Raw genomic sequence first — 245,554 nt, forward strand, 5'->3', positions numbered from 1 at the left:
TGCCTTTGGTAGAATTTCATTCTGATATTCTCTCTGAAAATTTTGATACCTGCCTTTTTACCTGCCTGTGTGGACTATTTCGGGGGCCGATTTTGAGTTTGTGTTTCCACACCTTATATATTATTACTAAAAGATTTATTTCATTTCAATGAATTTGTCTTATTTAGAATAAAAGTTTTATTTAATTTTGTTTTAAAAAGAATTTTTTTCAAGTTATTATAGGTTCTACAATAAAAAAATAATAATACGCCTACATCGGTATAATTGTCTAATAGCCATCTGGTGCTAGAAGTTAAGACCAAGACTATAAGTCTGACAAAAACACCCTCAATCAGGTATGTGAAAAGAATGTGAAATAAAAAAGATTCTTTCAACTCCGTCGATCAACTAGACTACTTAAGAAGGCACAAAATATTTTATGAGTTTTTTTTTTGTTCCTCTTCCAAATCTTTGATCGTCATTTTCATCAACGATTATTGTGTAGGGTGTTGTGAATGAAAAGTTAGCGACTCTGACAGTTTGTCTGTCTAGTCACTGTCTGTCTGTTTAGTCCAGGGGTGGCCAACCTTTTGCTTTCGTAAGCAATTTTTTTTTTACTTCTGATTCAGATGCGCCACTTACAATTTTACAAATTTCGGACTTTGAGAGTATGGTAATCTGTACATTTTTGGTTTGTTATACACATTTGTGTAAAGTAAAAGTGGTGGGATTTAAAAAATACTATACCAATTTATGAAGTGTATCTGTCTTTGTTAACATTTTTAGTTTGCATTTATAATTGTATTAATAATTTCTATATAGACTAATTATAATATATGAACACTGCTAACAGTTTTAAATTTTAAAAAAATCCCATAGTTGCAATATATCTATAACAAGCTTTTACGAGTTTTTAAAATTTGCCCTGCTTTCACCAAATCTGTAGGCCTAATATTAAGAGTTAAAATCCATGTAAAAAACAAACAAGGTTACAAAGACAGTTTGTGTGGAAACACAAACTCAAAATCGGCCCCCGAAAAGTCCACCGAGAGTCTTCACCAGGATTCGAACACGGGACTTACGGTTCCAAGTGCTTTACCCCTCAGCCACAGCATCTATAGTTCTAGACTAGAACTCGTATGAATTTACACGTTTAATCTTCAAATTACTACATCTAGGACAATGTTATGATCATGAATAGTAGGCCTTTTGTTACCGGATAATGGTGTAGCCTACTATGCTGTTCGTATCCGATTAATTTCTTAATGTGATACTATTGTTTAAATAATATTAATAAAAAATAAATCTGCACCCCTAAGCTGTCAGAAGATAAGTTATTGCCTTAATAATAAAAATTCTGTTCAAATTATCAATACATTTGTAATATATTATATATTATAAATATATCTAGATCTGGGCTCTATTTACTCTTATTTAGACTGTCAAATGTAGGCCCCAATAATGAGGATATGTCAAAACTGCGCGCTTTAAAAGTAGTTCGTTATTATTTAATGTATAACTAAAACGAATTAAAATTCTTTTTTAAAAACAATATTTGAATCAATGAGTTAGTTAATAAATGAAAAATATATTTTATAATGATCCATTGACACTTTTACCATTGTGACCTTAGATGCAAATTTTTTGTACCAATGCGCGAATCTATGAATGAAGCTCGAGTTATTATGAAGACGCCCATGAACTTTTGTAAACAAAAAGTTACATCCCCTTGTAGTTTTTCATTTAAAAGTGGTGTAATTTTTAAAATTAGATGGTTCACTTTCGAAAAAGAAAAAATAACCGTTGCATCAGAACTTTGAATGATAATGATGTCCTATTTTCATTTTCTCTTCTAGTTTCTGAGATCTAAACGGGACGGACGGACAGACAGGCCACACAAAACTAATAGCGTCTTTTCCCCTTTCGGGGGCCGCTAAAAACGTCCACGCCACCTTGCTAAAGTAATATCGTTTTTTTTTAAACATTTAAAAGACGTCATAAAAATAATATTAAAAAAAAACAAAACAAAAAAAAAACAGTAGCACACTTAAGATAATACAAACAATAGAATGTAATCTCATTTTTATCACTGGTGTTTGTATATTTATAATTGATGTAAAAACCGAAACTGAAATTATACTAAGCGTACTTGAATCATTAACTACATCAGAAGACATTCAAAGAAAAACAAATTAAACCATATCGGATGCATAGACATTTATTTTTACAACGCTTATATCAACATACTCTGTCTGTCGGTCTGTCTGGTACAAAGTTTGTACACGTTTATTTCTCCCACATTCAATCTCGGATCAAGCGGAAAATGTGCAAACTTATTTCGTTTACCTGACAACACAAGAATCAATTTTAAAAAATATATATATAATTAACCCTTTAGTTAATTAACTCTTGATAATTTATCATTTTGTTAGGTATCTCGAAAGAAATTATACTTGACTGAAGTGGTGGTTCGAATCCTGGTAAAGACTGGGATTTTTAATTTCGGGTTCTTTGGCCGCCTCTAAGTCCACCCAGCTCTAATAAAAGTACCTGACATTAGTTGGGGAAAAGTAAAGGCAGTTGGTCGTTGTGCTGGCCACATGACACCCTCGTTAAACGTAGGCCACAGAAAAAAAAAGATGACCTTTACATCATCTGCTCTATAGACAAGGACTGAAAGTGGAATTTTTTTTTTAAAGTGGTGGTATAAACTGAACTAGTCCCATTTATTGGTTGACGCTTCAAAGTAACTTCATACTAACAATAGGTAACTATACAATTTGAGTGGACATCCCTCCTCCAGCCGCATATAGCTCTCGTGAGATAGTATGACGACTCGCTCTCTGCGCAATTTCAACGGTGGTACGTTAAGCGCTCCCCCAGACTCTCTTGCTGGCAAGGGCGGGGAGTCTACAATTTTCACACTAACCCCAAGAAGGACCTATTTTAGGGTACAATAAACGTCTTCCTAAAGAATGAAGGGTTAGAATGTAATAAAGATTAATTATGTACAGACACACATGTATAAGCATAGAAATATATATATTTATTTGGTCGGGTTGGGGGGGGGGAGAAAAAAATCTCCCCGGAAAAGAATTCCTGGTTACGCCCATGCTTGTCATGATATGAATTGATTCTTGTTACACTCAGTGATTCTTGTCATGATACTAATTGATTACTTAGACCTAAAGCAAACAAAAAATCTTCCTATAAATTCCACCCTACCCATCCCACGCATCGTTTGTTCATGCCCAACGGAAATTAAAATTAAAACACTTCTGATCTATTGGAGGACGTAATGAAATGACTTCCACAAAGTTATCTCCTATCTTCTAGTTATCTTGTACTCATATCAATGAACCAAAAGGTAAATGTCGCCTGTTATCTGATCCTTGTTTTTATAAAGGCCAACTATAATTTTTGAAGCTGTAAGATGAAATGTGTCAATTAAATGTCCCATATACTTTGGGCCATTTTATTACGTCTTTTGCTTGGTGATCGACTTTGTAATATTTTTAAAAAATTAATTGAAGGAATTACAATGAAAAATTAGATTTAATCGTGGATTTTGTTCAGTTCAATTTGTAATTTTTCTTGTTGAAACTTCATTTACGAAATGTAGTCTTAAAAGCTATTGATCTTTTCTCACGTCATTCTTTATTTTGAACTTCAAAGGGGAGGGGAAGAGGCATGAACATAAATTAGCCTATAAGTCTACCAGTAGGCCTACAAGTTTGAGAAACACTGCCCTAAGTTTTGAGAACCATTATCCGTGCAATCTTATCAATATATTTGATAAACAAGATCATTGAAATGTATGAAAAAGAAATGGTCAGACGATCATATTCTATTCTTAAACACTTAACAAAATATCGTGACCACAATACTTTTTACAATTTTGAATTTGATTTTTTAAATTCAATTAATAAAAAAAAGATAAAATGTTCTGTTTAACATCGAGATTATTGCTTTGGATTTTCTTCTTTAATTGCGTTGATGTTGAATGTAAGTAAAATACTATTGAGGAGAAACTGGTCAAATTCATATCATATTTTTGTATTACTGACTAAACCACATGAACGAAATTCCGATTTTATTTTTGTATTAGAGAAGATTAAAAGTGCTAGCGACATTTAGGAATAAACCAGATGTTTGATACATAAAACATTAACTATTATCGAAAATGTGGAACACTACATCAATTAATCAAAATCGAAATTGTAAGCTTTGTTATTGTAACATTTTATAGGTATATATTGGCCTATTTACATTAAGAGTGGGCGGGGGAAACACAAGGCGGGACGTATTGGTGTGACTATTTTAGAGCTGTAGTCGTTTTGCCGTGTGATATTACTGACGCAAAGTATATATGTTAATATTATTATATATTAAAAAGAATGATATATATCTATGGTTTGTATGTGTATTTCTGTTCTTATTTTTTTATATAGAAAGAACAATAATTGTTTTCGTTCATTATATTCCGGATTTAAGTTTGTTGTGTAATTATTGTCATGTGTGTGTGTGTGTTTTAATGTTGCCCAAAAACAAAATAAAACAATGATACAATCTTATGTTTACACGAAAATGTTTTATTTAATTGTTGGTATCTTCAACTAAATAGTAACAAATACTGATAAATGTCATCCTGTGCGATTCACACAACTAGCCTATAATTTATGGGTGTTGGGAAAGCATGACATGGTCTCAGGTAGGAATTTGGCCTTCGTAGTTTGTTTTCTGTTGTCACAGATAAATAAATAAAATACTGTAGACATTAATTAATAATAACAATAATAATAACAGAGACTTTGTGTTCATACACGTAGACATAGAAGACTTTACTATTTATTTCCGCCACATCCTTTACTTTCGCACAAAACATTCACAACAAACAATGGCGTAATATAATTAGCACATCCTTCCTTTTAAAGTTTTTAAGACTGATATCTACTAGGAACTTTAACAATTCAACCAATCTTTGCTGGCACAACTAGTTCTCTAGACGTTGGTCTATAACTGTCTGTTTTGTTTGTTCGAACAGTTTGCTTTTCATTGTCTTCATCGGTATCCTAGTACTCAGAGATGTCTTCTTCGAAACTCTTGTTAAAAAAACGTTGATTTCGTCTGTATGTTTTTCCATCGTTTGTCTTTATGATGTAAGATCTGGGTGATGAATGTTTTTTTTTAACAACAACTGCTTTCTGCCATGTTTGTCCTATACGAATCTCACTTTCTCCCCAGCAGAGTAATCTTTAGGTAGTCTTGCATGAGCACCGTATTTCCTTTGCTTCTCATCCTTCGTTCGTTGAGTAATGTCTCTGCATTTTTAGCTACCGATGGTTTCAATAGTTTGGGATCAGTTGTAATGATGTTCCCGAGACTTCTACTCATCAGCAGATTGAGGGTACCTGGGGCTTGATGTTGCTATCTTAAAACCCTCTATACTGATAGCTGTTGAATGGCATATTGTCACTCACTATTTCTTCTGGTATGCCATGTCTAGCTAAAATACCTTTCATTGCCCTGACAACACATTCTGCTGTTTTGTTCTCCAGTCGTTTTATTTCAGGGTATTTAGAGAAATAGTCCACAACTAGCAAATAGTCATTGTTCCGCCATTCAAACAAATCTGTCGCAACCTTTTTCCATGGTCTTTCTGGTACAGCATGAGGTAGCAATTTTTCCTTCATATTATTTCTTTTGAACATTGCACATGTTGAGCATTTCATTATTGTCGAAAAAATATCTTTGGACAATCCTGGCCAAAACACACCCTGTCTTGCCTTCGATCTTAACATCAGATTCAGTTTTGCGACGAATTTCTTTTATCTTCTGATCACTTCCGGGAAACATTTCTTTTGCGCTATGAGTTTTCATAAGCATATCATATCTGGGCTCGATTGTTCTTGACCACGCAATAGCTTATCATCTTCATGCAATTGAGAACCTCACTTATAAGTTGTTGTTAGTTGACGTCTCTGCGTCAACTCTCGTGGAACTTCATTCTGTTGCTTGACATCATGTACTTCGACGTTTTCTTTGGCTTCAATTAGTTTCAAAGCAATTGATGTCTTCATACCTAAAACTGGCTTTATTTCGTTCTTGATCACGTACAGATCATCTTTGCCTTTCACATCGTCGACTTTAAATGTACAGATGCAACTCCTTTCAGTTCTAATGAGGGTAGTATTTGAGTGCTTTAACTGACTATCAGTTTCTAAAGTGTTCCACGTTGACTCTGATACAACATTAGCTTGTGCTCCTGTGTCAAACTTCATTTGACTATTTTTCCCATAATATTGACATCAACCATTCAAACTCTGACATTGTTGTCAGTACCAATTGCCTCAAACCACAACTCATTTACTTGGCTCAATTGCTTGACTTTCATCTTCCATTGAATCAACAGCCTTGAAATGTTTCGAACGACATTTTACATTTTCGGCATGTCTGTCCGAATGCTGGGCAATTGTATTTTCCATGAAATCCACCACAAGATCTGCAATCTCTAATGATACTTGTTACATGATTCTTTGCCATTTTTTCCTGTGAGTTGTTGACTGGCTTTCTATCTTCTGTCTTCTTTAATTTATAAGCAGCATCTGCATGTAGTCCTTTCATGTCTATCATTTGGTTCTGGGTATGCTCGTCAGCACGAATTATGTTTGCTGCTTTCTTTAAAGTTAAATCTACATCTCTCAGAAGTCTCTCTCTCACTCGATCCAACTGTATGCCACATAACAATCGATCTCTGGTGAGTTCATCTCGAAGGTTGTCAAACTTGCATTCTTTTGCCAAATTCTTCAACTCAGTATAATACTGTTTAAACGTTTCGCCGTCCTTCTGATTTCTTTTGAAGAATTTAAATCTGCCATACTTACTATTGGACTTAGGCAAAAATGATTCTCAAACCTTTCAATTACTTTGTCTACAGTCTCATCTTCACATACTTGAAACGTATTGTAGATGTCTCGAGCGGGTTCACCGATCAGGTGTAACAATAAAGCTTTCTTCACTGGCTCGGGCTTCGTATTCTTTTCAGTGGCGACCATAAACAGTTCAAAACTTTGTCTCCATTTTTTCCATCTTTCAGATAGATTACCCTCTAGTGACAACGGTTTAGATTCTATAGATTCGTATAGATGCTAGATTCTATGTCTAGATCTAGATCTAAAACAAAATGAACTAATGACACCACTTGATACAAATAAAATGTAATTTTAGCAATTTAGAAACCACTACCTGTTACCAGCGCTTTAAACCAATCTGACACTAAATCTGACACCTAATTTAACATCAAATCTGACACCATGTTCTGTTGTCACAGATAAATAAATACAATACTCTAGACATTAATTAATAATAACAATAATAATAACAGAGACTTTGTGTTTATACAAGTAGACATAGAAGACTATCATACTATTTCCGCAACATCCTTTACTTTTGCACAAAACATTCACAACAAACAATGAGGTAATATAAGCATATTAGCACAGCAGTCTTTTTTGGTGAGCTAACAGAGGTGCCCCAAGGAAACGCTTTAAAGACCAGCTTAGGCGCCAACTTCCCTTAGCTGACATAGATGAGAGCAAATGGTTACATACAGCCTCAGAACGAGACAGCTGGAGGTCACTCACAAAGGCCGTGGGATGCACATTTGAGACCAAAAGGAAATCCACTGCCGAAGACAGACGCAGACGGCGAAACGAAAATCTTAATCGACTACCGGGGACAATGGTACAATTGTTTTGCTTGCCCTGGTTGTTGGAAAATATGTAGGTTACAGCTGGGGCTGCGTAGCCAAGGGAAATATTGCATTCCGCATTAATTTTCGGACTGGATGACAAGCTTTATTATTATTATATTAGTATATTAGGTCTTGGCGTTGAAAAGTAGATCTATATGTAGAAGTATATTCAATACTGTATAGATAGATTCGGAACATATGTTGTCTCATTCTGTTGTGTCCGGTCCTGAGTCGAAAGATTAGACGTTGATCTTGTAGGTATAGCTTATAATAGACATCATCTTTCTTGTGATTCGGATGACAGCTTGTCCATTTCTCTATTATTTTATTTACTATTAGTTTCTTCATTTCTCCTGGATAGATTGCAATGTTTAATTGTGGTAATAATTGGCTACAATCTAAACACACAAGTATCTAACAGAACATACAAATTATAAAATGAGATTTAAATTTCTATGTTTTTAAACCTAAAATATTTTGCTACAATCCAGTACAAAATAAATGAAGTCCTATAGAAATTTATTTTCTAAATATATATTCTTACTTTATGTTTAAATATAACATTAACTTAAACATTTATGTTTTCTGTGTTGTTGAAAAATAAAGAGAAGCGAAAAATGGCCAGAACCCACTTTATCCCCGGCGCTATATCAACTTGCTGACCAGCCATACTAATATGTTCGAAATTTAAGTTTCAAATAAATGATTCAATTTTTTTGTCTTTTGAACAGCTTCCAAATTTTAAAACTTTGTACCAAGAAGAAAGTGTGAGCTGATAGTAGAAGTTAAAAATAAAACAAAAAGTAAAATGAATGTTTTAGAGTTCAAGAAAATATAGTGTAAAATATGTGACTCAAAAGGTTTTAAAATGTAAAAAAATATACTTAAATACTTTGACAGGTGCAAACACTGACGAAATGTGTACAAGGAATATGACTGGTTTGCCTTCGTGTAATTTTGACAAAAATGGTTGTAACTATGAAAGTCACAGCAACACTTCACTCAAATGGCTAAGAGGAAATGGGAGCACAGATGGACCTTTCAAATCTGATTGGCAACCACCAAATAAACCGAATGGTATGTTATTTTACACAAAATATTACGTTTAATATATTGCAACATATTTTGCTATCATAAATTCATCCAATGCTGGAATCTCGGCACAAAAAGGGATGAATGCTAAAAGTCCTCTTTCAAATAACATTTTCATCAGCGCCCGTAGTAAAAAACAACTTTATGTTTGCGATGTCCATCTGTATGTTCGTCTAGATCTAAACATTTAGCAACGACAATTATAGAGGGCTATTAATTTAAAATTCGACTGTAGTTGGTGTACAGGGCCCCCGCAGGGGTTGTTGCCGCCTGCATGCAAAATTTTAAAATTCCGCCCCACCCCCTTTAAAAAAATTTTTTTTTTATTAAGACTGAGCTGGACACTGTACCAAAAGTGCCCTTTGATTTAAAGCCTTTTGTATGAACCATTCTTTTTTTTCTTTGCATATTCTCGCCGTTGTAGTCTCCATCATGTCCTCTTATAGGTTTTATTTCCTTTTTTAACTATGGATTTTTTTCTTTTACTAAAAGTCCCAAAGTCCTTCTTCATTTGTATCAGTTATTGGGTGAAACCAGAAGTAATGATAATAGTGATTAGTTCGGTATGAGACTTGTCTGGTGTAGAATCTAGGCCTAATTTTTTTTAAAGTTTTTGTTTGCTTACACAATTTCAAGAATTTTATTTTCTATTTCACTCAAATTTTGAAATTGTGTTGATTTTTTAAATGCAATTGATAAAAATATATTTGTGGATCCTCTAAAAGCGAGAAGGAAATTCTTTCTCCTAACGTCCACAATGCCTTTTTCTCGTTGTCAGAAGAGAGAATATCAAAAGACCAATTCTGGTGTGTTTTCTTTCAAAACGCAATAGTCATCCTAGTAAAAAAAGCCGAGAACATTATGTCTAATAATAAAGAGACAGCCCTGGTCAATAATATTATGCGAGAGGCATTCTAGGCACATATAGCGCACGGACGTCTGTATTGGGTATGATCTTTTTAAAGATCCTCTTCCTGTTAAGTAAGACGTCTCTGTTTTTGGACCTTTTTTTTCACACAAAAGTCGTTACTAAAATGAAGTGCAATAGTCGGAAAAAAATCGACCATTCAGAGACCAAAAAAATTTAGAAGAATCACACTAGCGTAGACATTTTGAAATGTTTTCTTCAAAAAGTTTTGACCCATATTGTTGCATACGCCTCTCTCAAAAACAAAACAAAAAAAAAAAAGGTCTACATTTGACAAGATCTAATTAGAAACAATGTCTCTTACTTAAGACATCTTAATTGTTATTATTAAAACATAGTCATTTTAATATCATATATTAATGAAAAACAAGATTTAGAAGGTCTTGTATATAATCCACTTTATTAGTAGACAAAAGCGTTGATCAAAGTAATGAGATAAGAAACAGTCGAAATGTACGTGCAACACTTGTAGCTGTCTGACAGAATGGTTTACGCTTCGGAATGTCGTCACGATATTGCCTTCCTGCTGGAGGTTTGTGCTAGGGCTAACATAATCTTCATTTCTGAAAGAACTTCATAAGCTTATTTCAAAATATAAAATACAATATAAAGCAACAAAAACATAAAAATACTTAAAAAAAAACAAACAAACTTATATTAAGTATAATTATATCAATTAATCATTATCAGTCATGTAGTTAATTTTTACTAGATCAAGACTAATAAGAATAAATCTTTTTAGTTTCTGTTTAGGGCAATTGTATGCTTTTAGCTTTCTCAATAAACTATGATCCAATCACTTGTCCAGTTGGAAAAAGGCAGGAAGGAAAGAGATGGGGGTATCGGGGTAAATGTTACCATGATCGCTTTTTAAATGAATTTTTTAAAAAAGTTGTAAAAGTTGTGGGAGAAATAACGTGTACAACATTTTATAGACAGAGTGAGTTGATAGAAGCTTTGTAAAAAGTATTAGAAATCTGTTACTGATCCGCCCTGACGTTGTAACCTTTTTGTCATTCTTTGACTTAAGTGTTTTATTTTATCGTTTTAAACAAACTTTTCAGGTTCTTACATGTATCTAAACTTCAGTGATCCACACGTTCCTATCAATGCGTCAGCACTGTTCAGTGCACAACTTCCACTTGAGCCAACACTCTCAATTTGCATAGAGTTTCACTATGCTACTACTGGTGATCATAATCAAGATATTAAAGTTTATACTCAAAACCAACCAACACATTCTTCCAGATCAACAGACATACTTATTGGTGAAATAAAAAATGCTAACACTGATGGCCAGTGGTGTACTGCTAACTTGTATACGTGTATTAAAGAAAAACAATATGTAAGTAAATTGAAGTTCACACTTTATTTTGAATGACTTATACATGTATGCATGAACTTTAATAATAATAATAATAATAATAATAATCTTTATTATCCGTAAGGAAATTTGTCTTACAATTTGTGCATTACACCAAACAAAAAACATTATAACTATAAGAAACCAAAGTGTACATTCACACCAGACTCACTCATAATTTACATGTGACAAAGTTTATACCAGATTGTTCTTATTTAATGATTTGATTGCCAGGGGAACTTTGATTGCTGTCAGACTAAAAGGGGCCTAAATAACAAATGAAATTATATGACATCTCGTAAAATATATTGGCTAACAGATAAAATAATATTTTAGCATTACTTGATATCTTATTTGGACATAAAAATAAATCAAATCACAAATTTAACATTCGCAATTCTTGTCCTTTCTTTTCATCGCGAAGAAGGACTCACTGTGCTTCAGTCCTTGACCGATCTAAGGACGTTGGAAATAACAATGAGCAGTAACCTACAAGTACAAACTCCCCATATCTCGCTTTTATTTTATTAACTCTCTCCGCCCGCCCGCTTATCTGTCTCGGTGGATTCTTTAATACTATTTTTTTCTCCCACTTCACATTCTCAGATCAAGTGGAAATTTTACACATTCTTGTCGGTCAATGCCAACACACGAATCAACCAAAAAAACCCTCTTTATCTTATATAATAAAGACGTTACTTTAAAAAAAAAAGAAGATGATTACGTCCTACGCGTCATGCATCTAGTCATGCATATTAACCAATGAACAACATTCTGCCACGTCACTGGTTTCTGGTTTTCCTGGCTGGCTCAGACACCAAATTTCATGCTCTAATAGCAGAAGAAGGAATATTTGTACAAATTTGTCCTAGCATATGGGAAGAGGAGTGTGCCTTTGTCTTTGTGTCTTTCTGAGTATTTATTAAATTTTGTTTTTGTGTTTGAAGATTATGGTTCAGTGTTTTATGTATAATTGCTACTTTACTTTTGAGTCTTCTCTCATGAAGGCTTTCTAAATTTAGTGATTTTACTAAAGGTGTTACTCTAGTCTAATGTGAATATTCGTTTGTTATAAATCTCAGTGCTCTATTTTGTGTCTGTTCCAGTTTCTTAAATTTTTCTTGAGTCCCAAACAGAGGATGCATATTCTATTATTGGCCTAACAAGGGTTAAATAACATTTTAGTTTTATGTTCTTATTTGATTTATAGAAATTTCTTTTTAAAAATCCTAATGCTTTGTTTAATGTTTGGATAGTTTTTCAATATTGGGATTCCATGACATTTTTTCATTTATTATAACACCTAGGTATTTTTGCATTTTTAGCGGCCCCCGAAAGGGGAAAAGACGCTATTAGTTTTGTGCGAAATGTCTGTTCGTCTGTCCGTCTGTCCGTCCGTCCCGTTTAGATCTCGTAAACTAGAAAAGATATTGAAAATCCGACATCACAATATTTTAGACCATTCAAAGTTCTGATGCAACGGCTACTTTTTTTTTCCTGAAAGCGAAAAATCTAATTTTTAAAATCAGTTATGCAAGCAGTTTTTTAAAGAGAAAAAGCTAATTAGTATGCATTTTAAGTTAGACCTAATTTAGAACGAATAGTAATCTTATAAACTCCATTTTCTTGAAGAATTTTATTTTATTTAAAAATTCTAATGAATGATTAAGCATTTTCAAACAATTACATTATATAAAGACCAGGAGAGGCTTGGTAAAGCATAGTTTCCGAACCGAGGGTCCCGGGTTCGAATCCTGGTGAAGACTGGGATTTTCAACTTCGGAATCCTTGGGCGCCTCTGAGTCTACCTAGCTTTAATTGGTACCTGACATTAGTTGGGAAAAGCTAAGACGTTTGGTCGTTGTGCTGGCTACATGATACCCTCGTTAACCGTAGGCCACAAAAACAGATGAACTTTACATCATCTGCCCTATAGACCACAAGGTCTGAAGGGGGAACTAATTAGGCCAGGCTCACATCTAACTTTGCATTCACTTGCACCTATCCTTTGATCTGCAGCACCATTGGGGCACTACACAAGATCTGTCAACCTTCTTTCTCCATTTTTATCTCTCATTTGTCTTTGATATAATTTCATTTGGATGTTCTTTCTGAAAATATTGAAGCCTGCCTGGGTGGACCACTTCGGGGGCCGATTTTAAGTTTGTGTTTCCACACAAACTGTCTTTGTAACCTTGTTAGTTTGTGCTGCTGGTTTACCATGAATAAGATAAGTGGAATTAATTTGTTTTAGTTTTCTTTGTTACTCTTAATAACTGAAATTTTTTTCTGGGTGGAAAGACATGCTCCAATTTGATTCCCATTTCTGTAATTCATCTTATTCTCTTTGTAAAATTTCTGTATCTTGTGTTGTTTTTATTGTTCTATATATTATGCAATCGTCTGCAAATAATCTGACTTTTGCTCCTGAACTAATGCAATTTGGTAAATCCTTTATGTAAATTAAGAATAGTAGTGGACCTATGACTGTTCCTTGTGGTACACCTGAGTTTACTGTTATTGGTGTTGATTTAGAGCCATTTATTATTACAGTTTGTTCTCTCCCTTTCAGAAAATTTTTAATCCACTGACAGTATGTACCATTAATGCCAAAATATTTTAATTTTTTACATGTGATGCTGGTTAGTGATACTGGTCTATAGTTTCCTGGGTAAGATTTTTCTCCTTTTTTAAATGGGGGGGGGGGGTGACATTAGCTTCTTTCCAGTCCCTTGGTACTCTGCCCTGGTTAAGAGATGCCTGAAATAGTATTATGAACATTGTGCTAGCTTATTGCTTAGTTCTTTGAGTAATCTAGTTGGAATACCATCAGGTCCAGATGCTTTATTCGGTTTAATGTTCGCTAATATTTTTTGGATCCCCCTTTCTTGTACTTCTATATATCCTATGTTGTCTTCTTGGTTCAAATTAAGTAATATGTCTTTGTCTCCTGGGGCTGAGAATGCTGATGCAAAGTATTTATATAGTATGTTAGCTTTAGTTTCATTTTCATTATGTGTTAAGTTATCTTCTCCTTTTAAAAGTGCTACTCCTGTTGTTTCCATTTTCTTAGACTTAATGTATGATCATAGTTTTTTGTTGTTATCTTTAGATATTACATTGTTTATGTATTCACTCTGCAGCTGTCGGCTTACTTTTTGTGTTATGTGCTTAATTTTAATATACTTACGAATTAGTTCATCATTTAGTAGTAATTAATTAACTTTGTTTTATATAGAAAAATTTAAGATAATAAACCATTCAAAATTGAGAGATATGTCAGTGACTGGACAGTGCTTTTGTAAAGTAGTTTTATATTTTGCTTGATTCTTTTCGAGAACATTTCCTTGAATATTCTTTAGCTACCTAGCAAATTTGTTTACACAACAACTGGTAAAGGTTTCGACTTGAAGCTTGCCTGGACACTAGAACGTGATTTTGTTAATATTTTTTTCTGACCTGCTTGTGCAGTCGAGAGTGACAATACTAAGATATCTTTACACATAACTAAATCTGTTTCCCCTTAAAGATATATTAAGGTATAAAAGTGACACAAGTCTAATAACAAAATCTACTGGCTTTAAAAATTCTTGTTAAGAATGCTAAGCATGTAAGAAAAAAAAAAACAGCGCATATGTTAAACGTGATTAATGACCAAAATATAAAAATAAGTTTTATATAAGTTTCACTTTTTAAAGCGCTATTTTATATTGGTATAATGTTTTACTTACAATACTGTCCTCAGATTGCTTTTGAAAGTTTCAAAACTTCCACCAACGGTTCTGTCGCCATTGACTACATCAATATAACAAGATCCTATAGGAAATGTGATGACAGTTTCTTATCGCATCAAACAGTGAACGTCTGTCCAACTATGACCACACAAGCGCCCTCTTCTACTACACTAAAATCTGTTACCTGTGAGACTATTGGGACACATGGTAATAATTGGCTACAATCTAAACACACCAGTATCTAATAGAACATATAAATTATAATATGATATTTAAGTTTCTGTTTTTTTAAACCTAAAATATTTTGCCACAATCCTGTACAATTATGTAAAAATAAAATAAGTCCTATAGAAATTTATTTTCAAAATCTATTTTTACTTAATGTTTAAATATAACATTAACTTAAACATTTATGTTTTCTGTGTCGTTGGAAAATAAAGAGAAGCGAAAAATGGCCAGAACTCACGACATGCCCGGCACTCTATTAACTTCACCAACCAACGATACAATTATGTGCGAAATTCAAGTTTCAAATAAATGATTCAACTTTTGAGTCAACTTTTGAACAGCTTCCAACTTCTAAAACTTTGTATCAAGAAGAAAGTGTGAGCTGATAGTAGAAGTTAAAAATAAAACAAAAAGTAAAATGAATGTTTTAGCGTTCAAGAAAATATTGTGTAAAATATGTGACTCAAAAGGTTTAAAACGTTATAAAATGTAAAAAAATATACTAAAATACTTTGACAGGTGCAAACACTGACGAAATGTGTACAAGCAATATGACTGGTTTGCCTTCGTGTAATTTTGACAGAAGTGGTTGTAACTATGAAAGTCACAGCAACACTTCACTCAAATGGTTGAGAGGAAACGAAAGCACAGATGGACCTTTCAAATCTGACTGGCAACCACCAAATAAACCGAATGGTATGTTATTGTACACAGACTACTACGTTGAGCCTAATGTTTTGTTTTGTAGTACTGGACGCGCGGTGCAAAAGGGCGGAGTGCTAGAAATCTTCCTTCGAATAACATTTTCTCATTTGATCAGCGCCCGTAAGAAGAGACCACTGTGTACGTTACCACTGTGTACGTTAACACTATGAACGTTACCACTGTGTACGTTACCACTGTGTACGTTACCACTGTGAACGTTACCACTGTGAACGTTACCACTGTGTACGTTACCACTGTGAACGTTACCACTGTGTACGTTACCACTGTGAACGTTACCACTGTGTACGTTACCACTGTGTACGTTACCACTGTGAACGTTACCACTGTGAACGTTACCACTGTGTACGTTACCACTGTGTACGTTACCACTGTGTACGTTACCACTGTGAACGTTACGTTACCAGTGTGTACGTTACCACTGTGTACGTTACCACTGTGTACGTAACCACTGTGAACGTTACGTTACCACTGTGTACGTTACCACTGTGAACGTTACGTTACCACTGTGTACGTTACCACTGTGTACGTTACCACTGTGTACGTTACCACTGTGAACGTTACCACTGTGTACGTTACCACTGTGTACGTTACCACTGTGAACGTTACCACTGTGTACGTTACCACTGTGTACGTTACGTTACCACTGTGTACGTTACCACTGTGTACGTTACGTTACCACTGTGTACGTTACGTTACCACTGTGTACGTTACCACTGTGTACGTTACGTTACCACTGTGAACGTTACCACTGTCTACGTTACCACTGTGTACGTTACGTTACCACTGTGTACCTTACGTTACCACTGTGAACGTTACCACTGTGTACGTTACCACTGTGAACGTTACGTTACCACTGTGTACGTTACCACTGTGAACGTTACCACTGTGTACGTTACCACTGTGAACGTTACCACTGTGTACGTTACCACTGTGTACGTTACCACTGTGAACGTTACCACTGTGTACGTTACCACTGTGAACGTTACCACTGTGTACGTTACCACTGTGAACGTTACCACTGTGTACGTTACCACTGTGAACGTTACCACTGTGTACTTTACCACTGTGAACGTTACCACTGTGTACGTTACCACTGTGTACGTTACGTTACCACTGTGTACGTTACCACTGTGTACGTTACCACTGTGAACGTTACCACTGTGTACGTTACCACTGTGAACGTTACCACTGTGTACGTTACCACTGTGTACCTTACGTTACCACTGTGAACGTTACCACTGTGTACGTTAACACTGTGAACGTTACCACTGTGTACGTTAACACTGTGAACGTTACCACTGTGTACGTTACGTTACCACTGTGTACGTTACCACTGTGAACGTTACCACTGTGAACGTTACCACTGTGTACGTTACCACTGTGAACGTTACCACTGTGTACGTTACCACTGTGAACGTTACCACTGTGTACGTTACCACTGTGTACGTTACCACTGTGAACGTTACCACTGTGAACGTTACCACTGTGTACGTTACCACTGTGTACGTTACCACTGTGAACGTTACGTTACCACTGTGTACGTTACCACTGTGTACGTTACCACTGTGTACGTTACCACTGTGTACGTTACCACTGTGAACGTTACGTTACCACTGTGTACGTTACCACTGTGAACGTTACGTTACCACTGTGTACGTTACCACTGTGTACGTTACCACTGTGTACGTTACCACTGTGAACGTTACCACTGTGTACGTTACCACTGTGAACGTTACCACTGTGTACGTTACCACTGTGTACGTTACCACTGTGTGCGTTACCACTGTGAACGTTACCACTGTGAACGTTACGTTACCACTGTGAACGTTACCACTGTGTACGTTACCACTGTGAACGTTACCACTGTGTACGTTACCACTGTGTACGTTACGTTACCACTGTGTACGTTACCACTGTGTACGTTACGTTACCACTGTGTACGTTACGTTACCACTGTGTACGTTACCACTGTGTACGTTACCACTGTGTACGTTACGTTACCACTGTGAACGTTACCACTGTGTACGTTACGTTACCACTGTGTACCTTACGTTACCACTGTGAACGTTACCACTGTGTACGTTACCACTGTGAACGTTACGTTACCACTGTGTACGTTACCACTGTGAACGTTACCACTGTGTACGTTACCACTGTGAACGTTACCACTGTGTACGTTACCACTGTGTACGTTACCACTGTGAACGTTACCACTGTGTACGTTACCACTGTGAACGTTACCACTGTGTACGTTACCACTGTGAACGTTACCACTGTGTACGTTACCACTGTGAACGTTACCACTGTGTACGTTACCACTGTGAACGTTACCACTGTGTACGTTACCACTGTGAACGTTACCACTGTGTACTTTACCACTGTGAACGTTACCACTGTGTACGTTACCACTGTGTACGTTACGTTACCACTGTGTACGTTACCACTGTGTACGTTACCACTGTGAACGTTACCACTGTGTACGTTACCACTGTGAACGTTACCACTGTGTACGTTACCACTGTGTACCTTACGTTACCACTGTGAACGTTACCACTGTGTACGTTAACACTGTGAACGTTACCACTGTGTACGTTACGTTACCACTGTGTACGTTACCACTGTGAACGTTACCACTGTGTACGTTACCACTGTGAACGTTACCACTGTGTACGTTACCACTGTGTACGTTACCACTGTGAACGTTACCACTGTGTACGTTACCACTGTGAACGTTACCACTGTGTACGTTACCACTGTGAACGTTACCACTGTGTACGTTACCACTGTGAATGTTACCACTGTGTACGTTACCACTGTGAACGTTACCACTGTGTACGTTACCACTGTGAACGTTACCACTGTGTACGTTACCACTGTGAACGTTTGTCTGTCTGTGGCGTCTAGATCTGAATACATCTGAACATTTAGAGAATGCTATTAATTTAAAATCCGACTGTAGTTGGTGTATCACCTTTAAGTTGGTCGAAATACTTTTAGTCTTCTGTTGACTTTTTTTTAGCGGTCCCCGGATATTGGAAAAACTAAAATGAGTTTTGTGTGTGGCCTGTGTGTCCGTCTATCACGTTTAAATCTCAAAGACTACAAAAGATATTTTAGAAATCTGATTTCTTAATGTTTTGTTGCTGGTGCAACTGTTACTTTTTATCTTTTAAAAACAAACAATTTTCTTTTTTGAAATTAAATATGCAAACAATGTTTTCTTCCCGCTGGAGGTTTGGGCTAAGGCTAAAATAACCTTCATTTCTGAAAGAACTTCCTTAGCTTATTAAAATATAAAATAACATTTTAAACAAAAAAAACATAGAAATAATAAAAAAAAAAACAAAGCTTATATATTAAGTGTAATTGTATCAAATAGTCTGGATCAGTCATATAATTAAATATTTTAATAGATCTAGACTAAAAAGAATAAATCTCTGTGATTAGAGCAATTGTACGCTTTTAGCTTTCACAATAAACAATGATCCTATCACTTGTCTGGACCAGTTTGAAAAAGGGGACGGGGGAGAGAGAGAGAAAGGGGGAATCTGGGTGAACGTTACCTTGGCCACTTTTTATATGCATTAAAAATGTTGTAAAACTTGTGGGAAAAATAGCGTGTACAAACTTTTTACCAGACAGACAGTCAGACAGAGTGAATTGATATAAGTTTTGTAAAAAAAAAATTATTAATACATCCCGTTTTGGTCATTCTATTGAATTAAGTGTTTTATTTCATTGTGTTAAACTTTTCAGGTTCTTATATGTATCTAAACTTCAGTGATCCTCACGTTCCTATCAATGCGTCAGCTCTGTTCAGTGCACAACTTCCTGCGGAACCAAGTCTCTCAATTTGCATTGAGTTTCACTACGCTACTACTGGTGCCTATGGTCAAACTATTAAAGTGTACGGGCAAACTGACAAGGGTTCCAGACCAACAAATGAACTTCTTGGCGAGATCAAGAATGCTAACACTAGTGGTCACTGGTGTACTGCCAACATTTATACTTGCATCGGAAATAAAAAATTTGTAAGTAGATTTTTTCTCTAAAAAATTAACGGCGTCCCCCCCCCCCAAAAAAAAATAAATAAATTAGTATACCCTTATGTAATTAATCAATCAAGCAAGCTAACAAGAATCTATAAATATAATTCTCTTCATGGCTAAACAGTTTGGACACCAAGAAGTAAGGGGAAGATCACTCTTTTATTTCTGCAAGTCGGACTAGAGTTACCCCACGCAACTTAAGTGGTGAAAAAAAAAGAGGGGGGAGAAAGAACAAGTAGTATTCACCCTTCATTAAATAGTTGGGCCGGACTTGACCATTGTGACAAAGAAGTCATGGAAAGATCACTCTTTTATTTCTGCAAGAGGGACTAGAGTTACACCCCCTAACAAGTAGCTTTAGCGGCGAAAAAAAAGAGGGGAGAAGAACAGGTAATCTACTCTGTATTCACCTGTCACTAAATAGCAGGGCCAGGTTAACCATTGTGGGGCCCTGTGCGAAACGGATTTCGCGGGGCCAAGTTTGGATAGGGATACTGATAATAAGTGAAATTTAAGAATTTGTATTAGAAAATAAATTCGTCTTTGCATTTTATTCATTCTTTACTACGTACAGACTTACTTTACGAGCCTTGCGTGTAGCGAAGCCATACAGTATATCATAACAATTCTGTTTCCTACATAGACCACGCTCAATAGCAAGAATTACCAACTGTTTCAATCTATCTATGAGAATTGTTGACTTCAAGTAATTCTTCTTTAGTGTGAGGCGCGAGAAAAGCTTCTATCACCAGATTTCACAATTACGGGTATTGCATAATGCCGTTTTTTTATCGCGCTTAAGATTGGCCTTTTCCATAATGAATGACACCCCAAAATGACATGTCTATCTATATATTGCAGGAGATTTGTATGAGTTTTCTAAACACTTTAATAATTTCCGGAGATTTCCAGGACTTTTTCGTATATTTTGCAATTTCAGGAGATTTCCAGGAGCTGATGGTAAATCAGGAGGCCGCGGGAAATCTGTTATAAGTTATAAAATGGTTTAATTTAATAATTTACACCTAGAATTAGCTCGGGTCCTATGAAAGTGCGGGGCTCACAGCGGTCGCATAGGTTGCAGTGGCCTAAGGCCGGCCCTGCAAAATATCGCGTATGCTACGCCGTGGGTCGACTAGTGTTATATAATCTTCTTACGGGAATTTTTTTTTTTACATCATTATCTGAGTCCGTGTATTTTTTTTAGCGGCCCCCGAAAGGGGAAAAGACGCTATTAGTTTTGTGCGAAATGTCTGTCCGTCTGTCCGTCTGTCCGTCCGTCCCGTTTAGATCTCGTAAACTAGAAGAGATATTGAAAATCCGACTTCACAATATTTTAGACCATTCAAAGTTCTGATGCAACGGCTACTTTTTTTTTTCCTGAAAGCGAAAATTCTAATTTTTAAAAATCAATTATGCAAGAAGTTTTTTATAAGAAAAAGCTAATTAGTATGCATTATATGTTACACCTAATTTAAGACGAATAGTAATTTTATAAACATCATTTTTGTGAACATTTTTCTATATAGCGGATTTTTTTTTTTTTTTTTTTTTTTTTTTTTTTTTTTGAGAATTCGAAAATGAGATTGAGCCTTTTCAAAGAAATTAACTTATTTAGTTCGAACCGAGGGTCCCGGGTTCGAATCCTGGTGAAGACTGTTATTTTCAACTTCTGAGTCTACCCAGCTCTAATGGGTACCTGACATTAGTTGGGGAAAAGCAAAGGCGGTTGGTCGTTGTGCTGGCTACATGACACCCTCGTTAACCGTAGGCCACAACGACAGATGAACTTTACATCATCTGCCCTATAGACCACAAACTAGTTAGGCCAGGTTCACATCTAACTTTACATTCACTTTCACGTATCCTTTGATCTGCGGGACGGTTGGGTTGGCACTACACAAGATCTGTTAACCTTCTTTCTCCATTCTTATCTCTCATTTGTCTTTGATATAATTTCATTCGGATGTTCTTTCTGAAAATATTGAAGCCTACCTGGGTGGACCACTGGTCGTGCGGTTTGCGCGCTGGACTGTCGTTTGGATTTATCGACGATCGAAGGTTCAAACCCTGCCTGCTCCCATCCCCCGTCGTCCTGCGGGAGGTTTGGACTAGGAAGTAAACTATCTTCAACTCTGAAGGATTATCCGAATTATGTAAAACATTTTACTTCGGGGGCCGATTTTGAGTTTGTGTTTCCACACAAATTGTCTTTTGTAACCTTGTTAAAATTAAGTTTCAATTATCTCCCCCTAACTGAATTGCAAAAATGTTTAGAGTAATTATTTATCAATCTAAATTAAACATCTATTTTTTTTACATTAAACATCTAATTTTCTACATTAAACATCTAATAGTCTACATAAATACATCTAATTTCTAACATCAGACATCTAATTGTCTGAAATAGCTATCCCAGTGTTCAACCCAACATTCCGGGTTCACATAGGTCAAACTACACGAGAAGGCACAAAACCGCATCGCAAAACCCTCAACCTCCTAGAGGACAAAATTGGTCATTTCGTGTTACGATGGACGAACAATAAATAGATCTAATTGTCCATACATTTAAAGATGTAATTGCTTATATTAAACAAATGACTATACACGTGATGGCTCATACTGCATACAACTCTAAATGAGTAGTTTAATGTCTTAGGAATCGTTTAAAAATTCTATTACCCTATTGGCACAGTACAACAAGAAAATTAATTCAAATATGATATTCTCTTTCGTGGTCGAAGTTGAGCACATTTCTCATTTCCCATGAACTTGAAGATGGCTATTAAGTCCAATCCTCTCTTGAAAAAGCCGGTCATACACATGGCATGGGTAAGTTTGGTCTACTGCAGATAAGCATGCTTCTCTCTCAGCCTTTTGTTAGCTCTGCGTTCTTTCATGCTGGCCGCTCTCCTTGCCTCGCATCTTGGGACTCCAACACTCAAAGCTTCACGTTATGAGGAGCGATCTAGAGCTAGTGTTTCCCCAACCATGAATGTCAATATCACACTCATTGAGAGAACTCTTAAGGGTGCTTTGTAACACTTGTGTTGACTCCCCTGGGAGCGCTTTCTTGCTTACAGCTCCACATAAAGAAGTCGTTTGGGAAGGCGATTTTCTAGCATACGGACTACATATTTTGACCATCGAAATTAGCGTTCCTAGCCAGAATTTTGCCAGCAATAGATAGGAGTAATATGCCACGATATTTATCGTCTATTTTCCTTCCTCTTGTAGAGAGGAATAACGAAGGCATCTTTGAATTCTTGGGGTAGTTTCTTTTGTTCCCACTTTATCTGGTAGGTCTCTGTTAATTTAGCTGTCCGCTCTGAACTGCCAAGTGAGTATATTTCAGCTGGAATGGAGTCTAATCCCGGTGCCTTATCAGTTGAGTGGTTAGATATTGCAGTTATTACTTCATTGAGCCGGGGAGGATCAGCAAGTGAAAAATTGATAGGGATTTGTTCCAGGCGTGCAATGGCTTCAGTGCTAATGCTTGATGTGTAGTTGAGAACGGAGCTGAAGTGTTCAATATAACTTTTGTTTTCGTTTTTCTTTTGATTATTTTGAGCATTTTATTTGTATACTGTTATTATTTATAATGACTGTCTTTGTAACACGTGTGCTTTGTGTTAAAAGAAATAACAAAATTGTTAATTGTTAAAAATTGTTCAGCTTAGCGAACAAGTATTTCCTCCTTATCTGTAAGAAATTTGTTTCCATCAGTACAGAATATGTGAGATGAGCCATTGGCGTGTTTTTTTTTTCGTCCGATTAAGCCTGGATTTCATCCAAATTTTTAGCTAAACCAGGACTCCTTCATGAGTCTGAGGTTTCAAAACACAAGCAACGCAGTGTACAAAGCCCATCGGTGCAATCCAGCCACACTTATCCAAAAGAGAGGTCCAGAGAAATTTCAGACTCAAATCTATATATATAAGTGATAGATTGAGATTTAGTCCTCGCCCCTGCAAATTGTATGTATGCAGGTCTTTAGTCAATAAAAAAAAGATTAAGATCAATTCGCCAATTTATGTGACAACCCATCACTTTTAGAAAATTATTGATAGATCTATATCTTCGCTAATATTGTGTGCTTTTATTTTCAGATTTTATTTGAGAGTTTCAAAACATCATCCGATAGTGCAGTAGGCATTGACTATATTAGTATAACAAGATCTAACAGAACATGTGATGAATCTACGTCCAGTAGTCGAGTGGTGACTTTAAGTCCACCAACATCTACACCAAACAAAGCTGTACCAGATAAAGTATCTACAACTGGTTTAACTTCAGCCACTACAGCTAAACCTTCAACGACAATAACAATACCTTCAACAACTAAACCTACGCCACCAACAACCACAACTACTAAACCTACGCCACCAACAACCACAACTACTAAACCTACGCCACCAACAACCACAACTACTAAACCTACGCCACCAACAACCACAACTACTAAACCTACGCCACCAACAACCACAACTACTAAACCTACGCCACCAACAACCACAACTACAAAAACTACGCCACCAACAACCACAACTACTAAACCTACGCCACCAACAACCACAACTACTAAACCTACGCCACCAACAACCACAACTACTAAACCTACGCCCTCAACAACCACAACTACTAAACCTACGCCACCAACAACTACAACTACAAAAACTACACCTTCAACAACCCCAACTACTAAACCTACGCCAACAACAACCACAACTACAAAAACTATTAAAACTACGCCATCAACAACCACAACTACTAAACCTACGCCATCAACAACCACAACTACTAAACCTACGCCACCAACAACCACAACTACTAAACCTACGCCCTCAACAACCACAACTACTAAACCTACGCCAACAACAACCACAACTACAAAAACTACACCTTCAACAACCACAACTACTAAACCTACGCCACCAACAACCACAACTACTAAACCTACGCCAACAACAACCACAACTACTAAACCTACGCCCTCAACAACCACAACTACTAAACCTACGCCACCAACAACCACAACTACAAAAACTACACTTTCAACAACCACAACTACTAAACCTACGCCAACAACAACCACAACTACAAAAACTACGCCAACAACAACCACAACTACTAAACCTACGCCACCAACAACCACAACTACTAAACCTACGCCACCAACAACCACAACTACAAAAACTACACCTTCAACAACCACAACTACTAAACAAACGCCATCAACAACCACAACTACTAAACCTACGCTACCAACAACCACAACTACTAAACCTACGCCACCAACAACCACAACTACTAAACCTACGCCACCAACAACCACAACCACTAAACCTACGCCACCAACAACCACAACTACTAAACCTACGCCACCAACAACCACAACTACTAAACCTACGTCCTCAACAACCACAACTACTAAACCTACGCCACCAACAACTACAACTACAAAAACTACACCTTCAACAACCACAACTACTAATCCTACGCCAACAACAACCACAACTACAAAAACTATTAAAACTACGCCATCAACAACCACAACTACTAAACCTACGCCATCAACAACCACAACTACTAAACCTACGCCACCAACAACCACAACTACTAAACCTACGCCACCAACAACCACAACTACTAAACCTACGCCACCAACAACCACAACTACAAAAACTACGCCAACAACAACCACAACTACTAAACCTACGCCTCCAACAACCACAACTACTAAAAATACGCAACAAACAACCACAATTATAAAAACTACGCCGTCAACAACCACAACTATTAAAACTACGCCATTAACAAAAACAACTATTAAAACTACGCCACCAACAACCACAACAACAAAAACTACGTCATCAGCTACTACAATTACAAAAACTATGCCACCATTAACCACAACTACAAAAACTACTCCTTCAACAACAACTACTTCTAAAAGTACGCCTTCAGCAACCACAACTACGCCTTCAACAACCACAGCTACACCTTCAAAAAACACAGCTACACCTTTAACAACCACAAGAGCAATTAAGTCTTCTTCAACTACAACAACTGAATCTCTACCATCCCAGTCCTCACCAGTGACAGGCAATCTTTCAGAAGCAACTACCGAATCCAAACCAACAAATGTACCGTCAACAACGAATGTATCTTCCAGTCAGTCCATTCTTGCCTCCATAACGACATCTCTCCCTGCGACTAGTGGAGTAAAAGCCACTACGTCTTTATCAAGAAATACATCACTTGAGCTTCCAACACCATCAATGGCTACAAACGTTACTACAGCGGCAGAGACTCGCCTTACCTCACCAACAATGTTAACAACTAATCTACCGTTACCGACAACTCGTCCTTCAACTTCTCACAGGCCCATGACTACCATTAGGCCAACTACTGGACTTAAAACAACAGACACCAACAAAGGCAAGACAGACAGTCAAGTCAGCAAAGGTCTTTCTACCACCAAGACTGTCGTTATTGCAGTCTTTAGCACTATCGCCGGCATCCTGGTCATTGTGGCTCTAGTTGTTTTCTTTTTACGACGTCAAAGATCAAAGGCTACTAAAAATAGAACCTACATTACAGACGACGAGGTTGTAGTTGATGGCACGGCTATCAAACATGCAAGTTACCCAATGTCAATGATGGAGAACACAAATTAGTCAAGTTTTCTCGATGAAAGCACCAACCCAATGCAAAACTAAAACAAGATCTTAAAGGGAGTTTGTGATACAAACTCGTGGGCGGCCCCTGCGTGTCAGTTGTTCTCAAACAAAACATGGTATATGGACATTACGACACTTGCTATAAAAGTTGCAGAGCAGCACGAACGATCTTGTTTAAAAATAGTTTTATATGTATGTGCATACAAAATAGATATTAGTTTCTAAGAACAGAAATGCACGTTAATGGAACCACTTCCGTAGATCTTGGTGATAGACCAATGAACAAAAATTTTTACTTTATCATTATTTCACAAATTTAAAAAAAATGTCATTACTTCAGACAATACTTTATAGTTATTTCCATTTTATTTGTATGCTATTGATCAGTCTACGGTAGTACAAGTAGGCTAGAGTCGATTTTAAAAGTGTGTAGGCGAATGAATACAAACTGTCGTATGTAATTAAAACAAAAGTGTTTGAGTTCAGAAACCAGAAGTAACCATAGCATCTTTACTATATTATTTACATTTCAAAAGTTTTAGGTTGTTAAACCTATAGGTAAATCCGACACTATACAGGTGATGATGAGATCAAATATTCCATAGAACTGTAATATTTTATATCTACTCGTGACAGACAGATTGATAGACAGGCAGCAACTAACTATTTAATGCTTTTCCCTTTACGTACATCTAACAATAATTAATTTTACTTTGAATAGGTCTATATATAAAATAGTTTGAATGAAACTGTTGTGTTTGTTTGTTTGTTTGTTTGTACATTGAACGTTACATTCCAGACCAAAATAGTCTTTGTATATAGTCTCAGTCTTACCACGTGGTTGTAGACATTGGATATTGATATCCTGCTGTTTAAGGTAAAATAAAAATACTATTGAAGAATTTGAATTCATTTTATCATACAACAAGATGAATATCTAACAATTATGGCTGCCTGGTCGTGTGGTATGCCCACCGGACTGTCCCTGAGTGTGAACTCTGTCCGATGTCCTGGTGGAGGTCTGTATAAAACACAAACATGGAGCAGAAGTGACACAGATAAGCCCTTCGATTGATAGCCATGTATTTTGTACAGGATTTGAAACACTTAAAACTGAAAACATTAAGGTCACATTGAGTAGAAGGCATGCAACTCTCTGTGGCTAAGTGGACATGATATTTCTTCAAATCAGATTAAACAACAGTGAGCAGTGGTTTTGTTCGACCAGTGGCGTAGCCAGGAAGGGGGAGAATTTGAACATCTCCCCGGACCTCCACTTGAGGGGGACCCCAAATGAGTTTTTTTTTTACTTTAAATATTAAATATTACGCAAAATGCAGGAGCCCTCATAGAGGTTAGGCCCCCAAATTATGGAAAATTCCTAGCTACGCCCCTGTGTTCGACTTGTCTGTTTGGGCCCCTGGGTCTATAAATCTCTTTATTCGAGTATGCCATTAATAAGAAGTCTCTATAATGAGCACATGTTATCTAAAGTAGCAACTGTCATGAGGAAAAAAAGGAAAAACTAAATAGAGAACCAATTGGGATAAAAAATATTTTAGCCGAATTTAAGTCCTAATTAACATGCACGGCTGGATTAATTTATAGATGCTCGAAGGTGATAATGATCTTCTGTTTTGAAAGATATGATAGGATATTAGGATAATGATATAAAATTACGTAGTTTTTTTGTAATGATTTTTCAGTCTGTACAATAATTTAATAAATAAGAACAAATGTTTAAGTTTTCAAATTTGAATATCTTTAAATTTTTTTTTCTCAAAACTAAACCTCATTATGTATGCAATAATTTTGAACCTAATAGATCACGGATCAATTGTTCAATCCTGGTTTAAACTCTGGTCAGGACGTTTTATTATTTTTTTGTTTATTAATTCACAATTTTCTCTCATTGTAAAATATGGTACAAAGTGCTGTCTGTATACATGTAGCATGTGTAGTGACCTAGTTTAGTTTAGAGATTATGTTAGTTTTGTAAATAAATATATTGTGCATTGTTTTTTGCGACGGTAAAAGTAGTGACGTAGTCAGACGAATGACGTTGCAGAATGCGGGTACAAGAAGGAGAACAAGATGGCTAGAGCTTAGAGAAAGAAGAATGTTGTTAGAGACTGCTAAGTAAACGACGGATAGTGAGAAAAGACGATCATCCCATCTGTAAATAAACATCAGTAGAATACTCCAGAAGTCTTAATTACGTATATCATCGTTAATTGTAATGTCCCTTGTCTAGTTTAGACTAAAGTGAAGTATTGTTAGATTTACACAACACACAAAAACCTAGCCAGGGCACATGTATGCATCAATATTTACTGAGCATCTAACATTAAAATAAATCCCCTAATAGTTTGTACAAATTCTTTGAATTTTGTTTGTTATATATATATATATATAATTTTTAATTAAAATATATCTAGATCTGGGCTCTATTTTAGTCTTATTTAGACTGTCAAGTGTAGGCCCCTACAATGAGGATATTTCAAAACTGCGCGCTATAAAAGTAGTTCGTTATTTTTTAAACTTATAACTAAAACGAAGTTCGTATCAAAATTCTTTTTTAAAAGCATTTGAATCAGTATTGTAATCAATGAGTTAGTTAATACAAAGAAAATAAATTGTATAATGAACCATTGACACTTTTACCATTGTGACCTTAGATGAAAATTTTTGTACCAATGCGCGAATCTATGAATGAAGCTTGAGTTATTAATGAAGAAGTCCATGACCTTTTAAAAAAAGTTACCTCCCATAAAGTTTTTCATTCAAAAGTGGTGTAATTTTTTGAAAAATCTGCTTGCATATTATGCATATATAATTTTTAAAATTATATGGTTCACTTTCGGAAAAGAAAAAAGTAGCCGTTGCATTAGATGTCCTATTTTCATTTTCTCTTCTAGTTTCTGAGATATAAATGGGACGGACGGACAGACAGGCCACACAAAACTAATAGCATCTTCTCCCCTAAAAATTGATGCATTTTGTTAAAATGTTCCATTTCTTTATCAATCATTCATTAATTATTCTGAGCAATGTAATCGCTTTTACAAAAAGTCACCAGCTTCATATAGATGGAACAGTCTTTCAATAAAAAAAACTTTTTTTTTTGTTATTTATTTATGTTGGTTGGTACTATTCCTCTTATAAGCTTGCAATATTATCATGAACACGGATCTCCTAAACGATTCTAACAATTTTCCTAGAAATTTTGGGAAAACAATTACTAGCTAATTGGGAAAACTCAAAATATAATCTCTTAAAATTAAATTTGGCTTACATCTTTTAATTTTAAACAATAATTAATTAAATAAATAAATAGATGTTGAGGACCATTTTGTGAAACGTTTTATGAAGAAATCATTATCTGGACTGCTAGAATGAATTCGTGACAATATACATATCTATATGATAGGAATATAATTTATCATTTAACAATATGAATACTAGATCTTGTCACAACATTGTGTGACATGAACTAGTCGGGAATCACGGAGTACACTTATTTATTGTGTTTCACGTGGAAAGTGAAATCTATTTGGGAATTGTGGGTAAAAAGCCTCGCTTTTGATAGTTGACCACATGGTTAGAAATGAGTTGTCACCGCATGGTCTTGGAAGTGAATGGACGCATAATTCATTTAGTGTAAAAAGTATTACTAGTTGTGTACTTGGATAATATGATTGATTTCTGTGAGACAAGACTTGTGTTTCTTGATGGCTAGACTTGCCAGTAAATTGTTATTTTATACGTAATAAATTGAATGTCTTCTACTCATTGCTTCAAGCTCTGAATCTCTATGTTTGTTGTGCTATTCTACATAGTGATAGTACTCAGTAGTAGACATACACAACAAGTCAAGTCAAGAGCAGACGTTTAATTGTCATTCAGCAGACACTTTAATAAACACCAGAGGTGTTCAATAAATATAAAAATACATTTCCATGACAGATCTATAGGCCTATCTCTAACTAAATCTAGTATTCTAGTCAAGACAAATATCTTTTACTGTTTCTCAAAGTCTGGATTTATATCACATAACTAGAATTTTCTATACATGGGAGTATTTTTATACATGGGAGTTACCAGGATTGATTTGAATTTCGGGGGGGGGGGATTGTGGCTAAGTAAACAGTTTTCATTTGTTGTTTTTTTTAAATGTCATTCATGAGTTATTAAGAACAAATTAATCGCTCCTACAAAAAAGTCATCAGCTTCATAAAAGATGAATTTTAACAAAAATTATGTGACTTGTTTTTAAACATTAGATTTAGGATTCTATACTTATTGTTATGTGTGGTTTTAAACATTGACCAACGTATGAAACAAAAATACAAGTTTTTTGTTCACAAATAATGGTTTATTCAATTTATGGTATCTCAAACTTTATATACAGAAAAAAAGGTGAACATTGTCCTGGGCGTTTTGCATATAAATTATAGAAGACACGGGAGGGGCGCATGTGTGATATCATCTGATCTCAGATACGAATATTCAATTCGGAATATGATATTTCAAAGTATGGCACGTATGTCCACTAAAAAGTCCTACTCTGTTCATAGCTTACATACAACATTTAGAGTGGCACGCATGTCCACTAGTACTCTTAGAAGAGTTCGAGTCTGAGCAGACATAAAGAGTTTTCCTTGCTACATTCTTTTGTAGTAAGTTCTAATGAATTTTATTTTTACCTCAAACATATCTATAACATTCTTTTCTCTACACAAAAAGATCCACATCACACACACACACATCACACACACACAGTGAAAGAGAAACGCTGCTTAGAAAAATTGCCCAGAGAAATAAACGTCGAGAGAGGAAAATGGTGCGGCAAAAATTTTAAAAATTTAAGATCTATATTTTTTGTAATTCAACATGTAATTGTAATTATTACATTTTAAAGGCACTCACTGACTTATGAGATATGAGTCATAGGCACCAAGAATAACCGACAGTGCAATACGTATTGTCTCCCGTTGTTTCCTCTTTATTGAAATAATTCTTTAAAAATCTGTCTCTTTAAAGTAATCCTGAACAGAACGAATCCTTTTTCACGTCTGCTAGCGGTTATAGTGGGAAATACTTTTTCACGTCTGCTAGCGGTTATAGGGGGAAATACTTTTCACGTCTGCTAGCGGTTATAGGGGGAAATACTTCTTCACGTCTTCTAGCGGTTATTTGGGGAAATACTTTTCACGTCTGCTAGCTGTTATAGTGTGAAATACTTGTTCACGTCTGCTAGCTGTTATAGGGGGAAATATTTTGCCTCGTGTTGCTCGTTGTCTACCAAAGCGTCATCAGTAATATACATTAGCTTGAAATGTGAAGGTGATCTATGGCGTCGCAAACAGAATACCAGCAAGCCCACACAAAGTAAGACACCACCGATGGTACTAAAGACTGGAATTAGAATAGAGGAAGTTTTCCCACTGCTGTTGTTGGTAGAGTGAATCTTGGCGGCGGAATCTGTCGGAATTACTTTCGATGTTCTCGAAGTAGCAGTTAGCAAGGTGTCATTGGTAACTGATTTTGAGTACATTGTGTAGTTTGGCGCTGTTGAGTCTGTTCCATGCCTAGAGAATGTTGACGTTTTAGTTGTAGCAATATATCTGTTTGTTTCTTGTTCAATTGTTGGTCTGGATGTTGCAGTTTGCTTGGTGATTCTCAAGTGCAATGTTGTAATGTCGTTTGCTGATACAGTGGACTCTGGCAAACTTTGAGATGTTATTTCTGTAACTGGTTTGGCCATTGTTGGTTTGAATGTTGTGCGATGATTGATTGCTGTCTTCGCTGTTTCCTTTATTGTTGGAAGTATGCTTGTTCTCGTTGCCGTTGTTTTTGATGCGAAAGGAATCGTTGTTTTTGTAGTGATTGTTGTTGTTTTGGGGGCTGTGAGTCCCCTTGTCGTTTTTTGCATTGGAGGTAAAATTGTTGTGTTTGTAGTCGTTAACTTAACTGATGTTTTTGTTGGTGGTGGTATCATTGTTGTTTTGGCTGTTGATTGGCTAATTAATTTTATTGTTGAGGGTATAATTGTTGTTTTTGTTGTTGAGGAGCTCACCGTTATTTTTGCTGTTGATTTCGTGGTTGAGGGCCTAAGTGTTGTTTTTGTTGTTTTTGCTGTTGAGGGCTTAATTGTTGTCTTTGTTGTTGAGGGCATAATGGTTGTTTTTGTTGTTGATTTGGTTGTTGATGGGCTATGTGTTGTTTTGGTTGTTGATTTGGTTGTTGATGGGCTATTTGTTGTTTTGGTTGTTGATTTTGTTGTTGAAGGCCTTATTGTTGATTTTGTTGTTGAGGTGCTAATTGTTGATTTTGTTGTTGAAGGCCTTATTGTTGATTTTGTTGTTGAGGTGCTAATTGTTGATTTTGTTGTTGAAGGCCTTATTGTTGATTTTGTTGTTGAGGTGCTAATTGTTGATTTTGTTGTTGAGGTGCTAATTGTTGCTTTTGTTGTTGAAGGCCTTATTGTTGATTTTGTTGTTGAGAGCTTAATTGTTGATTTTGTTGTTGAAGGCCTTATTGTTGATTTTGTTATTGAGGGGCTAATTGTTGATTTTGTTGTTGAAGGCCTTATAGTTGCTTTTGTTGTTGAGGGCTTAATTGTTGATTTTGTTGTTGAAGGCCTAATTGTTGATTTTGTTGTTGAGGTGCTAATTGTTGCTTTTGTTGTTGAAGGCCTTATTGTTGATTTTGTTGTTGAGAGCTTAATTGTTGATTTTGTTGTTGAAGGCCTTATTGTTGATTTTGTTATTGAGGGGCTAATTGTTGATTTTGTTGTTGAAGGCCTTATTGTTGATTTTGTTGTTGAGAGCTTAATTGTTGATTTTTTTGTTGAAGGCCTTATTGTTGATTTTGTTGTTGAGGGCTTAATTGTTGATTTTGTTGTTGAAGGCCTAATTGTTGATTTTGTTATTGAGGGGCTAATTGTTGATTTTGTTGTTGAGGGGCTAATTGTTGATTTTGTTGTTGAAGGCCTAATTGTTGATTTTGTTATTGAGGGGCTAATTGTTGATTTTGTTGTTAAAGGCCTTATAGTCGCTTTTGTTGTTGAGGGCTTAATTGTTGATTTTGTTGTTGAAGGCCTAATTGTTGATTTTGTTGTTGAAGGCCTAATTGTTGATTTTGTTATTGAGGGGCTAATTGTTGATTTTGTTGTTAAAGGCCTTATAGTTGCTTTTGTTGTTGAGGGCTTAATTGTTGATTTTGTTGTTGAAGGCCTAATTGTTGATTTTGTTGTTGAGGTGCTAATTGTTGATTTTGTTGTTGAGGGGCTAATTGTTGATTTTGTTGTTGAAGGCCTTATTGTTGATTTTGTTGTTGAGAGCTTAATTGTTGATTTTGTTGTTGAAGGCCTTATTGTTGATTTTGTTGTTGAGGTGCTAATTGTTGATTTTGTTGTTGAGGGGCTAATTGTTGATTTGTTTGTTGAAGGCCTTATTGTTGATTTTGTTGTTGAGGGCTTAATTGTTGATTTTGTTGTTGAAGGCCTAATTGTTGATTTGGTTATTGAGGGGCTAATTGTTGATTTTGTTGTTGAGGGGCTAATTGTTGATTTTGTTGTTGAAGGCCTAATTGTTGATTTTGTTGTTGAGGGGCTAATTGTTGATTTTGTTGTTGAAGGCCTTATTGTTGATTTTGTTGTTGAGAGCTTAATTGTTGATTTTGTTGTTGAAGGCCTTATTATTGATTTTGTTGTTGAGAGCTTAATTGTTGATTTTGTTGTTGAAGGCCTTATTGTTGATTTTGTTGTTGAGGTGCTAATTGTTGATTTTGTTGTTGAGGGGCTAATTGTTGATTTTGTTGTTGAAGGCCTTATTGTTGATTTTGTTGTTGAGGGCTTAATTGTTGATTTTGTTGTTGAAGGCCTAATTGTTGATTTTGTTATTGAGGGGCTAATTGTTGATTTTGTTGTTGAAGGCCTTATAGTTGCTTTTGTTGTTGAGGGCTTAATTGTTGATTTTGTTGTTGAAGGCCTAATTGTTGATTTTGTTGTTGAGGTGCTAATTGTTGATTTTGTTGTTGAGGGGCTAATTGTTGATTTTGTTGTTGAAGGCCTTATTGTTGCTTTTGTTGTTGAGGGCTTAATTGTTGATTTTGTTGTTGAGGTGCTAATTAATAATTTTGTTGTTGAGGGGCTAACTGTTGATTTTGTTGTTGAAGGCCTTATTGTTGCTTTTGTTGTTGAGAGCTTAATTGTTGATTTTGTTGTTGAGGGGCTAACTGTTGATTTTGTTGTTGAGAGCTTAATTGTTGCTTTTGTTGTTGATAGCTTAATTGTTGATTTTGTTGTTGAAGGCCTTATAGTTCCTTTTGTTGTTGAGAGGCTAATTGTTGATTTTGTTGTTGAAGGCCTTATTGTTAATTTGGTTGTTGAGGTGCTAATTGTTGATTTTGTTGTTGAGGGGCTAATTGTTGATTTTGTTGTTGAAGGCCTTATTGTTGCTTTTGTTGTTAAAGGCCTTATAGTTGCTTTTGTTGTTGAGGGCTTAATTGTTGATTTTGTTGTTGAAGGCCTTATTGTTGATTTTGTTGTTGAAGGCCTTATTGTTGATTTTGTTGCTGAGGTGTTAATTGTTGATTTTGTTGTTGAGTGGCTAAATATTCTAAGCTTTGAATGTTTCGTTGTTCTTAGTGTTGAATGTTTCGTTGTACTTGAGGATGTTGTTCTTCGGGTCGTTTGGTGATTTCCTTCTCGTTTTGCTCTTTTCTTCGCTGATTTTGGTGTTATTGGTCCAGCTGTATCCTTGCTAGCTTCTACTGCTGTTTTTGTCAATACTGTATCTGTGCTAGTTTCTATTGCTGATGTTGTTAATGCTGTATCCATGCTAGCTTCTATTGATGTTGTTGCTGTTGTTCTTGAAATGGTTGCTTTACTAGATGTTCCACTGGTCAATGTTTTATTACTAGTTGCTATTTTGACAGTTGTCCCCATTGTTTCAGATCTACCTCGTTGAGGTTGAACTGCTTTGACTATATGCCACAAGTTCTTTATTTTTATTGGTAGCTCTTGTGTGTGATACGTCTTGAGATCTGGCTGGGTAGACGAGTATGTGCCTTTGTGTCTCTCTTGATCGAAATTATTATCACACGTTGTATTGGATGACATGACTCGGATATAATCTAAAGCGACAGTACTGTTGACTGAATTCTTAGGACTTTCCAATGTTATCTGTGGAGAATATTGAACCACATAGATCAGTTTTGAGATGACTTACATCGTGTGATTGTCATTAAGGGATTCAATGATATAATTAATGCACTTAAATCTTCACTTAAGAGCATAAAAAAAGCTCTTTATTTTTTTTTTTTGCATAACGTGACCGTTTGTTGGGCCGACCATTTTCTCTATTAAAATATTTATGAAACGAACAAGAATTAAACTATTATTAAACTGAAAGAGATGAAAATAATCAACTTTCTCCATTTAATTCACAAAATGATAGACGTCTCTGGGATTTTGTGTCAAAGCTTTAGCTCTAATAAATATATTTATATGGCTCCTTTTGTCTCGAAAGGCAATGGATGCGCCCAGATGAGTCACTGGTTTTGGTTTAGTCCTGAGACGGGGCAGAACCTGGTGTGGCTAATCAAGCCGATTCTAGAGCGGCAGACTTTGCCACAATTCATGCATGTGTATGCATCTGATTCAGGGCTAGCGGACAGGGCAGATTTCTTTTTTTTCCCTCTTAAGGTCGCTTCGTTTCTTTTGCTCTCAGCGAGGATCGTCCCAGCACACACAGTCTGTCTCCATGCACTCTGGTCTTTGGCTATTTCTTTCCACATACTTTCATTGATGTCTGTGGATCTCATGTCTCGCTTGCAGACATCCCTATATGTTAGTCTTGGGCGACCCTTGGGTCTGACTCCCTCCACAAGCTCAGCATATAAGATATCTTTCGGGATTCTACCATCTGGCATGCGAGAGACATATCCAAGCCAGCGTAGCTCTAATTTGCAATGTGAGTAGCCTATCTGGACATTGGAAACACTATCAGTGTATATAACTTTAGCCTAAGAAGTTTAGGCTATATTTCTAGAGTTTCTAGAGTTCAAGAGTATTGTACTGTCTAAAAAATCATGACAAAAAAATATAATGATTAGAATTGTATGCCAATTTGATGATAAGTTATATTCTAATTTGTAACGTAATATAAATAATGTTGGCAATCTTACATTTAAAACATGAAAAACATAAAAATACTTTCAAAAAAACAGCTTATACAAAATGTAATTGTATCAATTAGCTTGGATCCGTCATGCAAATAAGTATGTAATAGATCTAGATCTAGGCCAACAACTATAAATCTATGTGATTAGAAATATTTTACCAATTATTTTTGTTTATCACTATTTCATGCTTTATCTTGTTTTTGTTTTTTTTACCCATCTCTGTTAAAAAAGTGTTTAAATGAATATTATAGACATAAATAAATATAGACTTGCCGATAAAAGAGTTTTATAAAACGAAAATTTGTAACTTGAAATTGTGTGTATTTTATTATACAGCAGTGTAGTTTTATTTATTCTCTAAGACTGAAGATCATGCAACTTTTCAGAATTCGGAAATCCGACAAAAATAGATATACATGTTTTCAAGTTACATGAAGTTATTTCCTTTTTCCAGTCTATATTTATTTATGTCTATGATGAATATATTTTTAAAAGTTGAAGTTGCAAACTCACAAACTTTTTATCTTTGATACAAGCAAACATCTTTGCAGTGTACCACTGATGGCCAGTAGTGACATTAATTATTTCTCCAATAAGCACATCTGTTTGCCTGGAACCGTAGCCTGGGTCAGTTTGACCGTAAACTCTGATATCCTGTCCATGAGTGCCAGTGGTAGCATAGTGGAACTCAATACAGACTGCTGTCACAGAAGTAGCCACTGAAACACTTACAAGTGCAACCGTGTTGAGGGAGATCTCGGGGTCAGTGACGTCCAGATACATGTACGAACCTAAATTTTAATTAATACACTATGATTAAGAAAATTTTTTAAATGACCTTTCTAATAAAATGTTTATCTGGTGTCCTATGCGTGCTTCTTATCTATTATAGTTTTAAAAAGTAAGAATCAAATAAACAAATAGTGGTGTAAGTCATGACAAATATTGGTGTAACCCATGATGAATATTTTTCAGATCGTAGCTCATGTTAAAACTCTCCATCACCAACCTGGGCCAAAATAATACATCAATGGTATTGGCAGAGGCGTATGGAGAGCAAAACGTGCTCCCGGGGCAAGGTTCTTTATTGGCGCCCCAACCCATTTTCCATGAACATCACATAGAAAAAATTTTGGCTAAAGGTGGTGCCCGGGGGCATCGTGCCCCCTGTCCCCCCCCCTCACTACGCCTCTGGATATTGGCTTTGTTGAACTATTTTTTTAGCATAAGCAAGGACCAATCCGTTTATTTCAGCTATCTATTTAAGAAATCCTTTGCTGCCAGCTGTTCTAGCCCAGTGACTAACGCCTGAACTGGTCTTTAAAGCGTTTCCCCGGGGGAAGGGGAGACATCTGTTCGCACACATTTTTTTCCGTGCTTCATGGCATCACCAAGACTTTGTACAAGCACAATCTACTTGTTTAATAAGCAATAGAAAAGTATTCAATAAGAAATGAAAATAAACTTTTAAAATAAATCGACTTTTGAGTAATGCATCTGGAGTATTCCCCTCCAAAAATTATTGTTTCTAAATGTCTCATAATTCACACTGGTAGCTAAGTTAACTACCTATTTGTTCTCAGGATTTAGTTTATTTTAAGTTGTAAGTAATACCATGTGTTTTATTGGTTGATGGTTGCCAGTCAAACTTTAAAGGTCCACCGGATGTTCTGTTTCCTCTCACCCATGACAGTGAAGTATTTCTGCTGTGACTTGTAAAATCACATTGAGATCTGTCAAAACTGCACGACAAAAAACTGGACACATTGGCTGTTTGTATACATAGAGCATCCATGGCAGAATCTAGATATAGGCCTATTCGAAAACAAAATTAATTTAATTTTAAGTATAAGCAAAGCATCTGATAATTAAAAACGTCTAACTATGAGCGCTTCAATGGCCTCCATATCTTTCTCTTGTTTTCTTTTTAAAGATATGTTAATGTATTTAGCCTAACATTAAGCCGTAAACACACCAGCCCAGTCCGCCACTTTTGAAATGTGATGCAATATTTAATTTATGCAGAGTTAGCCTTAAAGGGTGGCTAGTAGGGCAAGCCACCAGGCCCCGCTCCTTGGAGGGGTCTCCGCGATAAAGAGAATCTTTTGTCAGCGTCAGCCCATCACACTAATATTCGTGGCCCCCTGATATTCGCCCATGGCCCCGTGCTCTACTATGGCCGCTTCTGATTTAGGTAACATCAAAAAAGTATCCTGCTGGGTGTTACAATAAGCGTAAATCTAGACTTGTCAACCTCAACATGCGATTTTGAAACCTCGGTGACTGTGACGTACTGTGTGAGTTCACCACTTAATTTCTGCGTCATAATCATAATGCCGATCACATTTCAATCATTGAGATGTGTGGACGTGTTAACAGCAGATAATGTAGATAATGTTGAACAAGCAAAATATATGAAATCCCATTAAAAAAAAAAAACTTATCTAAGGGAAAGAACTCCGCACTTACAACTATATCTCTCAATAATGTAGAAGATATTTCCATTCTTCGATATCAAAAATAATAACCAATTAGCCTACCAATAATTAATTGACCAATTGTTTTTTTTTAATGATTCATGTTTGGTACGATAATTACGATAATTAATTGTTTAATGTTTCAACTTGATCGGAGTATGGATGTGGGAGAAATAACGCGTTCAAATATCTAAGGGACAAAACCTTAAATATTTAGCCGCATCTGTGAATACTGAAGGGATAATCTCCCTTATTGGTATCGAACAAAACAATTTATTACCTGTAATTAATTGTCTAGTTGGCAATTTATTTATTTATTTATTTTATTCATGTTTTGTCCATGACAATAAATAATTAAACAACTAGATCTGTGAATACGTGTGGGAGAAATACAAACTTTATAACAGACAGATACACAGAGTGAGTTGATCTTCTTTTGAAGTAACGTCTGTATTTTATAAGATAAGATAAGATAGAAGCTCTGTAAAAAAAAAAAAAAACAACTAATTACTTAAGACTGAAGGCGGACTAATGAGTCATGGAAACTTAGGCAATCTCCAACTAGTAGAGTTAAACTTATATCGTATCCTGTACTTGGCTATTTTTTAACATCGTTTCTCCTTTATCGCCTGTCCCAGTAGAGAGAAGATTGTGTGAGGGGGCGGACCGCGATATTAAGAACTACAACACTACTACAACACTTACTAGAGGTTATAATAGTTCCGTATCTAGTTCATACTTTTTAAACTCAAAATCCTTGTTCCTAGCATAAGTTTCAGCTAAACAGAGTGCGCTCTGTGCTTCAGTGCTAGGCTTACTATTTGTTAAGTGTTAGCATGGTCTTACAGAAGATGGGCTTAATCGAAAGAACTAGAGAAAAATTGTAACTGTAGATTCAAATTAAGACTTATTAACTAACTAAACAAGACTTTAATCGTTTGTCGTGGAGTCATTTATGATTTAGTTGTCACATTTTAAATACTATTGTAAGAAATGTTATGGGATTTTTTATGGTAAAGTTCTAAGTCTAGGGTCTGCACAACTATGTTTCCTCAAAAAACTAGGAAACTCGAATGAGTAATGATTCTTAACGCCAAGATCTCGAACAGGATAGCCCTAAAAAAATGACCAGAGCGCCCTCTGAATGCATTTTTCACAGCATTACATTAAAAAAAAATTGATAAGTTTTTAAAGGGTAGAACCTTGGAATTAAAACCTAAATTTTCAAACTTATATCAACAACGAGGATTCCAAATCTTGAAAGTGACTACGTTCCATAAATACAGTCGATTCTTACGTCCTATTTCGACCTATGATCAATTCCTCATAGTCTGAAATAGCAATCTTCTACTTTTGAGTGTCAAAGTACCATTCGCAAAACATCAAAGAAGAAAATGACCTTCGACCCACATGTCATATACTATTTTCCATTTGATGAATTACCAAGCTGAACAACATTGTAACTTTCATTTTCAATTTAAAAATGATTCTATCTAAATGAATACGTTTTATCCCATACCTTCACAATCAACCAGCAAGAACAACTCAATCCAAAGAAATAGTTTCAACACATGAGAAACGTAAGCTAGCATCTTTCTTTCTAACGTGATGCCAAGAAAAATGAAGTCTAAAGAGTCGTTCACAGAATGGGCTTTAGCTACTAAATATCAGCAACATTCATTAAATCACAAGTTAAAGTCCTTAAATGTGAACTTTCTTTGAAATGGTTGATAATAATATTATCCTTTGATTATCATCTTGTACATGATCAGTGGTGATAAGCTAATATGTCATAATATGATATCACTGGTTCTCAAATGCTGATATAATAAAAATGTAGGCTATCTCTTGCTACAGAATGACTATGCCCCCCCCCTATGACGTGAATTCGTTAGGCCGCCATTCTAATTGTGTCGTTCTCGTTTGCTTCAACAGAAATCATGTATTGGGGCCCTGAGACACTGATTTGTGTTGAACATTTTATATCACAGTCTTTGGTCTAAGAACAGAAAGAATAAATTCAGAATTAATAGCTACCTTTTTAAACTCGCGGGTTAATGTTAAGGTTATCAAGCACCTTCACGCTCAAAAAGGGGGGGGGGTGAATAGAAGGACAATATGGGCTGCAAAGTAAGCTTCAACAGGTGGGCTTACAATATATGTGATGAAGCATGCCAGTAAATCAAGGGATAGGACATGTATTTATGTAAGACTGTATTAATCAAGATCAAGAGGGAACGTATTTGGAACGCCCCCAGCTTACGCTATTTCTAGCCAAGGGTCTAATCAACAAGTTCCTCATTAAAATTAGACATGCTCCCTCCTCATTTATTTAGATCTCCCCTCCTCTCCTATACGCTGCTGGTGTTATTAGAAGAGTCCCTTTAAATTACTTAAATTTTTGTTTTAAAAAAGGTTTTGTTTTCAACGGTTTAGACGTGTGGCTGAGGGTCCAAAACCGCTTGCCTACCTATCAAGGTGGATTGAGCTCGAATTCGAGCTGAGTTTTCTTTGCTGAGCGCCCAATGCAGAGGCAGCTCGGAAATCGTTTGTCTGACACCCCACTGCAGACATGCTCACAAAAGAGATTGGACCATAGAGCAGCGAGCATGGTTTTGCAAGCGTTATTCTCCGCTGTTTTAGACACTCTCAAAGAAAGATGTACTAAAGCACTTTTAACAAGATAAACATTAAAATACTTTTTTTAAAAAGACAATTTAAGGACTTTAACTCTTAATAGCTAATAGGAGGCGGTTAAGTGCTTGGCTTCCGAACCGGGTGTCCCGGGTTCGAATCCAGTTGAAAACTGGGATTATTAATTTCGGGATGTTTGGGTGCATCTGAGTCCACCTAGCTCTAATGGGTACCTGATATTAGTTAGGGAAAAGTAAAGGCGGTTGGTCGTTGTGCTGGCCACATGACACCCTGGTAAACCTTAGGCCAGAGAAACAGATGACCTTTACAACATCTGCCCTAGCCTACGTCCAAACTTTACTTTAATAGCTAATGAATGCGAGATATGGAAGACGTCTGACGAAAATTGAGAAAAGACTAAATGTAGCTCAACAAAGATGGCTAAGACAGATTATAGGAGTTGCAGCAATCGAGATCCTGTGCCAAACTGGGACTCGACCTCTTAATGAGGTTGTGATCGAGCGTCGCATGAGGTTCGCGGGACAAGTCATCCGGAATTGCTCATTCATACCAATAGTTTCAAAGACACGGAGGCCAATACGAGCAAAGCGCAAACAGCTGGTTGTCTGTTCATAAGAATTCTCCTTTCGCATTATTTGTACATATTGTGAGAACCTCTGTAAAAAAAAAACGAGACATGGACTTTAATTATTTAAATCTACCTTCATTCTGAAAATAAAAATGAAACAACATTAAAGTATGTTAACTACTGATAAATGATAGCATCTACTGTCAATTATCAAGATTAGCATGTTGTGAAATCTAAAGCAGTGAAGACAAAAAAATAAAAAATAATAAAACAACAACAACAACAAGGCTACAAAGACAGTGTGGAAACACAAACTCAAAAATCGCCCCCCGAAGAGGTCCACCCTTGCAGGTAAAAAGGCAGGTTTCAGTATTTTTAGAAAGAATATCAAAATGAAATGTTATCAAAGACAGAGAAGAATGGAGAAAGAAGTTTGACAGATCCTGTGTGGTGCCCCAACGGTCCAGCAGACCAAGGGATAGTTGAAAGAGTAGGAGAATTTCAATGTGAACCTGTCCTAACTAATTTCATATAATTATTATCTAATTGATCTAATTGTTCTGTAAAGGGTCAATCTCTTTTTCAAAGCCTCAAGGAAAAAAAAAACGTTTTCGTAAAACAATAAATACATAAATGAATTCTTCCCTTCCTTTAGTTCAGCGTACACAGTGTAATGCTGTACTTCACGCGATAATATACAAAACTACTTATTATTTGTTGTTTTGAATGGTGTTCCACTTACATGCATACTAAATAGATTTTTCTCTTTAAAAATAAAAGTAAACATGTTTTTGTAAATGCAGTAGTCAGTATGACATAACTTTCTTAGTTTAGCAGTACAATTGTAAAAACATTTTCTTTTAACAAAAAATCTAAACCGTTCGCATAAATGTGTTACAAATATGGTAAATAGTCATCTCCATTACTAAATAGTCTCCCGTGTTTGTTACTATTAATAGTAATTATGAATAGTGAATAGTTGTAAAAATGGTGTATTTTTATGAAAAAAACTGCTTGCATAGTTGATTTTAAAAATTAAATTTTTCGCTTTCAGAAAAGAAAAAAAGTAGCCGTTGCATCAAAACTTTGATGTTCTAAAATATGATGTCGGATTTTCAATATCTTTTCTAGTTTACGAGATTTAAATGGGACGGACGGACACAAAACTAATAGCGTCTATTCCCCTTTTGGGGGCCGCTAAAAGTCCAAACCTCGAGACACTCCTGGTCAATAGATTAAAAAGTTGAAATAATAGGTACAACGATGAACCATATTTAGCAAAACAAAGGCATAACCAATAAAATACTCCGACATTAAAAAACACCACATTTACTGTCCTATATGTTTGGACAATCTCAAATGAGAACTCCTTTTTAAAAGGCTATTTAAGCACGAAAAGGATTGCCAGGAAAACCACAACACCATGCAGTGGACTCTCTAATTGCATGATCGATTAGATTAACACTGTGATAATCGTTAAAAGTCATTTTGTAATTTATAAGACGATATGCTTGTTTGAAGAACAGTTATGAAAAACATATTTATTCATTGCTTTAAATACAAACATCCTGTTGTTATCTTAATGAACCCATATGTGTGTGTGTGTGTGTGTGTGTGTGTCCGTCTTCCGTTCAGCAAGTTATTTTTTATTTCATTCTCATAAAAGTTAAGTACATTACGCACATAACGTGTCTTGTAAGAGTAATGTGTACTTCGTGTATTGTAAGAGTAATGTGTACTTCGTGTATTGTAAGAGTAATGTGTACTTCGTGTCTTGTAAGAGTCATGTGTACTTCGTGTATTGTAAGAGTCATGTGTACTTCGTGTCTTGTAAGAGTAATGTGTACTTCGTGTCTTGTAAGAGTAATGTGTACTTCTTGTCTTGTAAGAGTCATGTGTACTTCGTGTCTTGTAAGAGTCATGTGTACTTCGTGTATTGTAAGAGTAATGTGTACTTCTTGTCTTGTAAGAGTAATGTGTACTTCGTGTCTTGTAAGAGTAATGTGTACTTCGTGTATTGTAAGAGTCATGTGTACTTCGTGTCTTGTAAGAGTAATGTGTACTTCTTGTCTTGTAAGAGTCATGTGTACTTCGTGTCTTGTAAGAGTAATGTGTACTTCGTGTCTTGTAAGAGTCATGTGTACTTCGTGTATTGTAAGAGTCATGTGTACTTCGTGTCTTGTAAGAGTCATGTGTACTTCTTGTCTTGTAAGAGTCATGTGTACTTCGTGTATTGTAAGAGTAATGTGTACTTCGTGTATTGTAAGAGTCATGTGTACTTCGTGTATTGTAAGAGTCATGTGTACTTCGTGTATTGTAAGAGTAATGTGTACTCCGTGTCTTGTAAGAGTAATGTGTACTTCGTGTATTGTAAAAGTAATGTGTACTTCGTGTATTGTAAGAGTAATGTGTACTTCGTGTCTTGTAAGAGTAATGTGTACTTCGTGTCTTGTAAGAGTAATGTGCACTTCGTGTATTGTAAGAGTAATGTGTACTCCGTGCAGCGCTAGGTTTACCTATAGGCAACAAAAGCTATAGCTTAGGGCCCCCGCTTGCTTTGCCCCCCCCCCCACACACCCTCAAATGGTTACATGGATATTTTCCATCATTTTGAAGAAAGGGCAAAGGGGAAAATAGGATTAACAAGGGACTCCATAACTTTTGAATAGCTTAGGGCCTTATGAACTCTAAATCCGGTCCTGATTTCCTGTATTAATGGATTCAAAATGTTTCCAATTATTGATTGAGTGCTGTTGAATGTGTGGTACAAGGCAGACTTATTTAACGCTTATTTATTATTACCAATTGCTATAAACAAATTCTCGTTTGCAAGTCTTTCAAACTTTTTCCTGCTTCCGTTGAGAGATGATAGTGCCCCTTGCATGCTTGACCTGTCCGCTTGACCTAATTATGTTTATAATTAAACAATGTCAATCATTGATAGTACATCGCATCACTGCAGTATGACCTCGTCCTCAATACGTTCAGAGTAAATGACATCTTTACTGCTGAAGAGGGAGTCTAAATGTGAATGATATTTGTTATCAAACACATAAAGAAAAAACAACGAAAATCGGACGTGGAAGAGAAGTGAATCATTACTTTGTAACTAAGCTCCATAGTCTGGACGGCAAAACGTGAATAAGATACTAGACTATTACAGGGATCGTGGTCAATCGTGGTAGTAGAATGATAAATTATTTGGCTTCCAATCTGTGGAGTATTGCGTTCAAATCCCAGTGAAGAGCTCTGTGATTCGTAGGACATCCCTCTATTAGGTACTTAAGATGTGTTGAAGAAGTAAAGTCGGTTGGTCATTAGCTGTTGACCATGGAAACAATTAAGAGATGAACAGCCCACATTGATTGCAGATGTCCCCTTTCATAAGAGAATATTATTAAATCTTAATTTAATTCTAGTTAGTGACATGCTGTGGCCCTTTCGGCTCAGAAGTATTTGCCCAAATGCCCAGAGAGAAATTACTTTTTGTGAATACTGAATACGGGAGAGAATAAGTTGTTGATGCAATTAGTTGAATACATTTATGAATGAAGCAACTCAAATGTGTTTCAAATTACAAACTAGTTTATTCTCGTAGACAATTAACATTCAAAGAAGATACTAATACAGTCTATTGACATCAAACCAAACCTTGAATCTATGATGACAATTCATTATTAAATATTGAACATAACAAAATTTGACATCTTTTCTACTCAATATTTAAATGTAGAAATAACTGACATCTTAAATTCCATTAAAATGTTTATAAATTGAACAAAACTATTATTGTATTTGTTTTTAAACATAACTTAGAAATCTATGGAATAATTACTATTGAAACTGTTCTGTAAATATAGCACAAATGAAGACTAGAAAAGTCTATTTAAAAACCACCATTTCAACCCAGTAATAATTTAAAAAAAAGTTTGAAAATCTATCAATCATATCACTTTGATGATAAGATCAAATGCTTCTGAGGCCCATGGTCAGTGGGTGCCTAGTTTGACAAATGCAAAGTCTTTTCCAGTTCCTAATGAAAGCAAAATGTCCATATAAAGCTGAGTAATTTAAAAAGCTTATATCAACTCACTCTGTATGTCTGGTAAAAAGTTTGTACACTTTATTTCACACCCTGTCTTGAATAAATCTAACATTTTTGCACAATTATTTATTTCACCTAATAACACAAGAATCACTAAAAAAAATAACCAGTTAGTTAATTAACTATTGGTGATTAATTATTTTGTTTGGTATCTTAAACAATGAAAAGAAATCGAACTTGACAAGTCGTGGTATAAACTGAATCAGTTCCCTTTATAATTCCTCACTCTAAATTGAAACAAACAATCTTCTCTAGTCATATGTACCTCCCTATCAGAGTGGTTAACACTTCAATCCAAGGAGATGTGTGCCCTAAGTTCGAGTTCAGGTTGTTTTCTTTTTTGTAAATGCATTTAAAAATTAAAAACCAATTAGGGTACAAATCCACCCAGATATTGATTTCTTTCTCCCCCACCTCCCATTTTCCCAACTGGCCTAACATATGGGCATCCAATGTTTCCACCACCACTTCCATATGTGTGGCAGATTCAATACCTGATATACAATATCTGGCCATGACAAGAAGCTTATTAAATAGTTGTAGGAGAATGTATCAGTGAACAGGATACAGCAAGTTATAAAAGATCTACTTACCAACAGTTCACCTCTATTGTTACAAAACAAAAACCCAAGACAAACAAAAGTTATTCAAATGTAAAGAGCTTATTTACTTTTAGATTGAAATATTAACAATGAACTGGGAATGAACGTTTTTTAAAAACATTTCTAGTGAAACATTTTCTGTATTAAGTTTAAGAAATGCTAAGATATACTTTTTTTTAAAATAGTACTTGATAAAACAACATTAGAATATGATATTGAACAAATTTAATTAGATTCTCTTCAATAAGTTACTTAAAGAAGATTTCATTTTAATTGAATGCTAATGCAATGTTCTGAATGAGAATTTACTTTGACTTTTTAAAAATGTGTTTATATACAATGCTTCAAATAAAACTTTTTTTTTTAAGTTTAAGTTAGTGATCTGAGGGATGTTTACAAACATAAATGTTTACCATTAAGTTTATCTTGACAAAAATAAAAAGCTTTTTTTGGGGGGTCATGTCTTTAAAACAGACCATTCAAATGTCAATACCTATTTCCTCACACATACAGTATCTTAGAAAACTCCCAACATGACATTCATTCTATATCAAATAAAACCCAGCACAGAACAAATCATTGAAAAAAAAAACTAATTGAAAAATTTCATACACTGCGATATATTCAGTAAGACAGGAGTGCGGTTGAGGTGGGTGCCAAAGGAGAAACAGTTGCCACCGCCACCGAGTACAACAAGCTGTTGGTCATCTAGAAGAATCGAGGTGTGTCTGTGAAGCATCATGAGACTAGTTTTATCTGGACTCTGAAATAGTAGGAAATAGTGACATCAAACATTGAAAAAAACAATTCAATTTACTTTAAGATTTTAAAGACAAAACAATTGAAAATGTTAAAAAAACAAAACAAGGAACAATTTGGAAGAGTTCAAGGAGTGCACGACAGAACAGATGCTGCGTGGAATCATGTAGGCCATCACTTTCATCTTTCTAAAGCTTCCCAAGATGTATTCTAAAGAAATGAATTGTTGTGTTGTCTTGTGCTTTCTACACCACTACAAGAAAACAATCAAAGTTTTGTTAAAAATCTTTATAACTTTATCTAACACAATAAGATCACAGTTAACTGTAATTTAAAAGAAAAACATGATGTGAAATCATCTTTAAATAAATATTTTTTTAATTTGTATTTTACTGCAGATTAACCATAAGATAAAACTCTTCAACCATTTATCACTTTGAAGTGGTGAAATCCCTTTTAACAGCTTTATGTGAAGGAACATGCCAAATTTTTAAAATACTTAAAAAAAAATGTTTTCCAAGATTTAGATCTGATATAAAACCTAGAAAACATGACTTACAGGAAGAGCAAACTCCATAGATTGAGAGGTTTTTAAATTAACAAAAGCGACACCAGGTGGTGGGTGATATGTATTGACACCTCCAACCAAAATAAGAAAGTCACCCAACAAATGTGCAGTGTGAGAATATCTGAAACGATAAAAAAAAGTAAAACAACTATGAGAAAAAAAAATTATTAGAAATTATCTTAGTAGCATAGCAAATTGATATAGTAAGTTTATAATTAATTTTTCCAGTTTTTGTTTTTATAATTAAAACATAACTTCAAAAAAATTACAAATAAAACTATGAAATTAAGTGCCCCAATTGATAATAAGAAAATGTTATCATTTGTGATCACTAGTAACATAAGAAACTTTTCTTACTATATACTACTGTGACCATTAGTTCAGTATGCCAGTGTAATAAGTGTTTATAAGAGTGACTATTGACTTGTAATGTTCTGTTACATCTTGTGTCTCCATTGGCACTAGAAGCAGAGCCCAATATTCATGGGCAACAATAAATAAATAATGTGGCCTGTTAAGTCACAGCAGAGTCTCTCCCAATTAAAGGAGAAGCAATGAATGCCAGCCATTTATCTGGGAGCATCCTTTGTCTTTCTAGACAGAAGGAGACGTACAATGTATCCAAGGAAATCTTCTTAAATTTACTAAATTGAATTCAGTACAAATATTAACTGAGTTAAAAGTTAACTGTGACATTGTTTGTTTTTTTACAGTGGATGATGTAAGCATTAAATTGTTTTTCAATAAACTTTCTACAATGATTTGTTAGATTTCTTTTGCTGGCCATCTTTACATGTTTAGTAGGTCAAGGTTTCTAGGTCAAGGTTTCATTTTCAACTTTCTCTAGTAGTCTTGAGTATTTTGTGTTTGTTCTATATTGGAAGGTCAGAAAGGGGAAATTTACCTTTATATTTGAAACTCTACCTTTCAGAACTGATTGTGAAATCAAGCATGACAATTACATTCTAGACAGCTTTTAAGTTATGAATTTGGTTTGTCCTAACAGGAATTGAACTGCCCAACACACTAGACCCTTGAACTCAAAGGTTATCAGTTAAAGGCTACTCCCAAGACTCTAGAGAATCTTTCTCCTACTTACCCCCTTCCCTCACTGGTCCACAAAGGAGAATGGACCAAAGCGCACTGAGCATGCTATAAGCATAAAAGATGCCCTTAATAAAAGCAATTAATATATAGTAATAAAGGCTACACCCAAAACACTACACCCTGGAAGTCAAGGGTTATCAGTCAAGTGCTACTCCCATCAATGACTTTAACACTGTATATTAGTGACATGGTAATGCCATGCACACATACACAGATGCTATGAAACTGTAAGAAGAGACTAGCCTTGGGTAGAAAGTGCCACTGATGTTCATTCTATACCAGACTCTTGAGCCAATGTCAAGCCTAAACACATCCAGCACAGGCTCATGGTGAATGTCCAGTCCACCGGTCAGCAAAACATTGCCATTCCAGAAAGTCACACAGTGAGAGTGTCGTGGGCCTGGTACATCACCTGAACAAAGGACCTGTAAAACAATACATACGCATGTTAAATATAGAAAAATGGAATATTCAAGTGTTTTTTTTAGTATTAAAAAATGATGCAGGTGTGTGTTATTATGGTTTAGTTTTTCGATAGGTTTACGGTCAAGTTTTGGGTTTCTATTGGGACTATGTTCCTATTTAACATAAAAACTAGGTTCTGTATGTGTCATGCTAGACTGCACAAAGTGGCTACGTCATGCATATGAAACAGTCAGGTTAGAGGTTGAGCTGTGATGTGCACAGCCATGATCAAAATATGGATAAATTGTTTTAGCTGGGGGGGGGGGGCAGAGATACATGGAGAAGTCCTGGAAGAGATATTTTAGTAAATAATGCGTAGGTTACAGAGTGAAAGTTCTAACTAAAGGTGAAAAATGACGGATTTGTCTAAAAAAGTCTTTTTTTTGAAGAGGCTATAAAATTAAAACCAGGCAAGATATTGGGGGTCACCATTCGTCATTTTGAAATAGTAATTATTCAATGTTCAAAGTAACAGTATGATTTATTTATCAGTCAAGCGATTCTACTAGTCATATAAGTATAAGTGATTTATGCTTTTGATTAGTACAAGTGATTTTATGTTTTATGTGAATTATGTTTATGATTAGAGCAATTATTCTATTGAATGATTTTGAAGATATTAAACTCAAAATGAAATATGTTTTCAACACAGTGTTTCATCTGTGTGTTTAAAATAGAAGTAAAAAAAGGTTATCTGGATGAATTTTACTGTAATCACTTTTTAAAAGCATTCATAAAAAAAATTTAACAAGGGGAATGACCTAAATTTGAACTTGTGGCTAAGCATCCTGAAGACAACATACTAAACCACTCTGCTGTATGGGGCGTATGAAAATAGAATATTGTCTAGTTGTCTATTGTTTGTTTCAAACTTACTTTAAGTGGTGACCTATAAAGGGGACTAATTCTGCTTATACCACCACTTCAGTCAAGTACAATTTCTTTCCCTTGTTTGAGATACCAAACAAAATAATTAATTACCAATAGCTAATTAACTAATTGATTAATTGTTTAAAAATTGATTCTTGTGTTGTCTGGTAACAGAAATCATTGCAAAATTTCAGCTTGATCTGAGATTGGGTGTAGGAGAAATAATGTTTACAAACTTTTTACCAGACAGAGTGAGTTGATAAAGAGAGAAAATAATCAAGTTATTTGAGAAAAGCTGACAAAGTGAGAAAGTGTAAACACAAAGTGTAATGATGATAAATAAAAAAGAATGCTAGATTATAAATGGAGCTTTTTTACTATATATATATATATTTGTTGTTCTTTGACTTTTGTTTATGAAACAGGTAAAAATTAAAAGTTTGTAAATAACATCTACACTAATGTTTTGACGACACATTCATGGTCAGCACTCAAGAGTATTATGAAAACACTGTGTCACATCCTATTGCTGTAAAGCTCCTATTCGCATTTACTTGTGGGGAGGGTCTAGATCTAATTACTAATTAAGAAAATATCTGTTTATTACAACAAGTTCATTGTGAGAAAAAAACAGCCTAGTGCTAGAGCTTGGATATAAATACTTTTCTCTCAGCTTCTACATGTGTATGGCTTTCTCAAGTGAACTTTTTAACATGTCATTCACATTCCTACTAGCCCAACCTTTCTCAAACTGTAGCTGCAGACCACAACCTGGGATCTGTGTTTATCTCCCCAGTGCTACATAATGGCATAATGTTTAGATTTCTTATCATTGAAAACTGGGTTGATTAATTAATGTTTAATGGTGGTCTTTAGCTGGAACCAAATGTTAATAAGGGTGTACAGAGTCAACAAAGATTGAGAACTGCTGCACTAGCCCATGTTTGGCTACTTTATCAACATATCTCCTATGAAACAATATCAGGGATTCCCTCTAAGTGTGTCATCACATAGATGTTAACAGATGATGTGGTTTATGAAAGAAGTTTTCAGTTAAATGTGCAGCACACATTTTTAATAAAATATTTATAGCTACAAAAAAAAAAGAATGTATTCAAATAAAAGAAACAAAGAGCTTGTAGTTTGAGTGGCCAGAACATCAACAGTTTTACAGTAAAACATGTCACTTGAAAGTGTGAGTAGGGAGGGTGAGAACCAAATAGAGCAGGTTGGGCCCAACAATTTGTGGCTGTTTGTTGTGACCTCTGGGTGAAGTCAATATTGCTTGGTGATAGCAGTCAGCTGTTTTAAGTACATCAGACAGCCTGGTGTATTTTAAAGTGGTGTCCTAGATTGGAACTCATACAGCGTAGAGGCCTAAGTTTAAAACAAACTACATAGAGCAAACAAACATTTTGTGGATGTCTTGGTATAGCTGATTTGACTTGAGGGATATCTGACCATAGGATATTGTCACAATTGTAGTGGTGAACTACTAAACAGTACATCATGTATACATCAACTTTACCCTCTGACAGCTGTACTATATTCACAAAGGATGAGGTGAATAGAATAAGATCACAACATAGTGACCAGATGGCAATGACCCTCTTGCCGGCTCTCCTGTTGCTCAGCATCATTATGTTTGTAGGCTTCATAGGGAACATCCTAGTCTTCTATGTGTATTTCACAAAGTTCACTCCAAGCTCTGCTAGATCAGCCATCCTGGCAATGGCCTGCTATGATCTTGTTACATGCCTGTTCAGCATACCAGGAGAAATAGTGGACATGAGATTCTCTTACAGCTTCACCAGTGAGGTAATGTGCCGTGGCTTACGCATGGTCACTACCATCATCCTCGTCGCATCTGGGTTGTTGCTGGTGCTGGTTGCAGTGGACAGATTTCAAAGGATCTGCCGACCCCTTGATGACCACTACACATCTAAAGATATCTGGAAGAGGATTTTCTTACTGAGTTTACTGGCTGCCGTCATTGCGATTCCATCACCAATTATGTATGGACTGTCTTACACAGCTATAGATATTACTAATAGTGATAAGCCATACAAAAATCAGACTTTGTATGGACTTGAATGTTCCACAAGTGAAGCATTTAAGAACCACCCACTCCAGCGGGCTTACAGCATTCTTCTACTTGCTGTCTTTCTGGTAGCCTTCACAATAATGATAATCTTGTACATTTTGATAGGAAAGCAGGTGCTGAGACATCACTCTTTTGTCAAAGCAGTTCGACAAGGTAGTGGCCATGTTCTAGACAAGCCTCACAGCAGTCACCAAGACAATAATGAGCCTTCATTTGTTGAGGTTAAAGAATCCTCAGTACTGCATGAAATGGATCAGGACAAAGAAAGTCCTACTCATAAAGAGTAAGTTAATATGTTAGTTATTTTTTTAAGCTTCTAATTATATTTATTTTTATTTAAGCTTCTTATTATATTTATTTTTATTTAACCTATTCTTATATTTTTATTTAAGCTTCTTATTATATTTATTTTTATTTAAGCTTCTTCTTATATTTTTTAAAGCTTCTTATTATATTTATTTTTATTTTAACTTCTTATTATATTTTTTTTTTTTTAAGCTTCTTATTATATTTATTTTTATTTAAGCTTCTTCTTATATTTTTTTTTAAAGCGTCTTATTATATTTATTTTTATTTAAGCTTCTTCTTATATTTTTTTTAAAGCGTCTTATTATATTTATTTTTATTTAAGCTTCTTATTATATTTATTTTTATTTAAGCTTCTTCTTATATTTATTTTTATTTAAGCTTCTTCTTATATTTTTTTTTATTTAAGCTTCTTCTTATATTTTTTTTTAAAGCGTCTTATTATATTTATTTTTATTTAAGCTTCTTATTATATTTATTTTTATTTAAGCGTCTTATTATATTTATTTTTATTTAAGCTTCTTATTATATTTATTTTTATTTAAGCTTCTTATTATATTTATTTTTATTTAAGCTTCTTCTTATATTTATTTTTATTTAAGCTTCTTATTATATTTATTTTTATTTAAGCTTCTTATTATATTTATTTTTATTTAAGCTTCTTCTTATATTTTTTTTAAAGCTTATTATATTTATTTTTATTTAAGCTTCTTATTATATTTATTTTTATTTAAGCTTCTTATTATATTTATTTTTATTTAAGCGTCTTATTATATTTATTTTTATTTAAGCTTCTTATTATATCTATTTTTATTTAAACTTCTTATTATATTTATTTTTATTTAAGCTTCTTATTATATTTATTTTTAATTAAGCTTCTTATTATATTTTTCTTTATATAAGCTTTGTGCACATACAGAAATAAATTGTTTTCAAAAAGTCAAATTTCCAATTTATTATTAAAAAAGCTCATGACATTTTCAGGATAATTTATAAATACTTTTTAGTTATATTTAATTTATGGAGTAGAATTGCATTATTCTGTAGAAGTGACTTTGTAACAGCTAACAATGTAGACAAGCGCCAGGCATTCACCAACAAACTTTGTGACATTTAATTGGTGTCCGATGGCCTAACAAAATTTCAAACTACAGTCTAAGGGAAACAACTAGGCAAACACGGATAGAACAGGAAATAAAAAGATGCAAATGGGTCTGGCTTGGGCAAACAATGCAAAGAACAGAAAACAAGAATGCAAAACAGGCTCTAGACAGGAGCCCACAGGGGAAAACCATAGCAAGCATGGAGGAGATCAGTAGACCAAGAAGCAAAGATGGCAGGACCCAAATGAGGGGGGTACTGCCCAGAACAAAGTTTGAGGAATGAGCTAGTATTGCGGCCCTATGCTCCACTGGCAGTCAAAGGGCCAAGCAAAGTCAAGTGATAATATAGATTATTAGGAAGCAAGGACGGGTTGAGACTGACATAAAATAACATCAACATCAAAAGTTGTGGGATGTATGGCTGAGTGACATAAACTGCTTGGCTACCAGTCAAGGGGGCTCAAGTTTGGATCCCCACTTGAGATGAGTTTGGTTTGTTGATCACCTAAAGCAAGCAGGGAAACCACATCCTGAATAGCCCCTCCCCTCACAGCTCACAAAAGAGATTGGGCCAGAGTGCACTGAGAATAAAAGATGCACTTTCAAAGTGTACAGTTAATCCTTGAGAGTCTGACAGTAATGGGACCAAAGGTTTGCTGGACCTCAAAAAATGTATATGTCAAGAAAATTGTATTTATAATGTACAGTAATAAGATATTTAGACTATCAAGTTTCAATGGTATAAAATAAACAATAGAAAAAAATAGAAAAATGTATTGATATAAATAATGCCACACCCTGGTTTAAATGATAAATTAAAATAAAAAGGAATTGCTTCTAAAATATAAATTTTGTAATTCACTATTTGGGAAAACAGATCTATAATAGATGTATTCAATATTATTCTAAAATGCATTTGAATTTAAAAAAAAAAAGAAATTCCCTATAAAAGTTTGAGTTTTGATTGCAGCTAAAGTTTAATATTGAAGTAAAAAGGCAAAAAGCCTCCACCCCTGTTTACTTTACAGTTGTCAGTTATCTAAAAGACTCAACTGATGAGACGTACACATAAAAGAAGACAGAATTCTTGAAAATCAATAAAAACAATAATTTTCGTACAGGATACAAACTCAAAACCTTTGTCTCAGAAGTTCAACTCTGATAATCACAATGATGGACAATTTTTCTTTAGTTATACAATTGCTCCCTAATACTGATTATTTAAATTACATATGCTCACACATTGTTTAAACTGAAAACCTTTATAATATTTATTAATATTTTTAATTTGCATAAGTTACTAATACATTATACAAATGTTTACAATACAGCTGCAATATAAACAGAGTTTTAAGTTTCTTTATGTGTGTTTCATTTGTAGTTGCTAATGTAGGCATTGATATGGTGCTTCAGAGATGTCTCTTTGAATAGATCTTTTGGTTTATATCTCAGTTATATTGCAGAGTCAACTTTCTGGATTGGTGCAAACGTTTCTCACATGCAGCAGAATATTACCATTCAATGTTTGTTGACAAATAATTGCAAATTATGAATAAATGTATATCTTTAACCATAATAACTAATAAAGATATTTTATTATTTACAGGTCAATTCCTAAAAAGACAGATGAGAAAAAAAGTCCGTCAAGGAAACAATCTGTCATGCACCGCATTCGAAAAGTATCTCGAGCTGGAGACTCTAGAACTAGAAAAACAACGATGATGCTATTTTGTATCACTATAGTTTTCGTTATAAGTTTCCTTCCACACATCATTCTCAAGGCCACACAAGCTTTCAACAAACATTTTGACCAGAATCTCAACACCACTGGTATTGTCATGTACAACATCTTTGTAAGATCATATTTCTTTAACACAGCAGTCAACTTTTTTGTCTACGGCTTCTGCAGTCCCAAATTTAGGGCAGAGTGCAAAGCCTTAATCTTTAGCTTTGCCTTCTGGATCAAGAAGAGGCGAGCATCAATAAAAAGTGATGACATTCAATAGACTAGTTCGAGTAGTGAACATTTATTAACAGTTTCATGTTTATTAAAAAAAGAATGAAATGGCTGATGGATGTAGCTATAAATTCAGTCCTCATTCATTCAAGTGTTTGATAACACATTTAATAATTTCAGGTTTGATAATATAATGAAAATGTGTACACATGCATACATTGACCACGGGTATCAGAAGAATATGTTTGTTCATTGCATACATTTCTGTTTAAAGTGTAGATGGCGAACAAATAATAATAAAGACATGTAAATAGGACTATTACGTTATATAAAGCAAAGACAATCATTTTTAATAAAGCAAAGACAATCAACCTAAAATTGGTGGTAAAAGTTCTTAAACAATTTTTTTAAAAGCTGTACATTAGCTTTGTTCTAGGCAGTAGTATTAAGAAAAAAAATTCAGATGTAAAACTATATGAGTCTTATATTGTTGAACACATACAAAACAAATTCTTCTAACAAATAGCTTAGAACATTTAAAGCAAATAAAATCTACATTTAATGATAATTTGATACTCTGCAAGCCATAAAGGATTTCATTTTAGATTTTTTTCTTTTAATGTTTTTGTGAGCCATCATCACGAATATGAAATTAATTAAATGTATACCTTCAGTATTATCAAGCATTCCATGATTAAATGTAAACATTATATATAGTTCATCCATTGTGATTCGATGATGACCACTTTTGCAGCTTTGCACTGGGGTTTTGTGCCTCCTCATGTGGCTGGTGAGACCTATGTGAGCCCGGAATGTTCATCTGCACACTGGGCAGTTATTCCAGCTGGAGCTAGTGTCATTGGCCTTGCTTTTTTTCTCTGGTGCTTTTCTTCTGCCAGCACTGTTCTCTTTTTCTCAGCAATTTGTGTGCCAGTTTTCACAGCGCGACGCCATGATGCTCTATCATGTGAGTCTGTCTCCCAGTTGGATGGGTTAATGCTGAATACTTTCAGAGCTTTGATGGTGTCCCTAAAGCATTTTCTTTGTCCACCTTGTGAGAGCTTTCCTTCTTTTAATTGGCCTTACAGGAGCCATTTAGGGATGCAGGGATCTTCCATTCTGCAGACATGTCCTGCCCATCGCAGCTGGGACTGCATCAGGATTGCGTGGATGCTTTGAAGAGCCACTCTTTGAAAGACTTCAGTATCTTTTATTTTTTCTTGCCATTTGACATTCAGCATTTTTCTTAGACATGTAATGTGGAAGTGGTTCAGTTTTTTTTCATGTTTTCTGTATACTGTCCACGTTTCCGAGGCATAGAGCAACGTACTGAGGGTGACAGCTCAACAGACCTCTAGCTTTGTGTTTGTGGTGATACATCGTTTGTTCCAGACATTTTTAAACAGTCTGCCATAGAATGCACTGGCCATAGCGATACGCAGATCGATTTCATTATCAATCTTTCCATTTCTGGAGAGTGTGCTGCCAAGATAGGTGAATCTGTCCACTGCATTTATATCATGTCCATTTATCTTGATGCTTGGATCCAAGTAGGCTTTACCTGGAGCAGGCAGATATAAGACTTCAGTTTATTTTGTGTTTATGGCAAGGCCAAAGTCTGAACATGCTCTTGAGAAGTCACTGCCAATGCTCTGCAGATCATTTTCAGAGCAGGCATTTAGGGCACAGTCATCAGCAAATAGCAGATCCCTGATTACTGCTGTTTTTATAAACATTAGTAACTTGTATGTGAAGACTCAGATCAACACTCTACAGAAATGACATTAAAATGTACCTGATAAACCAACTGTTGTGACTAGTACTCACTTCACTGATGGACTGTTAAACCAATATGTTATAATACTGGATGATCAAAAATTTTTTAAAAATGTTTCTGCCCCATTAATGATATGTTACCTTTATAAACAGAAACTTTATTAAAAAACTGTTTATTACAAACTGTATTAATGAAAATGGAGTTGGAGTAGACACAACTAGCATGACCTAGGAAAGATGGGAAATGGAACCCACAATGCACAAGAAATATGAATCCAAAAAGCACTGGGCAACAATGTCTGGAAACAAGACATCAAAAAAATTTTTGTTACATCAGTATAAGATAAAAGATGGTAGAAATATTAGCAAACCAGTAGGGATAGTGGCTTATAATTTCCAGCAATTGTTTCCACTTGGACCACTTATAAAAGCCACTATACAATGGAGTTGTAGTCCCATTAAATTTTTAAAAATTTTGGTCATGACTCAAAAGAGGTTAGGAAGTCATGCATAGAACATTTGTATTTTGAAAGTGCACAGGTCTTTTTGTCTGACTTATATTTTAAGGTACAAGTTATAAAAAAAAGGAATGAGTTTGTGTTTGTTATTTATAGTGCTGTGACCATTGAGGTTCAATCTATATGTATTATCTAAACATAATTTTTTTTACCCAGGATGAGTTTGTTAGTCATAAGTTAGTTTGACATTTCCTGTCTAGCAAGTTTAATACACATGATTTCTATCCGTTTATTTGTGAAATGAGCTGAAGAGGGTCCACTTACACTTTGACCAATGAGTGGGCAGTATCTTGTCCGAGAGACTCAGTCAAACGAGACACGAATAATGCTTACACAAGGGGAAGTAAGTACACTGCCACTCACTTTAAAAAAAAAATTCTACATGTTAATTTGAAAAAAATAACCATTTATATTTGAATGCTTGAAGATCTTGTATAAAACTAGTACAAAAACTCAATGAGTTTTGAATTATTTGCTTACTGTAAATGTTAATGTTTTTGAAATGTTCTGATAATATTTCAAAGTGTATATTAATTTTATGAATAAAGCATAAATTATGTTATAAACCTGTAAACATTCTAAAATCATTTGCATTTTTTTAAATAATTAACACTAATTTAAAAGCAGAATTTATAGAGAAATCTCTTAGTAATCTTATATTTGAGACTTTAAAAATATTTAAAACCAAAAAAAAAACTGTTAATACACATTTATCTGTTATTGTTGTGACTTCAATCAATTCCCAACACTTGGTTGCAACTATCGAATACAGAATGGGATCTGTTGTAATCTATGCTAACAACAATTGAAAATTATTTAGATTTACTGTTGCAGGGATAGAGAATTAGTGGTTTTATTGACATATTGTAACCCTTTTATTTTTAAAAGTGAAAAACAATGTTTGTTACTTCCCCCCCCCCCCCCCCACTGTTTCAGTATTGATAAACAAGTCAGATGAAATATGTGTGTATTGTGCTTCAAGTGTTTTTTGTTATTAGTACTCACAGTACTGCAGCATAACTAATTTTTTTTCACAAAAATGTGTGATTTCATAGCTACGAAAAAGGATTTCAGTGAAAATATAAAAACTATATCAAAACCTTATAGGTTAACTAAATGTCTTTGTCAACACAAAAGAGTTGACGAGGGTTATTAGACATTGACAGTGAGACTGAAGACAAGACTGATGATAGATTCTTCAAAGCTTGAGTAATATTTCAATGTAGTACATGACAGCTTTTGAAATTTGTAAACCAATGTGTTGTTACCTACAAGGGCAGAACAGATAATGCTGAACAAATAAAACAGTGTTTGTGACTAACCTCTTCCCAAGTTTCTGTCTCAGGATCAAAGAGATGACAATCGCCAAGAACATCACAAGTTTTAGTTTTACCTCCGTGAATAAATAGCTTCTCTTTCCCTGAATAACAAAGTTAAAACATTCCTGTAATTTCAGCTGGAAACTACGTAGAAGAAGGAAAATGAATGTAAGATGCTTATTGTTCAGTTATGAAACTAGCACTAAATAATGGCACTTTACATTACTGCCAATCATTAAAATGTAGACTTTCTGTGATATAGTTAGCTTAACTGTACATGTATCTTAACAAATGTCAAACAAGGTTACAAATATAGATTGTGTGGAAAAACAACATTTCAATCAGCATTCCATTCAATGAGTTAGTTAATAAATGGAAAATATATTTTATAATTATCCATTCAAACTTTTTCCATTTTGACCTTAGATGCAAATTTTTTGTAACAATGCGCGAATCTATGAATGAAGCTTGAGTTATTAATGAAGAAGTCTGTGACCATTTAAAAAACTTACCTCCCCTGAAGTTTTTCATTTAAAAGTGGTGTATTTTTTATAAAAATCTGCTTGCATATGTAATTTTAAAAATTAGATGGTTCAATTTCAGAAAAGAAAAAAGTAGCCATTGCATCAGAACTTTTAATGACCTAAAATATCATGATGTCCAATTTTCATTTTCTCTTCTTGTTTCTGAGATCTAAACGGGACAGATGGACAGACAGGCCACACAATACTAATAGCATCTCTTCCCCTTTCTGAAAGGGGTACTTTACTTTTTTTTTTATAAAGACCAATAATGGATTTATCCAATGTCTTAGAATTTATTTTACCATAAAACTAGAATTTAAAAAATTATTTTCAAGTCTATAAATATTTTCAAAGATTCACACTGGGTTGTAATCTATATAATATGATATATAATATATAAAGCAGAATGTAAGGTGTATGTATGTATATTATTATTATAGCCTTTATATAGCGCTACTTTCATGCTTATAGCATGCTCAGAGCGCTTTGGTCCAATCTCATTTGTGGACCAGTGGGGGGGGAGGGGGTATCTAGGAGTTGGTTTTCCGTGCTGCCTTTAGGCGCTCAGAAAACCCAACTCTGCCCGAGTCGGGTGTCGAACCTCGAGCCCCCTTCTAGGTAGCCAAGACAAGCCAAGTTCAAGTGCACTTTGCCTCTCGACCACGCTTCCCAACAATTAAAAATCAAAACTGTTTGACCAATCTTGATTAAACTTGGCAAAAAAGTTTCTTAGATCATGGCGGAGACGGTAGTGTATGTTTAATGTCCCTCCCACAACCGGAGGCCCTAAAAATTGATAAAAATTTCCTAATTGTATCTCTATTAAAGAACCAACGTTTTAACAAATCGGGTAAACCCGTTTTCACAGTAATTTATATTGATATGAATATGTTGGCTGAATGGGTAAATCCATTTATATACTCTTCTTTTATTTTCAAGACAAAATTTTAAAAATGTGAAGGGAAAATTCTTCAAGTTTGACATAGATCTAAATTCAATCCAGTAGATCAGTAGTACACAAACTAAGCCCTGCAGGCCGCTGGTCATATATATATATCTGGCAAAAAGAGGACAACTAAAAAACAATGTGTTACATGTTTAGCCCTGCCCTGCATATGTTAATTAAAGCTATCTTAACTTTCACATGAAATAAAAAACAAAAAAAATGGTATTTTACAAGAAGAAATGTTGCTTTGGTAGAAAACAATTCTAGTAGACTGCTGTTATATTACAAACAGCAAAGCTTATAAGTACAGAAAAAAACAAAATTAAGATGTGGATTCAATATTAGGGAATATTTTAAAATAAAAATCTCTTAAGATGGAAAGTTAAGAAACTAATTTTACAAATGATAAAAAAAAAATAATTGTATATAGAATATTTTCTTACCATCAGTTATTACAGCTACTGCAGCATGCCTCCATCTCTCTCTCGGCTGTTTCCCATTATGTGCCACAACATTCACTTGTAATGTTCCCAATTCAAAGTCCCAGGAGAATGTACTGTTACAGCAATCACAGTTAGAATCACAATGTTTAATACTATCGATAGAATGGTTCCTCTGGCCATCATCACTGTGGTTACACTGTTCTAAGTCACCGCCTTGGAATGTTCCATTACCAGTGACCAAGTGGTCACTTTCTATTGGGGAGGATGTCCCTCTTGCCCTTCCTATGTCACCAGGGCATGATTGTTTATGTTTGTCTAAGGTGAGAATGAGCTTTAACATTTGATTGCACATGAAGTAAGGAGATTGTCGCCCCCCAAACAGATATGTTATACCATTGGATAATGGCACTGATGTATGGTGCATTCTGGAGTCTGAAAAAAAAACATGAGAGTAGGTTGTTTTTTTTTTGACAAACATATGCTTCAAAGTATGAACTGCATCCTAAAGTACTAAAACTAATTCTATTTTACAGTAAAATCCAGTAAATGGACCAGATTGTTATTAGGACCAAAAATAATTATGTTTCAATATGGTTCCATTAACTGGATTCAACTAACATTACAATGCACTGAGATTTTTCTTTTACTTTCAAGAAAAGGTAATTAAAACTGGAATTATGATCAAATAAAAAAAATGGTATATTAGAGATACTTATACAAAATGTAAATCTTGATTTTTCAATCATATTGGTGACGGCCATATACCACCATTGTCAACCAAAAACAATGAAACTGGTATTCTTTATCTGTCTTAATAACCTCAAGGCATTAAAGATGACTTACTATTTCCGTGTAGTGTTAAAAACAACGTATCTACAGTACAGAGCTCTAAATAAAAAAGCATAATGAAGTGAAAAAACAACATTCAAAACTCTTACACTGAATATGAGCAGAACAACACAAGACATGACAGGACTTGAAATTTCTCCCATCAGTCACAGTGATCTCTGCCAGCCTCTGGTGGCGGCCATCAATTTCACCAAAGCCACCTGTGGTTATAGTATAATGTTGATAGATCTGACTGGATGCATGACCAAATCTACGTAAAGATTGGTCTCCGTCTGGCACATATGTGAATGACAAGACACCAGTTATTGCAGGTTCTAGAGGAATTACTGAAATAAATTAATGTTAAAAACAAATATTAAAGCTCTTTAAATATGGTTAAAAAAAATATTTTTGGTTAACTGGGGTAATCTAACCCCAAAGAATTAATATTAAAATACAAGATGATAAATTTGATAAAATCTAAGTGCATTCATGCTCACCATTATAATTTCACATTATTAATTAATAGCATTTATCTTCCAAAAAAAAAATAATTTTGTAGAAAGATTTTTAAAAAACTTCTGAAACCTTAAAACAAAAAGGTATATTCAAGTTCTAAGTAGTCACTTTAATTTGAAATAATTGCCAAGAAATAGATTACTTCTAGTCAGTAAAGATAAAATTGTAAAGAACATCAGTACCACTTCAAATTATTAAGCTGGAAAAATGCTGCATATTTTATTTCAGATGAAAAGTCTTTAAAGGGAAACTCCGATAGTCTTGACAATTTTTGATATGTGTTTTTATTTACAGATAATGAATATATTCTTCTTTTTTTTTTATTTGCAATAATAACTTAGTAATTGATGTTTTTCTGATGTAATTTTCCTGCGCATCCAAAACAGTCAGACATTCACCGGGTTTCTATGTGACGTCACACTAGCCTACTAATTTAATATATAGATTTATTGTATAATGGGAGACCATACAGCAAAGTTAACATTCTCGTAAAAGAAATATATTTTCGTCTATGCAGTTAGATCTAGGATCAAGTAAGCAAAGAAAAAATGCGTATTAAAAGTAGATTTACATGCTTGACTAATCACGGCAGTCTGTATTTTCTCGCCAGACCACTCAACACACAACAAACACTATCGCTTGGTTGTCTTGTCATGACCGACTACACGTTGTCTCGACTAGCCTTACACTGACCAGTTTGTTCGAATCAGTCAGACACACGATCTATTTACTTCTTGGGAAAAGGAGAGGCTTAGATTAAAATGTTACTTTTTTTCTCGAGTTGGTTATCCTAATGCTTTTAGATCTACCTATACATGTATTTATAACTGTACTAGAGCTCTGGAATAGGCCGTCACTAAGCCCAAGAGCCTGTAAGAATGAAGCAATACGATTGGTTAAATCTAGTTTCCTTTTCTGTATTGTTGATGGAAGTGACGTATGCCTAACCTAAACACAAAATCTCAAAGCACCCCGTTTTTTTTGAGATGTCAAGAATTTACTGTCTAATTTATTAAATATAAATGTTTCTAAGCATTTAAATAAAAAATGGTAATATGTTTACTATTACAACTTTTTACGCAGAATTCAAATATGTCAATAACTCAAATTTGAAAAACCATCGGAGTTTCCCTAAGAAATCTTTTTTATCTTATGACAGTGCATGTTGCTCACAATCATTTTGCATGAGTAAACATAAAAAATATAGAGACAAAAATATGTTTTACTCTTTTTATCATTTTCTGAGTGTCCATAAGTTATTAAACTTCTTGGCAATTCAACAGTGGAAGCAGTCAGAATAAAATAATGAGAGTATTTCAAGTTCAGCTCTTCATACTCATCGAAAGTTTCTAAGCTCTCAATGCGTCTTTTTTCTTTGTCATCAACAAACAGAGAGTAGAATGTGTTCATGTCGTAGACCTCACAGCAGACCCAACCCTGAAAAACAAAAAAAAGTAAATGCTAAAAAAAAAGGTTGAAAGCATGGAGAGTAATACACAATTGTTAGAAAGTATCAAAATACTAGCTTCAACCTCAGGGTGGATTTTTTTTTCTCTCATAAGTTGGATAAAATATCTGAAAATGACAGCTTTTATTCTATACAGTTTTGTAACTTCTAAAATGGCATTTCTCAGAAAATACATACAGAAGAAATAAGTCCAGCACTGTTCAATGTATTTTCAATCAGCTCTAAGAGCTCAAGAAAAATAGAACATCATTACAAGAAACTTTCATTTAGAAGTTACTAGAATAAACTCAAGTCAACCATACCAATGTGCAGGCTAACAAGATTATCACAAACAGAAAATGTCAAGTAAATCTTACTGTGTTCAAGAAACGTTTCCTCTGTGATTCAATAGATGGGAATGCATTTATACATTTCAATGGTGATCCAATAGAATAGAAATGATTTTGCCTGAAAATTTAAACAAAAAATCCTATCAAATGACCAAACAAATTGGAAATAAATTTCTAATGTATGTTTATAATAAAAAAAACAATAATTCTTTTTGTTTTTTTCTCTAATCTTTGGGTATTATTAAAGTAAACTTAATAGCTTTCGTTCAAAAAAAGACATTTAAAATTTAACTACAGAAAACAATAAAATGAAACAAAATATCTTCATGCTTAGCTCAAAACAAATTGTGTAACATATAAAAATAAATATTTGAAAAAGTACATCTTACTTAGTACTGCTTAAAAAAAAAACAGAACAGTACACTAGATCTAAGTGACATACATTTACATGTCTTTATTTAGAATTACCATTTTGTGATTGCATTTTTAATACTGCTCTTACATCCATAATCCTACACACAAATCTACTATAATGTAATCCCAAAATTATACTATAAAATTTATTCAAATATTAATAAGACCCAAGCCAATCAACTTCATATTACTTACATAAAAAGTCCAAAGGAATCTTCTGGATTGATCTGAGAAATAAAAAGGTAAACATATATAAGATTTTGAAAGCATCAGCTCTTTTACTTAACAATTATAATAATATGAATCATAATAACAATTTCATTTTGTATAGCGCCATTAAGAAACACAATAAAGGTTCAAAGTACATTGAGAACATAAAGGACATAAAACGTAAAGAACTTCTTAAAAATGAAATGTTTTATGTCAAGATTATTTAACACAATTACCTGTTCATACATGCCAAAAATGGCTTCTTCAAAAGTCTCTGATGCCCATTTTACCAGCTCTGTTGAACTAAGATTTAATAAACATGGAATTAACATAAATCATTTTTGTTAATGTTATTTTATATTATTAAATTAGAAGAATATGAAATAAAATAAAAGTAAAAATAAAATGTATAAATTAAATTTGAAATCTCTTTACCACCGTCTTGTCATGTAAGTCATAACACACTCAGATAAAAGTAGTGTAGGAATGTCAAACTCCAGGCCACACATCTTGATGGCAGCTTCCAATGTGTTAAGCTGTGTTAAATCCACTCCCAGGAGATGGTAGTCAGCACTGCTGAGTTCTGGAACAATATGTAAACAAGGCAATGGTTTCCTGCAAGTCATAACAAATATTTTGTTCAATCATTATGTATTTGTGCAGATTAGGTAAAGCCAAGCAGCTTCAAATCTTGGATTTCGCTTGAAAGTGATTTAGTACAAGCAGCTAGATAACTAATGTAATGAACTTTAAAAGATTGTTTTCAGTATAAAAAATAAAAACTACATGAATTTAAAGAAAACTTTAAGTACAATAAACAGAGTTGAATTATATTTTGTCATTGCTATGCACAGTTTTTATTTTCAAAGGAATAATATATATTGTGTTAGATATATTTTGTCGATTCTTAAAAACCTGCAATCCAACTGCAACCATCCCAAACAAAAAAGGAAATCCAACATTACATGCACATGTCAATAGAACATGTGTTGAGCCCATTAAATAAAAGCCACTTTGACTGCTGCTAGAAAAATGATACAAATAAGAATGACAGTGTTACAATTATAAACCCATAATAGACAGTCATAACTGTGGACATAAAAGCCCCAATGATCAGAAACTAATACAAAAAAATAAAAAGCTCTTGTTTTGATCTTCTTCATCAAGAGATTGACTCTGTCAGGTATTGACATAAATTTATTTGAGGAAATGTTCTACTTTTTCTAATCACATTTTTAAAAAGCTTTTAAAATTAGAGTTTTTTGTTGGCCTCCTTCAGTCATAGACTTTAGAAGGTGTTAAAGAAAATACTCAGCGTTTCAACACAAACAGACAAACTTATTACCTATGTGTGGTGAAAGTGGCTGCTCCTTTATTTTCTCAACCAGTTTTAACAAATCTTCATTATTTTCTACTAGAAGCCTTTTCTTTTTTACAACTTCTGGGAAATCTATCTGTTAGTTTTTAATATATTTAGGAATAGTAAAGAATATATTCAATTGTATTGTAAAATATCAAATTTTATTTAGTCAAATGCAGAACAAATAATTAAATATGTGAAAGTCAGACAAATTAAAAAGAATTAACAAGGAAATTCAGTCAGAATCTTGACACAGTTATTGCAAAATTTTAAAAAATCCTAAATCATAAGTTAATCATAATCATGTAAGTTAAACAAAAAAGATTGATTAAACCTTTTGATTAATTAGAAGATAGTTGCACTAATAAGAATTACCTCACAAAAAACAGTATTTTGTAGAAGATCGCAAGACTTCAGTCTAAAATATGTTGAATCAAAGCCACAGCCAAGAGATATTACCTGAGAAGTATAAAAAATTATAACAGCATTTGATAACTTAATGTCAATTTTTATAGAATCTTCATACAATATTGTAATATTAAAATACATAGAATATATCAATTAGTTTGGATCAGTCATGGAATTGGTTTTGTAATAGATCTAGACTAGCAATAATAAATCTGTGCAATCAGAAATATTTTAACCAATTGTTTTTGTTTAGTGCAATTTCATGCATTTAGCTTTCTCAAAATGTTATGACCCTTTCACTTGTCTAGACCAGTTGAAAATAGTTAATTAAATAATTGGTTAATTTTTTAAATTCATTCTTGTGTTGTCAGGTAAAAGAAATAATTGTGCAAAATTTCAGCTTGATCCGAGATTAGGTGTGGTAGAAATAATGTGTGCAAACGTTTTTACCAGACAGACAGAGTAAGTTGTAAAAATATAAACAATTATGATATTAGTTAAGATATTCAAGAAATGTGGTTTTAAAAAAACATTGTAAAGAAAAAACTTACTTGTTTCTTTGAGTTTTTGTATAATTCTAAGAAGCTCTTTAAAATTCTATCAAATGCTACTGCTCTTATGTAATAACCCCTGGATGTTAAAAAAACAAAAAAAAAAAGAATATAGCAGACAATGTATTAGTTAAGTTTTTTTCATTTTTGTTGTAAATAATCCCTGATAAAGGTAAACCGAAATATCATTTTTGGTAAAGTATTTCATTGGTTAATATGCACGACGCGTAGGACGTAATCATTTTCTTTTTGAAGTAATGTCTGTATTATATAAGATAAGATAAGAAGATTAGAGGAATTCAATTTTACCTATGAATAAGTGGAGCTCTTCGACTCTGTTTGGAAACAAAATAATGAAGGTAAGGATCATTGAAGTAGCCACAAGTTGATGTGGAGCACTTGCTGACAATACTGCTATCATTTGTGCCTTGTACCTGAAAAGCATTAACACAGAATATAAACAAAAAACTTTTATTTTGCTATGATTTGTTGCTCATTGATGGCTGCATAACTATGAATTGTCTTTATGATGTAAATAACTTTAATTTCTATTTATCCATTTCAGATATTTTGGTAGTAAAAAGGCAGACAATACAAACCATAATAGTGTTCAAATGTTAAAATAGTGGCCCTAGTACCATATTACATCACTTTAGGCTAAATTTTTGTTCTGGATCACCAAATAGCCACAAGAATATTCTGATGGTTCAACTGGTTACTTATGAAGTAATATCAATGCTCATGAATATTATAACAAAAATAAGATTTTGAGATTAAAGAATTATTTAACTGCCAGATCATGAGGCAGGTGCATTTTGTCATGAGGGTCTTATGTTGAAATCCTCCCCTACGACAATTTCATTTATAAAGGAATGTTTGAAGCTTATAAAAATAAAACAAAAAATTTTTTGTACAATAAATTAAATGGAAAAAAAAAAAAAATGAAATGTATATTACATATACTTCAGATTTTACTCTATTCTACAATATATCTGAACAAGATCTAGTTCACAGTATACTTATGACAGTACTACCTGAAAGTAGTACACTTCTGAGCTTGGTAATGTTATGGACCTATAGATAGATATATTTGACCTATAGATAGATATATTTGAACAAGATTTAGTACTTCACAGTATGCTAATGACAGTCTGACCTGAAAGTAGTACACTTCTGAGCTTGGTAATGTTATGGACCTATATATAGATAGCTACATTCATGTAGTATTGTGTAATAGTGAACCTACAAATCTAGGAGATTGAATTTAATTAAATCTTAGGTCCTCATAAGGGCACATTTTCAGTACATAGAAAAATGTATCATGGGCTGCCTCTCTCTAAGTTGCTGGTGATCTAAAAGAATGCTTTGCAATACAGTAGGCACAGACTCAGTAGCAGGAGCTTTCAGAGAGAATGCCACAGTTGATAAACCAATGCCAAAGGGGATCCACTCCTGATTTTCCCTTAAGTTGTAAGGCAAAAATGTTTTAAAATCAGAATGACCATCTCTAAGATGGACTAGGCTGTTCAAAACTCCTGGTTCTAGAGGCACTAGGTATCTACCTTCACCTGGCTGTCAGTACAGGCAGTTACTCCTAGCTTAATATCCAGGCGAATGAGATGCTGGATTTATTGTTAAAGAGTAGTTGAGTGAGATGCACAAATTTGGGAAACAATTAAAATGACAATTCTTTGATTTTTGCTGTACTTTGACTTTACAAGTGATATATATATATAAAGATTCTAGATATAAATTAAAATATAAGACTCTATATAATATATTAAAAAAAAAAAGATTAACTTACAGCGGTTTCTCGTCTTGTTTTATTAGTCTTTCGTAATAAATTTATATTTTCATCCATTGTTTGAAATGATGGTTCAATTTAAGCCTAAAATAAATTTAGATTTAAAAGACTTAGAGTTCTAATCATAGTCATAAACATATATATATCTAGATTCTAATTTGACAATACATATTCAATATTGTACAATGTCACTGAGTGTGACTGATACTCAGCTAGAACTATTTCAACTAGAGCTAGATCTAATTTAAAATTATATAGGTTTAGAGTTTAGGGTCTATTACTATAAGTAGGCTATAGAAACATTGATCTAATCAAGATCTCAACTCATGATGATATTATTAATAGATCTAGATACTCATTTTTTACTATTATTATTATTGGCTTAACTCAATGAATAATGCAATAACGAAAAAAGTTTTATAAAATTAGATTTTTATGGCATGATTAATATAATAGAATCTATTATATTATAAATAAAATAGAATCTATTATCATTAATATTAATTATTATTTATATAAATATTTATAATGGTATAACATGGTCGACTCAATATAGACATACTCATAGGATCATCATCACCTAGATCTAGATTGTATTATATTTATATAATTAAATAAATTGTAACTCTGTTCCTGTGCTGATATACGTGGTGCCCACTAGCACACTGTTCCACAAGAGAGTTGGAAATACAAGACAGGAAATAGAGACATGATGGATTTCAACTAAGTTGAGAAGAACTAAGAGAAGTTGGAATCCTGTTGATTTGTGCGTGTTATTTATTTTATTTAGTAATTCACTATCACTGTTATTCTTCCTTTGTTGAGTGCCTGCATTAGAATTACAACAATATATGGCGGAAAACAGATTGAGCTTTCAACATTCTACTTTTAGGACCATTTTTTTGACTAATTTCAAATTAGCTATTATTGACATATTATATATCAATTTTATTGCCCAAGAATAGAGGAATTCAAAAAAAATAAAATCAGAAGCAACAGATATTATTTAACTTGAAAAAATGAGGTCAAACACACTTACCCCTAATAATGAAAAATTCATCACTCACAGAAGATATGTCTAAAAATCCATGAATTTCACAAATTCACAGTATTATTAACAGAAAAATGTGTCACAAAGTAAAATATTTTTATAGAACATTTGAAAAAAACAATAAAAACTAGTTTCTTAAAACATTTATGCCTATTAATTAGCCTCCCCAGACCCCAGCCCCTCCGTTAAAAAAAATGGTTGCAAATGATACTTTATAATCATCCTGAAAAACAAAACCAGTATCAGTTTTGACATATTATATATCAGTTTTAATGCCCAAGAACAGAGGAATCCAAATATGGTTCATTCATTATCATCAGACAAGTATTAGACCATAAAAAATTAGATCAAACACACTTACCCCTAATAATGAAAAATCCATCATTCACAGAGGGTATGTCCAATATTCCATGAATTTTACAAATTCACAATATTATTAGCAGAAAACTATGTCACAAAGTAAAGTATATTTATAGACCATTTGAAAAAACAAACAAACAATTTTTAAAAATATTTATAACTAATAAATTAGCCCCCCCCCCTCGCCCCACCCTACCATAAAAAGTCTTTTTTTTTTTTTTTCTTATATCTTCATGTTTTAACAAACTAATATCAATTTTAGATAAAGTTTATAGATGTATAATTTTAGACTAGAAAAGATCTTATATTAAATGAAATATTATCAAGATTTAGATCTCTTCTAGTTCTTGATCAATTTTTAGATCTAGGTCTAGACTACTATACTCTGACTCTAGTCTAGGCTTATAGATATTAGTTTAGTCCTAATAATAGGTTTTGCATAGTACATGATGTATTCTGTTTACTATCTCATATGATCTCAATTTTTGTATTTGTTGTAATTGTTGCTGAGAAAAGAAATAAAAACAACTTTTATTTGGTTTATAGATTCTATGTGTTTGTTGTTATTTTTAACTATGTCCATAAACCATAAGTAGATCTATATTTAGTCTCTATCCTACACAGCTAATAGTTTTTAAAAAATTATTTAATCTTTCTAGATCTAGTAATCTATTAGATTTATGCCTAGATTTAGATCTTTAAAAGGAAAAAAAAAAGTGTTTTTGCCGATATATCTACATTCTAGCTCTATCATCTAGATCTATTAATCTAGCTAGAACTACCAAGTATCCTACCTACTTGAATCTCTTCTCTATAGTATAATCGACTAGATCTAGATTTTTTCCACTTTAAGTAGTTTAAGATGTAGATCTAGAATTCTAGATTTAGAGATCTAATTAAGCCCTAAGTTTATAAGCTCCTATGAATTATATTTAGATATAAAATCTTAGATTTAATCTACATTTAGACTTAGACAAGATTCTAGATCTACACGTGTACATCGCAGTTACTAGATCTAGAAATGACTAGATTTAGAATAAATTAGATCTCATATTTTTTCAATGTTAAAATCTAGTTTTAAGTCTATGAATAATATTTAGATGTAGAGATATATTTAGACTTAGGCTAGGGTCTTGATCCAAGCGTGTGGCCCGTGTACATCGCTACTTGACTATCTACTTAAATCTACTAGAAATGACTTGATTTAGATCTAAATCATCTAAAAGAATTTTTCCACGTTAAAATCTACTGATATAGACTCTAGTCCTAATTATATAAGTTACTATGAATTATATTTAGACATAGAATCTATTATAAAATCTTAGATCTAATCTACATTTAGACTTAGACTTAGATCTAGCAAGTCTAGATTCTAGATCCACGCGTGTACATCGCCACTTGACTATCTACTAGAAATGACTAGATTTAGCTCTAAATCATCTCAGATTTCCTAAGTCTATAAGTTATTATGAATTATATTATTATATTTAGACACAGATATACAATTTTAGATCTACATTTAATCTAGAGACTAGACTAGATCTAGATCTAGTCTGATCCACGCGTGTGTGCATCGCTACATGACTATCTACTAGAAATGACTAGATTTAGCTCTAAATCATCTCAGATTTCCTAAATCTATAAGTTATTATGAATTATATTATTATATTTAGACACAGATATATACAATTTTAGATCTACATTTAATCTAGAGACTAGACTAGATCTAGTCTGATCAACGCGTGTGTGCATCGCTACTTGACTATCTACTAGAAATGACTAATAGATTTAGCTCTAAATCATCTCAGATTTCCTAAATCTATAAGTTATTATGAATTATATTATTATATTTAGACACAGATATATATAATTTTAGATCTACATTTAGTGAATTTAGTCTAGAGACTAGACTGGATCTAGATCTAGTCTGATCCACGCGTGTGTACATCGCTACTTCACTATCTACTACTTAGTCTTAGCTACGACTAGTACTACTACTAGAACTAGAAGTGACTATATTTAGATGTCTAGACCTTTTCACGTTAAGATGTAGATCTAAGTCTATAACAAATTACTATGAATTATATTTAAACAAAGATCCAGATCTAAAATCTTTATCTTAGTCTAGATCTAGTCTAGATCCGCGCACGCTGGCAGCGCAAAAAAAAGGACGCATTTCCCGAGTCATGATGTTATTTGAAATGAAAACAAACGACACTCGTAGTGAAATGTAAAATATTTACCTAAGCAGTTGATATTATTTAAAAAAATGGTCTGTTATAGTTTCAGTCTATGATAAGGCTTAATAGATGTTGTCGGTTCCACTTATTCCGCGAGAATGAATAAAAAATTAAGCACGATGAAAAAAATTGATGAGGTCAAACTGTCCCGACACACTTCCGATGGGCTTTTAAAAAACATGTTTTTTTTAAAAACTTTATTTTTTTTATACACCAAAAAAATAAAAAATAAAACACTATGATTGCTGAAATAAAAATAAACGTGTTTTGAAATTAAAATTGGTACCATTTAAATGATATTTTTATAAAATTGTATGCATAGTTTCACGACGCACAAATTATGAAATGGCATCGAGGCTATTTTTTTTTTATTTTTAAGATAAACTAACAACTTAATTTCTTTTCTTTTTTCTCTATCATTTAGAACAATCATTTCTAAACAGTAAGCATGCATTATTTCATAGTAATGATATAGGTTTATATGTTTCTTACCTTTTCAAAGGGGAGCACATAAATCCAAAAGTAAATCCTGTGTGTCTTTTTTTGCATACTTCATGACATTCACAAATGCACAAATTTCTTATAAAAACGAATTTCAAAAAAATATTGCTAATGAAGCTTCCACAAACATAGGTCTACCCATCAGTAAAAGGAAATATACCACAGGTGTTGTATATATGGAGAAAATGAATAATGAACTTCAAAAATGCATTTTCAATAGAAAATCTGTTTTCCGCCATATATAATTAAAAATAATATAATTATCGTATTTAATAAACTTTATTATCTTATCTTCTTATCTTATATAATACAGACGTTACTTCAAAAAAGAAGATGATTACGTCCTACGCGTCATGCATTTAGTCATGCATATTAACCAATGACTCAAACTCTGCCAAGTCACTGGTTTTCCTGGCTAGCTCAGGCAACCCATTTCATGCTCTAATAGCACCAGGGAAGAAGGAGTATTTGTACAAGTTTGTCCTAGCATATGGGATGAGGAATGTGCCTTTATCTTTGTGTCTTTTAGAGTATTTTATTAAATTTTGTTTTTGTATTTGAAGATTATGGTTCAGTGTTTTATGTATGATTGCTAATTTACTTTTGATCCTTCTGTCCTGAAGGCTTTCTAAATTTAGTGATTTTACTAAAGGTGTTACTCTAGTCAAGTGTGAATATTCGTTTGTTATGAATCTCACTGCTCTATTTTGTGTCTGTTCCAGTTTCTTAATGTTTTCTTGAGTTGAGGGGTCCCAAACGGAGGATGCATATTCTATTAGTGGCCTAACCAAGGTTAAATAACATTTTAGTTTTATGTTCTTATTTGATTTATAGAAATTTCTTTTAATAAATTATTATATTTTATTATAATTATTTTACTTATACTACTATATTAAGTATATATACTAGAGTCTACATAAATTATAATATAGTCTAGTCTAGACAATAGAGTATAATAGTATAAAATAATTAATAGAGGGTCTCTATTAACTCTCTATATATATATAGTATAATTTATAATATACTAGTCTAGATCTATATTATAAATCTATATTATATAGATTTATTATTCTATAGACTCTAATACTCTAACTAGTCTAAGACTAGTGATTTGATCAACTAGCTTACTTAAGTTACTAGATCTAGACTCTAGATTTGACTAGCAATCATCTAGATTTCTTATTTATTATTTCTAGAAATAATAGTTACTTAAATAATTATAATAAATTATTAATAGAGTCTAAAAGATTAGTCAATGTGTCTAGTCAGTCAGTCTAGATTATTATAATTATAAATTATTATATTAGTCTAGATTCTAGATCTATTGACTATTCGTCTATTGTCAGTAATGTAGATCTGCTAATCTGGTGTTTTGGCACTGTATTGTATTTTTGTTCCTGACTTAATCCAGTACTTATTTTTAAATTACATGTAGTTTTTCCGCTTCTGTTGCTACATAAAACAATAATGGCGGACGTTCGAGTTTCAAACGTAAATAAGTCTGTTAAGGAATATGACATTTTTCCATATTCTAAAGGTGATTTAAATACGTATCATAGATCAGAACAAGATCTACAAGATCGTATGTTAGCACTTTATGGAAAGTCAGACAGTGAAGTAGATCTGTTTCGGTAAGCTTTATACTTTTAACTTTTACTTTATTTTGTGTAACTGTAAAACTGTAAATACTTAGACTTAGAATAGATTATAATAGTATTAATACTATACTAATAGATCTCTGATATAATTAATATTTTAAAAATATATTTTATATAGGCCTAGACTAATATAGACTCTATATATTATATCTAATAATTATAATTAATATAAATAGTAATAAATAGGCTATTATAAGTACCTGATATTAATAGTAAATAGAAATACCTTAAAATTAAAATAGATCAAGATTCTAAATCTTGACAAACTTAAGTTCTAGTAATTTAGTACTACTACTAGATCTTAGCAATCTAGAGTTAAAGTAACTTAAAGTCAGTAAAAAGTAGTGTATTGTAGAAAAGTCTAAAAGTAGGACAACAGGTGATGGCCCGGGAGCAGGCAGGGTTTGAACCTGGTACCACCGATACATCTCAACAACAGCCCAGCATGCAAACCACACGACCAGCCAGATCAGTACACTGTAGTAGATGGCTGCCTGGTCATGTGGTTTGCGCACTGGACTGTCATTTGGATTATCAATGATTCTGGGTTCAAAACCTGCCTGCTCCCATCCCCCATCATCCTGTGGGAGGTTTGGACTAGGAAGTAAACTATCTTCAACTCTGAAGGAACATCTGAAACATGTAAAACATTTTACAAACAGTAGTTGAGCATAGAGTCTAGTCTACTTTTATCATTACTCAGAGTATCTGTCATAATCTCATTCTCAAATTCTAGTCTAAGTAGGGCCTACTCTAAGTCTCTGTAGGCCTCTAAAAGGTATAAGTAATTAATATATGAGTAATATCATTAAATATCATCTTATCTATCTTATATAATAGCCTACAGATGTACTTCAAAAAAGAAGATGATTACGTCCTACGTGTCATGCATTTAAAATTAGTCATGCATATTAACCAATGACCTAAATTCTGCCAAGTCACTGGTTTTCCTGGCTAGCTCAGGCAACCCATTCCATGCTCCAATAGTGCTAGGGAAGAAGGAGCATTTGTACAAATTTGTCTTAGCATATGGCATGAGGAATGTGCCTTTAAAATCTTTCTGTCTTTTGAGTATTTTATTAAGTTTTGTTTTTGTATTTTTTTAAGATTATGGTTAATATTTAGTTTTTAATGTATAATTGCTACTTTACTTTTAAGTCTTCTGTCCTGAAGGCTTTCTAAATTTAATGATTTTACTATCTGCTCTCTTATCTAGCTAGATCTGTATTTAAATATAGTTCATATAGTATTTACTATTAGAGACTACATGCAGTCTAGAGAGCTACTAGATATCTAGATGTCTAAACTGTGAAGTATGTAAGCCTATGTATGTACAAGAACAATTTAAAAATTTACAAACCTATATGATGTAACAGAAGTAATTATGAGGCGTTGACTCTTCATAGACATCTAGGCCCAATTATTAAATACAAAATAACTATAAGCCTATTTATAAGGCTCCTTCTGTCTTGGAAGACAATGGATGTGCCCAGGTGAGTCACTGATTTTGGTTTTGTCTTTAGGCGGGGCAGAATGTTGTATGACTGATCAAGCCAATTCTGGAACGGCAGAGTTTGTCAAATTTTGTGCATATATATGCATCTGTTTTAGGACTAGTTGATAGGGCAGCTTTCTTTTTCTTTCTCTTGACTAGGGCAACTTTTGTGTTTTAAGTGTTTTTTTTTTATTGTTTTTTTTTTGTATTTACATATGTTCATTATTCACCATTCATTGATATTTTATTACATTTTAAATTTAATTAAAATAAATGGATAAAAATCTTTTTGTTTTCTAGACCTGCTCTTTCTGACCAGGCAAAGATAGGATTTTTTAGCTTGGACAGGGCATGTCAGACAGAAGTTACTGAAATTCTAGACTTGAAAGATATGACTAAAGTTTTACAGACCTTACTACTGGTAGGCCTAATTATGTGTGTATATATATATATATTTATGAAAGTAAATGTATTCATTAATATTAAGATTTTCCACTCAAACTTAAAACATTGGTCTATATGTGTTTTAATCAAAGTTACTATGTTATATAAGAATATCTTATTTTATTAAACAATCTTATTTTGTTACATGTAAAGAGAAAGAAGAATCATTTTTGTAATTTTTCAGGACTCTGCCAGTCTCCGGAGGGACATAAACTTAACAAAGCATGTTATGGAAGCAGATCATGAATCAAAAATTCAGGAAAAATCTTTAGAACTGTAAATGTCTCTTTGTTTAACATGAATATTAATTAAGTTATAACAAATCTTGAATACACTGAGCAAAGTTAACTTGGCTGTAAATTGGATGCTAGATGGAAGTGGAGATACACCTGACACATTTTATGATTATTATTTTTTTATCATTGGCAAAAATTACTGTAAATGCTTTACTACTTTATATGTATAGATAGAAATAACTATTTTGTTACATACTCTGCATAACTGTCCAGATGAAAAGTTTTCTAATTGCTACTGAAATCTATATAAGCTTTGATTGGTTACTTGGTAAAAAAGAGACATGTTGAATGTAGTGCTGGCAAAGGTATTTGGGTTATATTCACTATAATACATATAGGCTTTTAGAGAAAGGAGTAGCAGTTAGCATTTTTTTTAAGCTCTAAAAAATCTTTTTTAACAATTTGACTATAGTGATTTTATAATTCATTTTATTTGTTTTGTATCAAATAGTTTTACACAAGTTATTCTAAGTATATATGTTATATTATATATTTATTAACATATTTTCATATTCTAGGTATTGTCGAATAAATGAAAGAGTTGTAGAACTTGAGAAAAATCATCAGGATGTAAGTAACTGATTTGTTCAAGATGAATGAAAGGAAAACTTAGATGTACACAAAGATATTAGCATAGAGTTACTAGTTTAATCATTAATTATTAAAAATAATATTTCCATTTTTCTGTTTGACAAGAGAGTAAACTCACTTCGGAAAGCTTTCAGACAACAGCTGGCTGACGCTATTGCAAGACTTTCAGTTCATTACAGTGTAAGTTTTAATTTAACTCATTATGCAGAGTGATCCATTATGGGAGTACCAACCCCAAGGTAGTTTTGTTTAACCTACTGATCAAGGTCACTGCGGAAATGTGATTTTTTATTCATGTAAACTTTCTTGACATACACCTAATCACATCTAATCATCTGCACAAAGTTAGTCACAGCATTTGCAGAAAATGTTCTCCTTGAAAAGTAATTTAAATTTTTGTGCTCTATTACTTCTGTAATAGTAATGCTATCGAAAAGAAAATGCCAAAGTTATCATTGTCATATCAATTATAGACTTCTAATTTAGCATGTTCCATTTCAAAAGAATTTTTAAAATATTTGATCTGATAATAAAGAAAATGTTAATGAATATTTCCTTATACGAAAAGCCATTACATTTTTTAGGCTTAAAAAGGTATTTATTTTTTAAATATATTTCAATCTCTCATTTATTTTTGTTCTTAACTATTCTCGTCATTCATTTGTTCTTTCAGAAAAATTTGCAATCCAAAATGGTCAGAGAAAGGACAAAACAAAAAAGTGATCTGGCAGATAAAGAAGAAAAATTTAGAGAAATGCAAGCCACAATCCTTCGCAATGAGGGTATCATTCAACTCTTAAAAGAGCAGCTACACCAACAGAATATGAAAGATGATGAAGAAGAAGAGAGGTTTATGAATAGAAGTCTCCACAATGATGATACAGTGAGCATTTTAAACTTTCTTTTTTATCTGCAGAATATTAATACCCAAAGAAGATAGCAATGTTAGAAATACTAAAGTTTTATATTATATATACTTATTCCTATACATTTTTGGCATCTTCAAATGAGTTTTGAGGTGAGCATTGACTGAATGATTAAACAAGATGTAACAATTTTTTTTTTGGCATTTATGCAAATTTATTTTTATTGGTCATTTATCTAAATAAAATGGATGGCTGCCTGGTCTTGTGGTATGAGCTCTGGACTATCATCTCAGTGTTCCCATGTATGAGCCCTGCCTGATTTCATGCTCCATCATACTGTTGGAGATTTGAACTAGGATATAAATTAATAATCTTCAATTCTGAAGGAACATTACAAACATGTAAAGCAAAACAAACTGTACTTACTGTTAAGCGCTTCATCGGTGTCAAGTACTTGAAATACAAACAAACTCAAATGGAGGTAACATCGAACTGAATACTTGAACAGGAACACCGGCAAAAGGCCAACAATCGATAAAGGTAATCGACGCTAGTGTTGAACATCAAACACGTTTAATACTCAAGAAGGGAACCATCGAATGTCATCTACTTCTAGCCATCTATAAAATCCTTATTTCTATGGCCATAAGAAAAGCGTCTTGTTTGTATCGACTCCTAGAGCGTTCTTACTTTTTAAAGTTATATCGCATCATCATTACTAAGTAAAAACTTTCCCCTATTCCCGAAACAAATAACTAATTTCTAATCATGCCATAACATTGCAAAAACAAACCATAAATCTCAGTGTAATGTATTTTATCCTTAAGTTGATTTACATGTTTATTAAATTAGAAATAAGTACTTAATAAATACCAAAGAATTTTAAATATATTAGAGCTCACTGAAGCTCTAGCTATTGAATAACAGAAAACAGTTGAAGATATAATAATAATAATAATAATAATAATAATAATCTTTATTATCCGTAAGGAAATTTGTCTTACAATTTGTGCATTACACCAAACAAAAAACATTATAACTATAAGAAACCAAAGTGTACATTCACACCAGACTCACTCATAATTTACATGTGACAAAGTTTATACCAGATTGTTCTTATTTAATGATTTGATTGCCAGGGGAACAAAAGAGTGTTTGTGTCTGTTTGTCTGCACTATCAGTGTCTTGTATCTCTTTTGTGATGGTAAAATCACAAAATCCTGACACAAAAGGTGATTCTTTATTTCGAGGATCTTGTTAGCTTTTTTATAGATGTTTGTCTCAAACAACTGCCCAAATGGGGTTTGTTTTTTGCCAATGATTTTGCCAACAGCATTTAGGATTCTATAAAGTTTATTTTTATTTTTAATGCTCAGATTGCCATACCAGGCAGTGATATTGAAACTTAAAATATTGCAGATGTGAGCGTGATAAAACATAGCCAAGGCCTTTTCGCTAACATTAAACGAGGACAGTTTTCTTAGTAATCATAATCTTTGCTGCCCTTTTTGCAGATATAATCAGTATTTGCAGTAAAATTTAGTTTATTGTCTAGGATAGTACCAAGGTATTTAAAGGTTTGCACAATTTCAATAGTCTTTCCAGCTACAGAAACAATATCATTTTCCTTCTTGTCCCTACGAAAATCGATTATCATTTCTTTGGTTTTTTTTTACATTTAATAATAAATAAAAAATTATCTTTACATTATTTTTCAATGTGTTCTATTTCTTTGAAATACTCATTTACTGCACATACTGGATTAAACTAGAGCTAATACTTGTCATCAAATATCTCAAAAAAAATTTTCAGCCTCAAGCTGAACTATTACAAGAACAGTTAAACAATCTCCAGGAAGAACTGGACAGCATAAATAAAAAATTAGAATCTTCTGAAAAAAAGAACAGTCGTCTAGAAGAAGCCTTGGATATTAAAGAAGAACAACTCACATCTCTCAGTAAGAGAAATATTAAATTTTAAACACATTCTTTTAAACAATGGTACAGATATCATTGTATATTCATGTATTAAGAGAATTGCTTATATATTCTTTTAGATAAAGAAATTGATGGCTTAAAAGATCAACTGGAGAGAAGTAACATTCTGATAGAACAGGTGAGTTAAGTATAACGTATACAACAAATGTATAAGTAGATTGATATTTATGTTTTCTGACCATTTTCTTTTATACATCAATGGCTGGATTTCAAAATTTCTATGTGAGGGCAAAAATCTGTCAATATATCTTAGCCTGTTGAATCTATATTTTAATATTTGACTAATCCTAACTTCACCTTCATCTATTCCTTAGTGAGTTGACCATGATCTGATCTGTTGTCTGTTTTTCTCCATTACACTCTGTCTTTTACCTTGAATAGAATCTCTTTCAATGACAGGCTCATCCATTCTTTTATGTTATCTTGTTATCTTCCCATTGTTTTCTCTGTCTACCTCTTCTTCTTTTTCCTAGTACTGTTACCTGGCCATAAGTTTTAATTGACAGTCATTAGCAGGTCATTATGGAGCCCAATTGCTGTTGTGATCCTATTTCTAATCTCTTCATTTGTGATGCTTAGGATCCTTCTAGAGCATGTCAATTCAATCGATAGGATCCTCCTCTCTAGTTCTTCAGTTAGCATCCAAATATTTAAAATATAAAAAAAATATTAAAAAAAAAACAACAAAGAATTTTTGAAGTATAATTGTATCAATTAGTTTAGATCATTCATGTTATTAAATTTGTAATAGATCTAGACTAACAATAAAACTGCAATTAGAAATATTATTACCAATTGTTTTTGTTTAGCGAAATTTCATGCTTTTAGCTTTTATCAATCCTCTATTATCCTATCACTTGTCTGGATCATTTTGGGAAAGGGTGTGGGGGAGAAAGAAGAGGGTGGTAGCTTTTTAAATGTATTTGGATGACTTGAATTCAAACTTGAGGGCTCAAGCCTCCTCAAGCCAATACATTAACCACTGTACAAGTGAAGTGCTTATGAAAATAAATATTCTAGAGTGAGATGATGTCAACTTTGTAAAGTTTGGGGCTTAGTGCAATCTCTAGATGGTTTATTTTGATATGTTTTTTTATTTTTGATATGTTTTTTTTTAGACATTATCTATTTATTTATTTGTATTTATTCATTTTGAAAATGTTTTCTCAGATGAAACATGAAATAAAGGAGATGATGAATGAAGCAATCAAAGAAAAAGAAGCATCAAAGAAAAATGTAAGTCACCAAAATTTAACTTTTGTGTTTGTGCTTTTTGTGTATAACAATGATTTTAGGTTTGATCTGAGCCAATGTAGCTGATATAATGTAGCTCATAACTTCAATGATGTCACCCGCATGCCAGATGGTAGAATCCCGAAAGATATCTTATATGCTGAGCTTGTGGAAGGAGTCAGACCCAAGGGCCGCCCAAGACTAACATATAGAGATGTCTGCAAGCGAGACATGAGAGCCTCAGGCATCAGTGAAAGTATGTGGGAAAACATAGCCAAAGACCGGAGTGCATGGAGACAGACTGTGCGTGCTGGGACAACCCTTGCTGAGAACAAAAGAATTGAAGCGGCTTTAATCAAGAGGGAAAAAAAGAAAGCTGCCCTGTCTGCTAGCCCTAAATCATACAAATGTATGAATTGTGGCAAAGTCTGCCGTTCTAGAATTGGCTTGATTAGCCACACCAGATTCTGCCCCGTCTCAAGATTAAGCCAAAACCAGTGACTCACTTGGGCGCATCCATTGCCTTTCGAGACAAAAGGAGCCATATATATATATATATATATTCAATGAGTACTGTAAGTCAAAGCTATGCAAATCTTTTTGCACATCAAATGTTAGAGTCATCAGTTTCCATGGCCAACAAACTTACTGCACTAGGATTATCAAATTTAAACACTGGCTAAACTTATTTTCTTTTCCTTTTGTTATGATTGTAGAAACAGACTATTAGACTAGTTTCTTCCAGGATTCAGTTTTAGCTAGATATAATGGTAAAAGTAAAGTTCTCCTTTCAGACCTTGTGGTCTATAGGTCAGATGATGTAAAGGTCATTTGTTTCTTTAGCCTACAGTTGACCAGGGTGTCATTTGGCCAGCATAACGACCAACCGCCTTTACTTTTCCGCAACTAATGTCAGGTACCCATTAGAGCTGGGTGGACTCAGAGGTGCCCAAAGATCCCAAAATTAAAAATCCCAGACTTCACCAGGATTCAAACCTTGGACAGCGGTTTGGAAGCCAAGCTCTTTACCACTCAGCCACCGCTCCTCCAAGATATAATGGTAATGAAATATTATTTAGATATAAGAGAGTAACAGAATAGTTATTCATCTCATCTCTGCCTGTGGTCCCTTCTGGGGCATAGGCCACCAACCAGCTTCCTCCTGGCATCTCGATTCTGGGCGTGTCCCACCAACTGTCCCCACATCTTGCCCATCACCTTAGTATCTTCTTTCAAATCACGGCGCCATGTATTCCTGGTCCGTCTCCTCTTCCTCTATCCTTTTGGGTTCCAGGTTAGGGCTTGCCTTGTTATCAGGCTCTTTAACACCATTGTTAAGCCAATATTACTCTATGGAGCAGAGACCATCAACACCATGAAAAAATACAGGTATTCATCAAGATTCTTATGATTCACTGGCCAGACAAGATCTCAAATGAGTAACTGTGGCAAAAACAAAGCAGCAGCCCATTGAAGTTGATATCCTTCAGAGACGCTAGAAATGGCTAGGACACACCCTTTGCAAGCCTGCATTCAACATAATAAGGCATTACAAGAATAGTTATTATACAGTATAAAAAAATATAAAAAATGACTATACATTGATTCCTAGGATCTTATTCCATTTACATATCACATTACATGCATCAGTGTTTATTTGTTGTTGTTTTTTCCCAGCTTAATCACCAGAAAGAAGAAATGAAAAGACTAATGGAAGAACAAATACGATTAGCAAAAGAGGAAGTAAGTTCCCTTTTCAGTTGGCTAATTGATATAGAAACATTCTTTTTAATAGGAACTATTTGTGTTTTGAGTAAAGCACTGTAACTTTCAATAACTCTTTTTGTTCAAAAGGCAATAGAAAAGATAAAGAAAGAAGCTCAGGTGACATCAAGTGAAGATCAGGCTAGAATAAAACACATGTTAAATCAGATCACTAATCTAGAAGCTCAGTTAACAAAGGTAAGTCTTGTTATTTGCAATATGGTTAATTGAAATTACTTGAACATTTGAATGACCCCAACAAACCTTTACAGCAATTAAAATGGATTAAATAAATCTTATCATGAAGTGTAATTCTTACTGTTTGCTTATTTTCTTTGATAATTGATAATGTATATTTGACAGGTTCAATAACACTTGTCCTATTGCTTACTGCTGCCTTCTGTAAATTATGATCCATTTTTATAATTGGAAAAAAAATGTCTGAATTTCTTAACCACATTTGATTCTGAGCTTCTAGGGATGTTGGGTGGTGATGGTGGTTTGACCTCAATATTATTAGTAGTGCACAGCATATCACCAAGGCAGCTATTTCTTGATATCTTATTTTCTTTTCCTTTTGTTATGATTGTAGAAACAGACTATTAGACTAGTTTCTTCCAGGATTCAGTTTTAGCTAGATATAATGGTAAAAGTAAAGTTCTCCTTTCAGACCTTGTGGTCTATAGGTCAGATGATGTAAAGGTCATCTGTTTCTTTTGCCTACAGTTGACAAGGGTGTCATGTGGCCAGCATAACGACCAACCGCCTTTACTTTTCCCCAACTAACGCCAGGTACCCTTTAGAGCTGGGTGGACTCAGCTCAGAGGTGCCCAAAGATCCCAAAATTAAAAAATCCCAGACTTCACCATGATTCAAACCTTGGACAGTGGTTATTCTCATTTGTTTCCCTAACATTAAAGTGTAGAATAAATTTTATTGAAGGTTACTTTACCAAATATTAACAAATTAAAATTATGTTTGCTAGGAGAAAGAAAAGAATGATATCCTCACCACAAAGTCACTGAACTCCAAAATATCCAAAGACACAGAAGAAAAGTTAAAAGCAGAAATTCAAAGGTACTATGGTCCGCTTTTTTCCATTATTATTTTCTTAAACTCTTAAAACATTAACTGTTTGATTAAATTTATCTCTAAAATCTTTTATTGCATAGACTCCAGTCAGAGTTGGAAAAAACTCATTTAATGTGGGAGAAAAAGTTTTCTATTTTACAACAAAGGTAAGTAACTCTATAGTTAAAAGGTAAGTGTCCAAGTCTATAGTTAAAAGGTAAGTGTCTAAGTCTATAGTTAAAAGGTAAGTGTCTAAGTCTATAGTTAAAAGGTTAAGTGTCTAACTCTGTAGTTAAAAGGTAAGTGTTTAACTCTGTAGTTAAAAGGTAAGTGTCTAACTCTGTAGTTAAAAAGTAAGTGTTTAACTCTATAGTTCAAAGGTAAGTATCTAACTCTATAGTTAAAAGGTAAGTGTCTAAGTATAGTTAAAAGGTAAGTGTCTAACTCTATAGTTAAAAGGTAAGTGTCTTACTCTGTAGTTAAAAGTTAAGCATTTAATTCTTTAGTGTAAGTGTCTAACTCTATAGGTAACATTAGTTTATTTTTATTAAATGCTATTATAAATTTAGAGTTGGTCAAAATGCATATGTTTTTGTCAATAACAATCATTGACTAAGAATAGAATGTGAGCAACAGTATATTCAATATTTGTTAAATTAAAAATTCAGTAATAAAATTATTCTCACTTCTTGTAGCATGTTAGCATTTCTTCATAAGCTCTTTACCTCTTTTAAATGTAGCATGCATGCCTTAAAAGATGAAAGCTACATAAGACAAACACTACAGAGACAGGCTGCTCAATTACATCAAGCTGCAGTCAGCTATTCTGTAAGAACTAATATTATCTTATTCAGAAAGATTATTTTCAAAGACAAATTTTAAAATAAAGAAGTAGTTACTAGAAATATTACTTAAAGATTCTAATTATGATAGTTGCCTACACTGTAAGTTTGAAGCAAAAGAAATAATATCCATGCAATTTTTACCAACTTTTAATTGTTTTGAATAGGTAGATGTGCCAGTTGTTAATATGCCCACAAAAGAATTTTCGCCAACTAATAGAAAACCCTTGGTAAGTCCGCTGGATAATATTACTTGACTGTTTATGAGCAACAGAATATTCAATATTTGTTTTAAATTAGAAATTCTGTCAATAAATTATTCTCACTTCTTGCCCTTGGTAAGTCCACTGGATAATATTACTTGACTGTTTATGATGCCCTTTAGAATTCGAACATAGCCAACCCCTGCCATTCTACAAGTAGCAAGACACAGAGAGACAATCTTTTTTACTTCAATAATGATTTGCAGGGAAGACAATATTGCTACTGATAGAGGAGGCATTGTTTTTACAATTAATTCCAGTGCAGAGGAAATAATGAAGCACTTCAATGGTTTTCTGTTATATAATCCTTGAATGGAGTATTAATTTCCAGTTAAACCTTTTTCCAATCATAGAGCAATCGTCATATCTCTGAAATATTTGTATAGATAATTCCTACCAATCTGCAGCATATTCATACCAATTCCAAACATATAGTCTTCCAAGCAATCTGTAGCATATAGAGTATTCCTACCAATCAGTGTATACAATACATAGCATATTAACCATCCCTAACACTACACACCATATCTAAAGTTTAGAAAGGCTAACTTAGTCAAGGGAGACAATTTTCAATAAAATATTAACCAGAAAGCCAACATGCATTTTTTGGCATATGTTAACTTGAAGATTGGTCCATAAATAAAAAGTAGAGTTGTTGTTTTTTTAAATTCATGCAATGTATACTATATACATTAAAAAAAATATTAAGTTGATTATATATGGCTGCTTCTTTGAGAAACACTGGATGCGCCCAGATGTTTTACTGAGTTGATTGCATTGACTGATAGAACCATAATAAAAGATAATATATATTTCATTTTACATATTTATATTTCATGATCAGTTTGCTCTCCATTCTTAGATATATATTTCAATATTAAAGGTATAACTGCCAAATACAAAATTAAACAAATGTTTATATTGATTTTTCAGCCAAACATAAATAAACACAATAAAAAAGGAGACTCTGACCAAGATAAGGATTGTATTTCTTATACAATATCAGCACCTAGTGGACGAGGAACAGCCATGTTCTCTGTTGATGGTCAGTTATTTCTTTTCTTCTAAACTCTTAAAATACCAAGGTTGTACCAATTTTTCACTTGCATTTTTTTTTTACTGCCCTGTTTTTATAGTTGCTATTAAAATCTGTCTACAGAGAACCAGATCATGTCTGATACTGATTTGGAGTTTATGCCCTTAGATGTGTTCAAATTACCTGAACCAATGTTAATGTAAGAAATTCTATTCAAATATGTAATTCAATCATTTTATTTTTTTAAATTAATATCCTAACAATAGTTAATCTGGTTGATCTTATTCATTTGTTTTACTTTACCTCTATTCAAGTCGCACATTTGGAATGGGCAAAACCTGGGTTGACATGGTTCTTGAAAATAGCTCAATGATTTTCCTAGAAATTTGACAGTCACTGTATATCATTGGCAAAAGAATTTATAGCTCGTTGGCCACACTGGGAAAACTCTAGCTTGGCCATTATAATTTTACAAAGTATTAAAAAAAAAATTAATTAATTTAACTTTGGTTAGAGGACTAGAAAATATTCATCTTCTTGAACAGACTCTACGTCTTCAGGTATTTCTGCATGTAGACCCTATTCAATCAAGATTATTAAGAGCAAAATAGTCGCTGTATAAGTAGTATGAAGGAGGTATTCTTTTTTTAATAAAGTATTTTGAATATTTTTCTTGTTTTACAAGCAAATCTAACTGTTCTTATGAATTATAAGCTACAATGGTTATTTTATTTTATTTTTTTATTGATAAGTTATTCAAACAGTATTTAAGTTGCAATGCTAGGATATCAGGAATGCAGAATAATCAAGTGCTGAATGGTTAGAATTAAGATACAACAGCGACTTTGCAATACTTATTTGAACTCTTATTTTGTTGATGATTTGAGATAAGTGAAAGCTGTTTATTATTATTTATCATTCCAGAAGACAAGAACTAAATGATAACAGTAGACCCTCCACATCATCTCATGTTTTAAGTATACCCAGTGTAGAAGCCAACTAACAAGTGCACAAAGCAAAAAATAATTCATGTCTTCTTTACAACGTAAAATTTGTTTCAATATAGTAAACTTGTTTGGTAGGTTGTTTCAAAAGGTAGATTTTTTTTTTAAGTAACAAGATTATTTGAATACTGGTAGTATATGTCATTTCTCATATGTTTTAAGATTGTTACTAGTTTGATAGGGAATACAAAGTTTTAAAAATGTATGTTTGACTAATAAACTTAAATCTTATATTAAAACTAGTTAAAGCTCCTTATGTTTTTTGTTTCAAAAGATTTTAAAAAATAAAATACTATTTATAAGATTTATGTAAACATTTATGTGTAATGTTAATGAAGGGGGTGTGGTGGCTGAGTGGTTAAGTGCTTGGCTTCTGAACCTGGGGTCCTGGGTTTGAATCTTGGTGAGGACTGGATTATGAATTTCTGGATTTTTAGGCAGGCCCTGAGTCCACTCAACTCTAAAGGGTACCTGACTTTAGTTGGGGAAAGTAAAGGTGGTTGGTCATTGTGCTAGCCACATGACACCCTGCCAGTTAACGGTTGGCCACAGAAACAAATGACCTTAACATCATCTGCCCTATAGATTGCAAGGTCTGATAGGGAAACTTTACTCATTCATTATATACATATATATATATATATATTGTTTTTTTTTAAATTTCTTTATCCCTATACATTACAAAAACACCACTAACATTGTATTTATTATGTATAAAATGTGTTGAAAATTAAAATATTTGATTTGATAACCTAAGTTTAATGCATTTTTTATATGAAGATGTTGTTTGTCTGAGGACACTATTTGGGTTTGTTTACAATGTTGTAATATCTTGAGCTTAAAATGATCAACTATCCAACAATTTGGAGCCTATTCTAATTAAAGTCTAATACAACTGGGATAATAAATGGCAGTCATTGGACAACATATGAAATACTTGTAGGGTAGCTGACAGCATTTAAAAAAGGAAATTGGCTCTATTAATTTTTTTTATGAGGTTTGTAGCCACAGACATAGGAATAATGCATGTTTGCATTTTATTATTAGAAGATTCTAAATGTATGAAGACATTAGTACCCCTCTTCCCAATCCTGTAGGCTGGCCACCAGTGTACAAACCAAACATTTTCTTTTCACATTCATTGAAAAAAATTGATTAGAATTATATATATAAAGGTACTATCACCTGTGAATTTATACTCTTAATTAGGCATAAGAATATTGCTTTAAATATCAGTATTGGGCTTCACTGTAGAAAATTTGAACTTTTTTTTCACAATGTTTGATTATTATAACTAGGCTAAGTTTTTGTTGATAGCTTTAAAATTTTGCTTAAGTTCAAATATAATTTTCTTGCCCCATTCCTGTATAGAAGTTGAAGTCAATAACAACTTTTTAAATTTTTTTTTTTCTATTTCTCCTAGTAAACTTGTTTGTACAAGCTATTTAACTAATGAACAATGTGGTATTTACTAGAGATAAAATACATTTAAATACAATTTTGAAATGCATGTTACTTTCTGTAAAAAAGAGTAAACTTGAGTCAATATAATCTAGCCTGGTAAATCTGATAAAGCTAAATAGTTTTAGATCAAACAAATAAAAACCACATTTTAGTTCACATTTGTTTTAATTCCCTTATTGATTTGTGCCAAAATTAATCATAAAAGGTATCTGTCATTCAAACATGTCAATACATCATAAAGGGAAACAACAAATGAATTACAAGTAAACAAAAACAAAACTATCAAGTTGGATTCAAATCCTTTTGAATCTGATAACACCACTGCAGTGCCACAGTTTACTTGGATCAAAGGTAAAAGAATATTTCTGAGTTGCGCTCAGAGATTAAAAAGTGAAAAGTGATGAACTAGGCAGTGTCATTAGCCACTGCAGAAATGTGATTCAGATCATTTAGTGTATTGATACATCATTGAACAGGAAAATCTTCAAAACACTGCTAAAACTACAGTGATAAATATAGCATTATCCAATTCATACAAATAATTCAACAAATAAAAACTAAATAACAAGAACATAGTACTAGAGAATTCAATGGGGGATGATAGTAAAATATGGATGTGAATAATCAAATCTGTTACTAAGCACACATTCAATGTGTAGTATGTAAGGTTCAATAATTATCAACAAGCAGGCAAACCATGACACTCATATTGCCGGCTCTTTAAAAAATATTATTGGTCAACGCATTCTAAACTTAAACTAATTAAGCATGCCATTCTAAATAAAACAAGTTCTCTCTGGGTTGTACAATGTATGATCCCAACATAAGGTGGTTCATAAATTTCTTATGAAGAAGAGAAAGCTCTATATATTTAAGTGCACAGAATTAAAAATTTTCTGAAGTTGAAACAAATTAAAAAAAAAAAAAAAAGACAGCTATCATATAGATCTAAAAACTTGACTTATCAAGACATAAGTAACAAAACCTTTTTTTTTTTGCCTTAACTCTACTTCTTATTTCAATGACCTCAAGGACATGATCAAGATAAATTCTTGTGTGTGTGTGTGTGAAATATCTCCTTAAAATAATTTAAAATGCATACAATTCAAAGAAAACAATCTGAACAAAATGAAAAAAAGTTTTGAAGGAAAGGTCCCTAACCTCAGGAAGTTTCTTATTTACTTCCAGTCCAATTTTTGAAGAGGCTTGAAACACAAAACAACAATATACAAAAAGTAAAGTCACTAACCATATAAAGATAAAGAAAGAATGACTTAGCCTTGTGCTAATATTTCAATATTTGTTTTGATATGTTTCAATGACATTACAATGTAAATTAGCAGGTCGTAGGCCAAATGTTTATACATTTCAAAGAGAACACACAAAACAAATGTTGGTAGTGAATGGGTAAACAAATCAGTAGAAAGAAAAAAAAAAGAAAGTGAAATCAATGAAAAACTAACATTTCAGATTACTGATGTTGGAAAGAGACAGTTCAACAAATTTCCACAAGATATGGGTCTGTAGAGTTCAAACTTGTGTCTGCTATTGGTTAACTTGCGACTATATCGGTACTCTAGCTCTTCCAATAAATGTTTTTGTTTTTCTAAATGAGATATTTGAGACAAAAAAATAAATATCTTTGTACATACATAAAAAAATATCATTAGAAAAAAAACAATGCACCAATATTGAAGTTGAACATAAAAATTATAAAAAAAAACAAAAAAAAAACTCTAAATTTAGTATGGCCAGGACAATGCAGAAAATATATACTGAACTGTATTAATTTGGCGAAAAAAATTTAAAATAGAGACAACAGTTGTTCTAAGGGATCTGGATAACAAATGGTTTGTAAAAATAGTTGCAACTTCACTTATCAACACAAACATTAAATAAATGGCATCCATTTTACAAATAAATATTTATAGTTCATTACATATTTATAGCTCAGTAGTTCCACTTACAATTATGTATAGCTCTTGAGCAGATCAAGTTCAGATGACATACAATAACATTAGTTAGCTGGAGGACTGAAAACTTTGATCAACAGCATTTAAGAAATTCATTCCCTAAAATAACTAGAATAAATTAGAAAAACGCTTCTCAAAAATATCAAAGAAATTCATCCCATAAAATATGAGTTAAATAACATTTGTTTTAGAAGAGGTTTTTTTCCTAAAGAATAGGAAGTAAATGTACTTTCTAAAACATAATTGAACATTTTTAGAAACACTAGAATCTTTTCTCAGGAAAACTACTGTTTGAAATCATTTAAATATTTGAAATGCAATAAAAAAAAAAGAATTTAACATTTTCTTTTAAATTAACCAACAATTCAAAGACCATTTAAAAAAATAAATAAAATGCAATTTAAAAATAGTTTATGTTGAAAATGTATGTTTCGAAAATGTATTTTAAAGAACAGGTAAACATTCAAAACATCTATAGTGAGAAACAAATCTCTGTATTATATTATATAACAAGATGAGAGTACAAACAAGTCATTTTAAAACTCTACTCTTGACTAGACTTGTAGAAATAAGAGATAACACTACAAGTTTTTAGTGTGTGCAATTGAACATCAAAATAATAACATTCTCTTGACATGGAATAAACAGTTGTCAAAAATATATTGGACAATAAAACACTATTGCCCATTGTCATCTGAGACTTTATCTAAAGTACTTATATAGAAATAGAAAACTCTATAAGTAAATTGAAATAATCAATGAGTAGCTGTGCTATTCAGTTTATATGTATAACCAGCATACTCTGTGAAAACAACCTAAAAAATGCATTTCAATCAATGGCTGTGAATTGCATGTGTTGCAGTAACTTTTTGAAAAAAACAATTTTAATTGATATCTTTATTAAAGATGAACTTTAATGGAAAAATGAAATAAAAATGTTAAAGAAATAATAAAACAAAAAAAATATGTTTCAACATAAAGTACCAAACAAAAAACACAAGAAACAGTAATGTAAATAAAAATTATAAAGCTAGTCTCCATTCTGTTATAGTTTTAATGTTAGTTCATCACATTAGCTCCAAGACAAAACACAAAAACATTGACACAAATGAAATGTAAGTCAAAATAAATGCTTTTACATCAATAAAAAGTAGATAATAATGAATATCAGATTTGTGAAGGAATGCTTAGTGCATATCTGTTTAGATAGTAAACAAGTTCATTCAAAGATAGGGGAAAAAACTGTCTTTTAATTAATAATAAAAAGTCTTTAATCATCTGAATCAAGAAGGAGGAAGTTTGCTTTGTCCTCAAAAAATGTGAAAAAAATGTCTAAATTCTGTTACTTACATTTTGCAATTAAAACTTAAACTGTCTTAAAAAAACAACTAAGTATCTTTTTTAGAGATCTTAAATTTTGTCTTATTGCTTAGAAATATTTTTTTTAAAATGACAAGTTTTTACATCAATATATTTAAAAATTAAAATTATTTTAAAACTAATTATATTGCATAGAAATATTATTAAAATTAAAAAAAAAACTAAAATTTTGTTTGATTCTAGAAAGAACTTTTAACACTTTCAAGCGTTGAGAAGATTGCTAGTACAGAGCGCAATAGTTCAAATAGAAAAGCTATCACCAGGAGAACACATTCTTTACTTTCTAGTAGTCTCATTTTTACAGTCACTGTCATTTTTACTGTTGGTTTCATTTCTTTTCCGTCTGCAGAAACGTTTGTGTTCTTTGTGCCAATGTTCTTGCTGACATTTGATGCTGCAGTAGGAAGTGTTCCAACAGCAGTGATACATAGCTTCTTCTTCACAGTACTGACACTAGTAAAGGAAACAGAAATGTTTGAAGAATAGATGCTTTAAGTATCAATAGATGGTACTTATTTATAAAGCCTCATAGGTGTAGAGACATTACTTTATATTTTAAAATTACTAACTGTAAAATTACAGAGCACTAAATAGAAAAACTTTAAGGATCAAGTGCAACATTCTCAAGTCAATGTTAGCCAGCAATCACAAAGAAGAGTGTCTCAATTAGTAGGCGTCAGGAAACACAGGAAGAGCTGTTTACAAAGAGATGACCACGCCAACTTAACTGGACAGTATCCCTTTCCTCCACTGCAAAGAGCAATCTACATTCTTACAAATAAGAACAGGAGATACACCTTTAGCTTTTCATCTTAACAGAATAAATCCGACATACCCATTCTCTGTAACAGAGTTTTTGCACCAAAGTCAATATGAAATTCCAGGAGTTTTCCAGGAGAAATTTTAAAATTCATGCCAAAATATTACATAACAATAGTCAAAGTTGATTAATTTAGGTTTAATAATTAAATAACCATACTTATGGCATACATTCCTGTCATCGCTGTCCAGAGTTTAGAAAATTCAGTGTAAATACTGGGCCTACCACTACAAAACTGTCAATGATACCCTCTCTTTCAATGCCCCAATTTAATTCACAGACACACTATTTTTCCTTGGCACAGACTGCAAAAGAGTTTACAGCTGAGCAGCAAATAGCTAGCTAGATGAAGAAGATAATTTAGTATATAGGTTAATAGTATTTTAAAAAATCCATACCCATTGTTTTTTCTTGGTTTGAGAAATAGTATCTTTATGTTTAGCAGCTAACTTTTTCATTTCTTCCATGTACTGCTCTTTTGCTTTATCCTCTCCTTGTTTTCTAGCTTTTTCCACTTCAAGTTTCATTGTAGCTATTGTCCTCTCCACAGCTTGCTGCTTATCTTTACCAAAATCTTCTTCCAACTAAAAGGAGAAGTTGAAATTAAAAAAATGGTGTTTCAATACAAATGTGTGCATGATTGTATTCTATAAAAGACAAAGAATGAGCCTACCTATTGAGATTGAGTGCTAGAGCTCTATAAAAGACAAAGAATGAGCCTACCTGTTGAGATTGCTGTTTGAGTGCTAGAGCTCTATAAAAGACAAAGAATGAGCCTACCTGTTGAGATTGCTGTTTGAGTGCTAGAGCTCTATAAAAGACAAAGAATGAGCCTACCTATTGAGATTGAGTGCTAGAGCTCTATAAAAGACAAAGAATGAGCCTACCTGTTGAGATTGCTGTTTGAGTGCTAGAGCTCTATAAAAGACAAAGAATGAGCCTACCTGTTGAGATTGCTGTTTGAGTGCTAGAGCTCTATAAAAGACAAAGAATGAGCCTACCTATTGAGATTGCTGTTTGAGTGCTAGAGCTCTATAAAAGACAAAGAATGAGCCTACCTGTTGAGATTGCTGTTTGAGTGCTAGAGCTCTATAAAAGACAAAGAATGAGCCTACCTGTTGAGATTGCTGTTTGAGTGCTAGAGCTCTATAAAAGACAAAGAATGAGCCTACCTGTTGAGATTGCTGTTTGAGTGCTAGAGCTCTATAAAAGACAAAAAATGAGCCTACCTATTGAGATTGCTGTTTGAGTGCTAGAGCTCTATAAAAGACAAAGAATGAGCCTACCTGTTGAGATTGCTGTTTGAGTGCTAGAGCTCTATAAAAGACAAAGAATGAGCCTACCTATTGAGATTGAGTGCTAGAGCTCTATAAAAGACAAAGAATGAGCCTACCTGTTGAGATTGCTGTTTGAGTGCTAGAGCTCTATAAAAGACAAAGAATGAGCCTACCTATTGAGATTGCTGTTTGAGTGCTAGAGCTCTATAAAAGACAAAGAATGAGCCTACCTGTTGAGATTGCTGTTTGAGTGCTATAGCTCTATAAAAGACAAAGAATGAGCCTACCTATTGAGATTGAGTGCTAGAGCTCTATAAAAGACAAAGAATGAGCCTACCTGTTGAGATTGCTGTTTGAGTGCTAGAGCTCTATAAAAGACAAAGAATGAGCCTACCTGTTGAGATTGCTGTTTGAGTGCTAGAGCTCTATAAAAGACAAAGAATGAGCCTACCTGTTGAGATTGAGTGCTAGAGCTCTATAAAAGACAAAGAATGAGCCTACCTGTTGAGATTGCTGTTTGAGTGCTAGAGCTCTATAAAAGACAAAGAATGAGCCTACCTGTTGAGATTGCTGTTTGAGTGCTAGAGCTCTATAAAAGACAAAGAATGAGCCTACCTGTTGAGATTGCTGTTTGAGTGCTAGAGCTCTATAAAAGACAAAGAATGAGCCTACCTGTTGAGATTGCTGTTTGAGTGCTAGAGCTTTATCTTCCTCAAACTTTTCTTCCAGCCTTTTTGTCAGACTAGCCATAGCAGAAGACATTCTTTCTTCCAAAATTGTGTCATCACTTTGATGTGGGGATGAAGACAAACGACTTAATCCAATCTTATCTTCAAGCAACTCTGTACTTATGCCATCTGTCTGTGTGTGGACACTTTCTGTTTCTGTTTTCTGTTGAAGACAGAGCAGAGAGAACTTAGGAAATGGATTGAATAAACTAGCAAGACAAGTTCAGGAAAAAAAACATCAAGTTCAGGAAAAAAACATCAACAAAAAACACCCTAATTAGTGTTGAACTCTTGAATCAAACAAATAGTATCTTAATGACTCAAACTAAGATGAAAAATTTATTGGACAGAAGAACATTGAACAAGTGAAAATGAAACTAAGTATTTTTTTGGTTAGCATGCAATACACAGGCTTAAATAACTACACACCTTTTACAAGAGGATTCTGACCACAATATAAAATTGTTATTCGTTTAAAACTATTTCGAATGAAGACTTACCAAAGCCGTGGTCTGACATGCAACAGATACAGTCACAGCAAGGTTAATGTTGCTTACTTTATCCACACTAGATGTAACTGTATAAGATTCATCATGGCTTGTACTCTAAGGAAATTAGAACAATTCATAGGATATAGTAAGCCACTCTGTATATGTACAAGCTTTTACTAACCTTAAACTAGTTCTTACAACAAAAGAAAACTTATCAACCAAACCTTTGATGATTTTCTCTTCTTTGTATTAGCACTTCTGTCTACACTAGTTGAAGTTACTTGTCTGTTGTCAAACTCATCTTCCTGTTTGAAGTCACTGTTGTCCTCATCCTCAGCACTGTATTTAAAACGTTTTGGTGTCTTTTTACTTTGACCTAAAGAATCCATAAAAAAAAACATCTACTACTAGTAGTTATCTAGTAAATCAATAGTGCTTTGTTATAATGTTATAAGACCAACACTAGGATCTCATAAAATCTCAACATAGACATTCTTGGATTACAGACAGTTTAATGTTAATATATAGTCACCCGATTCCAGCCATCAACATGACTGTTTGTTATTGCACATCTCTATGATATAAATGTGTTACGTGATAGAGAAGTAAAGTTCATGTCTTGGTAACTCAGCAAGCATTATTAGCAATAACAAATTATATTCACAAATCATTAAATAAATAAGTCTGTTAACACTGAATATAAACAGCCAAGTGATTGATAAAAAAAAAATGTGTCTTACTTTGTGATAAAGAGCTTTCCCTTCTTTTAGGAGTTTTCTTGAATGGTCGCTTTTTAATGTGCTCCTCTTCTGCAAGGGAGGAGTTCCCCTTTTCATCCATCTCCTCACTTTTGCTGTCTTTCATTTCTTCATCATCAACATCTTCAATATTGTCCTCATAATTAGAATCCTCTTCTTCAACCTCCTCTTCATTGTCAATCTCCTCTTCCTCTTCAGATTCAGGTCTCTCACCATTGGCTTCAGCACTCTGCTCTCTCTCTTCTAATATCTCTTGATAGCGTGCTAGTTCTTTCATAGCTTTAGAAAAGCCTGCATATGAAGAAAAAAAAAAGCCACTTTTTTAAAAAGAAAATAATTACATTAAATCCTTTAGCAACATTTTCAATTACTATCAACTTATAAAATTATTGCTAAAATTAAATATAGCCTTACCACTTGTTTTTTTAATAGCCATGGATTTGAGATCGGTTGTTATGGGTTTAATATATTCAGCTGGTATCACTGCCCTGAAAATACAGTTGTTTGAAGTTAACTTTGTTTACTTTATTCATTTTGATTTGTTCAACGTTATAACATTATAGTTAATATTATTGTTACATTATATCTGATTCTGTAGAACACTTATGGTTATCCAAAATTTTTTAAATGGATAATTGGGTGAAAGATTTTTAAAAGTTTCTAATCAAAATTTAATTAGCAGATTTAATAAAAAAAAAGTAAAACTGTTGATTCACTGATTATTTTCTTAGTTATTCTTTATAACAATGAAGAAACATAGAATACAGAAAATTATATAGCACTTAAAACTCAAATTAAATTGATTTTCTTTTGTTAAAAAAATGTTTAAATATATTTTGATTAAAAAAAAAGTGATAATATATATATATACATATATAAATAAACTAAAAGCAACTGCAAATCAGACATTTTAAATTTCAAAATGAAAATCTGTATGTCTGCATGTATATATTTACATTGGAAAGATCAACAAACCTTTGATGCCAGCCTCCAAAAAAACGTACATCAAATTTTCCACCTAAATCACGGACAACTTTTGCTGGCCAGTAGCTGTAGCCTTTTTGCTTAGCAAAAACTATGTCATGCGGTGGATTCTGAACCAAAATAATGAAAACATTGAAACAGATTAGATGATGTCATTTTCAAAGCTTTTTTAAAAAAAATCAAGCTATACATTAGTTAAGATATTTTTAAAAAGTTCTAATGGCTTACACACGGCTGTGAGAACCAATCTTCAGGTTTAGCATTAGACATGTAGTAGCAGTTAGGACACAGCTCAATTTCATCTATCTGAAGTAGAACATGCACATGTAAACAACACAGAATACAAAACATAAAAACATATGATAAAACTATTGAGTTTATATCACAACACCAAAAAATTCAGTATAACAAATGAGTATTAAATATTAATAAATTGTAATTTGAAATAAAAATAGTTTTGCTTCTTTAAATTTTGAATTCAGCAAATTAACAGTAAAAACAAATTAGTCACAATGGATATTTTTTCTCCCCAGAAAAAAAAAACTGATGACTAAAGCTATACTATATTTATTGGTTTCTACAGTACTTACCTCATACTTACAGTCTTTTACCATGATTGAAGCAAGGCCAGCCATTCCATTCATGTCATCTAATAAAACAGAGAAAAGACAGTTTCAACTATATAGATTTACCATTTCAAGATGATGTTGCATTTGCAAGGCTAATTAACTAGATTGTGTATAATATCAAACTGTGACAATAAAACATGCTCAAACAAATGTGAATCCTTCATTGACAGAAAAATGATAAAATATATTTCTAAATATATAATAGAACATTCTGAACTTTTCTATGAAAATGATGGCTTTCTCTTATCCAAGGTTTGTTGTGAGTTTAATAGTTATAAGCAAACAAGTTAACTGTCCTGTACCCCCCCCAATGACCCTATTGAACAGCAGCATGTTTAAGTTACCACAAGAAGCTCTTCATAACACAACTAAAACAAGGCAATATATTCATGTACTTAATTTTGAAATAAACACATATACAATAAATTGTAAAACATGTGCCAACGTTTTAGTGTACAGCACTCATAAGTGACTTCCGTTGTCATACAATAGTGTGTGAGCTATAGTCAGTCATAGAGAACTGGCCTTTTAGTACAACAGCCGGGATGCTTCAGATAAGGGCTGTGAGCAATTGAAAAAGCAGACCAAAAGGATGCATGGTGACAACTGAAATGTGAGGAACAGTATGATCTAGCCAAGTTCCTTGTAGGACACCGCCCAATAGGTGCTTACTTTGAGTGGTTCAGGGAGCATGGTGTCGCCACTCCATGGAGGACATTGAGACAATAGACCTCATTCTATGTAAATGTCATGTTATGCATGGAGAATGAGAGGACAACAAGATAAGAGTTGGTCCATGTTCAACAGCGGGGCTATCCTTGTACAGGGGCAAGGTGACCCTACTACTCACTGCCAGATTTCTTTCACATGTTCTAAGAGATTAACTCTCGGTAAGTTCATTACTAAATGGTTTCTGATATAGCAACTGTAAGAGAGAACAAATTTGTCAGCTGTTAACTTTTTTCTAGAAAATTAAAATTCTCACCTCCAAACACAAGTGTACAATTGTGAAGAATAACTTTGGCATCAGCTAAAAATTCTTCTAAACATTTATAACGTGAGGATTGCACTTTTTGCTCCATTCTATTTAAGTCCATTTTTCTATACACAAAGCGTTTGAAGTCATCAGCATTTAATTTGGTGGAAATTTTATGAAGTTCCTTGGTCTGTTTTAAGAAGTGTTAAGAAAACGGTTTTAAAAATGAAATCAAGTTCAATAAGAATAATAACATTAAAGTATGCCAATGGAATCATGGCGGACTAGTGTTAAGAGTATCTAGCTGCTGAAATGAGAGTAATTAATTTATGTTCTGGTCAAGACAACTCAAATTTTAATTGGTCACCAATGTTGTGGAGAGTAAAGGTAGTTGGTCATTATACAAAACACCTGGAGTATCCCAACAGTTTTTAAGGGAAATTAACTTAGTTGACTATAAAAATGGCCATGAAAACTAGTGAATTCTTTTTGATAAACAGCATTGTTTTGCACATAAACTTCATTTACTTTTTTTTAAGCAGACTTTTAAATTTTCTAGAAAAAAAATTGTGTTAATAAATTTAAAAAAATGTTGAAATTGATAGAGAAATCTATAACAAATTTTAATAAATAAAACAAATACATTTCTTTAAAATCACAACTGATTACATTTCAAGAAAATAAAAAAAAAATTACTACCTATTTCAAAAATTGATTATTGATCTTTTATTTAATTTATTTACAAACCTTTTCTCTAAGGCGTAGCACTGTATAACTTAATAAGGTGTTCAACATTTTTCTCTTCATTTTATTTTTTTTCCTGCCAGCCTATTAAATAATCATAATAAAATATTACATAAGGAAATATTTTAATAGCAGATACATGAAAACATTGATTGACTTAAATGTAAACATTACAACATAGTAGCAAAATAGATCTTAAAATTCAAACGATTAAAAAAAAAAGAAATCAGTCTAAAAAAATTGCATAATATAATTGTTTTATCAATACATACTGCTTTATCATTTTTTTTTAACACAAGCTTTTTGTTAATAATTTGTTACACAATTATTAATATAAAAGAATTAACTTAATTAACAAGTCACTAAAGTTGCTTTGCTATCTCAAAGAGGTCTTTATCCGCTGTATACAATGTTTAATTGAAAGTGATTTCAAATAAATTTACACATTTTTTAATTATCCACTATCGATTCATTGTTGGAACTATTCTCTTTTCATTTGGAAAAACAACCTAAATATATATAAAGCAACAAATGGTACCATGCAGTGTACCAGCACATGAGCACTCCAATTAACTTAGAAAATAATTTGCCAGCACTACCATTTGATTACACAAATAAGACCTAATCTTGAACAGAATTCAAAAAAATATATTGAAAACAACAACCACGAAGTAAATCTACGCCAATAAAAGCCTAGAAACTAGCTGAATCCAGGTATTTAGAATTCAGGACATGTTTAACATTGCTTTAACTTTTATTTTAGGAAAGAAAAGTGAGATATGCATTGAAGTTTATAATCTATATATGCATACCAAATGTCAGATTAGATCTATTACTGATCTAGGAATTATCCCTGGATAATGTGAACAATAAGAAAAATATCCTAGTAAAAACACAAATTGTAAAAAATCTAAAAGGAAAATTATTCTCTGAAATATTTGCAATTTAGATGAAATACACCAGGCACAATCAACTTTCAATACAGAAAATTACCATTCAAAAACTTTTTTTTTAAACTACTATATACATTAATACTGAAGGAAAACTTCAAACAGAGTCAGATATAGAATAATTTGATACCAAACTAAAAAAAAAAAGCTTTTTTTTTTTTAAGAAATAGCAAAAAAAAAAAAGTATGTTATAAAAGTCAAGTGATCATGTAAACAATACAGATACTAAGGAAATCAATAAAAATTAATGATTACTCCTTAAATCTACTAATGAGAAAGAAATGGAATAATATCATTTATAAAAAGTAAAAGATAAATTAGTAGCATCAAGACTAGATAGCTTTTGAGCTAGATAACAAATTATTTTTGAATGACCTTTACCAATATTTTACCAAATCGTTTTTTTTCCAAGCCTCGCTAAATAGACTAGAAAGAAGCTAATGTTACATTGCTATATAAAGAAGAGAAAAATTTGTTTCTTGAAATTATGAACCAGTTTTATAAATTTGTATCATGTTAAATACTAAAATAAATGTGTATTATTATTATTATTATTTTACTTGACACTCAACAAATAAGTTTGATTTTTCAAAGATCTATACCAAAAAAAAATATGTTGTGTGAAAAGCTTACAAAAATGTATTTTTTAACTTAAGTTAATAGAAAAAAATGATAATTTGAAATTATCCTATTAATTCAATGTTTTAAATGTAAGCCATCAAATGAGACATTAAAATTAGAGGGCAAGAATACAAAAGTTAAAAAATAAATAATTCACAAGAATAGTTAGATAAGAAAAATTTCCTAAAATTTTGTAAATATTATGTAAATAATGAGTAGAGCAAATATATATATATATGTGTGTGTGCCCTAGAAATGTGATAGAAAAAGCCATAGGCTTCAAGAATATTGTTTTGCAAAATATAAAGAAAAAAAAAGATTGTGCTGTACATAGCGATAAAGACACAAAAAAAAAAGTTAATATTAAAAGAAAACTTTTTATCCATTTAATTGCTTAAATAGGACCACTTATCATTCAATACTAATAACAGTGCTCACAAAAAAAAAAGTTTAGACATTTATTGCACTACCAATGACATGCAGTGCAATTCTTTCTTTCTAAAAGAAAATTTCAAGATGCAAAAAAAAAAAAAAAAAAAAACTGTAATGCATGTATGAATCCATTTGGTAAGTAAGGCTTTTTCATTAACCCATAAAACGTGTATGGCAGTTTAGCCTCTAAACATCAGAATTGTAATTCCATTTTGTATGCACTCATTCTAAAACAGCTCAGCACTTTAAGAGTTAACTACACCTATAAATGCCTATAACTGACCCATAAAGAGGTTAATTTCACTTTATAAGCCTATGAAGAAAACACTCCCACCAGAATCTAAAAATAGCTAACAAAATGTGAAACTTTTAAAATAGCCATTGCAAATGGCTACCTCCATTTGTTTCCAATGAAATGGTGAAGATTTACATGAAAAATTTCTTATAATTTGCAATAAACACTAAGGACGCACATAATAAGCTTAAGGATTTAGAATCTTAAGAAGTTTAAATTCAAAATAATGCTTTTTACTTCTATATATACAGAGATTGATAAGAAAACTCTTGAACTTTATTATAGATCTAGCGCTAGAAAGATAGTAAGAAAAAAGTGAAGGGTGTGGCTCTCAGGAACTCAAGACAGGTATTGGGACAAAGGGCTGGTAGAGTTGAAGGAATGTGTTCTAGACTAAATTTGTATCACAATTATTTCTCCTTAGCATAGTTCTGTTTTTTTTTTTAAATCAAAGATTTATTTCCAGTCTGTTTTGTTCTTATATAGATATGTAAAGCTTTTAAATTTAAAAAAAAGGATTCTAGTAATATAAAAATTGATGTCATTAACATACCATAATCTGGAAAACAATGTTATTAAAACAAACAATGTTATAAGAAACTATGTTAGAAAACTGATTTTTTTTTTCCATCACCAAAAAAAAATGTGTTTAAAAATGTGTATTTACATCACAAATTATTTTTTGTTGATACAACAGTTGAGTGTAACAATGTAGTGTTATACAATTGCAACAATGTCTTTGTAATAACACAAACATGCTGACATATTTACAGTTCTACATTTTACCAACGTTAACAGAAGAGAAGTACAAATATATAGTGGAAAAAAAGAAGCTAGATATGTTTCTAGACTAGTACACTAAAATTCATACCTCATTATCCTTTAAGACATGAAATAAATGAAATAGAGACAATTTGTGAGATTTTTGTATACAAATATCAAGAATGCTTATCTTGTGTTAATATGTATCTTTAACAGGTAACCAGCCCTCTTTAAATTAATGATAAACCTTTTTTTTTTATCGTAACCATTAGAAAGTTAAAGTCAATAATAATGAACAACTTTTGGCTATTGAAAAAACAAACAAAAAAAAAAAAAACAGGATATAATTCTCCATACATCTGAGAAAGAACTTATTTAAGCTTCGACACTTAATGATTAATAAAGCTGTTGTGGTTTTGTGTGTTAAAATGAGCTACATAGGAGGGTGAACAAAATTATAGGTCATAATTAAGATAAGAATGTTAAATTTGTTTTGTAACCCTGGATGGCCATTTAGAATAATTCCCGTGATTAACATTGTTTTCCATTGAGAACTATTAACTTACCCTGCAAATAGAGCAAGTAAATGTTTCCCCTGATGTGTCCTCCTTTGTACAACCTTGGTGATAAACTCTAAAACATTCACAACATTCAAATACTTCTCCAGGGCTATGACACTCGGAACAGTACCAGTCATGGCCATCATTTACCTGGAAAAAAAAAGCATGTGAGCTTAACCCAATATATATATAAAGTACAAAGTTCCCAGTGAGATTTTAAAAAATTTAAACAGCATTTCAATGATTTCCTATGCTGTTTTGTGTACATAAAAAATACTAGAAATTACTTTCTCAAGCTGGGTAGACTCTGAAACTACAATCCAGACCTACAAGTATATAATTCTAGCATTTCCCCCAAGAATACTTGAAACTGAGACTTTTTTTTTAAATCTGAAGAAAAACACTTTGCCATCAATTACTTACATATGTTAATTATAAACTTGTTCCATCTATCTAAAAAAAACTGAGAAGTTTTTACCCCAATTCAAATCTAGTCTTTTGATTGCAAACATTTTTGTTACATACCACATCTACTTCTCCAGTTTGTGGAACTCTGTAGCCTTCTTGTTCTAAACCAGTCCTTTGACCTTTGAACCCAATAGCAGTATATTCCACAATTAGCCCATCGCTTACAGCATTATTTAGGTGTTCTTTGATCTTCCGTGGTGTGATATCTATATTGCGTTGAAGATAGCGTGAAATTCTCTCAAAATTAGGTATCTGTTTCTGTTGACGTATAGCTATGATAGCAGCTATCAGCTCTTTAGCATACTTAGCAGGTGTATGTCTTCGTGAGACTGATGGAGCCATAACCTATTATCAACCAAATAAAATATACAAAAAATAGCTTTTTAAGTAACAATAAGAATTATTAAAGCCATCTTGTACAAAATTAACATTGTTGTAAAGTAGAGCAAAAGTTTTTATTAAATATTAAAATATTTAAAAAATAAATAAATGCTGAAAATTTGCCTTTGCCTAATTCTGTATAAAAAAAAATAGCTGAGGATTCCAGCTCCAATGGCTTTAATGTGGTGCCAGAGTAAATGTCTATTTGGTAGAAGTTAATAGCAGAAAGCTAAACTGGTCACCATCATGTTAACTCGGGAACCTTGAAGCCAACATATTCAATACAATGATCAATGTTTTCTGAGTCTTGGGATGGGAATTCCCGATGGCCCAGTTCAGACAAGCTGCTACACTGTTCCACTAGATGGCCATCATCAGTACCCAAGGGTTTTAATGGTGATTCTTCCACAGTGTATGGTGGTCACAGAATACGAATATGAAGAAATTCCCAGTGGTACGTAGCCACCAGCCATGTTAAATAACAGGCCGGGTGTTCCTACTTCGTATTATGCTATTACTTAATCCAACTTTGAGGAACCTTCAGACAGAAATAAGGGAATAGAGGAGCTCCAAGTTCACACCTGTTCGCTGAGAAAAATCCTTTACAGTAGTCAAAGGGATAAGTGGATGCACTCTGCCCCGATTCCTTAATGGGCCTTATTCAAAGGTATCAAAAAAATTAAAACATTGATGTTGAATCAGTTTTGAGAAGTTGATTAGATGAGAAGGATAATATGGCTTGTGTTCGAATTGTGAAGGGTTATATGGCTTGTGTTTGAATGTATCTTTTCAACAAGTATTGATTCAGTCCATCTCTATATCTATTGTAATATCACTAGAAACTTGAGCAAAGAGCAATATACAATCTTCCAACTAAGGACAGGACACACACCTCCGTTAAATTACCATCTCAATAAAATAAATCCCACACAACTCCCCCTATGTAGACACTGCGCCCACCCTTATGAAACCATAAACCATATCCTTTTTTAATGCCCCTTCCTAATCCACCTTAGGCAGACCCTACTACCACTCCAGCCCAAAAAAAAACAACACCCTGTACGGCAGTGCTGAACAACTGAAGAAAACAGCACACTATTTTTCCTTGGCACAGTCTGCAAAAGAGCTGACAGCTCAGCAGCAAAAAGCTGGCTAGAAGAAGAATGTAGGGTTACTAAACACAAGCAGACCCAGAGTCAGAGGAGGACAAAAGGGAGGACAAAGCCTTACAAAGGAGGACAAAAAAAAAAAAAAAAAAGTAAAGTTTAAAAACTAGATCTAGGATTACATTGTATTTAATGAAACATTTCAGCCAATCAAAGGCTGTAGAACTATATTTAGTATCGTATTTCTCAGACACAACATTTTTACCAGCAGCACATTATTAGAGAGCAAACATACTAGTGGAACTCCATGCAAGATTTGTTTTTTAGATAGTACATTATAATAAAAGTGTCTCTCACTGGAGGATGTATTTCCTACTTTGCTCAATGACGCTAATTAACAAAAAGGCCTTTTCAACTTTATTATTATGCCTCAGAATGCAAACTAAACAGTAGAAGATCTTGATGTACTTTTTGTTTCTTTTGAACATTCTTGAACAAACACCTGTTCAAGAAGGAGGTTATCAACAAATTGTCATCTTTCTGGTGTCTGTTAGTGAGTTTGTGCAATTAATCAAGAAAATATTAAAAAAATAAACCCAATTTATGGATAATATCCAATTGTTGTGAAAAGGCAGGACATTTTTACACTTTAGGCCAATGCCTACCGGACGGAGGACACAACCCCAAAAAGGAGGACATAGCTTCCTTTTGCCAGATGTCTGGTAACCATATTCATATATATATATATAGAGAGAGAGAGAGAGAGATAGGTACTGACCTAGATCCATTTTTTTTCTCCCAAAAAATGGCACATTTTACCCTTTTTTTTAGGGGTGGTCATTTCCATCAAAGTTTTAGCACATTGTATTTGATTTCAGGACTAATTGTGATTACTTTTTGTAAACATAAGATATCAGAGCTCATTTTTATTTGCTTTTGAAGCCAATCTGTTAAATTTTTCTTAATAAAAGTTTAAGTGAAAGATGACATTTTTACAACTTTTTTCCTATAAAAGTTACAACAATGCTGTTTGCTACAATAATTTATCATATTATAAAATGTGTATATTTCAAATTTCATTAAATTCACTTGGCGCACTTTAAAGATATTTGATATTAAAATTAAGAAGGGTAAAATTTTATTTTTTAAATAAAATAAAAGTGTTTATAGTTACAACAATCTCACTAATTCTATTGAATTTAGCATGTTAATATATATCTGTGTGCTAAATTTGAACTTTGTAGCTTGGCGCACTCTTTAGAAATCTATTTAATTTTAGTAACAACCAACACTGTGATTTACTGGAAATGGTCAATTTCTATCTATCACGTCCTATTTTTAGAAGCACACACATATGAATTTTTCATTTAGATTAACTTCTATAATGTTTAAATGCTAGATTATGGTGAGGGAATGTGTCTTTATTATAATGACTTTGTAATGTGCAAATTTTAAAGTAAAAATAAATATTTTTAAAATAATAATATTAAATATTAAATTTTTTTTCTTCATATTTTTAGCTCTGCGAACTTTTTTTTTTTCCTGTGTGTTTTTTTTTTTCTATTAGTATACATGTAAATTAATAGTTAATAAATGAGTACATTATATTTTTAAAATGATGAGCTATTACTGCACAAAAATTTAAGTAAAAATCTTTTAATAACTTCTAAATAAATCGCAAGGTTTCTTTTTTTATTTTATTGTCCGATGCAAGAAATTTTTCATTTACAATTTAATTTTTTAAGCATTTAAATTCAGGCATTTTAAAATCATTAATTGCCAGTGCTTTACAAAAAGGTTTAAACTGAAGTTTATTAAACTTGTAGTCATTAAATTTTAGCAAATATTTTTCTGCGCAGTGCTATTTTCTTTTATAATTTATAAAAATTATCTATCTGATGCATATAAATAGCTATTTAAATACAGTAGTATTATAATTAAACAAAATAAAACACACTACAGATCTCTGATTTGTTTTATTTGTGATTTTTGGGCTCATATGATGACAAAATCACATATATTTGTATTTTTGTTGAAGCCTTTTTTATATATTAATTCACTTTTTTTCAAAGATTTGATTGCTTGGTCTTATTTTTTAAATTGGTTTTAACAGAATATAGGTTAATGAAAAAGAGTGTGAAGTTTCAACCCCATATCTTTAAGACTTTTTATAATACAGTTAATTAAAGTTCAACTGACAGTTGTTTCGGTAAAAAGATTTTTTTTTGCTTTACAAAGGCTAAAGAAGGCTAATTTTTGGCCACCAAAAATTTAATAACTTCCCTCACAATTAACTCAGCAATATAAAATTGGTATCATTGGAAAGCATTTCTCAAGCTCTATCTAACCAAATAGGTTCCATTGCATTGTGATCATTTTGAAATTTTTATCGAAGTACCTAATATAGATCTAGTCTAAGATAGAATGATATTGATAGAATTAATCTAGATCTAGAATCTAGTCTAGATTCTAGATGATATAGAGTCTACTATGATATAGATCTAGATTATAGATCTACTGATCTAGATCTATAATTAGTATAATCTAGATTTATGTAATGAAAATGATAATCAATATAAAATAATAATGAATAATGATAGTGTAGTGGCAATAGTCACTACTTGTCACTAGTGCAATTATAATATTCTTAATTCTAGAATAATCAAGATAGATTACTACAGACTGTAACAGACTACAAACATAGATCTAATCTAGATCTAGTCAGTTCTAGTCTTAGTCTTGACTTGGGTCTAGAATGATAAGAATCTTAGATCTAGATTCTAGATCTAGAATATCATATGACGATATGATTATATGATATTCTAGATCTAGAGTCTAGATCTAAAAATTTAAAATCTACTCTCGACTCTTGTGTCGTGTGATTGTGTAGTGACTAGTGAGTCTTAGAGTTAGTAACTTAGAGTAGTCAGTAGACTCTTACTCTTGTCTTAGTAAGTCTTACTCTTAGTCACACTTAGGACTTAGTACTTAGACTGACTTAGACTAAGAGTTAGAGTGACGAGACTAAGAGTCTCAGACTCAGTCTAGTCACAGTCTAGTGACACACTCTTCAAGTACTACTCTAGAGTCAGTCTAGAGTGACTAGAGTCTCTAGTCTGGTTTTAACAGTTATAATGCAAGCAATGGTGGGTGATAGAGTTGGTTCCTACTTTAAATATTGTGCATTTGATTTGAAAGTTGTTTACAATTCAATGCACTAATTAAGCAGTCAGTTGAGTCAGTGGTTAGCTCTACCACTTATGTTTCTTCTGATGGCGATTTTCAACTTCGACCTATGAAAACAACCAAAATGGACGAATTGGGTAAACGTAGAGAGCATAAAAGATGACGTCATCGATATCTCTAAGGAAGGTCCACGAAGCGTGGTGACGTTTTGTGCAATTCCTGAGTGCACTTTCTTAGTCTTAGCCTAGACCTAGTTAATAATCTGTAATAAATAGGGATAAGGCGAATGGTCACTGTCATTGACGACTCATTGTGCAGCCTTGCCCCAAATCTTAAAGTCGAGCTGCTTATCGCCCTAATTTCAAATCTTATCAGTAGTTAAATAGAATTTATAATAGATCTATTATAGTGACGCTAGTGCCTATATTTTATCATATTTTATTTTTATGTATCTAGATTCTATTCTCTATTAATAATTAATAATATTATGCGTCTCTAGACTAGTCTATAATAAATTAATATACTGAAGTTGAAGCGCATTTCACATCTCGACAGTCACATAGACAAGATTGTGACACTGTCTATAGGGTATATGTTAATGTAGATCAAGATTATTCTAGATGTATTGAATTTGAATCAATGAATATGTCATAATCATATGTTCGATAGTCATAGACATAGATCTAGACTTCATAGATAGAGTCTGTTAGTGTTAGAGTAGTAGTAGATTATAGTAGATCTATTCTATAGTGTGTAGCTATGTACAATTAAGTTAAGACTTTGCCAACTGGCTTATTATAGGTTATAAAATCTATGTTTGTAAAATGTAGGCTACATGTTCAAGATGTTTCAGTTATAAGTTATAGACACTCTACTACACTTACACGTCTTTACAACAAGATCTAGAATCTAGAATGATCTAGAATCTAGATATAGAGTCTATAGTCAGTATAGTCTAGTAGTACTACTACTAGTCTAGGTCTAGAGATTAAAATCTAGTTTTAGCTTCTCAGTGACTTAGACTTGTTAGTGTCTTACTCTTAGTTAACTTTCTTATTAGATCTAGATCTATATCCAGCTAGAGTAGACTTATTTAAAATTCTAAATTTATGAGCTAAGCCTAACCTCAATTGGTAGGCCTATAATATAGTTGGTAGAGTCAAGATCTATAGAATATACTATATAGATCTACATTAACTACAATAATCTATATAAAAGTTCTACTTGTAGGCCTACTTACTTTGATTTCAAGAACTTGACTCCTTCACTACAACCATGCCCAGGATTGTTGAATGTGTTCCTAACTTTTCTGAAGGAAGAAATAAAGAGGTTTAAAAATTTTATTATTTGTAAATATAAATCTAAGTTCTTGCATATTACCTTGTTTTTTTAACAATAAAATAATTATTAATGCATAGCCATAGATTCTAGCTTATAATACCAAAAATCTAGTTAATAGATTTTATACTCAATTCTGTACAATATAGGTCTAGAATAAATAGATAGATCCTATATAATATATATCATCCTCTTGCAACGATCCAAAAAATAGAAAAGGAATATTGGTTTGAATGCTGTGACAAGTCCCAAAAAGCCCTCTAGTCTGGGAGTCCATGAGGTGCCTTGACTGTGCTTCTCCGTGGTGGAGGCTGTCCAGGCCTGAGCAAGCTACTATAGCTCATATTTCGCATGGCTATAGCCATACTTCAACTCACAGTGCCCCCGCCGCTGGAAAGAAGAGGAAACTGTATTTCTTTTTTTTTAGGCTGCCCCACACTTGCTGATCTCCATCTCGCCATGTCTGTGAAACAACAAAATTCTTGGCCTGTATGATAACATATATGCATAAAGCAAAACAGCAGGTTTTCTGTCCATGGCTTTTGCAAGTGATGATTTGAATCTCTCAAGCCCTAGCTCCCTCAAATGGAGTTGAAGATGATAATAATATCTAGCTTTCCATCAAAATGTGAATTTAAAAAAAATAATTTTTCTACTCTTAGCATATGTATAGATTCAATAGGACTGAGTAGACTGCTAATAAAAATTATGATCATAGTCATAGTTGTAGATAGTAGATCTATATAGAACCAATTTTAGTAGATCTCAAAATTTTAATTAGCATGAATATGAACCACTTTATCTTATCTTATGTTGTTTCAAAAAAGAAGATAATTATATCCTATGCCATGGTACATGTATCCATGTGTTAATCTAGTCTAGCATATTAAATTAGAGGCTTAAATTCTGCTTTAGAAGTCATTGGCTTTTCTAGCTGATACAGGCAACCTGTTCCATGCTCTAATGGCACTAGGAAAGAAGGAGCACTTCTACAAATTTGTCCTGTCAGAATAAGAAATGTGCCTTTGCCTTTGTGTCTTTCTGAGGTTTTTATTAGTTTTTTTTTTAAATTTATTTTTGTAAGTTATGATTCAATTTTTTTTACGTATTATTGCTTCTTTACTTTTTAGTCTTCTGTCCTGAAGTGTCTCTTAAGTTTAGTGATCTTATATGGTTGTTACTAAAGTTTAAAAGTGAATATTCATTTTTTATGAATCTATTAGCTTCATTTTGCATCTGTTCTACTTTCTACTTCTTCGTTCTCATTTTTATGTTGGAGCATTCAGATGACTAGACCAATACTTGATATGAACTGCCCAGTGGTTTCCAAATCAGGGAGCTCTCCATATAGTTTTCTTTCTATTGGGGTGTTTTGGGGCCAGTGTCTTGTATGGCCCTCTTGGTAAACAGAGCAGTTTTGGGGGACATGGTCGTCATTCTCTGGTGACACTCCATATCTGCAGATTTTACTGGTTCCAATTTTGAGCTTCCGGTACACATGTTGTCGCATTCTGTTGTGTTAGGTCCTGAGTCGAAAGATTAGACGTTGATCTTGTTGGGATAGCTTATAATAAGCATCATCTTGTGATTTGGATGAGAGCTTGTCCATTTCTTATTTTTTATTGACTATTAGTTTCTTCATTTCTTCTGGATAGAGTGCAGAGTTTAATTGTGAGTTTGTTCTCCCACTCTTGGGGAGTGTGTCAGCCTTCTCATTTCCTTCTAGTTGTATATGATCTGGTATCCATTGCATCTGTTCTAGTTTCTCAATGTTTCCTTGAGTTGTGGGGTCCCAAACAAAGGGTTCACATATATCCTAATATTGGTCTAACCAAGGTTAATAAGTATTTCAGTTTATTTTCTATTTGATTTCTATTTTAACATACTCTGTAAGGCCAAAATTTAATTACAACAAACATGCTATTTCTTTATCATCTTATCTCTCTATAAGTGATAATAGTGGTATGCATGGTAAACAACCTGCCCACAGTCCTGCCCACTTCTAAGTCTCTTTTGTACCAGGTCCATTAGCATCAATGGTACAACCCGACATGACCAATATATTATTTTCGGTCTCAGAACCTCACTCAACAGAATGAAATGATGAGTGTTCTGGAAGCTGAAAATTGGAACTATAGAAATTAGCTCTAGTAGAGTGTCACCAGAGATGCTGACCATGTTCTTCAAGTCTGCAATTATTCAACTAGGTCCCCAAAAAAAGAAGAAAAACTATATGGAGAGCTGGAAACTACTGTGCAGCTCATTTCAGATATTGGATTAGTCATCTGAACCTTCTAATGTAATAATGAGAATGTGGAAGAAGTCTGTACAGCTTAATGTTTTCTTGCTGCTAGTTCTTTAAAATTCCTTTTCACTCAGACATTGCTGTCCAAACACAGTAATCTCTATAGTCGTACCTGTCAATGTCATATTTTCTTTATTTCTTAAATCATGGTTCACTATTTAATTTTTTAAATCTCATTATGCATTATGTTATTGGATTTGTGGTTTGTATATCATTTTTTTTTAGACTATTGAAGCCATAGCTGCAGCAATAGCACAAACTCCAGGCTGCAGTCTTTTAGATGTAGACCCTGGACAGTCTACCAACAGAACAGTGTACACATTTGTTGGAAGTCCAGATGCTGTGGTGGAAGGGGCTATGAATGCAGCCAGAGTAGCTCATCAGCTCATTGATATGAGAACTCACCAAGGTAATCCTCTTCTTTTTTGAAGTAACTTCTGTATTTTATAAGATAAGAAGATAAGGTAATTCCTCTTTTTATATCTAATTTAAATCTTTAAATTTACATCAGTGGTATTCACTTATATTGGCTGAGTGGTAAAGTGCTTAGCCTGGTTGAGAGGGTCTTGGTTTTTTAATCCCTTTGAAGTTTAGGACTTTGAATTTTGGGATTTTTAGGGCACCTCAGAGTCAACCACTCAATAAGTACCTGACATTATTTGGGAATAGTAAATGCAGTTGTTCATTGTGCTGCTCATGTGACGCTTATTAACCCTTGACCCTAGACATGAGCTCTATATCATCTGCCCTAAGGTCTGAAAGACAACTTAACTTAACTTTACTTTACTTTACTTTACTTTACTTTACTTTACTTTACTTTACTTTACTTTACTTTACTTTACTTTACTTTACTTTACTTTACTTTACTTCTTTACTTTACTTCTTTACTTTACTTTATCAACTGGTTAGTCCATTTCTGATATCAAACATAGCCACAGTTGTCATATCATCTAGTATGAGAGATGTTTTATCAAGCACGAATAAAGAGATAACCAATGTTAGTAAAAGCTAATGCACTTTACTTGAGTTAAATAAAAACTTTAAAAATAATTTGATTAGATTTCAAATTTTCAAGGCAAAGAAGATTCTTGGAGCGTGACCTCCTGTTTAACTGACTGTAACCACCTGTTTAGGAAGTTAAACAACTGTGTCTTAAATGTTTTTATCTAAACTATCCTTTGAATTATTCACTTTAATTAATGCAATAGTTAGCATTCTATTTACATCCCCTTTTAATGCCAAATATCAATCTTTCTTTCATTTTTTTTCATCATGAATGATTTATAATCTCATTGTGGTGATAACATTTGGTTAAAAATTTTCTAGCTTATTTCCAAGAGATATTTTAAATAAAAAAGAACAGCAAAAATTTATCTTATTTGCTTTAATTTGTCTTATAGTTAATAATAATCAAGAGATATTTTGAATGCTTTTTCTCTATACAGGAGAGCATCCAAGGATGGGTGCCTTAGATGTCTGCCCATTTATTCCAGTTCAAGATGTTAACATGGAAGACTGTGTAAGGTGTGCTAAAATGTTTGGCGAAAGGCTCGCTATTGAGCTTGGGGTGCCAGGTACTACAGACAATTTATTTCTTTTGCTTTTTTTAAAGCAAACTCATTCAAAATTTGAGAAGTTTCAGGTTTTATATTTAAATATAAACCCCCTCTACAATTGATTATGGTGGCTGAGTGATAAAGCACTGGCCATCTGAAATAAGGGGTCTTGAGTTGAGATCTCAGTGAAGACTGGTATTTTGAAATTTTTAGGGCTCTTCTGAGTCTACCCAATTCCAATGTGTAGCTGACATACATTGGGAAAGTAGAGGTGGTTGGTTGTTTTGAAACTTGATTATGGCCATTATTTTCAATTTCTTTCTTGTTTCTTGGATTACAATAGTTCCATTGGTTTACTTTTACCAATTTTAATTTTATATTTATTTCAAGTAAATGTGGGGATTGTACTAATTTATAACTCTTTTGCACCAATTAAATGTGCAATATTTGAATTCATGTTTTAACTATGTTAACAAAAATCTTTCACTAAGATAAAATAAGAATGCAAGGAAGTAATGGACTCACATAATTTACCTATAATCCTTAATTTTAAATATTCCTTTAATTCTTTCATTGCTTATTATTTAGATCCTGAAAAAATGTAATTTTAATTATAATATGCAAGTGGGTAGAGTTACTATAACTAACATAGCTTTTTATTTTATGATATAATCTAGATTATTTTATTTTAAAGGATAATGAATTGGCTACAAAAGTGTAATAAATAAAATAAATTATTCAAGAATTTGTTTTTATTAAGTTGAAACTGAGTACAGAAAAAAAGGAAATCAATATACTGAGAGATTTTGACATTTTAATTATAAATTTAATATTGAAAAATCACAGTGAAAAAAAACAAAAAACAACAAGAGCAATAAAATGTTTAATATTAAAAAGATAGTGAAATAAATATTATCTGAAGTTACTCGCTGAGAGTAATGTTTCACTCGCTAGCACTAGTGAAGTTATTCCCATGGAGTACTTTCATACTTAAAGAGTTAAACGGGAATATTAAACTCAAGTAGAAACACTGGCTGAATCCCTTTTTGGAAAACTTTTTTTTTTTAAATATTTTGTATTGAATCATTCCTCTTTAGTTTTCTTGTATGGAGCTGCATCGGAGACAGAATACAGAAAAACATTACCACAAATTAGGGCTGGGGAATATGAAGCACTGCCTGACAAGGCAAGTAATTTAAAGCTTTTGTTGCATTCTTTTATTTTTTGTCTGGTATGAAAGTAATAATAATGGACATAAAATACCCAGAATTAAATTTAAACTACATTTAAATATCTACACATTTGGAGAGTTCACACTTGTTTGTTTTTGTGAATTTGACCAAAATCTTTTTGTTTGAAAAACAACAAATTTTCCTTCTTTCAATTAAGATTAAATAAATGAAATAGCATTTTTTTAAAGTAAATTTAAAAATCTTTTTTGATTATTTAACAAGTTCCTTTAGATGATTGCAGCTCTTTTTTTTCATTATTGATTTGATATAACCTTAATCATGGCTGACTACATTTTTGTTCTCTCTCTTTGTTTGTTTGTTTACTTAGTTGAAAGATCCTCAGTGGAAACCTGACTTTGGTTTGCCCGACTTTGTGCCTACATGGGGAGCAACGGTAGTTGGAGCCAGGAAGTTCCTAATTGCCTACAATATTAATTTACTGGCCACAAAAGAACAAGCACATAGAATAGCACTCAACATCAGGGAAAATGGAAGGGGGGACAGTGAGGTAAACAACCCAGACTCATTCATCCTTGACTGCCACTAACTATTCCTCACCTAATTTTTTTTTATACCTTTAACCAACTTTTTTTGTCTGTGTAAAATTATTTGGGGAGATTGGCACATTTTTAAATCTATGGTATTATCTCTGCATAATTATTTCAGAAAAAAAATATTTTTTTTCACTACATGTTTGATATTGGTAAAAATGTTTTGTTTGTAAAAGCCAGTCAGTAAACAAATTGATACTACTATCTCTAGTTCCTCTGGTTTTTTTAAGATGAGCATTTTCAAACCTGAAATTAACATTACTAAAAATTAAAATACCAATAAAATTTTATGTGAGTTGTTATATGATTTAAAATTATTTTTTTTCGTTTTGTAATTTTAGCCTGGAAGATTAAAATGTGTACAGGCAATAGGTTGGTACTTAGAGGAGGCAAACATGGCCCAAGTGTCTGTGAATATAACAGACTTTGAGGTTACTAGTATACATGAAGTCTTTGAGGAATGTGTTAAAGATGCTCAGGTACAAACTCAAATTGATTCTTTTCATTGTATTTGTTTTATGTTAGATTCATATAAACAAAGACCCTTAGAGTTTCAAGAACAAAAATAATATTGTTTAGAAAAGGAAGAAAACTATCTATAGTTCAATTAATATAGAAATATTTGTATTTATACTTTTTCAAAATAGTGTCACATTTTTAGCATACAATTTCAAAGAAGGACAATCATTTTTCTTAAAATACTTTTTTGCTATCCTTTTTATAATTATTTCAAGAACATAGTTTTGAAATATTAAGAAATTGTGGAAAGAAATATTTACTTTTTTTTTTTTTCAAACATTCAGAAACCATTCAATAAATAAAATCCAAATTAGTTTTTATGAACATTGTTTTGGTGTTTGGATAAATTAAACTATTGCTGCCTACATTTTTTTCTTGCTTTTTTTTTAATAACAGGAACTAAATATAGCTGTGGTTGGATCTCAAATTGTCGGTCTCATTCCCCTGAAGGCCATGATGAATGCTGCAGAGTATTATATGAAAAAAGAGAATCTCTTTATTTTGGAAGAAGATCAAAAATTGAGATTGGTAAGAAAAAAAAAATTCTATACCATAATTAGTGTCATTGGAAATATGTAATAAACAAAAAATGCTAACTATTATGTATTCTAATAGGTTGTCAACAGATTAGGTCTAAACTCACTGGGTGGTTTTAACCCTAAAGAAAGGATTATTGAGTAAGTAAATATTTATATCCCCTTTATTTTTAAAAGCCAAACTTAATTTATCAAAACTAAAGACAGTAGGGGAATGTATGTTGAGGCTAAATATTTCACTTTTTATGTATTGTTAGCTTTAATATGCTGGCATAAAATAAAATCTTTTTCTAGTTTTGCATTGATATGTACAGATTCAGGAAAAATTAGTCAAGTTTTGTTTTGGCATGTACAGACACATGCCACTGTTAAGTCTAGTTTTGTATTGACTTGTACAGACACCTGAAAGTTTAGTCTAGTTTTGTATTAACACATACATATGCCACTGTTTAGTCTAGTTTTGTATTGGCATGCACAGATAAATAAAAAATTAGTCTAGTTTTGTATTAAGATGAAAGTTTAGTCTAGTTTTGTATTGATATGCACAGATATATGATACACACTGAAAGAGAAGGGCCTCTAGTCAGCATGGACCTTAAAGACTTCATACTAACTGTAGGCTCAAGGTCTCCATCTCCTGGGGGTGGATCAGTAGCTGCCTTAGCTGCATCTCTTGTAAGTTCTTGCATTTAATTATTATTTTTTTTATACTTTGAAACATTTTCTTCTTTTTTATAATGTTTTTTTCCAGAGTCTGCATATGTGTCTGTAAATGTTGTTCTCTGATTGTTTTAGTGATAAAGTGCATTGATTGTCATAGTTAGAAATTAATTTTTTGTTTGTTCCAAACCAAAAGGGAGCTGCTCTAGGTTCAATGGTTGGATTTTTAACTTACGGCAATAAGAAATTTGCTGCTTTAGATGAAAGGATGAGAAAGTTGATTCCACCATTATATAAAGGCATGAAAGATCTGATTCCTTTCATTGATGCTGATGCAGCAGCATTCAGTGAATATATGGTTAGTATTTATTGTAAGCCCAGGGCTTTCTTCACCAATAAGATGTACCCATTCAAAATGTACTTAGTTTGCCTTTTTAGGTCTATTTTATGTTTGTTGTTTTGAAGGTACAGTGAACCTATATTATTTTTTGTAATAAACTTTTATTATTTGCTTAGGGTAATTGATAAACAAAAATAATTGTAATTAATCGATTTGTTTCCCAAAGTAATGCATCTGACATTTTAGGCTTTTTAAGTCAATAAAAAAATCTGGCTGTTTATAGTCCATTATTCCATTTACACTTTAATTAAAATTACAAAAGCAATCGGTTATCCAATTCATATGAAAAACAAAAATCTTAGAATAAATATGCTATAGTCATGTAGCTCCTGTTTTTGTAATGGTAATATGTGTTTGTGCAGCTTGCTATGAAACTGCCAAAGAAAACAGAGGCAGAAAAGAAAGAGTAAGTATTTACTACCATTTTTTTTTTCAATGCTGGTATTTCCTTCCAGAAAGACAAGTTTATATATATATATATATATATTTAAAATTGTATTGTAATAACATTTATTTTATTAAAGGCCTTTATTTTTAAATAATTGTGTATATTTTATTCACTAGATCTTATTAATATCATTATAATAATTAATATCTTCATTGCTATGATGGAACCTAATAATAAACGTCTTTAAAAAAATTTTTAAGTTCCTTTGATCTGATGATTAACAAAACTAAGAACCAACTCTTTATTGGCTTCTCTGAAGAATTCATATCATTATAAGTGCAAATATATCCCTTCAGATGGTCAGTTTAGGCAGTAGGCTATATTCTTCATATGTAATATATTCATAAGGTTGAAATGCTAGTCGGATTATTTTCATGTTCTTGAATTTTAAAGTCCGTTGACATAAGATTGGAGTAAGTAAAGAGAGCTGGCTTTACAGAATCTTTCTTCCCCAACTAACTAAATGAGTTGGGAAGTTAGTTTTTTTTATATCTATTGTAAATTTGAAGCCTAAATTCTTTTGTTTACTTAATATCAAAGCATAAAAATAGCTTAGGAAAAGTATGATTAGTATTTGCACACATTTGTTTATTTTGGCTTGCTTTTTTTTAAAGCAAAAACTAGGCTCTATAAATAAAAAAAAACAGGTAATTAAGAAATATATATTTTCAAACATTGCAGAAGAGAAGAAGCCATGAAGCAAGGTTTGATGACTGCCATTCAGGTTCCAATGTGTGTGGCCCAACTGGCCAATGAAATGTGGCCATATTTACTTGAGCTTGCAGAGATAGGAAATCTGAATTGTAAATCTGATCTGCAAGTACGTATTTAAGCAACTCCAAAATGTGTCACTCCATAACTGATGATATGTAACATTGAATTTAAATTGGTCTAATGTATAAGATCTTCTTTAAATTGCATTTTTAAAACTGCTAGCAGAGCTGATTTTATAGAGAAATTGTCACCAACTATGCCCTCAATGGATTGAATTATGCTTGGTTTTCCTAGACATGTGCAAGAATCTTGGAGACTGGAGTATGGGGAGCCTATTACAATGTCATGACTAATATAGGTCAGATTGATGACCCAGAGTATGTTGCTAAGGTGAGTAGTTTATTGTTTGAAATATAGACATGAGAATAAGAGTTCATGACATACAAAGTAAAAAAGAAATGAACTCAAATCAACTTTGTTTCACTTTTTGTTCATGAATTTCATGTTTGTAAAATGTTTTGTAAAATTTTTATATGTTTCGGATGTTCCTTCAGAGTTGAAGATAGTTTACTTCCTAGTCCATACCTCCCGCAGGACGACGGGGATGGGAGCGGGATGGGTTTGAACTCTCGACCATCGATAAATCCGAACGACAGTCCAGCAATAAAACCGCACGACCAGGCAGCCATCCCATTCATTTAGCATACAAGTTAAATTAAATAATTCACACTTTAGTTTAGAATCTTCTTAACATTAATTTTCTTTTCTGTCATACTATAATTTTTCTTTAAGAATTACAAAGTTAATTAATTTGTTTCTGTTGATAATTATAGTTTTATCCTCTTTCTTGGAACTGAATTATTAATCAAATATAAAAGCAGTGCTTAGAAGATGAGCAATGGTTTCCTATTATAATTATTTTGGTACATGAGCATACATAAAACCAAAATATCAAACAAAAAGTCAAACACAGGATCATTAATAGTTTAAACTGATAGACCCGTTAGCTATGACACTTAATCTATATATATAATTCTCTTCTTCGCTCAAGAGTTTGGACGAGAAGAAGAAGTAAAGGAAAGATCACTCTTTTATTTCTGCGGATAGAGTTATCCCAGGAACTTTATGAGCCTTGCGTGTAGCGAAGTCATACAGTGTATCATGAAAATTTTATTTCCTACATAGATCACACTCAATAGCAAATACATACAAATGTTTCAATCTATCTATGAGAATTGTTGAACTAAAGTAATTCTTCATTAGTTTGAGGCGCGAGAAGCTTCTTTCACCAGATTACACAATTATGGCTAATGCATAATGCCGTTTTTATTTATCGCCCGTAGGATTGGCGTTTTCCATATTGAATGACACTCTAAAATGACAATTTTTGTCTATATATTCATGAGATTTGTATGAGTTTTCAAAAGATTTTCAATAATTTCTGGATATTTCCATGACTTTTTCATATATTTTGCAATTTTAGGAGATTGCCAGGAGCTCCTGGTAAATCAGGCAGCCGCGAGAAATCTGTTATAAGTTATAAAATGGTTTAATTTAATAATTTACACATAGAATTAGCACAGGTCCTATGAAAGTGTGGGGCCCAATGCGGTCGCATAAGTGCAAAGCCCACTGCTGTCACCTTAGGCCGGCCCTGCAAAATAGTGGCGTATGCTACGCTGCCGGTCGACTAGTAGTAAATATAAAGAAGAATAGCTTTGCCTGGGGACGTAAGGAAGCACAGAGCTATCTAGTTACAGAGTATTGAACATGAATAATGTTTGGGACAATATCAACATCTTCCTCAACAACTGCAATCTTCATCTTAACAGATAAACCCCTTCACACCTACTAAGCTGAAAATGTGTTTCACACTTGTGAATGATACCATCTCAAACAGACCCTACCATCTCAAACAGACCCTACCGTCTCAAACAGACCCTATCATCTCTCAACAACCAAGTTTAGCTTGCATTCTGTTTGTTAGTGAAGTTGAGGAGAGTGTCATGCTAAATTTTTCCATAGCCCAGACTCCAAGTCTACAGCTCAGTCTAGAAGAAGTTCTGGATTTAATGCAATTGGACTACAATGTTTTGTTGCTTCAAAAGAAAAGGTTCTTATATTTTTGCTGATTGATATTTATCCACTTAACAATTTACCTATTCTTTAAAAATACCTTAGGTGCGAGGTGACATAGACCTGGCGGTGACAAAAGCACAGAAGGAAAAAGATGAAGTTTTGAAAATCTTGGAGCAGAGGAAAGAATAATGGCTGTGATAGACTGACATGTCATTAAGCTCACTTGTACATTCAGTATTTGATTTGATGGTGTCAGAAGCAAGGTGATTAATTTTATAAATGTGTTGTATTTTCATTTACTGATATCACTGTGTTAACTGTACTTGATTAGATATTCAGCATGTTTTATACTTTAGATTATCATTCCGGTATATTTTGTTATTGGAACAGTGATTTGTGCTAAGTTCCAAACATCCTATCTTTTTGGCTTTCAGTATTATTTGTTTCTTTAAGTTGACTTAAATCATTATACAGACTATTGTTTTGTTACCACTGCCTTGTTATACAATTTATATGCAATCCATTCATTCTATTTAAATTATTACTGATGCTCTCTTTATTTCTATTAGTCTGTAATTATAAATTTTGGCTTTAAGAAAACTGTGGTTCATTTTTTAAATGTATGCATTTTAATAAGCATTTTTTGTAAAGTGATTTATTTTACACTCCAGGATTAGAAACTTAAACTTTTTTTTCCTGAATCTTTTACTTATTAGAATTGAGTGTTTTAAAAATTGTCTGAAAATGAAACAATGTTTTGAACTTTGTGTTTTAATGATTTAAATAATAATAAAACGTCACATGATCTCTGCATATTACTGGTATTTTTTTTTGGGAAAGTCATTACATTGTTATTAATAGTTAAATAAACATTATTGAATGTTTATTTTATTTGATATTATGAGATTTACAAAATAATATTTTGCACAAATCCAGTTCATTATTATATGATTACACCATCAGTATTTAGACAAAGGACAATACTGCTGTTACTCACTGTTATTTCTTGTTTCTGACCTGTATTGAATGTTTTATTTAAGTGTTGTAACCATGTAATAAGCAACATTTGTATCTTGTAGCCATATGTATTCTAACATCTATTTTGTAATCAAAATATTTTTGGCACTAATTGCCTGTGAAATGTGGTCTGATATACGGAGTCCTTATTTTAAACAAAATTGTTTAGTTGTGTTAATAGTAGATTTTTGTTATTACCTCTGTTTTGTTTTTGATACATATTTAAATTCTTAATAAGTGAAAACTTTTAAAACTCCACTCAATGATATACATCTAAAAAGTGTAGTCTAATGTATAACCACTTCACCAACATTAGATCCAATGAAAAAAATATTCTGAAAAAAAAAAAAAAAGTCATTTGTGTCTATTTGAAACTTTTTTTGCTTTGTTTCTCTATTTCCATTTTATTAAAACTGTTACATTTATTGAGTCAGTGTATCAGGTTAGTGATAAAGGTTTTGAATCAGTCTTGTTGATGTTTGACTGTTATTTTCACTCTGTTACAATTATGAAGTGAAAACTGCTGACTAATAGTGAGATCCTTGTCATTTTTCTATGGAATGCCATTTTGTTATTGTGAATCATATTTTAAAACAATTATTATTAATTGTTCACTACTCACATGGTGTTCAAACATCTTTAGTTAATTGCCTTTCAACATATCCCCTCTCATAATTCACTCAAACTTGTTCTAAACATTTTCAGACTTAATGGTCCATGGGGTAAGTGAGCAGTAATACTCATGCCTAAGGACAACACTTATTGAAGTGTCATTCTATAATCTTATAAATTACAGACCCTCCTTTAACAGATGATAATTATGTCCTATGTATATCCATTTTTCAATCTAGTCTTGCATGTTAGAGGCTTTAACTCATTGGTTTTCTTGGCTGATTCATGCAACCCGATCAATGCTCTAATGGCACTATGAAGAAGGAGCATTTGTAGGAATACGTCCTAGCTTATGGGTTGTTTTACAACATGCTTTACATGTTTTGGATCTTTTAGAGTTGAAGATAATCTACATCCTAGTCCTAACCATACTGCACAACCAGGCAGCCATCCTGCCTTGTACTGAAATTCAAAGAATACATTACATATATTTATTTGATGCAATATCCTTTGTCAAATAATTATCTTGAAGCATAATAATAAATTGTTGTTTTTTTTTCGGTGTCTTAAAGCAATTAATCTAAAACGTCTTTTTGAGGATTAGGAATAAGCCAATCAAAGAATAAAAATATAATATGAAAAATATGTTTCAATTCACAAACAATTTATGAAAACAGTATGCCTATTGATCCCATGGAGAAAACTTCTAGTTTTGCAAATAGCAATTCATAATATTTAGTGATGGGTATTTGTTGTAATGGATGTCTTCTATAGTTATTTTTTTTAAAGCTATAAACAGATCCAACTTTATTTTAAATAGATGTATAGATTTATTTTCTGTTATTCTTGTACTAAAATAAAAGGTAAATTATCAGAATGTTATACAAACCTACTTCAAGACACATGAATGTTGATGTGTTACCAATAACAACTGTGAAGGTAAACACAACAAAAGTAACAGTAATTATACAAGGTGATCATTATGACCCTCTCCCTTTTTTTGCACCCAACACACCAAAATAGTGACTGTTTTTGTAATAGAAGTGTTTCTGCTGGGTTTTTTTAACTATGGCATCACTGTTTTTGTTTACATTTTTTTAAATAAAATGAAATTGCAGAATCAATAGTCATGTTTTTTTTATTTATTTATTAAATATGTTTAAGTTGTGGCACTTAGTAAATCATTCTTCTGACATGTGGACTTGATTGGATCAAGTTGAATCTTGTACAAACAAATACCTTCTCCTCCAATATACACATACACAGAATCCCTGGACAAAAAAAAAAACAGAAAATATATTTCATTCATTAAAAAGAAAATTACTTGTAAGTATATACTGGCTAGATTTATGTATAGATTAGAGTGTGTGATGGCTGAGTGGTAAAGCACATGGCTAACAGAATGACCAAAAAACAATTGAAAAGGGCAGTAAGTTAACTAGAACATTGTAAGTGTGTTGCATGTTACTGAGGATGCTGATAAATGGATAATAGATATACTCTCAATTGAGTTGCAACAAATAAGTTCCTGATGATAACATGCTAATTATTAACTTTTTATTGAATGTTAACTATTTCTAAAATCAATTCATGATAGAATAACGAATGAAACAATGTAGATACACACTGAGTGATCATTAAACTGTCACGAATTCTTCTAGCCAACTTTTTGCTGCTAGCTGTAAGCTCTTTGGCAGACTGTGCATTCCCAATACCCCTATGTCTCTAGATGAACACATCATTGAATATATTTTACTTAAGTTCAATGCTTTCAAACTCAATTCAATAAACAAATAATCCAGCAATGAACAAACATAAAATATGAATCCTGTTGTACTATTAGAATAATAACTTGACTGACAATATCAGTGAATAAATAAAGCACATGGATTAATAAATATCCACCTAAGAACACCAAACAATAACCTGGAACAATGACCCTGATAGCTTATTTAGTCCTTATATATATATATATAGGCTTTTCTAGATTGTTTACATCATTGTTAACTTCAAGTTTCTTAAACTTCTAACTTGACCTTCTATCTTAGTTCTAAATATTTCTAAATTACATTTATTTACATCATGGTCATCTAGATTTAGTCTTCCAATAAACAAGTTGTTGTTTTTTCCTTTCATTACACACACAGAGTGACCCAATAACCTGATCAGCTTTATTCTCCTGCGACTAGGTCTCTTTCTTCTGGCTTACACACTGAAATGTGACACTAACAGACCAGTAAACAAAAGACTTGACTGGCATCATTCTCTCTGAGACTGCCTTATGGGATGTGCTTTTTTACTTTTTATAGTTTTTTTTAACAAAGTTTTCTAGATGTCACTGTAATATTCTTGAATTTCACAGAAAATTTAGTTTTACTAGTCAGTTGTACTTGTTTATATCATGATAGGATTTTCTTGAACCTTCTGTTCATCTTGGAAGGAAAACTACATTTTCAAATCACTGTGCAGCCAAGCCTGACAAAGTTTGTTTTAGTATTCGAACTCACCTGTGAACCTGTACATCCATGTTGGTCACATTAGCAATATTGATATATTTACTAGCCAGCATCTGAAACTATGAAAATATTTGATTGAGCAAAACAATAAGCACTATTAACTGAAGGGAATACATTCACAAGCTAATCTATTTCAAGAACTTACTTCAATAAGATTATCTTCTGTACATTGTATGCTCCATACATTTATTCTCTGATCAATGGAGGCAGAAATTAATAAATTGGAAGAAACTAACCAAATTGCTGTTTAGAAAAAAATGAACAGTATACAGAGCAATATTTATATAGAGAGAAAGAGAAACTCTATATCATGTATTGTCGTAGGTAAATCTAAAGCAAGTGCACTATAGAACTTAACCTGTTATTTGGGCTGCGTGAGCATCAGGTTTAATGCCTTTTGCTACCAACTTGAGTGAGCCATTGTCCAGTTCAAGCAAATGTACACAGACAGCATTATCATCTCCCCCAGATGCTACCAGTAATCTAGAATCTAAAGGTAACAGAAAACAAAATTTAATTCATTTTTTTTTTTTATATTTAATGTAAGATATAATAAAATAATGAAAACGATATACCCAATATTTCTTATTCAATATACTAGGACAAACTCATATAAGTACTTTTCTAGATGACTTAAAGCAAAGTAATAATGCTTGATTCAGCCACAAAACTAATTACATGTTTGATTAGGTTACACATGGATTTTAGTAGGATGTAATAATCTTATTTTTTTGAAGAAACATATGTAATTTAAGATATAATAATGAAATCTCATTGTTTCCAGACTTATGAAAATATGAAAATTGTTTTTGGCATGATGTTGAACTTAAAATAATTCAAGTCAGCATTCAGTTGATATTATAAAGATTAAGAAACTTGCAAGTAAATAATTAAGTTACAGTACAGAACTAGTAGTCGGAGTTTTTGTTCACATTTTAACATCCTTGGTAAGAAAACTTCAAAGAATGGATAGGCCCTTCATTGAAAGAAATTCTATCCATGGCGAAAGACAGAGAGGAATGGAGAAAGTCAACACATCTGGTGTGGTGCCCCAATGGTTCAACAGACTAAGGGATAGGTGAAATACACTTGAAGTCATTTCAACAGACATAGTTTCTGATATAAAGGGTATCACTTTTCAGATCAAAACTTCAGTGGTCTTCTAGAATGACATCAGATGGGGGCAAAGTAGGGCACCAGAGCAAAGGCAGTTTTAATGTCAATTAATTTTCTTCAAGTTGTTTCTTTAAAACTAAATAAATATGGGAAAAATACAAACCAGAAATTTGTAAAGCATGTAAGCTGTTGATGCCTGATTGGTTAGCTGAGAAAACACAGCATGGACTCCTCTCTTCCTTTGTGACATGGTCAGTAGAGCCAATCAAGAAATCAGTATAATCCCCATCTTCGTCCTCCTCAGCAGAACTCTCAGAGTTTTCTGGTTCGCTTTGTGTGGTTATACCAACATTAGAGCTTACAGGGCTTCTTGAGAACAGTTGGGAAGTCATATGGTCAAGTAGATCTCCAAGTGACCAAACTACAATTTGTCCATTTGTAGAAGCAGAGAAGGCAAATGAAATATTTAAGCCACTAATTTTGTGAATATAATGTACTACTTTCAGCACACAACCGTGGTGATAAGCAGACTTGAGCAGGAGTTTAAACTTGGTGCATCTTTCATCAAAAAGAAATACTCTGAAATTAAAAATGGTAACTTTTTACTTAAAAACTATCAAACTAATCTTACAAATTCACATATTTTTTTTGTTATTGGTTGATATTTTTCTAAGTCTTTTTTATTTTATCAATGTGAAAGTCTAATGCTAAAATAAAACTTTAAGATGTGTGGCTGAGTGGCTATCTATTGAGGGGGGGGGGGGGGGGGGCTTGAATTTTAAACCCAACTCAAGCTGTGTTGCTGAGTTGGGTCTGCTGATTACTTTAAGCAGCACAGAAACCTTTTCCCAGAAATCCCCTCTCACCACATGTCCACAAAAGAGATTGGACCAGAGTGCACTGACCAAGCTAAAAGCATGAAAGATATGTGTTGCTGACAGTTGTAGCACCAAACTGCTGATTGACAACTAAACTGCTGAAGGGGTATTATATTTTAACTTATAAAACTTTAAATAACTTCTTCGTGAACAAAACAAAAACTTTTATTACAATAGAGAGAAATTTAACTTAAGATAAAATGAAATAAACTTAACATTTTTAAAACAAATCTAACTTATTATCAAAACACATCTTAACACTTTGGTATTATCCTGGAGTAATCTGTTATACTTCACACTGCTTATGACAGTGCTACTTGTCTTGCATTATTCTACAAGACTAACATTAAATTAATGCTCTCTCTCTCAAATAATAAATACTCCCTTTACATATAACCTAAGAAACACACACACACACTCAATACCAATGTGCCATTCAAAAGCAATGTTTCAAAAAATGTATTAAAAGTCCATCAAGAAAAATAGATTTTGAATTAAATTAGACAAGAATACTTTGTACTAGTAAGCTATTCACCTTGACACTAGAAACCTAAAACATTAAAATATTAAAAAAACTGACCTAAAATTTCCATCCGATCCAGCAGCTGACAGAACATGATAGTTTGAGAAGCCTTCTGCGGCCAATAATATTTCCTGACTACAATTTATTAGATCCAACAGAGGTGAAGCAGCAAGAGACATTATGCGTGTCTCTGGGTCTAGACAAAGCCGGCGAGTCTTCCAAGAAGAATACTGCTGCTTGTGTCTTGACTCTCCAAGAAAATGAGTGGATAGATGCTCATAGGAGCAGGTAAAAGGATCAGGCACGGATGGAAACATTTTTCCATTCTTTGAGGAATATTCTTGGAAAGTTTCTTGTTGCCCCTTCTTTCTCATGTCCATGTAAGAATTAGATTCTATCTCTACAAACTGATCACTTTTAGGCTTACTAGCTCTAACAAGTTTAAGCTTCCATGCTCGTATCTCTGCACGACCTCCACCAGAGAATATGAGAAAATGAATGTCATCTTTCTGATCTTTATTCCCATGAGAATTATCACACTGATGAGGAAGCTGAGTTTGGTGGATTTTACTACTGACAGTGATTGCCCTTACGCTAGACAAATGACCTTTTATAGTAGTCAGAGGGCTCCAGCAAATGTAACCACTTTTTTCTAAGTTTTGATTAAGGATTAAACATTTTTTTAAAACAAAAATGAGTGTAAATAACCTTTAATATCTAAAAAATTGTAAAACTCAACAATTTTTTCTACAAAAAAAAAACTATTTCATGAAACTATAATATAACTGTGTTTAAATCATTGATAAGAAGTGGAGTCACAAAATGAGATGTAGATAAACTATGTACTAATTTATTTTTAAAAAAAAGAAGTAATAAGAGAGTTGGAGGGGTTAACAACACATTCATTCCTTTTTTTCTCTGAAGTGAAGCTAAAAACAACAATTATCTGCATACATTTGTATTTGAGTCATGAATGATTATTGCAACACTATAGAAAACTATAAATATGTTTGAGAAAGGATACTTGAAAACATTATAATATTAATGGTATTGTCTTCACTAGCACTACAGACTATATGTGCCAGTCCACATAACTCATTCTCTATAGTATGTAGAATCTTGACATCACAGACTTCTCTCCCATGTAAGGCAGGCTTAAAATAAAATATCAACTAGGCCTAAGTAGACATTTTCTTAATAAGAAAAAAAAAAGGCCTAAAAGATTAATTCAACAATTCAGTATTGTCATTTTACATTTCTATTATAGTACAATATTACTTGAATGAATTATAACAATACAAATATATTGTTTAAAACAGGTTTAAATATTATTTCTACAATATCTACATACAATAAATCACTAGACCAAGTCTAAGTGTACATTATTTAATCTACCTGTAGTATTGTTTGCTTGGATAGATGACCTCTGTCCACCATGTAGATGCTACCTGCTTTCAGGTACACAAATCTCATGACACCGTCTTCATGAGAGCAGCCCCATGACCTATGACCCCCACCACATACGACTGCCATGACCAACTGATTGTAGTTGACACTCCACACTACAAACTGTGACTGGATAAAAATACATTAAATTTATGAATTTATTAAAATAACTTTTTTTTAATCTAAAATATGAGCAAGCTAAATAATTTTAAAAATTTCTTTTCAATGAAACAACACAAGTCATTGCGAAGAGGTCCCTTTTGAGACCTGGCAATACATGTGAATCAGGTGATGTTAGGGTCACTGATTCTGTCGCCAAGAATTAACAAAAGGGGACAATGACCAATCAGTTATATTTTCCCCAACAAAGTTTAGGTCTCCATTAATGTTAGGTAGACTCATGAATATAATTAAAAATGTCCATTTAGAAATCTAAACCTTCATCAAGATTTGAATGTGAGACACCTTGAATAACCAATATTTTAGATTTGAATCTTAACAATTTGTAAATTTTTTATAGATGCTTATGAAACAAACAAAAAAAAGACTTACTGACAAAAATCCATAGACTAAAAGGTCATCTTGATTCCATTCAAGTTTTTCAATCCATTCAAAACCTTTGACAACCTATAAGTTTATAAGACAAAAATATAATGCCCCCAAAAAATATTTTTAAAATAATAAGTGTGAAAAGACAAAACAAGCTAACTAACCACCATACCTTACAACCATGGAGCTGAACCAAACTGCCATCTTGGATCTGCCATTGCCTATAAAAACCATCTCTACCAGCTGAGTAAATATAACCATCTCTATGGCCAATAAAAGTTGTACCAGCTTTGCCGTGGACTTTGACAAACATTTGGTCAGGCTAAAAAAAAATTTAATATGCCTAGATGGATTATTTAGATAATGAATTTGCTACTTTTTATCATGCCATTATCATTGATAAAATAATAATATCTTTTGGGGTAATGGTTAAAGCAGGTATGAAATGTAACATAGCTAGATAAAAATGAATAAATACTTCATCTCAACAGTATCACAGCTACAAACCTCTACAATGTCTGCATTACTTTTGTTATTCAGATAATACAGCAGAACTGATCCATCTTTATCTCCACAAACAAGAGTTTCCCTCTCCACATCTGCTTGTGTTGGTACAAAACAAGCAGCTGAGATCCATCTATGTTTAGCTGCTGGTAAAAACAATCTTTTCTGGACTGTCATTGTGATATGTGAATTACTATCTTTATCTTGGGAAACTTCTACTTTCAGCAATATCTAAAGAATGTATATAGAAAATAAAATTGATAAAATTGTGTGTGCAAATTATTAGCAGAATTTCCTGTTATAACATAATCTCTGTACAGCTAGTAAATGCTCTGAGAATAATTGTTTAACAACCAAGAGATTTCCATGCTAAAAAAATAAAAGAAGTATAATATCTATATTAGATGAAATCCATACACAAATACCATCAGGTCCAGATATAACAATGTGATGATGATCCAACCAAACTACGTCCAGAACTTTACCCTTATACAAGTCTTCCTTGCTAGCAATGATTTCATCTTCATCTAGGCAGTAATAAAAAAAAAGTATTGAGGAAAAATAACAATTAAGAAAAAGCTCTTTAACATGTTATATATTAAAACGAAAGAAAAAAAACTCAGTGAAATTCTCTGTTTAGATCTAAGAGTTGTTTTTAATAACATTGTCAGTCCTCAACTTTCCGTATTGTAAAAAAGGTCAGAGCTAAAGGGAGAACATTTTTTTCTGCTAACTTAGCTTGAAGTAATAGGCCTACTTGCTTTGTGAAATCCTTGGTTTGAACATTGTCATGTCTGCTCATTTTTATCCTTTATTAATTTCTTGATTTGGACACTTACTATTATACTCAATTTCTCTTAGTTATTCTACAGGACTAATGAACAGCACCAAGGAATATTATTATCCATTGTATTTATGGTTAGAGGGATTTTTTTTTCTTTGCTAATTTTGTTTTATTGGTATATTTTTAATTTTTGTAAGCCTAAATAAAGGAGAAAAAAATTATAAATGCCTTTTAAAATCCTAATTTTGTAAATGTAAATGACATTGTTTGAAAATCTGAAAACATATACCAGATGGAATTGACATGTCGTTATGTTTGGAATGAATTTCATTTAAAAAATTATTTTGATATTTTATTTTAGTAAATTGATAAACATCAATGTATTAAAATATAAAAGAAATGTTAAAATACCTAAAAAATGTATGATGTTTAATGTCCCTGAGATAGTACCAATAGCAACAGTTGTTTCATTTGGACATGGTGTCAATATACTGTAAGATCTGAACTTGGTGTCATGTGCAATAAGATGAAAATGTTGGTCACAGACTTTGTAGTAATACAGCCGCCTGATCCAGTCAAACAATGATTATTTAACATGATAGATAAAGCATAGGTTGAAAATAATGACAAATATTCTTAGAATAAAATTAACTGATAAAAAAAACTAATTAATGATTATTATTTACCCCTATCAATAACAAAAAGTCATACCCAGAATTCATCATAATAAGAATAGTGTCAAAATTTAGCAACTGGACACTTCTTGGGAAGTCTTCAGCATTCTGTGGAGATTACATCATATAATGTACTATATAATAACAATCCTTGACATTTTGTACAACAGTTTGCCAAATAAAACAAATATTTTAGGATGGTTTACAAAACAAAATGTTCAGCTGAAAGTAATTTCTTCAAAAAAAATTTTATATTTCTTGAATTTTGTGTAGACGGTGGGAAAACATCAGAATTATTTACTCATTTATCTATTTATTTGGTTGAAAATTAAGTTACATAAGACTATGCTACAACAACTAAGTATCACATTAGGGAATGTTAAGATAAATACCAAAGGCAATCAATGAAATCCAGCTGAAAATATCACTTGTATATCAAATCAGATGTAAACAAACAATTCAAGTTCAGGATTACAGCATTAATTCTGTACACAAACCTCATTACAGTGTTCACCAATCTCAATAATGGCTTGTGTTGTTTCCTTCTCCTGTAACTGATCAATCTTCCACTGTCTTATACTGGCATCACCACCACCTGTCAGCTTTAACAATGTCTTAGATTTTCAATATTTGCATGAAAGTGATTTGATTCAAATGTATTATTATGAATAAATTTCTATGTAACAGCATGTGAATATAAACCTGGACATTACCACAAATTGTTCATCTGCACTCACTGCAAGGCTCCATATGCTTCTGCCCTAAATAAGGGAGTCAAATTTATATATATATATATATTTCTAAATAGCTATGAATGTGGGAAAAAATCTATTTTATAACTACATTAATATAGAACATTTTTATGCTGCATATATAGATTTTTTAAGCTTGCACTAACTTGAAATGTAAGTTTTACAACAATTTTATTTTGCATTGAACAATAAATGACTAAAAAAATCAAAGAATATTTATTTTCAGATTGGGGAGAAGAGATATTGTTTATACATCCTTAACAACATAATACACCTCACCTTGTGACCTTTGAATTTCTTGAGTATGTTACCGTGGTAATCCCAAACTAAACAAACAGCATCCTGATTGATAACAAAGTAAGACACAAATATAAGTAATGCAAAACCTAATTAAATATTAACAAATAATTTCTTTTATGTTTCTAAGGCATATTTTATTTGTCAAAACACAAGTTAAAATGCATGGAGATAATTAAATTATTTTTTTGAAGGAACCTCTGTAGTTTATAAGAATATAATATAAATTTACATGTTCCATGAGTAGTGCATTAGGTCTTTTTTAGCAAACACAGATCAGAGATGGACAGACATCACATGGAGTGAGCACTATAAGAAGCCCAATTACAAAAAAAAAAAAAAAAAAAAATAAGGAAAAAAAAGAAAAAGGCTAAGAGGATTAAAAGAAGACATGATAAGGTTCACTTCTTGATGCCTGGAGCACTAATGCACCAGCTGAAATTCAAAACGACTCTCAAATAGTTATCACGGAAATCTTCTCCCCTCTATTACACAATAATTAGAGAAAAAAAGGTTAATATTTATGTTATGTTTAGAGCTACTTACTTCCGCAATGCTAATGAAACAGGCAGACAACAATGCTACATCCCAAACTCTGGCTGAATGACCAAATACTGAAAGCATTAATGTGCTATGAACTGACTCCCAATCTTCTATAGTGGGCTCCATAGTAGAACCTGAAGGAAATTTTAGCTGCCACATGCGTATGCTGCGATCATCTGACACAGAACAGATTCTTTGAAATTGAGAATGATAACGTATTGAAAAAATAACACCCTGTTTTGGAAAAGTATGAAAATAAAATTATTACTTAGTACCAATTAGTAAAAGAACATAGATTTTTTTATTTGTAGCTCAAAAGAAAACAATTTTCTTACCTTATGCCCAGATAATGTCAGAATTGGATCCACAGTTTTAGGATTCAGAGACTTTTGTTCTAATTCACATGCAGCTGACCAAAGAACTATTTGATTAAAAACTGTTCCAGCAGCCAGAATCAGATTGGACCACCGCTGCCCAATAAAACATGCAGTATATCTAAAATAAAAGCTAAGAAAACTTTCCACAAACAAAAGAACTAGTAGTCTTTTAGTGTTATAAAAAAAAAAGGGAGTTATATAAGACTTAAAATATACAGTAAAAAAAAAAATTAAAACTGTTTAACTTTTTTTTTTTTTCAAAGAATACAGAATGCATTTCTCTGTACATTCTCTGCGTTCAATAATTTCACCAGTTTTCCATTGGTACTTGACCACACTATTATGGGCTAGAGCAATCACTAGGTTGCTTGTCTCATCCTGTAGAAAATAATATAATATATACACTTTTAGTATGTGTGGCTGAGAGGTCAAAACCTCATATTTTTATCTTACCCTAAAAAGAGGGCTCAAGTTCGAATCACGACTTGAGCATCGTTGTGTTTGTTGAGCCCCCTAAAGGCAGAACAGAAATCTTCTCCCCTCCCCCACTGGTCCACAAAGGAAATTAAACCATAGCACATTGAGCATGCTATAAGTATGAAAGCTGTGCTATATGAAAAGAAATTTTTAAAAAAGATATCCTCCAAAGTACATCAACTATTTCTCACTATTCATAGGTTACCAAATGTGACCTTTGAAGGAAATCTAAATATATAATACTTTATGAATAGGTCATATGTCTTCATATTTTTTCAACTCCAAAATGTAACAAATAGATTACTGTTTGCTATTTAAGACAGTTAGTTTGCAAATAAAACTAATGAGCTTTACAATTGGATAATGTGTCTACCTTTTCCCCAGTTAACCACTGGATGTCCCATATCCAGTCATCTACATGTATGATGGCAGAGATGGCACTCAAAGAGACGTCCTCATTCTCTTTTTTCAAAAAAACAACACAGGCTTGCTTGCCCCCAAAAACACACAAGAGACTACCATCTGTATGTGCTGGTCCTAAAGAATACAATGAAATTAATAATGAAATCCACAAAATTAGTAATCACATGATCTAATAAAGAAAACAATGAAAAATAAAAACAGTAATCATAACAACAAAAATGATCCATGTAAAATGTGAGGGACAGCATGATACAAACAGAACATTGCATAACAACTTGATTTTTCCTCATCCAATAATATGAGGCTCTCAATTTGTGACTGAAGAAGGGAGCTATCTCATTTTCTATGGGCACTATGTTGGCTGTGATCTTCTTTCTGAAAAGCTGATTACATTCAGGTTAGTTTGGGCCTATTGGTGTCTGGATAAGTTCTTTTTCGACTTGTCTTTACTGTCAGCTGTCCCGTTGGGCAATAGCCTGCAACAGTAACACTGATGACTCAGCATCAGGAAAAGCAAGGTGTTGATTCTGCATTCTTTGAGGATATCTTTATACAGTGGTATACAGATAATCATAACTCACATAGTTTAAATTCTTTTTTTTTTCTCTGTTGTGTTTTTTTCCTTTTACTAAAAAGATAATTAACTTTGTAAAACATTCTTAATGGTTCAGGGTTGTTGTTTTTTTAAATTAGAAATGTAATAAAATCTCTTTTAACTCAATTTCACTCACTGTGCTCTGGCACAATTTCACAGAGTATCTGAATCCCTGAAGAAAGCAAATCACAGCATAAAATAATCATTTAAAAAGTCAAATATCAGACACAAATATGGTTGGTGGCTCCAAGTTTCAGGACGAAATGTTCACAGATAAATAGTTCATGACAATTCGCTCACAGACAACTAGTTCACCAACAATTGGCTCACTGGATAGTAACATATTGTTAATATTCTCATTGCCTATTTAATTAGCTTCAATTAAAAGCACATACAGGGGAGTGATACATTGTAACTTTTGTTTTTATTATTTCCCCCAAAAAATTGTTTAATGCTAGCTAGACACACAAGATTGGGCCTAAGATTAACAAGGAAACTCTGAAACTGAAACTGTATGTGAACCAATTGTCACTGAGCAGTTTGTTAAGAGCCTATTGGCTGTGAACCATTTGCCAGTTGAATAAATTATTGAATGAACCAATAGTCATGAACAATTTGTTAGTGAACCATTTGTCTGTGAATGATTTTTTCATGTTCGCCATAAATACATGTTCAGTCCATCCTTGTTGGGACTTTTACACACAGCAGCTGGCCAGGCATAGAGGAACCTCCGAACCCACATGTGTCATGTTATTTGGGGGAAACAGTAATACTCTCCATAACAATTCATGACAAACAGTATATTGAGAACTTGTATGCTTATTCCTCATTTTGACCAGTCTACCAAAAGGTGATGCTTTCTTAGGCCACATAGACATGTAATATCCAATATAAAGCAATCATCAAGTTGTTTGGTGTTGTTTTTTTTTTTCAATTCATATTTAGTATGAATGCTACTCTATAAAAAATAAATTATTTGTAAATAAAACATAGATACTACAGGGTGGGCTAAATCAATTCTTTCCACAGAATTTTCAACATACTCAATTCTTATTCATTTCTATTTTCTTAATTCTTAACTATTCTTTAAACACACTATCGCATACAATTGAGGGTTCTTTTTTACAATTCCTCTTATTAGCTCACAAACTCTTCATGGCTAGGTGGTTGGACATAAATTTCGAAAATGGCTCTAACAATTTACTTAGAAATTTGGCCGTTTATGTATATCTTTGGGAAAAAAATTATTAGCTAATTGGTCACACAGAGAAAACTTAAGTTTTATCGTTGCAACTTTTCTAAATGAATTAATTGTAAAATTTAATTAGGTCTGGAGATCTATATCTTTAACAGACACCAGTGGAAATTCGTGCACATATTCACTAAAGAGTTAAGTAAGCAAATGGACATTCCTTTTTTTTATCTCTCATTCATTAGTTATTAAGAACAAAGTAATCGCTCTTACAAAAAGTCATCAGCTTCATGAAGTAGGAACTGTCTTGTTCAAGAAGTATTTTTTTCCTATTTCACTTGTTACCTTTTCGTATTCCATGGACAGTTGCCCCATGTAATATTTGTCTCCTTGACTGTAAATGAAAGGTACTCAAATCATACACTGAAATCTCATTGCCACAACCTGAAAAAAAAAGCATTATATTTTATGTTACTTTATAATAATAACAGTAATAATAATTAAAAAATTTGCAAGTATTTCTATAAATTATTTATATAACAGAATTGTCATGCTACCCTTGCTATTATATCAGTGGTAGTGTATACAGATAATATAACTTAATTTGTGTCACCGGTGAGCTTCATTGGAAGTACACAAAGTAACAACAAGGCAAGATTTGATGGCAGATTAACTCTTTCTCTCCATAATTATTTTCCTCGTTTCGACAGGATTCTTTATTTTGCTCAGTAGTATTTCAATACCCTGTTAGGATTAAGCTTCAATAACTTTTTTGTTTGTTATCAGAAAATGTTTTATTTGGTATAGAATTAAAGGAGAATGCATGCTCTTTTTATATAAGACAAAGTAAAGTTTATAAAATCAAACATGCATTTAATTATATGTGTTCAAATCAACGATGGTATCGTCAATTAGGAAAAAAAGAGTTAAAAGCTTATGTTTTCATTTGCCAATGTAGGGTTTAAATCAATGCTGCACTCAATCTAAGGCCTGCTATTGGTGTGCCAAGGTGTGAAACCAATTTAAAAATGCAAGTGAATAAATTTTAAAAGTCTCGCCTACAAATATAAATTATTTAATGTATTCCCTTGTAAATACCGGTATGTCAAATCTAAGCAACACCACAATCTAAGCTGCACTCTATTTATGAGGTGTTGAAAATAAAAAAAAAATTAAGATGCTAGTCTATGCCATGATATTCCATTGCATGTTGCACTGACAGTTAAGTCAAATGATGGCCAATGGCACAACTCAGGGGTATGGCAACAATTACTGTAACTGTGGCTTTTTTTCAAGGTCATTTGCAGAAAGAAATTATTATGCATAATACAGATAGTGACTGGAAGAGGAAGACTGATTCAGATAGTAGTTAGGACTTCAAATTTCCTGAATTCTATTTTTTTTTTAAAGTATAGTACCCTTTCAAACCTTGCAATTTATAGGCCTGATGATGTAAAGGTCATCTGCTTCTGTGGCCCAAGGTTAACCAGTGTGTCATGTGGCCAGCACAACGACCAACCACATGTACCCATTAGAGCTGAGTAGACAAACTAAAGAGCCCAAAATAAAAATCCCAGTCTTCACCAGGATTCAAACCTGAGACCCTTGATCAGGAAGCCAAGTGCCTTACCATTCAGCCACCACGCCTCTTTTACAAACTGGAATTAAGTTCAAATAACTATGTATTTTTTTTTTCTTTTTAACTTTTTAATTTATTACAATCAATTCAAACTAGACTTCTTAGTTCGAAAAATGGATAAGATTTCATATTTGATTAGTTTTATGTCTCTTTTCAATGGTACTGTTTTTTTTTTTACTTATTATATACTTTTAAAACCCTATACATTGTTAAGCCTATTGGAAAATCACCAAATCAAGGTATTCATAAATATCTGCCTGAGGAAGATTCTTATGATCCACTGGCCAGTCAAGATGTTGAATGAGCTACTGTGGCATAGAACATAGCAACATCCCATTAAAGTAGATATTCTTCAGAGATGCTGGAAATGGATAGATCACACCCTTCGCAAGCCTGCATCCAACATAACAAGGCAAGACTTGACCTAGAACCTTCAAGGAAAGAGGGGACGACCCAGGAATACATGACACCGTGATTTGGAAGCAGATGCCAAGCAGACAGGCAATATGTGTGGACAATTGGAGAGACTTGCCCAGAACCAAGACGCCAGGAGGAAGCTGGTTGGTGGCTTATACCCCAGATGAGACCACAGGCAGAGATGAAGAGATACTAGATATCAAAAATATCCTGAGTAAACAACATAATGGAGAACAAAATATGAATAAACCATTGCAAAGAATGAAACCTCCTCTATGAAATAAACCATTGTAAATCTTATCTTCTTGTCTTTTATATTACAGACGTTACTTCAAAAAAGAAGTCCTATGCATTTCATGTCTTAATCTAGTCATGCATGTTAATAAATGACTTAAACTCTGCTAAGTCATTGGTCTTCCTGGCTGATTCAGGCAACCCATTCCATTCTCTAATGGCACAAGGGAAGAGGGAGCATTTGTACAAATTTGTCCTAGCATATGGAATGAGGAATGTGCCTTTATATTTGTGTCTTTCTGAGTATTTGATTAGATTTTGTTTTTGTATTTGAAGATTATGGTTCAATGTTTTATGTATAATTGCTACTTTACTTTTGATTCTTCTCTCCTGAAGGCTTCCTAAATTTAATGATTTTACTAAAGGTGTTATTCTTGTGAAATGTGAATATTCGTTTGTTATAAATCTCACTGCTCTAATTTGTGTCTGTTCCAGTTTCTTAATGTTTTCTTGAGTTGATGGGTCCCAAACAGAGGATCCATATTCTATTATTGGCCTAACCAAGGTTAAATAACATTTTATATTATAGCTACTTTACTTATTTTTCTTTCCTGTTAGAAAGTAAAGAATAAAACCTCCTCTATGAAATAAAACATATTGAGTTTTTATTGGGTTTTATTGAGTTCTTTTTTACAATGTAAATTTAATGAGTGCATTTGACATTTTGAAAATTTTGTCATACTGTCTATCAGTGTGGTAAAACATGACGATGGTGAATGGTGTAGGCTGTAATAAATAAATGTAATTTTTTTTACCAAATAGATCTAAGTAAAAAAAAAAGAATAAAAAAAAATCATTACCACTGACAATACAATCTTTAACTATTAATAAAGCTGTTACAGGTCCTGTATAATTTTCCAGCTCAATCACATTGCTTTTTGACATCTTCACAACTGCTTCATGTAAAGTAAACTAACAGAATCTAGATTGCAAGAAAAAAATACTTAATATAGATGTCTAGAATAAAATAAATATAAAAGGACAAAGGTCTAGTCTATATATTATAATTATAATATATGGGTCATTATGACATCATTATCATTAAATCATTATCATATTTTGAATATATATTTTTTTAGTTTTAGATCAAGATAGGCTTTTTTTTCAACTTTTTTATTATTATTATTTTATTTTATTATTATACTATATTACTATATAGAGGTCTACTCTATAAGTTACAATATTATAGTAATAAATAATAGTAGTATATATTAATATTGTTATATATATACAGTGCTTTTTTTGTGATGGTGCTGGTACGGCGTACCGGCACCTTTTTCAATATGGTGGTGGATTACTTTTCTTGCATGTTAATATTTATTATTAATTTATTTGTAGTTCGGTGGTAGAGGAGCTGGCCATTTTTCGGACTGTACGTTTTTCTTCCTGAGCTGAGACCCATGTACTTTCACTGTCCATAGCTTTCTTGGTCATTGTCTCTCTCCATCTGGTGCGGTCTAGAGCTATATGTGAGCACCGAAGCAAAAGCCACCTTAACCTGTTCTATTTGCAGACCGAAGGAGTGTCTCTCCAAAATAGGGCTCCACAGCCACATGAGGAGGTGTGCTCTGAGATGAACCATAGTTGTTCTACGACTGAAGGAGGCCAATATATTTGTAGTTAAAAGTTAGGTATTCCAGCATTGAGACGGCACCTTTTTTTTTTTTTTACAAAAAAAGCCCTGTATATAATATATATATATATTTGAGAATCTTTAATTAGTATTTATATATGTATTATATATATATATATAATATATGTATATTATGTATATATTTAATATTAGAGTGAGAGACAGACAGTGACAGTGGTCACACTCACAGTGAGTGTGTACACTGAGACAGCACAGAGATATGAGAGAGAGAGAGAGATCATCTATATATATGATATAATATATATGATAGACTCTCTAGTCTCTATCAGTACCGGTATCTAGATCTAGAATCCAGATCTACAGTGTTGAGTGTATTAGTCTAGATCTACATGACATAGACTAGACTAGATCATGACTAGATTATCTGTATTCTCTAGTATTCTATAGTTTCTAGATCTAGATCTAGAGTGATTTCCCTTAGGTTTAGAAGATGAAATAATTACGACGAAATAGACTGTAGAGCACTAACCGGTTAAGATGGACGAATGGGGTAAGACATGTGATTTAGAGCTTTAAAAACTCTAGCTTTCAAGATTCTAATGCTTTAAAAAAAAAGTCACGTTTATATTAAAATTTATCACAACAGTAATAATGAGTTATTTTTTTTTATTTTAGAGCAAGAAGATTTTGAGCCTAAGGTAACGCCAGGCGCCCCTGTAACAGACAAATGGGAAGGAGAAGATGAAGAAGAAGACGTTAAGGTAACCAAATATCGATAATCGCAAATATGTCGGTGTCAGTATTCAATCATTTCATTTGGATATTTAAGATCAAGAGTCTAGATCTATTTAGAGATCCAAATGTTTTACTTGTACATTGTGCCTTATGATTAGTCTATGTCATTATGATAGATTTATAATAATAGCATCATTTTGTTTGTCAGATCTTTAGTAAGTCTTTACTAATTTACTTTGAATATTTTGTAAATGTAATTAAATTTAAAATTAAAATGATTTTTTTTTCATTTCCTAATCCTACTGTTACCTGCCTGTAGGCTTGTAGATCTAGAATAGATCTAGATCTAGTTACTGAACTTGTAGTAGATCTAATTTCTCTTCATGAGAATAGGTTGGGGTTGAATAAGTCATTATTATAAGTGTCATACTAATAAGGAGTGTGGTTTGATCCCCTTTCACTGACTTTCAGGACATTTTTTTTTTCATTCATTGACTATTAGATGACAGATTGTATAGGGTCCAACATTCCATTCAGAATCCATTCAGATCCAATCTGGTCATCCAATTGGATCCAAGTGGATAAATAAAAATATATATATGTCAAAATAAAATTTATTCAGGCTGTCTTGGTAGTGCTAACATCTAGATTGATAACTCTTTAATATTTAATAACATTGATGATGTAAACTTTACTATTGCTTTGCTATTTTTAAAAGGATAACTGGGAAGATGAAGATGATGAAAAAAAGCCAGATGAACCAAAGCAAGAAGAGCATCAAAAGCCTGCAACTACAGGTTAAATTAGTATTTTATATATATATATATAAATAAATATATATATATTAGTTATTTATTTAGTTATTTAGTTTGTTATATTTATATATTTAGTTATTTATTTTTGTTTATAGCTTATCAAAGGCCTAAAAAGAAACCTATTGGCGAGAGATTAGCAGAAAAATCAAGAGCTAAGCAAGAAGAAGAAAAACAAGTGAGTGGCCTGGATTTTTTTTTTTCATGTAGTCCTAAAAGAAGTCTGGTTAGGATTAAATCATTTTAACCCTTAAGCAGTTGTCAGAAACTATCTCCCCCATCCCTAAGAGAAGGGATACATCTCTCATCTCAAAAAAAAAACTAATAAAACTCTTTTCTTTTATATTAGAGAAAAATAAACACATCTTATTTCAAGTCATAGTTGGTCTATAGAGTTCAAAAGCATTTAAATATCATGTCAGATTTAGTTTGACTATGTCATTTTTGTATGCTAGCAGTAAAAAAAAAAAGGTAATTTTCATAAAATCATAAAAATCCATTCCAACATGCTGCAGAAACCAAATAAACACCTTAAAATAGTTCCACAATTGCTCTCTTAGGTCAGAATTTGTAAAAGTATTGTTACAAATGAACTGTAACAGGTAGAGGTCACTACGTATGACCCAGACGAGATGACACAGCAGCAAGTGTTCTCTGGAATGTACATGTAGAAACAGACAGGATGTGACGTGTTCTCATGTGATGTTCCAGAAGGTACTAGCAGTGTTTCTGCAACGATTAGGGACTCTATATAAACCAGAGAGTTAATGTGAAAAGTCATTCACCATTACTGCTGTCTACTGTGCCAGACAGTAGAAGAGAGATGCAAGTAAACTAGAGTAGAGTTAGTTAACTGTGGTGGACAAGAGTGGTTAAAACTTATACAGTGAACTACGGTGGAGCTTGAGTCATTACAGTCGATACAGTTGAAGTAAGACGTTAAGACTCAGATTGCGTAGATTTGAGTACAACTCAGAACAGCAGAGTAGAGCGTAATACAGCTCGATGCAAGTTGAGGAAGGTTGAGGTGCAACGTGGTACAGTGAACAGTAAACTACCAGATATTATACGCTACATGCTACAGTGACAAATTGCTAGAGTTAATAGTCAATAAAGTTATATGAAGCTGAAAGTTGAGTTGTCAAGTTCTTTGCAGTGTTCTTAATTGTGTGTCTACTTGTACATTTAGCCAGAAGAAAGAGAAATATGTAACAGTATAAATACTTATTCAAAAACTAGCAGTGCATGTGTATACAAAATAACCCTAAATAGGCAATGGCCAGAGATTCTAGTTGTCTAGCAGTAGCAGTGACTCCCGGTGACTATAGCGAAACGGTTAAAGACATTGAGATAAAAATATAGTCCAAATTGTAAAACACAGATAGTTAACTAACATACTTTATGCCTACATATTGTTAAATCTAAATGCATATAAGAACTAATAAATATTTAAAATTGTAAAGTTATGTACAGGTTTACTTATTAATGTCAGTATATTTATTTATACTATTTAAGATTTATAGTTTGTAATGGAGTATAAACATTTGGACTCTCAAATAAAAATGTCAATGTCAGAAAACAGTATTCTGCTATCCCATTGTTATTCTCCTGGAACATAGTCCCCTGTTAAGCATACCTTTATTCACACATTGTACAATTATTCCTATCAAGTCCTATCCTATCTTCTCAGCCTTATCCAGTGGTCTGTGGCTGTGCACAGAGTTACACTCCCAAGGACTTCTTAGTTCTTCTTTTTTGCATCTTTCTTAAAGCTGTGACCAAATCCATCTTCAGTTCCTTTCCAAGTTTTTTTTTCTCTTAATTTAGTTAAACTTTTTTTTTGTCATCCTGCTGCTAGATCTTTAATTGTAAAAATATAATTAATCATCTTTTAAAAATTAAATAAAAAAGTTATCCACAAATCTAAAAAAAAAAAATTTTGTTTGCTTACAGGAAAAAGAATTAACGCCAGAGGAAAAACTAGCTGAAAAAATTAGATTACAAAAAATTCAAGAAGAAGCAGATTTGAAATTAGCAAAAGGGTTGTTTGGTAGGCAAAATATTTTTCTTTTTCAAAAATTTGCACATTTTATAATTACTGAAAGAAGATTGCTTTGTAAGAGTATTGATGAAAATTTTACAAAGCTTATATTAACTCACTCTGTCTCTCTGATAAAAAGTTTAATCATGTTTTGTCTCCCATTTCCCATTCTCTGATCATGTTAAAACTTTATTATTAGACTAATTGAACCTCACAAGACATGAACGATAAAAAAAAATTTTTAGTTAATTGATTGTTGGTGGTGAATTATTTTGTTTGATTTCGAAACAAGAGGAATAAATGCTAATTAATTAGAAATGTGAATATATATAATACACACACACACACACATATATATATATAATATATATATATATATATATTCACATGGATCTAGTCCCCTGATTACCTTATGACACATTTTTTTCTCCCACTTCAATTCTGGGATCAAGTTGAAATTTTGCATAATTATTCATACCAATTAGTTAATCATTTAGATTTAGTACTAATTAATTAATTTTGTTTTATAACGCAAAAGGGAGCAAAACTTAGCAATTTTCAGATAAATGGCATTAGGTAGCCGTTCTTTCCCTTAGATAACCTTATTTTTGTTTTTTTAAACGTAGTATTTTTTGTTATTGCTTGTTGTATGATTTATTTCCTTAAAATGTGAAATTTAACTCTGTCAATTGATAGGTGTTGATCATGTTGGTATTGATAGCATGTACCCAGAAACAAAGGAACAGTTTGATCAGTTTGAACAAGCTTTGAAAACAAAGATTACATTTTTTGAGGTAAAGCATTATTACATGAACTAATCATAACTGCTTCTTCTGTATTCTTAATCATTTGCATATTTTTTTATGAAACTTTATATCATTTAGCCTTAAACATGTTACAAACTAGAAAATCGGTTGTTTATATATATTTTTTTTTATTTATTCAATTTATTTTTATTTATTTAATTTTTTAAAATTTTATTTTAATCTTCAGGGTAGTAAATTGTATCCAGCATTTATTGAGAAACTCATCAATGACATCACACTAACTAGTAAGTTTAATTGTATTTCTTGACATTGTTGACTGTTTTAGAGTTAGTCTTAATTGTATTGGATGGACAGTCCTTAGTGTTAATTTTCTTGTACTAAAGATAATTGCTGAAAAGGAAACCTAAATGTAACCATTTCTCAGCAAAACCATTAAGGGATGTTTTAAGATGTTGTGACCTATCCCAACAGTTGGATAAAAATAAGTAACCGCTCTCCTAAGTGTTAAAAGTTTTCAGTATATTCATGAACATGAAAATTTATTTATTTTTGAATATAGTTTCATTGGATTAAAACCATACACATTCAGAATTTCTTTTCCATTCTCATTTTTCATGTTGGAAAGTTCAGTTAAGTAATCCTTTATCTGAGATGAACTGTGCAGTGGTTTTCAGATCAGGCAGTTCTCCTTATAGTTTTTCTTCTATAGGAGGGTTTTGGGGCCAGAGTCTTGTTCGGGCCTCTGAGTATGCAACTTTGAAGGATATGGTCAGCATTCTCTGGTGATGCAAGGGCAAGTTTCATTTGTCCCGACTTTGAACTTCAGAATATGTTGTCTCATTCTGTTGTGTCCAGTTCAGTGGCAAAAAATCATGTGTTGGTCATGTCAAGATATAATAGGCATAGTTTTTCTTGTAATTTGGATGATTACACATTTAGAGTGTTTATTAAGACTCAACTATAAAGTTTGATGTAGTAGAGTTAGGCTACAAATATAAAGGGAATTCTGCTGGTGAAAATAGTGTAACAATGATGTGGTGCAGGGAAAGAAAGGGCATTTCTAAGAAGTTAAGTTCTAAAATGTGAATACAAGTTAGTGAAGAATTTGTATTAAATATATGTTGTTGTTTTTTTTTTTTTTTAAGTTAACAGTATTTCATTTACATTATTTCTCAGTCTATAAAAATGCATGAATAAATAAATGAAAAGTAGTTTTTATTTTAAATTTAATTTTGATGTTTTTATTCATTGCAGTGGCAGCTGATGATGTTAAAAAGATAGCCAATTCTGTGACAGTTCTGTTTCATGAAAAGGAACGACAAAGAAAAGTAAGACATTATTTTCTTTTTACATTTCTGACTTTATATAAAAGTTTTACTGAGAAAATAAATAAAAGTTTTACTAAGAAAATAAAAATGCCTCTAATGATTTCATCTTTTTTTTTTTAAAGGAGCAAGCAAAAAATCAGAAGAAAAAGAAAGCAAAAGCCACAATTAGAATGGATAAAGATGATATGGGCTTGGCAGACATGGGAGATGGGACATACTACGATGATGACGATGATGATTTCATATAGCATCTTTGTACATAGTTGTTTTTTTTTTTTTTCATTGCTATCCTCCCTCTATTTAATTGACTAATGTCTTTCCACTGTGCCTCAATTGTTTTGATTAGCTGAGTTTTCAGTATCATGACTGTATGTCTTGTGGACTAAATGTCAAGTAATATGTATATGCTTTTTTTTTCCCAAGTTATTTAGAAAACCATAACTAGTCAAAGTGATTCCTCTCTTCTTTCAAGCTGTCAACAATTAAGCAGACAAAGAAAACTGGCACAGTGGGAGGTTTTTGTTTTTAATGGCTATATTATTAAACTACTTGAGTAGTTTCCCTTTCGTAATGACGAATAAAAGATACTGACTTGTTCTGTATGTTTATTTCAGTGGTAATCACTTGCTTTCATTGATGTTTCAACTGACTTGTTCATAATTTCTTTCATAATATTTAATTATTTTTTTTTTTTTTAGAATAAAATGAGGCGATGCTATTCTGTCATGGAATATTTTAATTTTTTTTCCCTAGTAATATCAAAATAAATCATATAGTTCCACATTGTTCTTTAGGGTTTAAAATTAGTATATTTTGTTTTGTTAAAGTTTTGCTTTTTTGTATAGTTATATGACTTTTTCAGCAGTCCTTGTATTGGTTTCCCAGTACGTTAATATTTTATGAAATGTTAGAAATTGGTTTACTGATGCATTCTCTTTTTAATTCAATATTCTTAAGTCCTTTTTGGTTAGGTTTTTTTTTGTTTTTTTTCTTAAATCTTTAAGGAAACGGGTGCTTCTTTTCTTTAGTTCAAACAAGTGAGTAAATTCTTGGCATGTACATTTGTTTTCCAATGACTATTTGATTTGATGGTGATATAAGCATGTAATGAGACACAATAAAACTAGGCATACAGAATGTGTCTACTTGTTTTTTATAGTGTAGAGCAGGGGTGGGCAAATTACGGACCGCAGGCCACATGCGGCCCGCCGAGGTGTTTTATGTGGTCCGCCGACTCCTACAGAAATCAGGTGTGCCCACAGTATATAGATATAAAAATGCAAATATTAAAAAAAAAATAACTATAAATTATTGAAACTGTCTCATAAAAAGTTTTAAGTAAACAAAAATTATGCTTATTGGGTATACATCAATACACTCAATTCAAGACACAATGTCTGAGTGTTGGGTAGGCTTGAAATAAGATGGCAAGTGTAAAAACTGATGGAGCTCGATCTTTGACTGAGAACCATAAACTTAAAACACGAAAGTTTGCACAAAGCTGCATAAAATTTTAAAGAAAAATTATGATACACTATGAAAGCACTAGAATAAGTAATGAAAGTTGCTAGAGCTAGGGAAGTTAACCACGGGTAGTTCTGATTCATGAATAAATAATCCAATGTATCTGATAGCTTAGCATGGGCAAGGCAAAACAAAACAATATAAAATCTCAAGGATTAAATTGTCATGTTACTTAAAGGACACTGACTGTGACTTTGTTACCAATATTTCTAATGAAGAGTGGAAGTCAAAATTTCATGTCTCTCGTATATACTATTGCAATTGATTGTTTACATATGAAATGTAAATTCATGTTAAATCTTTTCAAACAAGGCTTTCCCATTTCTACAGGAAAGCAAAAAAAAATAAAATGTTTTTGTCATTTTCCTTTGTTGAAAGGTGAAACTATCTTTAGTGAAAAGATTACAGGTACAACACTTATTAAGAAAAGCCGATTCAACTCCAGAGGACATAACTCAGAGCAAAGAGAAGTTCCAGTCATCAATACCACGGGAGTGTTATGGGTGCCAGAAGCTGTACTTCCACACTTAAAAAACCTTTGCTGCTGTTCATACTATTTGTGTACACATACATCAGTTCTTCTTCTTCGTTCTCATTTTACATGTTGAAGGGTTCAGATCAGTAATCCTATATCTGAGATGAACCGCGTAATGGCTTCCAGATCAGGTAGTTCCTTGAATAGTCTTTGGAGAGCCTTGTTCGGGTCCCCCGATGTAGTATGCACCATTGAAGGACATGGTCAGCATTCTCTGGTGATGCTCCACGAGGGCAGGCTTCGCTCATCCCTACATTTAACTTCCGGAACATAACTTGTTTCATTCGGTGAGCAAGCATTCCTTGTGGAAACTAAACAAGTATAATCACTGGTCAATGTTGACTGACTGTAATTTGACAGCAGTCACACACAGGGGTAACAACAAGTAAGATAGTTTCACAGTTAAGAAACATTATGCACGAGTGTAAGAACAAGTAAAATACTGCACATTAAGTACAACTGTATATTTGTGGGGATATTGCGATTTAAAAAGACAACAGCAATTTTAAAAACCGTAATACAGTGTAGGCCTATATATAAATTAAAAGACATTCTACACAGCAAGCTTATCTTTCTTATATATATATATATATGTGTGTGTGCGGCCCGCAATTCACAAACCTTTTTTTTTTTTCTTTTTTTTTTAAAAAGGCCTATGACACAACCTGGAAACATGGCATTCTACGTGACCTGGCGCTTATGGGGCTTAAGGGACACCTCCCCCGTTTTGTGGAGGAATTCCTGAAAGATCGAAAATTTCAGGTTCGAGTGGGTAACTCCGCTTCTGACACTCATGACCAGGAAATGGGTGTACCCCAGGGCAGCATTCTGTCAGTCACCCTGTTCAACATTAAAATAAATAGCATCATAAATGCGCTGTCCCCTGGCATAGAGTGCTCTTTGTATGTTGATGACTTTGTCATTCTTACTTATGGGAAAAACATGAACACCTTAGAAAGAAAATTACAGTTATGTTTAAACAAAATTCAGGGTTGGGCAAACTATAATGGTTTCAAATTCTCAGACTCCAAAACAGTTAGTATGCATTTTTGTAATCTAAGGGAACTACACCCAGACCCTGAACTATTTATACACAAAAAGAAGATCCCTGTCGTGAAAACTACAAAATTTTTAGGCCTCACCTTATATTCCAAATTTAATTTTCTCCCCCACATTAAGGAACTTAAGAAGAAATGCCAAAAGTCATTAAACATACTAAGAGTACTCAGCCATACGGACTGGGGAGCTGACAGAGATACCTTGCTGCTGCTCTATCGGATTCTAATTCGATCCAAGCTAGACTACGGATCCATAATATATGGAGCAGCAAGGAAGTCGTACCTAAAAATACTGGAACCAATACAAAATGCTGCCCTGCGTCTCTGTCTCAGCGCGTTTCGTACATCACCTATCCCAAGTCTCCATGTGGAGGCTGGAGAACTCCCCATGGATATAAGAATGAAAAAGCTTGCAATGCAGTATATAGTCAAGCTAAAATCCAACCCCACGAACCCTGCTTTTGACTCCATATTTAACCCCACAGAGGTAGAATTATACAATCGAAGGCCTAACGTCATACAGCCGTTGGGCCTTCGAATGAGAGAACCCATCCAAAATTTAACCCCACCCATTGAACAAATCTCTAAAATAGAAACCCCTCAGAACCCTCCTTGGCTAATGAATAAACCCAAATTAAATTTATCCCTCCTTAATTTCAAAAAAGAAAATACAGACCCAAGCATACTACAAGTCCACTTTAGGAAACTGCAGGAGAGCTACGGAGATTGTGGCACCATCTACACAGACGGATCCAAAATGGAGGGAAAGGTCGCGTGTGCCTGCTCCTTTCGGAACAAAACAATCTCCCGTAGACTCCCCGATGGCTGCTCCATCTTTACGGCCGAATTGCATGCAATATTGCTTGCACTTATGGCCGTAAAAGCATCAGAAAGGAGGAAATTTATAATCTGCTCCGACTCCAAATCTGCATTGCAAGTTTTGGGGAGGATGAAGACTGACATCCCATTGGTACATAAGAGCCTGAAGCTGTTGGACCAAATAACAGCCGACCGTAGGGATGTCACCTTCATCTGGGTCCCCTCCCATGTTGGCATTGAGGGAAACGAAGCCCCAGACAGAGAAGCAAAGAGAGCCCTAAATCAAGCGGTGTCAGGAACCCAAATTCCCTATTCGGACCTGAGACAAAGTATTGCCTCTGCCACCTATCGAGAGTGGCAGAACCGATGGGAGGCTGAGACTCACAGTAAACTCAGGCAGATTGTGGCGGATGTCAGGTGGCGGCCCACATCTAAGGGTCTGACAAGGCGTGGTAGCACGACCATGTCCATACTAAGGATTGGCCACACCTACATCACGCACTCTTTTGTACTGAAGAGAGAGGAGCCCCCACTTTGTGAGTACTGTGACTCTCGCCTCACCGTGGGACATATCCTCGTTGATTGCCCCAGATACCAGGATGTCAGGGCGAAATATTTTAGAGTCACTAATTTAAATACACTATTTGTTACTGTCGACCCTGGGAAGGTACTGGGCTTTATCCGGGAAGTGGGGCTATCTACGAAGATCTGATTTATGAATTTGTGAACATGCACTATTTACATTAGATTTTTACCAAATATTTAAATTTTTACTACCTTTACTATTTTAACTGTGAATAGACCTTGATTTTAATGATATGACTGTATAGAATCTGGCCCTTGTTGTTTAGAGAGAGAGGGATCCTTAAGGGACTGCAGGCACGAGATGGCCTAAATTGTGCCTCAAATCAAAAATCAAATCAAATCAAACTTTTTTTAATGCGGCTCTCGATACAAAAATGTTGCCCACCCCTGGTGTAGAGTAAATGAAAAAAATTATGTTATAGACGGAATTAGGATGAATATCAATTATAAATGAAAACAAGTCACATCAATAATTGTGGCTGCAACAAGAAACAGTTTGATCGGACTGAAACATGTCAGTAGAAATAATTGCTTCAAATTAAATTTAATATTGTTATAAACTTGGTGGTGGCACAGAGAGGGGTAGTGGTGTGTGTGTAGTCAGCCGACGCAAATCGCCCCAGGCCAGCGCTAGACGAGCTACGACGGTCAGCCGAGTCGAGTGTCAACCACCTAGAAACGTCGAGCGGCGTTCTGTCCGGTTCGAGAAGGCCAGCAGGGACCCTATATAAGAGCGGAGGTGTCGCAGTCACGACGGGTGGAGAAAAGGGGCGAGGTTCAGAAAGGAGGTTCACGACAGAAGGTCCACTACAGCACAGTTCAGCGGTGTGGTTCTGTACGGAGCATTACGACGGTTCAGTGCGGAGTACTGTCAAGTACAGTTGAGACGGCTGACGTCTTGATCTTGGTCTGCGATCGAGTCCGACACAACGAGCCTAGTGTGTGAAGTCAGTCCTGAACTGTTGAACCCAGTGCAAGCCCGGAACGTGACGGAGAGGCCAGTGCAAGAGTTGATACGGCGGTACGGTGTTATCGGAGAGATATTTGTACAGTGTACGTGTTGCCAATTGTACAGTATTGGCTGTTATTTATTCAACTATTAAAGTGTTACGTTACTTTGGAGCCCTGAGTTGTCAAGTTCTTTAAGTTGGTGGTGTATGGTGCAGTTTGCAGAGAGCCTGGATAGTGAGATTCGTAACAATATGATGATCCAATATCTAGAAAACTAGTTACGCCATTGACACGCTCTAGACAAACTTGACATTCAAGTTTGGTGGCTTAAAGGTATTTATATATTTAAAAAAAAAACATATTGGGTACATACACAAGTTTATTAGTTGGGTAACTTTTCATTTTTTTAATAAGCATGGGTCAGCCTATGCTCAGTAGTACATCGTAAACTCTTAAAGTTATTCTTTTCCTACTCCATGGTTTGTAGTACTTTGCAAGCAAATGATTTCTTGAAAAAAGATAGCTGAAATAGACTTGTATACACCTAAACCAGTGCGAACAGCTTGTTGTCTGACAGACAGAAGTAATAAAGATAGTCTTTTGGCATGAATGGTTTCTGCGAGAAAGTCTTTCCCCTAGTCATAAGTACCGTACTCATTTTGTGTTAACCCAATTCAAGAAAGCCGTCACGAATCATTTCGTTCAGTCTTCGCTACCGATACTGCGAGGAAGACTTACTGGCTGTGTTGATAAGCGCATCAACAAGGTCTCGATGTTGTAGCAAAATTCCATCCGCCGCCTGCAAGCGCTTTATACTCTGGTCCATTTGCACCTTTTTCGGTGTTTCCAAAGAGTTCCTGACCATCCACCCCCACAAAGTGATTACTGTTTCCTTTGCATTTGAGGGCGTCAATAAACGCACTGAGGTGGCCACATAGGCTACACAGATAATACTACTCTGACAGCGCTCTCTGCAAAAGACAATGTTTTCTGATATGGAGTATATAATAGAGCTAGATAAAATTCGTGCGACGGTTCGAGGACTTAGGTAAAAAAAAAAAAAAAAAGAAACTAACGGTAGGCCTACATTATGGGACATGAAGTGAAACTCAAGTACTCGGCCTTCACCTTTGTTCTGTGGATGTGATATATAGTCTATGGTTGTATGTATCACTCCCCGATCACCCATAAGAGTAAATTAGAATTTTTTGAAAGCCACAACTAGATCTACGAGAAGAAAATCAAAACTCTTTGATATTTACTTCCGGTTCAATTAGATTTTGAAAGATTGAAGCAAAGCTCGTAAGTATTTGACAAACATGAAAGAATAGTCGAGCGATTTAGGAATAAAAGATGATTATTTTCCGATGTCTCAAGAACTCCACACAAAACGGAAAGAACATCAATCAGAACCGTTGAAAACTGCAATGTTGGATCCCATGAAGAAAACAGCACACTTTTTTTCCTTGGCACAGTCTGCAAAAGAACTCACAGCTCAGCAGTAATAAAGCTGGCTAGAAGAAGAAGGATCCCATAAAATGCGAATTACCCATGCCTGACTTACCTCCCATGCAACATCGTGTACGTTAGGAAGAACGAAGCAGTGGTTGTATGTCATTCATCTAGGACAACTTGACCATTCTTAAAGTCAGGGCCGGCCTTAGGCTACTGCAACCTATGCCGCCGCTTTAACTTAAGAGGAAACTTTTATAGAAATAATGTAAAAAAAAATTTACTTATAAAAAATTCTGACATTTATTTGTCTTATGTTTCCTTTCTGTATTTCTATTTTATTTGAACTAGTTGACCAGTTTCTTTGTTTCTAGTGTTCACTCACATTTTTTTATGTTGAACTTATGATTTGTATAGTCAGTTCCTGACCAGAATGTCACTGATGTTAATTATTGTGATACATGATAGTGTTCTTGTGATAGCCTTCTACTTCCATTATGGACATTTTTGTTGTCGTCAAATTTTTTGTTTCCCAACATATTAGTGGTATTTTACTGTATTTTGTTTTTTTTAGCTGTGCAAGTTTCTCTCAGATTTGCAGAGAAGTGCATGCTATTAGAATTAGAACTTGACCTTTATTACTGAACTTTATTAATGACTGCAATGTTGATGTTTCTTTGACTATTGTGCTTCTTAATGTCACATTGCAATGCTTAGGTTATTGGATGTACAATATTAATCATTCTCTTAGCCCAGTTTTAGGCTGCATTTGTTTTGTGCTCAGTAACTAGAATCAGTCCACACCTCCCCCCCCCCATTTTATTTCAGAGCCCTCCATTAGTGGGGGTGGCATTCTAGACATAATATGAGACAAACAAAAGTGAGTTGTTTTTTTTTCCTTAGACATTTAGGTCAAAGGTTAAAAGCTTTTTAAAAAATATGCAGCAAAAAAAAAAAAGTCCTGAATTCTTACAAAGTGTGTTTTCATGTGCTGTAATAGAGTCTTGATTTTTTTTTTTTTTTACTACTGTTACCTTTACAAGATGAAAGTTACTACTATAAATTTATTTTCTTAGTTTTTCTTTTGCTGCTTCATGCTTAATGAAGAAGCCTGACATGTTACTCCATATATTTAAATTGCGCTTGTTTGTGGCACAATAAATAAAGTAAAACACTTAATATTTGTTAGTGTGTTACTTGTTTGAGTCTAGAGCCATTACCATTGTTAGTTGAACCATTATTGCAAAAAGAAATACTCAACAATAATAAAGGCACATTTCTTTTTCATACGCTTAATGGAATAGGTTGCCTGATGAGCCAGAACAACCAACGACATAGAAGAGTTTCAGTCATTGATTAACATGCATGACTGTATTGACACGTAATGACACTTTTTGTACAAATTAAAAACAAAGTCTTTTTATGCATATTTTTTTTATTGTTAACATTATGACATTTATAACAAGTACAGAAGATGACCCTCAGAAGCCTATTGGGTCACGGGTGACCCAGTATTTTATGTGTTTTTTTTACCACCACGACCCAGAGTGGCCTATGAGGAACAAAAGGGACGCTACTACGATAATTTGTGTTTTTTTTATCATAGTTATTCTCCTTGAACAAGTTGGCATGCTAATACTTGTCTGCCAGCTTACCTTACGATCACAATTTTTGAAATACAATTTTGACTATATTTTGATATAAGTAAAATGTTTATATATTTAGTTTTTCAATATCTAAAGAAACTATAAAACTTATATGCAATTTGAAAATCATGTTTTATTTTCATGCTTTGTTGTATTAGCGCTTTAAAAATGAGTGTACCATCGGTGACCCACTCAGCCCACTGGGGTCTGGGCTAATCTGTAATCATTGCCTAATCAGCCTAATGTCAGTAATGTCACAATGTGGCACATTTTATTTTTTATCCAACGAAAATAGACTAGCAGATCTAGATCTAATGATATAGTATCATATAGACCTAGTATAGACCGAATCTAATTTTCTTTGTAATTATTATTGAAATTAAATAATTCATATAATATCTATATAGAGTAGTTTATGCTATTCGGACACCTATAGGCCCAAATTTGAAAGTTTGACTTTGACAGCGCATTATTTGACAATGGTTTGACATAGAAAAGAAAATGACGTATCAAAATCTTCTTTAGTTAAAGGAGAATAAGGATGACTACTTATATTTGTTCCCCAAACCTATATTTGTTATTATATTTAAGGTCAAAGAGGCTGTGTGTTTTCATTTAAATCGGACACATTTGACCCACATTATTTGATTCCGGACACCATAATTTATTTCGGACAGTCTCTATATTTAGGTATCAATAAACTCAGATTTTAATTCTATATTAACATTAACTAAATTTTAAGATCCCCAGGCATAGCCCATCACATGAAATCATTACGATGTTTTCAAACTATGCATAAATACGAACACAAAAAAATAAAAATATGAACCAAAATTAGGTCACTGGAATAGTGATTTCTGCACCGACTTTTAGACCTATTTTATATTTGTTTATTTTATGTGTGTTGAATGTTTGGGGTTTGCATGATTAGATGTGTTGAATGTTTGTGTTTTTTTTTGTTTATTAATGTAATAAATTTATAATACAGATGATCTTTTGTAGTATAGTAGGCCCCTACAGGTTACGATAGCCATTCTTGCCTAACTGAATCCTCTATATTCTCTCTATATAAATCTAGATCTATCTAGTAGGTCTAGATCTAAGCATTTAACTTCATTCAATGTACCAAGCTCACTCGAAACATTTGCCCATTTATTCTCTATTTAAAAATAATAACAACAAACGAACAAATATAATATAAGATCATTTTTATTGATGTCCAAAACTGGCTGTCCGAAATAAATTTTGGCAAGAAAATCGTAATTTAATTCGGACACCGTATTCATTTTTTTTTGGTATGGAATTAGAAAACTTGGCTTATCAATCAAATAAATTAGCTCCAAAAACAGAATAGATATTGCCGGGCTCATTAGTATAGACTTAGCCAATCAAAAAATATAGTCTTAACTCTAGGAAGAGGTAAAGTCATCCGGGTAACATAGGAAAAAACAACAACATGACTAACAAATTTGAAATTCGTTTTTCTTACATAAAAAGACAGCTAAATGGAAGGAAAATGGGTCAGATTCATTGGAAAATGGACAAGCACATTATACAGCGCGCTTGTTTTATAATACATATTAAAATAATTATTTAATGACCACAAAAAACAGCGAATGTCCGAATTCATGTAATATCCGAAATAAATAAACTACTATAGATCTAACCTGCTTTGAAAAAAAAGTCTGCAAGAAAAGCCATGCCAGAAACAGATGTTAGAACAGATGGTTACCACCACTTTCTCCACAAAAAAGATGATTGTCAACTGTGTAGCCAAAAAACAAATAATATGTGTGAAAAATGTGAAGTCTATCTCTGTTACACTGAGGGAAGGAATTGTTTGTATACATAACAGGAATGTATGGCTATAGTAAAAAAAAATGGCTTCTTTCTTTGAATATGAGGGTGTCTTGTGCTAATTCATTAACCTTGTCAATAGCTTTGGCAAACACTTGGTTCTTCTTTCCTTTCAAGACTGAATTCCATACGTTCCAAACCTCTCTGGAAATTTGGTGTATGGTTAGTCCCCTTTCACTTGTTCCAATCAAAAATAGAATAGTTGAAGATTCAACAAGGGTGTCTACAGTCAGTTTCAGAACTTGTTCACCATCCAAACAGAACCTTCTTCTGTACTGGGTAATTACTTCCTGTTCTTCAAGTACATCAAGGATGGTACTAATTCTTTGTTTTATAACATTTTGCGGATCAACAATCATTTGTTTAAGTCCAGACCAGATCATACCAGTCAGTTCCGTTGTTGTCAGTCCTTTGGAGCCTGCTGTTTCCAGCAAATATAGTACCAGGTCATCACCAATTAGGTGGTTTAGTTTAAGTATTGTTTTGCTGAAGCAATCAACTCCAGATGTAGCCATTCCTAAAAAAAAATTAATAATTAGAATTATATAATAAAATGTGTACATGTGTGTTCCTTATCCTGAGTGACTGTATTGTGCTAATACTGACTTTGGAAAGTGAAATTGATGTTGGTGTGTAGTAAAATAACTTCTTAGTGTGCTATATTTGATTATGTTGATGTTTTTATTTGAGCAAAGAGTCTTAGTCTAGCAGTAGAATTATTTGGTCTTGAGATTTATAAATTGAACATGTCCATGAATGGTAAGCAACAGAGCCTCATTTCACCTGCTGGTCCCCCAAAATCATACAAACATAATGTTTCATATATGCCAGCTCATTATCTATAATCAGGGTTCCCCTTCCATTCTGAGATTAGGATTTCAGGAGTTTTCCAGGAGAAAATATTTTGATTTCAGGAGTGGAAAAACACAAACTATATCTATATTTAGTAATAAATATAAGAATTACCATAAACATGTATACAATTTTTTTTTTCCTTTTCAAATTAGCTAATTCAAAAGTAACTGATTAATTAGTAAAAAAGTACTTGTAAACCAGTAAGCCTATTTGCACTACTCTCTCTTTATATATATTGCTTGTATTAGTCAACATTAGGAATTAATTAAAATCTCTAAAATCAAATTGCAATGTATAACTCATTATCAATATCAGTTTCCTATTTCAGTGTAAATCTCTTGCATTGATTGTTTTTATTAACAATAGCTGTCTTTAAATCTATAAAAATCTAGCTCTGAATCATAAAGCTAGAAGTTAATTTGATAGTAAAACCATGAATAGTTTAATTTTATATAGCAGGTTAAATACTATATAGACCATATATTACACTATCCCCCTATACTCTAAGCCCCATCTACTTCACAATCTAGATTTATAAAGCTAAAACTAAGAGAGAGATTCCAGAATCTAAGTAGATCTCTATTAGATCTAGAATTCTAGAAATATAATCTAAACCATTATAATTAATCATATATATACTCTAAGTCTAAGGCCTCCACCCTAAAAAGTACAGTAAAAGTAGAATAGTAGGTCCTATATTCAGTATATTGGCTATAGCTATTACTATTATATAATGTCTGTAACTATATCATTATATCTGTCTCTATCTAGATTGACTAGATATATCTATCTCTATCTGCTATCTCTAGATCTGACTAGAGATTAGAGATCTACTAGTAACTAGTACTACTACTAGATCTACTACTAGATCTAGAGGATAACTAACTCTAGATCTAGAAATTCTAGATCATGTGAATTATGATACTTATCATAGATCTGGTATACTAGATATAGAATAGATCTACATAATAATAATTTAAATAATATTATAACATATTTATAGAGTTATTAGAGTATAGTAATACTAATAGATCTAGATTTCTTATTCTAGATCTAGTCATTTCTAGTAGATCTAGAATTCTAGATCATCATCAATGTCATCATGATCATCTACTACTACTAGTCTAGCTCTAGGCCAGGCATGGCCCAGGCTAGGGCTAGACGTCACTTAGTAGGGCCTAGAAGATAGATCTCAATTCTAAATCTAGATAGAAATACTCCAAATAGTTAATAGTAGATTCTATGATATAATGAATATAATGATATTCATCATATTCAAATGATATTATCTTATATAATACAGGCGTTACTTCAAAAAAGAAGATGATTACGTCCTACGCGTCATGCATTTAGTCATGCATATTAACCAATGACTTAAATTCTGCCAAGTCACTGGTTTTCCTGGCTAGCTCAGGCAACCCATTTCATGCTCTAATAGTCTAATACTACTAATTACTAGATCTAGATAGTACTAGGGAAGAAGGAGTATTAATATTGATAGATCTATCATCTTCATGATCTTGATCTAATCTAGATTTACGGTCTAATCTAAATTTTAATATCAAGTCTTTCTAGATTTAGAAATTTAGATCTAGATAAAATAGATCTAGCTTTTTCATTTTAATTCTAGATCTATCAAATCTATGTAGAATATATAGATCTAGATTTGTTGTTTTTTTTAAATCACTTTTGATGTCGAGATAGACTTAGAATACCGGTACTTAGATCTATGTTTATATATGCCAGTTACTATTAAAGTAAACAAAGTATTAGAACTTCCGTTTAGGGCTTGAATTCGCCATATTATTACATTTTTGTTAAATGAAAACCGACAATGCCGTTTTTTTTTTTGTCTTAATCGCCCGTAGGATCGGCGATTTTTATATTGAATGACAACCAACAAGACGATTTTGTCTATTTTTCAGGAGATTCTTATGACTTTTCAGGAGATTTTTAATAATTTCAGGAGATTTCCAGGACTTTTTCATATATTTTGCAATTTCAGGAGCTCCTGAAAAATCAGGAGGCCGCGGGATAATAGGCCTACATAATACATTAACTATTAGTCTAAGCCTGTGTAAGAGTACATATAACCACTACTAAATCTATAATTCAGTATTGGAATCTACTATATATTTGTAAAATACCATGCCTAATGTCATTTCCACTTCCTTTTAGATAAAACCAATTCTAATACTACTAATAGCATTAATAACATAGTCCTAGTCTTTTTCTTTCTTTTTCAAGAGAGAGCAAAGAATATGATGCTTCGTAACATTGTAAAAAAAAAATAAATTAAAAAGTTAAATTATTATTGAAATAATTATTGAAATAATAAAACAAAATTGATATTTCTTTTTAAGAGAACAAAATACTAAAAATAAATGTAGAAATTGCATAGGGGATTTTTGGCATTCAATAGCAGCCATTGGAAAACAATATAAGACTAACGGCAAGAGAAAGGGGGGCATGGTTGAATTATAATATAGATTGAATTGAGAAGCAGAAGAAAAGTCATACAAAGGACTAAGGATATGAAAGCGCTACTAAATTAACAGGCTCAAAATTTGAGTGAGAGTATGTGCAGGTGCACATTACCTGAGGGTGACTTTCAAATCAATTCAAAAGTCTGTCGCGTGGTATTTGAAATTTTACTTTAATTAGTGAGTTTGAATTTTGGGCATTTTATCTCTTTCTCTCCGTAATTATTTTCCTTATTTGAAAGTAATATTCATGCTTTTTTGCATTTCACTATCCTGTTATGGTTAAACTCCAATAACTTTTTGTTTATTATCAGAAAATGTTATATTTGGTATTAACTTGTAGGAGAAAGCATGCACAACACAAATTAAAGTTTAAAAGCCCCCAAAATCCTTTTAGTTTAATGGGGGGGGGGTCAAATCAACGTTGGCATCGGAGAGAAAGGGTTAATTAGTACAAAACAATGATATAATAATAATTTCACATAGAATAATTACTAAAATTAGCAATTCAATAGCACATGTCACTTACTCGATTATGAAAAAACCAAAAATTTAGCCTTTCAATTAAATCTATTATCAAATACTTAGATTTAAATATAATTATTACAGTACAATATAATTGATATAGATGTTGCCTACTCAATTTTCATACTACTCATAGAGTCTCATAGTCGATAGTGATGGCATTGATGTTTACACTTCAATAATACGTGACGTAACGCAAAAGAGTTCCTTAGAAACAAGGCTGTTTAATCTCGTTGAAAAAGAAAATAAAAAATGCAACAAGAAACAAAATAAAAAAAAAACGCTTTATTATTTGATCTAATTCTAAGCCAAGATAGGCGAATGTAATGCTTTTGACTGTACTATAGACCACTAGCGGATCCAGAACTTTGGAGTGGGGGGGGGGGGGCGATTTTTTTCCAAACCCTAACCCTAGCACCCAGTAAACCCTAACCCTATGCATGAACGTGCGTACAGCATATATATATATAATGGGCGTAGTCAAGATTTTTTTTTCGGGGGGGGGGGGGATTTTTTTCTCCCCCCCCCCCCCCCCCCCCCCGAAATGAAATCCCCCCTCCCCCGAAGGGGGGGGAGTCTGAATTTAGTGACTGATTTTTTGCTTTGATTTTGTTTATTTTAGGTGAGATTTTAATACTAAATCATCACTTACCCCAGCACAACCAAAGGGGATTTGAGTTTAAAACCCCCTACCAGGGGGGTTCGAGTTAAAAAAAAACCCTACCGGGGGGGGGGGGGGGTTCGAGTTTAAAACCCCTACCAGAGGGGTTAGAGTTAAAAAAAAACTACTAGGGGTTTTGAGTTTTAACCCCCCTACCTGGGGTTTTTGCAGTTAACTCCCCCTCTTCTATAAAACAAAACAAAAAAAAATGCAAACAAAAATCCCCTAATTCCAAGAGCACAGTTAAGGAAGATTTTGATTTTAAAACCCCGTCAAAAATTTACGATAAACCCCCTCTTTAACATAAAAAAAGCAGCTAATTACTCACTCAAAATGTTATGAGCGTGGCTAAATTGTTTTGACTCAGTTTTGAGTTTAAACCCCACTTCTGCGGGGTTTGAAGGTAAAAAATATCTCTTTAATAATAAAAACAAAGCAAATTATACACTTAAAATGTTTTGAGTGTAGTCAAAGGGGTTTTGAGTTTAAACTCCCCTCCAGTGGGGTTTGAGGATAAATTTAAATACTTCTTCAGTGTAAGAAAAAAAGCAAATTACGCACTCAAAATGCTATGAACGTTGCCAAAAGGGGTTTTGAGTTTAAACCCCCATTCAGAGGGGTTTGGTGCTAAAAATACATCTTCAATATAAAAAAAAAAGCAAATTACACACTAAAATTATTTGAGCGTAGCCAAGCCAATTGGGGGTTTTGAGTTTAAACCCTTCTTCTACAGATGGCTTTTTTTTTTAATTTTAAAAACCCTCCAGATGGTTTTGAGTTTAAGATCCCCCTACAGAGCATTTTGAGGTGGAAAACCCCCAACAGAAGATTTTAACGTTAAAACTTCTCTTTTCGATATAAAATCTAAAGCAAACTACAGTCACTTAATTCCAAGAGCGTATTCAAGAGAGGTTACACATTTTTACCAGTGGCAGGGCTCCATTAATAAACTGCAGTGAAATCGAAAAACACTAAATGTAGCTCAACAAAAATGGCTAAGACAGATTTTAGGAGTCAGTTATAGAGATCGGGTCTAAATTAAGGAAATCCTATGCCGAACTGGGAGTCGACCCCTTAGTAAGATTGTTAGAGAACGACGCATGAGGTTTGCGGGACATGTTCTCCGACAAAATGAATTAAGCATAAGAAGAGTTGCAATAATATCCTAGTACAACTTGACGCCACTCATTCATGGAGGTCCTCATAGTAGGTGGAAAGAGGCTTCAGAGATTACCAGTGACAGATTTTTATGGAAACAGCTTGACGTCAAATGCTCCGAACGACGTAGGAGGGTCTAAGTCAGTAAGAATATCACATTAGGTTTTTGAAATAAAACTTTTTAATAGCAGGAAAATGCAGTGTAGATACCTCAGAATATGCATTTTGTTGGCTTTCAATACCAGAAATAGTGCTTGGCGGCGGGGCTTGGCCCCGCGATGGGGAGCTCCTAGCGCTCCCCCAAACCCCCTTGCTAGTAATGGCGGGGAGTCTACAATTTTATGAAAACAGCTTGATGGCAAATGCGCCGAACGACGAGGGAGGGTCTAAGTCAGTAAGAATAGCACATTAGGTTTTTGAAATAGAACTTTTTAATAGCAGGAAAATGCACTGTAGATACCTCAGAATATGCTTTTTTTGGTTTTCAATATCTGAAATAGTGCTTGACGGCGGGGCTTTGCCCCGCGCTGGGGGAGCTCCTAGCGCTCCCCCAGACCCCTTTGCTAGTAATGGCGGAGAATCTATAATTTTTCCACTAACTCATGGAAGAACCTATTCTAGGGCACAATAAACGTCTTCCGAAAGAATGAAGGGTCAGAATGTAATAAAGATTTTGTACGCACACACACACACATAAATAGATATAATTTTTTTTTCGCCGGGGGGGGGGGGGAGAGAAAAAAATTCACCCCCCCCCCCCGAAAAAAAATCCTGGCTACGCCCATGGTGTAGGGTATTCGGTTTAGCAGGAGTTGGGCTGGGCTCACTCCTGATTCCTGTCTAGGTGTGTTTCTTAGTTCCAAAAGGGATTCTTACAGATCCTCGCCCCTTAGGGTTTGCCTTTTTCATCAGGTTTTTTGATGATTTTTATGTGTGTTCTTGAATTCTTGGGATGTGAACTAGGTTCCCGAATCAGTCACAAAGACTTTTGGTATCTGAATCAGGCAAAATGTCCTTTCAGTTTCTTTATTACTTCAGTGTGGTCATTTTTGTCAAGAAGGTTACTTCTATAAAGTTGGAATAATAGTCTACAGTGATTAGGTACTGGTTCCCTCGAATATCCATTATGTCAGCACCTACTTTTTCCCATGGGCTAATCCCCTCACAGTGTTGCCAGAGAGTCTCTTTCTGATTTCTGGGCTTTCTTTCCTGGCAAGCAGCTCATGACTGTTTCATTTGTTTGATCTCACCAGCCATGCCTGGCCAGAAAATGACATTTCTTGCTCTTCTCATCATACTGTCGTATCCCAGATGAGAGGTATGTAACTCCATTTTTATTTCACGACTCATGCTTTTCGGTGTTTGTTGATGTGTGTTTTATATAGGTTGCACCACTCGGTGTTTGGGAGTAACATCCCTTGTAACTGTTGTTGTCAACCAATATGGCGTTCGATTAAACAGCTGATTTCATGTCTTATAAGTTATATCCAGAGTCTTGTTATTCTTCGTTCATAATAATCAACAGTGTTAGATAATTAGTATCCTTTCTCGTTTCATTATTATTCCATTGCTGATGCTTCTAAGAGTATCAAAGACTCAACAAACACTTTGAGTGATCAACTAAAATGATGGGTACTTTAATATTTTAATTTTAATACTTTAAAAATTAATTTAATACTTAAATTTTTTTTTCTTTCCGTGTTTTATATTTTAATATTTGTATAGGTTCCATATAGACATAGAGCCTTAGCCTATGTCTAGAGCTATATTGGTCTAGAGTATTATAGAAGTAGGATCTAGATTTAGGATATTTACATCGTTTTTAGATCAGAACTAGATCTACTAGAATCAATGATTGAAGAATTAAATTAGTAAGTTTGCATTCGCGGCTTAGAGGCTAGAAAAAATAGATAGATTGGTCAATAGATCTTGATTTATACAAATAAATTATAATTATGTATAAGCAGTCCAGCACATTCTAGCCATCTAGGTCTACATTTAAATATTAGAAACTAAATCTAAATGTTCATTTTGGAGTAAATCTGGACTAAATCTCAAATCAATTTTATCTTGTTACAATAGATTTACAGGTCCATGCATGTACATTGATGGAATCAGTTTTATCAATGTTGATTAAAGTAGGCTGCTTCAGATGAATAATGAGGGAAAAAATGTTAAGAGAGAAACATCTTTTAAAAAAACTGTGTTTGGGGGGGGGGGTGTATAAACATTGTTAATATAAAATTGTACTAAATCCTGTTAACTTGTATTACAAGCTTTATCAATAAATACACACAAACTCTATTTATTATAATGATAGGCTTACTAATTACATATTTAAAACATGGGGGGGCATATTATGATATAGATCTAGGTAGTAATTTAATACTGTTCTTCTTTCGTAAAATTTTGGTGCTTAAATTGTTTATGCGGTACGTTACAGGGTTGGTAAAGGTTAGGGTTTATGATTTCAGGGTTTGTAAAATTTGAAAATTCGGGTTTCAGGGTTTACTTGGTCTCATGGGTGGCACCCCTGAAATAGATGTACATTTCACTATTGTGAATCTATATTATTTCTCGATATTTTATGTGTTGCTGTAGATTGAGGATACAATGTTTTTGTTTTCTATTGAATCTGACAATTTTTAGTAAAATATAAAAAATCGGTAGGCCTACTAGTGTTTTTTTTTTGTTGTTTTTCTTATGGATGTTATTTTTTTTAATTTGCTGATGCTTTATTTCATTATGTGTGTGTGTGGTATGACTATATAAATGTGTAATTTTTGTTATAGAGTACTGGTACAGTATAGTAATGTCAAATACATATTATATATATATGTTCATGAAATACATTGAATTGAGTAAGTTGTCATCAATTGAATCTGATACAAAATTGGAAAGGATACGAGACAGCTGTCGACAATGCCCTTGAAAAAATCCATGTAGAGTCTAGCTCTGTCGACCTTGTGTACCGTCAAATAACAACAGCTATCCTGGGCATGGCTAAAAAGTTTATTCCTCGAACTTACCCTTGTAAAAAATTCAAAAACTTTTGGACGGCTGAAATCAACAAACTTGTTATGGCTCGGAGAAGGGCATACAAAAAGGTCCAAAAGAACCCAAACAATCCAACACTCAGGCAGAAATACAACAGAGTCAGCCTACTAGTCAAAACGTCTGTTAACAGGGAAAAACGAGAACGTTGGACCAACACCTGTGCAAGGTTAAACGTAAGGGATAGCTCTAAGGCTTGGAGTCTTCTGAGAAATCTCGAAAATGCTGGGCGTACGAAAACAGCAACCCCATTATCTTCACCTAGTGGGGTAACCATTTCATCGAAAAAAAAAATTGCCACCTTGTTGAACAAATATTTTGCTAAGATCAACAAGACTGCCAAGAAGTCCCCAATGTCCAAAGCCATTGATAAAGCTCGCAAAGCTGATAAAAAAAAGACCGAAAGGAACCACAGACCGAAAGTGCTGAGGGAACGATGAACTCCCCATTCTCGATAGGCGAGCTTAATGCTGCCATAAGGAAATGCCAGCTTAAAAAGGCTCCCGGGCCGAATAGTATCACCCCCGAAATGCTTAAGCATGTAGGGGGGAAAGGAAGGGCCGTGCTCTTGGCATTCTTAAATAGAACCTGGACAGATGGTCATCTGCCCAGGGCCTGGAAACGTGCCACCATTATTCCTATACCAAAAAAGGGAAAAGATGCTTCCACTGCTGAGGGCTACAGGCCCATCTCACTCACATCTTGTGTGGGAAAGATGGCTGAAAAAATGGTAAATGAGCGTCTGGTTTGGTACCTTGAGAGTGCCCGTCTTATAGTTCCAGAACAGGCTGGTTTCAGGGCTGGAATGTCCGCTATAGACCAAGTCAACATCTTTGTGCAGAGCGTAGCAGATGGATTCCAAAGGACCGAAAGCACATACGCAGTCTTCATTGACTTAAAACAGGCATATGATAAAGTATGGCGGCCTGGGTTGCTTCATAAGATAAGAGCCGTGGGGGTGCGGGGACAGATATTACTGGATTAGAGACTTCCTACAAGAGCGTACAATAAGAACAAGGATGTATGGAGAAGTCTCAGGGGAAATGACCCTCGAGCATGGCCTCCCCCAGGGCTCCGTCCTGTCATGCGCCCTTTTCACGGCCTTCATAAATGACCTACCGGCTCAGCTAAAATGCCAAAAGCTGCTATATGCTGATGATATTGTCCTTTGGAAATCCGGAAGGAGCGCATCCTCTATACAAAAAGTGCTACAGGAGGACCTCCATACGCTCTGCTCATACACACAAAAATGGAGGCTAGAAATAAACACCTCCAAGACGGTATATTCTCTGTTCACGCTCGGGACTGGCATTCTCTGGCAACCTTTCCAGCTCTCCCTCAACGGAGTGGCTCTCAGCATGGAAAAGCTACCCAAGTACCTTGGTGTAACTTTAGATCGCAAACTAAAAATGTGTGAGCACATCCAGGATGTTGTAAGAAAGGCCTCAGGGAAACTTTGCATTGTGCGGAAGCTGGCATCCACGAAGTGGGGAGCCCGAGCAGTCATGCTCCGATCCCTGTATTTAGGAGCAGTCCGATCACAGATAGACTACAGCCTACCTGTGCAAATTTATGGCTCTAGGACTGCTCTTGAACAACTTGATAAAATACAGTCCCAAGCACTAAGATTTGTCTGTGGAACCTTTAGGACAAGTCCAGTGAATGCGGCTGAAATAATGGCTAATATAGCTCCACTAACCCTTAGGAGGGAAAGGTCAGTACTGACCTGCTACGAGCGGTATAAAAGGCTGGATGAATACCTCCCAGCTAGAAAACTAGTGGATGGTTGGAGATGCAGAAGACGTATCCAGATGCAGTCTTTTATGCATCATGCCACTAGACTATCTGATGAAGCTGGCCTCTCCACCAACCGACAAAACATTCAACGCTTTCATCCCCTTCCCCCTTGGTGTCGCCCAACAACCCCAGACATACGCTTGAAATTAGTAGACCCTAATGCCACTCAGCAAAGCCGTTCATCTAACGACCTTCAAATCCTAGCTCTGGAGACCATTAATACCTTCAAGCCCAGTGCTATTTTTGCATACACGGATGGATCGGCATCAATAGATTCTGGAAGAGCAGGCTATGGAGCCTACATCGACTTTCTTGGCTCTCACACAGTCAAAATCTTTGGACCATGTGGTAGTGTTTGCAGTTTTGATGCGGAGACCATGGCAGTCTGTGAAGCCTTAAAAGTCATTGACTCACATACATACATACATACATACATACATACATACATACATACATACATACATACATACATACATACATACATACATACATACATACATACATACATACATACATACATACATACATACATACATACATACATACATACATACATACATACATACATACATACATACATACATACATACATACATACATACATACATACATACATACATACATACATACATACATACATACATACATACATACATACATACATACATACATACATACATACATACATACATACATACATACATACATACATACATACATACATACATACATACATACATACATACATACATACATACATACATACATACATACATACATACATACATACATACATACATACATACATACATACATACATACATACATACATACATACATACATACATACATACATACATACATACATACATACATACATACATACATACATACATACATACATACATACATACATACATACATACATACATACATACATACATACATACATACATACATACATACATACATACATACATACATACATACATACATACATACATACATACATACATACATACATACATACATACATACATACATACATACATACATACATACATACATACATACATACATACATACATACATACATACATACATACATACATACATACATACATACATACATACATACATACATACATACATACATACATACATACATACACACACACACACACACACACACACACACACACACACACACACACACACACACACACACACACACACACACACACACACACACACACACACACACACACACACACACACACACACACACACACACACACACACACACACACACATACACACATACATACATACATACATACAACATACATACATACATACATACATACATACATACATACATACATACCGTCGCATACCGTCGCATACCATTACATACATACATACATACATACATACATACACACACACACACACACACACACACACACATACATACATACACACATACTACATCGTCGCATACCATTACATACATACATACATACATACACCTCACATTCTACTTTATAATATAGATAATGCTGCTGCTCTATGCTCAGCTTGTCCATCAACTTATAAATACATAAATACCAGTCCAGGAAGTAAACGTCCAACCTTCCTGGACCGGGAGCAAGACCTTACTGACTTAACACATTCTCTCGCACATTCAACGAAGACTTAATCACTCAGTTCACAACACGTGCAACACTTCGCATTCATAACAAGGGGATATAACAATCATATCAAACTAACATTCATTCTCGCCATACCTCTCCCTGACATAGGCCTATTTTTTAAGTACAAAGTTTTATGGAAGAGGCAATATATTAGTTGTTTGAAGATTGTAACTTCTTAAATTCAGGCTAAAAATATCGAAGCCTACATTTTTACTCTCATTTCTAAATAGTCAGAAGAGATGGACTGACTCATATTGTAGCTTGTGTACATCTGAAAAAACACAAACTCAGTTAGACTTTCAAAACTATTAAAAGAAAAACTTAGTGATTATTTTTACTGTATAATTCTATTATTATTCCTTTTTAGAATTAGGATATAAACAAAAATTTATCATATGACTTTATCTAACAGGAAAAAAAAATTAAACTTACATCTATTTATGCGGTTATTTATAGTTACCTAGTAATATAAAATATATTGAACTAACACGTACATTCATCATAATGCAGCCATGCGATTTTTCGTTTATAAACATAGCATTATTTAGGACCAATATTTTACAAAGTCTGCTTGGAGAAATCAGGTATACCCATTAGGAGAAAAACAACCCCTTTACTCAAGAAAAATTAAAGAAACTAGAACAGACACAAAATAAACAGTGACAATCATAACAAAATAATATTCAAATTGATTAGAGTTGTTAATTATGATCTAGGTTCACAGTCAGCAATAAACAAACAACAACCATTAGTGTCACGGCGGAGAATGATACTTTATTATATTGAACGCGTGCACCTTTGCGCACCATATCAACATCCCCTTTTCTTTAAAAAAAAAATAAAATAAAACATTTCGGGGAGTATCATAGAAAAAAAATAAAACAACAACAACATAAACAACTAAACGTAACATACATGTATACGCTTCAATCAATATGAAACATATCACATTTAAAAATCAACATTCAATAGTTCATTAAGACACATAGTCATTGAATCTTGTCGGTTTCTTCAACTGATCCCTTGGTCGCAGGGAATGATGAGTTGATGAGTGGCGAACGTGTTGATCCTGAGTTCTATTGTCCTGTATGTTGTTATCAGTATCGGGAAATATATCTTCTTCTGTTTCTCTGTTCGGGTTAATATGCACTCTGTTTCTTTGGTACACTGCACCATTGTCACCTCGAATAATGTAAGCTCTCTGATTGACTTGAGACTGGATTCTTCCACGTCTCCATGTAGGGTCATTAGGAGATTGGAAATAGACCATCTGTCCAGTTTTCAGCTGACTTAAATTTCTTGACCTCTTATCATAAGATGTTTTTACACTCATCTGACGTTTTTCTTTCCTTCTCATAATGTTCTCTTGACATGTAGAAATCTTAATGTTACTCCTTTTGTTTGGTATCAGTGTTCGAGTCATCCGACCAAAAAACATCTGAACTGGGCTTAGATTTGTGTCTTGCCTTGGAGTATTTCTAAATTCCAGAAGAGCTTCATAAGCATCTGACTTTGATTCTCTAGATTTCTTCATTATGTTCTTCAAAATTTTAACTGCTGACTCAGCTTTTCCATTGGATTGATGGTGTCCTGGAGAAGATTTCAAATGAGTCACTCCCCATTCCATCATAAATTTGGAAAAATATTCCGATGTGAACTGAGGTCCGCTATCAGATATACAAACTTTGGGCACCCCATATCTTGCAAATAAAACTTTCAGTTTCTTTATAATTGCGTGTGTTGTTGTCAACTGCATGTTTTCTACCTCTATGAAATTTGAATAATAGTCCACTATGGCTAGATATTGTTGGTCACACATTTGAAATAAATCAATTCCAATCTTGTCCCACGGATTAGAACCTATTTCGTGATGTATTAATTCTTCTCTCTGGTTTGCTGGTTTATTTTTCTGACAAATGTAGCATGAGTTGGCTATTTCCTGTATTCGAGCTGATAATCCAGGCCAGAAAACTGTTTCTTTTGCTCTTCTTTTCATTGAGTCTACTCCCAGATGTGCTGCATGGAGTTTTTCTTCTATTTCCTTCCTTATCGGTATGATTATTTGTTCTCCTTTCAACAGGAGTCCGTCTTCGTATGTTAACATGTCTCTTAGTGAAAAATATTGTTTGAGTTCAGGTAAACTATTATGTTTGTCTGGCCATCCATTTAGGATATACTGAATAAGTGTTTGCATTGTTCTATCTTTCTCTGTCTCGATTCTGACTTTCTCCAGCACTGCATCTGGTATTGCCAGTCCGACTGTATTGACACAAACATCAGGGATATCACTCTTTTCCTCTGATGGGTCTCTACTCAAAGTATCAGCTATGAACAAATTTTTGCCTTTGACATATTGAAACTGGATATCGTAACGATAAAGACTTTGTAGCCTTCTCGGAGCAGAACTGAGTGGTTTTTGAAGGATGTTTTCCAGTGGTTTATGGTCATTCTGAACTATAACTGTCCTGCCATACGTATACTGGTCAAAACGTTCCAAACCAACAACAACTGCTAACAATTCTTTTTCAATATGTGCCCATCTTTTCTGAGTATCAGTTAATGATCTAGAAGCATATGCTATTGGACTGCCATCTTGTAATAACGCTGCTCCTAACCCATTTTGGCTACTATCTGCTTGTAATGTAAGCTCTTTGTTAGGGTCAAAATATATCAATGTGCCATGAGTCGATATTTTCTGTTTTATCTTGTTGAAAGCTCGTGTGCATTGATCAGACCAAACAAATGGTGTGTTCTTTCTGATCAATTCTGTTATGGGCTGTAAATCTGTCGACAAATCTGGAACAAACCTTGCAAGATATTGAACCATGCCACAGAATCTTCGGACTGATGAAATATCTTTTGGAGCATTCAAACTCAAAATCGCAGATACTTTGTTCGGGTCTGGTTTTATTCCTGCTTCTGTAATAATATGACCCAAAAAATTAATCTCAGCTGTTCTAAAAACAGACTTTTCATGGTTCAGTTTAATCTTCTTTTCTTGACATCTCTTCATCAGCTCTCTTAGGTTAATATCATGATTTCTGAGTGCTTCTTCTTTCGTTCTTCCTCTTCCTACCACTATAATATCATCAACGTAATTGAAACAGCCTTTCAGTCCTTCTAGTGCTAGATTTAATCGTCTCTGAAAAATTTCTGAACTCACTTTCAGTCCAAATGGTAATCGTTTCCATTTGTATCTACCAAAAGGGGTTATCATTGCTGTCAAATTAGATGACGCTGTGTCTAGTCTGACATGCCAGAAAGCTTCTTGCACATCCAATTTGCTGAATATTTTGGCATCGTTCAAATCTGCCAATATGTCATCTAAAGTAGCAAGGTTATAGAATTCCCTTAGTAAAACTTTATTCAGGGCTTGTGGATCTATGCAGATCCTAATTTTTCCATTAGCTTTTTCCACAATTGACATCTGACTCACCCACTCTGTAGGCTCTATCACTGGTTCTATGATTCCTCTCTGCACTAGGGTCTTTAACTCCTCCTTAACTCTTTCTTGTAAAGCAATAGGGATCTTTCTACACGGCAGAACCTTGGGCTTAATGCTGCTATCAATCTTTAAAGACACTTCTCCTAAGTCACCCAAATCACCAGTAAACTTTGAACTATAGTCTTCTTCTTGGTTATTCACTACTGATGCTATGAACCTATCTTTATTGACTTTGATTAACTTCATTCTTGTTAAAGTTTCATGACCTAGAAGGCATGCTAGATTATTTGGTACAACTATATATTCCACCTCAAATGTTTCGTTAGTTTTCTCATTTCTCGTCGTTAGAGTGGCTTTCCCTATGGGTCTCATTTCAGTCTTATTCCACATTAGTAATCTTTGCGTTGCCTTTTCTATCTGATTCTTATTTACGTATTTTTCCTGGATGGTATTTACATCAGCTCCACTATCCATTTGAAACCTTACAGGGTGACCATTTACTGTCATAACTGCTGTCATCCTTTTCGTTTTGTGGTTCTCCAAAGACATCACCCATTCATTTTTTACCATCATGACATCATCTCTTGTGTCCGACTGTAGCTGTCTTTCATCGTTAGACATATCATCTGACACCTGCTGAATTTTCTTTTTGCACATCACAGCAAAATGATGTCTCCCCTTGCATGCTAGGCACATTTTACCCCATGCAGGGCACTTTTCTTTAATGTATTCGTGAATCCTTCCACAATACCTGCATTTACCTTTCTGAATGTTTGTTCTTGAAGGTGTTGATACTTTCTCAATGATTGGAGGGTCGGCTTGTATTTGTCTCAACTGTTTGTTGGCGGTCTCGTATGCTCTGCAAATATCTCTGCACCTTTCCAATGTGAGACTACTATCTTGTAGCAATTTCATTTTGATTTGACATAATTCATGTCTAATACCAAGAACTACTCTGTCTCTAATCAAGCTATCTTCCAGGCGTTCAAAACTACACGTTTTTGCTAGTCTTCTCAGATTTGTTATGTACTTTTCAATGTCCTCGCCTTCTTGCTGTTCACGCGTATTGAAAACATAGCGCTCATAAGTTTCATTCGTTTTTCCAATGCAAAAACTTTCAAATTTGTTCACTATTTCTTCCATCTTTCTTTCTTTTCCCTTCTCAATTTCAAGACCATCATATATGTCCATCGCTTTTGTTCCTATAATTGTTAGAAAGGTGGCCACTCTGACCTCCTCTGATTCTTCCGACAATTTAATGGCTAACTCATAGTTTCGCCAGCTCCGGTGAAACTTTTGCCAATTAGCGGCCATGTTTCCTTCTACCTCGAGCGGCTTGGGTACAGGAAGGAAATTTCTAGCTGCCATTGCACGGCGTAGCCTTGAATTGTTGTCTATTTATTATTGCAAACAATTAACCTTTATATACTGATTAATGATTACCTCTGATCATTAATATACCGCTGCCACCATGTTAATTATGATCTAGGTTCACAGTCAGCAATAAACAAACAACAACCATTAGTGTCATGGCGGAGAATGATACTTTATTATATTGAACGCGTGCACCTTTGCGCACCATATCAACAAGAGTAACACCCTTTTAAGTAATCATTTAAAGTTTAAAATCACTACAATTTTTTTCAACAATTACTTTGTGTATTAAATTGTGTATCGGAAAATGCCGATAAACTATAAGTATCTAGGCATTGCCCATCCATTTTCCGATAAAAATAGACGCTTTGTTTAGTTTTTCAACAGATATTTAAATTTTACTTTCAATTGGACTGAGATATGGGTAGTCACAATTACGGAACAGGATTTTTAAAGAAGTCACAATTGCGGAACACGGTAAAAATGTCGGAACAAAGCCTATATAAAGCATATATTTTATTACTCTAATACTTGAACTCCTTATCCTTTACATTAATTTTATTTTATTAAAGCTTAAGACAACACATTGTCACTTTTAGATTCTCTACCTCTTCTTTAATTGTATTTGACGTCACACTACCCTGATTTTCCTTACAAGGTTTTTTTTCCCACTATTCTTTTATTCTTTTTTGTTATATTATATATGGCTCCTTTATTTTTTTTGTCTCGAAAGGCAATGGATGCGCCCAAGTGAGTCACTGGTTTTGGCTTAATCTTGAGACGGGGCAGAATCTGGTGTGGCTAATCAAGCCAATTCTAGAACGACAGACTTTGCCACAATTCGTACATGTGTATGCCTCTGATTTAGGGCTAGCAGACAGGGCAGCTTTCTTTTTTTCCCTCTTGATTAAAGCCGCTTCAATTCTTTTGTTCTCAGCAAGGGTTGTCCCAGCACGCACAGTCTGTCTCCATGCACTCCGGTCTTTGGCTATGTTTTCCTACATACTTTCACTGATGCCTGAGGCTCTCATGTCTCGCTTGCAGACATCTCTATATGTTAGTCTTGGGCGGCCCTTGGGTCTGAGTCCTTCCACAAGCTCAGCATATAAGATATCTTTCGGGACTCTACCATCTGGCATGCGGGTGACATGTCCGAGCCAGCGTAATCTTCTTTGTGTCAGGAGAGCATACATGCTGTTCATATTGGCCAATCTCAAAACTTCCTGATTGGAGACATGGTCCCTCCAAGAGATGCCCATTATGCGTCTCAGGCAGCGCAAGTGGAAACTATTCAATCTGTGCTCTTGGTACATGTATGTTGACCAGCTTTCACTGCCATAAAGGAGAGTGCTCACAACACAGGCGTTGTAGACTAGGATTTTGGTCGCTGTGGTCAATTTACCATTTTCCCAGACGCACTTGGAGAGTTTTGCCAATGCTGTGGTAGCTTTTCCTATCCTTTTTGTCAGCTCGATGTCTAAGTCTAGGTTACTGCCAATTGTTGAACCCAAGTAGGTAAATTCCTGCACCACTGAAAGGGTGTGGTTTCCAATTTGTATTATAGGTATTTCTGCGACGTCTTGTGCCAGGATTTCGGTCTTGGAGAGACTTATAGTAAGGCTAAATTCTTGACAAGCAGCTGCTAAGGCGTTCACTAGCTTCTGTAGACCTCCTTGTGAGTGAGATACGAGTGCCGCGTCATCGGCAAACAGCAGCTCCCTTATCAAGATACGACGCCTTTTCGTTTTGGCTTTAAGACGTGCCAGGTTTTGTTATATTAATATTATATATATATATATATATATATATATATATATATATATATATATATATATATATATATATATATATATATATATATATATATGGTATTATGATTTGTCTTCTTTTTGCTGGACGTATGGTAATCATAAATTATATATTATATGTAATATTATTCTCTAAATATTTTTTAATTTATGTATACTAATACAAACTCATATTTAAATTCCGATATCTAAATCAGTATGTAAATATTAAGCTAAATGATAGTAAATGCGCAGGTCAAATAAATAACATCTATAGTGTTCCACAATTGTGACTATCTTTAAAAAGGTAAAAACAGGATAAACACGTCCTAATCTTTTTTAAATTGAATTCCTGGTAGATAGCTATGAAATGAAGTTTTTCCTCATCCATTTATAAACCGAAAAATATGTGTATCATGCTGGTGATGTGTCATTATCATTTTTAAAAAGCCTTAAGCCATGGCCTATGCGGTTCTCCTAGTACGTGAAAAATAATGGACGATTCCACATCTGTCAACTTTAACCTGGAGTCAAAATTAATTTTCTGCTGTGAAAGGAAAATCCTTATATTGGAAATGTAGAGAAATGGACCATGCTCAGTACCGTTACAGTAGTTTAGCAGAGAATTTCAAAATAAAGTAGATTTTAACTAATTTCGACGAGCTGTTCCGCAAACATGCCTGCTCCCCAATAGTGACTTTACTATACTAATGGATAGATGATATGAGGTGTTAGCTAATAGCGTTGCTCAAGAAACAAACCTGGGTTTTTCTAAACTCTAATACTTGGTATGTAATAGTAAAACAGCACCTACCTAAATAAATCGTAACTAGCAATCAAAAACCTATATTTATTGTAGTATATATAGGTCTGTGGTTGTATTTTATATAGCCTTCGTAACTTCTTCTATAGAGAAATGACTTTTTGTAATTTCTTTTACTGAAAATTGGGCTATTCGCGTCTGACACATATATAAATTTTATGTTCAGCAACAAACCCCATTATTCGAATTACTTGACTACCAACTGGGTATTTTTTATTGCCAAAATACAATGTATTTTATGTGCATTTATTAAAAACAACAACCAAAAATTAAGCGTTTGACGCAACTAGATCTAATATTAGTAAATAGATTCTAGTTCTAGATCTAGAAAGCTACTTAAATTGTCTTCTCTAATTGATTCAGTTTTCTAGTTTAATTCTAGTTAGATCTAGATGTCTAGACCAGTAGATCTAAATCTAGCCAGGGTATTTGTCATGGAATAGATCTAGATATATAAACCTGCAGCCGCCTACTGATCACGATATGACAGATCATATTATTTATATACAAATATAGTCTACTCTCTCTACTGTAAAACTCAATGTGTACTTCCGACTTTAGCTCAACAAGTCTACTCCAAAGTTTACTAGGAAAAGTCACAAAATCTGAAAATGCAAAGGATCATTATATATTCACATACAAAAAAAAATTAAAGGCCTAAATGAATCGAATAATCAGTCACTAATTTGACTAATCTAAATTGTTTTTTTTTTATGGCAAGTGTAATTGATGACTTTTGACTTAAATTGTACACTAGTTGCAGAGATTCTAGCTTTTATTTTGATGACATGTTACGATATATCAATGATATTTAGATAAACGCAAGTACCCAGTGGAACAGAGAGAAGGACCATTTAATATAAGAAAAGGCAAGAAGTTGATGTTAATAATCCATCACACTCACAGAGGGTTTGTGTCATTTGTGATTGCATTTCATGCATTTACAGAAGCTACAAATTATACTACAAAAATGATAAACTTCTCTTTGATTCCGAAGACTTATGAAGAATTCTATGGTTCCAGTGGCTACTCAGCCCCAGCTGTCACCTACATATTATGCCACACTGAGCACAGGCATAACCATTGTCCACCTGTGGTAGAATCAGTTGTTTTTTTCTTTTTGTCGTCTACCCGTGACAATTAATTTTCATTGGTGTATACCACACCTTTGTAAGTGACCTCCAGCTGTCTCATTCTGAAGCTGTATGCAACCAGGTGCTCTCTTATTCTATGTCAGTTAAAGCAAGTTGGCGCCTAAGCTTGTCTTTAAAGCATTTCTGTGGGGTACCTCTTTACGTGCATATAACATGTTAGGCAAATAGGTTTAGCCTATCGGAATGCCATTTCGGAAAGTATAGGTGCTTAAAATGAACTTCCAAATATCTGGACTTCCAGTTACCAAGAAAATAAGCTTAGGTTTCAAAGAGACGACACTGGCACTTCAGCTAAGACGATCAGTAAAATTAATAGCAAATTTAATTGCAGTCGACCAAACAAGATAAAAAGAAACAAGTGTGGCTTCAATAGCATTGATGATATTGTTACGAATCTCACTATCCAGGCTCTCTGCAAACTGCACCATACACCACCAACTTAAAGAACTTGACAACTCAGGGCTCCAACGTAACGTAACACTTTAATAGTTGAATAAATAACAGCCAATAATGTACAATTGGCAGCACGTAACACAAGACTGCACAAATATCTCTCCGATAACACCGTACCGCCGTATCAACTCTTGCACTGGCCTCTCCGTCTCGTTTCGGGCTTGCACTGGGTTCAACAGTTCAGGACTGAACCGTCGTAATGCTCCGTAAAGAACCACACCGCTGAACTGTGCTGTAGTCGACCGTGTTCTGAACTCTTGTCGTGAACCTCCTTTCTGAAAATTGCTGTATTGAGCCCCTTTTCTCGACCGTCTTTACTGCGACACCTCCTCTCTTATATAGGGTCCCTACTGGCCTTCTCGAACCGGACAGAACGCCGCTCGACGTTTCTAGGTGGTCAGATGACTACAACTCTCGTGACGCTCCTGAGCTCTGTTCACGCCGGCGATCCTTCCCGAACCGTCCTGTTGATACTCGATTCGGCTGACCGTCGTAGCTCGTCACGGTTGACCGCTCGTCTAGCGCTGGCCTGGGGTGATTTGCGTCGGCTGACTACACACACACCACTACACCCATCTGTGCCACCACCAGGTTTATACAGGATTTTTACTTTATCTCATTTACTAGTATTACTATTTCATTGATTAACAATTTTTATTGTCAAATAGGCATAAGTACATGTACTAGTTCCTGCAATTTGATGAAAAATAATAATTAAATTGTGTGTAGTCTATATACAAATGTTTATAAGAAATCACAGCTTAGTTTAATTTACTTAATTTAAAAACTATGATTTTGTGTTCTGACTCTACTCTAAATAAATTTTATTTTATTTTAAGAATGCAAAGTTGGAAATTATGTTCTGATGAAAAAAAAAAATTATTAAACTAAAGTAGGTGTTTATGGTTCCATTTCAAAATTTATTTTAAATTTTGTATTTATTTTTAAATTATTTATTCATTAAAAATTAATTGTTCATTAAAATTTACTTGAAGTAAATATCAAAAATACTAATTCACTACATGATCAGCTCTCAATTCACGCAAATCACAGCCCATCACTTAAATGTATTTACTGTCAATTCTACAAACCATTCATTTCAAAATGTTGCTTTAAATTGTTATATGAAACAATCAAAGTACTGGTACCTCACATTGATGTATGCCTAAACCAGCTGAAATAATGACAAATTTTCATTCACTAACTTGTACTGTCATTTAATACCTTATGTGCTAAAACTAATGACCTGTATATATAATTGATTAAGCAGGAGCATCAAGAAATCTTAAACAATAATTGTCTACTGAAAATCTTTATTCTTATCCAAACAATATACATTTACAATGTATTTAAACAAGTTAATTAATACAATAATTTATCTGTATGGCCTAAAGATTATAGCGTATTTTGAGCATTGTGTGAATACCAAGTTACATTATTACATGAAAATAGTGTACTCATTTTTTAAATATTCTGGGTAATAAAAATTAAAAACTAATATGATACAATAAAATTGAAGCATTAGTCAAATAAAAAAAAAATCACTCTAGATCAGTGGTCTTCAACCTAATTTGGCTTACCGCCCCCTTTTCGATTTTTTTCTTTAAAAAAATCCGCCAGCGCCCCCCCCCCCCCCCTATAAGAAAAACATTTATAAAGAAGCGTGAGAAGGCCAATTTGAACAAAATATCATCTATTTATTAATTTTTATGCTGTCAATTACACTTATCCCGCTTGGGAGACGACCGCATGCCAAAGGCAATTGTTGTGAACTCCTTGGCCTATGACTGACGAGCTTTAAGAGCTTTAATTTTCTTGTGTATCATAACTCACAAGGTGAATAGTGAATAGATTTGTTCTTTATTCTATATTACTTATGAATTCATTGTAGCGTCCAACCACTGATGGTTTCCTATATGTCCTCATAAGCTACATAACTAGACAATTTTGAAATAATATTTCATCTCTAACAGAAAAAAAGTATTTTTGTGTTACATATGTTTTTAAATAAATTTAGTTTTAATCAATTTTTCAACAATATCATAAGTATTTTTAAAAAAGCTATGCAATTTTCTAAGAAGACGTTAAAACATATCCTGCTTTCTCTTTTTTTGTTTTTAATATTGTTTAATTGTAGATTTTTATAATTGTTCATGATTATTCTTAAATTATTTTTGGAAATCGCTATATGTTCGTGAAGCGGACTTGGTTTCATAACCTCATCTTAAAATGCCATCAAATTAGAACTTACTTTTTTCTAGTGGCAATTTACTAAATCTCAAGGAAATATTACAGGACATACCACCGATACCAGTGAGTTTTCGTAACAACATTTTAGCAATTTTTTGTTTTTAAAAAGTTAAAATATTCTTTGAAATATTACCTTTAATGTTTTTTGTAATTGACATTTACATATCAAAATATTAACATATGTAGATAAAATAAACTATAATCTAAAAGTAGTATTACCTACTTTGTTTATCAAATCTTAAACGTTAAACAATAAATACTCTCTGATCATAGCAAAAGAGTAAGAATTTAAAAATAGAATAAGGGATTCCCGAACTCAATTTCTAACGCTGTTTCTGTTCTTAAATTAGAAACTATAATTTGTCTATATGTAGTTTCCCAGCTTTAATGTTGAAGAATTTTTAAATTTGTTTTGTTTCAGAGCACCTTTAATTTCTTCTTTCAGCCTTTATGCCCAGCGCCCTCTTACCGCCCAATTTTGTGCCCAGCGCCCCCCTACCGCCCTTTTGGCTCTGAGTGCCCCCCAAAATATCGAAAACGCCCCCAAGGGGGCGATATCGCCCCAGTTGACGATCACTGCTCTAGATCTATGTGAACTCTATGCTTGAAAAAAATCATTTTGAAATTAATTTTAAAAAAATTATAAATGGTTCTTAAGTCAATGGAATGATAGCAGCAATTATTTAACAATTTCATGATTATCCATTCATTTCAATATACTTATAACTGAAAAATAATTCACAAGGTTTAGATACAACCATTTGAAATAATGATTATAATTTTTTTCTTAATTTGCTTAATTCAAATCTAATATAGACAAGATTTTCTCTGTCAAGAAAAGAAACTTATGAAGGAACAACATGCATGTTCTTCTCAGTAAAGGGAATTAAGAATATTTAATTGATGTTGCTTTTTTTTTTGCCAACATTTTCAACCTTCGCACCAAGTTTTAGTTTTAAGGAGAATGCACCATATTTTATATGTTTACTTTTGTTAGATTCTTATTTTAATTTAAAAAAGTAAAATTCCCCTTACATATCTTGCCATCTATGGGGCAGATGATATAAAGTTTATCAGTTTCTGTGCCCCATGGTTAGCGAGGGTGTCATGTACCCAGCACAACAACCAACCACCTTTTGAAAAAAAAATCCCATTTCAGACCTCACAATCTATAGGGCAGATGATGTTAAGGTCATTTGATTCTTTGGCCAGTGCATCATGTGGCCATCACAACAACCAACCATCTTTACTTTCCAAAACGAAAGTCAGGTACCCATTAGAGTTGGATGGACTCAGGGGCACCCAAAAATCTCAAAATTCTAAATCTGTGTCTTCACAGAGATTCAAACCCATGACTTAACCATTCAGCCATGGATCCCCAAACCGCCTTTACATATTGTTTACTATTGCCATGTATCCATTAGAGCTTGGTGGACTCAGAGTAGCCTTAAGGATTCTGAAATTGAAAATACCAGTCTTAATTGAACTCCGTTCAGAAGCCAAGTGCTTTTCCACTCATCCACTGCACTCCCTCTTGTTTTAATGGGGCTTAGATAACTACAGTCACTTAATTCCAAGAGCGTATTCAAGAGAGGTTACACATTTTTACCAGTGGCAGGGCTCCCTTAATAAACTGCAGTGAATAGTCATCTGCCGAAATTGAAAAACACTAAATGTGGATCAACAAAGATGGCTAAGACAGATTTTAGGAGTCAGTTATAGAGATCGGGTTTAATGCACTGTAGATACCTCAGAACATGCATTTTGTTGGCTTTTAAGACCCGCGCAAAGGGAGCTCCTAGCGCTCCCCCAGAGCCCATTGCTAGTAATGGCAGGGAATCTACAATTTTATGGAAAAAGCTTGACGGCAAATGCGCCGAACGTCGCGGGAGGGTCTAAGTAAGTAAGAATAGCACATTAGGTATTTGAAATAAAACTTTTCATTAGCAGGCAAATGCACTGTAGATACCTCAAAATATGCATTTTGTTGGCTTTCAATATCAGAAATAGTGCTTGGCGGCGGGGCTTCACACCGCGCTGGGGGAGCTCCTAGCTCTCCCCCAGAGCCCCTTGCTAGTGTTGGCGGAGAATCTACAATTTTTCAACTAACTCATGGAAGAACCTATTCTAGGGCACAATAAACGTCTTCCGAAAGAATGAAGGGTCAGAATGCAATAAAGATTATGTACACACACACACATAAATACATATAAAAAAATTCGCTGGGGAGGTTTTGGGAGGGGAAGGTGGAAAAATCCACCCCCCCCCCCCGAAAAAAAATCCTGGCTACGCCCATGCTCCTCAATACTGTGAAAAGACGATAACTGCATGAGTTGGTTTGGAATTGTATTTTGTAAGACTAACTTTAAAAAATTATCCTTCAAGAGAGAGAACGAAAAAAAAAGGTTTGTCAGAAGAAAAGCTGGCTGGACGACGCAAATAATGAACCAGCCTCTCTCTCTCTTGATATCTTGTTAAGAACAACTGGTGACCGGGAAAAGTGGAGGATTTGGTTACGCGGGACAGATGATGATGATGACATGTACATAAAAAAAAACTTCCAGATTTTGTGTAAAATACCCAAATCTGGAAGTACTGAAAACAGCTATTTTAATGTGGTGGCCTTAAAAAATAACTTTTGTGACGATCCCTTATTTAGGAAAATTTTATAAATCTCAAAACATTGTGAGAAAATGGATGACGTTTTTAGAGATCTAATAAAATAAAGCGTAGGAAAGTTTTATTCTCATTGCAGGTCAGTCCAAGTGACTTGAGGAGTAAATTTCTTCTTTTGCATCCTCCTGAATTTCTCCATATTGCACCATGCGCGAAAAAAGATGCGCGACGGCACTCCCCTAGTAAAAACTAGGAGCTGATGTTCCATTAGTATAGTTCCATGTGCCAATGTCGATGATGATGGTAGAAGTACACATGCCCTGTTGGTGGTTTTCTTGGCATCTAAATTCTATGTGTGATGCGCCTCACGTACAGTTCATGCTAAGCTTCTGGATGCAGTTGTCAAGCTCCGAATTTCCCTGAGAGCACCGGCAGAGGTCTTTAAGGTCCATAGCAACAGGCTTGAACGCAGACCGAACGTTGTCTTGATCTGACCAGCTCATTAAGTACTGGAAACAGGTACAAAAGGAACAAACGCTTCAGGCACATAACAAACTTCAGTTAAGGTACTGGTAACAGGTACAACAGGAACAAACGCTTCAGGCATGTAACATACTTCAGTTTCTTCATTAGTCTCTTTTCCTTCAATTCGGTACATTCCGTTGAGATCATCACAGCAATCGTTGTCACGTTTCTCGTCTTGAAAGTCACAACCACAAGACTTGCCCACAACACAGACACAGACGGCGCTCCAATCCCCAGCGTCTCCGTCACCACTGTTTGTGCAGCCACAGTCTTGACCACGCAACTTCTTTATCAACGAGTCTACAGGCAACTGCTCCTTTACCAACGAGTCTAATCCTTCTTTCGCTTGAGACACCATTTTATCTACCTTGTTCCCCATACTGTTAATTTGTTCGCACATTGCATCAACACCTTCTTGTATCTTGCAAATGAGCTCATAACTCTCCGGTTTAATTTCAAACAAGTAGGTATCTGGATCTTCGTCTCCATCTATCAAGCGTCCCGAGACATGACGTTAAACTGCGCTCCTCTTTCCTTAGCACTTTTTGAGCTCAAAAGTGCCCTACTTCTTTTCTATCATTGTGTCTGCCTCCTCTTTTCCTAAGTCTGCCTTCATTGATCATCACACTGTCTCCTTAACTTTAAATTCTCACTACGTCCTAGACCAGTCCGTTTGCCGTGGACTGCGACGGGTAAGGGGGGATAAAGAGATCCTGGTGTTTGAGTGGTGGCTATCTGAGGATAAACCACAACAACACAATACTTTGGCTCCAAGTTCCCCTAGACCTGAGACCCAGATGGCCCGCTCTGGGTCAACCGGCTGGTCATGCCGAGCTACCAGCATAGGTCGTCGTCCTATGCTGGAGGGCGGTGGCTGGAGGGTCAATCAGGGAGCTGCTGTATCGGACACATGTCCGATGTAGCAGCTGACTGAGTATAGCACCTGTGTAGCCCTGGCGGGCTCATTCTGGACATCCGAATGGCCCGTCCCCTTGTTGGACTCGATGGCGGGTGGGGAGCACAGGTGCCGAATTAACCAAAATATATATGGACAAAAAAACACACACAAAACTACTTGCCCCAGACCTATGTCTGGGCAAGAAACGACGAATTGACGATAAAAAAGAGGAGGTCCCAAAAAGCTGTGCCACCTGGCCATCATTTCTGGTGGTTAGATGCACAGAGGAGGGAAAAAGCCTGACCAAGTTGAGCCCTTTTATTATCTATAAGGGACTCAAGTCAGTAGTGGGAGAGCCCAAGAGTGTGTCTAAGCTACACAAAACAATGGAACTCCTTGTAGAAGTAGACAGCAAGACACACTCTGATGGGCTTTTAAGATGCAGAAGACTCTGTGATCTCCAAGTGGAAGTCATGCCACACAAGAGTCTGAACACCAGCAGAGGTGTAATCAGCTCTAGGGACCTACTGGAATGTTCCGAGAAGGAAATAGTGGAGGGCATTGAAGGAGTCACCCATGCCCGGCGCATTACCAGGCGCAGGGAGGGTGAGGAGGTCAAAACCGCCACTATTATCCTCACATTCGGAACTAGGACACCGCCAGAGTATGTGAAGGCAGGATACCTACGAGTTCCAGTGAGGCCCTACATACCTAACCCCATGAGGTGCTTCAAGTGCCAGGGTTATGGACACGGCGCGGCAGTCTGTAAGAGGAACACTGTGTGTGCCAGATGTGCTGGAGAGGGTCATGAGGACAAGGGCTGCACAGCCCAGTTCAAATGCCCAAACTGTCAAGCTGGCCACTCAGCCTACTCCAAGGACTGCCCTGTGTGGAAACAGGAGGTTGCCGTGCAGGAGTACAAGGCAAGAAACGGATGTACCTTTAGCCAGGCGAAATCGGCTGTACTGGCCCTACCCAAGGGCCAATTCGGCTTGACAAAGACCTACGCCCAGGCTGTTGCTAAGAAAGGAAGATCCATAGCCACACAGACGGACACATTGACCCCACCACCCCCTCCTCCTCCCCCAACTCAGAAGAAAACACCGCCAAAGAACACACCTCTGAAGAAACAAGAAAGCCCTGTTGTCATGCTAAAGAACAGGTTCTCTGTGCTCGCTGATGAGAGCATGGAGACTGAGCAGCATGTCAAAACCAATACTCCGGGAGAACCCGGAGACATCATGTCTGACACAGGTTCTCCTCAGAGAACCCAGCCAGACACCCCAACCTCTACTGAGTTAGAGGTTGACCAACTCCCTAAGGGGAGAAATCAAAGCGGAGAGGATGCCCGAGGTGAGAGAGGAGGAAATAACCTCCGCTCTAACCAGAGGGATCTCCCCTCTCCAGAGAGAAAGACTTCCCCCAAAAGGGGGTTGTCCTCCTCTCCATCCAAACCCAAGAATAAAAATACCAAGGTCACTGGAATAAAGGGAAACCCCTCCGGGGGCCTCCCAAGGCCAAATAGCTCCAAGTAGGTCATCTAGAATAAGCCATGGATTCCAGAATCGTACAGTGGAATTGTAGAGGCCTCAAGGCCAATTACGAGGAAATGCAGCTACTGATGGACTCTGAGACTCCTGTAGCTGTCTGCTTACAGGAAACATTTCTAAAAGATTGCATCAGCTTCCGAAGCTACCGTGCTTACACCAAGAATGTTGAGGATGCAGAGAGAGCATCAGGTGGAGTCTGTATCCTTGTGAAGGATAGCATCCCCCATGAGAGGGTAGAACTACAGACCACACTACAGGCCGTAGCAGCTAGGATAACCCTTCACAAGGTTATCACTTGCTGCAGCCTGTATCTACCACCAGGCGCTCCATTAAACCGAACAGACATGGAGGACCTATTGAAACAACTCCCCCGGCCTTATTTAATCCTTGGGGATTTCAATGCCCATAACACCATGTGGGGATCCAACAATACCGACACAAGAGGTCGTATGCTGGAGGATATCTTCCTCCAACATGATTTATGCATACTTAATGATGCATCACCGACCTACTTGCACCCAGGAACTGGATCATTCACATGCATTGACCTCACCGTATGCGTCCCCGGACTTCTGGACGATTTTAAATGGTCAGTTAGCAATGATCTACGGGGAAGTGATCACTTCCCAATCATCATTACTAACAATCTCCCTTCATTGGGACGACCTCAGCGGTGGAAACTGAATAAGGCCGATTGGGAACAATTCCAAAAAAGATGCTCTGAGGATATCACAGAAAATATCCTCCATGAACAGAACCCAGCTGATACCTCTGCTAGCAAGCTACTAAGTATAGCCAGGAAAGTTGTACCCCTAACCTCTGCAAATCCAAAACGGCCTAGCAAACCATGGTTTGATACAGCTTGCAAAAGTGCTATTGGTGATAGGAAAAAACGACTGGCTGCATTTATAAAGAATCCTTTCCAGGAAAACCTAAAGCTATTCAGGATAGCTAGAGCAAAGGCTAGACAAACCATACGGTCAGCCAAAAGGAATTCCTGGAGAAGTTTTGTCGGCAGTCTGGATGCCAAAACTTCTGCTAGAGCTGTTTGGAAGGCAGTAAGGCGAATCAAAGGGAAAGAATCAAATGCAATAGGGCATTTGAAAAACCAAGGACGAACTGTCACGTCCCCCAGAGAAATAGCTGACTGCCTTGCATCCTCAATAGCAGAAAAATCATCCACTGCACACTACACGCCAGAGTTCCAAAAAGTCAAAACCAGGGAGAAAAGACACCCCATTGATTTCAGGTCAGAGAACAATGAAGACTACAACAAACCGTTCTCGCTTGAGGAACTGAGGGAATCGCTGGACAAGTCACATGACACAGCGCCTGGAGAAGACGAAATCCATTACCAGTTCCTCAAGCACCTTCCCGAACCCTCATTGGCAGTCCTGCTAGGGGTCTATAACTGTGTGTGGCAAACAGGCGCTTTCCCAAACAGCTGGAGGAAAGCCACAGTTATACCGATACCTAAACCGGGAAGAGACGGCTCTGACCCAGCTAACTATCGACCAATAGCACTAACAAGCTGCATCTGCAAAACCATGGAAAGAATGATTAACAGTAGGCTGGTCTGGTACCTGGAAAGGAATAAAGTGATCTCAAACTACCAGTGCGGATTCCGGCAGGGGCGGACAACAACTGACCACCTGGTAAGGCTGGAAGCTTATATTAGAAATGCATTACTCAGAAGAGAACATCTAGTAGCTGTATTCTTCGATATAGAAAAGGCCTATGACACAACCTGGAAACATGGCATTCTACGTGACCTGGCGCTTATGGGGCTTAAGGGACACCTCCCCCGTTTTGTGGAGGAATTCCTGAAAGATCGAAAATTTCAGGTTCGAGTGGGCAACTCCGCTTCTGACACTCATGACCAGGAAATGGGTGTACCCCAGGGCAGCATTCTGTCAGTCACCCTGTTCAACATTAAAATAAATAGCATCATAAATGCGCTGTCCCCTGGCATAGAGTGCTCTTTGTATGTTGATGACTTTGTCATTCTTACTTATGGGAAAAACATGAACACCTTAGAAAGGAAATTACAGTTATGTTTAAACAAAATTCAGGGTTGGGCAAACTATAATGGTTTCAAATTCTCAGACTCCAAAACAGTTAGTATGCATTTTTGTAATCTAAGGGGACTCCACCCAGACCCTGAACTATTTATACACAAAAAGAAGATCCCTGTCGTGAAAACTACACAATTTTTAGGCCTCACCTTAGATTCCAAATTTAATTTTCTCCCCCACATTAAGGAACTTAAGAAGAAATGCCAAAAGTCATTAAACATACTAAGAGTACTCAGCCATACGGACTGGGGAGCTGACAGAGATACCTTGCTGCTGCTCTATCGGAGTCTAATTCGATCCAAGCTCGACTACGGATCCATAATATATGGAGCAGCAAGGAAGTCGTACCTAAAAATACTGGAACCAATACAAAATGCTGCCCTGCGTCTCTGTCTCGGCGCGTTTCGTACATCACCTATCCCAAGTCTCCATGTGGAGGCTGGAGAACTCCCCATGGATATAAGAATGAAAAAGCTTGCAATGCAGTATATAGTCAAGCTAAAATCCAACCCCACGAACCCTGCTTTTGACTCCATATTTAACCCCACAGAGGTAGAATTATACAATCGAAGGCCTAACGTCATACAGCCGTTGGGCCTTCGAATGAGAGAACCCATCCAAAATTTAACCCCACCCATTGACCAAATCTCTAAAATAGAAACCCCTCAGAATCCTCCTTGGCTAATGAATAAACCCAAATTAAATTTATCCCTCCTTAATTTCAAAAAAGAAAATACAGACCCAAGCATACTACAAGTCCACTTTAAGGAACTGCAGGAGAGCTACGGAGATTGTGGCACCATCTACACAGACGGATCCAAAATGGAGGGAAAGGTCGCGTGTGCCTGCTCCTTTCGGAACAAAACAATCTCCCGTAGACTCCCCGATGGCTGCTCCATATTTACGGTCGAATTGCACGCAATATTGCTTGCACTTATGGCCGTAAAAGCATCAGAAAGGAGTAAATTTATAATCTGCTCCGACTCCAAATCTGCATTGCAAGCTTTGGGGCGGATGAAGACTGACATCCCATTGGTACATAAGAGCCTGAAGCTGTTGGACCTAATAACAGCCGACCGTAGGGATGTCACCTTCATCTGGGTCCCCTCCCATGTTGGCATTGAGGGAAACGAAGCCGCAGACAGAGAAGCAAAGAGAGCCCTAAATCATGCGGTGTCAGGAACCCAAATCCCCTACTCAGACCTGAGACAAAGTATTGCCTCTGCCACCTATCGAGAGTGGCAGAACCGATGGGAGGCTGAGACTCACAGTAAACTCAGGCAGATTGTGGCGGATGTCAGGTGGCGGCCCACATCTAAGGGTCTGACAAGGCGTGGTAGCACAACCATGTCCAGACTTAGGATTGGCCACACCTACATCACGCACTCTTTTGTACTGAAGAGAGAGGAGCCCCCACTTTGCGAGTACTGTGACTCTCGCCTCACCGTGGAACATATCCTCGTTGATTGCCCCAGATACCAGGATGTCAGGGCGAAACATTTTAGAGCCACTAATCTAAAAACACTATTTAATAATGTCGACCCTGGGAAGGTACTGGGCTTTATTCGGGAAGTGGGGCTATCTACGAAGATCTGATTTCTGAATTTGTGAACATGCACTATTTACATTAGATTTTTACCAAATATTTAAATTTTTACTACCTTTACTATTTTAACTGTGAATAGGCCTTAATTTTAATTATATTACTGTATAGAATCTGGCCCTTGTTGTTTAGAGAGAGAGTAGTCCTTAAGGGACTGCAGGCACGACATGGCCTAAATTGTGCTGATGTGCCTCAAATCAACAAATCAAACAAATCAATCCATCTATCAAGGCTTGCCGGAGACGAGCTGTAAGCACCTCCTTGGTACCACCAATTATCTCATATCGGTAACGAAGTTCCTTCTTAAGCTCTTTAACTGAGAGTTGGTCTAATTGTTTCAAAGCTGCCATTGTAAATCCTACCTCCTCTCGTTGAGTTGCCTATAATCCCACTTCTGACACCAATTGCAATAACTGAAGGGAGGCAACTCAACGAGACATAGGCGTTTATTTACACTGAGACATGAAGAAACGCAAAGGGCATCTGCCTTGAGTACAGCATCTCCATTGTTGTGGGTTGTTTAGTTAATAGATGTCTGAGATGTAGAGTAGATTTAGGTCTATATGAAGTATTTCTTAATTAACTACTGGAGTTCGTTTAAAACCAACAACATAAAAAAACTTGTATAAAATACTTAAGAAAAACTGTATGAATCTTAATACACAACTTTAATCCAATATGAAGGGGCACAGTCCAAATGTTGACAGTTACTAAAGCTGATGTCTCGTCACTATGAGTAGAAGATGAGTCGTTGTTGTTCGTTAAAATCTATCCCATCATTCCCTATTCAGTTCCGTCTAAAATAGTCTATTTATAGTCTTGTCAAATTCCCAATTAAAGTAAACCTATAACACCATATTGACTCTCTCCTTGGGCGGAAAACGTTCTCCTCTCTTCCTAATGTCGACATCCTTATCAGTTTAGTTTATCACAGTGCGCACCTTCTAGCTTAGAAGGCGATGCGCATGGCAGAGTCATAACAATAATTACAATAGTAAACTGTAAATAAATTAAATGGTTAACATATTTATACTGGATTAGATGATCTACACAATAATAATTTATGTCTTATTATTTCTTTTAATACCAACTCGAGACTCGCGGATATATCTAGAATCTTCTCAGACCTCCAGCGTTATCACGTGACTAATATTTCTTTGCCATCTGACCAATCAAATTACAACTAAACACATTAAGTTTGCATTTCTGACCAATTATAAATTCTCAATTAAAAAGATGAAGCAAACTTGGACTTTCCCGAGCTAGCTGAAATCTGTTGGTAAACCTTGAGCTAAAAATAGACAATGTTTACGTGACAGTTTCAAACGATACGTACAGTAACTAAGCCGAGATCTAGAACTTACTCGAAATTCCAAGTCATACATTTTGTGAATCCTTGTATGGTATAGACTAGTATAGATCTAGATCTAGACTCGTTCAGAACATTCAATTCTAAAGAAAAATAATGTACAACTTTTCACATTTTAATTTCACAACTCTACTACTAGGTATACTATCAGATTGTTTTCTTTGATTTGGAACATTCGCTAATCTATATGATAGGGGAAATACTTTGACGTTGGAGCAGATAGAATTTATAAAATTATTAATAGAATCATTCGGAGGGCTGGTGAGTGAAAATGAGCCTATACATTTACATGAGGGGTGGAAACAAAAGGAAACAAGCAAAATTAGAATATTGTATTTATTAGTAACTCTCACTTTCTTTTCTTTTTATTTCTCCTTCTCCCATTCTCTATTGATTCTCTTTAAATCTAATTCCCTCTCTTAAACTCTCATTCTATCCATCTTCTCTTTTATTTCTTCCTCTTCTTCATTTCTCTCTATGCCTCCTTTTTCATTTTCTATCGATTCGCTTTCAGTCTAATTTCAGTCCTTTCTCTCTTTCAATCTCTTTCCTCCCTCTTTGATCTCTTCCTTTCCATTCCCTTTCTCTCCCTTTTTATTTCTACATCCATTCACTTTAAATCTAATTCTCTCGATTTCTCTCTCCCTTTACCTATAGAATCTCATTCCGCATGTATTTCTCTTTTACAATCTCTATCTCTTTCTTCCTTCATTCCGTTCTCTCCATCCCTCTCTTCCTCTTTCTTTTAAACTAATCCTCTCTTTCTATTTGATCTCTTCCTCTTCATTTCTCTCTTCCATCTCTCCATAATCTAATTCTCTCTGTTTCTCTTACTTTATCTATAGAATCTCATTCTTCATGTATTTCTCTTTTACAATCTCTATCTCTTTCTTCCATTCTTCCGTTCTCTCCCTCCCTCTCTTCCTCTTTCTTTTAAACTAATCCTCTCTTTCTATTTAATATCTTCCTCTTCATTTCTCTCTTCCATCTCTCCATAATCTAATTCTCTCGATTTATCTCTCCCTTTATCTAAAGAATCTCATTCTTCATGTATTTATCTTTTACAATCTCTATCTCTTTCTTCCTTCATTCCGTTCTCTCCCTCCCTCTATTCCTCTTCCTTTTAAACTAATCATCTCTTTCTATTTGATCTCTTCCTCTTCATTTTTCTCTTCCCTCTCTCCATAATCTAATTCTCTCGATTTATCTTTTTCTTTATCTATAGAATCTCATTCTTCATGTATTTCTCTTTTACAATCTCTATCTCTTTCTTCCATTCTTCCGTTCTCTCCCTCCCTCTCTTCCTCTTTCTTTTAAACTAATCCTCTCTTTCTATTTGATCTCTTCCTCTTCATTTCTCTCTTCCCTCTCTTCATAATCTAATTCTCTCGATTTATCTCTCCCTTTATCTATAGAATCTCATTCTTCGCGTATTTCTCTTTTACAATCTCTATCTCTCTCTTCCATTCTTCCGTTCTCTCCCTCCCTCTCTTCCTCTTTCTTTTAAACTAATCATCTCTTTCTATTTTATCTCTTACTCTTCATGTCTCTCTTCCCTCTCTCCATAATCTAATTCTCTCTGTTTCTCTTACTTTATCTATAGAATCTCATTCTTCGTGTATTTCTCTTTTACAATCTCTATCTCTTTCTTCCATTCTTCCGTTCTCTCCCTTTCTCTCTTTCCTCTTTCTTTTAAACTAATCCTCCCTTTCTATTTAATCTCTTCCTCTACTTTTTTTCTCTTCACTCTCTCCATCTGTTTTTCTCCCTCTCTCCCTCTATCTCTCCATGTCTGTTCCTCTTTGTCTTATAATGAAGCAAAAAAATCTATTATATTTTTATAAAATTAGAAAATGTTTATAAAATATTTTATTTAGATGCAAACATAAAAAAATGAACATTTATTCAAAACGACCAGCTTTCATACCATAAAATACTGCATATCAAAACAACCAAACAGACTGAATGCATGCATAACTCGCCTTCATCTCAGAACAAATATAATCAAAACAATAGTAAAAACATTTGCAAACATAACAACTATACTGTTCATACCTTCAAATTAAATCCAAAACTCTCTACTCTATCTATCTATATCTCCTTCTGTGTATATCTACTCTACCTTTAATCCGAACCACCATCTCCTTCTCCTATCTATATCATTCCTAACTAATTTCTCTCCCCCTCTCTTTCCATCTACCCCAATCCTAACCCCATCTAACTAATTTTTCTTCCCCTAAACCTATATTTCCATCTGTCTCTCAGTCATTTCTCTCTTCCATTATCTTTACTCTTTCTTTTCCTCCCCTTTCTTTCTTTCTAAATCCGTTTACTTTAAATCTAATTCCCTCTATTTATCTCTCCCTTCAACTTTCTATCTATCCATCCTAACGTCATCTAATTACTTTTTCTTCCTCTAAACTCATCTTCCCCTCTTTTTCTCCACTTTTCTCTCCTCTCTCTACCTATATCTCCTATGTATATTATCTCCATCTTCAATCCGAACCACCCTCTCCTTCTCCTATCCGCGGCAATTCCATTTCCTAATTTCTATCCCCCTTTCTATCCATCTCCCCCAATCCTAACACCATCTAACAATTTTTTCTTCCCCTAAACCCATCTATCTATCTCTTAGTTTTTTCTCTCTTCCATTCTCTTTCCTCCCCATTTTATCTCTTTCTTTTCATCACCCTTTCTTTCTCTCTTTTTATACCCGTTCACTTTAAATCTAATTCCTTCTATTTATGTCGCTCTTCAGCCTTCTATCCATCTACCCCAACCCTAAGCCCATCTAACTACTTTTTCTTCCCCTAATCCTATCTTCCCCACTGTCTATCTATCTACTCTCTTTCTCTCTCTCTCTCTCTCCTCTCCCTCCACACAACAATACACACCCACCCACACACACAGACGCATGTCCTCAAGGAAAAAAAATGAAATTAAAAATTTGCTCTAGTTCTTTCTATTTTTTAACGTCCCCTGTAAGAGAAGCCCTTTTAGATTTGTGCAAAATGTCCGTCTGTCAAACTCAGATCTCAAAAACTAGAAGAGAATTGAAAAAAATATTATTTCACCATGCACTAAGTTATGGTACTAAACTAGTTCCTTCAAAATTTTTAAAGAATCAATTTGTGTGTGTGTGTGTAGTGGATAAAAGCCGCTTTAGTTATTGATCTAGACTACATCTATAAATAGAATCTATAACTAATCTAGAATCTAGATATCAATTATAATCTAGAATAGAACTTGTTTTCTACTAGTCTAGTTCTAAATCTAGTCTAGATCTGGTTCTAGACCTTAGCATGTCTAGATCTAAACTAGATCTCGATAGACTAGGTCTAGAATGAGACTAAACAGACTTTAGATCAAAATCTAAGTCAGTAAGAATAGCACATTAGGTTGTTGAAATAAAACTTTTTAATAGCAGAAAAAATGCAATATAGATGCCTCAGAATATGCATTTTGTTGGCTTTCAATATCAGAAATAGTGCTTGGCGGCGGGGCTCCGCCCCGCGCTGGTAGAGCTCCTACCGCTCCCCCAGACCTCTTGCTAACAATGTTTATAAAATATTTTGTTTGTTTGTTTTACATGTTTCGGATGTTCCTTCAAAGTTGAAGATAATTACTTCCTAGTCCAAACCTCCCGCAGGACGACGGGGGATGGAAGTGGGCAGGGTTTGAACCCTGGACCATCAATTAACCTGAACGACAGTCCAGCGCGCAAACCGCACGACCAGGCAGGAGATGGGGGGTCTACGATTCTCCCACTAACTCCAGAAAGAACCTATTCTAGGGCTCATTAAACGTCCGAAAGAATGATGGGTCAGAATGTACTAAAGATTATGTACACACACACACACATACATACTGTTATGACTCTACATTGCGCACTGTCATTTGGCGCGACATTGTGTACCAGAGGACACGATAGAGAACAGAGGAAGGAAGATGGCCGATGATTAGCGATCATGTCTATATATGGCTCCTTTTGTCTCGAAAGGCAATGGATGCGCCCAAGTGAGTCACTGGTTTTGGCTTAATCTTGAGACGGGGCAGAATCTGGTGTGGCTAATCAAGCCAATTCTAGAACGGAAGACTTTGCCACAATTCGTACATGTGTATGCCTCTGATTTAGGGCTAGCAGACAGGGCAGCTTTCTTTTTTTCCCTCTTGATTAAAGCCGCTTCAATTCTTTTGTTCTCAGCAAGGGTTGTCCCAGCACGCACAGTCTGTCTCCATGCACTCCGGTCTTTGGCTATGTTTTCCCACATACTTTCACTGATGCCTGAGGCTCTCATGTCTCGCTTGCAGACATCTCTATATGTTAGTCTTGGGAGTCAGACTCATGTCTATGTTAGCGATGTAAACAAGAAGGCCTGAAATCTGATTCTAAGTTTGTCTCTAGATTTAGTTTATAATTGATTATTAAACGTTCTGTTTTATATCACTTTTGTTGTGGTTAATTGCTAAGTTATAGCAATTGGTGTCAGAAGTGGGATCCTCAACGAAAGTGGAGAAGAAGGTCTAGATCTATGTATAGGACATTGAACGATTCCATTTTCGGGTAAATCAACATAAGTTTCGGTTTTAGTTGATCAACGTTTGAATACTGGATGGTGTCTAAGAAAACACAGTCAACTGTCATTACAGGAACTTAGAAATGAACTCAGAGGTAGAGAGCTGAAGGTGAGCGGCAACAAGGAGGCACTTATGGAGCGTCTTAGGCAAAGCATGATAGAGGAAGAACAGGACCTGGAGACCTATGTGTTTGAAATAGAACAGACTATGATGGAGCTTTGGAACATAATACACTGAGGTGGCCACATAGGCTACACAGATAATACTACTCTGACAGCGCTCTCTGCAAAAGACAATGTTTTCTGATATGGAGTATATAATAGAGCTAGATAAAATTCGTGCGACGGTTCGAGGACTTAGGTAAAAAAAAAAAAAGAAACTAACGGTAGGCCTACATTATGGGACATGAAGTGAAACTCAAGTACTCGGCCTTCACCTTTGTTCTGTGGATGTGATATATAGTCTATGGTTGTATGTATCACTCCCCGATCACCCGTAAGAGTAAATTAGAAATTTTTTAAAGCCACAACTAGATCTACGAGAAGAAAATCAAAACTCTTTGATATTTACTTCCGGTTCAATTAGATTTTGAAAGATTGAAGCAAAGCTCGTAAGTATTTGACAAACATGAAAGAATAGTCGAGCGATTCAGGAATAAAAGATGATTCTTTACCAATGTCTCAAGAACTCCACACAAAACGGAGAGAACATCAATCAGAACCGTTGAAAACTGCAATGTTGGATCCCATGAAGAAAACAGCACACTTTTTTTTCCTTGGCACTGTCTGCAAAAGAGCTCACAGCTCAGCAGTAATAAAGCTGGCTAGAAGAAGAAGAATGATCCCATAAAATGCGAATTACCCATGCCTGACTGCAACATCATGTACGTTAGGAAGAACGAAGCAGTGGTTGTATGTCATTCATCTAAGGACAACTTGACCATTCTTAAAGTCAGGGCCGGCCTTAGGCTACTGCAACCTATGCCGCCGCAGTGGGCCCCGCATTTTTATAGTCCCGCGCTAACTCTAGGTGTAAATTATTCAATTCTACTATTATAACTTTTATTAATATTACAGGGTTCCCGCGACCTCCTGATTTTCCAGGAGCTAATGAAAATCTCCTGAAATTATTAAATTATCCATAAAACGCATACAAATCTCCAGAAAAATAGGGGGAAAAATCATATTGGGATGTCATTCAATTACTTGAGGTCAACAATTCACGAAAAGATTGGCAATTCTTGCTATAAGGCGTGATATATGTAGGAAACAGAATTTGATGTTATACTGTTTGACTTCGCTATACGCAAGACTCTTAAAGTTATTTTGGTCGTGATGTTGTACTTAGTAAACAATAAATAAAATGAAAAGACGAATTTATTTAATAATATAAAATCTTTATTTTCACTTATTAGGCCTATCCATATCGATACCCAGACTGGGCCCCGCGCAGTTCATTTTGTATAGGCCCCCGCAATCGTTAAGGCCGGCTCTGCTAAAAGTAGGCCTACACTCTGCTGTATATCTATATTAATTTAATGCTAGTTCCTTTATACAACAAAATACACGAATAGTAGGCTATAATGTTTCGAATACTTTCACTTAATTGGACATCCTAAATCCCTGTTGTTGATTTGATGTGACTTAAAGGTTTATTCTGTTTGTTGTGTCGGATGATATCGGCTTTGAAAAAAAAAACGCATCCACCAAAAGCTATTCAATCACCTCACCTCATCCTATTTCATTTCTGTGTGTGCTCTCCTCGACCCAAGATGTAAACAAAAACTCTTCAAAAGAACAGATGCGACGTCTGCTCTGTCTCGTATTTTGGGCAAAGAAATAAATAAAGAAAAAAAAAAGGGGGGGGGGGGAAGGAACAAGGTCGCACACCGCCATCCGTATTGCATGCTTTTTATTGACCGGGGGGGGGGGGGGGGGTTGTGATCATATAAAACCTTCTGGCTGCCCGCTCTCAAACCTACCCCCCTTATTTCCTTTCCGATCCCTTCTCACAGGGGTCGGATCATATTGCTACCTTACTGTTGGTGCGATTTTACCCCGCCTCCAAAATCCACCCCCTTTTTTTTCCCACACCGACGGCGCAGGTGAAAGGGGCACCTGTGACTTAGCGCTAGAAACTCAATAGCCATCTCTTCCTCCGGACTGTAGTTTGTACCAACAAACCATTCTTTTATGTGTATATTAGCTTTGTGTTGTTGGTTTTTAATATAGATCAATATCTAGTTTACCAACAATTCCATGGGTAAATATAAGGTACGTAATATGATCTATCTATCTATCTATCTATCTATCTATCTATCTATCTATCTATCTATCTATCTATCTATCTATCTATCTATCTATCTATCTATCTATCTATCTATCTATCTATCTATCTATCTATCTATCTATCCATCCATCCATCCATCCATCCATCCATCCATCCATCCATCCATCCATCCATCCATCCATCTATCTATCTATCTATCTAACTAACTAACTAACTAACTAACTAACTAACTAACTTTTTTCTTACATATTTATAAATAAATATATATATTATATTGGAACTGCACACGCTAATATGCCTAGGGAAAAAAGAAAAACAACAGCACACTCAAATCATTTTCTAATAAGATTTTGACTAACAATTGGAATCGAGAATCGATAAGTTAAGTCGTCAATGGTAGGCCTATTATTTTACGAATTCCGGGAAGTCATAAAAAAAGGGAAAGATTACAAGAAAAGTATAGACTTTAGTTCCATTTGTTTGGTGTAGCCAAGCAGAAAGAATGTGAGAAATGATGGTGTTGAAATTAGAATTGAAAAACTAAATATCGAAGGTCTGCTTTTAAATGACCATTGCATTTTCCACTATCGAGTTAAAAAGCATAGTGAAATGAGTCAATATTAACAAGCAAAATATAATAATACTTAAAAAAACAACAAAAAAAAAAAACTACATAGCTACAGCCACATCTCTCAATACTGTATTATTTATTTCTCTTTCCCCATATCAAACTATATGGCCTACCACTAATGTTTTAAAAAATTGATTCATATTTTTTAAAGGAACAATATATAGCCTAATTGTGCAAAGATTCAACTTGATCCGCCAATGGGAAGTCGGAGAAATAACGTGTGCTAAGTTTGTTCTGTGGCTTCTTGATAAATAGAAAAGACATCGCACCAAATCTTTCAAATCATAGAAATATTCGAAACAGCCTTAGGTATGCCTTTCCAAAACGACTAGTAGGCCTAATCAATGTAATCTTGTAGACGTGTACATCCAATTAAAAAGTAGGATGAATTGTCTTGCCATACGTTTTCTTCTGTTTCCAAACTCTTCTCTTCCAACTGTTTTCCGCCTGAGGGCTCAGTGTTAAATTTACCTAGAGGCAAGATATGTTATAGATTAGGGCCCCCCATTTAGGCTGCATGCCCACCCCAAAAAAAAAAAAAAGGTTTCAGTGATATTTTAGGCCTATATGATTGCAATGATTATACTATGGGCGTAACAAGTGGTGTGGGGGGGGGGTGGATTTATGAGGGGATCCATATCTCATATAGCTTACAACCATATCAAGTAGACATATAAATCGACCCTGTGAGGGCCTAATAGTCCGATACGCGAGTCACTGACCACATCACCGAAAATCAAATCCATTAGAAATGAGCCTAGGTCTATTTGACTTTTCATTGCACATAGGGTAGGAGTTTCGAATGACCGGATAACACTGCTTCACTACATTATTATTCTAGTCTAAAGTTAAAACAAAAACTTGGTCAAATAAAACCAGACCAGATGTTTATTTCTTAGGCCTACACTTCTCATGAAAAAATCGGCCCACGTTTGTTTGTTTTTTTAGTAATGGGATAGCCGAATGAAAAAAACTAACAAACAACACACAGACAAACAGACATAGATCTACACAAACACTTCTAAAAGTAATTAAATAATGAACCAGATACACCCAGTTGTTAGGCGGTAACAGTAGGTCTAACTGTTCATGAAAACACAGAGAGAGAGAGAGAGAGAGAGAAAGAGAACTGGTTTTGTCATTAGACCTAGCCTACATAATGTAGTCTGATCGTTAGTTCTTTCTGTTACACCTTCTGTTCTGTACATTTTTCTTTTCGTTTTTTTTTTTTTTTAAATCAGTGAGGTGCTAAAATATTTCATCTTTGTGCTAAAAGGTTGCGATGTTGAAGGCCAACGAGCGAGAACATGTTCAGCGTCGAGAAACATTTGGCATTTTTAACATCTTGTATCTTTTGTTTCGCCCTTACGGTACATCACTATTTTCTCAACCACGTGAATTACCTCGCCTGTTTTACCTGTGCCTTTGGGATAGGTCTTTTGAGTTTCTGGTAGGCTCCAAAATTCGATCACATTTATTTCTTACACATTTTTTCCCTTCACGAAAAAAGAAAGAAAGAAAGATTATTACGAGCTATTTCATCAGCTTCTGAAGAGGCTTCCTTCAGTGAAGTCCAGTAGGGAATCGGCGACCTCGAGGGCGCTATTATCCCATTGATTGTTAGAAAGGCTTTTATCCAACAACCAGGCCTGGACATGGGGCTCTTCACCCCTGTCCTGTCTGAGAGTTCCCAGCGGTAAGCGGCCATAGTGACTGACTGGGCCAAGCCGACCGTACCGCGTACACAGCGCACTGTCCCCGTTCCTGGGCCCCACTCGCTTCAAGTGGCCGAGAACAGCGCTGACTGTGGGGAGATTATCTCATATTCCTATACTGTAACCGTCACTGTTCTGTGCAGGGACCGCCACTCCAGCTAAAGGGACACTGTTGACGGCCCCCTTTGTGGAACGGCGTGACGGACTTTTCGGACTGGGTTGCTGGCTTTTGTTCAATCCCCACCCCGAGTGAGATTTAAAAAAACACGAAAAGCTCACCCAGGGTATCCTGCTGGGGCCTGGTTCGTTATTCGTACTTAGCCTATCTAGTTCCACTACTAGACGTTTCCACCGGAGGCGCCACGCTGAGGCGACGGGTAGCTGGAATCCTCCGGGAAGAGGCTTCAGACATTGTCAGTGACAGATCTTTGTGGAGACAGCTTGCTGCCCAATGCGCCGAACGGCGCGAGAGGATCTATAAGTCTCCCTCAATATATGAGCTCCAAGTGACTCGAGTCGAGCTTCAGACTAGAGCTACTAGACATAAAACCCTTCTTGTGTATGACTAACGAATTCTTCTTAGATATGTTTATATTCACAAAATTCTTGTAGTCAGAAAAAATATCTATATTTCTACTATATATACAATTTCATTTAGAGAGAAAACTAAAACTCTAAGTTACGTTTCAGTGTACATCCTATAATAATAAAACTTGTCTTCAAGTCCGAAGATTAATGAGGAATGCAGTATTTCCCGTGGCTACGGCTATTTTGCCACATCTAGCGCAGGATTAACCATTGTCCGCCGGTGGTTTCTTCTTCGTTTTCATTGTTATGTTGGAGCGTTCAGATGACTTAGACAAATACATGAGATGAACTGCGCAGTGGTTTCCAAATCAGGGAGCTCTCCATATAGTTTTCTTTCTATTGGGGTGTTTTGGGGCCAGTGTCTTATACGGGCCTCTTGGTAAAGAGAGCAGTTTTGGAGGACGTGGTCGGCATTCTCTGGTGATACTTCACATGGGCAGATTTCGCCGGTAGTTTATTTAGATTTTCTTTTCGCTGTCTACGTCTGTCCTCGGCAGCGGATTTTCTTTAGGTCTCAAATGTGTATCCGCGGCCTTTTTTAAGTCAAATCTAGCCGTCTCGTTCTGAAGCCGCCTGCAACCATATGCTCTCTTCTATGTCAATTAAAGCAAGTTGGCGCCCAATGTGGTCTTTAAACGAGACCATTCCTTATAGAAGGCCTGAACACTGACCTGCAACGTCGTAAAGACCTGTGACGTGCTAACGAGCTATTGGTGTAAACTTCCCACAGGTTGTGACGTTGCAGGTCAGTGTTCAGGCCTTCTATGATGAATGGTCTCGCTTTAAAGCCTTTACGTGCACATAGTTATACTTTTTTAGATCTAGAATCTAGATACTTGTAATTGTAATGATAAAATTGAACAGTGTTGGCAGAGTGACAAGTATTTATCAGAGACATTTAGAGTTAGCTACATCGTCTTTTCTGCTTACTTGCACTTAATTTAAATGAGTGCACACAAGGGCAGTTACTAGCAATCCATTCTGTAAATATCGTCTCCCCTTACTTATTAGAAACGTGATGAAGCACAGCCAGCCTATCCACTAATATTTTTCTTTAAATTCATTATAAGGTGTATGAATAGCATATAATTTCTATAAATTAACACCTTTAGACCAATGTTGGTGAAACTTGGCAAGAATACTCCTTGGATCGCTGCGTTTGTTTTCATTTAATCCTTCGCCCTCTGAGAGTTCTGATTTTCCCTCAGTTGACCCATGTCCATTCTTCCATCTTTGCTACTTGGTCTATCGATCTCCCTCACGATTGCTTTGGTTTCTAAGCCTGTCTCCTCCTCTGTCGGTTCCACTCAAGAGCCTGTCTTGCAATGATGTCTGCTGTTCTTCATATGTTGTTCCCTAATCCAGCCCCAATTGCGTCGTTTGATTTCTTGTTGGGTTGTTTTCCCTGGGCTGTGATTTGAGTTTTTATTTGGCTTATAAGACATAAGAATTTGTTCTATTTCTTTTGTTTTACTGTTCAAAAGAAGCTCGTGCAATGGTGTGTATTACTGCAAGCAGTTCTATAAAAAGCCAACTAACATACTTCAATACACATACCACAATGCTAAGCAGCCATTCAGCCAACACGAGTTACTGTAAACAGCACTTTTACAGCGCAATTTGTTTTTACCTTTACCTATCCCTTAGTCTGTTGGACCGTTGGGGCACCATGCAAGATTTGTCGACCGTCTTTCTCCATTCCTCTCTGTCTTTTGCCTTAGTTAGAACCTCTTATAATGGCAGGCCCGTCCATTCTTTTATGCTGTCTTCCCATCGCTTTCTCTGTCTGCCGCTTCTTACCCTGGCACTGTTCCCTGAAGGAAGGTCTTTGCGAGCCCGAAGACCTCGTAATATGGCCATAGATAATTAGATTAGTTATTTTGCGCTAAATGAATACCTTTATAGTTATTATTATTATTGTATTTATATAAAACTATGTTTTCTTGTACAGCTTCATCGTAAGCAACAGTTGTGACAGTTCGTGGGATACGGAGATCTACATCTATCTGGAATGTTCGACAAGTAAGATTACAAATTAGTCTTTAGTATTCGAAGAGATAGAAGACCATTGTACAAGAACTTTTAGGAAATTGCCGGAATATATATTTCACTTTATGGATAAATTCACTCCATTGCAACAGGATCACGTTCTGAAGTCATTACGGACATGTTAACTTTAAAAAAAACAGGTTGTGCTCCGAAAAGGAATTCGTTGTTATCCACACTGACAACCTAACAGCCATGAATGTTTGTGTCTTGGGTCTTAGCCATATAATACTAATCGCTATGGTTGTAGTACCCGGAATATCGAATGACCTTCAAAGCTGTCAAGCTGCCCAGCTACGTTGTCATGCCAGAAGTGGATGCCTGATGGCGCTCAGTAACTTTTTTCTTCACTGTCAGGCTGTAATTAAAGGAGACACCAAAGCTTCGTGTCCGACAGAATGCAAGCACGCTCTGGTGTCTCTGTTGTCCACCGAAGACAACGCTGGAGTCGCCTTCATCAACTGTGACTGCCATAAGGGAGGTGTGTGCTCCGAAAGAAAAGAGCGCGTAGCTGTCTGTCAGAACGAAGTCTTGGAATCCATAAACGTTCTTCGGGAAGACGCACAGCCTGTTTCCTGCAATCTGGCCAGAGGCGTCTGCGAGGCGGATACCTCGTGCCTCGCGGCTCTTCAGTATTACTACGACCACTGTTCACGACTGTTCAGCGGCGTCAGGTGCACAGCGAGGTGCAGAAACAGCCTGGAGATACTGTCCCGCCAACCTCACGCCAGCAAGCTGCGCACTTGCAAATGTGATGGCACCGAAGACTACGATTGCGAAGCGCTCAAAGTAAACACCGAAGCGATGTGCTTCCACAACAAGAGAAAAATCAGAAACGACATTAACTCTATTCCAGATTCTGGTGATGATTTATCCAAAGAGTCTGACGAACCTTACAACAAGAAGAAGATGACAGGTCTGTATTTGGAATATTTATTTATATGACAATAGTTTAAAAAGAATAGGCATATAACCATAGACATATATATATAGACTGGACGATAAAGAACAAATTATTATCGGAAATATTTGGGAAAAGATAAGTTTGTAGATCCACATCACAAACCTATATATATTTGCCTATATCTATGATTGTAAAACAAAGACAAAATATTGGGAATATGGCAGTTTTGCACTTTTCAAAACTAAAGATCAAAGGTATATATTGGCTGAAATGTTAGTCCTAGAATTTATAGCTCAATCGCCGCCATTTTTTTTTCACATAGATATAGTACATAAAACATATTGACTCCCCCCAAATAAAAATAACTTCCTACTTCCAGTCTATATTTATTTATGTCTATGCATATAACCTTGTATAAATAAAGACTGGCCGATTAAAGAGTTTTATGAAGTGAAAATTTGTGACTTGCAATTTTGTGTACTTTATTATACAGCATTTATGTGCAGTATAAAAGTTAAGTGCTTTTTAAACTTTGTTTTTAATATATACAATGATACACGCCGATATATAGGCCTATATTGTAAATAAGGAGGCAGTGTAGCTTTGTTTAATCTCTAAGAATGAAGATCATGCAACTTTTCATAATTCGGAAATTCGAATACAATAGATATAGGGCTTACATGTTTTCAAGTTACATGAAGTTACTTCCTTCGGCCAGTCTATATTTATTTATGTCTATGCTTGCAGTCTATAGATCTAAATTTGTATCATATTTTATGTTAAAAAAAAACAAATTCTTCATTTTCTCTACATATCAAATATATGCTTTAAAATGGTGTCTTGTGTTTTGAATGAAGTTAGGGTGCACATATAAAGCGTTTCAAATCAGAAGAATATGAAAACTAGACCCTAGACACTAGAGTAAAAGTCCATTAATTGTGTATTGTAAAGAAATAAAACGTTAATAAAAGGAAATAGTTCTATTGTTGAAGCATGCATAACATTTAGTGAGCGGTGTGTTTAGCCTTCCAGAACCCACGCTAAAAAAACAAAAAACAAAAAACAAACAAATAAGAACAAAACGAAAGCGAGCATTATTTACGAGATTTCAAAGACTCGTCTGTCTCAGTGTGTCAGAGTGAACACATAAATAAAGTAATATCTGAAGACAAGTATAAAAACATTTGGTCTTACATTCAATCTAAAAAATGGAGCAGGAGTATCCCCATTAAAAGGCGAAGATAACTTAACGCTTAACGATAATGAAATTAAAGCTAACATTCTTAATAAATGTTATGCATCAGCATTCTCAGCCCCTGGAGACAAAGACATTAATAAATTTAAACCAAGTAGAAAACATAGGAGATATAAATGCACAAGAAAATGGGATCCAAAAACTATTAGCTAGCATAAAACCAAATAAAGCTTCTGGACCTGGTGGTATTCCAGCTAGATTGCTCAAAGAACTAAGCCACAAGCAAGCACCAGTGTTCAAAATACCTTTTCAGGCAGCACTAAATAAGGGCAGGGTACTTAGGGACTGGAAAGATGCTAACGTCGCTCCAGTATTTTAAAAAAAGGAGAAAAATCGGATCCAGGGAACTACAGACTAGTACAGACCAATATCACTCGCCAGCATCACATGTAAAATACTAGAACACATAATATGTAGCAAAATCATAAATCACTAAAATAAACATAATGTCCTCACTCCACACCAACATGGCTTTAGGAAATATAGTGAAACTCCAGTAATAGAATTAACTGATGCTTTTTCAAAAAGATTAGATAATATCTTATCTTATATAATACAGACAATACTTCAAAAAAGAAGATAATAGTGAGATAATTGATGTAATTGAGATTTATAACAAACGAATATTCCAATTTGATTAGGGTAACACCATCAGTAAAATCACTAAACTTAAAAATACTTCAGGACAGAGGAATAAAAAGTAAAGTAGCTATAATGTATAAGACACTACACCATAATTTACACATAGAAAAACGAAACCTAATAAAAATACTCAGAAAGACACAAAGATAGAGGTATGTTTCTTATCCCATACGCTAGAGCAAATTCCTACAAATGCTCCTTTTTCTCCAGGGCAATTAGAGAAGGGAATGGGTTGCCTGAATCAGCTGACTTGGCAGAGTTTAAGTCATTGATTAACATGCACGACTAAAAAAACAAGATTGACACGTGAAATGGCTAGAACGTAATTATCTTTTTTCTTTGAAATAACGTCTGTAATATATAAGATATATATAGACTGGTCACTGGTGACTGCTCTACCTTCTCTTCCAACACGATTTTGTCGTTGGCGCCATGTTTTTAAAGTATTTTTTTACGCTTTTAGTTTGTTCCAAACTAAATAGATCTAAAGATCTAAGTGTCTTAAATCATCAGACGGCAAGCCAGTGCGAAACTAAATACCAAGCAAAATGACAGTGTAAAGAAATCTGAAAAGGGTTCAAATAGCAACCGTATACGTCTGCTCAGTTCCATGTACGCGCCATGCTGCTCACCAGGTTACTCAAACATAGATTCTAGGGCCATCTTTGATTTAGAACATCAACTGCTCAAATGCAAAGCTAACCTTTTCTCTAATTTTCTTCACAGCGCGGGATAAGAAAAAAGCCAAACGAAGGAAAAGAAGAAACCGAGCATTAACCAATTTAAAGAAAGCCCAACGAGACAAGAAGCTGAAAGAGAAAAAATCAACACAGAGAAAAACCCAGAAGTCATCCAGTACAAAATCCTGAATGAATTTGATCTAGTAGGCTCTATAAAAAAAAAAACGAGATCTAAGTCTAGATAAAAAAAAAAAAAGCACACTTAAGCCCACGTCCTGGCTAGCCGAGACATGAGCTAATTGCATTCTCCCGCCGCAATACACAATACTTGTCAATGGCCAGGATTTGATGAGTCCCTGGGTATATACTCCATAAGAGTTATAGCTTCTGAGTTGTTTTGTATTCTATATTTTATTATTATTTTTTTTTATTGTAGGCTCCTTTATATCTGAATTTTAGTTTGTTGACGTATATACAACGTAGTCTTTAATCAGAAAATGGACATTATAGCCTACTTTAGACCTATGTAAACTTAATACATACACAGGACCTACATAATAGACGAAAATTTTCAAAATGTTTTTTCCCCAGGTATAGCACACATTGGCTACATATATCAACAACTAATAAATGTGTATACTAGGTTTAAATTCTAGATTTCTAGACCTAAATCTAGACTCTATAGTCTGCTATTGTTAAAAATTACAGACCTACAAAAAAAAAAAGAGTTAATTATTGATTTTCATAGCGTTTGATTCGCACCAGGCAACAATGAGTGAGTGAGTCTTCACATTCGGATCATTTTCTTCAACGATTTCGACTAAAATTTAGATCTAAAAGTTGACAACGATGTTAAAAGAGTTCCGTTATTATTTCCCTGGAAGTCTTTAAAAAAAAATAGAAAAAATGTATAGCTTCTTTGTTTTATGTGCGTATCGGAAATATGAAAATTGTGTTGTATTTAGATTATTTGGGGGGGGGGGGCAATTCGAAGAATCCTTAACGGCCATTGTGCTGATTTATCAATTTGTTAACATTAAAATGCGCCAATAAAAACTGTCGATGTCCAGTCTCAAGTAGTTCTATGTGTAATCTCTACTGAGAACATACCGTATAATATTAGATTAGATACAACTTCGCATGTAGTTATTGTTGTAGGGTTAACCAGTTAACTTTCTTTTTTTTTTTTACTCTCTCTCTCTCTCTCTCTCTCTATATATATATATATATATATATATTATATATGTGTGTGTGTGTGTGTGTGTGTGTGTGCGTATGTGTTTCTGTGTACTTTAATTTATTGAATACCTTTTGGATAACATTTTTTGTTACCAGACAAATGTTTCTTGAGGAGTAGCTTACCTCCCTCTGCTTTGCATCAAAGCCAATGTTTACATCCGCGTTTGACAAACGAGATCATCCCGCACTCCCTACGAACCCTTGTTTTGTTTAATAGTGAGAAAAAAAAAGTTAACACTAAAAAGGAAAATTGAGCTATGCAAATAATAATAATAATAATAATGAAAAAAAAATGTTTGCAGGGAAACGGTATTCAGGGTGATACAATGGACCTCATTCACCAATCGTAAACAAACAACATTTAGCCAGTAGTAATATTGATAAAACAACGAAAAAAAAAACTGTCACGTGACAGCCTGTGTGTATTACGTAATTTGTATAGAAGAAATAGCGAATCTCATGGCTAAATGTTGTTAGTTTACGATTGGTGAATGAGGTCCATTAGCTTCACGTGAAGGTTTATAATGATGTCAACTTTTTATCTTTATAAAAAAAATCGCTAGTCCTTAAAAGGAAACTTTACCAAATGTACATTTGTTGATCTGGCAAACATAATCAAATCCGAATTAGTTGCAGAAGCGACTATTGTTGACACCCTGGAAGATTGACTCTAATTACTTTATTATTTAAAGAACTAATATTTTAAATTGCAAAGATCTTCTTATGAAATTGACTTTTGTTTTTCGTAAAACTCATCAGGCCTCTCAAAATGGCTGTTTTATGGGTTTCATCTTCAGCCACCATAACTTTTGAATTAACCTGTAGGCCTACAGACAGGTATTTTATGTGTAATCTCCAACTTCTGTATCTTTCCAATAAATTCATGGAAGGGTCGATGTGGTTCATCTGCTAACTCTTTCAGATCTTCACTCATTCTGATTTGACACTATAATGTGCACTTTTCTGTTTTCTATTGCCCTGTACTGAACTGACCTATTGTGGGATTTCCATGGCAGATGTCACAAAAACTATGTGAAATGTACAATTTTGCATTGCATTTCTGGTGGTATATTTATGAATGAAAACATAACTCTTTATATATGCCAATCTGTGTGTGTATATATATTTATATATTTTGGTATGCCTGAACGAAAATTTTTTAAAATTATATTTTATATCCAAATTATAAATAATTCTTCAGATTTTTTAAAAGACATTATTGTATGTAGGCCTGTCGTTGTTCATTATTCACCATTGCAGCCTGTCATATGTCGTCAACCTTTATTTTGTGACACAATTCATTTCATCGTCATATCATTTTATGGCTTTTCCTATCCTGCCCAATCCACACGCACTTCTATAGCTCTATAGCTCTTTCCCAGTCTATTAGGTTTCGCTTCATAGGCAGCCGTTGTTTGAAACTCGGATAGCACTGGCGATGTGAGGCGCTATCTAGATTGGTGTGTTCTTATTAAATCTGGAAGCACGATCACTGAGTCAGAAAGAGCACGAATTATAGGTCTATTTAGAACTTGACGATAGCTAATTTATTTATATAGGCACGTCGACTTTACAAATTCTCGGATCAAGCTGAAATTTTGCACAATTATTTATTTTATCTGACAACACAAGAACCATAAAATAAATTAGCCGAAACGTCTCTGTTTATCTGCTATAGGCCTACCATGTCTAACGCTGTAAATCCAATATTGCTATTGAAGATTTTCATACATGGCAGAAAACATAAAAATAGGAAGCTTTTTGGGTGTATCCGGTGTATAAACCAAAAGTGTTTGTATGTTGATGTTTTCTAAAAAAGTTACTTGTAACATTTTTTAAGCTCTTGTGTTTGTAAATTGTATTTAGTTGGCCATTTTGAAGCTCATTTCAGCGCCCTTGACATTGTTTAGTTTATTGGGAAAATAATGTACAACGTGTTTACATTATTTTATACATGCAAGTGCTACAGCTATCTATTTTTCTCATAGACAAATAAATATAGACTGGAAAAAGGAAATAACTTCATGTAACTTGAAAACATGTATATCTATTGTATTCGGATTTCCGAATTCTGAAAAATTGCATGATCTTCAGTCTTAGAGATTAAACAAAACTCCTAGACATAAATAAAGTACACAGAAATGCAAGTCACAAATTTTCGTTTCATAAAACTCTATTATCGGCCAGTCTATATTTATTTATGTCTATGATTTTTCTATAGCACATTCTCTTTTGTTTTAGAATGAAGACTTTTAAGTACGGCATTTTCTTCGATTCTGGAGATTAAGGAAGCGTGCATATTTCACGTGGCCACGCAAACTCAGTTGCGACCTGCCTATTTTGCCACTTCTGTTGTTCTCCGGGATTCTATTTGAGCTTTCTTCGTCTGTCTTCGGTAAGAATCTATAATGTATGTACGTAATGAATCCTTTTTAAAACACGGTAAAATGGCATTTTGTGTTATTCCATTGGTGTATGCTGTGTGTAGGACAATAATTACCCACAATTCCAATAACGTTACAAAAGATGTCGACAACAAATTCCTATTTGTCATCTTGTCACATTTAGATTTTCCTATTTCTTACAGCTTTGAATTCTCAGTCCCATTCTTCCCGCGTCCTATCTTAACTAAACCAATAGACAACTCGTCAGCATCTCTCTGCTCCTGTACACTCCCCTAAACAAATTGACACGTAGAGTTGTCATTCTTACCTATGAATATTCTCATTTCCAAATTTTGTTTAAAGATCACATCAAACCTGATCTTTTTCTTTAAGTATACGAATCATGACATTTTTATGTGCCTTACGTACTTTAGAGAATATAAAGTACCATATTGCGCCATGCTAACACAATAAACTAGCTCAAGATCCAGAAAGTTAAGCCAGGCTGAAATAACGAGAAATAACGTCTGGGTAGTATTCGGCCGTGTATTTAGTCAACACGTTCTCGTCTGACACCAAATATTTGCGGACTACTGTCACAGTAGCAAGTCCTGACATAAGTTCATTAGGGCGAGACTCCGTGAGACCGCGCTGTGTAAAGACGTAGGAGAAAATTGACATTTTCGAAAGTATCACCTTTCGTCGCCGAAGCGCCAGAAGTGAGACACCGCCACATTAATGTTAAAATGGTTGGCGCGAAGGGGGTGGGGGGATAGGCTTCAAGGATTGTTCAGTGCAAAACTGTTAAGCTAACAAGTGCTACTGTTAGGGATAGATCTAGTTAGGTCTTCGCGGAGCAGTTGGGAGTGAAAAGGAAAGGAGGGGGAGGTAACTTAAAATGGTTGTTTTACAGAACTCCCTTATTGGGCCAACACTCATAGACTATTTATCTTTTGATTGAGCATACACCCCCAAATTTTCTCTATACCACTACAAGTTCAATCACATCGAGGGAGTTATGGCCCTGGAATGACTGATAAGCTGAGTAACAATCCTCGCGCTCAAAAGGCTCCTTCCGTGCACGTGTGGATTCGCTGTTTTTCATTTATCTAGCTCAGTGATGCCTAACCTTCGAATTGCGAATAAAAAAATTCCACTCCGCCAAAATGAAATAAAATACATGGGCAAGTATCATTTTTAATAGAAACGTTTGTTGGTTCCTCTTTCAGACCTTGCTTGGGCAGATGATCATCTGTTTCTGTGGCCCACATTTAACGAGGGTGTCATGTGGTCAGCACAACGACAAACTGCCTTTACTTTTCCCCAACTAATGTAAGGTATCCATTTGAGCTGGGTGGACTTAAAGGCGCCCAAAAATCCCGAAATTAAAAATCCCAGTCTTCACCAGAATTCGAACCCGGTTCGGAAGCCAAGCGCTTTACCACTAAGTCACCTCGCCTCGCATTGTTCTCATAATTAAAGCTAGTAATTAGTAAGATCTTTTCACGTTGTTCTCCCGATACCAATTTTTGAATATTCTACTGCATTGCAGATACTTCAGATCGAAGCACTAAATCGAGATATTTATTGGTGCAATTACGTTACGTGTCATAAATGAAAATGTTTAATCACTCCCAGAAGTATTTGCAAAGATCTTGATCAACAACTTTCCACAGAGACTAAATCTTAATGTTTGTTTTCTGAGATGTGGTAAACTTCTGTAGGTCTGGCGTGGCACTTGGAATATTGGCCGCAAATGGATTTCTAAAGAGAATCATTTCAATATTCAAATAACTCCCCACCCCAAACAATTCTTTCATTGAAATTGAAACTATCAGGATTAAAAGTATTTTTGTTCTTGTGAAAGGCAAACGTAGCTGCTGGTTCTTCCCGCCTGTTGAATGTTACAAAGAATGTTCTGTACAGAAGATTATGTACGCATAACTATGTCAAATCAACTTGTTATTTTCTTGTACTTTGGTGTTGTGTTTGTTTAGATGTGTCTCACTGAACCCCACCACCACAAGACGCTGGATGTATCCGTCATAGAAACTTTCAGTCTCATGTCTCAAATAAACAATCTGTCTCATTAATCTTCCTCGAGTTAACCAGTGTAACTCTCTTAGAAAGAGAACATCTTTATTATCGGATACTTAGATACTATATTTGTCAGAAATTTATTGAAAGCTTTCTCCTTTGACGCCTATGATTTAAAGCATTGAACAGTTCTGGGCCAGAGTTTTCATCACATGGTCCAAATTCAACAACTTCCCACAGAGACTTTGGTAACTAATGCAATGAAGCCTCAAACGCGTGCTTCCATCGGACCTGACATCTTGTATACAAACACTTGTGGCTAGTTCAGAAGCCACTCTCTCTCATTTTCACCAATCAGAACAAGATCCCCTATTACAGCAGAAACTTCTTTGTTAGTAATGATATCATGTATTTTTCTCATGGGGGATATGGCCCCATAGTTCCTAACACTTCTGTAATTTAAAAGTCCATGTTTGTACCGCGAATAAACATTCAGGGATGACATTTCATATAGGCCTAGTGGCCTACTTAGGTAGGTTCATAAGATATAACAAAACTTTGTCTTCAAACATTTGAATTGACTGTACCTACTTATAAAATACAGACGTTACTTGATAAAAGAAGTTTCGATGCGCTGGATAGTCTTCCGGCACGCGGGCTTATTTCGGACATCGCTGATCTATCATGATAGTCGTCTGCTGGAATTAGAAAATAGACCAACCTAATTGAATTGAAAATATGAATATAGGTACAAGACGTTTTGGCGTCACCGTTTTTGGCGCTAGTGTTATGGTGCCTGAAGTTCTGATGTTAATAAAAACAACAACAAAAAAAAAACTATTCTATAATATAATTTTTTTATGATACTTGTTATCACCCTATTTAATCGAATTCTCCCCAAGTGATTCACTAGGCTTGTCACTTGAGATCTGATACATAAATCTACTATAAAATATATAGTAGAGGTATAACATTATTTGTCTAAGACATTGGCGCCAAAAAGTGTAGCACCAAAACGATCATGGCGCCAAAAGTGCGTTGCCGAAACGTCTTGGTTCGCAGCTATATATAGACGGAAATAAAAGATTATTTGGGCATCGATGAGCCAAAACTCCAACACGGAGAAAAGATAAATATAGCGATGCCATATTTTTTTTTCTCAAGACTTTCAACCATTTGTAGGACCCGTAAAACTGCCAGATTACAGGTTCCGTCTGCACAGAATAAAGGAGTTTTTGGAGGACAACACGATAGCCAATATTGGTTTTGTAAGATTCTCAGTAATACACCATTCACACTGGTCAATTAAAAATGAATAGAAATAGTGGATAATTTTTCCTTGGAGTCGTCCTTGTGCATTGTATTTGTCTATATCAACCTTTCATATGACTTTTAGGTATTTGGGACCCGCATGTCCACGTCAAGGCTCGCTTAGCCCCTCGTCCATATCAGCCTTTCATATGACTTTTGGGTATATGGAACCCGCATGTCCACAAGGCTCGCTTAGCTCCTCTTCCATATCCACACCAGTGATTGTTTTCACAAAAGTGGTCTCGCCGCACTGATGGATACAAAGAAAAACAACAAAAGCTTTTCCCGTCTAGGGATTGGTTGGAGACCATTTTCGGGTCACAATAGGATAAGTAATTCTATGCACCCATAAAACCAGCGATTACAGTTTATACTTTCTAATTTCTATGCACTGTTTCTGTACGTGTCGAGTATATAGGTCTGTGATTTGGATTACCAGAAAGAACAGGGTTCACTGGCCTATGATGTAGATAGGACAGGTTTATAGAAGTTATCATCAGATGGCAATGTATTTCACACTCACTAAATATGTACATTAACAATATTTGTTTCAACTTTCTAGTTTACTGTGATATGTGTTAAAATAGCTTTGTACATTTCATAAATTGTCCTATGCACTGAAAAAAAATTCTTTATAGTAATTATATAATGAATGCTGTGAAAATAAACATAATATTGTATACATTCATTCTTAAACTATTTTTGATACTGTTGTTATGGTGCTAGATTTTAGATTATCTATGCAGGTTGTTTTAATTGGAGCTATAACTTTATGACTTTTTATTGTGATTGATATAGATTAACAATTATGACCATAAATTGCTTTTATTAAATTTAAAACTTTTTTTTTCCAATAAATCATTTTTTGTTTTCACACTTTTATATCAACTAAAATAAGAACAAAAAAGTTCCCCTTTCAGACCATGCGGTCTATAGTGAAAGTAATCTGTTTCTGCGGCCCACAGTTAACGAGGTTGTCATGTGGCCAGCACAACAACCAACCGCCTTTACTTTTCCTCAATTACTGTCAAGTACCCATTATAGTTGGATGGACTCAGAGGTGTCCTAAAGATTCTGAAGTTAAAAAGCCCAGTCATCAGGATTCCAAACCAGGACTTCAGGTTCAAAAGCCAAGGACGTTACCACTCAGCCACAGCACCTACTATATATTAACTAGGACAAACAAAAATATTTAGAGAAACAAACCAAACAGTTCACTCAAAAGAGTGCATTTATTTTTTGCTAGAAAAGTAAAATAATAATAAACATGATGAGTAATATAACAATAATATAACAAATAAACAATGGAGATGATACTAAAACTTCAATGACATCTATATATCCATTTTATAGTATCTCAAGATCAGCATGATGAGTGCCTGCTCAGAATATCATTATTTATTGAACCTCTAGATGTATCCCCATGTAATGAATTTCACTAAACCTTTCTAATGGTCAATGCCAGTAGCAGAAGTTTGTCATAGAATACATGTACATTAAATGGAAGCCACTACTGGTAGCAACTTCAAAAGAGATGCTGCAATAGAGACTTGCATTCAAAATTATTATGTATTATTATTATTATTTTTTTTAAAAAGGTTGAGCCTGCAACTTTTATCAGTGAAAAAAAAAAAAAGATTTTTTTGTTACCCTATCTCCATCCTACTACAAAAAGATTAAATTCATCTGGAGAGTATCACATACTCCAGCAAGCATTGATCCAAACTAAGTATAAATTCAAATTTTTTTTTACAGACTTCATTAAATATATTTTTAAAAAAAAATCATACTATATTCCATTCAACAGAATCCTTTATATGAGAATTTCTTTTTCTAGCAATACCTGTCTATAAATTTTAGTATGCAACTGGTAGTGTGTTTATGTTCTTCTACTGTCAGTTCACTATAGTATTATACTTAACAGTTCATTCATAATTAATATCATAGCTAATGAATACATTTTTATATAATCAATAAATATCCATCAAAATTACAACAATGGATAACACAGCTATTCAATAAAGAAATCACATTATTCAAACAATTTACCCACATATTAATAACGTTTAAAATGTTTAAAAACAACTTTGTTCTTAAATTAAAAAAAGCACATTCTATTTCACAGCCTTTTAAATCATTTACTTTTTTTCAACTTTTTTCATTACAAAAAAAATAAAAATAAATCTCTCTTAATTAGAACTTAATAACATGGTATTTTTTTCTTTTTTGGTAATTCAAAGAATTATCTACAAAATAGCAAAACTGCCTTAATGGATTCAGATTAGTAGTTTCCTGTGTTGTAAGTTTAATACGAACCCCGCAGCACAGAGATAAAAAAAACATCCCAATGTGCCAAGAAACAAGGTCAGCATGACACAAAAATTAATGAGTCACCAACAAAAACACTTGATGCTAGCTGTGGCACTTAAAATGCACTGAGCTGTGCACCAAATAAAGTCTACAATAAATTAAACATAAGACAATTTAAAACATTGATTGCAATCCCCTTATTCTTTAAAGCAAATCAACAATTTCTTAAGTGTTTTGAAAGATCACATTGAAGCATACACTTTATTTTATAATTTCATCTTAAAAACAAAAAAAATAAATCAAAGGATATTATGTGGAAGAAAAACAAAAAAGAAAACATTCTTGGTAATATCTTAAATTATATGCTTTTAGCTGTGCTTTAAATCACCATTGTCCGCTTAATGATTCACAAGTAGTTTTTTAAAATGTTTCCATCTGTATTACGAGGAACTCATTGTATGCAACACTGCTTCCATTCATCTGGAATACAACAAGCATACACCATTGTTGAAATATACTTCTTAATGCATACATATGCTAACAGTGCCCAGTCTGGTTTTATAAAAGAGTGTCATCACTAGCGATGCTCAAGGAACATAGTGGCACTTTTGGTTTCATAACCTGATCACCAATTCATATTTTAAAAAGCTTGAATTACTGTTAAGCTAAAACTCTTTCAAGAAAACATACACAAAAGCTCTTCTTTGACTTCCCTTTATATTCCTCATTGTAAAATGTAAATAGTTAATACAGCTTGTAAAATAAAAGGCTTTGAAGGAATGCACAGTTTAAAAAGACTATTGTCTTTTTGTTTCATCATTTAAAACTAACCTTTAACCTTCATAGAAATTCAAAAAGTCTTTATAAATTTGGGCTATTATTCTTATTGTTAAAGATTTACATTGACAAACGTCACTAACAATCCAGAGCTTTTCATTCATTTATTAAGATGACGAGTTTTACATGAACACATTGAAAATAAAATAATATTTTTAACAGCATCCCAGACTGCCATTAACTAATTCTCTTCTTTCCACACTAATGTTATTCTTCTTCTAACAATTATACTTTAGTGTAATATATATATATATATATATATATATATATATATATATATATATATATATATATATATATATATATATATATATGAAAAAGTAAAAAGTATGACACTGTAATGGTAAATAGGAATCATCTGAAGATTTTGTAACATCAACATGTTATTTGAAAAAACAACAACAACATATACATTCAACACCAGCAGCTTGAGCAACAGAAAAGAGCGACAACATTTAGAGATCATCCAGGGGTCAGACTTAGTTAAACATACATAAACAGAGAGGGAACAAAAAAAAAACTTTTATGAACAAGACATAGACATACAACTGAAAGAAGTGGGATGATGATCTTCCAGTAAACTTGAGTCATGTGAGAATGTCTATCAGTCAATATCCTTTACTATGGAAAGAAAAACTCTCATAGCTGTGTTTTTTTTTTAGTTTAAAGTAAAGCCAGGTTAAGAAATTCTAGATTTGAAAAAAAAAAACAACTTGAAAAATGTAAAGTCCAAAAAGAAAATACTTAAAAAATTCAAATGGTACATAGATTTAAATTAAGCTTTTACTATTAGTACCTATAAGTCTTTTTTTTTCAAAGTAAGTTTAACATAGTGAAGAAATACTACTTTTAGACTTAATTTTAGGTAGACATTATCAACTGCAGCCAAGAGCCTGTGCAAAATGTGTGATACATATGAGCACCTCTTAAAAAAAAAATGTTTATTACTTTGCTAAGTTGATGCACTTAAATATGTATTTTTTGGAAAGATGGTTAACATTCTTTGCAAACACAGGAACAAAAAAAAAGCATGCCAATTTTGCACATCTTAAACAGATGATTTTGTATGCAGCAATAGCCACAAAAATACAAAAAAAAAAAAAAAACAAAATGGAATTATTGAACAAGAATAATTAGTTATTAGTATATTGACCAATGGCTATTGAATTCTTCTTGCACTAGTTATTAGTATATTGACCAATTGCTACTGAATTCTTGCACACACTGTAACTTTTGAACTTGCTTTAGAAAAATTAATTGATTTGTTAATAAAATGTATTGAATCAATTTTAATACAGGTAAATGGTAATGTATCAAATATTGAAATGTTTTTGTGATGTCCTGGATAAGATATATTGTTAAAAAAAGATTTTTACCATGGCTATTGCAAATTTTAAAATTATTTATAAAAGGTCCAAGCTTGGCTACATTTATTTAATAAAGGCCTATCTTCAAGTCTAAAGATTAAGAAAGAGCAAAGTAGGTCACAGAACCTGCTGTGACCTAACTATTTTGGCAAATCCAACTAGACAATGCCATTGTCTACAGTGGGTGGGTGGCAATTAAAGTTCTCTTTTAACAATCCACATGCAGACAGTGAAAAATTTACTTACATCTAAACCTAATGGAAATAATGTTCTTAATGAACTCATTGCCAGTTTCAAGGAAACACTGATAGCTGACCTTTAAAACCAGTTGAACTAAATTACTGTTTAATATAATGAGTCTTTTGTAAACTATATTATTAGAAAAATACAGATAAAAGCAGTAGCAAATACAAAACCCAAAAGAGAGATCTTACTCTGGAATAAATGCAACCTAACACAACTACACCAAGCTGCATTAACTTTTAACAAACATTCTTATCAGAAAAAGAACATTAACAAACCAGCTGACGACCTCTGGAATTTCATTAAAAGCTATCTTAAAAACATCATAGAAAATCATATACCAACTACATATTCATTGAACAAAATAAATAAATGCTGGTTTAATAATAGATTAAAGAAACTTTGTAAACAGAAAGAAAACCTACATAGAAAATTTAAAGAAACTAAGGCAGGAAGAGTTTATAAAAAGTATATTAAAATAAAAACCTAAAATGAAAGCAGACAGCTGCAGAGTGAATACATAAACAATGTAATATCTAAGGATAACAACAATTAAAATTGTAATCTTTCAAATTAAATGAAAAATATTTATCAAATACTCCTATTATGTTTAAGAAAAAAAAAACAATGACCGAGTCTTCGGACTTTAAGAATGAACCATAAAAGTGAACTTTAAAATCAGTAGGATGTTAAGGCTCACAGGTTAGGTGAAATTGAGTTTATTTTTCATTGTTCAATGTTTATAAGTGTCTTTCCTTTCTCTGAAGCATACGATATTTATGATGTGAGATATTTAAACTGGGAATGTGGTATAACTCGGCTGCCTATAATATAACTCTATTAGATACCGAAGTCAATAATACTGAATATTGAAATTGAAAATTGTTTTAATTAAAATAAAATCTTAAAAATATTGAAATATTAGCAATTAAAACACAAAACATAACATGGCAGATTAAAGCTGAGAATTGGGTGCAAACAATTCAACAATATAAAATAAATGACACTAAATATTTTTCTTCTTCCTGCGCCACAAAATAAAATAAAAAATGACATAGATTACATGAACTAAAAGTTTACACACAAATAGAACAGGCTGAAAACAAAAAGTTTGCAAAGGTTTAAATGTAACATTTCTGGACTTACTAAAGTAACTTGTTTCAGCCAATTCTTCTTGAGCTGATGTGTCTTGGGTATTTAAATTTCTGACATCCAAATAAGACTTAATCTTTTCTGCTTTTTCCATCCATTTAGTGGCCTGAGAACATAGTACAAGTTAACTATTTTTGCTTGATTATTTACTTAGTTCAGTAGAAAAATAACTCTTTTGGCACGAGGATTAAATGTTTCACTTATTTGTATATTAAAAATAGAAAAAGATAAGATGTTTTGAAACCAGAATTGCAAAGGTTCTAGTTATTCTTAAATAAATTAAAACTTACAAAAATTGTTTTAACATTTAACAACCTAAGCTGACAACCCCCTCCACACATATTTTCCTATCTCCAATAAATACATGTACAACATACCTGTGAGTTGAGAAGTTCTTTTCTTCTACCCTTGGGTTCACCTGTCATTGTTTGAATAGATGCAAGTGGTCATTCTTAATATACATTTAAAATCTACTTTTTACACAGTTTAAGGACCTAGAACAGTGTTTCTCAAACTGTAGGGTCACCCCTTATGTTTAAAAAAAAAATCTGCTGTTTTGGCATTGTATTTTAAAGATCCATATTTTAGTATTAAAAAAAGACTTTAATACCCGTGTTTAAAAATGAATCTTTTTCTTCTTCATCGCTCTCATTGTTATGTTGGAGTGTTCATATGACTAGACCAATATATGAGATGAACTGCGCAGTGGTTTCCAAATCAGGGAGCTCTCCATATAGTTTTCTTTCTAGTGGGGTGATTTGGGGCCAATGTCTTATACGGGCCTCTTGGTAAAGAGAGCAGTTTTGGAGGACATGGTCAGCATTCTCTGGTGATACTCCACATGGGGAGGTTTCACTTGTTCCAATTTTGAGCTTCCGGTACATGTGTTGTCGCATTCTGTTGTGTCTGGTCCTTTAGTCGAAAGATTAGACGTTGGTCTTGTCGGGATAGCTTATAGTAAGCGTCATCTTTCTTGTGATTTGGATGATAGCTCGTCCATTTCTCATTTATTTTATTTACAATTAATTTCTTCTGGATAGAGTGCAGAGTTTATTTGTGAGTTAGTTTAAAAATGAATAAATTAGATGACATTTTATACCTTAGTAAGACTTTTTAGTGTTTTCGCAAGTGTTGCTTGCAACAAGAATGAGTCAAAATGTTATTTTAAAGAAGACATTCAATTCAGCATCACCAATGCGATTCCAAAGTCTGCCAGTCTTTCTCACATAAGAAAAATTTCTTCAGAACGGCTCCAAGGTGTCTTGTTGAACTGGAGGCTGACAATAAAGCCCATTTCAAATGTACTTCCTCTGATGTTTCTCGAGCTTTAGTATCAGCCAAGCCTAACTATTTCAATTTAACTTTACTTGAGATATAGTGCTTACTGAATACCTGGAGTATGAAAGTCAGAATGCAGGAAAAGTACAGACTCAATGTGCTGGGGTGTGAACATACATTTTTTGTGTCTGTATCTGGGCATCACTAATTAAAGTTTGAGAATCACTAATGTTAAAACAAAATATTTTATGGAAAAGAAGAGAGTACTTTTGTTTTTAAGCTATTATTAAATGTTTCATTTGTACCTGGCAATAGTTTCAACAAGCCACCTAGTGCTAGCTCATAGTGATGCAGACAATTTTCAAAATCTTCTTTTTGTTCCTGCATATTTGAAAGTCAGAAATAAATGTAAATTTATGCCATATTTATTAAACTGTGTGAAACATTTGTTGACAATAGTCTTTCAATGATTGAAATTAAATAATGAGGTATTATAGCTTTCTAGCAATGATTTGATTCTACTTGACATATTGAAAAAATATATTGAAATTGTGTAATTCATAAATAAGTATTGCAATGTTCAATTAGATCTAGGGGTAGTTTCTGAAACCCAAAGGAAAAAAAGTATTAGGCTAATGCTACATGTTAAATAGGCTAATGCTACATGTTAAATGTCTGCATATAAACACACTTTAATGTGATTGCTAGCCCCTCCCCCCCCCCCCCCAAAAAAAAAAATAAATTAAATCATGATTTAGGATATAAAAATGTTAACGTCGGTTAGCTTTTAGTTTTAGCAATAAATCACATTTGCTGACTTTTGTATAAATTTATGGGTACATTTCACATAAATTAGATCATGTAATTAAATGTATACAAATAAATCAATTCTTTGGTTGACCTCAAACTCTGCTGCACTGACAAGTTTCAGTATTGCACTAAGTTCTTGTGAATCTGAACACAGTGACTCTGAAATGAAAGAACAAATCGTTACATGACTATCTGGCAGTAGGATGCAATTTAAAATATGAAGTCATCATCAACATTTAACAAAATGCTTTAATCACCTCCCCCTCCAACTTACTTAAAAGTGCACTACGTCTAATTTAAAAACATAGTACTGCTGTTCACCAACTTGTTCAAATATGAATTAATTTTTGAAACAAATTTATTAAAAAAAAAAAGGGGGGGGAAGGAGGAGCTATACAAATTAGAATGTAAGAATTAATGTGATAAATGTACATGCTGTCTAGAGATCCTAAAATCAAACTCATTTTGTTACTGCCTTTTGTTCTGTTAATAACTGAAATCTATGTAAGGCTTTTCCTATTAATTTGTATACAAAGTTTGTACAGATGTTTGACTTCATTGAATCTATATAACAAAAGTTAAAAGTAGCTTAAATCAGCACAGTGGTCATTATAATAATTATTAAAACATTACCCCATACTCACCTTTTGCAGTAACTCCATTCATTCAATCTTTACCATAAATCAATGTTTAGGTTTTTCCTTTATCTTTCTTCTAACCCATATATTCAATATTTATTAATGGGGATATCTTGAAGCACAATGACCAACTAATGTCATACACCCTTTGCAATAGGGTGGACTCAGGGTCATTAAAAAAAATTTGAAGTTTTATCTTGAAGTGGATTTGAGCTAAAAAAGCCAAATGCTTTACCACTGTACACTCATACCCATATTTATATATTAAATATCTACAAAAGGAGAGTGCATAGAAAAAATAATTAACCAGTTAACAAAATTCTTAACAATTACTTGTTACTTTGATACTTAGAAGTTGCTCTGACTTACTAAGTTCTGAAATATCACAGGAAGTAGATCTATCCAATAAAGTTTTAGGGGATGAATCACATTTATTAGCTACTGGTGAACTGTCTTGATTTGTCAAACTGGGAGCTGTTGGCGATGATGAACCAGCAGGTGTTTTTGGTAAGCTGTTGGCTCTAGGCTTTGGTGATGTTGAAGGATTCTGAAGTTCTTTTTTCATAAACTGTTTCAAAGTTTCTGCACGGTCCATATACTCCTTCACCTGGAATATATTGGAAACATTTTTTTTAATGTTTTGAAATTGGCAAAAAAAAACCCAATAAATTAACATAATAAAAGCGTAAACATCATTGGCATTAGATATCTCTGTGGTTACCTTCGATCGTAGAGCTTTCTTCTTTTCTAAACTTTTCTCATCTAAAATAATAATAACAAAATATAATTTATTTTAACTTGCTGTAAAATATTCAAAATAATGTATGTGACAATTGATAATATTAATGGCTTTAAGATGCGCTCTACAATGTATAAAATATGCAATAAAACCATAAACATTAAAATAAACTAGACAACAAGTATAGCTGAAAATTGTATTCATTAGTAAGGTACCTTATAAAATCAAAATTGACACTAGAAACATTAGCTGTATGCTAAAAATAAAACTCATAACTAAATATTTATTCAAACTAATCACATAACTCTTATGATCATCTAGTTGCAGAAAGGGATTTCCATTGATGAATTTCCACTGATTTGAAATTAAAAGGATTCTAATATCCCTCAGAACTAGTTGAGTATTGACATGAGATAGTTTGGTCAAACAGTTAAATCAAAATCAATGACACTAAATGAACTCAATTTTACAAAATATAAGATAATGTTTGATGAACAGGAATTTTGGTAAAAAAGAAAAACTTGAGTTTTCAATGACATTAAAAAACAACTCTATTTCTATTCACACAAGGTATTTGTCAACTACTCAGAGAAACATTGCAACATTATTAAATAATTAAAATATTTCTGCATTAATGGTCCACTGCATCAGTGGATTAAAGATTTTCTGATAGGGAGAGAACAAACTGTAATAATAAATGGTTCTAAATCAACACCGATAACAGTAAACTCAGGTGTACCTCAAGGAACAGTCTTGGGTCCACTACTATTTTTAATTTACATAAATGATTTAACAAATTGCATTACTTCAGGAACAAAAGTCAGATTATTTGCAGACGACTGCATAATATATAGAACAATAAAAACAACACAAGACACAGATATTTTACAAAGAGAATTAGATGAATTACAGAAATGGGAATCAAATTGGAGCATGTCTTTCCACCCAGAAAAATGTTAGTTGTTAAGAGTAACAAAAAAACTAAAACAAATTAATTCCACTTATCTTATTCATGGCAAACCAGTAACACAGACTAAAAACGCAAAATACCTAGGTGTTATTATAAATGAAAAACTGTCATGGAATCCACATATTGATGAAACTACAAAAAAATCAAACAAAGCATTAGGATTTATTAAAAGAAATTTATATAAATCAAATAAGAACATAAAACTAAAATGTTATTTAACCTTGGTTAGGCCAATAATAGAATATGCATCCTCCATTTGGGACCCCTCAACTCAAGAAAACATTAAGAAACTGGAACAGACACAAAATAGAGCAGTGAGATTCATAACAAACGAATATTCACATTTGACTAGAGTAACACCTTTAGTAGAATCACTAAATTTAGAAAGCCTTCAGGACAGAAGGCTGAAAAGTAAAGTAGCAATCATACATAAAACACTGAACCATAATCTTCAAATACAAAAACAAAATTTAATAAAATACTCTGAAAGACACAAAGATAAAGGCACATTCCTCGTCCCATATGCTAGGACAAATTTGTACAAATACTCCTTCTTCCCTAGTGCTATTAGAGCATGGAATGGGTTGCCTGAGCTAGCCAGGAAACCAGTGACTTGGCAGAATTTAAGTCATTGGTTAATAAGCATGACTAAATGCATGACGTGTAGGACGTAATCATCTTCTTTTTTGAAGTAACATCTGTATTATATAAGATAAGATAAGAAGATAAGACAACCAATATGTCTTAAAAAGGCCAAATTGTTACAGGAATTTTCTAATAGCTAGACACTGGGCATTCATCAGTGTTGACAAGAACTATAAACCACAAAATAAATTGTTCCTAAAAACAAAAAAAAATAATTTAGCTCACTTTGAAATAAGATTTCAAATTCCTAGATATGTTTTGGACCTTCTGACACCAGTTTTAGTCAGCAACACTCATGTGTCTAAGTGCTATCTAATTAGAATTAAATTCATTCCTATGTAGACCATTGAAAGAAATAAGTATTTAAGATTGACTCACAGTGTATAGCTGGCATAAAGAAGTCGAGAGCCTCACAATAAAGTTTTACAGCAGCTTTATAGTCTCCTTCTTCGTCTTTTTTGACAGCTCTATCTATTAAAGCAATCTGTGAGCGTAAACAAATAGAGCATGATCCAAGTTAGAGAAAAAAGAATTGTAAAAAATGGATTTAGAACCAGAGTTGCATGAAGCTAACCTATAAAATTGCCAATTGTCATTATGACCCTGCTTCTAATTTCCTCATTTCTGGTGCAGCCTTTGTAGGTGATACCTATGATCTTTCTGTAGCATTTCTTTTCCATGGCTAGGTTCCCCATCTCTAATTCAGTAAATGTTCAGTATTCACAAGAATACAAGAATATTGCCATGACCAGGAGTCTGATTTTAATGCTGAGTGCTATACCTTTGTCTTTCCAGATTGTCTTAATTTTCTAAAGTGCTTTCGTTGACTGTGCAACAACATCGCAATGGCTATTGGGCCTCACGATATGATACAAAAGACTACTGTCAAAAAATGCAAACTAAAATGTATGGCAATATCACTAGGTCCTCAGTACTCATAAAAACACTGCAAGGAACAGTACCAAGCAAATGGAGAAGCAGACAAAGTAAGCAATGGGAAAACAATATTGAAGAATAGACAGGCCTGACATTGAAAGAGATTCTAATCAAGGCAAAAAGACAGAGAGGAAAAGATGATAGACAGATCATGTGTGGTGCCCCAATGGTCTAAATCCAACAGACTAAAGAATATGTGAAGGTAAATGAACTTAAAAAATAAATGCCTGAGTTTCAAAACTGTAAATGTCAAATGAAACTTGTTTTATTCTTACAGCTTTTGGTAGAGAATCTTTTGACGGAATGTGTTCCATGTCAACAAATGGGTGAGCAAAAAACTCTTCAAATGTAATTCTTCTTGCTGGTACTCTCTGTAGTAGTCTTAGAATGAGATCCCTAGCATTGTCAGATATATTAAACCCTGGAGGAATCTGTTTCAATAACACAGAGAAAATATCTATTTAAAATACAACAATGGAATCTGCTTATACTCAAAAAATAATATTTTTAAATCTTGAAATAATTGTGAATTATCAAATAATGGCAATATAAAAGTTATCAATTATCAAATAATGGCAATATAAAAGTAATCAATTATCAAATAATGGCAATATAAAAGTTATGAATTATCAAATAATGGCAATATAAAAGTTATCAATTATCAAATAATGGCAATATAAAAGTTATCAATTATCAAATAATGACAATATAAAAGTTATCAATTATCAAATAAAGGGAATATAAAGTATATAAAAATGTTTGATGTAACAGAAAGATCAAAGCTTTTTTAGAATGTAACAAATTATTCACACACACAAATTTTAAACATAGATAATACTAAAATATTATTAACACTGCTAATAAGCAACACCATTTGGGTAAAACATTTTCTAACAGTTCTGTGCTTTTAAAAAAAAACAAATTCTATTTTTTTATTTCACTATTACTACAGTTCAAAGCTGGGTCTTCAGGGCCTCATACAATTATGCAACCTACTCTAAACTGCAATAAATAATAAATAAATAACAATTTAAATAAGCATTCAATAGGAAAAGAATGTTGTCCTCAAAAAAAAATCTAATTCTTTCTTAAAGTATTTACATAAAGTAACTCAGTGAATGAAAGGTTGATATAACACTGGATTCAATTTTTTAAAGCAGAACAATTATTTACTCTATATTTATGAACCAATTATGGGCATACAAATAAAACTAAAGTAGTGATTACCTCAATAGGCTTTTGATCCCATATTTTTTCTCCGAGCTCTTTAAAACTTTTTGATGCAAAGGGTGCTTTCCCAAAAAGACATTCTAAAAAGAAATAATAATTCATGAGTATTTTTTTAGAAGACAAGCTACATTCATTTGTATAAAACATACACATTAATTGACAAATGCGATAAAAAAAAAAGACTTAAATGAGAGTTTTCAATAGCAGCAGAAATGCAAAAGTTAGTTCATTAAAAAATATGACTACGTAAGTATTGTGATAGAAAGGCTTTCTTTGTTTGTTTTACTAGATTTGGACATTCCTTCAGACATAAAGATTATTTTTTCCCTAGCCCAGACATACAGCAGGATGGCAGCAGGATGAGTTTGAAATAGACACCATTATGACAACAGTCAGAAGCACCTACCACAAAATCAGGAATCAATGAATTTTGGAGCTGGATGACTTTTAAGAAAAACTCAAATTTGACAGATAAGTTTTAAAAAAGTCATTTACTGTGAATTTGTAAACAAAATATATGATGAATTACAATCACACATTTTTGGGAAAAGATTACTAAGCAATGTAAAATAGGGAATACTGATAAAGAGCTTGGCTTTTGAACCAAGGATGTAGTTTAGAATTTAAAATTTTTTAGGATATCCCTGAGACATAAAACTTATTTATTAGGGACATAACAGCAATTAATCTTTCTGCTGGCCACAAAAAAGACCTTAATTAACTGTAAATCATAAAAGAGATGAGATAGAGAGCATCTGCTTAACAATCAATTGTTCTGACTAGAAAAACACTGGTTTTTAGATTTTACTAAATATTGCATAATATGAAGAAAACACACTCATACACACATCTAGTTACTGTTTATCTCACTCTAACACTAATTTAATTAGATTTTACTATAATACCAATGATGTTATTCCACAATTCATCATGAACTATGTAATAGTTCACCTATACACTGATTGATATTCTTACCCTGTATAACCAATTACTTACCATATAATATTACCCCAATAGACCACAGATCAACTCTGTTGTCATAGACACCTCTACATATAATTTCGGGTGCCATGTACAGAGGAGAACCTCGCATCACATAAACTCTGTCTCCATCATACAAATTTTTTGCAAAACCAAAGTCTGAGGAGAAACAAAATAAGACGTTAAGCACCTGGACAGTACACATGTTCCTACTTTTCCATTTCAACAAAAAGATAGTGTGTTCCGTCTGCATTAATCTAACAAAAAAAGTTATCTATTTGTTTATAGCTTTATGAAAATAACTCTTACCTGCTAATTTAATTTGTGGACTGCTTTCTGATGTGAGCAAGATATTTTGAGGTTTCAAATCCATGTGTGCCACATTGTTATCCCATAGAAATTTCATTGCTGAAGCTTGTTATTACAAAGATAAAATAAGATTATTTTAGTGGTCCAACCAAATAGAAATTTAGTTTGATTATAATTGTCCACCACAGCAATACTATAACAATAACAATATAGATTAAAAAAAAAAGAAATACACAGACATGAAAGAAAATGAATGAAGTTTAACTAAAAAAATAAGATCCAATTAAAACTAAGTTCTCTATAAATAAATCCAATAATGCAAGAATGGTATAGTTTACATTATCTTCAATTATTTTTTTGGAAATGTAAGGAATGCCCAGCTTACTGACTCACTGGCTTTTGGTGGGATCATCAGATTATAAATCTGAGGTGTAGTTCCCTACTTCTACTAGCCATTATTTAATAGCTAAGTTGTATGCAGTGCAGTGTGTTTAAAAAAATAGCAAGATGCCCTCTTCATTTACACTGCTCTAACATATGAAAGTGTTGTCGAAACTTGAGTGATGAACCAATTGAATCTGTCTGTGGTGGCATAACAAAGACTTTTAAATGTGAAATTTTAACCATTTTTTTATGGGTGGAAACTATCTGCTGTGGCAAAGGAGTGCTACACACAAAGGTCAGAAAAACAAGTTACTCTACTAATTTGATATTTATTTTGTACTTACAAACTTTTTAAGTAACTATAAAATTTAAATGCAAAAATGATATGTCTATCAAGAAAATAAAAGTACTTTTTAATAAGACTAAATTTACAAACAAATATCTCACCTATTTGTTGCAGAAATCTTTTGACCATATGTTCTGGTAATGCTCTTTTACTTCTGATAAATCTTGAAAGATCACCTCCACTGCAGTATTCCATAATTAAATAAATGTAATTTGTATCCCACTAAGGAAAATATAAAGCCAAAAAAACAAAATCTTGAATATTTAAAAAAAGTTTTTTGAATACATTAAAATATGCAAAGAGTACAATACATACAGACATTCCCATTACAATTATTGACATTGTGAAAAAGAACCAAATAAAACTAACCAAATGGAAAAAAAAGTCATGAACTGTTTTTTTTTTTTTTTTTAAACAAATCTTATATATCAAATCCATCTGTCTATCTGGGTGAAATCTTTTACACACTATTTCACCCACTTCCCATTCTTAAATTAAGTTGAAACTTTGCACAATTATTTATTGTCCATGATAACACATGAATCAATAAAAAAAATTAATTAATCAATTAGTTAATCAATTAGTCATGTTAAATAAAGTTTGTTTTATACAAAAAATGTACCTAGCTAAAAGAAGATAAGCCTTGTGTAAAGAATTAGGTAGTTTGCTAAAATTTTTAAAATAAATATCTCTAGACTAAAAAACCTTCTATTTTTATAAGTACCTGAATAGCTCAGTGGCAAGCATGTTGGCCTTCCAACATGAAGGCTCGATTTTGAATTAAGATTTGAGTAATTTTTTTTTTAAACTGCTTTTGAAAAAGCAGCATAAAAATGTTTTCCCAGATAACCCTTCATCCTCCCACAACTGGTCCACAAAAGTGATTGGACCATAGCTCACTGAGCATATTATAAGAATGAAAGTTGTGCTCAACAAAAACCATTAATAAAAATATTTCCAGTCGCATAGTTTATTATTGTTAGTATAGATCAATTAAAAATGAATTATATAAGTTATTCAAAATAACTGATGCCATTTCACTCAGTATAAAGGTAAGGGAGGTTTTTAAAAAAAGGATTGTTTATATTTTACTTGTTTTGTTTTTATAGTACCAACCTGAAAATCTTTAAGTATGACAATGTGTTCATGTTTCAAAGCTTTCAAAAGTTCAATTTCAGTCAGCAAGTTTTCTGTTGAAGCTTTATTCAAACTACTTTTAAGAACACATTTAACCGCAACAACTTCCCGCTCACCACACTTCAGAAAAGAAAAATTAATTAATAAATATTAAAACAAACATTTTACAAGAATGATCTAGATCTACTTGAAAGCACAGTGTTTTAAGTGGCTAAAAGAAGGTTTACTTACAGGGAGTTTTAATAAACAACTAGCATTACCCATCGGCTAAACCCATTGATTTTTTCCCAGGCTATATATTACTTATTTTGACCCAAAACTTCTAGCGGCTATTATTCTGAACTAGAACAGCCATCAATTGGAGTATCTTTTCTCCCCCCTTCCCCACTCTCTGCCTTCATAAATAGTCTTATTTAAATACTTTCACTATTCTTCTGCTTTTATTCTTTATTTTAAAAGGGCTCCAAATTACACTCATATCTGGCTTATGAATTCTAATATCACTTTTCTCCCCTTCACCCTTATAAACATGAATTTTATATCTGTTGTGTCAAACTGAAACAGCCCGCTTAAAAATGACTTGGCTTCGAAGCCTGGGATCTTACGTTTGAATCTCGGTGAAGACTGAGATTTTTAATTTTTTGGGCGCCCTCATATATATTAAATTATAATTTAATATATAAAATAGTGACCCTCATATATATTATATATAATATAATTATAATATTAAAAAAATAGTCTACAGACGTAATAAAGATTAAAGTCTAGAGTCTATATAGAAACATGTGTAGGTATAGGTACTGTAGGACGGATTCATCTTCTTTTTTTGAAGTAACGTCTGAATTTTAGTAAGATAAGTCATAAGACATGATAAGTTGACAAGATAAGAATTAAGATCATTAAATCATATTTTAATCATTATAAAGTTAAAAGTATCACAGTGTCACTAGTATCAGTATCTGAAATCTGATACTATCAGTGAGTCACTGAGTATGATAAAGTATCTGAAATCTGATACTATCACTGAGTATCAGTGAGTCACTGAGTATGATAAATTTATCATAAATGATATCAATGATAAGGCATCAGTGATTATATTATTATCATATTGATGATATTGATATTCATGTGATTAAATCTTGATTATGATAAATTTTAAAGATCTAAATTAAAGACATAAAATGATAAAGTTAAAGTCATAACTCATGATAGTCATAAAATTGATAAAGTCAATAAAGTAAATAATTTTTCTAAATCTAAATTGACTAAATTTATTAAATTATTCTAAATTGACTAAAGGTAAAAGTGAAACTTGGGCCTTGGCATTTAAAATTCGTTCAAACCTTTCTATACGCTTTGAAGACAGTAGCGTATGTTCCGCTTCCCAGCTTTTCTGTGAAAACATATTGAGGTAATGAGGGTTTAGCTATTAATTCTTGATTTGTTGACAAGTTGTTTGTTGCCATTATGATTGCACATCATTTTAGTTCGAGTTACTTGCTCCTTACAACTCGATTTTTGTTGTTTATATGCCGTAAAACGTAAACACAAAATAACAATTAAATAAATTACATTTAAAATAGACAATCGTAATAATTATAAAAATAAAATACGGCAATTTCACTATCTATATCTATAAATTATATTTTAATCAAAAATAAAAAAATATTTTGTTTCCTCGGTGAAACTATTCATTGTCGTCTTTGTTTAAATATGGCTGCCATTGCTATTTATCGTCGTTAAGAACCTTATTTACATTATGTGTACCTTGACAGATATAGAAAGGAGGGGGAAAAAACAAGCTCTTATTAACAACACCTTTATTGCGCTATCGTCATATCTTACGTTGCACTTCTTAGTTAAAATAAAATCAATATCTAGATATGCCCGATTTTATTGATCACAGTTTTTAGTTTTAAATTGTTGGTAAGAGTTTCATAGTGACAGATCTGGTCCACAAGATCATTGAAGATGCCATTCCAGAGAAAGTTGTGGGCGTGGTGGCTTTAATTTAAATGTTACCATTTAAGTTGTTAGGCTAGTGGCATTAAGTCACAGAAATTTCCTCTAGGTAATGTGGATAAAATAGATCTATATAATTATTATAATAAGTTAAATAAGAATGTTATGTAGCTTAATACAGTTTTTTTTTTCTTTTGCATTAGAATAATAACAAATGTTACTAATTGACTTACTAGTTGGTTCTACCTGTCTTAAATCACTGCAAAACTGGAAAATAATTATTATAGCCATATAGGCCCTATAATTTGTGAAGAATATATTATCATTGCAAATGAAATAGGAATTTCATCTAAATAGCAAGCCAATGATGAAAACTATTTAAAAATGGAAAGGGCTATAAATTATGTCCCAATCATGACATTTTATATATTGAAACAAGTCCAGTTGTTTATAAATTAACAGTATTTAATAAAATTATCATAAATAATTGTTAATTCCTAAAAAAAAAAAAACCAACAATAAATACAATTTTCAGCAACACAAAATAAACCTTGCCTGCGTGGTTTTGTAAATAATAATAAAATATGATATTAGATTAGGACTTAAGATAAGTAAAGTCATATTTCCTTTTTTTTTAAAATAAATGTAAATTACATTTGTTTGTACCTAAATATATATACCAGTATCACAAGAAATGAAAGAATACCATACTTCATTAATTATCATTTTAAAAGGTTGTTTATTGTATGTGAATGTTAATGCTGGCATGCACTAACAATCTGCAGCTTATAGGCTACACATTTAATGTAGCCTGCAAACTACACTCTGGACATTTATAGTTCATGTGTATAAACAAACCGTTTACAAGCTCTCACATATTAATATTAACATATGATAGGTCAGCTAATTTGTTTTTAGCAAACTTAAAAAAATAGTAATATTAGATGTTATGTTAAGAATGTAATAGTATTTTTTGCTTTTTTTGTTTTTTCATAGATCTTATGGCATTACGACCAACTATTGTGTGCTACATATGTGGGCGAGAATTTGGCTCAAAGTCTATTTCTATTCATGAAAATCAGTGTTTAAAAAAGTGGAATATTGAAAATTCCAAACTTCCACCAGATCAGAGACGACCAACTCCTGTAAAACCCCAGCTTTTGCCTGCCATTGGAAAGGAAGGGGCAACTGGTGAAAATGAACGTTTTAATGAGTTAGCATGGAAATCTGCTCAGGGAAATCTTGCTGAATGTGACAATTGTGGACGTACTTTTCAACCAGATCGCTTATCAGTGCACCAACGCAGCTGTAAACCGGGCAAACCACTAAAGCCTTTGAAACAGTCTGCAAATCTCAGGCCTGGGACAGCTACTCTTTCTTCACCTGCTGTTCTGAATCTTGATGAAGCCATAGATGTGTCATCAAAATTAAATGATACAACTGTGACATCTCAACCTAATCCCCCTAAAAGCGGAAAGTATGCAAACAGACCTATAAGTGCTAAAGGTAGGACTCGTCCAAACCTATCACTAAATCAAGGGGATGAACCACTACAAATAAATGGACATTCTAAGCAGGGTAATTCTGAAATGAATAGACAAGGCACATATACAGCACCTGTTCAAAAAGGACCACCTCCAAAAGCTAAAAGAGGTCCACCAGGATCTAACTTCATATTTTGCTATATTTGTGGGAGACAGTTTACCAAAGCATCTATTGGTAAGTTATAATTAGGTAATTATCTTTTGTTTCAATGAAAGTTTTTTAGGTTATGAAATCTAAGAAAAAAAATGAAATCAACACTTAAAGTGTTTATTATCAGGTATTCATGAGCCACAGTGCTTGGAGAAATGGAAAATTGAAAATGACAAGCTACCTAGAGAACACAGACGACCTTTGCCCAAAAAGCCAGAAATCCTTAAGGCTGGAGGATCATATGATGTAGAGGCAGCAAATGAGGCAGCTTGGCAAGCGTCACAAGCTAATCTTGTACCATGTCCTAATTGTGGAAGAACTTTTAATCCTGACCGTTTGCAAGTTCATCTAAGAGCCTGCAAGCCAAAGCCAGGCAGCATGCGTATGTATTAATGTTTTAAGGTCTGAAATTTAAAATATATTTTCTAAATAAAAGATTTATAAGCCTGTATATTTTTTTACATTTTGTTTCCACCATACTAGCTATACAAGAAACAAATAACAATTCCCTTGTTGATAAATCCAACTCTGGTTCAAAGAGCAGAGAGGAGTCACCTCAAAGAGGACCTAAAACTGTAATATGTTACATATGTGGACGTGAATTTGGTACAAAATCAATCTCTATACATGAACCTCAATGTTTAGATAAATGGAAGACTCAAAATTCTCAGTTGCCCAAGGAAATGCGCCGCCCAGTTCCCCGTAAACCTGAAGGAAATCTTACAAGGTAAGATAAATAGTTGTATTAATATGTTGCAATAATTAAAATGAACAAAGATTTACTGTTGCAGGGGGGAATGTATAGAAAATACAGTAAATATACATATAGATAACCCTGCTGGATCAAGTAAAAACAAAGGAAGTTTGGGCCTTCGAGAGCTAAAAAACAAATAAAAAAGACAAAAATTAACACAAAATAGTCTAACAGTTAACTTAACAATGTCGTTCTCTATCAAGGCAAAAAGAAAAGAGCTGCACTGGTGTAAAAGCATATGAAATCAGAGAGGGGAGTGATGTCTGAAAAGATAACTGGGAAAAGGGGCAGAGTGTTTGTCCCTTCTCATTTTAAATAAAAGTGTGATGGTTGTTGATTCCATGAGGTTGGAGGGTGCTTGACATGAAAAAAAAGTTTATTTTCAATCTGCAGACCATTGATTTTGTTATCGCATTGTTGTATAGCAGTGATGAGGAGATCATTGGTACCCTTATGTTTTGTGCTGTAGAAATGAATTGAAACAGGTTTGGGAGATTTCTCTATGGTGTTCTTCCAGTTTTTTTTTATGTTTAAGGTCCTGCCTATTTTCCCAATATAAATCATTTGGCAACTTGAACATATATAACTCCTTTACAATTACATTTATCACTGATTTTGAGGATCATTTTAGGACAAGTGATGGTGGGTGTAGCAAGCTTGTGTTTGCAGGTCTGACAGTTACATTGCTTACATGACCAAGTGCCAGCTTCACTTGAAATGTTATGAGTTTAGTGCATACTAATATATCTTGTAAGTTTTCAGTCCATTTTATGCTTGCCTAATCATGGGTTTCTCATTTGTTTATCCTACACTATAAGCCTGTTTAGTGTTCATTGTTTGTCTTTTTGTTTGTTTTGTTGCTGATGAAGGCCTTGTGGCCCAAACATCCTTTGCGTTTACATGGTCAGCCAGCATTACCTAGATGTATTTTCAATACTTAAATGTAGTTTGATATTTGATTTAATTTTCTTTGTGTAATCTCTAAGAGAGCAGATGAATGATGCTGCATGGGAGAATTCAAAAAATCAGCTTGTCCCTTGTCAAAACTGTGGTCGAAGATTTGCACCTGATCGTCTCACTGTACATCAAAGGGCCTGCAAACCTAAGCCTGGAGCTGGAAACAATAATAACTCTGTAAGAGCATTGCATACTACTGTTGAATTTTAAGGCATAAACTGGTGCCAATAGTATTTACAAATTTACTAAGAAAAATAAATGAGCAATCTTTTTATCAAACATATAAATTGCAGTCTGCGCCAGTAAAATCAGCACCAGTGATACGGCGACCTCCAACTATAATTTGTTATATTTGTGGAAGAGAGTTTGGTTCAAAGTCTATCTCTATTCATGAGCCACAATGTCTACAGAAATGGCACATTGAAAATGATAAACTTCCTAAGCAAATGAGGCGCCCAGAGCCACGAAAGCCTGAAGTTAGGGCAGTTGCAGGTAAATGTAGCTATGTTTATTTGAAGCTAGATATATGTATTTTTGAAACCTATTTTTATGTATATTGTTTGGATTGTTTTTTCTAGGTAGTAAAAGTGGAACATATGACGTAGACGCAATGAATGAGGCAGCATGGCAGAGTGCTCAGGCTAATTTAGTTCCTTGTGATAACTGTGGACGAACATTTCTACCAGACAGACTTATTGTTCACCAAAGAAGCTGTCGACCAAAGCCTTCAAAAGTTGAAAGTTAATAATGAAATAGATATACAATATATTTATATTTTCATTCATTTAGATTGTTATCAACACTGTGATATTGTGTACTATATTTGACCCTTAAGTAATTCCATTTCAGACAAATGTATACATCATGTATTTAGAAATATTTATTTAGCACTCTATTTGCTACCTGTATTTAATTATTCATATTATAGATGTAGTGAAATTAATGTTATCATAAGTGCCTAACTTTTTTAAAATAGTTTTTTTTTTTGGCTATTCACATAAATATATTTTTAGTTTAAATACATTATGGACATGTTTTTTCTTTAACCATCTTCTCATCTTATTTTGTATAAATTATATAATCTAGAAATTCAAAAAAAAAAAGTAATGAAAATATATTTCAACAACATGAAAGTGTATCAAGATTTTGTGATGTTTTTATTTTGTTTAAATATCAATCTTCCATTATTGTCATAATTTTATGAGATTTTCTTGTTTACTATCATAACTCTGCAACTTTTCCTCTATTTTTGGGCCAGTACACAGACTACACTTGCAGAGCTTTGACCTGCTTTACTGCAAGACTAATAATAATCTAAGTTTTAGCAAACTCACAAGATCTTCTTATCCTAGACTTTTACAGTTGACTGGGATTCATTCAAATAATAGACAACTGTCTGGTTGTGATTCACTCAAGTGATTGTGATGAGTCTTGGGTTCAAATCCTGGTGAAGGTGGATTTTTATGGCGCCTCTGAGTACAAACTCTTAGCGGTACCTGACATTAGTTGGGGAATAGTAAAGGTGGTTGGTTTTTGTGCTGGCCACATAACACTCTTGTTAATTTTAACCCTGGGCCACAGAGACAGATCATCTTTACATCATCTGCAAAGTTTCAAATGTACAAATGATTGCACAAATCGTAAGACCAATTTCCTTATGGATAATAAAGATTATTATTATTCACTCAAATGATGGACAGTGATGTATTTGTGAGCCATACACTACATTAGAATGTGGTGTTTAGGTTGCCAACTAATGTTACAAAATGATAATTTATAGTTAGACTGTTTCAAATCTTTCTCAAGTGTCTCATAATTGTTACATGTGACAACCCTAGTGAAATTGTAGAAAGTTCACTAGGAGCTCATCAAACGTAGTATAATGTTAAATAAAAAAAAAATTAGGTTCAAATTTTAATTGAGTTTAGTAATAAAAAAAAAATTACCTGTGATATCAGAAACTCAGTAAATTTTAGCAGTGTGGCCATTGTAGATAATAACATAAAACTATCATAGGTCACTTTTTTTTTCATGAAAGTGAAAGTGTATGGTGATGACAAATGACTCATTACCAGTTTGGTCTCTAGAATTTTATGTACTATTTTTGCGTTATACAACTTACAGAAATATTTGTTACACAATAAACCTTAAAAAGTAAACATTTTTTGAAAACTTAGCACATATTGCTACTGCGAATAAATATGATTTATACTAAGCTGAACAATGCTGATTCCTAATGTTACCTCTAGATTTTAAGTTATCCATACAAAACCTGTAATAACTCTTAATATTCCTGTGAACATGCCTCGACCTGTCAAGACTTGCTCAAACAGGTCTATTAGCAAACCAAATTATCTAAATAGTTTCCAATAGAAAGGGATGACTGTTTCTGAACTGTTATAAATAATATCAAGATAGAGTTGGTACGTATGTTTCCATATAGACTCTAGCAAGAGAATTTGACCCGTGCCTTGTTGAATAATATAACAAAAATAAATTATAATTGTACTTGAATGTTATGGAAACAGTTTTCCATTGAAAGAGAAGTTCAGCTCATTAAAAGCAAGGCTAGAATAAAGGCCAGAGTTTTCATTGGTCCAAAAGCATATGAACAAACAATTGGGTTGCCAAATGTCTTTACTTTGATCCTCTACATTCCGATCTTGATTTTTTTCTAATAAAAGATACATAAGTGACAAACATAAAGATGGGTTCAATAAAAGATATATATAGGCTGTTGTGTGATAAGGTACTACTGCAGATTTTAACAATGGAAAAACAAGAAAGCTCAGAAATGCAAAATTGGAAGTATTTTTGACAGAACTGTTTATGCTTTTAAGTAAGATTTTTAGAAAGCTTTATTGAACTTGTTTAATGCAATGTTTACTATGAATACTTTTGATGTAGATAATGTATTTCTAGGAGTCTAGTGCAATTTGTATGACAATATTCAACCCTTCTATTGACTACATACATTTATGTAAATCTAAGCATAGGCTGACAAATTTCCTGATGTTTTACATCAATTTTCATTAACACTCATTGTAATATACGACAGGTTTTTGCAGGTGAAAAATTATTTTTTGCTGCACTGTGTAATCAATTGAACATGTGACATGTTAATATTCAAAACTGTGTAAAATTATAAATAATTCAGAGTCAATAATATCTGCACTTTTAATTTCTCAACAGCAGACTATGTTGGGTTGAAATGTAGTTTATGGCTTCAGCAATAAAAAAACCTTGCAATTGTAATGATTTTCAATTATTAAAATCATGGCAAGCACAAAGAAAATAATCTTAATACATATAATTAAAACAATTTTTGGGAATAGCTCTACGTTTTGTCAGTATTGCATTGCTTAGAATGTACTTTGTATACCATCCACAAAACTCATTTACCTTACTTACTTTTGTTTTTAAATATTAACTCCTATTACTTGTAGTTTGTGGCATTGTCACTTTTATAGCAATTTTTATTTCATGTACTGTTTTGAAAATATCTAAAAATATGCACTTACTATATTATAACAACATGTTGACAATATTAATCAATAGCTTTAAACAGTTAGTTGAATGTTTAGAGTAAATTGTTGTTTACATTCAAGCTGTGTTTTACTTCTTTCTGACAGTTTGCTAGCAAAGGTTGAAATATTTTGGAAAATTCACAATGTCGTTTTTCATAAAATGTGTAATTAACATAAAAATCCACATTAATTGGTGGTGACTGTGGTCAAGTGCTTGGCTTCTCAAGATTTAATCTTGGTCAAGACTGGGATTTGGAATTTCAGGATTTTTAGGATGCTTTGGAGTCCACCTGACTCTAATGGGTAAATGTCATTAGTTAGGGAAAGTAAAGGTATTTCGTCCTTGTGGCATTGAAGGTAATCTTGTTCATTAATAGATCTAGTCTATCTACTGTCTAGGAATTGTCCATTAATCTGATTAATGAAGATTGATGGTGTCCCTGTCCATCTAAAATGTCTTAATCGTTGGTCATAGAAATACATCACCTGCACTATAGACCACAATGGGGTACTTTACTTTTTACATTAATTATGACACAAGAATAAAAACAAAAAAAAAAAACAACAACTAATCCTTGTCTGGAAATAAGGTTCTAGTTAGTCCACATTAAGTACAGATTAAATTTCATCTTCAAAGTTTAATTAACTTTATGATAGGTAAAAGTAGATCAGTATTTCTTTTTTTTTGTTTTGTTTAAAAACAATAGTTTCACAGGCTGAGATAAAGTACATGTTTTGTGATAAGGTTATTAATAAATAAAAAAAAGCAAAGATGAAAATTAAAAAAAAAATGTATTTTACGTGAATGTATTTACAAGTCTTTTATAACAAAGAAATATATTTCCTATTAAATGTAATTAATAAAAAAAGCAAAACAACTTTAAGCCATCAACAACATGTATGCACTGTTTAAAGTAAAAACAGATTCATTTAGCTCAGTAATTTATTGACAATTGCTTAGTAAAGCATTTCTCAAGTTTGGGCAAACATAATTTTAGGGAAAGAAAGGTGGGAATACTGAGAAGAAATTTTGCAAAATAAGAATTTTATAAACATTTTTTTTCATGAATAATTAATTTTACTTCAATCGACTATAGCCAATAGAGAATTATAAAAAAGTATATCAGTTGAAAAAAAAACCCTTAGAAATTATATTTAGTACCTAAGAATACTGTAACTTAGTCTAACTTTTTTTTATCAACCCTATTAACTATTAAAACATGAAAGAAGTGGGTACTAAAAAGAAATGTTGAGAAACACTAATTTTGAAAACGCAATGGATGCGAAGAAGATGTTAAGCTAAAATAAATGTATTAAATGAGTGTCTATATCACGGTTATTACAAAATCATACAAATGTAAGTTTAAACAGTAATATAAACATTTAAGAGAACACAGACCAGTCTAATATAATCATTTTTAAAGCATAAATCAATAAATAAAAAAAATCCAGAGAGCATATATATATGCTTAAATTAATTTTTTAAGTAAAACAATAATTATAAAAAAAAAGCTATTGTTAAAATAATTTTATGCAACAATAGGCTCTGCCAACTTAAGGGCCTCCTTAGCTTGTGTAAATTCTTCTACTTCAGAAAGATCAGACTCTTTTTCCTGGAATTAATAGAAAGTTAGTTTAGATGTCATCACTCTCTTTTTTATTATCTATATATTAAACTATTCATTTAATTAATATATATTCAAAGTAACCTTCCTGTTCACTTTTTTGCTAGTAAGCTGTATGCCTATTCCCATTATATTCTTTGCACTTTTCATTGTTTAACTTCAAAAATTCCCAAGACAATTAGTGAGCCAACAAAGATAAACACTTGTATATGAAAAACACAATAAAGACTTACTAATAATTCTTCTAGTTCAGCATATGCTTTCTTAAGTCTTCTAACTGTGTCTGGTACCATTGATCTGGATTCCTGAAGCACTTCACCCTATATATAATAATATAAAGAGGATTGTGAAGAGAGAGCCGACAAAGGCTTCATTCAAAAGTATTTTAACTGATATTGCTATTAAAGATCATAAATTATAATGATTCTCAATATTAGTAATTATGTAGTTGGAGCATATTGTATGATTGGAAATTAAATAGTTTATGTAGATATGTGTTTTCAGTTAGCCAATATTATTCAGTTTCAGATGCTCTTCAGCTAAATATGGAGAAAATATTCAATTAATTTAAGTATTGTCTCCAGATTTTATTAATAAAGAGGGCCTTTTCATTTTAGGATAAAAATTTGCAAAAAAGGTGGTTCTGGTAAAAATTAACAACTTTGTTATAAATTAGCAAAGCACAATTACCAACTATTAGTGTTAATGTATGTATCCAGTCAGTCTTTAACTTATGATGGTAAATTTACTAACATTTTAACATTTAAAAGAAATGTCCAAAAATAAGCTCCACACCCATAGAATAGATGATATAAAATTCCCTCTAACCTAGAGACATTCATAGAATAGATGATTTAAGCTCACCCTACAGCAAAGGGTTAATTAAGGATTTTTCACAATGACTAACTACCTTAACTAACAAAACAGATTTAGACCATAACAAATAATGCAGAAAGAATCCAACATACCCCCCCCCCCTTACCAAAGAATAGGCCCCTGCATCATATTTGAAACATGAGAGTATCAGTTTATGGCATGGACACAAAAACCCCAGGAGAGATCTGAATGGAGGGATGTGTTGAAGCAGGCCAGAGCCCTCCATGGGCTGTAGCGCCACTGGGATGGATTGATGAGTATCAGTTTACTAGCCAAGGCTCTAACTATAAGTGACTGTATCACTTAGCAAACTTACCTGCTTTCTAATATCATGTTCATCTTTACCGTCTGCTTTCATCTTTTCAAGCTTTTCTTCCAGTTGCACAGCTTCCTTTTCATAACTTTCTTTTTCTTTTGTTAACCTTTTAAAAAAAAGAGAAGAAATGTTTCTAGCTCATATTTTTTCAATGAATAAGACTTAAAAGCAAAAAGATACAAACAGAGATGTTCAAACCCTAATTATATAGATATTGCCTCAACTTTCATTAGCACAAACAATTGAATTCCAATATTCATCATCATCATTTGTCCTTTTGTTCCTCATGGAACATAAAGCCTCGGTAAAAACATGCTACTCTTCACTGTCTCTTGCTAGTTTTTTAATGGCTTACCAGCTCTTCCCTGTCCTCCTAGCTTTATCTAGTACACTGCATAGACATTCTTTTTGGTATTCTTCTTAGCCTTTTGCCCTGGGAGCTCCAATCTAAGGCCTGTCTTGCGTTGTTGTTGGCATCTTTTCTTAGGCTGTGACCAATCCATCTCCCCAATCTAAGGTTTGTTTAGCTCTGAATGTTTCTTATTTTAATGAATGTTCAATTACATAAACACATTTGTTTCTATTCTCCTACTTAAAAAAATCAAAATCATTGGACAAACGCATTTTTGAAACAAAAGAAACTGGTAGTACTCATCCACTGCAACCTAAATTAACTCATCTCATATAATAATATAACTTTTATTTATATTCTTTAAATCTATGAGAATTAGATGTAAAAGGTGGGGTGGTTAACTCTTTCTCTCCTAACTGATGATACCAACATTGATTCCACCAGAATGTGTTAATAAAAATAATTACGGAGAGAAAGAGTTAAGGGAAGTATTTGAAGAGTGGCAATCAGTCATTTTTGAGTGTCTAGAGCTGGAGTAGAGAGAAAATTTTTAGACATCTAAAATGTATAGACTCTAAGTTACAGAATAATCTATAATCTATGTCTTTGTAGATCTATTTTATAATCTAGACTAGAGAATAATGATCTAGACTAGAACTAGATCTAAAACTATAGAAAACTTTAACTAGATCTAGAATTCTAGATCTATCTAGTCAATCTAGACTAAACCTAGACTATAGTCAATAATAGTCTTCTTTGTAGATTTCTTGATCTAAGTCTAAAGTAAAGTTAAGACTAACTTAAGATTAAACTAAAGTATGATAGATTTAGATTATTCTTCTCTGATTATAAATCTTATATTTAAATATGATACAGACGTTACATAAAAAAAGAAGATAATTATGTCCTACGTGTCATGCATATTAACCGATAACCTAAATTCTGCCAAGTCACTGGTTTTCCTGACTAGTTCAGGCGACCCATTCCATGCTCTAATAGCGCTATGGAAGAAAGAGCATAAAATTTGTACAAATTTGTCAAAGTATATGGAACGAGGAACGTGCCTTTATCTTTGTATGTGTATATATATACATGTCAAGCATGTAAATCTACTTTTAATGTATACGCATTTTTTCTTTGCTTACAAGATCCTAGATCTAATTGTTACTGCATAGACCAAGATATATTTCTTTTACGAGAATGTAAATTTTGCTGTATAGTATGGTCTCCTGTTATACAATTTATAAGTCAATAGATTAAAACGCATTTGTGATGTCACATAGCAACCCGGTGAAAGTCTGACTGTTTTGGATGCGCAGGAAAATTACGTCGGAAAAACATCAATTACTAAGTTATTATTGCAAAGAAAAAAAAAAAGAATTATATTATATATATCCATTATCTGTAAATCAAAACACATATATTATATAAAAAATTAAAAAATTGTCAAAACCATCGGAGTTTCCCTTATGATGCAGATGGCTTATCACACTCAGTATGATATATATATCATTATATGAATAATTATGAATACTAGAATCGATCTATGATTGAATCATGAATGATCTATGATCTATACTATCTCTACATCTTCGTTAGACGTCTTTTACTCAAGACTCTAGTCGACTAATTATTAATCTACTAACTTAGTAACTAAACTACTAACCTAGCCCTAGAGTCTCAGTCTACTGTCTAGAATTCCAATACTGCCAATAGTCAATAGTCTAGATCAGTGATGCCCAAACTACGGCCCGCAGGCCGACGTACTTCAGACCGGCCCGCCAAAACATCGGCACAAAAGATAGGAAATAGAAAAAAATTATAAAAGGTTGAAATATGTACGGTATTTTCTATGTTAGGATTCACTTTTTCTTTGATGGATTTCATTCTAATTTTTCGTCTTGTAGTAGTCACGTTAATTTTTTTTTTCTATAAGAACACAAGTTGTTGTTTTTTCGGCGACAATAATTAACAGTTGTTTTAGAGTCTTGGATAGTTCCGCGGCTGTCTTGAGCTAGCCGTGTCCTTGACATCTCATGTGTATAACACAGCGCATCTTTTCTGCATCATTTTGATTCGTGTTCTTCTGACACCAACATGATTGGTGCCGTTCCATGTAACATTTGTTCGTTATTGAAATGGGATGGTCGAAGAAACAAAATTGGAAGTTGAAACTTTCTGGAAACGTGGACAGAGCTTTTTTTTGTGGAACATAATAAATCAATATGTTTGATCTGTACAGTAATATTTTTAAGTAACATAACATAAAATGCATTCTAAAACAAACCATTACAAAAATATTTAGGCATTGTTGTATTGAGCCGCAAAGAAAAGATCAGAAATTTACGTCAAAAGTTGAGTAGAGTTTAGCGATTGGCGAAAATATTTACCAAGAAGTCAAGAAATGAAACGGCTGTAATAGAGGCTACAGAGTTGCTCACATTTTAAGAAGAGAAATGAAGCATACAAAAATGATTGCTGGCAGAGAGGGAATCAAATCGTCCAGAAAAAAACAACAGTTGTAGCTTTCAGATTTTCGGCTATGAAAATTGCAAAATGAGTGGATGTTGTTGGTGAAAATCCAAATTCAAGACTAAATGACAGAGCAGCAGATTTCGAAATCATTTCTATTGCCTCTGAGGAGTGATACCAACTGGAACTGATTGACTTGCAAAGCCAGACTTCACTGCTTGAGAAATTTCGAGCGATACAGACAATAAATTTCTACGCCTTGTTGTCCTCATAAACCTTGCACGTATGCAAAAACAATTGCTGGGTATGATCACAATGTTTACGAGAACTTAATTTAGTGGAAAAACTTTCAGTTACAAGACGCATGAAACCATTGTTACATATTGACTTATAGGTGTAATAAGTAGATCTACAGCATACACAGGATTGTGATAAAACTATTTAAGTCTCTATTTTTATTTTTTTTTTGTCTTTCGTTAATGTGGCCCGCGACACTAGTGTCGGAAATTAAAATGGCCCGCAGGCCGTATATATATACATAAGGTTAGGCATCACTGGTCTAGATTACTCTAGATCATAATCATAGATTATGATAGATTAGAAATAGAATTAATTAGAAGATGGGTGCTGTTGGCTGGTCTATTTAATTTTTATAAAATGAAGATTGCTAAACTGCAGCTTAACACACCTTTTCACTACGCCAGTTTTAATTTTTATTTGCTTTATCCGTGGATCAGCCATAACTTTGGAATTACCAAAAACAATACACTGTGACTGTTACTCTGTAGTGTTTATAGTCTAGATTTTAGATCTAGATCTATAATTTTATTATCTAGAATTTAACTTGTTGAAACCAGTGTTGTCAATGGTATTTTTAAAAAAAATCAAGAAAAGTCTCTAGAAAATCCCACTGTTAAATCGTTATAAGATTCTCATAGCCATGCAAGAAAACTCCCTAGAATTGTCACGAAATCCCCAGATCAAATGAGATAACACTATCAATTTCTAGTAAGAAATCCCAAGCTTATTAAAACTAGTCAACATTAAAAAAATACAAAAAAAACAACTTTTAGCGGTAATGATGCCAACTAGATTTAGACTC

General features: G+C 33.8%; 13 protein-coding genes and 1 long non-coding RNA gene across 21 annotated transcripts; 7 read left to right on the top strand and 7 right to left on the bottom strand.

Annotated features, from left to right (window-relative positions):
- Nucleotides 1-3,804: 3,804 nt before the first annotated feature.
- On the top strand, nt 3,805-29,660 carry LOC106078523 (mucin-2-like). Its single transcript, XM_056021987.1, has 7 exons — nt 3,805-3,984; nt 8,633-8,809; nt 10,817-11,097; nt 14,861-15,056; nt 15,597-15,773; nt 19,560-19,834; nt 23,962-29,660. Exons 1-7 carry the CDS (start codon nt 3,921-3,923, stop codon nt 26,530-26,532), a joined length of 3,741 nt encoding a protein of 1,246 aa, XP_055877962.1. The 5' UTR covers nt 3,805-3,920; the 3' UTR covers nt 26,533-29,660.
- Nucleotides 29,661-30,888: 1,228 nt separating this feature from the next.
- Nucleotides 30,889-40,921, bottom strand: LOC106078508 (mucin-2-like). The gene is made up of 4 exons (XM_056021973.1): nt 40,723-40,921; nt 38,341-38,541; nt 37,240-37,517; nt 30,889-35,725 (listed from the first exon to the last, which is right to left on the bottom strand). The coding sequence occupies exons 1-4, from the start codon at nt 40,793-40,795 to the stop codon at nt 31,799-31,801; spliced, it is 4,479 nt and encodes a 1,492-aa protein (XP_055877948.1). The 5' UTR covers nt 40,796-40,921; the 3' UTR covers nt 30,889-31,798.
- Nucleotides 40,922-46,862: 5,941 nt separating this feature from the next.
- LOC106078509 (tRNA wybutosine-synthesizing protein 4-like) lies at nt 46,863-75,332 on the bottom strand. 3 transcript variants are annotated; one of them, XM_056022006.1, is made up of 17 exons: nt 75,271-75,332; nt 69,790-69,873; nt 68,295-68,419; nt 67,986-68,064; nt 67,402-67,485; nt 67,012-67,120; nt 66,102-66,249; nt 65,903-65,969; nt 65,652-65,683; nt 65,070-65,160; nt 64,472-64,682; nt 62,837-63,073; nt 61,899-62,330; nt 59,989-60,086; nt 49,811-49,992; nt 48,452-48,581; nt 46,863-47,896 (listed from the first exon to the last, which is right to left on the bottom strand). In XM_056022006.1, the coding sequence occupies exons 2-17, from the start codon at nt 69,844-69,846 to the stop codon at nt 47,726-47,728; spliced, it is 2,253 nt and encodes a 750-aa protein (XP_055877981.1). In that variant the 5' UTR covers nt 69,847-69,873; nt 75,271-75,332; the 3' UTR covers nt 46,863-47,725. The 3 variants fall into 3 exon arrangements, with proteins under 3 accessions (XP_055877981.1, XP_055877991.1, XP_055878000.1); XM_056022016.1 differs by having other exon boundaries at nt 75,151-75,276; XM_056022025.1 differs by lacking the exon at nt 75,271-75,332 and adding an exon at nt 75,070-75,207.
- Nucleotides 51,552-59,118, top strand: LOC106078515 (cholecystokinin receptor-like). Its single transcript, XM_013239400.2, has 2 exons — nt 51,552-53,289; nt 56,022-59,118. Exons 1-2 carry the CDS (start codon nt 52,412-52,414, stop codon nt 56,419-56,421), a joined length of 1,278 nt encoding a protein of 425 aa, XP_013094854.1. The 5' UTR covers nt 51,552-52,411; the 3' UTR covers nt 56,422-59,118.
- A 46-nt stretch (nt 75,333-75,378) lies between the features above and the next one.
- Nucleotides 75,379-90,121, top strand: LOC106078522 (uncharacterized protein C10orf67, mitochondrial-like). The gene is made up of 18 exons (XM_013239413.2): nt 75,379-75,572; nt 77,395-77,515; nt 77,723-77,814; nt 78,353-78,404; nt 78,531-78,605; nt 79,099-79,308; nt 81,104-81,248; nt 81,348-81,406; nt 82,459-82,524; nt 84,199-84,264; nt 84,376-84,483; nt 85,271-85,362; nt 85,458-85,523; nt 86,097-86,184; nt 86,366-86,428; nt 87,395-87,506; nt 87,621-87,696; nt 88,422-90,121. Exons 1-18 carry the CDS (start codon nt 75,409-75,411, stop codon nt 88,498-88,500), a joined length of 1,734 nt encoding a protein of 577 aa, XP_013094867.2. The 5' UTR covers nt 75,379-75,408; the 3' UTR covers nt 88,501-90,121.
- On the bottom strand, nt 90,112-109,629 carry LOC106078518 (zinc finger MYND domain-containing protein 11-like). Its single transcript, XM_013239407.2, has 15 exons — nt 109,471-109,629; nt 104,871-105,158; nt 104,352-104,495; nt 100,729-100,809; nt 99,991-100,171; nt 98,967-99,025; nt 98,605-98,682; nt 98,368-98,486; nt 97,807-97,880; nt 97,375-97,683; nt 96,859-97,010; nt 96,644-96,748; nt 96,088-96,306; nt 94,537-94,722; nt 90,112-93,771 (listed from the first exon to the last, which is right to left on the bottom strand). Exons 2-15 carry the CDS (start codon nt 105,153-105,155, stop codon nt 93,595-93,597), a joined length of 2,169 nt encoding a protein of 722 aa, XP_013094861.2. The 5' UTR covers nt 105,156-105,158; nt 109,471-109,629; the 3' UTR covers nt 90,112-93,594.
- Nucleotides 109,630-109,693: 64 nt separating this feature from the next.
- Nucleotides 109,694-124,573, top strand: LOC106070973 (formimidoyltransferase-cyclodeaminase-like). 3 transcript variants are annotated; one of them, XM_056022053.1, is made up of 15 exons: nt 109,694-109,860; nt 110,717-110,815; nt 113,355-113,538; nt 114,575-114,703; nt 115,783-115,871; nt 116,246-116,425; nt 116,810-116,947; nt 117,384-117,515; nt 117,603-117,664; nt 118,072-118,198; nt 118,380-118,541; nt 118,946-118,989; nt 119,713-119,851; nt 120,040-120,135; nt 121,927-124,573. In XM_056022053.1, the coding sequence occupies exons 2-15, from the start codon at nt 110,762-110,764 to the stop codon at nt 122,011-122,013; spliced, it is 1,623 nt and encodes a 540-aa protein (XP_055878028.1). In that variant the 5' UTR covers nt 109,694-109,860; nt 110,717-110,761; the 3' UTR covers nt 122,014-124,573. The 3 variants fall into 3 exon arrangements, with proteins under 3 accessions (XP_055878028.1, XP_055878039.1, XP_055878034.1); XM_056022064.1 differs by having other exon boundaries at nt 109,699-109,823; XM_056022059.1 differs by lacking the exon at nt 109,694-109,860 and adding an exon at nt 109,894-110,074.
- Nucleotides 124,574-124,575: 2 nt separating this feature from the next.
- LOC106070972 (WD repeat-containing protein 6-like) lies at nt 124,576-141,510 on the bottom strand. 2 transcript variants are annotated; one of them, XM_056022001.1, is made up of 24 exons: nt 141,376-141,510; nt 140,250-140,371; nt 137,445-137,543; nt 135,263-135,426; nt 134,681-134,790; nt 134,371-134,530; nt 134,039-134,269; nt 133,475-133,537; nt 133,157-133,204; nt 132,941-133,045; nt 132,481-132,551; nt 132,181-132,335; nt 131,403-131,512; nt 130,989-131,216; nt 130,654-130,803; nt 130,485-130,559; nt 129,882-130,061; nt 129,511-129,640; nt 128,544-129,138; nt 127,282-127,664; nt 126,328-126,459; nt 126,115-126,212; nt 125,961-126,028; nt 124,576-124,724 (listed from the first exon to the last, which is right to left on the bottom strand). In XM_056022001.1, exons 2-24 carry the CDS (start codon nt 140,332-140,334, stop codon nt 124,613-124,615), a joined length of 3,552 nt encoding a protein of 1,183 aa, XP_055877976.1. In that variant the 5' UTR covers nt 140,335-140,371; nt 141,376-141,510; the 3' UTR covers nt 124,576-124,612. The 2 variants fall into 2 exon arrangements, with proteins under 2 accessions (XP_055877976.1, XP_055877971.1); XM_056021996.1 differs by having other exon boundaries at nt 127,249-127,664.
- Nucleotides 141,439-147,863, top strand: LOC106070974 (eukaryotic translation initiation factor 3 subunit J-like). Its single transcript, XM_013230995.2, has 9 exons — nt 141,439-141,593; nt 141,719-141,804; nt 142,497-142,575; nt 142,689-142,768; nt 144,544-144,640; nt 145,328-145,425; nt 145,625-145,682; nt 146,653-146,726; nt 146,849-147,863. Exons 1-9 carry the CDS (start codon nt 141,581-141,583, stop codon nt 146,972-146,974), a joined length of 711 nt encoding a protein of 236 aa, XP_013086449.2. The 5' UTR covers nt 141,439-141,580; the 3' UTR covers nt 146,975-147,863.
- Nucleotides 147,864-156,487: 8,624 nt separating this feature from the next.
- Nucleotides 156,488-161,392, bottom strand: LOC129924811 (uncharacterized). Its single transcript, XR_008776747.1, has 2 exons — nt 161,021-161,392; nt 156,488-157,670 (listed from the first exon to the last, which is right to left on the bottom strand). It is a non-coding gene; the product is annotated as an uncharacterized LOC129924811 (long non-coding RNA).
- A 2,512-nt stretch (nt 161,393-163,904) lies between these two features.
- On the top strand, nt 163,905-206,894 carry LOC106072959 (growth arrest-specific protein 1-like). 2 transcript variants are annotated; one of them, XM_056022105.1, is made up of 3 exons: nt 163,905-164,467; nt 203,058-204,068; nt 206,680-206,894. In XM_056022105.1, the coding sequence occupies exons 2-3, from the start codon at nt 203,348-203,350 to the stop codon at nt 206,820-206,822; spliced, it is 864 nt and encodes a 287-aa protein (XP_055878080.1). In that variant the 5' UTR covers nt 163,905-164,467; nt 203,058-203,347; the 3' UTR covers nt 206,823-206,894. The 2 variants fall into 2 exon arrangements, with proteins under 2 accessions (XP_055878080.1, XP_055878078.1); XM_056022103.1 differs by lacking the exon at nt 163,905-164,467 and adding an exon at nt 198,002-198,156.
- Nucleotides 206,895-214,812: 7,918 nt separating this feature from the next.
- LOC106072948 (serine/threonine-protein kinase ULK3-like) lies at nt 214,813-231,433 on the bottom strand. Of its 2 annotated transcripts, none has more exons than XM_056022112.1 (15): nt 231,260-231,433; nt 229,896-230,036; nt 228,881-229,001; nt 228,050-228,154; nt 227,756-227,899; nt 226,757-226,839; nt 225,805-225,960; nt 224,972-225,077; nt 222,961-223,001; nt 222,609-222,846; nt 221,693-221,760; nt 221,097-221,172; nt 219,891-219,931; nt 219,508-219,619; nt 214,813-216,394 (listed from the first exon to the last, which is right to left on the bottom strand). In XM_056022112.1, the coding sequence occupies exons 1-15, from the start codon at nt 231,380-231,382 to the stop codon at nt 216,366-216,368; spliced, it is 1,584 nt and encodes a 527-aa protein (XP_055878087.1). In that variant the 5' UTR covers nt 231,383-231,433; the 3' UTR covers nt 214,813-216,365. The 2 variants fall into 2 exon arrangements, with proteins under 2 accessions (XP_055878087.1, XP_055878091.1); XM_056022116.1 differs by lacking the exon at nt 214,813-216,394 and adding an exon at nt 216,401-218,434.
- Nucleotides 231,434-231,626: 193 nt separating this feature from the next.
- On the top strand, nt 231,627-239,376 carry LOC106072942 (zinc finger protein 474-like). The gene is made up of 7 exons (XM_013233403.2): nt 231,627-231,987; nt 232,875-233,597; nt 233,701-233,955; nt 234,057-234,300; nt 235,314-235,461; nt 235,578-235,776; nt 235,863-239,376. Exons 2-7 carry the CDS (start codon nt 232,880-232,882, stop codon nt 236,027-236,029), a joined length of 1,731 nt encoding a protein of 576 aa, XP_013088857.2. The 5' UTR covers nt 231,627-231,987; nt 232,875-232,879; the 3' UTR covers nt 236,030-239,376.
- A 208-nt stretch (nt 239,377-239,584) lies between these two features.
- On the bottom strand, nt 239,585-245,347 carry LOC129924831 (tubulin-specific chaperone A-like). Its single transcript, XM_056022125.1, has 4 exons — nt 245,141-245,347; nt 241,629-241,734; nt 240,670-240,756; nt 239,585-240,424 (listed from the first exon to the last, which is right to left on the bottom strand). Exons 1-4 carry the CDS (start codon nt 245,191-245,193, stop codon nt 240,341-240,343), a joined length of 330 nt encoding a protein of 109 aa, XP_055878100.1. The 5' UTR covers nt 245,194-245,347; the 3' UTR covers nt 239,585-240,340.
- Between the last annotated feature and the right edge of the window lie 207 nt (nt 245,348-245,554).

This window comes from Biomphalaria glabrata, chromosome 1 (genome assembly GCF_947242115.1).
Source record: "Biomphalaria glabrata chromosome 1, xgBioGlab47.1, whole genome shotgun sequence".
Lineage (NCBI taxonomy): Eukaryota > Metazoa > Mollusca > Gastropoda > Planorbidae > Biomphalaria > Biomphalaria glabrata.

Bases quoted from the DNA above. Each gene is read 5' to 3' on its own strand.
- LOC106070973 (XM_056022053.1), top strand. From the start codon at position 110,762: ATGCCCAGGATTGTTGAATGTGTTCCTAACTTTTCTGAAGGAAGAAAT. The intron at 117,665-118,071 runs GTAAGTAAATAT...TGATATGCACAG, and splicing joins CCTAAAGAAAGGATTATTGA to ATATATGATACACACTGAAA. The intron at 119,852-120,039 runs GTACGTATTTAA...TGGTTTTCCTAG, and splicing joins ATTGTAAATCTGATCTGCAA to ACATGTGCAAGAATCTTGGA.
- LOC106078523 (XM_056021987.1), top strand. From the start codon at position 3,921: ATGTTCTGTTTAACATCGAGATTATTGCTTTGGATTTTCTTCTTTAAT. The intron at 15,774-19,559 runs GTATGTTATTGT...TAAACTTTTCAG, and splicing joins ACCACCAAATAAACCGAATG to GTTCTTATATGTATCTAAAC. The intron at 19,835-23,961 runs GTAAGTAGATTT...TTTTATTTTCAG, and splicing joins GCATCGGAAATAAAAAATTT to ATTTTATTTGAGAGTTTCAA.
- LOC106070972 (XM_056021996.1), bottom strand. From the start codon at position 140,334: ATGTCAAAAAGCAATGTGATTGAGCTGGAAAATTATACAGGACCTGTA. The intron at 135,427-137,444 runs GTAACAAGTGAA...TGTATTCTTTAG, and splicing joins TGTCCATGGAATACGAAAAG to GACCAGCACATACAGATGGT. The intron at 133,205-133,474 runs GTGAGGTGTATT...TCCCTTATTTAG, and splicing joins AGAAATTCAAAGGTCACAAG to GGCAGAAGCATATGGAGCCT.
- LOC106072942 (XM_013233403.2), top strand. From the start codon at position 232,880: ATGGCATTACGACCAACTATTGTGTGCTACATATGTGGGCGAGAATTT. The intron at 233,598-233,700 runs GTAAGTTATAAT...GTTTATTATCAG, and splicing joins GTTTACCAAAGCATCTATTG to GTATTCATGAGCCACAGTGC. The intron at 233,956-234,056 runs GTATGTATTAAT...CCACCATACTAG, and splicing joins GCCAAAGCCAGGCAGCATGC to CTATACAAGAAACAAATAAC.
- LOC106078508 (XM_056021973.1), bottom strand. From the start codon at position 40,795: ATGCTAGCTTACGTTTCTCATGTGTTGAAACTATTTCTTTGGATTGAG. The intron at 38,542-40,722 runs GTATGGGATAAA...GTTTTCGAATAG, and splicing joins CTTGCTGGTTGATTGTGAAG to GCCTATATCTAGATTCTGCC. The intron at 35,726-37,239 runs GTGAGTTTGCAA...TATTCTCCACAG, and splicing joins GTATCAAAGATAAAAAGTTT to ATAACATTGGAAAGTCCTAA.
- LOC106072948 (XM_056022112.1), bottom strand. From the start codon at position 231,382: ATGGCAACAAACAACTTGTCAACAAATCAAGAATTAATAGCTAAACCC. The intron at 230,037-231,259 runs GTTTGAACGAAT...TCTTTTCTGAAG, and splicing joins TCTTCAAAGCGTATAGAAAG to TGTGGTGAGCGGGAAGTTGT. The intron at 219,620-219,890 runs GTATGTTGTACA...CTATGTTCTCAG, and splicing joins AAGAACTTCTCAACTCACAG to GCCACTAAATGGATGGAAAA.
- LOC106078518 (XM_013239407.2), bottom strand. From the start codon at position 105,155: ATGGCTCCATCAGTCTCACGAAGACATACACCTGCTAAGTATGCTAAA. The intron at 100,172-100,728 runs GTTTGTAAATAA...TTCTTAAAACAG, and splicing joins TGCTACGCCTTAGAGAAAAG to ACCAAGGAACTTCATAAAAT. The intron at 99,026-99,990 runs GTGAGAATTTTA...CTGTTTTATTAG, and splicing joins TTGTACACTTGTGTTTGGAG to ATGACATGAATGGAATGGCT.
- LOC129924831 (XM_056022125.1), bottom strand. From the start codon at position 245,193: ATGGCTGATCCACGGATAAAGCAAATAAAAATTAAAACTGGCGTAGTG. The intron at 241,735-245,140 runs GTGTGTTAAGCT...TTTTTTTAAAAG, and splicing joins AAAACTGGCGTAGTGAAAAG to GTTAACAAAAGAAAAAGAAA. The intron at 240,757-241,628 runs GTAAGTTTGCTA...TATTATATATAG, and splicing joins AACATGATATTAGAAAGCAG to GGTGAAGTGCTTCAGGAATC.
- LOC106078522 (XM_013239413.2), top strand. From the start codon at position 75,409: ATGGCGGACGTTCGAGTTTCAAACGTAAATAAGTCTGTTAAGGAATAT. The intron at 77,516-77,722 runs GTAGGCCTAATT...GTAATTTTTCAG, and splicing joins TTTTACAGACCTTACTACTG to GACTCTGCCAGTCTCCGGAG. The intron at 85,524-86,096 runs GTAAGTAACTCT...TTTTAAATGTAG, and splicing joins TTTTCTATTTTACAACAAAG to CATGCATGCCTTAAAAGATG.
- LOC106078509 (XM_056022006.1), bottom strand. From the start codon at position 69,846: ATGGATGAAAATATAAATTTATTACGAAAGACTAATAAAACAAGACGA. The intron at 68,065-68,294 runs GTAAAATTGAAT...TTTAACATCCAG, and splicing joins AGAGCTCCACTTATTCATAG to GGGTTATTACATAAGAGCAG. The intron at 48,582-49,810 runs GCTAGTCTCTTC...TTATCGTTTCAG, and splicing joins AGTGGCACTTTCTACCCAAG to ATATTCTCACACTGCACATT.
- LOC106078515 (XM_013239400.2), top strand. From the start codon at position 52,412: ATGTATACATCAACTTTACCCTCTGACAGCTGTACTATATTCACAAAG. The intron at 53,290-56,021 runs GTAAGTTAATAT...TATTATTTACAG, and splicing joins GAAAGTCCTACTCATAAAGA to GTCAATTCCTAAAAAGACAG.
- LOC106070974 (XM_013230995.2), top strand. The intron at 142,769-144,543 runs GTGAGTGGCCTG...GTTTGCTTACAG, and splicing joins AGCAAGAAGAAGAAAAACAA to GAAAAAGAATTAACGCCAGA. The intron at 144,641-145,327 runs GTAGGCAAAATA...GTCAATTGATAG, and splicing joins ATTAGCAAAAGGGTTGTTTG to GTGTTGATCATGTTGGTATT.
- LOC106072959 (XM_056022105.1), top strand. From the start codon at position 203,348: ATGAATGTTTGTGTCTTGGGTCTTAGCCATATAATACTAATCGCTATG. The intron at 204,069-206,679 runs GTCTGTATTTGG...TTTTCTTCACAG, and splicing joins CAACAAGAAGAAGATGACAG to CGCGGGATAAGAAAAAAGCC.